General features: G+C 42.2%; 3 protein-coding genes and 1 long non-coding RNA gene across 9 annotated transcripts; 1 reads left to right on the plus strand and 3 right to left on the minus strand.

The window, feature by feature from the left end:
- Positions 1-6226: 6226 nt before the first annotated feature.
- On the minus strand, positions 6227-19842 carry LOC142071225 (uncharacterized). The gene is made up of 3 exons (XR_012667290.1): positions 19571-19842; positions 9223-9295; positions 6227-9118 (listed from the first exon to the last, which is right to left on the minus strand). It is a non-coding gene; the product is annotated as an uncharacterized LOC142071225 (long non-coding RNA).
- A 12-nt stretch (positions 19843-19854) lies between these two features.
- On the plus strand, positions 19855-170884 carry LMBR1 (limb development membrane protein 1). 2 transcript variants are annotated; one of them, XM_048837603.2, is made up of 17 exons: positions 19855-20210; positions 54580-54652; positions 58883-58922; positions 67775-67914; positions 85502-85605; positions 134788-134914; positions 135453-135521; positions 137187-137251; positions 138902-138974; positions 150891-150971; positions 152753-152829; positions 153064-153141; positions 154128-154201; positions 154437-154527; positions 156277-156343; positions 162132-162293; positions 167188-170884. In XM_048837603.2, the coding sequence occupies exons 1-17, from the start codon at positions 20148-20150 to the stop codon at positions 167271-167273; spliced, it is 1470 nt and encodes a 489-aa protein (XP_048693560.1). In that variant the 5' UTR covers positions 19855-20147; the 3' UTR covers positions 167274-170884. The 2 variants fall into 2 exon arrangements, with proteins under 2 accessions (XP_048693560.1, XP_048693562.1); XM_048837605.2 differs by lacking the exons at positions 19855-20210; positions 54580-54652; positions 58883-58922; positions 67775-67914; positions 85502-85605 and adding an exon at positions 86924-86943.
- Positions 170885-176771: 5887 nt separating this feature from the next.
- RNF32 (ring finger protein 32) lies at positions 176772-230691 on the minus strand. 5 transcript variants are annotated; one of them, XM_048837607.2, is made up of 10 exons: positions 230562-230651; positions 229153-229358; positions 221976-222126; positions 221202-221472; positions 205448-205590; positions 201631-201663; positions 201018-201142; positions 200699-200810; positions 178494-178661; positions 176772-178031 (listed from the first exon to the last, which is right to left on the minus strand). In XM_048837607.2, exons 3-10 carry the CDS (start codon positions 222081-222083, stop codon positions 177789-177791), a joined length of 1203 nt encoding a protein of 400 aa, XP_048693564.1. In that variant the 5' UTR covers positions 222084-222126; positions 229153-229358; positions 230562-230651; the 3' UTR covers positions 176772-177788. The 5 variants fall into 5 exon arrangements, with proteins under 5 accessions (XP_048693564.1, XP_048693565.1, XP_048693563.1 ...); XM_048837608.2 differs by lacking the exon at positions 229153-229358 and having other exon boundaries at positions 200699-200807; positions 230562-230691; XM_048837606.2 differs by lacking the exon at positions 229153-229358 and having other exon boundaries at positions 230562-230691.
- A 45788-nt stretch (positions 230692-276479) lies between these two features.
- LOC125631246 (uncharacterized) lies at positions 276480-278168 on the minus strand. The gene is made up of 2 exons (XM_048837612.2): positions 277654-278168; positions 276480-277065 (listed from the first exon to the last, which is right to left on the minus strand). The coding sequence occupies exons 1-2, from the start codon at positions 278057-278059 to the stop codon at positions 276524-276526; spliced, it is 948 nt and encodes a 315-aa protein (XP_048693569.1). The 5' UTR covers positions 278060-278168; the 3' UTR covers positions 276480-276523.
- Positions 278169-288358: the final 10190 nt, after the last annotated feature.

Genomic DNA, 288358 nt, shown 5'->3' on the forward strand with positions numbered 1-288358 from the left:
AGTGGGTATCCCTAAGGAGATCTTGACAGACCAAGGAACCGCTTTCATGTCAAAATTAATAAAAGACTTAAGTACCCTACTCCGCATCCAGGCCATACGGACCTCAGTCTACCATCCACAAACAGATGGACTGGTTGAGCGGTTTAACCATAGCCTTAAAAGTATGATCCAGAAGGTGGTAGCTCAGGACGGAAAAAACTGGGATACCCTTCTACCGTATCTCATGTTTGCTATACGGGAAGTCCCCCAGGCGTCCACTGGTTTCTCTCCCTTTGAACTACTATATGGATGCCACCCACGTGGAATATTAGATATTGCCAAGGAAGATTGGAAAGAACAACCCAACCCAGGAAAGAATGTAATTGAGCACGTGACACAGATGAGAGAGCGAATAACTCGAGTAATGCTTATAGTACAAGAACATTTGGAAAAAGCACAAGAGGCCCAGCGGACATATTACAACCGTCAGGTGAAAGTACAGAGATTTCAGCCAGGGGAACGGGTGATGGAGCTAGTGCCGACAGCAGAAAGCAAACTCCTAGCCAGGTGGCATGGACCATATGAGATAGTGGAAGCCATTGTGGAGGTGGACTATAAGGTCAGACAACCAGACCGCTGAAGGCCAGACTAAATCTACAACATCAACTTACTGAAGCCCTGCCATGACTGAGAGACGTGCCTGGTCATTTGGGGAGCTCCACCCCAGACAGACGACCCACAGGGGCAGGTGAAGATATCTCCTGAGTTAACTCCAGAACAACGAACAGAGGTCATTGATATGATCCAGGACGTGTTCTGTACACAGCCGGGCCGTACAACACTGGTCCAACATCATATTGTCACCAGGCCTGGAGTAAGGGTGACGATAAGACCATACCGGATACTGGAAGCTAAAAGGGAAGAAATTAGGACAGAAGTGAAGAAGATGCTAGAACTCGGGGTTATTGAAGAATCCCACAGGCAGTGGTCCAGCCCTATTGTCCTAGTCCCCAAGTCTGATGGCACCCTGAGGTTTTGCAATGACTTCCAGAAGTTGAATGAAGTATCTCAATTCGATGCCTATCCAATACCATGCATTGATGAGCTACTTGATCAGTTAGGCAAGGCCAGATACCTAAGCACCCTGGACCTGACCAAAGGATATTGGCAAATTCCCCTGGCTGAGAATGCCAAGGAAGAGACTGCCTTCTCTACACCCAATGGCCTGTTCCAATACATTGGCCTCCCTTTCGGACTCCATGGGGCCCCTGCAACATTCCAACGACTTATGGACAAATTGCTGCGACCCCATGCCAAGTATGCCGCTGCCTATCTAGATGACATAGTCATCCATAGTCCCGACTGGGAAATGCACCTAGAAAAAGTAGAAGTGGTGCTAGATGCCCTGCAGAAGGCCAGCCTCACTGCCAACCCTCTCAAGCGCATGATAGGACTAGCTGAGGCCAGAGACCTCGGGTATGTAGTAGGGAGAGGTTAGGTGAAACCCCAATGGAATAAAGTGGAGGCAATACAAGGTTGGCCTTGACCAGTCCGCAAAAAGCAGGTCAGAGCATTTCTAGGGATAGTAGGATACTATCGGCGATTCAGCCCTCATTTTGCCACAAGAGCAGGGCCATTGACGGATTTGATAAAGGCTCGGGGCCCCAAGATAGTAAAGTGGACTAATGCGGCAGAAGGAGCATTTGCAGATTTAAGGACAGCCCTTTGCTGCCATCCAGTACTCATAGCCCCAGACTTCGAGAAGGAATTCATCTTACAAACAGATGCCTCGGAGGCAGGGCTAGGAGCCGTCCTTTCACAGATGGTAGGGGAAGAGGAACACCCGATCTTGTACCTCAGCCAGAAACTCCTCCCCAGGGAACAAAAGTATGCCGTCGTTGAAAAGGAATGTCTGGCAGTAAAATGGGCTATGGAGACTCTCTGCTACTACCTACTGGGGCGGCGGTTTACCCTTGTAACAGACGATGCCCCACTCCAGTGGATGCACAGAAACAAGGAGAAGTACGCAAGGGTGATTAGGTGGTTCCTATCCCTGCAGCCCTTCCATTTCCGGGTACAGCATAGGGCCGGAAGCCAACACAGCAACGCTGATGGCCTATCATGACAGCACTGCCTCTCATCCCAAGTAGCCCAACCTCATGGTGTTGAGCAAGGGGGTGGGTGATACAGTATGGCCAGAGGGCAGCAGGAGAGTGTTAGAAGGGAGCCTTATTCCCTGTAGAGGGAAGAAAGTTTGCTATAAATTAATTAAAGCACCTGAAGCCAATTAAAGCACCTGAAGCCAGTTACATGATAAAAACATCCTGATTCAATCAGACAAGAGGAGGAGTTGAAGCAGAGTGGATTGGTGTTGGAGCAGAGAGAAGTTTGGAGGAGCTGAAGCAGAGTTGGTGTTGGAGCAGAGATTGGTGTTGGAGCTGAGAGCAGTTTGGAGGGAAGCAGAGGAGGGTTTGGAGAATTGCTGCGGTGGGCTAAGAAGACCAAGACCCTAGGTAAAGGGACACCTGGTTTGTGCAGAGGGAGGGCAGGAAGCCCCACAAGTTGAAGGGCAGGAGAGGGAAGTAGCCCAGGGGAAGGAACCACTAGTTCTAGTGGTTTACTGCTATCCCTAGGGCCCCTGGGCTGGGACCCGGAGTGGAGGGAGGGCCCAGGTCCCTCCCTCTCCACTTTCCTCTCCTAGGACACTAGTGGGGCAGTTAATACCCGAGTTCAGGGGCAAGAAACGGTGCCCTGAACCCCCCCCTCAGAAGAAAAAGCGTGAGACCCATCATAGTAGTGCCAGCAATTTGCCACATCACTTTCAGGTGACATTGTGAACAAGAAGCGGGCAGCATTATCTCCTACAAATGTAAACACACTTGATTGGCTGAGTGAGAAATAGGACTGAATGGACTTGTAGGCTCTAAAGTTTTACATTGTTTTATTTTTGAATGAAGTTATTTTTGTACATAATGCTACATTTGTAAGTTCGACTTTCATGATAAAGAGATTGCACTATGGTACTTCTATTAGGTGAATTGAAAAATACTATTTTTTTTGGGTTATTTACAGTGCAAATACTTGTAATAAAAATAAATATAAAGTGAGCACTGTACACTTTGTATTCTGTGTTATAATTGAAATCAATATATTTGAAAATGTAGAAAACATCAAAAATATTTAAATAAATGGTATTCTATTATTGTTTAACAACGTGATTAATCGTGATTAATTTTTTTAATCGCTTTACAGCCCTATTATTAACACATGTTCCAATCCCCACAGCGCTGCCCAGGCTGAACTCAGCAAACAGCTCTATCCTAAACAAAGAAATGTGTGCTTGCCTTAATTTCCATTTAAACGGTCATCAAGCAAGAAGGGGGAAAAAAAAGGAAGATCAAACAGGTGAAAAAACCCAGTAGGGAACATCCTTCCATATGGACTCTTTGTCTCTGGTTCTCTGCTGGAAATGTTTTTCAAGAGGAAGACTGAAACTATAAAAAAGGAGGGGCAAAAACCCAAGGCACCCCTCTCTCTCCCTTGTTGACCATCACATTCTCTGCACCTGTCGAGACAAAGGAAACAGCTGTTGGACTCTGGGGGAAAGGTCCAGACCTGAAGAGTTTGGTGAGTAATCTTGCTGGAAGCATGTAGTGAGAAACTTTGTTTGAATCCAATATAGTTTGTTAAGTTAGGCATTAGAATGCACATATCTTTATTTTTCTTGTAACCATTTCCGATTTTTATGCCTCATTACTTGCACTCACTTAAAATCTATCTCTTTGTAATTAATAAACTTATTTTATTATTTTATCTAATCCAGTGTGTTTAAGTGTCTGGGTAACTGCATTTAAGGTAATAAGCTAGATATTATTCCCTTAGAGGAGTAGTGGACTTAATATATTTGGACTGTCCAGGAGAAGGCTGGGTAGTACAAGACATACATTTCTGACCGAAAGTCCAGGACTGGGGGTGTGTTGGGGTCACCTGGCAGCATAACCAAGGCTGGTGAGAGCCAGAATGTGAGTCAGGCTACAGTTACACAACCATATGTGGAAGTGACCTGCATGCTGGTGACTATTTGTGAGCAGTCCAGGTTGGAGGCTACAACAGCAAAGCATTGCAAGACACCCCAGATCACAGGACAGGGGCAACACTACCCTAACACTGGTCTGGATTGTACCCCAGGTATGTCACACTGGTTAAGAAGGATTGTCTGCTTCTTCTCAGCTAGATTTAAGGCCTTTGATAAGTAATAAATAGTAATAATTTAAATTTTTCTAATATAAAATTTTTGTGACCGCCATTTTGGAAAATCTGGGAGCCAGGGGAGCAGAGAAGAGAGGAGCGGGCTGGGGCCAGGTCACTCCACTTCCTGCCGCCCGGTGAGTGCAGTTTTTTTTGTTTTGTTTTGTTTTTAGAAGCATGGGGGAATCTTTCTCTCTTGAGGGATCTAAGGCTTTTGAGGGTGGAAGTGGGATAAAAATATAAGAAACCATGTGGGAATGGGTGGGAGTGGAAATGGAAGTGGATATTGCGGGGCTGGATGGGAGAAGGATTAAAAAAAGTAGTCCAGCACAGGGCTCTAATTAGAAGTCATCTCCCCAACACATCACTGGTAACTCTCTGAAATCAAGCCTGCGCATGTGTTCCCTCCTTTGGCAGCTGCAGATGCTCTCACTACCCTACATTCCCTAGAAGGAAGAGGAGAGGAGGGGAACTAGTGAGAGCAGGTACCACTGTTAAGGAAGGAGTGGCTGGGAGGGCAAAATTTCAAAGAGCAATAAACACTGGGGTTAGGATGCAGCTTCTGAAAGTGAGGCAAGAGACGCTTTAGGAGAAAGTAATAGGCCCACCCCCCCGGACAGCTCTTTAGAAGCAGCCACTCAGGAGCCTGTAGCTCCAATGGGCTCCTTCAGCTCTACCTCATTTTCTGGTCCCTCCCCACCTTCCTCAGCAATCAGACTTCAGGAAGAAGAGAGGGTAGGACTACTTCTGGCCCAATAATCAAAGTGCCGAGCTTGCAGTTCTACCTGTCAGTTCCTAGATTTGTTTTGATGACTCTTGATAGACACCGTATGAAATCAGTGAGAGTTTTGCATTAACTTCAGGGGGCCAGGATTCCACTGCAGAATACTGGAAATGCATTAGATGATCTAATAGATCTTTTGCACCTCTCACTCTCTATGAACAACCTAGCACTGGCCTCTAACAAGCAAATGCTATCGGGGCTGGGACATGAATATATCTAAATTATTTATTCAAAAACAGTTTTTTAAAAAAACCTTCCATGGATATAAATGTCTAATCTATCAATATCTACAAGAGTTGATGGGGTGTAAAATGATACCAACATTTTAAAAGTCTCTTAAAAGTAATGATGTTACAAATCTGGCTGTGAATCAGTGTTGCTGGGTGAAATGACCAGAGAGCAATTTTGTCATCTATAATTTATAATGCCTTTTGGATTAATACTTTGTCTTGTAAATTGTAGATCTATGTTACTATCTTCTAAATGGAGAAACACAGAAAACTGAACTCATTAGGTTACATGGATGTTTGTGAGACTCTGATTATTGTATGGGGAATACAAAACTATGCAGGGAACAACTGGAAAGGATGATGCACAATCCCTCTTTGCCTAGGTAAAAAATAGATAGTGCAAGTGTGATGGGTTGGATCACATAAACCTCCTTGGGGCTGCCAACTGATGTGCCAAGACTACTTCTGCCCCTGCTTTCCCTGCCCACTTGGGACTCCAGAACCCTGCCTGGATGTGCCAGACACACTTGCCGGCCACAAACACAGACCCAGGTCTGAACCACGTCCCCTAACAGCTGTAGGCTTAATTGAAAGCATCTTAAGAAGTGTTCCTGTTTTTAACACTCAGATGCCCAACTCCCAATGGGGTCTAAACCACAAATAAATCCATTTTACCCTGTATAAAGCTTATACAGGGTAAATTCATTAATTGTTCGCCCTCTATAACACTGATAGAGAGATATGCATAGCTGTTTGCCCCCCACCCCCGAGGTATTAATACATACTCTGGGTTAATTAATACGTAAAATGTGATTTTATTAAATGCAGAAAGTAGGATTTAAGTGGTTCCAAATAATAGCAGACCGAACAAAGTGACAGGTTTCAGAGTAGCAGCCATGTTAGTCTGTATCCGCAAAAAGAAAAGGAGTACTTGTGGCACCTTAGAGACTAACAAATTTATTTGAGCATAAGCTTTTGTGAGCTATAGCTCACTGCATCCAAACAAAACAAAACAAAACATGCAAGTCTATGCCTAATACAGTAAGAAAACTGAATACAGATAAAATCTCACCCTCAGAGGTGTTCCAGTAAGTTTCCTTTTACAGACTAGTCTCCTTCTAGTCTGGGTCCAGCAATCACTCACACCCCCTGTAGTTACTGCCCTTTGTTCCAGTTTCTTTCAGGTATCCTTTGGGGTGGAAAGGCTATCTCTTGAGCCAGCTGAAGACAAAATGGAGGGGTCTCCCACAGGCTTAAATAGACTTTCCATTGTGGGTGGAGACCCCCTCCTCTCTTCTATGCAAAGTCCAGCTCCAAGATGGAGTTTTGGAGTGACCTGAGCAAGTCACATGCCCATGCATGACTCAGTTTTTACAGGCAGCAGCCATTGCCCACATGCTATCTTGAATGTCTCCAGGAAAACTTCTTATGTGGATTGGAGCCTTCAAGATCCATTGTTCGTTAAGTGTTTCTTGATTGAGCACTTAATTTGCACATTCCTTTCTCAAGAAGCTGACCAAATGCTTTACTAAGGCTATTTAAAAACCAAGCAAGTACACAGCCAATATTCATAACTTCAAATACAAAAATGACACATGCATACAAATAGGATGAATAGATTCAGTAGATCGTAACCTTTACAGAGATATGTTACATGGCATATGTAGCATAAAACATATTCCAGTTATGTCATATATACATTCATAAGCATATTTCCATAAAGCCTTAGGGGGTGCACCGTCACAGCAAGGTCTGAATTTTAAGATGAAAACAACACTCTGCTTTGTGCACAGTCCTATTTCCAGGGTTAAAATTAAAATGAGAAAAGCTTTCAAAGAGAAAATTGTCACATTATTAGACTATATCTTAATGATGGGGGAAATAACGTGCATGTGGTCAGCATGGTCATTACAAGGTAAGAATCTGATCCTGCATCCTAATTTATGCTTGAATACAAAAGGAGTGCAAGCATAAGCAAAATATATTTTTTTCAATTATAGCAAATGTTTGTAGAAATTTGTGATACCTGCCCGGGTTTAGTTAAAATTCATTAATTTTATTAAGTTTTCTTATACTCACTGATGATACTGCTGCCCTTTCACGTGCCTGAACTGTTATCCTATGCATCATGACTGATTGATATTAGTCTCTCTGGTACGTACACATTTTTGTATGTGTTGTGTAATGTGCCATGGACCATTACAATGCTATGTAATTTCCCCAAACAAAAACTTCCTAAATTTAGATTTAAGGTTACTCAAGTGCAAATCTACCAACACAATAATTAAAAACTGAGACAAATTACTAGTTAAAACAACCTTCATTCACTTTCCTTAACACCTCAACATCATTCTACCCAAATGAACTCTCAGTCTCCTCATCTCCACAAGAAAGTCCTTGCCTGACATATACCCAATGCACTCACCCAGGTACTCAAAATTCTGTTCAAACACAGAATGTTAACTCTGACCACAGCAAAGATTAAGGTATTTTTCTGAATAGTTAGCGCAAAACTAAATTTAAAAAAGAGGCGAGAGTTAGTGGTGCAGATTCACTGGACTGGCAAGTCTGTGTTTGGCACAAACCCAAGATGGTAGGGACAAAGGACCCATCTTTGTGGCCCCCAAAATCTGGGGCTTGGGGGAACCAGTGTGGTCCCTGCTACAAGAGAGAACAGCTCGAAGGGTCCTCTAACTTTCACCAGCTATCCATATCCTCAAGAGGCCCTAGAGATGCCCCTTTTTCACTAGCTACATCCCCTTGTGCCACAGGGTGGTTTGGTGGAGTATGAGCTGCTACCATGGTCCTGAACTACATGAGGATTCTCCTAGGGAGATGGGAATCTTCCAGGGGTCATTTAAGCAGGCGTTATGGCTGCTTTGCAGCACTGGAGTAGTGCAAAGCAGCCAGAGGGCACTGGAAGATTGAGCCCAAGGTGTGGCATTTGTGTGTAATTTAGAGGGCAAACGCTCAGCTCCTGCTCACTATTAGTACTGGACAGTGATACGTGTATATATTTTTCTTGCAGCAGCAACATTGCCAAGGACACAATAGAAGTTGTGTAGGCCTGCAGTTTGTCCACTCGCCTGTGACAGACTTTGGGTGACAGAAAATCTTGAGTAGCAAATCTCATTTCAGAATGAATCAATTTATTAAACACCATTTCCTCAACACGTCTGTGAATTTGTGAGAGTTACCAATTGTCAAAGAGCAGTCAAGAGAAAATGGGGACCTTGTAATGCTGTGGTACAGGGCTCAGCCCAATGTGGGGGAGAGACGTTAAATAGACATAGTAAAGTTACTGTGAGAAACACTTGGGATCAAACTAGTATGCCACTATTAGTTCACTCTCCCTTTACTTTTTCCTTCTCGATTTTTATTTGTTACAGACTGATCACTATTCTCCCTTAGCACCCTTCCCTTATCACTAAGCTTTAATGCTACCTACTGTCTCCTAAGCATCATATCTGGAAACTCTCACTTGTTTGGAAGGAGAATCTCAGGCTTCATCTTACATGGGATACCCTAAATAAAATCCTTTAGACAGGCAAATCTAGATGACCAAAATCCTGGTCTGGACAAGAAAAATTTAGTTTCTTTCTCCCTGCTGGGCATGCTGCCAGCATGTACAGAAAAATCCTGGGTGTATTTGTAACTAGGAACTGCTGATTTGGAGTTCCCTATTCTGTTGTATCTGTAACTCCAAGTTTCCCTACCACATTACGTAAGTTTCGTGATGGTCTTTAGTAAACAGAGATACAAAATGTGCTCACAACAACCTACTCCATTAATCAGGCAGAAGCAGCATTTGCAGCAACTGAAGCTTCTGAGTTGTCTTCCAGGGTAGGCCCAAATAGAATGTGTTGCATTATCAAACCTGGTTGGGACAAAGATGTAATGGAATGTTAAACTATGTTATACTGTTCAGCCAGAGGTGGCACTGTTTGTAAAATACCTTATTTAAGCTAACCTGAGCCATACCTGGCAGAGCATTAAAGGATCTTATGATAAACAGATGTGGTGTGTATAAACCTGCATTGTAGCCAGTCCATATCTGGTAAAGAAGTATATAACATGATGTCAGAAGTAAACTAATAACAGAAACAGCAGGAAAACAGCAATAAAGAGTGCAAACAGAAGGAAAACAGCAACAGCTGTTTCAGGATCTCAACATGCCACTCTTCAACCTCCCAGAGAACTTCAGCTTTGACTTACTTTCACAATGCACAGACTAGAAACGGTATTTTGCAAGATTTTGAATTGCAAACAAACTCCATAAAGAAATGGTGATATACAGGTATCTTCTTTAATTTATGCCATAGGAAAGCAAACCGAGCATATATTTAAATACTTTGATTTTACTGAAGAGAATCACAAAGATGACTATGAAAGGGTTCTGGCTATGTCTGATACATATTTTATATCTCAGGCCTGGTCTACACTACGAGTTTGTGTCAGATTTAGCAGTGTTAAATCGAATTAACCCTGCACCCGTCCACACAACGAAGCCATTTTTTTCGACATAAAGGGCTCTTAAAACCAATTTCTGTACTCCTCCCCCACGAGGGGATTAGCGCTGAAATCAACATCGCCGTTTTGAATTAGGGTTAGTGTGGACGCAATTCGAAGGTATTGGCCTCTGGGAGCTATCCCACAGACACCTTGAAAGAGTACAGCCATTGTTCTATAAAATGTATCTTTTTAAATACTTAACTCCCTTTTTTTTCCTCCAGCAGCTGCAAATGTTTCAAGCCTCCCTCCTCCATCCCAAAGGCTATCTCAGGTAAGGCGGCGAAAAAAACGCACGCGCAATGAAATGTTCTCTGAGCTCATGCAGTCATCTGGCACTGACAGAGCTCAGCAGAATGTGTGGAGGAACACAATAGCAGAGTACAGGAAAGTGGCCAATGAACGTGAGGAGAGGTGGCGGCAGGAAGATCAGAGGAGGCATGATGCAACGCTGGGGCTACTGCGGGATCAAACGGACGTGCTATCCCACAGTGCACCATTGTGACCGCTCTGGACAGCACTCTGAACTCAGATGCACTGTCCAGGCAGTGACCATGAGTTGGTTGAGTTCAGGATCCTGACACAGGGAAGAAAGGTAAGCAGCACGATACGGACCCTGGACTTCAGGAAAGCAGACTTCGACTCCCTCAGGGAACGGATGGCCAGGATCCCCTGGGGGACTAACTTGAAGGGGAAAGGAGTCCAGGAGAGCTGGCTGTATTTCAAGGAATCCCTGTTGAGGTTACAGGGACAAACCATCCCGATGAGTCGAAAGAATAGTAAATATGGCAGGCGACCAGCTTGGCTTAATGGTGAAATCTTAGCGGATCTTAAACATAAAAAAGAAGCTTACAAGAAGTGGAAGGTTGGACATATGACCAGGGAAGAGTATAAAAATATTGCTAGGGCATGTAGGAAAGTTATCAGGAGGGCCAAATCGCACCTGGAGCTGCAGCTAGCCAGAGATGTCAAGAGTAACAAGAAGGGTTTCTTCAGGTATGTTGGCAACAAGAAGAAAGCCAAGGAATGTGTGGGCCCCTTACTGAATGAGGGAGGCAAACTAGTGACAGAGGATGTGGAAAAAGCTAATGTACTCAATGCTTTTTTTGCCTCTGTTTTCACTAACAAGGTCAGCTCCCAGACTGCTACGCTGGGCATCACAAAATGGGGAAGAGATGGCCAGCCCTCTGTGGAGATAGAGGTGGTTAGGGACTTTTTAGAAAAGCTGGACGTGCACAAGTCCATGGGGCCGGACGAGTTGCATCCGAGAGTGCTGAAGGAACTGGCGGCTGTGATTGCAGAGCCATTGGCCATTATCTTTGAAAACTCGTGGCGAACCGGGGAAGTCCCGGATGACTGGAAAAAGGCTAATGTAGTGCCAATCTTTAAAAAAGGGAAGAAGGAGGATCCTGGGAACTACAGGCCAGTCAGCCTCACTTCAGTCCCTGGAAAAATCATGGAGCAGGTCCTCAAAGAATCAATCCTGAAGCACTTGCATGAGAGGAAAGTGATCAGGAACAGCCAGCATGGATTCACCAAGGGAAGGTCATGCCTGACTAATCTAATCGCCTTCTATGATGAGATTACTGGTTCTGTGGATGAAGGGAAAGCAGTGGATGTATTGTTTCTTGACTTTAGCAAAGCTTTTGACACGGTCTCCCACAGTATTCTTGTCAGCAAGTTAAGGAAGTATGGGCTGGATGAATGCACTACAAGGTGGGTAGAAAGCTGGCTAGATTGTCGGGCTCAACGGGTAGTGATCAATGGCTCCATGTCTAGTTGGCAGCCGGTATCAAGTGGAGTGCCCCAAGGGTCGGTCCTGGGGCCGGTTTTGTTCAATATCTTCATAAATGATCTGGAGGATGGTGTGGATTGCACTCTCAGCAAATTTGCGGATGATACTAAACTGGGAGGAGTGGTAGATACACTGGAGGGGAGGGATAGGATACAGAAGGACCTAGACAAATTGGAGGATTGGGCCAAAAGAAATCTGATGAGGTTCAATAAGGATAAGTGCAGGGTCCTGCACTTAGGACGGAAGAACCCAATGCACAGCTACAGACTAGGGACCGAATGGCTAGGCAGCAGTTCTGCGGAAAAGGACCTAGGGGTGACAGTGGACAAGAAGCTGGATATGAGTCAGCAGTGTGCCCTTGTTGCCAAGAAGGCCAATGGCATTTTGGGATGTATAAGTAGGGGCATAGCGAGCAGATCGAGGGACGTGATCGTTCCCCTCTATTCGACATTGGTGAGGCCTCATCTGGAGTACTGTGTCCAGTTTTGGGCCCCACACTTCAAGAAGGATGTGGATAAATTGGAGAGAGTCCAGCGAAGGGCAACAAAAATGATTAGGGGTCTGGAACATATGAGTTATGAGGAGAGGCTGAGGGAGCTGGGATTGTTTAGCCTGCAGAAGAGAAGAATGAGGGGGGATTTGATAGCTGTTTTCAACTACCTGAAAGGGGGTTCCAAAGAGGATGGCTCTAGACTGTTCTCAATGGTATCAGATGACAGAACGAGGAGTAATGGTCTCAAGCTGCAGTGGGGGAGGTTTAGATTGGATATTAGGAAAAACTTTTTCACTATGAGGGTGGTGAAACACTGGAATGCGTTACCTAGGGAGGTGGTAGAATCTCCTTCCTTAGAGGTTTTTAAGGTCAGGCTTGACAAAGCCCTGGCTGGGATGATTTAACTGGGAATTGGTCCTGCTTTGAGCAGGGGGTTGGACTAGATGACCTTCTGGGGTCCCTTCCAACCCTTATATTCTATGATTCTATGATTCTATGGTGTACAGGAAAAGCCCCAGGAACTTTTGAATCTCATTTCCTGTTTGGCCAGGCGAGCTCATCAGCACAGGTGACCATGTAGTCCCAGAATCATAAAAGAGCTCCAGCATGGACTGAATGGGAGGTCCTGGATCTGATCGCTGTGTGGGGAGAGGAATCCATGCTATCAGAACTCTGTTCCAAAAGACGAAATGCCAAAACAGTTCAAAAATCTCTGAGGCCATGAGGGACAGAGGCTACAAGAGGGACGCAACACAGTGCCGCGTGAAACTTAAGGAGCTCAGACAAGCGTACCAGAGAACTAAAGAATCAAACGAATGCTCCGGGACAGGGCCCCAGACATGCTGCTTCTATGCTGAGCTGCATGCAATTCTAGGGGGAGCCGCCATCACTACCCCACCCCTGTCCGTGGACTCCGATGATGGGGTACTCTCCGCCATGCCTGAGGATTTTGGGGAAGGGGAAGATGAGGAGGAGGAGGACAAGTTTGAGGAAAGCACACAGCACACCATTCTCCCCGACAGCCAGGATCTTTTTATCACCGACTGAAATACCCTCCCAACCCAACCAAGTCGGAGAAGGGACCTCTGGTGAGTATACCTTTTAAAATATAATACATGTTATAAAAGCAAGCGTTTTTTAATGATTAAGTAGCCCTGAGGACTTGGGATGCATTTGTGGCCAGTACAGCTACTGGAAAAGTCTGTTAACGTGTCTGGGGATGGAGCGGAAATCCTCCAGGAACATCTCCATGAAGCTCTCCTGGAGGTACTCTAAAAGCCTTTGCAGAACGTTTCTGGGGAGAGCAGCCTTATTCCGTCATCTATGGTAGGACACTTTACCACGCCATGCTAGTAGCAAGTAATCTGATATCTCTGCACGACAAAGCCTGGTAGCGTATGGTCCCAGTGTTTGCTGGCATTCAAGCAACATGCGTTCTTTATCTCTCTGTGTTATCCTCAGGAGAGTGATATCGTTCATGGTAACCTGGTTGAAATAGGGGAATTTAATTAAGGGGACATTCAGAGGTGGCTGTTCCTACTGGGCTGTTTGCCTGTGGCTGAAAAGAAATCCTCCCTGCAGTTAGCCGCGCGGTGGGGGTGTGTGTGGCCACTGGCGCTGAGCTGTTTGTGTTTGGCTAGCAGGGATCTTCCCTGATACCAGCCACGCGGTGGGCTGAGGGGTAAAGCAATCATCCCAGAGAATTGGACGGGGGAGGGCGGGGCTAGTTTGGTTTCTGCTGCTGCACGTTAATAGGAAAACTGCAGCACTAAATGGCCAACTCAAAGTGCTTTGCTTGGTATGGTAGAGGAGGGTGCTGCTGTTATGAAGGTTGCAGAAGCCGAAAGACTATGGCTTTCCATGGCTGCCTGCAAGCCGAATTCTGTTGCCCAGCACTGCATGTGTCATCTGTAACATCAAAGCTGCCAGCACTCAATATAAGATGCAAAATGCGACCTCATACCAAAACCACATGTGCTATGTAATGTGAATAGTGTTGTTCACCTTGAAAGAGTACAGCCATTGTTCTATAAAATGTATCTTTTTAAATACTTAACTCCCTTTTTTTTCCTCCAGCAGCTGCAAATGTTTCAAGCCTCCCTCCTCCATCCCAAAGGCTATCTCAGGTAAGGCGGTGAAAAAAACGCACGCGCAATGAAATGTTCTCTGAGCTCATGCAGTCATCTGGCACTGACAGAGCTCAGCAGAATGTGTGGAGGAACACAATAGTAGAGTACAGGAAAGTGGCCAATGAACGTGAGGAGAGGTGGCGGCAGGAAGATCAGAGGAGGCATGATGCAACGCTGGGGCTACTGCGGGATCAAACGGACGTGCTCTGGCATCTGGTGGAGGTTCATGAACGACAGCAGGATCACAGACTGCCGCTGCAGCCCCTGTTTAACCGCCCTCCCTCCTCCCCAAGTTCCATAGCCTCCTTACCCAGATGCCCAAGAACGCCAGGGGCGGGGGAGGCTCTGGGCACCCAACCACTCCACCCCAGTAGACAGCCCAAGCAGCAGAAGGCTGTCATTCAGCAAGTTTTGAAGTGACCTTTTCCTCCCCTCCTCCCACACCCCACCCAGACTACCTTGTGAGTTATCTCCCTATTTTTATAACCAATTAATAAAGAATACATGTTTTTTAAACGTTAGTGACTTTATTTCCTTTGCAAGCAAGCTGTGATCAAAGGGGGGAGGGCGGGTGGCTTACAGGAAATTTAGAGGCAACCAAGGGGGTGGGTTTTCATCAAGGAGAAACAAACAGAAGTGTCACACAGTATCCTGGCCAGTGATGAAAATCGTTTTCAAAGCTTCTCTGATGCGCAGCTCTTCCTGCTGTGCTCCTCTAACTGCCCTGGTGTCTGGATGCGCGTATTCAGTGGCCATGTGATTTGTCTCAACCTCCCACCCTGCCATAAACATCTCCCACTTATTCTCACAGAGATTGTGAAGCACACAGCAAGCAGCAATAACAATGGGAATATTGGTTTTGCTGAGGTCTGAGCGAGTCAGTAAACTGCGCCAGCGACCCTTTAAACATTCAAAAGCACACTCTATCACCATTCTGCACTTGCTCAGCCTATAGTTGAACAGCTCCTTACTACTGTACAGGGTGCCTGTGTACAGCTTCATGAGTCAGGGCATTAAGGGGTAGGCTGGGTCCCCAAGGATAACTCTAGGTATTTCAACATCCCTAACAGTTATTTTCTGGTCTGGGAAGTAAATCCCTTCCTGCAGGCATTTAAACAGACCAGAGTTCCTGAAGATGTGAGTGTCATGAACCTTTCCTGGCCACCCCACGTTGATGTTGGTGAAACTTCCTTTGTGATCCACCAGTGCTTGCGGCACCACTGAAAAGTACCCCTTGAGGTTTAAGTACTGGCTGCCCTGGTGGTTCGGTCCCAAGATAGGGATATGTGTTCTGTCTATAGCCCTACCACAGTTAGGAAATCCCATTGTAGCAAAGCCATCTAGTATGACCTGCACGTTTCCCAGAGTCACTACCTTTGATAGCAGCAGCTCAATGATTGCATTGGCTACTTGCATCACAGCAACCCCCACAGTAGATTTGCCCACTCCAAATTGATTACCGACTGACCGGTAGCTGTCTGGCATTGCAAGCTTCCACAGGGCTCTTGCCACTCACTTCTCAACTGTGAGGGCTGCTCTCATCTTGGTATTCTTGCGCTTCAGGGCAGGGGAAAGCAAGTCACAAAGTTCCATGAAAGCGCCCTTATGCATGCGAAAGTTTTGGAGCCACTGGGAATCATCCCAAAACCTGCAACACTGTGCAGTCCCACCACTCTGTGCTTGTTTCCCGGGCCCAGAATCGGTGTTCCACGGCATGAGCCTTCCCCAGTAACACCATGATCTCCAAATTGCCAGGGACCGCGGTTTTAGAGAAATCTGTGTTCATGTCCTCATCACTGTGCTGCCGTTGCTTCCTCGCCTGGTTTTTCAGGTGCTGGTTCTGCATAAACTGCATGATAATGCGCGAGGTGTTTACAATGGTCATAACAGCTGCGATGAGCTGAACAGGCTCCATGCTTGCAGTGCTATGGCATCTGCGTGGGCAATCCAGGGAAAAGGGCGCGAAATGATTTTCTGCTGTTGCTTTCCCAGAGGGAGGGAGGGTTGACTGATGACATTTACCCATAACCACCCGTGACAAATTTTTGGCCCTATCAGGCATTGGGAGCTCAGCCCAGAATTCCAATGGGCAGCAGGGACTGCGGGAACTGTGGGATAGCTACCCACAGTGCACTGCTCAGAATGTCTACGCTTGCCACGGTACTGTGGATGCACACTGCCGAATTAATGTGCTTAGTGCGGACGCATGCACTCGACTTTATACAATCTGTTCCCAAAAATCAACTTCTGTAAAATCGGAGTACTTTCGTAGTGTAGACATGGCCTCAGAGAAATGTGGTTTATGAAAGAGCATGTTTTTACCAGAGAATTCAAGAACCTGGGGAAAATGTTGAATGTTTTATAAAAGCTCTGAATACATTGGCTGAAAACTGATTTGGGGAATGCAGATATCAGAGACAGGCTGTTTATTGGGTTAACAGGTAAAAACAGCAGCTTCAATTAAAAAGAGATTTAACCCTACCCACAGCTATTGAAATAGCAAAGTAGTCTGAGCTGGTGAAACTGCAAAATGAAGACCAACTTGCCAAACCTGATAAACAAGACACTAGCTTAAAAGCTGTTAACAGATGAAGCATGAGTACTAAAAGTCATCATACAAGAGTTCCTGAGGCAAGTCCATGCATGGCAAGTCATCTGACGCAGCTCTGACTAATTTTGGGGGTAATCTGAACAGCATGGGCCAGTTCACCACAGAAACAATTTACAAAGACAAAAGCTATGTATGTGCATGTGATCAAAGATCAACAACCTTCTCAGGTGCAGTGTGGCAGCCATGATGGTCCTAGTGAGGAAGGTGAAAGAACCGACCATACCAAGTGGCTGCAACTAATAGACAGCTGGATGACCAAGTTGTTATGCATTTGGATTGTGTAATTAGAACGTCTGCATGATTCAGAAACACTTTACAGACTAGTACATTCTGAACTGCAAAGACAGTGTGATAGTGTAAGTCAGTGGCTCTCAGCCTTTCCAGACTACTGTACCCATTTCAGGAGTTTGATTTGTCTTGCATACTCCCCAGTTTCATTTCATTTAAAAACTACTTGCTTACAAAATCAGACATAAAAATACAAAAGTGTCACAGCACACTATTACTGAAATATTGCTTACTTTCTCATTTTTACCATATAATTATAAAATAAATCAACTGGAATGTAAATGACAGGTTTCAGAGTAGCAGCCGTGTAAGATTGTATCTGCAAAAAGAAAAGGAGTACTTGTGGCACCTTAGAGACTAACCAATTTATTTGAGCATAAGCTTTTGTGAGCGACAGCTCACTTCATCGGATGCATCCAATGAGGTGAGCTATCACGCACGAAAGCTTATGTTCAAATAAATTGGTTAGTCTCTAAGGTGCCACAAGTACTCCTTTTCTTTTTGTGGAATGTAAATATTTCGCTTACATTTCACTCTACAGTATATAGAGCAGTATAAACAAGTCATTGTATGAAATTTTAGTTTGTACTGATTTCGCTAGTGATTTTTATGTAGTCTGTTGTAAAACTAGGCAATTATTTAGAAGAGTTGATGTACCCCCTGGAAGACCTCTTCATACCCTCAGGGGTATGGGTACCCCTCGTTGAGAACCACTAGTGCAAATATTGTAAATGGTAGGAACATAGAACAACTGGGGAGATGTAATAGAAAGTTGAACTGTATTATACGGTTCAGCCACTAGGTGGCACTGTGTGTAAAATACGTTAAACTAATCTGAGCCATATCTGGCAGAGCATTAAAGGATTTTAGGAGGAACACATGTAGTGTGTATATGCAAGCTCTGTAACTAGCTCATATCTGGTACTGAAGTACATGAAGAAATGGATGGCTGTGGCAAGGATTAAATGATTAATAGACCCAAGAGCTCTGATGACTTTCATCATCTGTGGAGCCATCCTGCAGGCTATAGCCTGCTGCATACTCAGGTCCTCAGTATACAGAATGAGGTGAAACTCCAACCAGTGAAGAATATATTTTCCAGTACTACTCTCCTGAAAGCAACCGGATCTGTAGGGATCTGGCAGTGAGTTTTTATTATAACATTTGCACCAGTGAACAGTAGTTAGGGATGAATCTTTACATGTAAATAGCAGTGAGGGAATAGCTCAGGGCTCACCTATCTTTCACAGCCTCCTCTTTTTAACACAAACAACAAGAAGTCCTTGTGGTACCTTAGAGACTAACATAAGTATTTGGGCATAAGCTTTCATGGGCTAAAACCCACTTCATCAGATGCATGGAGTAGAATATACAGGAGGAGGTATAAATTCATAAAAAGATGGGAGTTGCCTTACCAACTGTGAGGTCAGCCAAACAAACAATTCAATTAACAGCAGGATTGTAGCGGTAATGAGAGTGGCCCATTTCAAATAGTTGATAAGAAGGTGTGAGTAACACTAGGGGGAAATTAGGTTTACATTTTGTATTGACCCAACCACTCCCAGTCTTTATTCAGGCCTAATGTGATGGTGTCCAGTTTGCAAATTAATTCCAGTTCTGCAGTTTCACGTTGGAGTCTGTTTTTGACTTTTTTTGTTGAAGAATTGCCACTTTTAGGTCTGTTATTGAGTGACCAGGGAGACTGAAGTGTTCTCCTACTGGTTTTTGAATGTTATAATGCCTACAACTATTACTCACACCTTCTTGTCAAGTGTTTGAAATGGGCCAATCTCATTACCACTACAAAAGTTATTTTTCATCCCTTGGTATCCTGCTGTTAATTGAACTGTTTCATTAAACTGACCTCACGCTTGGTAAGGCAACTCCCATCTTTTCATGTATTTATACCTGCTCCTGTATTTTCCACTCCATGCATTTGAAGTGGGTTTTAGCCCATGAAAGCTTATGCCCAAATAAATGTATTAGTCTCTAAGGGGCCACAAGGACTCCTCCTTGTTTTTGCTGATACAGACTAACACGACTGCCACTCTAAAACCTGTCTTTTTAATATGTTTGCTATTCTCACCTTATCTTTCAGCTCTTTTCCTTTGAATTTGCTGCCAATCCATGAAAGGGGGCTAGGCAAGTGTATTTGCTTTTTGGCAAACAGAAAGCTGGCAACCCTACATGCGAAGGGGCCAGGTGGCCAGCATCGCATCCAACTGCTTTTGGCTGCCCTAACCTGATGGAGCAGACACCTTTCCGCAGCAGGGTAAATTGGAGGTGGCATATCAGTGAGACTCAGAGTCACAACCTTCAGGACCGCAATCAAGCGTCGTAACCACTGAGCCACGGCCTTAACAACCAGAGACCATACGCCCCGCCCCGATTCCGCCTCCCCTGCCTCCCCCTAGAACTGTCGCCGCTCGCGCCTGCGCCTCGCTTTCATAGTTTAGCTCCGCCCCTCCCCTCCCTTCCTTTCCGAATTGGCGCGGCCTACTCACCTAGCCCCGCCTCCCGAGGGCCGTTTTGGCCCCGCCCCATCTTTTGACCGCTCCACTTCTGGGTCAGTGCTGACCGCGCCCGCTGTCCTGCCCCTCATCTCAGGGCAGTGCTAGCTACGCCTTCCTTTGAGCCCCGCCCCCTGGGCCCGCACTACCTCCGCCTTCCTCCTTGGCATCGGCGCTTGGGGACCATTCAGGTCCCGCCTCCCGTTGTCTCGCGCCCTCGGGGCTGTGCTGACCACGCCCCCTGGGCCCCGGCTGGCCCCGCCCTTCTCCCCCCCCCCGATCGGGGGCTGGGCTAGTGGTGGCGCAGCGGTCGCTGGTGCCGCGCCGTGACGCAGCCAGAGAGGCTGGGCCTTCCCCTCCGCCGCCGCTGGACGCTGACAGACCCGGGGAGATAGCGAGCGCCGCTGGGGTTGTCGGTGGCTCCTGTCGCCTCGCTCGCCGCCAGGGACCCGGGGAACAGTTGGCGCTGCTGCCGGCCATGGTTCCCCGCCCGCCGCAGGAGGGGCAGGGGCAGAGGCAGAAGCGGCAGCCGCAGCCGCCATTGCGAGCCGGGGCTGCGGGAGTATGAAGGATGGAAGCGGACGAGGTGACAATTCGTGAGCAGAACTTCCACAGCCAAGTGCGGGAGTACACGGTGCGTACGGGGGCGGCCCGCCCCGGAATACCCCCCTCCTGCGGCCCGCCCTGTAACCCCCATTCATCCCGCCCCTCATGCCGCCCGCCCTGTAACATCCCCCCCCCTTCCGGCTCCTCGTTCCGACCCCCATCCTGCCCCCCGGAATTCCACCTCATCCTGCCCCCCCATGCCCTTCATGCCGCCTGCCCCGAACCCCTCCCATCCCACCTGCCCTGGAACCCCCTTATAGTGCCTCCTGCCATCTTGTCCTTGCTGGAACCCTCATTCACACCACTCCCTCATCCTACCCCCGGAATCCCTCTTCCTGCCACCCCCACATCTTCTCCCCAACCTCATCCTGCCTATCCTGGAACCCTCCGCCGATCTTGCTTTCAAACCTCCTGCCTGCCCTGGAATCACCCCCATATCTACCCCTATCCCATCCCATCCCAAAACCTCCCTCTCATACTGACCCCCCCATCCTGCCCACTTCAAAACCCCCTTTTATATTGCTCCTTTGCATCTCACCCCTGCCCCATGGAAAACCCCTGTGCTCCCCTTCCTGTCTGCCCTGGAGCACCCCTCATACTGTTCCTTTCCATCCTGCCTACTCTGGAATCCCTGTCCCTATCTTGCCCATTCAGCCCACTCTGTGACTCTTCCTCAACCTCCCGCCCCATCCTGCCAGCATGTGAGCCTCTTAACACCACCCCAGACCATTCTGCCTGCCTTGTATCTACCACCATTCTACCTCCCCTGTAATCTCCTCATAGCGCCCCTCACTGTTCCACTCTATAACCCCCTCAAAGTGCCCTTACTATCCTATATATCCCATCTTCACACTGCTGTCTCTGTATCCTCCCATCTTACCACACTACATCTTCTCATACTATTCTTCCCTCCCCTCATACTGCCCCATATCACACTCTGCCACCTCATACTGCTCTCCATTTCTAATACTACCTACTTATTTACCCATAGTGCCAATCCAACTTACTCTATGCACCACCCCATATTTCCTGTGATATTGCTTCATGACTCTTATCCATTATAGCCAGGTGCGGGAGTACATGGTGTGCCTGGGGAGGCTTACCTGTGCCCCCATAACACCCTCTCTGCTTTACAAGTCTTAACCTTCCACAGATAAGTGATAGTGTACAGAGGACACATTGCGTCCCTATGCTTCTGTACTCCACCCGCCCATAGTTCCTTCATGCTGCTGCATTATGCCTCCTATCAGTCAAGTATAGGAGTATAGAGTATGCACATGTGTCCTGCCACCCCTCTACCATGCTGTCCTACAACTGTCCTCATTTCTCTCCTCAGCCAAGTGTAGGAGTACACAGTGTGTACAGAGGGCATACATTCCTTTCATACCTCCCTAAACTCCCCCTTCATACCATCCCCAGTACTGTCCGATGCTCCTCTCTCTCGCCCATAGTCAAACACAGAAACACACTTAGCATATGGGTAGTGTCTACCACCCATACTGCCCCAAGCACCTCTGCGAAACAACCAAATGCCACAGTACACACAGATAGAGGGATCTGACAGGGATCTCACCCTGTACTGTCTCATTCTCCCCCAGCCCTGTGTGGGAGTATATGATGCATACATAGGTGCTGTGGAATGGGGGCTGACTATTACAGTCAAAGGTACATGCTATGTACAGGGAACATACCATTTCATACTGACTCACACCACCCTTATAAAGTTTGCAAAAATATATGCAAAGGTATACATTACTAGATTATATTTGAAAATTGATCCCTTAAATAAGAGTATGATTTCATAATCTAGTAACTTGTGGTGACATATTTTTAAATTTTATTAGACAGCAATATTAAATTTGGGTGGGCTATGTAAATCAGGTGGCATGATGGTGAATGGATTATTTGGCAGTGGGGACCTAACTGGATCCCTTAAGTACTCATTTTCATAGTTTCTAAAAAGGTGTAGAATTTTTTGTTAAAGTGTAATATGTTGTGGGTGGTGTTTGGACTCTACTGAAGCTGGTTCAAGTTACACATTTCCCCCAGTTTTTCTTAAGTGAGCACCAAAAGTTTAACCAAGTTTGGTGCATAAGGTCTTTTGGAGGGGGTCCCTACTGCAACAGATCCTGAGGCCCACCAAACATGACTCATCTATTCGACATATTAACGAATCTGTAGGAGATGTGTGTGATAAGGAGACTTCTATCAATGTGGGTATAGCAAATAGTGGCAGGGAGATGGTACAGGGGAGGAGGATTTTTTCAGTATAGAGAAAGGCTTGAAGTTTCCTGGGCACCCACCTTCCTTGCCCTCTCCCCCTTGCTCCATTCATGACCCCTCTATATTTCCTTTAATCTGCACTCCTAGGTATGTCTACACTTGCCTTCTTCTTTTGGCGGCATATAGTGTACCTCTACCCATGTAGCCCCCCCAGCATGGGTATAAATAGCAGCGTAGACAAGGCCAGTAAAGACATGCTCGAAGAGTGTGGGTGAGTATGTGAGTACATATCCTGTGGCAACTCTGCTTGTCCAAACTGTGCTGCCAGTTACACTGTTATTTTTAGCACTGTACTATCCTGCTGCCAGTGCCTTTTCCCCACTAGAGGGAAAGACTCCAGAAGTGGGGAAAGGCTCTGTTTGGGGGAAGCAGCGGGGAAAAAGCTTGGGGAACTCTCTGCTGCTGGAGCCTTTCCCTGCCACAGGGAGGGAGGTTTCCCAGCTTCTTCTCCCCTGCCAGAGCCTTTCCTCCTCTCAGGGAAAGGCTCTGTAAGCAAAAGCCTTTCCCGCTGCCTCCCTGCTGCAGGAGTCTTTCATTGACATGTGTCGCCACACGCTGCACTGTGGAAGCAGCTTGCTTTTCACTGCAGCATATAGCTACCTGTACACTACATGCCGCTGACACTGGTGTGTAGTGTAGACGTAGACCTTGGGTCTCTTGTGTACCTTCTTATCCATCAGTGCCCTGCCTGTGTTTTGCTCCCACATGTGATGCTTCCTCTTGTGCCTCGTGAAGGTGCCCACATTCTGAGACTGGAAGCATGGCTCCATGTCACCTGTCCCTGTACAGCCAAGTATGACAGTACACAATGCCTGTAGATGCCCAAAACCTGCCAAAAGCTAAGCAAAGATTAACTCACCTATACGTGTAAATGTCCCTGAGGCAGTAGCTTAGATCTTGTACTAGGACCTACTTTGGTGTAATTTCTGTCTCTCAGGGGCAGGGGCGCACGGAAATAAAAATCTGGCTGCTTTTGGAAGGGCACTTCATGTGCCCCCCCACGGCCTGAGGAGCTTGCTCTCCCTGGGTGGCTGGAGGAGCTCTCTCTCTCCCCGCTGCGGCCCTGGGACTGGAGAAGCTGGCTCTCTTCCTGTCCCCCTGCGTCCTGGTGGAGCTCGCTTTCCCACTGGCCCGGAGGAGCTGGATCTCCTGTCTTGGCCTGGCGCGGGCCTCACTCTCCCCGCCCTGGAGGTGTTCTGTGCCCCGCTGACTGGGGGGCCCCATACCCTGCTTGTCCCCCCTTGCGCACATCCCTGCTTAGGGGTGTGGCTTATTTGTACTCCTGAGTGATATAAATTTTGCTGACAGAAGCCATAGTGTAGACATAGCCTAAGATTACTTGATGATCTTGCTAGCAGTGCCTATATTTAAATAACTGAGGCAAAGTATTCTCAGTGAAGGACTTTCCATTCTTGAGCCATTCTTGTGGTTAATTGCCCGCTTCATTTTATGTGGTTCCTTGCAGTGTTTAACCCCATATGCTTAACAATCTGTCCCACCTTGTATTTAGCCGGTTACCTTTTCCATACCTCAAGGAGAGCTGTGTAAAGCTCAGAAGCTTTTCTCTTCCACCAACTGAAGTCGGTCAAATAAAAAAGTATTACCTCATCCACCTTGTCTTTCATATTCTTGAGCCAGTTTATTGACCTTTAGTATTGTGCAAGACCGTCTGTTTTCTCGGGGTTTTGCTAGAAGGGATTGTGTTGAGGTAGTTCCATGTGTATTTTGTTAGATTCCATGTACAGTGTGACCAGAGAGTTTCATGAATGCATTTTAGAAGTGTAGAAGTAGTCCCTATCTATAGCTAACTGAGAGTGTATCCTTCCCTGCAGCCTCCTATACCTCTTAACAATTACAAAGTATATGGTGAGTATAATTTCAGCACAATTTTTGTATCTCCTTAAAGCTTGCTGAAGCAAAGTGGAGTACACAGTAATGCTCTTGTGCACTCTCCTGTTACCCTGAGTCTTGTTGCCTGCTAATCAAGATAATACACACAACATCCACATCAGGAACTGTACTGTAACCTAAATGCCACCACTTCACAGTATTTTAACTATGCACAAGACTCACTGTTATCTCCACAACTGAGATAATATGCTCCAGCCTCTGATGTGTACATGTAACATCAATTTAAACCAGGGTAGGAGACAGTGATATAACTAAGGGCAGGTCTTCGTTACCCGCCGGATCAGCAGGTAGTGATCGATCTCTGAACACGCTCCCCATCGACTCTGGAACTCCAGCTCGCGAGAGGTGGAAGCGGAGTTGACAGGGGAGCGACAGCAGTCGACTCGCCGCCGTCCTCATGGCTCGGGAAGTCGACCTAAGATATGCCGACTTCAGCTACGCTATTTGCATATCTTAGGTCGACCTCCCCCCCCCCCCCCCCCCAGTGTAGACCAGGGCTAAGGGAAGAGTTTGACCTTAGTTCCGTAGTGTTATAATAGAGTGAATTTCTGATGGATTATGTGACAGTATACAAGTGAGTGAACTTTACCAAATCTACTAATATTTTAGCAGTTTTAAAGATTGTGTGATACTATTTTTATTTGTCTGTGTTTTGTGTTAAGAAAGCGTAGTTCTTGTTTCTCCCAATAGCATACCTTAGGAAGGGAAACAACAACATTCCTGTAGATGAAAGAAAAGAAATAATTTCTGATGCTCTTTTTTTAAAAACAGCTGTATGAAATTCCTAGATTACAGCTCTGTGGTTTGATAAAATTCCTAAATAAATCCTTAATCTAATCATTTCTGTGTTATAATTGGCCTATTCTAAATGTTTCATTTTTGAAAACAGGTAAAATAAAACTGACATAATCAATATTTTCTTTAGTAAAGGAGTTCTCTCTTCCCCTGGATTGGTGTACTCACTGCATGGAAGAAGGCAAGGACATGTGGTATGGGCTTTAACCATGCCACAAATTTATTAGTCAAATTACATCCAAGGTACCCCTCTGGGGACAGTCCACTGCAGTCAACTTGCATCCCATTGATCATTTGCCAAATCTTGTGGGCTCCCACCGTCGGGGGAGCCAGTCATCACACTACGAGAGTCTAAGGGCACTTCCATTTGTCTGCTAGCATCCCTCCTCCTTCCAGGGCTTGAGGCGACAGCAGACTTCGACCCCCAGAGAGCACTGCCATCAAGCACATTGGTGGGGCAGTCCCCCTAGGGTAGTGCCCATGTCCCAGTTTGTTTGCTACAGGGCTTAGATATAATACTCCCATCTCATAAGGAGATGCCACTATGTTACTGTACTTTTTTGGATCTGAAGCCTAAATCAGCGAGCACTGGGCACCTGCCATGAGGGGGCACCAGCATCAGTTGGGCTGCTTCCATCCCATTCTGTACGAACTACCTAGAAGTTTGGCCAATGCAATACTGAGATCATCCAGGAACATATTGGCACTTATATCAGAGAGATGCACTCCTTCCTCTAGATAAAGCTTGGCCATACTCCGAGCTGTGTGACCATGTCTGATAATGAACCACTTCAGGACTCCAGCCATGTTTCTACTTTCTGTGGTCCTTCCTCTGGGCCATATCCACCTTTTTGTGGGTGTACTGCAGTCCGCCAAACCTTGCGGGCCAACATTTCCAACAGTACTCTTCCCACACGGGAAAATGCGTTCACCATCAGTCCAATATCCTGCTTAGCCTTCAAAATCAGTGTGAGGTTGGAGCATGTTCCCAGGTTGTTCTTCCCTAGGTGGATAATGACGATGTCAGGCGTGTCCTCCCAGGGTGCCAGTCAATGCAAGAAGGGCATGAGCTGGTCCCAGGATATGCCCTGTCTGCTGTGCCAATACAGAATCGCATCCCTTCCAGTGTCCACCTGTGAGCCTCTTGCCAAATTACATTTTCTCTTGTAAGCCTAGTGCACAATGCTGTGCTCTCAAATCCACATCCTCAACTGTGTGTGTGCTGCAATACATTCTTTGATTGACATGAGGGAGGAAGCAGACACGGTTAAAACCTGTGGTGCTTATAGCCCACCCCCTGCATTACCTTCCACTCGGGCAGCTGCCGTAGGACTGACAGATGCTGGATTGCCAGTGTCCTATAGCCTGGACCTCTGACTCACCTGTGCACAACTGGGTAGTCACTGTTGAAGTCTCTGTTCAGAAAGAGTTGGGAGGCATGCTCTCCTGGTGGCAAGAATAAGAGCTGTTTCTGAAAGACTCCCACAAACTGGAATTTGGTTAGGAAGGAATGGTCACTGTGTAGAAACAGGGGACCCCCCTCGCTGTGTTGGCATTGAGCCACATATGTGTGCAGTGCCTGTACAGGATGCAGGTTCATCTCACCAGAACGGTGCAGAAAAACAGCCTCCGTGAATCCCGTTTGATCTGTTTTTGACCTGTGGACCTTGAGCTGTAGAGAGTCACCTTCCCACTGCATGTCATGTAGTTTGCGAACCTGCCCTGAAGAGTCTCCTTTGGCTGAAGGCACCAGCTCACTGACCTGAAAGGGCTCAAAGAAAGCCAACAGAAAGGCTTCCTTGAAGAGTACAGCTTCACACCTGCCTACCCAAGAATGGCAGATGTGAGGAAGAACCTCAACTAATTGTTTTAGTACCTGCAAGGTCACTGTTTTCCTGACATTGCTCTCTGTCCTAGCCCAATCTTCCAGGATCCTATGGGCCATGAATCCCCTACAGGGGTCCAGATGACCTACAGACCTGCAGTCAAAGGACACAGCGAACTGGTTAGCTATTGTCAGTGGTGCCAGCCCTTGCCTATGTAGTGAGATCATGAACTGCCAGGTTTTGGGGATCTGGGCCCTGGGGAGACTCTCAGGCCGCGAATGCCAGGAATGCCTCAAAGGCCGCCATGTAGGCCAAAGAGTTGCATGGTGCAATGATCCCTTGGCTGTGGATACTGTCTTTAGCAACCAAGATTCCATAGGGCTGCCCGCATCTGGTCTGGCACCTCTGTGACCTCTGGTGCTAGTGCTCTGAATCTGTCAACTGGCCATTGAGAGAGAGAGTATAAGTTATGCCTTTGTTAAGCCCAGGTACGTGCTTGTCAGTGAAATGAATGTTGCATTGGAGAAAATGGAGAACGAACCTCATTATCCTTACAAACCTCATTATCCTGGCAGATTTAGTGGCCTGAAAGTTCACCAAGTGAATAATTGCTTGATTATTGCACCAAAACCTGATCCTCTTGTCCTTGAACTCCCCATCCTGAATAGTGACCAGAATGGGGAAGAAATCCAGGAAGGTGATGTCCTTCAAAATGCCAGACTCCCTTCATTTCTGGGGCCACTCCTGGGTACAACCGTGCTCCCTAAAATGCAAGCCAAAATCTATCCTGCTTGCTGCGTCTGAGTGGACTTGCAGGTCAGCCTTGATCAAGTAAACATCCCTCCATACAGACATCCCATTATAGTGAGTGAGGAATCAGTGTCAGGTTGCCAGGTCTTCCTTCATCTCTGTAGTGACGTTCATAAAGTGGTTTGGCCCCATATCTCAATGGTAGCAGTAGCAAACTGCTCACAAAAGGCATGCTTGGAGGCTATGACTTTCCATATAATGTTCAAGTTGTCCAACAGGGATTGGAGATCCCCTAGACAAATGTTTTGGTCCTGCTGACTCTAACAACAATATGTCTTTTTAGCACCACAAACTTGTCCCAAATTAGGTGGGACTGCCGCTGGACTGTGTTGTGCTCAATGCCTAGGTACATCAGTGTGTTCTCAGGTTCCTCAGTTTTTTCATCAGCTCTGGGAATACCCAATTTGCCCATCAGGTCCTGAAAAACCCAAAGGAGCCCCTTACACTCATTCTGCCTGAAAACAGAAAATTGTCCTGGTAGTGTGTCACCTGTTGGCATCCTGCATGCCTCCTGACTGCTCAGTCCAGCCTTGTGCTGAATTTTTTCAAAGGTTGCCCATGAAATAGCACAGCCCATGGACATTGCACTGTCCACATAAAACTGATCATGGAAGAGGTCACAAGTCAGCTGGGTGGCTTGGGAAAAGGAAGAAGGCTGACTTAATGTCATTCTTTGTAAACTAGGCAAAAGGGCAATATGAGGGTACCATGTGCCTAGTGTCGAATGATGTGTAGCACATCGTGCACAGCCTGGGGTTGATTGCATTGTTCACCGATTTCTCCCTTTTGGGTACAAGAGATGGTGAATGAGGTGATACTCACCAGGAACTTTTAGGGACAAGGCCCACAGGGGAGATATGGAGATCAGGCAACAGCATTTGCTGGACAGGACCTGTAACCCTGTCAAAAAAACCTACTTTTGAATCTTGGCCCTGGACATGCCCTTTAACAGATGTGAGGTTATTTGCCATTTTGTGCACCCTCTCCCCTTTTGTGGGATCATGAACAAAACCCTCCCACAAATGTATGGAATCCTCTTTCTTGGAATAATCCCTTAAAAGGTGTCTAAACCACCCAAGTTAATTGGAGATATCGCCTTTTTCAGCCATTCTGGTTCTGCCCCTGCTCTGTGCTGTGTTGCATTGTTCCCCCCATCCTCTGGGAAAGGTTTCAGAGTAGCAGCCGTGTTAGTCTGTAACCACAAAAAGAAAAGGAGTACTTGTGGCACCTTAGAGCCTAACAAATTTATTTATTGGGTGAAGTGAGCTGTAGCTCATGAGAGCTTATGCTCAAATAAATTGGTTAGTCTCTAAGGTGTGCTCCTTTTCTTTTTCATCTGGGGAAGATGTGCTTTAAACATGGGCAGCCTGAATATTCGTGCCCGCCTCCATAATGCCTGCATTTATGCCTAAACCTACAGGATGCATGAAAACACTTCCCTGTCTCAGTGTAAGCCCAGCATGAAAGCCTCGGCTGGCCAGGTGTTAGTGCCTCAAGCCTCACCCTGTCTCCTCCCTCCCCCCCTTCACACCCTGACTTTATCACTGTTGATGTAAGGGCCTGTAACAGACACCCCCAAGCCAGGCACTACAGCCATAGTTCCTGATCGGTTTCATTCCAGCACAAGAAGGGGTTCAGGGTTCCCTCATTCTAAATTGCTTATCCTACCAGAGCCCTGAGGTGCCTCAAAAAGTATTATACAGCCTACATAAAATGTCTAGATACTTCAGCATGGGCCCATGTAGGTGATGTAGGCTATAAGCTTGTCCCAGTTCATCTTTATTTTGGGGGATCTTGTACTGTCTTTTTCTCTCCTCTTCACTTTATCCCTCTCTTCCAGTATAGGCTCTCCCTGAACTGCAGGGAAAATATGTCCATGTAATGGGCTCACCATATCTTCTCATGTGTTAACTGAAAGATGGGCCCCCAATTGATCAGAAGCAGCTGCATACGAGACCGCATTCAAACCCACATTAGTAGACCTCCTGGGGTGCTGCATTAAAGGCTATGGGCCAGCAGCTGTGATGCTGGAATCTCTAAGGCTACCATGTGAGGAACCAGTGGCTGGAGGGTTGTCTTCTGGGGGCTCTGGGCATTGTGGTCCTCCTGTACCTGCAGTTATGGGGCATGTTTTGTGAACTCCTCTCTGTTCATGTCCCACTTGTGTGCCCCTGCAGGCCTGACTCTGAAGCCACCCGGGGCCCACCCTGTTGCTCCCACCAGAACTGCGTGTCTGAGACAGCAGGAGTCGTGAGGTGTGCTGAACCCCAAACACACGCATTGCGGAGGGAGGGGCCCTGAACACCGGGGGCTGCTGCCTGCTCTCCCAGGTGGTCTTGCCTGTTTATGAACTCACTCAACTGCTGTCCCTGACTGCTGTTTTCCTGAGCTTCAATCTGATTCAATATGGACTGCATCACCTCCATAAATTGCCCTATTCCTGGATGATTAGTATGTGGTTCCCTTTCTGACATCATGCTTTTTTCTTTCTCCTTCCTGAGTTTTCTGTTTATCTCCTGTTCCAGGATAGGCAACACACGTCTTCCTGCATCTGGCGGCTGCAGTGGGTCTGTTCTGCCATCGTGCTGCCCTACTGTGTCTTGGTCCCAGCTCTGCAGCTGGCCAACCATGTACCCTTCACAGTCAACCAGGGTTTGATCGTTGCCAGACTGCTGCCTATGATCCATGTGCGCTGCATGCTCCTGTTTGGCTGCTGGAAACCAGCAAACGGGAAGTGGCCCTGTGCCCAGCGCTCTTATAATGGCTCCAAATCTTGAGCCAAATCCCACAAGATCTCAAGTCTACCCTGGAATTCCTGTGGGGGCTGGAAATCTCATGGGATCTGGCCTAGCCTGTCTTTTTGACCTCTCCCTCATGGAACTACCAAACCACAACCCTTGCTAGGCTTGTGGCCCTCAAATCACTTCAAATGCCAGATCAAAGGCTCTCAACCTTTTGTAATTAAGGGTGTGCATCCCCCCCACCCCCCGGTGAGTCCCAGACATATGTCATGCCAGCTCCTGGTCATCTCGTGTTTGTGAAAGTTGTTGAATTGACCACATGGCGATAATAAAAAAAAAATATTATTTAGTGAATAGGGAATAATAACACAAGCCTTTCTGTGCTATTAACATACTATTCTGTCTTAAAGGGATCTCTTCTTTGGGATTGAGTAGTTGAGTCTACCCCCATTCCATTTCTTGATCGATCTCTCTCTGGCTGTCATCAGGGATGCCAGCTGTTGTGTGGCACTTGTTTAGTATACAGTAGTTTCAACCAGTTTGACTCGTATTGAAGTTAGGCTTACTGGCCTATAATTGCCAGGGTTGCCTCTGGAGCGCTGCAAGCTCTGTTACTTTTGCCTGCTGGAAACCAGTAAACAGGAAGTGGCTTTCTGTACAAAGCTGACTCGTTTCACCATGACTCTTCCATGACTGTAATACAGATTAATTTGCTGTTCTGGCATGGTGACCTGTTGTCCAAAAAAGCTGTTGGAGCAGTCTAAACTATTCCCTAGCTTAGCGTTTCTCAAATGCAGCCACCAGGGGCTTTTCATGCAGCCACGACAGCCTCCAGGCAGTGATGGGGGTAGTGGGGGAGATGACAAAGTATCCGCCCTTCCCCCTCCCTCCCTGTTGCTCCTGGATGTGCCGTCCTGCATCACCTCTGGAGATAGGTGGGGCACAACGCTGCAGAAGCAAGGTAAGTTCTTGACCCCCTTTGAGGGAGGGGGTACTCCAGTCTTCAGCCTTAGGGTAGTTGGGCTTCAGGATCCCGGACTCATGGCCCTTGGCTCCGGCTGTGGGGCAGCAGGTGCTGATCCCCGGTTCCAGCCAGTGGCCTCCAGCTGCGGGCCTTTGGGCTCTGGTCCCAGGCTCCGCCTGTGGCGGCGGGTGCTGAGCCCCTGTTCTGATTGCGCAGCAGCAGGTGCTGGCTCCAGAGGCCGACCCCCAGCCCTGGCTATGCTGCAGTGGGCTCCAGCCACAGGGCTTTGGGTACTGAGCGCTGGCTCTGGCTGTGTGGCGGTGGGTGCTGAGCCCCGGCTCTGGCCCTGCTGCTCCAGTCATGGGGTTTGGGACTCTGACCTGTTGCTTTGGCCACACAGCCCTGGCCCCTGACACTAATCCCTGGCCCCTGGCGCTGATCCCCAGCTGCATGGCAGCTGGCGCCGACCCCTGGCTCTGGTCCCAGGCTCCAGCCGTGTGGTGGTGGGAGCCAACCCTGGATGCCGACGTCTGGCCCTGACCATGTAGCAGTGAGTGCCAGGCGCTGGCTCCGGCCACGTGGCTCCAGCCACATGGCCCTTGGCCATGTCGTACTGGGCACTGGCCCCAGGCACTGACCCACAGCTCTGGCCATGCAGCAGCAAGCTCCGATCCCCAGCTCTGGCCATGTGGCTCCAACCGCTAGCTCTGGCTGCTTAGCTCCTGCTCTGGGCTCTGGCCACAGACGCTGACCCCTAGTGCTGACTTCTAGCTCTGGCCACGCTGCGGCAGGGCTCATCACCCCGGCTCTCGCTGCCTTCCTGGCCCCACATTCATCCCCAACATCAGTCCAGGCCCCCCACTGCCTTCCCTGGCCCCATATCCATCTCACCATTGCCCCTGGCGTCTGCTGCCTCCCCCTCCAACCTCCCCATCCAGGGCTTAATTTGTCCGAAGGCTTGCTGAGAAAAGTGATATTGACAAACATGCAAGTATCACTTTTTCACAGAAGACTCACTAGCTAGTTGGGAGACTGTGAAAAGTGATATGTGTATATTTAATATCACTTACCACTTTTCACAGCCTCCCATGTAATTACTAAGTGTACTGTGAAAAGTGATATTAACAAGTAAACAAATACCACTTTTCAAAGCATTAATTTTATTAGTGTCTGCAAAAAAAAATCCAAAAAACCCCCTACATAAATTACATATTTATTTGTTTTTCCTAAAGTTAATTACGTATTTTAGGAAAAAGTCTCAGTGCGGACACTAGCAAGAGTTGGTGGCCGCATTTTGAGGCCACCAGAAATTTTGTTGTGAGAACCCCTGCCCTAGCTAATGTGGTCGTACAACACAGGTACAGCACTTAAGGGAAATGCTGGGACATGCCCAACCTGATTCTGTAGATGGGAGGTTTAGAAGCCAAGAGTGAAATCTGTTAAAGTCAATATGTATTTTGTTGACTTCAGTGGGGCCTGAATTTTACCCTTTAAATAAAGATTGGATGTCTTTCTGAAAAATATGCTCTAACTCATCTGCGAGATATGGGTGGGTATGTAGTTTCTTCTTCACGTAGCTGTTGTTTGAATTATTGTAGTGGATTGTGCAGGTTAGGTAGTGCTCTACTCTAGTTTGATACTAATGGTTAGTTTAGTATGCTTGTTGCTGAAGTCTGTGCTATTTCCTGTCCTTACTTAAGGGAATAGTACATGGTGTGATTATACACAGCTTAGTAAAATTTGATCAAGTTCCTGCTGAGTTTCTGGCTTGTCTGAACATTTACGGTTTTTTTGCCCATCCTAGTAAATTTGTTTATACAACAAAATGTATTGTTCCAGTTTCCTCTGGTGCTGTTTGCTCACTGTTCATTCTAAGTCAAAACTGTTAGCTTGGTGCTGTGAGCTATTGTAGCCTGTTTGACTTCCTTAGCATTTACTTTCTAAACAAATACTCTTTGATCCCCAAGGTTTTTTTGTAAGAGTCCTTTTTTTCTGTGATGCTTGGACATAATGGTTGGCTCCCTGAGTGTTGTGGTTAGAATTGTAACACAGTATTCCAAGGACATGCAAGGTGACATTCCTGATTAGCTATGAAGTTCCATTTCTATACAGTGTTTATTTTAATCAGAAGTCCTTTGTAATTCCATGTGGAATTCTTCAATTTAGAAAAGCAAAATAGATTTTGAATTTTGAATAGCTTAAACTCATTCTTGTACCTGAAGTTTTCTTGGCAACATAAAAGCAATGGTTCGTGTGTATTTTGCAGGGAAAAGCCTGTGGAGGAAGATGATTTTGTAACCATAGACGTAATGGTCAGAAACTGAATAGCAACACTACTGCTAATTTAACATTTTGTGGAAACTAGTAAGTTCCATAAAATGTGTTGTTTGTGAACAATCAGTTGTCAGAGTAAGTTTAAACAAAAGCTATAATTCTTATAGCTTTATGCAAGTTGAGGCAAACGCTGAAACAGTATTGGGATATAGTTTGGTATTTAGTGTTCATATGAAAGACAAGGGGTCTTTGGAGAGAGGCACTTGAAGCACTTGAAAAAGTTAGTTCAAAAGTGCCTCATGGCAATGACTATACAGCAGGGACTAGATAATTGGCATGAAGAACATTCATTTTGCTCCTTTTTGCCTCCCTCTGTCTTAATGGAATATTTTTTTGTTAAAGATGGTAGAAAGAGACTTAAAGAAAACCCCTCTCCAAACGTAGGGATTCCCAGCAATATGCAGCATTTGTTTTTGGTTACAACAGAAGTATGGTTAAATTTTGATAACAAGTGCCATTATGGTCAGAAAATTCAGTATTTCTGCTCTTCCTGACTCCCTTCGGCATCTCCTTTTTTTCCTCCTCACTAGATTACTGTGTTTCAGGATGGTCAGATGCTCGGGATACTTCTGCTGAATGAATTGTGCTGTGCGATGTCTTCTCCTGGCATTGGCACTCTACAGGCAGCAGAAGTTGGTGGTTGTAGAGTGAGAGATTGCATTGAAGCACCATAGGCCTGCTGATAGGGCACTGCTGTTCCTACCTACTCCAGCTCTCCAAAGATCAGGCCCAGGACAACTGTCCCACTTCTCTCGCTGGTGGTATTCTTGTTTAAAACCATAACGGAATTTTTGTGGCAGGCAGAGAAGAAAGGAAGCAAGATGGTAATCAGAATAACTTTTTCAAATATGGTCATCACAAAACTTTTTACAAAGTACTTCAGTGTGTGTTTGTTACTGAACATTAAAATTTCTAAAAACTCTTGAATTCCATTAAACTTAACTACCTCAGTTGTTGTCCCCCTCTCTGCAGATCTGAAGGGGTGTCTGAGTCCTATGTTGCTTTTGACAACATAAGCCATTCTTGTTTCCACATTCATGAGGAGCTGCTACCTGGGAGGGGGTTGGGGGACACGTGGCTCTGCGCGCTGCTCCTGCCTGCAAGCACCGCCCTCGCAGTTCCTATTGGCTGCAGCTCCCCACTCCGGGCCAATGGGAGCTGTGGGGGCGGAGCTTGCAGGCAGGAGCTGCGCGTGGAGACTGCTGTCCTGCCGCGGGGGCATATTGTCTGCTTCCAGGAGCGGAGGTGGGACCGTGGCAGGCAGGGAACCTTCCTTAGTGGCAGCCCCATTACACCACCGGAGATTGCAATCGACTGGGAGAGCCCCCAGGATCAACCAGTCGATCACGATCAATGGGTTGGTGACCGCTGGTCTAGGTTATGACAAGATGCAACAATTAGATGAAACAATGGAAGGAGGTATCAGTAACAATCAAACTATCCTATGAAAACATAGTTTTTACTTTTTTTTCCTCATGGAGTCAGTGTGACTTTGCCTCTCTGAGGGTTGTGAACTCATTGCAGTGTGATTTGCTAACTGCAACTTGTGGGATTATTCGTGGCTATCTGAGGCTATGCTATCATTGAAATAAGATCTTATGAAGGAACTAGGAAAGTATGTTGGACACAGAGCCAGGGAAGCTATTCACAGGCATGTCTGGATGCTTGCCAAAATGAGCAGGGTTAAGTGAGATGATTTAAGTGGGAGGTACAAATGTTAGGGTGTGATTGAATATGCAGGTCTGCCACTATCTGAGGAGGAAGGTCTGAGGGTAATTGGGTGGTGATTATGGGGCAAATTAGACTACAAGGCTGGAGAAGAGATGTTTGCTGATGTATCACAAAAGAAAGTTGTAGTAGGAGAGCTAAATGGAGCACAGAGAGAAGGTGAAGATGTGGCAACAGATTGCAGATGAGGGGCTAAGAAAATGAGATCAGGCAAGGAGGACAAACAACCAACCCCCGATGACTTAAAATTTGATTTTTTTATTTAAATACAGACTTTACAATACTATTTGAACTTATATTTGAAATGGATAATCTATGTTAAGGCCTTAATTTATAATAGTTATTAAAATAACAAAATACAAAAAAAAGTAAGCAGTATGTGTTATGCTGCAAAATTTTAAAGAAAGTCAAGCTACCAGTGATTGATGGAAGTCACTGTTTAAGTGCTTGGACCTAGAGTGTGTTGAAGTGCTTTTGGTGGCAGTAGTATTTCTGCACCTGCAGAAGAGCCTATCTTCTTCTTTTCAGTTTATTTGATTCGTTCAGCTCAATAATTAGGTCATTCCAAGTTAAGAAACCAACTGGGAGATGATAAAAGAGCAACACTTGTTTTCCTTCCTCCAATCTATGAATAAAGCTAGGTGTGAAAGGATGAGATCTACTGTTCTAAGATTTTTGAAGGATATAGTGACCAGAAACAATCAGTTCAATTCACTGTTAGAGATACTTTCTTTGTTTAATAAATTATTTAGTTTTAAATACATAACATGTTTGGCTAAGAAAAAGTTCATCAGAATGTTTTATTTAATCCATAAAAACATTTTAAAAATACTAGTTTTGTGCATTTTAAGGAAATTAACTTATGGTTTGAAATGCTGTCAAATAGGCATGTGGTTTTAGAATGTACTAATATTTTGTACAGAATATATCAGCAGCTTGGGAGAGCTATGTACAAAGGGAACGGCCTGGTAAGTGGGGTACTACCATGCTCATAAAAAGGGTTTTTGGGAAAAGAGTATCAATTTTTAAAGAATGAAGGAGAAATACAGGGTTGGGGAGAGAATGGATAAATTGAGGGAAGAAATGAAACAAAAATGGGGTTTTTATATGAACTTATTTACGTTTTGTATGACTACTAAATAACTTATTTTTGAAAATGAGATGCCTCAGATTCAGGTGGTCTTGAGCTCTGTCCATAGATTGAAGTAAGGCACTGCTACAAGCAAGATTAAATCTTAAGCAGTTGTCTAGCTTTGCAGTGGATGACTCCTGAAACCCGTCTTCTGACGGGTTCTTGAGGCCAGGTAGGAACTGTCAAGGGCACTAGTCCAGGGATTGAGCAGTGTTTCCAGCAGCTGGGAGGTAGAGCAAGTATGGACTTCTGCCTGGAATCCTGGCTTTCCCTATGTCTCTGGTGCTGGAAACCTTTCCTGGTGAACAATTCTATGCATCTAGCTTCTCAAGTACCTGTTCAGAACCTAGGAACTGACAAGAGAAAATGGATCAGTCCAATGTATGTCCTCAGGAACCAAAGAGGGAACCTGAAGGGAGACTGATGGAACAGGTGGAGGTGTTTTCTTGCGGTTACAGGAAGGTCATGGAGCTGGGAGAACTAGGAATCAGCCACTTAGAGAGGGTTGGTCAGCTGTTGGGGTGGATGTGGTATGATGAAAAGCTGCATTAATAATCCTCAGTAATCTAAGGATACTGTGATGGGACCACTGACCTCTTATGAACACGGCTTGTCAGTTGGGTGCAAACCTGCACATGCTCTCTCTACTTCCCTTGTTGGCTGTTAACCTTGTCACGTCAGTCTTCAGTGGCCCAGCCCTCTGGCCAAGTCACACATAGTCAATATGCGCAAACAAACTTCTTCCGGGGTAAAAAGTCCAAAAGAGCCTTGTTAATGTCTTTAGTCCTGTCTCTGAGCTGGGTTCTTAGACTCTTCTGGGCTAGCTTTAAGTCCAAGCCTGCTCTGGTATAGAGTAGTGTCTCCAGGGCTTTCTCCCTGGAGACTCTTTGCCTTATTGGTTCTAATTGCTCCAGCTCTCCAGCTAGATCACTCTTTCAAGTCCAGTTCCCTTGTTAGGGTAACGAAGTCCACCAAATGGTGGGCACTCTGCAGGATCTTCAACTCCGTCCCTGAGCCCTTTACATTCCAGCCCAAAACTTGTCCCTTTTTCTGGGCTTTGGGCACTCTGCCATTGCAGGGCACTCTGGTCTGCCCACTACTCTGGGTCCCAACCCAGGGATCCTACAAACAGCAGCCACACGTTGGTCCATTTAATAGTTGCTGCTGCTAACCCTGGTCTGTTTCTCATGTAGCCCCTTCCACTTCAGCCTAACCTCAGGACTGAAGTTCTCAATTCCTCTTCTTCCTCATCGAATGCCAGTGCCACCAGAACCCATCTTCTGGTTCTCTCTTGAGTTCCAGCAAGGAACACCCTTACTCCTGTGGTTCAAGCTCAGAACTGATCTGCTCGCCCCTGCAGCTACTTTTAACTGAGCCTGCTGTGCTCTGATTGGCTGCTTCCCTGCAGCCTTTCTGTGCAGACCTGGAGGACTGATATTCACATCTCCTTCTCTGGAGCAGGATGTGGTAGGACCTGTACTATCGATGCTAACCTCTTTTGTATGCAATACATTCAGAGAATATAACTAACTCTCTGACACATTATACACGACACAGTGCTGTCATGTAGACTAACTTTTGCCATCACTTTTCTCATTGCTGTTTTTCTTACTTAAAGGAAAAGAAGCTTTTGTCTTCTATATAATAGCTGCAATTTTCTATTCCAAATGGCTAAAGTAGACGTGTTCTTCAGTCTGTGTGTGCAGTCTTTCCTTTTCTTACTGTCCCGCTAACAGGAATTCTTGTAGTAACATCTGGATATAAGAGTATATGTGTAAACCACAAAAAGGAAACTTGTATGCTAGGAAGATTATTAAGAAGTCAGTATTTTTGGAAAAGTGTTTCCTTACTTTTTAGTTCTTCAGGCTCTTCTTGAGCTTTAATTTCCTGCATTGCAGTGTAACTGTTGGATCATATTAAAGAAGTTCTGTATTACAATCGCAAATGAGTTTGATTCCCCATAGTTTAAATTCCAGGGTATGACTAATTAAGAGGTCTCTTGGTTTTTGGTACTGTTTCTCTCCCTCTATGTGTGAAACTTTCAAGCTGCTAATTGTGTTAGTACATTCTAAGACAGAGTCTGTTCTCAAAGCAATTCACAGAGAGAGAGACTCAAAGCAATACTCTAACAACAGAAACAGCACCCAGAGACTCCCCGCCCTTTTGTTGTATTAACAATTGTGATTAAAATAGAGATAGAGGATGTATGTGGATGGATGCTTGGTGTGGATAATAAGTGAATGATCAGGGAGGTGCCAGCCTAAGAATCCAGTGTCCATCGGCTGAAGAAGGTGTCAAGTGGAAATAACCAGAGGACCCCCCCCCCCCCCGGAGGGCAGACTGGAATCCACCCAACTGCCTCAAGAATGGGAGAACCAAAGAACAAGATAACATCTTGGAGCCGTCAGGAATGTGCTATCTGCGATTGATTCAGCAACAGCATGAAGCAGCAATTCCCATAGACTGGCATAGGAAGATATTCCTATAAAAATAGACTCTAAAAAGTGAGAACTTTGGGGTCTGATTGTGCAAACCAACTTCCAGGAGCATCAGATGAGCATCTGACAAGGCCCTGCTCCCTCCTCATGTCCAGGCCACCTGGCCAGTGGCTTGGCATGAGCAACTCTAAGGCTGGTAACTATGATAACAACCTTGCAGAACCTGTGTGTGTGTGTATGTTTGTATGAATGAATGTGAGAATAAATTTGAGATTGAATGGAATGTTATAACTATAACTAACTGCTTACTATGATTCTTTCTGTATTCACAGTAAATGTGGTATTTTGCCTTTCTCCCTTTAATAAGATCCTGCTGGTTTTTATTTTATTGGTATAACATAACATGCTGCTGCTTTCTTTGGGGGAGAGTATGGCTTTGTTCTAGGCTGCTTTACTCATCCGCGTTTGCCCTATATTCTAATCTCTCCCTTGTTACCTGGTTTTTCTTGACATCCATTTACCTTCATGATCTGTGTAGTTTGACAGTGTTCAGTGTTCAACTGAGCAGTTGTAGTGATGTCAGTGACTTCCCTTGGCAAATTATTTAAAATGACCCTCACTGTTTGAAAACTAGTCATTTTGCTCAGCACAGCAATTTAAATATTCAAAATGTAAATAGCATATCTATAGGAATAAACTATGGGGAGAGGGAATACAGTACTTCTAATCTATATTGCATCTTTCATTTGAAGATTGCTGTTTTACACACATGATTAAGCCCTATAATATATATTTGAAAATAAAGGTTTTATAACTAGACCAGTCAGTTTTGAGTTTCCAGTTAGTGGTGGTCATCTTGCAGACAAGTGATATTTATTTGATACTGGCCATTAATATTCTCCATCTTTTTCCTACTTTTAGCTATGGGTTGGGGTGTGTGTGGCAGGGGTGGGGAGGGAAGGGAAGAGAAGGGACACTTGCTTATAGGAGTAGGAAAAGTCTACAGTAAAGAAACCTTGTGAGCATGTTGTGCCCTGCCCTGGCTCCTGAAAGTCTTGGCATGGCACATGGGGAGTGAAGAGGTATGTTGATAACTAAAGCCCTGATCCTGCAAAGAACTCCTTGCAGTGGACCCTTATGTTCATGTTGAGTCATACTTATTCCCATGGGACTCTGCCTGGGTATAAGGGCCTGCCTGTACAAATCTGTGCAACTTTGAGGCCCATCTGTTGATACCTTATTGTTTTAAGAGACTGAAGTGTCCTCCTTCCTCTTTTTATACCAGTTTTAACATTCCATATACCTGAATTATATAGAAATCAAATATTTTAATTTAAAAATAAATATTCTAATTGTTGAATTACTATTTGAGTAATTTTTGATTTTGTTAGTTATATTGGGCTTTTATGAACACTGTCATAATACAAGGGCAATATTACTTTTTTTGGTTTCTATGGGAGCCTTGTTTAAATTTTTCTTGAGGGTGAAAATTGTTTTTATTTTAAATCTTCAAACTTTTGAACTGAGCGAAGTGGTTTAAATTTTTTTTTTTTTGGTAACTGTAAATTATTGCAGATAAAGGACTAGGGAAAACATTGAGAGAAACAACCTGGGTGAGGTAATACCTTTTATTGGACCAAATTCTGTTGATGAAAAAGACAAGCTTTTGAGCTCCACAGAGCTCTTCTTCAGGTCTTCAGCACAAAAGCTTTCCCTTTTCTGGGAAAAGGTAGGGCAAATGGGAGCCCAGACTCTCACTTTCCCACAACTGACCTTCTCATGGTAATTACATTTGCAGACCCCCTTCATTAGAGGACTGTTCAAGAAGGTGCTACATATGTAACTCCACTGAACACCTGATGGACAGTTGCCCTAAGCAAAGGGAAAGTAAGCCTACGCCCTGTGCAATCCAGGTTAACGTGGCTGTCATAACCACAGAACTCCCCCCCCCTCATCCTCTCCTGAGATGTCTGGAGAGATCCTGATGAATTTTGATCCATTGAAGGTTGATACGGAATTTATTAAAAACTGCCAAGGTGAATGACAAGGAATGCTAAGGTTGGAGAGATGCTGTAGTATTTCTCTGGTATGAGAAGGCATGGTAAGGAAATCTGACATGCTCGCTAGGGAAAATGTTAAACTACTGGCACTTGGAATATTTAAAATAAAGTTCCCTTGTAGTCAGAAGATCTAAAAGGCATCTTAAAAGTTGGTGTGTTGGATTTCATTCCAGCAGGACTGCTTGTGCGTAATGATATATTGACTATGTCCAAAGCAGTTAATATATTAACTTGCAGCAAAAAGGACTATTACTTTGTGGTCCCAGAAGGGAATTGTGAAGAAAGAGGAACAGCTGAAAGGGGAAGGGTCACGCCCAGCCTGGTTTAGTGGAGGAAGGTAGTGGGCCTCCAGGAATTAAGAAGGGAGGAGCCAATCCCAGTAGTTGGAGCAGCCATCAGAGCTAGCAGCAGGCAAGCATTTGCAATGGAATAAAGAGCAGACACAACCCTAAAAAGCATAAGGGGATGCGTTCTCAGGGAAATCCTGGTTAGGGGAAATATGGAAAATTTTGGGTGGTTTTTTTATTTGTTTTTTTGTTTTCTTTTTAGGAGGAAAGATTGTACAGGGAAGTTCCTATATGAGAAAAATACAAGTTCTGGGAAACCTTACAAGCAGTTGATTGTGCCTGCTAAATACTGTGGGGAGTTAATACTTTTAGCCCATGACTGTCCTTGTGATGGTCGCTTGGGGTCACAGAGGACATACAAGCAATTAAAAAGGAATTTTTATTGACCAAATATACAGAATGAGGTGAAGGAGTAGTGCAGATCTTGTGACTTATGCCAGAAGAAGAAAAAGCCTGTAGGACCGTGAAAAGCTCCTCTGTATCCCTGCCTGTAATAAAAGACATTTTTTAGCGTAGCAGTGGACAGTCTTGGCCCAATGCCCTGTTCTACCCAAAGGGGGAAGAAATATGTTTTGGTGATAGTGGACTATGCCACTAGATACTCAGAGGTCGTGGCTCTATCTAATATAGCGGCTGACACAGGGGCCAAAGCTCTCTTCACTATTTTCTGCCAAATGGGTTTTCCTAAGGAGATTTTAATCAGATCATGGATCACATTTTATGTCCCAGCTGTCCAGTAATTATGGAGGATGTATGGTGTGAAACCTCTGAGGGCTACTCCCTATCAGCCATAGGAAAATGCTTTGGTGGAAAGGTTCAATGAGACACTAAAATCTATGCTCACAATGTATGCAAACAGAGCAAATGACTAGGGTGAAATGTCACCCTATCTGTTTCCTTATGGGGAGGTTCCCCAAGAATTCACAGGATTTTCCCCATTTAATATATATGGGAGAAAGGTGAGGAAATCCCTAGATCTCATCAGGGACTTCTGGGAGGGGAGTAATGAACCGGAAGGGAAACCGTGATTGAATATGTAAAAAAGTTCAGAAAAGAGTTAAGGAACATGATGGAAGTGGTTCAAACGAACTTCACTAATAGCCAGCCCACACAGAAGACATGGTATGATCAAAGTGATTGTAAATGCTCCTTTGAGGTGGGGGAGTTGGTGCTGGTACCGCTCCCTGTAGAAAGGTATAAAATGCAAAAATCATGAGAGGAACTTTGAGGTTGTGGAAGGAGAATATGAGGTTACATACCAGCAAGATTGCCCCACAGGGTGGATTTGATTTAAGTCAAATTGATTTAAATCACTAGTCAGGAAGACTCGATTTAATCATGGGTTTCTACATAAAAGTGCATTCTTGTTGGTTGTTATAACCTTAATACATATTCTTCACAACTCAGAGATAGATGTAGGTTTCATTTTTAGAAGGTACACACTATACATTTTTAAAGCAATTTATTTTCAAAACTTTTCAGATTAGTTTTACAGCTATATCAGAAAATGAATGATTGTTTGGTTATTTCATTTACCAAAGGTAATTGAAGCAGATAGTTCACTTCCCAATGACTTCATAAATATCTCTAATTCAAGAGGTTAATCATTAATATTTGGAGGATTTTCTTGCCATGCTGTATTAGGAGGAGAACAGCAGACAGACACTTAAATTGTTTTATTTAACTAAAACAACAAGGTTATGTATTCTGGATATTTTTCTTCAACAGCAAACATAATATTTTAACAAAACAAGTATATGAATTTTTGAATTTAGTTACATGTTCAAATTTTTTAAAATCAGGTTTGTTTTTGTTAAAATTGTTTTTAACTAAAATAGTTAAATGAAATATTAAAAAAAAAACGCACCTAAAATTAAATTGACTGTGTCAGCCAGGTCAACATGAGAAACTTAAAATATTGGCTTCTGCAGCTAACTCAGTTGTCTTCACCTTCATTTTCCTGTTTGTTCATAATCTGGAAAAGAAAAACAAGCTTTCCTGCTTTCTTACAGAAATATAGACTATGCTGTATATGGGGATAAATAAAGTCTGAGAGTTCCTGGGCTTCACCTATTGTATTGTACCTTTAAAAAAAAAAAAGACTGAGGCCTTGTCTACACTACCGGGGTAAGTCGACCTAAGTCACGCAATTCCAGCTACATGTTTACACCGCACTGCGTCGGCTAGAGACGCTCTCCTGTCGACTTATCTTACTCTTGTTCCGGTGGAGTGCTGGAGTCAATGGGAGAGCGATCTGCTGTCAATTTAGTGGATCTTCACTAGACCTGCTAAATTGACCCCTTGTGCATCGATTGCTGCATTATCAATCCCCAGTAAGTGTAGACATGCCCTGAGATTTTATGTTGACTATAGAAAATTTAATGCTGACACAGTTCCTGATGCCTATCCTATGCCCAGAATCAATGATATGTTAGATACTTCTGGCAAAAGAAAATATCTAAGTGATTGACTTAGTTAAAAGTTTTCAGAGTAACAGCCGTGTTAGTCTGTATTCGCAAAAAGAAAAGGAGTACTTGTGGCACCTTAGAGACTAACCAGTTTATTTGAGCATAAGCTTTCATGAGCTACAGCTCACTTCATTGGATGCATACTGTGGAAAGTATAGAAGATCTTTTTATATACACAAAGCATGAAAAAATGGGTGTTTACCACTACAAAAGGTGCACGGGCTGAAATTGTGGAAAAGCAGCATCACTTGTCCCACAACCTCAGCCGTGCAGAACACAATGCCATCCACAGCCTCAGAAACAACTCTGACATCATAATCAAAAAAGCTGACAAAGGAGGTGCTGTTGTCATCATGAATAGGTCGGAATATGAACAAGAGGCTGCTCGGCAGCTCTCCAAAACCACTTTCTACAAGCCATTACCCTCTGATCCCACTGAGAGATACCAAAAGAAACTACAGCATTTGCTCAAGAAACTCCCTGAAAAAGCAAAAGATCAAATCCGCACAGACACACCGCTGGAACCCCGACCTGGGATATTCTATCTACTACCCAAGATCCATAAACCTGGAAATCCTGGGCGCCCCATCGTCTCAGGCATTGGCAACCTGACAGGATTGTCTGGCTATGTAGACTCCCTCCTCAGGCCCTGTGCTACCAGCACTCCCAGCTACCTTCGAGACACCACTGACTTCCTGAGGAAACTACAGTCCATCGGTGATCTTCCTGATAACGCCGTCCTGGCCACTATGGATGTAGAAGCCCTCTACACCAACATTCCACACAAAGATGGACTACAAGCCGTCAAGAACACTATCCCCGATAATGTCACGGCTAACCTGATGGCTGAACTTTGTGACTTTGTCCTTACCCATAACTATTTTACATTTGGGGCAATGTATACCTTCAGATCAGCGGCACTGCTGTGGGTACCCGCATGGCCCCACAGTATGCCAACATTTTTATGGTTGACTTAGAACAACGCTTCCTCAGCTCTTGTCCCCTAACGCCCTAATCTACTTGCGCTATATTGATGACATCTTCATCATCTGGACCCATGGAAAAGAAGCCCTTGAGGAATTCCACCATGATTTCAACAATTTCCATCCCACCATCAACCTCAGCCTGGTCCAGTCCACACAAGAGATCCACTTCCTGGACGCTACAGTGCTAATAAACGATGGTCACATAAACACCACCCTATACCGGAAACCTACTGACCGCTATTCCTACCTACATGCCTCCAGCTTTCACCCTGACCACACCACACAATCCATTGTCTACAGCCAAGCTCTGCGATACAACCGCATTTGCTCCAACCCCTCAGACAGAGACAAACACCTACAAGATCTCTATCAAGCATTCTTACAACTACAGTACCCACCTACTGAAGTGAAGAAACGGATTGATAGAGCCAGAAGAGTTCCCAGAAGTTACCTACTACAGGACAGGCCTAACAAAGAAAATAACAGAACGCCACTAGCGGTCACCTTCAGCCCCCAACTAAAACCCCTCCAACACATTATTCAGGATCTACAACCTATCCTGAAGGATGACCCAACACTCTCACAAATCTTGGGAGACAGGTCAGTCCTTGCCTACAGACAGCCCCCCAACCTGAAGCAAATACTCACCAGCAACCACATACCACGCAACAGAACCACTAACCCAGGAACCTATCCTTGCAACAAAGCCCGTTGCCAACTGTGCCCACATACCTATTCAGGGGGCACCATCACAGGGCCTAATAACATCAGCCACACTATCAGAGGCTCGTTCACCTGCACATCCACCAATGTGATGTATGCCATCATGTGCCAGCAGTGCCCCTCTGCCATGTACATTGGCCAAACTGGACAGTCTCTACGTAAAAGAATAAATGGACACAAATCAGATGTCAAGAACTATAACATTCATAAACCAGTCAGAGAACACTTCAATCTCTCTGGTCACGCGATTACAGACATGAAAGTTGCGATATTACAACAGAAAAACTTCAAAACCAGACTCCAGCGAGAGACTGTTGAATTGGAATTCATTTGCAAATTGGATACAATTAACTTAGGCTTGAATAGAGACTGGGAGTGGCTAAGTCATTATGCAAGGTAACTTATTTCCCTTTGTTTCCCCCCCAAGACGTCCTTGTTAAACCCTGGATTTGTGCTGGAAATGGCCCACCTTGATTATCATACACATTGTAAGGAGAGTGATCACTTTAGATAAACTGTTATCAGCAGGAGAGTGAGGTGGGGGTGGGGGGGGAGAAAACCTTTTGTAGTTGTAAACACCCATTTTTTCATGCTTTGTGTATATAATAAGATCTTCTATACTTTCCACAGTGTGCTCCGATGAAGTGAGCTGTAGCTCATGAAAGCTTATGCTCAAATAAATTGGTTAGTCTCTAAGGTGCCAAGTACTCCTTTTCTTTTGACTTAGTTAAAAGTTATTGGCAGATGCCTTTAAACAGTGATGCACAGAATAAATCCACTTTTAGTACTGATCTGAGCCTTTGAGTTTAAAATGTTACATTTTGGATTAATTGATGGAGAAGTCACTTTTCAGAGGCTTGTCAACCACGTGTTAAGTAGATTACAAGGCTTTACATGAGTTTATATTGATGATATAGCAGTATTTAGTGACTCTTGGTCAGATTACAAGGAACACTTGGTTATTTATATTATCAAAACTCAAAGATGCAGGTCTTACTGTAAAGGCATCTGAACGTAAAATAGGAGCAGCCAAAGTTCCTTATTTGGGACATTTAGTAGGGAGAGAGCATATCTTGCCCAATTCTGTAAAAGTAGAAGTTATTATTAATTGGGCCACACCCCAGATGTAGAAGCAGGTGCAGTCTTTCATAGGTGGGGGTTAACTGTTACTGCCAATTTGTACATGGGTTCAGGGACACTGTGTCTGCTGTCACAAACGTGTTCATAAAGAAACAGCCAAACAGAGTTGTGTGGAGAAAGGCTTGTCAAGAGGGTTTTGATAAGGTAAAGAAAATCTTTTCAGAAAAGCCTGTTCTTGCCAGTCTAGATTTTGACAAAATGTTTGCACTATTTACTGATGCTTTAGACATTGATTTAAGTGTGGTATTAATGCAGTCATGGGAAAATAACAAAAAGCATCTCACAGCTTTCTTAAGTAAAAAACTTGGCACCCACCAAACAGAATTACTGTGTCACAGAAAATGTGTGTTATGCCATTGTACGGGCAATCAACTAGTTAAGACCCTGTCCCTTTACCAGAAAAAATCAGTGTTCTAATTGACCAGTCTCTATTAGTTTGATTACACAGAATCAGAGGCTCCACTTCCAAACTGCTGTGATGGAGCATGATGGTCCAAGACTATGACATGGAAATTGTGCATGTTGAGGGGAAGGAAAATATAGTAGCAGATGACCTGTGCAGAAAAGAGGGTTCTGATTCAGTGCCTATGGATCAGCCAGTGCTTGACCCTACTGCGTCATTGTAAGAGGTGAAGTATGACCCTAAGAGCCCCTCAGTGCCAACTGGAATTGAGGGACTCTTAGGGTCACAAAATCAGTTTTTATGGATCAGTGTTCTAACAGACAAATAACAAGATAGGGGTATTAGTTGGTGTCTGGTACAGACCATCAAATCACACGAGAACAGTATGACTGACTCCTTAAGAACCTGTCTGTAGTGTGTGTGTGTGTGTGTGTGTGCTCGCGTGCATATGTGCCTATAAGCTGCACAGAACTAAAAATTATTGGTTGTATAGGTGCTAGTGATCATGACTTGATTATTTTGTTTGCACATAATGCCCAACCCACATGTAAAGTCCAAATCAAATCTGATGCTTTAAAATGGCCAAATTTCATAAAGAAGAAAACAAATGATACAAATTAGCTTAGAGAGAACTTAAATAGAGAATGTGAATATAGTTGGGAACTGTTTAAGAACATTTTATGAGATTCTTGAAAAGCCACAATTGAGAGAGAATACTACATTGATTAAAAAACAGGCCTATTTTAGAGGGCAAATGAAATCTGCCATTTAAAAAAAAAGGAAAAGGGGAAATAAATAGCAATGAATATAAATCAGGGCTAGGAATTGTAGAAAATTGATAATGGAAGCAAAAGGAAACACAAGAAATCTATGGTCAGCAGAGTTAAGGACAATGAGGAGGAGTTTTTAAGTGTACTAGAACCAAAAGAAATCCAAACATCTGCTATTGGTCCATTACTAGATGGAAATGGTAGAACTATTAATAATAATGCAGAAAAGGCAGAAGGGTTTAAATATTTGTTTTATATTTGTGAAAACACCATATGTATCCATATCATATGATGATGACATAGTTTTATTCCAACAGTATCTGAGGAGGATGTTAAGCAGCATCTGCTAAAGTTAGACATTTTAGTATCAGGAGGTCTGGATAACTTGCCTCCAAGAGTTTTAAAATCACTGGCCAAGGAGCTGTCTGGACTGTTAATGTTGATTTTGTTTTTATAAGTCTTTGGAGCACTGGGGAAGTTCCAGAGGACTGGAAGAAAGCTAATGTTGTACCTGTAGTCAAAAAGGGATAATTGGGTAATGACATACACAACATTGTTCCAGGGCAAAATCTTCCCTTGGGGCCCCCTGTGGGAGTAAAACAATTTAGACCCTTTTTGCAGGGCCTGATTCTCATGGTCACAGTTTCATGTCAGTTCTTGGATTGGGTATAAGTGACACTTCTCCCAGATTGGGGCTGTCTCTTTATACAGTTGGCAGTTGTTTGTTTGCCAGGCCTCTTGAATGAGGTCAGACCAGTATATGCTGTTTCCCTCAGGAGGTGAAACTTCCTCAAACTTGATACCTGCATTAGGGATTTGCATTAACTAGTCCCCTGTCTAGCAGACAGAGGTATAACAAGGTCCAGTGGCTGGAAGTTGAAGCTAGACAGATTCAGACTAGAAATAAGAAGTATATTAACAGTGAGGGTTAACCTTTTGAACAGCCTTCCAACGTTTGTAGTGGATTCTCTGTTTCTGGCAATATTGAAATCAAGATTGGATGATTTTTCCCAAAAGAAGAAGGCCTAATTCAAATAGGAATTAATTCAGGGAAGTCGTATGGCCTGTGTTGGGCAGTAGGTCAGACTAGATGATCAGTGGTCCCTTCTGGCCTTAAAATCTATGAGTACATCCGAGGATCCTATTAGTCCCCTTTGTTACAGCATTGTACTGGGAGTATATGTTCAGTTGTTCGTCCACTATAACCCCTAAATTCATTTCATAGTCACTGCTTTCCAGAAAAATGCAACTTTAATGCTCTTTTAACATAGTTTTTTGGATGTAATAGAGATCTAAAATATCTTTTAAACTTGAGATAAAACAACTTGTGTAATGCATCTAAATATATGAAAGTGGTGAACTTCAAATTTTAACTGAAATTCACATCCTGGACCAAAGTGTTTCTGATATTTAAAAAGTTAAGGTCTTAAGAGTTAGCAATAGCTATTGTACATGTGGAATAAAGTTCAGGTACTTACATCTGTGGACAGGGGTTAGGGGGCCGAGGCTGGGACTGCAGCTGGGGGTGGGTCTGGGGCCAGGAGTGGGGCTGTGGGCGGGGCAGAACCACAGCTGGGCCTGTGGACGGGTGCGGCTCCGCTTCCAGCCCCGTCCCTGAGGTTGGGGATGGGGCTGGGGTCATAGCGGAGCTGGGGGTAGTGGGGGCTGGGAGGCATTCCCTTTCTGCCCCTCCATGTGGGCTGACCCAGGCTTGTTATCCTCCCCGCTCCCCCCCAGCATTCCTCCAGTTTGGGAACTTCTGATCTAGGCAAGTTCATTGATGCTCTTTCTTGTTTTCTATCTGAAGTACGCAAAACAACATATGTGGACTAGCCTAAAGCAAGTCAGGGAAATATCATTAAAAAAACTGTTCTCCAGAGTTATTAATATTAAGTTGGTTTACCTGATGCACTGTCATTAATTGCACAGTGCAAAATATTTCCAGTTATTGAACATGGAAAGATCACTGTTGAGGCTGACCCTAATGGGATAATTCTGAAAGTTATGATGAAATGCCCATCGTTCAGCGGGCCACTGAGAGAAGGGTTCTGAGCCATAGTCACTTATCTGTATGTTGCTTCTGATATCAGAACTGCAGCTGCTAGCCTTTGGATGCACAAAAAATTCTCTTGGAAATTGGTTGCAGGATGTCAGCTGCCCACAACCACATCCTTACAGGAAGGCCCACAGCTGTCTGGTATAGCTCCAAAGGTGGGTATGCCTGGCTCTGGAGGAAAGTTGGGGACAGGACATCTAGGAAATGTGCTAATTTAGTGTATCTCCAAATATCCTAGGCAGGAGCATAAAAACACTTCCTGTTCCAGTCTCTAACTAGAAGCCTAGGGGAGGATGAGTGGGATCTCTGCCTGCCCTCCCTTTGTTGGTGAGTTTCCTCCACAGCTGCACCTGTGGGCGAATTGCCTGAAGGAGCAAGTCAAATCCTCAGTCTCCATAGTATGCCACTTCTGTCAGGAAGTAGCCTCAAGAGCTTGCACAAAATTCAGCAGTCTGGCTTGCAGAAGTTCATGCAAACATTTTTCTTTGGTCTGTCTGTGAGTTTGCATCATTGCCTCCAAGTTTTTATTTGCGTTTTTGCATTCAGAATTCCAACTGAAGCTTAGTTGTAATCTCTTTCACCTGATTTTGTGGTATAGCTGTGCAAAACCATGCACTCATTTCATAGCTTCAATCCCACATTTAATTTTGAGTTTTCAGTTCTCTGGCCAAATGTAGTCTTAGTTTCACATCACTAGGCTTGGAAGGATTAGATTTTTCTTGGTAAATGTCAGTAAAAGTCAGTTTCACCACACATACACAAACCAATGATAAAATATTTCCATTGATGATGATTGAGATTTACAAATAGGCAAATATTAAGAGAAATGCTGCTTGAGAAGTTTAGTTTCATTTAGTGATTTTTTTTCTTTGTATATCTGGATATGAATTGGTGTTGACAATTTGTGTTTTAAAGGTTATAAAGCTTTACATTTTTGAATCTCAACATTTGCTGTAATTAAATAATTGTCTGACACCCCATAATTTCCTGCAACTAAAAACTGAAAAAAAGCTAAAAAAATCATTATTATCCATAGAAATTAGAAAAACTCCAAATTTTGCTAAGCCTACACGTAACAAATTTCAGAACAGTTCTATTAGTTAGAAACACTTTGCACAGGATAAGAGGAGCTAAACCACTTGCAGTATGCCGAAAATCCAGTTTGCAGGGTGCTGATTTGGTCATTGATCTGACTGGTCATCAGAGTTCAGACATAGTCAGAATAATCCACCAGGTGACAGCATAGCTAACTGGAACCAATCTTAAAGCAGAAGTCATAACTTAACCTTTTTATTAACCAGATAAACTACACTTCAGTTGCCAGTAGCCCTGAACAATCACAATTTAGTGTTTTGCTTATGGAGAGAGGGAAAAGACCAAAAGAGCTGAATCTGCACCGCATAAAGTACCTGCTGTTGTATCTTCGAGAGAGAACTCAGGTGTATCAGAAGTGTAACGTGAATCAGATTTACTTCTGTTGCTGTGTTCTTGCTGCACCACTTTTCAAACGTGTCAACTTTTTATTTTGGAAACTAGTGAAGTTATGAACTTCTGGCTTTTTGGTCAGAAACGTGACTTAAGGCAAGCATTATGAATTGTTTTGTTAACTGATGCAGATTGATTAATGGTTAACTGGTGAATATAGGATAGTTCCTGGAGCAAGAGATGGATCACAAAGGGGTATTATCAAACAATTACAATCCATACTCGATGGGGACCCAATCCGGAAAGAAATCTTTCCTGAACCTCCTCTCCTGACCTTGAAACAATCCCCCAACCTCGCCAAATTTATCAGAAGCAAGCTCCCCACAGATTAGGACACACCAACTCAAAGCAGCACTAAACCCTGCAAGAACAACAGGTGCAAAACCTGAAGACATATGTCTACTACCACAATGATCAACACCCTCCACAATACACCTTTCAAGATCCGTGGGTCCTACACGTGCCTATCACCACATGTGTACCTAATCCAGTGCACTAAATGTTTAAATAGCAACTATGTGGGTGAAACCAGACAATCAATATGCTTTCAAATGAACTCACAGAAAAATGATAAACGACAAAACCACCACATCACCATGGTGAACACTTTTCACAAAGTGATTGCTCTATATCAGTCCTCATCCTTAAAGGAAACCTGCTCAACACTTTCAAAAGATGAGTCTGGGAATTTAAATTCATAACTTGGCTAGACCCTAAAAATAATGGACTGAATAGTCTCACAGGATTTATGACTTATTACAACAATCTATAACTCACTAATAATGCCCTCGCAGTTGCTTCCTCCCCTCTCCTTCCTTTTCTCCATGTGACTGGAGGAGTGTTAATGGGCCACTTCACCTTGAATGGTCCCTTGAAATATATGGCAGCTACTTATGCTAAACAATCTGTTCCACCTTGTATTCAGCTGTGACACTCCTGGTACATCTATACTTCAATTAGACATCTGCAACTGGCCCATGCCAGCTGACTTGGGCTCACCGGGCTCTGGCTAAGGAGCTGTTTAATTGTGGTGTAGACACTTAAGCTGGAATGTGGGCTATAAGACCTCCTACTTTTCAGGGTCCTAGAGCCTGGGCTCCAGCCCAAGCCAGAATGTCTACATGGCAGTTAAACACCCCCTTAGCCCAAGCACCAAGAGCCAAAGTCAGCTGGCATGTGTTAGCTGTAGGTTTTTATTTGCAGTGGAGACATACCGTACACTCTGAGTAAATTTCCCATACCTGAGAAGAGCTCTGTGTAAGCTTGAAAGTTTCTCTCTCATTCTCTCTCTGACAGAAGTTGGGCCAATAAAAGATATTACCTCACCCACCTTATCTCTTGAATATCCTAGGACCGACACAGCTACTACCTCACTGAATACAATGAGAGGTCTACAGTTACAGGCACCTAGATCCCACAGTGGTGAACCTGGTATAAATTCCTAGTAACCCATTTCTCCTATGAAGGGTCTGTAACTACTCATAGGATGAGTTTCTCTGTCTGTTACGTTTTTATTAATATTTCCTGTCATGATTTTACTGTTTCTTTGTGCATCCTTTCTGATAAAGCAGTATCCACCTTTCCCTTCTGAACTGGATTAGGTCAGATAATTTAAATTTCATCCCAACATGATTTCTTTGCCCTTTTTTGTTCTCCCATCTCTAATAGTTTTTTTCATTCTAGATTTAAGCTGATAGTCAGTTTAACACTTGCTGCCTTTAAGAGTACTATCTGGAGAAGCAGTTTAGCATTTGTCTGTCTTTGTAGGACAGACTTGTTTCACAAACCTCAGTTGGTGACTAATGCAGGTTAAAGCTCAGCTCTAAGCAAGACAGATTTCTTGTGCTAATATTACATTTCATAGACACAAGTAGATCAATTTCAAAAACTATTTTATGGGTTAAGGAGCAAAGTGGGCTTTATATGAGTCAATTTACACTTAATAGCATATTTCTTTCAATATTCATTTGGATAACTGTACTGTGTCTGCTATGATTTAGCTAGGTGTTTGTTTAATACATATTCACAAAAATAAATAGTAACAACCCCGGAATGTCTGAAGGGATAGTGTGCCTTGAAGTTTATGGATCTTCAAACTCACTTTCATGTTTTTAATACACATTGCCAGTTGATTTAAGGGGCTATTATAATATGTAGGTACATATGAAGAACAGTATTGCACTAACTGACAAAGTACATTAATCAGTTAATTTTAAATATCACTTTACATTTTTATTTTCACAGGCAAACAGATACAAAACACAATAAGTAACATTTATAGAATGTTGGAGTAATACATTTTATAAGCAAAAGTGTTTTTTAACATTTATGCTCTACAAATAATGCTTAACTTTCAAAATTGACTTCCATTTTTGGAAGAGCAGCAGGAACTCAGATTTTGTTTCCCCAATTCTGGGTTAATTTGGTTGCTCATGAAGATGATGAGGATAACCAACGAGCAGGATCAAGCTTTGTGTGCAGAGATCTCATATAAGCTCTGCCAGTGAAATTTAATCCGGATTTACAGCATTCTGCTAAATTGATCATGGGCCTTTCTGGTGCATGGGACTAGTGATCCTGATCAACTTTTTCAGATTCGCTGGAGGCTTTATGATGCTGACTGGTACCTGCTGAGGAGTAGAAAGACATCAGACTTCTTCACCCGCAACAGTTTCATGCGTTAAAGTTGGATTTTTGGAAATGAGTTGATGCACTAACCCTTTAAACATTTGGCCCTAACATTTGAATTTATTTGGAGTTTAATTGTCATTTATTGAAAAATGTAGCAAATTGATATAGTCGACAAAGTAAACTGAGTTGCATTTATTAATTGAGCTCTAAAGCACATGGAGAAATCTCAAGAGTAAAACACAATTTTAAGTATAGCACTTATTTGCTGTTTGATCAGAATTTAGTTTCAGTTTTGGGTAGCTGATAAATGCACAATATAATCCAGACTTTTCATTAACCTAATTAAATGAAACTTCTTTTTTTCAGATTTGTTTTCTCCTATTTGCTGTTCTCTATATAGTTTCCTATTTCGTAATCACAAGATACAAAAGGAAAGCAGGTAAGTAGTTTTTAAATTTTGATTTTGATTTAAAAAATGAGTAGGGTATAACTTTTTTCCCCAAAGAGAATTGCTGTAGAATAGTGGTGCCCGTTCTTGTCACCTCACTGACTAACTATATTTTAAATGTCACTTGACCAAATTTGGGAGGGGAGAGAAGGGACATTTCAAAGCTGCCACCTACTCCCTTCTCCTCCTGCCTTCAGCTCCCTTATTCTTTCTTCTCACCTGAGTTCTTATGATTCTGAATTGGAAACCTATAGGCAGCCTCCAGCTTGGGTCCCTAATACCAAACTTTGAACTTTAAGATGCTTAGATTGATCTACAGATTATGAATAAAAATCCCCAGTTATCACTTTAAGGCTAGATAGGTTCTTTTCCCAAGATCAGGCCCCATATTATTACAATTATTATATAGTTGGGAACCCTGATATGCACAGGTGCAACAGCCAAACTATAGGAACTCTTCTATATTTGCAAATAAAAAATGTATTAATACATTTAGCAAAGTCACACACATTCTAACTCCGTAAAGTAGATAGAGATAATACAAAAGTACATCTGAACATCCATACTCACACCATCCCTTGCAGAACAATCTGAAATGTTAGCCATTATCTTCCTCAGCACTGTCACCTTCCTCATCTTCACCAGTTGCCATCGTTCTGGCCCCTTCCAGGGCTACATCTCTCCCTCTCCTACGCTCACGTTACCATGTCTAATGCATATTCAGTAGGGCTTTCTCCCCTCTTCGTTGTTTGTATTTCCTCCCCTTACCAATGTTAAGGTGTCCTCCTTCTATAGATTAGTATATTTATGATTTCACCTCATTATCATATACGTCAGTTCATTGCCATGGCACTCTTGCGGTCAGATGTTCTGTCCAAAACCTTCCAGAAGCTGGTGTGTGTTCATGTTTCTATGGTTGGCTGATGTCATTATGGACAGAATTCCCCCTTACATTCTACTTCCAGTTCCCCAAAACTTGTGGCTTACCTAAGTTTATGTATGCCAAAGTTTGTAGGCCTCAAGCCTCATGCTAACTGCTGAGGCCAGTGTCTTACAGGATACAAGTCTGTAGGTTCCGTGCATTACTGCTAAATATAATAAAGCAGAATTTAATGCAAAGCAGTGAATATAATAGAAGTAAGCTGGCCCACTGGGCTACACACCTTACCTGCTGGGTTTGTAGAGGGAAGTAGTGGCTTTCTTTTAAAAGAAGTCTTGATTTTAGTGGCCCCAGTGCTCAGAAGCAGATCTATTTCAGCATTCTTCCTAAACCTGTTTCCTACAAAACCACCCTCCTTGTCCCCAGTCCTTGAAGGAAATAATAGATCATAGATTCTAAGGTGAAAAGGGACCTTTGTGATCATCTAGTCTAATGTCCTGTATAGCACAGGCATAGAACTTTCTCAAATTAATTTCTAGAGCAGTGGTTCTCAACCTTTACAGACTACTGTACCCCTTTCAGAAGTCTGATTCATCTTGCATACCCCCAAGTTTCACCTCACTTAAAAACTACTTCCGTACAAAATCACACCAAAAACTACAAATGTGTCACAGCACACTATTACTGAAAAATTGCTTACTTTCTCATTTTGTCTGTATGAAATTATAGTTTGTACTGATTTTGTTAGTGCTTTTTATGTAGACTGTTGTAAAACTAGACAAAGATCTGGAGAAGTTGATTTACCCCCTGGAAGATCTCTGCTTACCGACAGGGGTTATGTTTATCCCTGGTTGAGAACCACTGTCCTAGAGCATATCCTTTAGAAAAACATCCAATCTTGATTTAAAAATCATCGGTGAGAAAACTGTATTCCTCAGGATGATGCCAGCTACATGCACGCTTCTCTTAACAGTTCAGGTAGCCAGTGCGAAAGGGCAAACATGGCTAATTGCTTAACGCTGCTCCACAGCCCTGAATTTTCTTGTTAGGTTTCATTCAGAAGAAGGGTTTACTAGTCTGTGACTGCAACACTTTGCATCATGGATACTAAGCCTAGCCAAAGGGCAGCTTGAGTATTGGAAGACGGCTTCCACTCTGGCTGAATGTCTTCACTAGGATTCCTGTAGATCTTTCATTTTCAAGTCTTTCCAGTGTAGTAATTTCTTTCCTTTACTGTTTTTACAAGCTACTGTATATCTCTCAAAATGGGTGTTGTGAAAGCACAAAAAGGCTTACAGATGGGCTTGCCTTCCTTTTCTGCCTAATTTAATCAGCCAGAGACCACTATCTAGTGCTCCTCTGAGTTGATTGTGTTTGCGTACTTCTTATACCAGCTTTAAGGACAGTAACAACATACTGACTGGATGACTATTCCATGTGCTGCAAAAACATAAAATAGATCCCTACAACTTCCAGCAAATTTTTCCTTCCTGTGCCCTTTACAAAAATCCTTTCATTTAAGAGATGCCCCGTAGGAAACAGTTTGCAGACAGTTGTTTTATGTCAGAGTTTTGGTTGAAATTGAAGAATATGCTATGTAGTTCTAAATATGTAATTGTTAATTTACATGCAGGTAGAAGTCAACTTTAGCATCTTTGTCATTACACAAAGGACTCTTTAACTCAAAACACTTTCCTGCAACAATCAAAAGAACCTACCAAATGTCCACAAGCTGAATTATTTTTATATTAATTCCATAGGAAGATATACATTTATAGAAAATTAAAGTTGCCTGGATAAGCAATCAAAATTGGAAACTCCAAAGTCATGATTGTACAGTTGTACCAATGAGCAGTTTGATAGTTGTAATAGTTTCATCTCAGACAAAAGAACTCAAATTTTTTTCCTTTATTAACTTGCTTGCCACTTCTACCACAAGCTGTTGAGGATTGGGCCATGGCTTTCTTTTAAGCATAAATAACTGTCTGTATTTAATTTTGGGAGACAAGGTCCTAATGTAATGATTGCCCTGTCAAGAGCACAGAGGCTATACGCGCTACTTGCATGGAATTCTTTTGTCGGAGTGTGAAGCAAGCCTGTTACTGGACACATCCAAATTTGGAAATGTATTCAGGTCTGCTGTGGACAGGTTTTGTGCATTCTTTTGCCTGGAAAATAATTCACAATGCAGGATGGGCAACATGGAGAACTTGAAGGGGATAGAAAAAAAAACTGACTTGAAAGTGGAATTTCATTTCTGGAGGCCACATCATAAAAAGCGGGCTGTGGTTGTCCATAAGGTTATGAAGGAGAACAAGAAAGAAGTAAAGATTCCAAGCTGAGTGGTAGCCCATCATAAATAGGAGGAATACCTAAGGGATAAGAGAAGGAAAATTCTCTAAAATGCCAGAAGAGAAACCCAGAGGCTCATGGAGGAATTAAGACTAGGTGAGAGGTGCTGGTATCACTTCTGGTAGTCAAAGACAGGTTATTACTATTGTTCTGATGTATTTTTCTTTGTTGTACATGTGTGTGCTGTTTTTCACTGCATATAAAATTCACAACTGTTTTTCCAAGACTGGGTGTTTCTTGTGTATTTTTAGCCTGTATTCTTACGATGTATTCAAACCCATTTTCCCCTCAACTTGTTTGAAGGCTGTTTGTAATTTTAAGGAAGAGTAGTGATGTAGAAAGGAATTTCCTGTCATGACTATCCTCCAAACGCACTAATTTAATCTTACAAGCCATCAAAGAGGTAACCCTTAGGTCTTGTCTACACCATGCAACTTTTAGCGACAAGTCAGCATGTGTAAACCCTATTTGTCGGTACTTTGTTGGCACTTTTGCTGACAAAATACTTCCAGACACGCGAGCGGCATTGGCTTTGTCAGCAGGAGAGTGCTCCTGCCGACAAAGCCGCATTGACACTGCCACTTGCATCGGCAAAACTTTTGTCTTTCGTGGGGGGGCTTTACGTACCTATGAAAGACAAAAGTTTTGTCGACAACTTCGCAGTGTAGACATATCTTTAGTCCTGAGCAATGCTCTTTAATTGTCTTGATTGAAGAGATTAAGAAACCAGTGAAGGGAGTGTAAAAGTGGAGGGAAAGCAGCACTAATTTTTATTAAGAAAAATATTCTTTCAGGAAAACTAATGGAAATGGGTAACATTAATTTACAAAATGTATGTCTAATACAGAATACAAAAATAATGGATTTGGATTTAGTAATGCAAAATTTTTGATCTGACCTATAGTTTTTCTGTTTTAGTAACTTATTTTCATCTTTCTTTTAGTTTCTACAGCTACCTATATATAAATCTGCTATAAATTATTTTTCAGATGAGCAGGAGGATGAAGATGCCATTGTCAACAGAATTTCGTATGTACATTTCTTAGTTCCTTGATATAATTAAATTTGCAATAATGTAAAATGTAAACAGGCAAAATTGTCTGCATAGTGTTTACTGCACATGGGCAGAAAAACATTACAGCTTTTCTTTAAGCAGTTATTTTAGAGCATTGCCTTATGGGTGGGGGGAACCCTGCTTCTGGGAGCACCCATTTAGTTATTCACCTGTAGTTTAGAACATAGGTTGTAATGGATGCATGCAGAATGGCAGACTGAGGCAGGTTATGAACACAACTTTTTTATTCCCCATTCGCATAAACTCTTTATTCACTTTCCTTATTAGTTTTAGGTCATGTCTACACTACAGAGTTAAGTCAACGTAAGTTATGTTGACTTTCATAAGTCACTAATAAGATTGGTTGCGCACGTCCACACAATGCTCCTTGTGTTGGCTGAGCACATCCACAGTCATTGCTCTTGCATTGACAGAGAGAGCGTTGCATTGTGGGTAGCTATCCCACTGTGCAACTCGCCAACCTCTGTACCCTTCTGCTGCTGGGAGTTCTGGAAACAGGTTTCAGTGCATCATTGGGACATGATGTAGTTCTTTCCGTCCCATCATTCCATGGGCTTATTACTTCCTACTTTCAACAGCCCTTGTAAACTCTGCACCCGCCATCTCTGCCGGACAGCATGGATCCTGAGCTGCTGACCATTCTGGTGATGAGCATTATGAACACTACATGGCTGGACCTGCAGTATTTCATGAGCTGTGAAACAGAATGAATCGGGACATGCCTGCCTTGCTTTCTGCCAGGGAACAATAATTGAAGATTGCTGCTGGCATTCACTGAACAGCTTGCCACGGTGGTACTGGGCTTGGGAAACAAGCACTGTGTGCTGGGATTGCATAGTGATGTACGTATGGGATGATGAGCAGTGGCTGCAGAACTTTTGGATGCGCAGAGTCACCTTTCTGGAACAATATGCAGAGCTTGCTCCAGCTCTCTGGCACAAGAACACCAAAATGAAAGCTGCCCCCATCATGGAAAAGTGAGTGGCAATCACTATGTGGAAGCTGGCAACTCCAGACTGCTATTGGTCAGTCATGAATCAGTTTGGAGTTCGAAAGTCCACCGTGGGGGTGTGTGGTGATGCAAGTGTGCAGGGCCAATAATCACCTCCTGCTACAAAGGACTGTGACTCTTGATAATGTACAGGAAATAACTGATGGCTTTGAGACAATGGGATTCCCTAACTGTGGTAAGGTGATAAATGGAACACATCTCAATTTTGGTCCCCGACCATCTTGTGACAGTGTACATCAACCAAAAGGGCTACTTCTCCATGGTCTTACATGCGCTGGTGGAGCACTGGAGATGTTTTACTGACATAAATGTGGGGTGGGTTGGGGAAGGTGCAAGATCTTTTGGAACACTGGACTATATAGAAAGCTGAATGCTGGGACTTTCTTTCCAGAACAGAAGATTCCAATGGGGGAAGTGAAAATATGCCCATAGTGATCCTGGGAGATCCCGCCAATCCCTTGCTCCCATGACTCATGGAGGCTTACACCAGGAAGCTAGACAGCAGCAAGGAGAGCTTCAACAACAGGCTCAGCAGGTGCCAAATGACCTTTGAATGTGCCTGTGGCTGATTAAATGGTCGCTAGAGATGTCTTTTTGGCTGGATAGACCTCAATGAGGAAAATATTCTGATGGTCATTGCAGTCTGCTGTACGCTACCTAATAGTTGCGAATCAAAGGGGGATAAGTTTCCCCAGGGGTAGACTGCTAAGGCTGATGTATCTGGTTGCTCAAAATCAGCAGCCAGCCTAAGGGCAATTAGAGGGGCACAGCAGAAGGCTGTTTGAATTAAGGAGCCTTTAAAGGTGCATTTTGATGATGATTCCCAGTAATGTGTCTTTGTGTGTTGCATTTGGCCAGGCAATGCTTACTTGCCACCTGGAATTACTCCTGCAGTGTTTTGCTTCCTGAGCGTTAATTGCAAGGAGCAAATATTCCTACCTATAGCCATTGTGTTTGATGGTTAGCACTGACTGATGTCTGTATGCATGTCACAAATAAAGACTCATTTTATTTCAAAGACTCAAGTTTAATAACAGGATAAACTACAAACTTTTGGTCAAACAGGGGACATGCGAAGAGGAACAGTTTCATGGTGAGGGCCCGCACAGCTGGATGTAAGTACAGCTTTTGTTGGAAAACCAGTCCCTAGGTGTGGAGTGCATGTGGTACTGTGAGGGACCAGGAACATGCAAGGAATGTGGTGGGAGAGTTTGGGGAGGGCATGGACTGGAGTTCTGTAGTGGCTGGAGTGGGAGTTGGGCATGGATGTGCTCAGATTGCAGGCTAATGAGGACCTTCAACATTTCTGTCTGGCCCTCCAGGAGCTTTATCATCCGCTCCTGCCCCTGTGTCCTTTCCTGGCTATCCAGCCTGAGTCTTTCGTTGATTGTCTCCCTCCATGCTCTTGTTTCTTCATATGCTGCATCTGTTGACCGCAGCACTTCACAAAACATATCCTCCTTACTTCACCTGGATTGGCGCCTTACCTGACAGAGGTGCTCCACCGGTATAGAGGAGTGGTTCCTGAAGAGCACATCTGCAGAAGCCAAAGAAACAATGAACAGAGACAGTATTGTGAGTGCGTTCACAGCCGTGAATCACAAAAGTTACACACACCTCTTTCTCACTATCCTTTGTCTAGCACACAGGCCAGCACAAGTCCCAGATACGATGAGTTTAGGGGGAGAGTTGGGTGGGCAAGGGAAATGGGCAAGAAGGGACAAAGGGTGGTTTGCAAAGGGGGTTACTGTAAGTGGCTAGGGAGCCTATTCTGAATATTGGTACCCTTTTCCACAGTCTAGGCTATTGAACCAGATATCTCACCCCTAAGGGTAACCCAAGATGCAGGGGTGTATCTCCTGCATGTGTGTGGCTTCAGTCTGGCTCGGTATGCTGCTTGCCTGTGTGCTGCTCTGGTTCCTGCAGAAATAATTGCCAGGTGGCTCAGAAAAGTTTCCTACAGCTGGGGAGAAACAAGGCAGTTCTCCCAAGGAACTTTAGGCAGAGGATTGCAGAATACCTAACAGAAAAGTTTCGTAGAGATCACTGTGGAGGATTCCAGGTACTTCTCTGTGTACGTTAATAAACTTTTCTGCCGTGGCCCCACTGTGTAGATAGACAGGCTCTGTTGCTAATTTCAGGCCCTTATCCCTCCTGTACCATATAACAAAATACATCAGAGCTCAATCTCTCACTGTGCAGTATCAAAGCAAAATGAGCACTTACCAGAGCTCCCCTCTCCTGCATCCTGCGCACCAGAGTTGGAGTGCTAGGACTGACCAGACTCCTTCGGAGTGGAAAAGAGGTCCTGATTCGCCGCACCCCTGGATGACTCTGCCATGTGCTCCACATCATCCTCCAGCTTCACTTTCTCTTCCACTACTTCCTTGTCTGGGTTGAGTCCACTAGATGCTGCCATCAGTCCCCCGAACTATCCATGGGGCTCTTGGTGGTGGAGGTGGGGTTGCCACCGAGGATGGCATGCAGCTGCTTCTAGAAGCAGCGTGTCTTTGGTGCCGCACCTGAATGACGGTTGGCCTCCCTTGCCTTCTGGTACACCTGCCTCAGTTCCTTGATTTTAGCACAACCGTTCTGCGTGTCCCTCTCTTGCCCCTTTTCATGCATGCTTCTAGCAATCAGCCTGTAGTTATTGAAATTCTTATAGTTGGTGCAAAGCTGCAACTGCACAGCCTCCTCTCTGCATATACTCAGCAGATCCAACAGCTCTGGTGTGCTCCACAGGGGAGAGTGTCTGCTGCAGAAAGCCGGCATCATCAGCTAGGAAGATGCTGTGTAAACTGTGCAAGCCAAGCAAACAGGAGAGGAATTTCAAAACTTCCCAGGCCTTTGAACGGGGGAGGAGTGCCGACCTGTGAACCTTCTGGGCAACAGAGTTCAAACTGCGGTTGTGAAGGGCATTATGGGACACCTGGAGGCAAATTAGGGTGATGTAATCAAGTGAGGTGTCTACACTGACACTGCGTTGCTCTAACTACGTTGCAAAAAGCTCTCTGCCACTCGACGAGGTGATTTTATTATGTCAGCATAGCTGGGGAGTTACATCGGCAGGAGGAGCATTTCAATGTGTACACCTCCACTGTATTGTCAACGAAAGCTGGCTTTTGTCTACAAAACTGAGTAGTTTAGACAAGGCCTTAGTTAACTCTGACTCTCACCTAACTGAAGTCCAACTGTCCTCATTATTTTCCCTCTCTTTATTCACTATTCCCCTGCTGATTTATTCGTTTTCTTTCTTCCTCTGTCCAGATCCCTCTCTCCCCTCTTATTTACTTTATCCCTTCCTTCCCATTCTTAATATTGTCAACCCCACTCATTCAAAAATCATGTGATTAGCTTAGATACCATGAGATTTTTAAAAAATAGCAAATTGAGGATTCTCTTTGTTTGCCTTCTGGTGTTTAAGTCTTTTAGCATTTCATGTTTTCATGCACTTCTCTACAGCTGTGAGGGCTATAAACTATGTATAAATGAAAGCTGAGATTCCCACATAACAAGACTCCAAGAGCTGCAGCTTTAGGAAAAAACATCTACTACTGTGGTACTTGCAGTAAAATCACAAGAGTTAGCAGCACTCCATTCTCTCTTGCCCTCTCCTATGCTCATTCACACACTGTTTCCCTCCCACTTACATATGAATACCACAAGGACTGACCCCACTAAAAATGCATCACTAGGCATGCCACTAAATGACCATGCCTTTGCAATTTAAAAGCGTAACTTTACTGTATTCTCTTGTTACGCGTTCTTTCCCATTTCTGGCTCTACTCCACTTTCCTTCTTTCATTGTTTTGAGTGTGGTGTTTCTTCTTTTTCTTGTCTTGCCACCCTCCTCCTTTCATAGATTCCCCCCCACATATTGTCTCCTGTTCTGTCTTCTTTCTCTCCCCATTTCTTCCTAAAGACTACTTTACCTCCTTTTCTTGTACTTCTTTTTAGTATCTTGTCTTATTCTCTTCTTCAGGGCCACTGCATGCCCACTTTCACACACACCTTCAAGCATATGTATTGATCCACTCCCAGGCAGTGGGGAAGTAACGGGCTCCATGAAGACATAAGGGTGATCAGTTGGGTAGAGCTCCTTGCATTACTGGGGACTGAGTTGTAGTTATTTTGTTGTGGACAATGCAGAGGATTAACTTTTTAGAATGTTCTAAATAAGCTGTCTAAATAACTGAAACAAGAGACCACATTTGTCATAGCACAGTAATTTAAACTTTAGATGTAGACAGGTTATTCCCACCTTAAGTTTTTGATATTAAATGGATGCTCAAGTGTGTGTGTAGATATAACATTTGACTCATAGTTTCACTTTCTGATCTGACAAGTATTATGGGAGTTTTTTTTGGCAACTAATCATTGTTAGGCTTTAATGGTATTCTATAGTGTGATTTTTTTTTTTTTTTTTTTTAACCCACTTGGGTACCAGAAGGGATTTTGCTCAGGCCAAGACCAGGGCTCTCTGCTGTAAGGACAAAAACATCTGACGAAGTTACTCCTCCTGTCTGGCTTGATGCCAGGTATCAAAGATTTTTTTCAAATACTTCTAGTCTTTCCTCGGTAGGTGTTACAGGAAAGATCACCCTTAATATCTTAGCACATAGTTTTACCTTAAACACTTACCTAATATATAAATAAATGTGTAAATGACCCAAGACTGAGGACGAGAAGGCTTTATACATTTAATTTCAGCATAACATTATTTATGCATTTATCCTATTTTCATGTAACTCTTATTTTTATTCTTTTTTCAGGCAAAATCTTCTCTGTTCCTGCCAGAAATATATATAATTGTAAAAATTACCCAAATTATTCCATTCCAAATATGTTTTAACCATTGCTTCCACTGAAGGACAACTAAATGTGGCTCTTTCAGTTGTTTGTCCTGGTGTTTGGAGAAATCCCACGAGGCCTCTGTTGCAAGTCAAATCAGTACAGTAATCATCCCAAACTTCAACTAAAAATAAATTAATTTTACTGTCCATTTAAACTTTCATATGATCTGCTTTATAGTTAAACATTTCACTGAATAATTAGCATTAAAGTGATTGTCTTGTTCAATATTTTAAAAACATAATATGTAATACTTGTGACTGTTACATTAAGCACGCAAATGCACTCACAAAAACACACCTAATTAATCACTGTGGGTTTTGATAATATTGAAGAACTTAAATGTTCATCTCCTTAAAAGAAGTACTTTTCAAAAAAGATCTTAAATAGCAGGTCTTGTTCACAAAGTCCCTTGACTTTGCACTGTACCCTTTTCTGATTTATTGGCTTATTATAATCAATTTCTTCAGTTATCTCTGAAGATTGCCACTGTATGGCGTCATATGCCTTAGCTTCCCAATTCTGTGCTCTCTTTGCCACTGGACTTTTTTTCCCCCTCTTCCTCTCCTTACCCAAAATAAACACCAAATCATGTTTGGGAGAGCTTCTTGAGCTGTGACTTTGCTTTATTTCCATTGTTAGGCTTCTGGAACTAAGTTCTTAGCTGAATTCAGGATGTATTCGTGCAATTTAGCATTTCTTGCTATTGAATTTTTCTTTAAATTGATTAACAGATGTCAGTGTCACTTTAGTTCCCTTCCTCTTAAATGGAAAACATTTTGAAAAGATACAATCTTTTGTTGCTGATGGTCTATTTTTGAGCAACCAACAATTTTTTACTTCCACCCTGTTCCTTTACAAATGTGAAATAGCTTTTTTTTGCTATTTGTTGTGGGCTTGAAGATATTATGAAACAGTTTTCAAATTTCTCAGCACTCTCCCTTATGCTTGTGGTAGGGTGCTATATGCCATGCAGTGGTACTTCTCCAGCAGTACGGGCATGCTGCGGGAGAGGGACATGTTGCTTATTTCACAGTGAAAGTGTGAAGGTACTGCTGCATTTTTTAGAAACCACACTTCCCCTACCAGTAGTGAATGACACCCGCTTTGAATCCAAAAAATCACTTAAGTGTTATTGAAAAACATATCTGAGAAACAATGTGAAATACTAAATAAGTATAACTAAGAATTTCAGACTTTGCTTTCTAGTTTTGAGAGATTGTGGGTAATTAGTGAAAGGGCTTTCTTGTAGAGAAAAGATTAATTGCAGACTTTAGACTTAGGCTATTTTATTTTGCCTTGCTGACCGGTTTATTCCAGCCTCCTTACTTGCTTTTCAGGCGGTTACACTCTGCGTTTATGAGGAACTTCTTCAGTAAATTACAGATTAACTAGATAGACAAGGTGGGTGAAGTGTATATATCTCACCAACCAAAATTGGCCTTTTAAAATATAATACCTCACCCACCTTGTCTCTGTAATATCCTGGGACCAACACTGCTACAACTCTGCATGCAGCATAGATTAACTAGCTTGCATCTGTGAGAAAATGTACGTATTCTAGCCAGGCTGTCTGTTTTGTACCTGTGGTACCTCAGTTTTGGATTTGGAATCTTCAAGTGATATTTGTTTTTTGTAAAATTATAAGGTAAGGTAAGTAACTGAGTACAAGACAATATTTTTTATGCTAGCTAAATTTTAATGTTAACTTCTTTCACTAAATTTGAATCCATAAGAATTGCTCAGTGTATGTATACATGTAATATAAGCTGCCTTCTGTTCTAATGATCTTAAACTCTCTTGTTCATTAGCTTTGAATGCTTGTTATCTTTAATTAAACTTTAACTTCACAAACACACAGGTTGATACTGCGTCACATATAGTAATCATCAGAATTTTGGTTAAAGAAAACTAACACTGTACGATTCTGGATGGCTATACCTCCATTTAAGACCACTTCGTAGTACAACAAATTGACTGTAGTGGAAATACTTGTAAACAATGACTGTGGGAACAAGTAAGAGTTTGTAGAAATGGACCCTCTCTTTGTGAGAGGGTGGGGGAGGGAGAAAATAATTCTACAGTCAAACAATATAGTTATTGACACTTTCCCTGTAAGTGTCTTAGTCCAATATATATCTTAATTTTCAGTTATGCTGTTCAGAAAATTATTATAGAGTTCCATTTTAGTGTCAAACTTACACTTGAATAAAATTTTTGGTTGGCGTTGTGTTCTTGAAAAGGGTATAATTCTGTTAAAAGCGAAAAAATGGCACTTACTCCAATTGTTTTTGGAGTATTTCAGATCAGTATACCTTTCCCTTCAAAATTTTAAATGCTTATTTTATTTTTAGTTGAGATTTCCCTTCATTCTATTATCTAGCCAACAAAATAATCTTTAGCCCATCAAATGATGATGGGTCCATGCTTTGTATGGAAAGAAACACCGTAAATCTACAATTGCATGGTTAAATAGTCATGTTCAGTTGTGATCCTGTTGACATTTTTAGTGATTAATAGTTGCATTAATTCACTTTGAACCAGTGAGTGGTATCTTTCAATCGCTCCTTCTGTTAATCTCACCACTTTCCTTAGTAGTCTTAAGGAAAGGTATATTGTCCCAAGGTATTATATGTTGAAATACTTAATTGAGCTTGGATCATGAATGTATTCCAACCCTAGAGAAGAAAAGTCCTAATATTTTTTTCAAGAATGAATTATTTTCATTTATATAATTTTGATAATTCTGTAAACCACCTCATATCTGAAAAATAAAGATGTAGCGATGTATTTTTGTAAATATGACCTTTCAAAATATGTGCATTTTTGTAGTGTAAATTGATACATTTTTGTGATGAGCCCCATGAATTAGGTTAACTACTTTGTTGTTTGAAACATGTTATTTTATGGGCAGTAACAATGATACATTTGTTTGACTTCCAGGCTGTTTTTGAGTACCTTCACTCTTGCAGTTTCAGCTGGTGCCGTCCTGCTTCTACCTTTTTCAATAATCAGCAATGAGATCCTGCTTTCTTTTCCACAAAACTACTATATTCAGTGGTTAAATGGCTCTCTAATTCATGGTTAGTACTTGCATAATGTAATTAAAAGCACATTTTAACAGTTAACACCACTTCCAGTGCATATTCTGGTTTTGAGTGATCCTTTTGTTTTTAATATACTTACTGGCATAATGGCTCAAAATTGTAAATGTTCTTGATTTATATGCCATTGATAAATTAGGCATTTGTAATCTAATGCACAGCAGCAAATTTACAAGTCATCACCATTCTGGCTTTTTGAGGGTTGTGTTGACTAAGGGAAGGCAACACAAAAGCTTCTGTTCTTACATACAGAAACATGTATAGCATAAGAACTGCTTTTACAGGAAGCTAAGTAACTTGGAAATGTGAAAGAAAAGTCTTATGACACCTGTAGGTATAATGTTCAGTGAGCTAAAGAGGGATATGGAGGAAAAAAATAGTTTATTTATTCAAATGCGACTAGCGGTTCATACAAGAAACTTGTCATCTACAATGGATGGATTGAGAAGCAGTGACTTTTAGCTGCTTTTATTTTTAAAAGTAAATCATGTATATAAAATTATATATTTTGATCTTGCCACATTTATTATGGTATTTTGTTAAAGTGAAATTGTTCAATGTAGAGTCTTGTCTCCCTGTGTGTTGACAGTGTCTAGCACTTTGGGCGCTGCCAGAATTCAAATAATGGTAAGCGTGCTTAGTGCTCTACAGATATATAGTTGCTGTAGTTCCGAGCAGCTAACATACTGCAATGAGAAGATACATCTTGGTGAGGAATTGGTGATTGTCATTGGATTTAGATGTATTAATTGAGGAAAAAACATACCTTGTGATATCAGGGGGCAACTTGCTAATAGAAAAGATAGCTATTTGCTGAGTTATCAAAAAGCAGAGGTACCTAGTTCTTCTTTAGACAGTGTGATGGACAATGTTGAGGCTTAAAATTGATACGTGGTTCTGAAGTCCCAATATTTTAAAAGGTAAACTTTCTAGTTGGTTAAGCTTAGAGTGTAGTATCTCTTAAGTGAATTTGAGACAAGCTGTTGCTTCCTGGTATTGAGAATTTCCGTGTTTCACTAACCTGAGTCAGTTATGCCCCTTTATTTCTGCTCCATGCTGAAAGCCATTGTCTCTGAACATGTAACTCCAAGCTCTGCATCTAACTAGGGCAGTTTCATTTTCCATGCAATATCCCTATCCTTTGCATGTGACAGGCAGTGATGCAGTATGGTCAGGTAATGGGGCCTGATTAGGCTTGGAATTTAGAAATCCCAGAACCAAACCCCATGCATCCGGTACAGAGCAGTTCTTGCTTTGTGCTCCTCTCAGCTGCACCAAACCACCCAATCAGAGGCAATACATCTGGCTCACTGATATGATGCTTTTGGTTGCCAGGCATTGTGTAGGCTCTGTGACCTCCTCCAATGAGACTTGTTGTAGAAGATTAGATATGCTGGCCTGAAGTTTTACTTGCCTGTGTTTGCCTACATGTTGGTTCCATTTCCTCCTTATCATCATCTTGTGCCTTGCTTTTAACCCCCTTCTTAATTCTTGAGTCCTTCACCCACTTATTACTGTGTCTTTTCACCTCTACATCAGGAATGGTTTTCCTCTTCATCTGTGACAAGCATCCCACCCTTTCCTTCTTCAAATCCCTCTAAACTCTGTACTCTGACTTAGACTTTGTTCACCTGTCTCTCTGGCACCATCTAACCTTGCTTTTGTATGTTAATTGTAAGTTAACTTTAAAAAACAACCCCCCCCCTCAAAAAAAAAAACAACAACAAAAAACACACACAAACAGAACCTCTAAGATATTTGCAGCAAACTAAATATTCTGGCTCTTGGAACATATTAAGGCAGCATTCCCTTTCTCTTTGTTTCCTTCATTTCTTCTCCCACTTTTCCAAAATTAGTTGACATTCTTCTTATGTTACCTAGCTTTGATTAATTTTATGTCTCTACTGACATGCAATACTTTACAGATGTAAGACCATCATTCCTTGTCACCCTATTCTTAAAAAAAAAAAAAATTGGATTTTAATTCCCAAGGGAAGCAGGAATATACCATGTAGAGCAGCTCTTTCGTTCTCTACCTACAGTCAGCCACATAGATTTTTAACCTTTTACTAAATACTAAATGAGAACAATAATCCTGTCAGAGAGCAAATACTCCCTCCCCTGGCTGAAGGGGAAATGTGAAAAATTTGAGCAAAAATCATTCTGCTGCTTTTGTATAGGAGAACAGGGGAAAAATATTTCCTATATAATTTAAAATTATAATTTAAAAATTCTTTTAGAAGAGCTGTAGCACCAAAATGGCTGAGGTTGAAAAATTGAAATTTGGCAAGGAATAGCTCTCCTTTAGGAGAAGTGCCTTTGAATTTTCCAGTAAATATTTTGTTTTGATTTGACTAAGGCCATGTCTACACTACCAGCTAAATCGGCACTGCTGCACTCGATGCAGTGGTGTCGATTTAGTGGGTCTGGTGAAGACACGTTAAATTGGTGGAAGAGTGCTCTCCCATCTATTTGTGTACTCCACCTCCCCGAGAAGCGTAAGGGACGTTGGCTGGAGAGTGTCTCCCATCAACACAGCACAGTGTAGACACCGCAGTAAGTGGATCTAGCTCCGTGTACTTCAGTTATGCTATTCATTTAATTGAAGTAGAATCATAGACTTTAAGATCAGAAGGGACCATTATGATTATCTAGTCTGACCTTCTGCACAATGCAGGTCATGGAATCTCACCCACCAACTCCTGTAACAAACCCCTAACTTATGTCTGAGCTACTGAAGTCCTCAAATCATGGTTTAAAGACTTCAAGGTGCAGAGAATCCTCCAGCAAGTGACCCGTGCCCCATGCTTCAGAGGAAGGCGAAAAACCCTCTGCCAGTCTGCCCTGGGGGAAAATTCCTTCCCGACCCCAAATATGGTGATCAGCTAAACCCTGAGCATGTGAGCAAGACTCACCAGCCAGACACCGAGGAAAGAATTCTCTGTAGTAACTCAGATCCCACCCCATCTAACTTTGGGCATATCTACTGCTAGTAGTCAAAGATCAATTAATTGCCAAAATTAGGCTATCCCATCATATCATCTCCTCCATAAACTTACCAAACTTACTCTTGAAGCCAGATATGTCGTTTGCCCCCACTGCTTCCCTTGGAAGGCTGTTCCAGAACTTCACTCCTCTGATGGTTAGAAACCTTCGTCTAATTTCAAGTCTAAACTTCCTGATGGCCAGTTTATATCCATTTGTTCTTGTGTCCACATTGGTACTGAGCTTAAATAATTCTTCTCCCTACATGGTATTTATCCCTCTGATATATTTATAGAGAGCAATCATATCTTCTCTCACCTTCTTTTAGTTAGGTTAAACAAGCCAAGCTCATTGAGTCTCCTTTCATACGACAGGTTTTTCATTCCTCGGATCATCCAAGTAGCCCTTCTCTGTACCTGTTCCAGGTTGAATTCATCCTTCTTAAACATGGGAGACCAGAACTGCACATAATATTCCAGATGAGGTCTCACCAGTGCCTTGTATAACGGTACTAATACCTCCTTATCTCTACTGGAAATACCTCGCCTGATGCATCCCAAGACCGAATTAGCTTAACTTAGATGGATTAACTGCAGTAGTGTAGACCAACCCTAAGCAAAGAGTTTTGAAAATCTCGCGCTTTGATTAAAATATACTAAATGGACTGTGTGTGTGTGTGTAGCAGGGATCGGCAACCTTTGGCATGCGGCCCGTCAGGGAAATCTGCTGGTGGGCCAGAACGGTTTGTCTACCTGCAGCGTCCGCAGGTTTGGCCAGTCGCAGCTCCCACTAGCCCACGCTGCTTCTCGCAGCCCCTGTTGGCCTGGAACGGTGAACTGCATCCAGTGGGAGCTGCGATTGGCCAAACCTGCGGATGCTGCAGGTAAACAAATGGTCCCAGCCTGCCAGTGGATTTCCCTGATGGTCCGCATGCCAAAGGTTGCTGATCCCTGGTGTATAGTTTAACAATGGTTGATGTGAAAGTAGTAAATGCACTCGTGTAGAACCTAAGTTAGCTGTATATTGCAAAATTTAGTGAAAGTACCTAGTGCGAGCCTGCTCCAAACACCTCTGGAGTCCATGGAAAAATTTAGTGTATTTCAGTGTATCTCTTATTTATTACACAGCTGGCAAAGTAAATGCTTCACAGTTTGTAATGCTTGCTGGAGATGGGCTCCCTCTTGCGGACTTTATTAGGTGTATGCGATCCCTGCTACACACACACACAGAGTCCATTTAGTATATTTTAATCGAAGCGCGAGATTTTCAAAACTCTTTGCTTAGGGTTGGTCTACACTACTGCAGTTAATCCATCTAAGTTAAGCTAATTCGGTCTTGGGATGCATCAGGCGAGGTATTTCCAGTAGAGATAAGGAGGTATTAGTACCTATATATGAGGTGTATGAAAGGTGTACACTTTATTAAGTGTATGTGTATTAGGTGTTCCTATGGTGTCTAGTCACATTATGACATTTCTTTTCTGTTTTCTTTCAAAAGTAATTAGGAAGTGTTATTTAAAAAAATAACTAAGAAAACATTAAGATTGCACTCTAAAGTGTGAAGTCAGGAAAGGGTTGCCTGAACATCCATAATTCTGTCCCCTTGTGTATGCAATGTAAGAATATTTAGATACAGGATCACTCGCTATTTCTCAAATACAGTATAATGTATCATTTTCCTGCAACCTGTCATACAATTTTTTTATATATTTTAAGTATTTTAATGAAACAAAGATATAGTTGACTAACTAGTTGAAATACATGTTTAACAGCTAAGTACTGTTCAGTTTTTGAAACCACAGCACTGAGTTCTTCAGGTGTTATATAGTGGATGAGGCAGTCAACTACAAAACAAATTGAGCTGCAGACTATACTTCCAGTAATTTTTCCACTATTACTCTTCTAATTGTTCTGTAGTATGTTATGTTGTTTGATTTATTATCCACTTCATACAAAAGTCTCTAGTGGACTTCAGCTGGTGCACACAATTAATATACAGTACTACAAGTTGCTACTGGGCATTTGATAAATAATATTTTGTCTTATAATTGAAAACTTCATTGTAATCTGTTCACACAGGAACAGAGTTAAGGCTAAAAGAAAAGGAGTACTTGTGGCACCTTAGAGACTAACCAACAAGGTGCCACAAGTACTCCTTTTCTTTTTGCGAATACAGACTAACACGGCTGTTACTCTGAAACCAGAGTTAAGGCTGCATTTTTAAACTTTTGCCTTTAAAAATCAGAATCTTAATGTTGTCATTGATGCACTGTAGTTTCTTGTATTGAATTGATATGTTAAGTATCCACTTCTGTGATTTTTATTAACAGTGGGTAAAATTTTTTAACCTGTTACACCTTCCTGTTTTGTTGGGTTCTTGCCTTGGTATATGATTGTAACTATTTAATATTAGTGGTGACTTTTAAAAAGTCTCCTCTTACTATATATGTAACTAGGCAGAGAGTGCATAATATTCAAGATGAGTAATTTTGTGTAATGAAAGTTTAAAACAGTTCCTGAAAATGTACTTAAAAATGGTAACATTTTCATTTCTGCTATTTTAAATGTGTCCAGCAGATGGAGGTAAAACTTAATGAAACTTGCACATAAACAGGAAGTAAAGTGCTGGGATATCTAAGCTGTTTGCCAAATGTGCAAGATTGAGTTGTTTGTTTCAGAATTGTTAAAACTTGTTTATTGCAAGTTTCCTCTTAAATCAATACAAACAAATACAAAAAAGCATCCTAGTGGGCTGATTAGGAAAGCCTTGTACTTTGAGATTTCATTGAGACTGTACAATATTCATCTAAAGTTAACTCTGCCAATAGATGAAGGCCTGCAAAGTATCTTTTATACAACTTTAGCACCCAGTCAGTACAGGGGGGGAGCATAAATATTTACTTTTCAGTTTATATTGTACTGCTGTATTCTCAAGGTAGTCCAACTGATTGGGAGGTGGGGTGGGAAAACAAAACTGAAGTGATAATGAAAAGAAAGGGGGAGAGGAGAACTTGTTGATGGCCACTTGCGTATACCAATGTAATGTTACTTTCTTCAGGTTTTTTCCCCCCAATAAATGTTATAATATATTTACTGAATGGGGGGAGATGTATGTGTATAAATATTAATATAGTAATATCCCAGAAGGAAGGATGTAGTTCCCATCAACCCTGTTAGTATACATATATTTGAATCACAGCTTCTTAAAAATCATAATCTTGCTTAACCTCAAGTAACCATTCTATAATCCACTTAAACAAAATGACACAAAAGAACATGCTTCTGAAATTTACCTGCTGTTCAGTGTATGTTTTTATGTCGCAAATGCTTGTTCTGTAAGTCAGTTGTTTACTTTTCTTGTGCATAGTAAGTATACATCTATCATAACTCTTGAAACTTTGACAGCTGACTAACAAAACCAGTCAAATTCAACCTTTCCATCTGATTTCTAGTTACCTAAATTAAGGCCACGTAAAGTGCACAAAGTGAAAGGAAATGAAATAAAAATAACCTCACAAACTGGCATAGTACTTCCCCTTTTGTATAAATATGGGAAACAGGAGAAATAATATTTCATGCTCACTGGTTTACTTACAGGGAAAGGGACTATGCAAACCTGCTTCCTTTCACCCAGTACTTGCAGTTAAGAGTGGCTGAGAGGCTCTTGCTGCAGTTTCCGAAGGGTGGCACGACTAGTGGCAGGATTTTCTCAGTTGAGGGGCCCTTTCCTTTGGAATTTGCTTTTCTTCATTCCTTGAGTCTAACAGCATTTGGGAATGTGGCACACACACACATTCTTTAGCATTTGAGTGGCTGCCTCCGTTATGTTGTTTCATGTGTGTTTGGGGTTTTGTGTAATTTTGTTTTCTGTAGCTGCAAGTTCGGGCTAAATTAAATTTTTTGTGCAAGTCCATTGACTTTACCAGCAATCAACTTGTACAATAGGATTTAAATCAGTCCATTCTAGCCAAAGGAAGGGAGTAAGTGGTGTGTGTGGGGGGGAGGGGCGGGCATGGAGGGAGAGGGAAGTGGTTTGAAAATTACTGAAAAAAAATTGCAGGGGGAAAAAGATAATCACTTACCTTAATCAGAACTAAATGCAAATCTCACCTCTTTCATAGATTAATAGATTCTAAGGCCTGAAGGGACCACTGTGATCATGTAGTCTGATCTCCTATATAACACAGGCCATAGAACTTCTGCTCTAGAAACTATTTTGAAGATCTTTTAGAAAAACATCTAATCTTGATTTAAAAATTGTCAGCAATGGAAAATCCACCACAAGCTTTGGTAAATTGTTCCAATTGTTAATTATCCTCACCGTCAAACATTTACACCTTGTTTCCAGTCTGAATTTGTCTAGCTTCAATTTCCAGCCTTTGGATCATGTTACACCTTTCTGATAGACTGAAAAGCCTATTAAATATTTATTCCCCATGTAGATACTTTCAGACTGTAATCCAGTCACCCCTTAACAATCTGTTTGTTCAGATAAATCAATTGAGCACTTTGAGTTTATCACTATAAGGCTTGTTTTCTAATCCTTTAATCATTCTCGTGGTTCTTCTCTGAACCATTTTCAATTTATCAGAGTCCTTCTTGAATTGTTGGCACCAGAACTGGACACAGTATTCCAGCAGCGGTCACACCAGTTCCAGATACAGCAGTAAAATAACCTCTCTACTCCTACTTGAGATTCCCCTTTTCATGCATCCCAGGATCTCATTAGCTCTATGGCCACAAGCCAGGAACTGGTCTGATGGCTTTCAGGCAGATATATAAGCCTCAATGGAGGAACAGCAGCTCTCTGCTTAATGTCACTCCAGGGCTTCGAATTCTCTCCTGCCTGGTAGTGACAACAGACTCCCTACGCCTTAGCCTGCTCCAGCCCTGCTTCTAGTCCTGTTCTTAGTACTGCCCTAGTTTTGTTCTCACTCCGGCCTTGCTCCAAGGCCGCTCTAGACTCCTGATTCTGGCTCTGACCCCCTGGCTCCAACCACTAGGCCTAACTGCCATGGTTCCCAGCACCAGGACCGACCATCCCCATCACGGTTTGACACGTATTAAAATGCATATTGTTGGTGCCCAGTTTACCCTGCAGTACAGATCATTCTGAATCTTTGACCTGTCCTCTTCATTATTTACCATTCCCCATTTTTTTTTGGTCTTTTGCAAACTTTATCAGTGTTTTTTGTCTTCTTCCAGGTCATTGATAACATTTTTTAAAAATAACATAGGGTCAAGAACCAATCTCTGCAGGACCTCACTGGAAGCAGAACTACTAGATTACGTTTCCCTATGTACAGTTACATTTTGAGACCTATCAGTTAGCCAGTTTTTAATCCATTTAATGTATGCTACTTTAATTTTATATCGTTCTAATTTTTTAATCAAAATGTTGTGTGGTATTAAGTCAAATGCCTTACAGATGACTGTTATGTCAGCACTGTTACCTTTATCAACCAAACTTGTAAACGCATCAAAAAAAATTAAGTTAATTTGACAGGATCTATTTTCCATAAACCCAAGTTGATTTGCATTAATTACATTACTGTCCTTTAATTCTTCATTAATTGAGTCCCATGTCAGCCGCTCCATTATCTTGCCTGAGATCGATGTCAGGCTGACAGATCTGTAATTCCTTGGGTCATCCCATTTACCCTTTTGAAAAACTGGCACAACACTAGCTTTCTTCCAGTCTTCTGGAACTTCTAAAATGTTAACAGTCCATCAAGCTCCAGAGCTAGCTCTTTTAAAACTTGTGGTTGCAAGTTATCTGTACCTACTGATGTAAAAATGTCTAACTTTAGTAGGTGAAGTTTAACATCCTCCATCGATACTAGTGGACTGAAAAGCATATCATCATATGCTAAGACTAATATCTGTCTTCCCCCCCCAAACACAGAATGGAAACATTTATTGGACACTTCTGCCTTCTCTGCACTATTATTATTAATTCTACCACTTCCCTCTAGAATTCAGGATTCTTTTTTGTTCCTAATATATTTAAAAAAACTCCTCCTTATTGTCCTTAACTCTGCTGGCTATGGATATCTCCTTGTGTCCCTTTGCTTCCCTTATCAGTGTTTCACAATTCCTAACTTCTGATTTATATTCATTACTATCAGCTTACTTTCTTCCATTTGTTATATATGATAATTTTCCCCCCCCCCTTTTTTTTTTTTTACAGCTGCCTTCACTTTGCCTCTAAACCACTTTTTTTTAAAATTATCACAGCCTTCTTTCATAGAAGATTAGGGTTGGAAGAGACCTCAGGAGGTCATCTAGTCCAACTCTCTGCTCAAAGCAGGATCAACCCAAACTAAATTATCCCACCCAGGCCTTAGTGAAGCCAGGCCTTAAAAACCTCTAAAGATGGAGATTCCACCACCTCTCTAGGTAACCCATTCCAGTGCTTCACCACCCTCCTAATGAAATAGTTTTTCCTAATATCCAACCTAAACCTCCCACACTGCGACTTGAGACCATTGCTCCTTGTTCTGTCGTCTGCCACCACTGAGAACAGCCTAGCTCCATCCTCTTTGGAACCCCCATTCAGGTAGTTGAAGGCTGCTATCAAATCCCTCCTCACTCTTTTCTTTTGCAGATTTTCCCAGTTGTGGGATTGACTTTGATGTGTAGGGCTGGTTTACACTTAGGTTGGCTTCACTATATTGCTCAGAGTTGTGAAAAATTTCACACTCTGGGATGTAATTAAGTTGACCTAAGTCCTGGTGTAGATGTCACAGGGTCAATGGAAGAATTCTTCTGTTGATGTAGCTTCCGCCCTTAGGGAGGTGAATTTACTACAACAGAAGAAGAACCTCTTCTGTCTCTGTAGTGTCTATGCTGCAGATGCATTGTTGCAGGTAGCTGTGCTGCTATAGCATTTCTAGTGCAGCCATATCATTATTGTTCCCTCAGTAGGTTCTAAAAGGACTACTTATCCTCTGTGTTGGAAAGGAAGAAATACAAATTACTAGAATTTCTGTTTTAAATACTTGGCACCAATCACATCATCTGAGCACCTCCTAAATGACTATATTCTTCTTCGAGGAGTGTCCCTATGGGTGCTGCACTGTAGATGTCCTTGTGTTCCTACTCTGCTGATCAGAGAACTTCGGTAACAGTATCCATTAGGTCTGCAGATGCTCTGTCTCTCGGGAGGCTAGCCCGCATGTGTGGGGTAAAACCCCTCAGTTCTATCTCAACCACCCCTGTTCATTAGTAGTCTAAGGTTATCTTTTTATTTTCCATACCTGTAGTTAGGGCTGGTCTCCCTGAGGAGATTGATGCTACTGCAATTGATTCAGCAGCGATCGATTTAGCAGGTCTGGTGAAGACCCACTAAATCGATGGCAGAGTGCTTGCTGGTCGACCCCAGTACTCCAGCTCTCTGAGAAGAGTAAGGGAAGTTGACCGGAGAGCGTCTGTCAACTCAGCACCGTGAAGACACTGGGATAAGTTGACCTAAGCTATGTCTACTCTAGCTACGTGAATAACATAGTTGGACTTACCCTGTAGTGAAGACAAGCCCTTAGTCTCCTAGTTACTGTTCTAGTTGTAATCTTCTTTTCCTTTCTTATTTTATCTTTGAAAATAATAAAAAAAAGACTTCAATTTCTTTCCTGCTTTTTCTCCTTCCGCCAGGAACCCTTTTCCTCTAGTGAGATATGCCCAGTTTGCTGGGCTTAAAAAAGTGCTTCACTTGTAAAGAGGCAATCCCGGGGGCGGACAAGCACTCTCAGTGCATTTGCTGCCTTGGGGAAGGCCATGTATGACAGAAGTGTGGTCTTTGACAATAACTCTGGCCTAAGATCCCACAAAGACAGAGTGCTCCACCAGAAGGTCATCTTCAATGAGGCAGTTCTGTGACCCCAGTCGCCTGGTAGACATAAGTTTTCCCCACGGCCTTCTACATCTAAGGGCTGTGGGTCAAGGAAACAGGCTGCAGACTCCTCTCATAAATCATCTGAGAAGAGACAGAGAAGTCCCCATAGTGAGCCCTGAAATAGCTGTAAGCGATCACCATCTCAGTATCGTCTGCACCGAGACCATCTCAGTCCAGCACCCATGGCTCACGGAAACCAACAGCGAACAGCACCACTCGCAGGCCCACGGACCCGATGGGTATGGGCATGGGCATTGACTCATCGGCACTGAAGGACAGGAGTAAGCACTCCTCTAAAAAGATGCTCCCGGTGCACAAGTCCACATCACCACTGCCAGCGATGGCTTGCCCATTACAGGAACGACTGGTGCAGGTAAAATGCCAGAAGCTATTGTGACAAATTTAAGGCCATTATTCAGGAGGGCCAATTAGTGGAAAGACATCGCTGCAATCTGCCACTGATGCAGCCAACAGGGTGGCTAGGTGAATCGCCATGGTTGTGGTGATGCGATGAGCGTCATGGCTCCATTTGTCAGGCTTCCTGAAAGAGGTACAGTCCACTGTTGAGGATGTTCCTTTTGAGGGCACAGAGTTCTTTGCCAGCAAGACTGATGCCTCCCGTCACACCCTTAAGGACTCCAGTACTAGCCTCCGGTCACTGGGCATCTATACCTGGACAAAAGGGACGATTTAATCCTCAATCCCAGTATAGACTACATGGGTCTCAGTAACAACCTCAACACTACTACAAGCCACAAAGAAAGAAAGGGAACTTTCTTAAACACAAATCACCTGGTCCACGATCTTTGTCCCAGCCCTCTACATTTAAGCATCATTTTTGACGGGCAGGTTGAGGTGCCGTTAGACCACTCCCATTGACCAACACAGCCAACCATCGGTCCACACCCATTTTGCCATGATTGGTAGCACTCCTCAGTGCCTGGGAATGCATAATATTGGACCAGTGAGGCCTCAAGATCGTTCAAACTGGGTACTCCATCCATTTTACTTCCCTACCCACTCTACAACACCCTTCCCTGTTCCTCTTCAGGACCCTTTGTCACGTGATTTTACTATGACAGGATGTAGAGCAAAACCTACAGTTAGGAGCCATAGAACCAGTACCTCAGCATCTACGAGGTAAGGGGTTCTACTCTTGTTATTTTCTCATATCCTAAAAGAAGGGAGGTTGGAGACCCATATTTGACCTCTGAGCGCTCAACAAGTTTGTCAAGGCTCAAAAATTCAAGATGGTCACTTTATCAATGATCATTCCAACTTTGGAACAGGGAGACTTGCTTTTGGCCCTTGACCTTTAGGACGCCTGTTTTCGTATCTCAGTCCTCCTGGCTCACAGATGATTTGTCAGATTCACTGTGGGACATGACCACTACCAATGCTCCCCTTTGGCTATCATCAGCTCCGAGAGTACTTTCCAAGGTTCTTTCAGTAGTGGCTGCTCCTTTACCTTTCCAAGGGATAATGGTCTACCCCTACCTGGATGATTATCTCCTCAGAGCCTGATCTCTCAGAAAGGCTCACCAAGTCATCAAAGCGACGGTGAACTTGTTTACAGAACTGGGTCTACAGATCAACATCCGGAAGTCAACCTTCACTCCAGTGTAACCTGGAATTCATAGGGGTCGACCGTGACTCGTTACAGGCCAAAGTCCTCTTGCTTCTACACAGGTTTCTAGCTTTAATCACGCTCATAGACACCTTTCAGAGTAGCCTTTAGATACCAGCCGGGCTTTGCCCCCAACTCTTGGGGCATATGGCAGTGGGCCCGGCGGTGATACTGCGTGCCAGGCTTCACATGCAATACCTCCAAATTTGGTTCAGCTTGGTTTACTGACCAAACAAGGACAGACTAGACAAATCTCTATCACCACCCACCAGAATCAAAAACTCCTTAGACTGGTGGAAGGACCCATTCAACATTTGTAAGGGGATCCCCTTCTTACAGGCATCACTCACTGTCGTTGCTCCTCACCACTAACGCATCACTCATAGAGTTAGTCGCGCATCTAAACGGCCTCAGAACACAAAGCAAATGGTCGCCCATGGAGATAGCCCTTCATATCAATCTCCTTGAGCTAAGAGTGATCAGGAGCGCCTGCACCCATTTCCTCCTGCTGATCATGCACAAAGATCCTAACAGACAACTTATTCTGTATGTACTACATCAGTTGACAAGGGGGAGCCAGGTCACCCTCTCTATGTGCAGAAGTGATAAGGCTATGGAATTGGTGCATCTCCCACAATGTTACACTGTCTGTGGCTTACCTCCCAGGTGCACAAAACTCAATAGCGGGCAATCTCAGTCACAAATTCCCACACGACGACGAGTGGGAGATACACCTGACAGTACTTAACAGCCTATTCAGACAATGGGGGACACAGTCCACAGACCTGTTTGCCACTCACCTGAACCAGAAATGTCCATGCTACTGCTCCAGAGTGGGGATAGGGTAATGCTCCTTGGGTGATGCTCTCCTCTTCCCTGGGACAGGGACCTTCTCTGTGTCTTTTCCCCATTTACCCTACTGTTGAAGGTCCTGCTGAAAGTAAACAGGGATGGAGATCATGTCATTCTGATTGCTCCTACTTTTCCAAGACAGACCTGCTACTGTCACAGCTTGTGATGTGCCCGCCAGTCCCTTTCCCGGCCATTCCACACTTCTCGCAGAACAGAAGATGTACCCTACATCCCAACTTGGGGATTCTCCACCTGAGGGCATGGCTTCTGTTTGGTTCCAACACCTAGAAGACTCCTGTTCAAGAGCGGTACAAGCGGTTCTATTACACAGTAGAAAGTCCTCAACACAAGGTACTTACCTGCAGAAATGCTTCAGGTTTCAGATTTGATGAACATCCCAACAAATCTCCCCAACTCCTGCGTCTCTTCCACAGATCCTAGATTATGCTTTGACCCTAAAAAGGTCGGGTCTATCTCTAAGCTCTCTTAGGGTTCACCTGGCAGCTATAACAGCTTTCCACCAACCTGTAGAGGGGTTCTAAGTGCTGTCACGCCCAACCGCTTAAGAATTTCCTCGAGGGTGTAGTAAACCTCTTCCCTCAGCTTCGACTCCCTACCCCCACATGGGAATTAAGGACTGAGTAGGCCCCTCCTTTGAACCCACGGCCACCTGTTCACTGCCGTGCCGATCAATGAAAACTGCCTTCTTCATAACAATTACCTCTACCAGGAAAATAGGAGAGATTGTGGCTCTGATGGTACATTCCCCTTACTTGGTATTTTTTTGGACAGGTTTATGCTCCGACCCCATCCAAAATTCATCCCTAAGGTAACCTCCCCATTTCACATGAATCAATTGATTCACCTTCCAATCTTCTATGCCAAGCCACACCAAGATGACAGGGAAGCTATATTATATACACTAGATGTCAGGAGAACCCTGGTCTTCTACTTGGATAGGACAAAGGCCTTCAGGAAGTCCCTTAGGCTTTTCCTCTTCATTGAGGAAAGATCCAAGGGCTCAGCAATATCAGCCCAAAGGCTCTCCAAGAGGTCTCAAATTGCATCAGACTGTGTTATCAAGTTTGCAACTTGACCCCTGCAGACTCTGACCTTGTGGAGTGTGCATGAACACTCTCATCTGTCACCACCTTCAAGAATGTCCCTATCTCAGAGGTTTGTAGAGTGGCGACATGGGTGTCAGTCCACACTTTTGCAGAACACTATATGATCACTGGGGACTCTGCCTCTGATGCCATCTTCGCCTCGATAGGTCCATTACCGATGACAGCATTGACTCCGAAGTCCCGGCCCTCCAGAAGGGGAACTGCTCGGGAGGCACCTACAGTGGAGCACCCATAGGAACGCTACTTGAAGAAGTTACTCACCTTGTGCAGTAACAATGGTTCTTCAAGATGCATGTATCTACGGATGCTCCACAACCTGCCTTCCTCCCCTCTACTTTAGAGTTCTTGTCTATGACTCTGCGGTAGGGAAGAAACTGAGGGGCATTAGCCCACACATGCTGGCTAGCCTCGTGGCACAGCACGAGGAGAGAGAGAACGCATGTGCGGGCCTTACAGACACTCCTACCAGAGTTCTCTGATCAGCAGCGCAGGGATGCAAGCACACCTACAGTGGAGCACCCGTACGGGGACAAATCTTGAGGAACCATCATTACTGCGCAAAGTGAGTATCTTCTTATGGTAGGAAAATATATTGCTTCTCCTTATATGATGAGGTGTCGGACTGAAAATGCTGCAGAGAGCAAGCCGCTGTTGGTTAGAAGGGCTCAGTCAATGTCTTATCTGTTTTGTTACACCGCTATCTTAGCTGCATGTTAAAATATAAGCCAGTGGTTCTCAGCCTGTTTACCATTGTGGGCTGCATATAGAGCTCTCTCTGTTATGTGGGCTGCATCCACATAATATATATACTACCTGAATGGCCCTGAGGATTTCACATGGGCCACAGCTGCGTGCTGATCGGGTTTCAAGCAGTCTGCAGGCCGCAGGTTGAGAACCAGAGATATAAAATGTTTCCACATTACATTTATTTGAAATGTATGGAAAAATCATTTCTGCTTTGTACAATGACACTTATGGGATCACAAAAATCATTGTAAAATAAGTTTCCCTTTTACAGTAACTGATGTGGGAATTAAATTCAATATGACTGTTCAGTAAAAACTCTTCTGTTTCATTGCAAATAAAACAGTAACCGTATAACAACATTGTTTAGTAAATATAAGTAAATATATTGAAAATATCTTACAGAAAACTTCTGGTAATAATTATAATGTTGAAACATGTCATCTAAAATATGTTAATTTTTCATTTTTGAATTTACTACTATAAGAATAGGTATGTTTCTATCATACAGTTCATATTTGAAGTGTGTATATTTAGTGTACCCATTGCTGTGGTGTGTTGGCACTAGTAAAATTGAGAACAAAATCTAAAGACCCATTTCAAAAGACTGAGCTTTTTTTCCACAGCTCCCCATTTTAAATATCACTATGATGTGTATGCTATCACTCTTCTTTTGTTGTAGGAAGGCTTAATTCTATGTTCAGCACATGGGTATGCACTAGATGACCTCTTGAGGTCCTTTCCAGCCCTACATTTCTATATCACTTTAAAGGTGGTAAGATCTGAGCTCAAACTGTTACTTAAGGAATGGAGTTTCAAATATGACTGTGCCATAAAGATTCTTGTCCCTGGAAACCTCACACTCTGGGAACACACTGTTTGATCATTGCTCTCATACTGGGTTGTGGAACGATATAGTCCATTCCTGAGAGTTGGTTCCCCAGCCCGTTTAGGGCTTGGGAGATCTAGAGTAGGATTTTGAAGTGCATGCTGTATTGGAGGAGGTTGGAGAGCATGCAAAGCCCTGGAGTAATATTTTCCTCTCAGCCTGTGTTTCTTAAATGAGACCCAATTGCAGCTGCCTTGTGGCTTCAGTTTTCATTCCCAAGTGCAGTGTGTGTGGCAGTAGTCAAGTTTATTGGTGACTGTAGTATGGGTAGACTGTAGGTAAGTCAGAAACTGATAAGGAGGAACACAGTGTCCTGCCCAGCTGGAGATGAGAATAGTGGAAAAATGTGTGTAACCACCAGTGACTTTGTCAAGAAGATCTCAAACTTTGCAAAATCTTGATTATTGCACAGATGCCCAAGGTGGAGGTCTAGAGTAATCCTTTCATACCTTCTAGCCATCACCTCCTCTGTCTTGCCTTTTTTCTGTTTTAGCCAGCAGCTTATTTCAGATAGACACGGGTAAAATGGAAATATCTGCATTTGATGTAGAGATGGTGTTATCTGTGTATTGCTGGCATTAAAGTCCATGTTGTGCCTCGATCCCCTCTAAAGGGAAGAATAGGAGGGGGAATAGAACTGAGCCGTCCAAGAATCAGTGCTGAGATGAGACATTGTACTGGAAATTATTATTCTGTATAGACAGTTTAAAAATTATCTGTAGCACGAAATGGTACCATCTTGAGGTATAATCCCTTCAGGTTTCACAAACTAAGCAATTCAGGGTTGCTATTTGATGTCGAATGAAACGCTTCTCAGAAAAGCCCAGTGTTCTGCAGGAAATGGGGTTAGTCATTAGGCAGGTGACACTTTAAGAAGAATCAGTATTGTGCTGGTGCTCAGGAATCTGCTTGAGCACTAGGCTTAGGTTGAGATTTACAAAGGTATTTAGGCATGTAAAGATGCAGGTAAGTACCTAGTGAGATTTATAAAAGTGCCTGAATTAAGTGTCTAACTCCCATTGCATAGGACCCAAAAACCTTGTAAATATGGCTCTTGGAAACGTGTTAATAAATTGTGAATATCTTTATAGCTTAAAAATCCCTGGTCAATCTTCACAAGAAAGGATACTGTAGAAAAATACAGTTTTAGTTATTGCAGCCGGTCTTCAAAACTTCCCAACAGTTTCAATTAGGTAAGGCAGTGTTCACTTTTGGCTTAAAATTTCAGGGCATTGAGGTTGCTGCCTTTCAGTGATGGATTATATGAATCTTATGTATATTTAAGATCTTCATTTATATTTATATATAAATTATTATACATGCTCTGTGTTTATCTAAAAAGCCTACCTAGTTGAAAGACAGTATAGTGATGTCAGGAATTTTAATAAGTTTTATTTTAAGATTCTTCAGTTTTGAAAAGTAATGTAAACATTTTCTTCTCATTTATTTCAGGTTTGTGGAATCTTGCTTCCCTTTTTTCCAATCTTTGTTTGTTTGTGTTGATGCCCTTTGCCTTCTTCTTTCTGGAATCAGAAGGATTTGCTGGCTTAAAAAAGGTAGGTAAATATATTATTTGTAGACTTATTAATGTATAAATACCAAGTCCCAAAGCTGTAATTACAATAGTATTAGGCTATTTCGTTTAGAGTGTGGCTGCAAAGGATAGTGCATACAAACTATTGATTTTACTGCAATTACATACAAATAACTGGTACAGTAGCAAAAAAATTAATTGGCTTCTGTACAGTTTGGACCACTGTTATGAACTGGTTTCCATGAACTTGTTTTATTGTAGTAAGCTAATTACATACTTTATTGAATTTTTTAGGCCTTGTCTGCACTAAACAGTTAGATCAAGCCAGCTACGTTGTTCAGGAATGTGAAAAATCCACACCCTTGAGTGACGTAGTTAAGCTGGCCTAACCCCCGGTGTAGACAGATTAGGTTGATGGATTCTTCTCAGGAAGGTGGATTACCTGTGCCATTGGGAGAACCCCTCCCTTCGGCATAGGTAGTGTCTACACTGAAGCGCCACAGCGACGCAGCTGTAGTGTTTCAAGTGTAGAGAAGCCCTTATAACTTTGGTTGCACATCTGTATATACCCCTTATTTGCTGTTTGATGTAATTATTTATTAAATAATTTAAAATGTGCTCAGTGTTGTACAAAACATAGTATACAGACAGGGACTGCCCTGGGGAAATTAAGATATAAGCAATGTAAATTGAAGTGGTGAAGGCTTCCAGGATTCTTGATGTTACAATGCAATGGCACCTGCACCATAGTTAAGCTAGTGTTAGAGTTGGGTTTTAGCAGGAGCTTTAAATCTTTGTTGTACAAATCTCATTGAAATGGGAAAAGACTATACATAAAATACAAACTTTGAGCTCTTTGAATTTTCGTAGTCAATTGGCAAAAAATGAATCCATACAGAGAATAAGTCTAAAAATTGCTCCTTTTTGTAGCTTCACTGTCTTTTTTTGTACCCCTTTTGAAAGAAATCTAAATCACTCCAGGACCTGTCCCATGTTTATATTGTTGCTCCTCGTGCTGATTCCTAGAATATCAGTTATAAATATATAGTGTTTGCCTATAGAGTATTTTATAACTCTTTAGCCATAATGGAAAACATATGTGCCAAGGTGAACCTGCTCAATTTTAATTGATGCCAAATCTGCTGTAGCACAAACACCATAACTCACATCCAGCAAGGGTGATGGGGAGAAAGGCAGACTTTTTCCTTCGCTTCTCCTAAATGTTGTTTAAATTCTCATTCAGTTTAGTAAGGCCACGAACTCCAGCTTTGAAGACAGCTATGAAAGAGCTTCTGAACTCTCCCCTCACACTGTCTTTTTATAAATAAGCTAGCAGGAAGCTTATGCAAGGTCACTGCAGGTACGGATCCCGAGTATCCACTATACTATACTGCTATTCAGAGTGACTAAACTACTTTGCATTATTCCATCTCTCACCACTAGAAATCACATTCCTCATCCAGAGCCAGAAATAGAATCCACGATTGGTGATCATCAGTATTCTGTTTTAACTAGTGAATAGCAGTGTGTTGTGTTTCCCTCGGTGCCTATCCATAAAATAATGGTTCTCAGCCTTTCCAGACTACTGTACCTCTTTCAGGAGTCTGATCTGTCTTGCATAGCACAAGTTTCACCTCACTTAAAAACTATTTGCTTACAAAATCAGACATAAAAATAAAAAAGTGTCACACACACTTACTGAAAAATAGCTTACTTTCTCAATTTTACCATATAATTATAAAATAAATAGATTGGAATATAAATATTGTGCTTACATTTCAGTGTGATACTTGAGCCTGTTTTTCATTTGTGAGCCTTGTCTGAAGTCCAAGCCCTGCTGCCCGGGGCTGAAGCATGTAGCTTAGCTTTACAGGGCTCCTTGTGTGATGGGGCCCTGGGCAGTTGCCCTGCTTGCCAGCCCCAATGCCGGCCCTGCACTTGAAAAATCCCCCACAAACCCATCCCGTGTTGCCCCCCGGGGGTCACAACCCCAGGTTGAGAAACACCGTTCTAGATGAGTTGAAAACCTCCTGGAAGATCTGCATACCCCCAGGGATACATGTACCTTGGATGAGAATCACTGCCATGGAGGATGCAGGTCTGTGGCAGCTCTCATCTTGAGAGCTTGTCTCTTTATCACCAGCTGTAAAGGCATTCATTCCTTTAGCTCTGGAAATCATCAGTTCAGTACTCTGTTAGCCAAGATGGCAGCAGTCACATTTACAGGTGTCCCACATTGGCATGTTTGTGGGATGAGAAGTATGCCTCATACTGATGATGATGGAGGGCCCAGAGGAACTGGGAGCACTATAGGAAGCCTGTTCTCCAGGCCACAGCCATTTTCCAGTAGTCTGTGAGAGGCTACAGAGTGTTTCAGGCCGTAATGGATGCAGTCTATTTCAAAGAGATTCCCTCCAACTAACAGGTTATGTCATATCCTCCATCTAAGCATGGAGGAGTGTTCCGTATATATACCGTCAGTAACTTTTAAACAAGAATAAAATGTTATAAAGAATTTACTTGCTCATCACAACTACACACACTTTTCAGGAATGTTGAGGTAGTCAGGAGCAGGACCATCAGCTCAGTTTCTCCCTCTGATTCCAAGGTAGGTGCAGCTCTTAATCTGGGGAAGTGTCCACTGAGGTACACCGATGCTGTATAGAAAGCCCAAGAAACTGGCAAACAAAAACTGTTTAGTAGCAGTTAAAGTTGTGGCAGTTCACCCCCCATCCCCCAACCTTAAAAGAATGGAAGCCATTCAGAATGGAAGCATTCCTTTCCACCTTAATATTGTCTACAGTACTATTGATAATGTACTCCCTCACTCCATAACGTTTCACTTCCATCTTCAGCTGATACCAAAAGCAATATGCACCCTAGCTACATCAAACTTGTACTCTAACTCAAAACCTTAATAATCTTAGGTGTCTTAAGACAGAGTAACTGCCTAAATGCATGGAATATGTGACAATCAAATATGCTGGTCTGTTGATATAAAAGCAAGTGAGATCACTGTTTGTTTTTCATTAGAATGCAACAACTATGGCTTCTTTGCATCACTCAGGTGGTATAAAGGGATCTGGCTGCAAATTCCACTGATGTAGGAGGGGAACTTCTTGCGGCACATATGTACCAGATCTGGAGCTTACACCTGCCAGCCCTCTTTCTTGCTGGGAGTGAGGCAGAGTAGAGTTTTGCTATGCCAGTCCTCTGCTTGCATAGGGTTCATTTAGGACCCTATACTAGTGGCACAAATAGAGGATCCTGGCAACTGCTCTAAATTGGATCAGGGTCACAGATGAACTTCTTAAATGGGGAATCTCACCTGGTTCCCTGATACCCTATCCATCCTTCTGTGCTGAGCAGAGCTCTGCTGCAGGAGATAATGCAGCCCAAAATACCTAATTGTTTAATAACACCGTATTTGGTATTATAACATTGTTTTTTGAATAATTTATATAGCCATCCCAAGTAAAAATAAATACCAAAACTTGTATAGAAAGGGAAGTATCTACAATAATATAATAAAGATGGTACAATTTAAACTGCTCAGAGCAACAAAAGATTCTTTTTCGGGTGATTGTGGACACAGATTTCACTCTTGGTGAGCATGTGTTCAAGATTGGATTCCTTTTGCATAGCAGCATCCATGGGTACTCTTGTGCTCCCTATAGTCATGAAGAGTATAGTGGATTCAACTACCATTCAGTTCCTGCTTACCAACCGTGGCTGCAAGATGGAGCTGTGTGCAGTGACCCTGACCCTTGCTGGGTGAGATTTAACTTTTAGATTTAGTCATAGTTAGTTAGTTGAATTAGGTTTCCTTTACCAATTGACTTAAAACAAAAACAATATCCAACTTCATAGTTAGTTGTTTTTTTTTTTCCCCTCACAGTCTTTTCTTCCCTGGTACAGGGTTTAAGAACTGCCCCTCTTGTGACTTGGTTATGTCTGTTAGCGATGGGTACTCCTGATGTCTTATTTGCCTTGAGGAGGGACACGTACTGAAGCATTATTCTATATGCCATTCCTCCTTGAAGTGCATCTAGAAGTCAAGGGAAGCAAGACTCAAGTTCTTGCTCCTTGAGAAGTCCATGCAAGCTGCCTCTGACCTTGAGAGACCAGAGAAGCCTCACCAGATAGATCAGTTGCTTACTCCTACTGCCTCTGTATGCTGTGACTTGTTTCTGGGCTCCTGGGCCACTTGTACTTATAGATCCCTTCATCAGCTGCATTTGTAAAGGGCAAGAAGGAGCTAGACATAGGTCACCTTCCCAAACTCCCAAGTAAGAATCACTAAAGCCATAACTCTCTCCAGGCATCTATCAGGTGCCATAAATTGGAGACCTGCTCTGGCACCACTGTGAGCAAGACGGCCTAGATCAGGGGCAGGCAAACTTTTTGGCCTGAGGGCCGCATCAGGTTTCAGAAATTGTATGGAGGGCCAGTTAGGGGAGGCTGTGCCTCCCCAAACTGCCAGGCTCCTGCCCTGTATCCAAGCCTCCCTGCTTCTTGCCCCCTGATGGCCCCCTGGAACCTCTGCCCCATCTACCCCCTCTGCTCTGTCCCCTGACTGCCCCCGGCCCCCGTGCCTCTAACTGCCTCCGCCGCCCCCATCCAACCCCCCCCCCCGACTGCTCCCCCGGGACCCCTGCCCCATCCAACCACTTCTTCTCCCTGACTGCCCCCCGCTGCCCCATCCAACCCCTCCTGTCATTCCTGACTGGCCTCTCCCCTCCTGTCCCCCCCCTCCCCCCGGGATCCTTGCCCCATCCAACCACCCCTTCTCCCTGACCGCCCCCGGAACTCCTGCCCCCCATTCAGCCCCCCATTCCCTGTCCTCTGACTGCCCCGACCCCTATCCACACCCCCGGTCCCTGACCACACCCTGAACTCCCCTGCCCTCTATTCAACCCCCCTCTCCCACTCCCTGCCCCCTTACCGCGCTGCTGGAGTACTGGTGGCTGGCGACGCGGCTGCACCAGGACAGGCGGCTGCACCAGAACAGGCAGCTGCGCCGCCTGACTGGAGCCAGCCACACACCGTGCAGCACAGAGTACCGGCTCAGGCTGGGCTCTGCAGCTGCGCTGCGCAGAGCATTGCGCCTGCGACGCAGTGAGCTGAGGTTGCGGGGGAGGGAGGACAGTGGGGGAGGGGCCGGGGGCTAGCCTCTCGGGCCAGGAGCGCAGGGGCTGGGCAGAACGGTCCCGTGGGCCATAGTTTGCCCACCTCTGGCCTAGATGTTTCCTCTTACCCCAAAGACTGCACTGCCCTTGGTACCAAATCATTGGCACAACCTGGCCCAGCACTTGGTATCCAGAGCCTTGGCACTGAGCACTTTCCTTTTCGTACTGACATCAGTTACTTCCCTTGGTACCTGCTGATGCCAAGAAGCTTCAGTGCTCACCATCTCTGCCTTAAAACAGTTTGCAGCACCGAGTGACCTTTCAGTGGGCCTGGTACCAGGTCGCCTCTGCTGGAGTGCTTAGTTTATCATGAAATCTGCAGTGCCTCAGTCACCACATCTCCAGTTGTGTCTTATTAGTGCTGACATCCCCATGCTTTAAACAAGACATGCCTGACAGGACTGCTCCTCCCTTAGAGGATGTTTATTTTTTCTCTTCCTCAGCAGAATGTAGTGGAGACTTTTCCTTTGCTCATGCCCCATCTCCCACAGGAGAGGCATAGTGGGAGTCTAGACATGAATTGGTCGGGGTGCTAAGAAGAGTTCAGGATAACATAGGGAACGCTTACAAATGCAGAATTATGTACACAGAAACCTGCATTCAAAAATAAAACAGTGTAAAACTTTAGAACCTACAGGTCCAGTCAGTCCTATATCTTGTTCAGCCAATCGCTAAAACAGACAAGTTTGTTTACATTTGCAGGAGATAATGCTGCCTGCTTCTTGTTTACAATGTTACCTGAAAGTGAGAACAGGCGTTCGCATGGCATTGTTGTAGCCAGCGTTGCAAGATATTTACATGCCAGATGCGCAAAAGATGTATATGTCCCTTCATGCTTCAACCACCATTCCAGAGGACATGCATCTGTGCTGATGACGGGTTCTGCTCGATAACCATCCAAAACAGTGCAGACTGACGCATGTTCATTTTCATCATGGAGTTGGATGCCACCAGCAGAAGGTTGATTTTCTTTTTTGGTGGTTTGTGTTCTGTAGTTTCAGCGTCTGAGTGTTGCTCTTTTAAGTCTTCTGAAAGCATGCTTCACACCTCATCCTTCTCAGATTTTGGAAGGCACTTCAGATTCTTAAATCTTGGGTGTAGTGCTGTAGCTATCTTTGGAAATTTCACATTGGTATCTTCTTTGCATTTTGTCAGATTTGCAGTGAAAGTGTTCTTAAAACGAACAACATGTGCTGAGTCATCATCCGAGACTGCTATAACATGAAATATATGGCAGAATGCGGGTAAAACAGAGCAGGAGACATACAATTCTCCCCAAGGAGTTCAGTCACAAATGTAATTAACACATTTTTTTTAACAAGCGTCATCAGCATGGAAGCATGTCCTCTGGAATGATGGCCGAAGCATGAAGCGGCATAGGAGTCTTTAGGTGAATCCAAAAATATTTATTAAATTTCAATTGGTATTCTATTGTTTAACAGTGCGATTAATTGTGATTAATTTTTTGAGTTAATTTCGTGAGTTAACTGCGATTAATCGGCAGTCCCTAGTATTTTGTTTTTTTTCATAAAGCTATACTTCATTTGGTCATTGAAGGAATTGCTCACATTTTTTTGGATACAGCTCTGCAGCAGCAGATTTTCTTCAGAGTTCATGGGACATTTTAGTGAAGGAGTAAAAGAGATAAGCAAATGGCTACCTTTGTACTTGTTTCTAGTTTAGCAATCTGTGTTTGTACCATTCATATAGTGGAATTCATCATCATTCCAATACAAAATTTCTGTGCAGGTGCATAAATTGATCTTAAATACAATAAACCCAGTAAATCTTTTTTTCCCCACAGTATGTAAAAGATTAAACAATAGATTAAATGGAATCTTGAAATTTTACTTTTAAAAATAAATCCATGCTTTACTACTTTCAAGAATATATTTAAGCTTTACCCTTATTCTGTGCTCCCTATTTTAAATTACTCTCCATCTTTTGATTCTTCCTCCAGTTTTTGCCTCATTGATTATGAATGCTCATGTACTGTCTTAGGCCAGGTCTACACTGCAGAGTTAGGTTGACACAAGACAGCTTTCGTCAACCTAACTATGGAAGTTTCTAAGTTTAAATTTTCCTCCCGCTGACTTAACTGCCCAGCTACACCAGCTTAATAACTCCACCTCCACAAACGGTATAGAGTCAAGGTTGATGTAGTTCAGTTGACATAGCGTCAGTGTAGACACTGCGTTGCTTACGTCGACTGTTACTGAGGGCATGTTATACACTACAAAATTAAGTCGACCCAATTTACATTGGTGTACAGCTCCCACAGTAATTATATTGCTTGTGTGTGTCTGCACTTCGCTTCTTGTGTTGGCAGCGTGCATCCTCACGCTTACAGGAGCGCTTACACCGATGGAACTGTCGGTGTGGGGCATTGTGGAATGGCTTCTTAAAGCCAGTAACAGTCAATGTAAGTAATGCAGTGTCTACACTGATACTGCGTCGACCTAACTATGTCAACCTAAACTCTATGCCTCTTGTGGAGGTGGAGTTAAGTCAGTGTAGTGGGCAAGTGATGTCGGTGGGAGTGAAATTTTAGTGTAGACCCTTACAGAGTTAGGTTGAGATAAACTGCCTTGTGTTGACCTAACTGTAGTATAGACCATGGCTGACTTTCAGGAGCCTTCCCACAATGCCCCACATTGACAGTACAGTCAATATAAGTGCTCCTGGTGAGGACACGCAGTTCCAACACAGGGTGCAAAGCATAGACACTCACAAGTGCTGTAATTACTGTGGCAGCTGTATGCCAACACAAGTTATGTTGACTTAATTTGGTAGAGTAGACTTGGCTTTATTCTTCAGAGAGACAAGGTGCAGGGCCAATCAGAGGGGGGACCAGGAGGGCCATTTGGTCTGGGCCTCAAGCTCAAAGGGGGCCTCAAATTTAGACACTTCCTAATTTTTTGGCATTTGATAAGTTTCACAACTTGTTTTTATGCGCATCCCTATTGGACCAAAATGTGGCACACTCCCTCAGCTTAGAGCTGCAAATTTAAGCAAATAAGAGATGTGAAAAGCATTTGTTAAATAAAAAAATATTCAAATTATGTCTCTTTTTTTGATGCCTTATTTTGTTTTCATGTGTCATCATTTTTTATTTTTTATTATGGCTGGGGCCTCAAAAGCTGGAAATGGCCCAGGCCTCTCTGGAGTTCAGAGAGGGCCTGGGTGAATGAGATAATATATTTCATTGGACCAACTTCTGTTGGTGAAACAGACAAGCTTTTGAGCTACCCAGTGTGCTTCCTCAGGTCTCAGTGTCGCAGCTAAATACAAGATAAAACATAGTTTAGCGTAAGTAGTTAGTGTATATTTTAAGGGACCATTCAAGGTGAAGTGGCCCTTTAATATTCCTGTAGTCATAGGGCAAAAGGGGGGCTAGTGGGTTACAGATTGTTGCAATAAGCCATGAATCCAGTGTCCTTTATTAAAGACCATGATTTTTAGTGTCTAGCAAAGTTATGAATTTAAGCTCCCAGACTTGTCTTTTTGAAAGTGCAGCTTTTCTTTAATGATGAGGACTGATAGGTCAGATATAGAGTGATCGCTTCGTTAAAAGTGTACACCCACAGGTGATGGGATGTTTTTGTCTTTTATCATTTTCCTGTGTGAGTTCCTTTGAGAGCATAGTGATTGTCTCGTTTCACCCCCGTAGTTTTTATTGGGGCATTTAATGCACTGGATGAGGTACACAACATGTTGTGATAGACATGTGTAGGACCCATGGATTTTGAACGCTGTATTGTGGGGGATGTTGAGCATTGTAGCAATGGAGATATGTCTTCAGGTTTAGCATCCGTTTTTCTGGTGCTGCTTTGAGTTTGTGTGTTCTGGTCTGTGGGGAGCTTGCTTCTGATGATGAGCTTGCCGAGGGTGGGGGGTTGTCCAAAGGCCAGAAGAGGGGGTTCAGGAAAGATTTCTTTTGGGATTCTTCAGAGTATGGCAACTGATAGAGGGTATTTTAGAATGATAGTGACTACTGTGTAGGATTTTAGAAGTACAAAAACTGCAAAAGTATTCCTAGTTTTTGAATAGACTTGTGGCACAAGTTGAAAAATCTGAATTTTATATAGGGTGTTTTTTTTTTGTTTTTTTTTTGAGGAGGGCGAAGGCTGATTACTTTGACTTATGGCTTCATAGCCTTAAGGACTCGAGTCACTCTCAAGTCCCTGGGTCTTCATACTCTGTCCCTACAGCAGAGACATTTTAAGCCCCAGCCCCTGCCTCGATTCTACCAACCGCAGAACAGACAAGACTATTCTAGGAGGTGTAATAGCAGCAACAGGAGGAGGCTTCCTCCTTCATCTGCTCAGTGCTCTGGGCAGGCGAAACAGTCCTCTGGTCAAAAACAAGCCTTTTCGAAAGTGCGCCCAAGTGCGACGCACCAGTTCAAACACTGGATCCAACTACCTCACCTTTTTGGTGTCGACTGTCCCACTTCTTCTACCATGCATGGTCCCGGATCATGTCAGATCACTGGGTGCTCTGCACTGTAGAACTGGGATATTCTCTCCATTTCAGCGCCTGCCCGCCCTCCCAGGCCCCTTCCACGTCAGTCTTCAGGAACTCCTTTCACGAGTATCGTCTAATGCAAGAGGTGCAGCTTCTACCAAGAGCAGGAGCAATGGAGGAGGTTCCTCAGGAGCTAAGGGGCAGGGATTTTTACTCCCATTATTTCCTAATCCCGAAAGCCAAAGATGGTCTCAGACCTATCCTGGACCTGCGAAACCTCAACAAGTTCGTGAGGAAGCTGAAGTTGCGCATGGTCTCCTTGGCTTCCATTATCCCTTCCCCGGATCCGGGAGATTGGTGTGCTGCCCTCAACTTGAAGGATGCATATTTTCATATATCTATAACCCTGTCTCACAGAAGGTTCCTCAGGTTTGTGGTAAATCACAATCATCAGTTCATGGTCCTCCCCTTCAGCCTGTCAGCGGCACCTCAGTGTTCACGAAGTGCATGGCATTCGTGGCTGCTTTCTTGTGGAAGCGCCCGGTGCAGGTGTTTCCGTACCTTGATGACTGGCTGATCAAGGGCTGCTCCAAAAACACAAGTGGAGGTGCGTAAGCCTGTTAAGAGCAACATTCGACGCCCTTGACCTTCTACTGAATGTGCAGAAGTCAACCCTGTGCCCCGTTCAGAATTGATAGGGGCAGTGTTGGAGTCAAGACAGGCAGGAGCATTTCTACCAGAGTCATGATTTCAGACCCTTTGCAACATCATACAAGATCTCAGACGATTCCCTACCACAGCAAGGAATTGCTTGAAGCTCCTCAGCCACATGACTGCCTGTCTTTACGTAGTGCAGCATGCCAGACTGAGGCTCCGACCCTTTCAGGAGTGGCTAGCCTTGGTGTATCAACCAAACCGGGACAGTCTAGACAAGATAGTCACTTTTTCCCTGTCGGTTCTCCAATCTCTCCTATGGTGGCTCAACCCTGTGTGTGCAGGAATTCCCATCTCTAGACCTCAACCATCTCTTTCCCTGGTCACAGATGCATCAGCGGTGGGGTGGGGAGCACATGTTGGGGAGTTCAGGACTCAAGGCCTCTGGTCCCAAGCAGAACTCTCACTTTGCATCAACGTCAGGGAGCTGAGGGCAATCTCTCGCATGCCAGACCTTCCAACCTCACTTGGAGGAGAGATAGGTATCGGTCATGACAGACAATACAACAGCGATGTTTTATATAAACAGACTGGGGAGTACGCTCCTCTCCCCTGTGCCAGGAAGCCCTCAAACTGCATAGCCCACTCAATACACTTGGAGGCATCTTATCTTCCCAGAGTTCAAAGCGAGTTGGCAGACCATCTCAGCAGGTCCTTTCACAACCATGAGTGGTCCATCCGCCTGAATGCTGAGAACACGATATTCCAACAGTGGGGAATTCCCCAGATAGTCCTGTTCACGACAAGACACAACAGGAATTGTACGCAATTCTTCTCCTTCCTGAATCACAGCCTGGGCACAATTGCAAATGTGTTCCTTCTTCCCTGGAAAGACCAACTCCTTTACTCATTTCCGCCCATTCCACTCATCCACAAGATGCTACTCAAAATTTGGAGGGATGAAGTTTCAATAATTATTGATAACTCTGGCCTGGCTCTGTCAGCACTGGTACATGTCTCTTCTGGAGCTGTCAGTGGAAACTCCAAACACTCTACCACTGCTTCTGGACCTGATAACTCAGGACCATGGCCATCTTCAGCACCCCAACCTCGAATCTCTCCACCTCACAGCTTGGAAGCTCCATGGCTAAACCCAGTGGAGCTTGCTTGCTCTGATCCAGTTAGGGAAGTCCTTCTTGGCAGTAGGAAAATGTCTACTAGGGCTGCCTACCTAGCCAAATGGAAGAGATTCACAATTTGGTCATTGCAGAAACATACATCTCCTACGCACTCGATAATACCTTTTATCTTGGACTACTTTCTGCACCTGAAGCAGCAAGGGCCTTCTATGTTATCAATAAAAGTCCACTTGGCAGCCATTTCTGCCTTTCACCGAGTCATGCCAGGCCAGTTGGTCTTCACCAGTCCAGTAGTTGGACACTTTCTTAAAGGACTTGACAGGCTATACCCTCAAGTATAACAATTGATCCCGGCCTGGGACCTGAAACTGGTTCTTTCCAGACTAATGGGGGCTCCCTTTTGAACCACTCGCGACATTGTCTTTGCGCTCTCTCTCTCATGGAAAGTAGCATTTCTGGGTGGCAATAACATCTGCCAGGAGGGTATCCGAGCTTAAGGCCCTAACATCTGAGCCTCCTTACACAGTCTTCTATAAAGACAAGATTCAGCTCTGGCTGCACCCAGCCTTCCTCCCAATGGTTGTTTCCCAGTGTCATGTTAATCAGGACATTTTTTCTTCCAGTCTTTTATCCTAAGCCACACGCAAACAAAAACTTCACTCTTTGGATGTTCGCCAGGTGTTAGCCTTCTATATCGAACCGATGAAGCTGTTTCGAAAATCTACCCAATTATTTGGCATAATAGCAGACAGAATGAAGGGGCTCTCCCAGTCTCTTCTCAGAGAATTTCATCATGGATTATATCATGTGTCCAGACATGATACGATCTGGCAAAAATACCTGCCCCCGTGCTGACAGCAAACTCCATGAGGGCGCAGGCAGCATCAGCGGCATTTCTGGCTCACGTTCCGACCTAGGAAATTTGCAGGGCTGTGACATGGTCCTCAATCCACATTTTTACCTTGCACTATATCATAACCCAGCACGCTAAAGATAATGTAGCCTTTGGCAGAGTGGTGCTCCAATTAACAAACCCATGAGCTCTGACCCCGCCTCCGAGTTCCTGCTTGGAAGTCACCTAATTGGAATCAACGTGAGCAAGCATTTGAAGAAGAAAAGAGTCACCTACTTTTCGTAACTACTGTTGTTTTGAGGCGTGTTGCTCATGTCCATTCCACGACTCACCTACCTACCCCTCTGTCAGAGCAGTGCTGGCAAGAAGGAACTGAAGTGGCGGTGAGTCGGCAGGGCCCTATATACAGCATCATGGAGGTGCGACTCCAGGGGGCACCTGAGTTGACCTGATAGGTACTGCTAGCAGAAAAACCTGGCTACTGTGCATGCAGCGTGTGCACACACCTAATTGGAATCAACATGAGCAACACATCTCGAAGAACAACAGTTGCGAAAGCTAGGTAACCGTTTTTTATTCGCCCAGCTGTAGAGTAGTACAGTACTAAATTTATTTTATCCCCATTTAGTTAACTTTGAACTGTTTGCTTTGTTGGGCTCAGTTCTCTGATTTTGTACAGGTATGTTAACCTTTAACACGTGTCTATAAAAGCCCACTTGTCTATATACATGCTTTTGTGCTGAAATTGGATATTTGTGTGTGTTTTAACACTGAGGGTTTTCCCGTGGCCGAAGTTACGTTGGAAGTTGTGGCATAGCACATAGCTAGCGAGTTTGTTGTCACTATTTGTATCCTGCATAATTTTCCCATTTAAATAATTTTGATACAGAAATATTACAACCTTTTTTCAGTTTAAATCAGATTAATCCAGTTTGGTGTATTTTTTTTAAACCACCCCCTAATTTACTGTGGCTTTTTTCCCCTTAGTTGCTAATATACCTTCTAAATGGCACATGGCCCCTCTTATAGACTCCTATTGATTCCCCGGGCAACAGTTTAAAAATACCAAAACAAAACAGCCATTTGCGTATCGCGCAGAGATGGAGATACGGAAATTAACTACTCTCCATGGACGGATGCAGTGCATGTACTCAGAATCAAACTAAACATGATTCTCTGCCTAGTTTTTAATTAAACCACTATGTTAATTCAAACAGGACATTTTAGGCCTAAGGGGGTTGACTATGTCCTCCTTTTTTAAAAGTCTTAAATGGCCTTTTTTCTCTTCCTTACTACAGTGTGGTTCCATTTTATTGCAGCTGTAGCCTTCTCTATGTTCTTCTTTATTTTACTGTAGCTTTAGACAGTAGGAAAATAATGGTAAAAAGCCAGCAATACTAGAATGTATATTGGTTTTCAATAAATAAAGAACTTACACCATTTGTCAGCCTACTTTGAGGTATGTCACATGATGGCCAATGCTACTACCAGAATGTTATACTATTCAGCTACATAAATTGCATGAATTTGACAGTGTTTATAATATTTGAGCAGGTGACTAAAATAACAGTCTTTCTTATATTTGTTTAAATTCTCTCCCTTTCGTCTGAAGAAGTTGCCTACTCTAATGGAAGACTGTGCTTTATAGATATCTTTTGTTGAGACACTCCTCACTCTGTTGTTTATCGCTGTTTATCCATCACACTAGAACACTTGTGTAAGGTAGAGTAGTTGCTGTCAGTCATGTCTCCTCATATCCAAAATAACACCTTCCTTCATCTGCTTCCCCAAAAGAGACATGAGATATCTGAATCTGTCTTAGAAGTAGTAAAGCTTTCAGGTGTGCCAGTAGACTATGAATTGAGTGTATGTACATACTGATGTTTGAAGTGGGAGTGCATTTTGAGGAGTAGGTAGCCGCTCTAACTTGACCTTTATACTATGGCTTATTTTGATGTCACTTCAACTTATTTGAGTTTCATTTTTTAAATTAAAGACACAGATGTTTAGGAGTAATTTACTTGTAAGAAATTCTAAATGGTGTACTTTTGTTTGTTACAGTGACAAACTGATATTTAGGTATTGCAGAATCATAATTGTAGACTTTTTAAAGTCTTTATGGTATACTTTACCTTAATACCAATCTTTGTATTTGAAGTCATGGCATAAAGTTTAACATGAGCGACAGCAACATCCTGACCAATTATCCAAATTATCCAGACATCCCAAAATGTTCATAACACAGCACACAGAGTCTGTGGATTAAGAGGTTAACTCCTAGAACATCAAAAGAAGTGCCTGATAATAAAAGAAAATAGTACAAAAATTTGAGGTAACTTCCTTGCTTAATTAATTAGGTAGACCAGGTGGAAGCGAAGAGGCCAGTGCTGGTGCTCGGAATGTCTATAAAGCTGAGCAACATGACAGCACAATAGAGGAGGAACAAAGATTTTTTTAATATACTTCTATCCTGTGTCACAGTTTGAAATTGTCCTGGTTTATGTCCCTTTTGGCAAACTTACATAAAAGTGACCCTGTACTGTATTTTATGACCAGATGACTTTTTTCCCCCAGTGGCTAATTTGTATCAGGCCCCCATCTTAAAGAGACAGAGAAATGAGTAGGAAGTCCAAGCCAGTTTGTCTCAGTGAGCTTTCATTGCATTCTTTCATTATTTTTGCTCGTTTTTGCCACTGATCATCCATAAATTGTTGGAAATGAGTGATTAAGGAAGTGCTGCTTAGTGTTAGTGGCACATACACATTCTTGCTATGGCTTTTTTTTTTTTGTGGGTGAGAGGAAATCGTGTACTGCACAAACAAAAAGGAAAACTCCTGCTGGGAACCTTTCAAGGAAATTTAACTTGCATAATGTTTTGATCTTGGTGTTTATTACAGAAAATAGAGTAATATTTCACCAGCTATTGTTATGTGTCAGCTAGTGTCCCATCCCCTCTCTCAATATTCCCCCTCCCAAAGCATCAGTGAGGCTTATTTTAATAAGAATATATCTAAAAAATGCAGCAGTTTATTCTTGCACTGAAGATAGGTGAGACAGACCATTGTCCAAAACATTTTGCTACAACAGCAGCACTTTACGTAAGTGCCTGCTAGAATTTTTGTAGTACTGTAAAGCCCATTTGTGTTAGCTATGTAATTTGGTCCTTTTTGAATCATTAACAAAAATTTGGTATATAGATTTCAGTCCAGATGTGAATTTTAAAAGGAACATAGTCTTCTTGTCATTACTGTTAATGGGAGGGAAGAGTTATTTTTAAGAGCACAAATTTTAAAATGCCTGAAACACAAAGCCAAAAATAGGGACCTATATTTTGCATTTTAGGTATTTTAAAATTAAGCTCAAAAAATCAAATGTAGCTTAATAAATCTAATTTTAATCACTTTTTTAAATTTCCCCCTCCTCCCGAAAAGCAGTCCACTGTAATTTCTTCAGTAGGTGTAATCTGCAACTAACATGTTTTTTCTATTACTCATTAACATTTAATAGTACTAATTTATCAATAGCAAGGACCCTTTTCTAAGTTATGTTAATTTGTGTACTACATTAAATTCGTGTAGCATCAGAAGAAGGTGATTTTTGAGTTTGAGGCTATTAATCTCTGGTGCTTACATTTTGCAGTCCATAGGTTGCTTTATTGGAGATCGCAACCAAACCACAAAATAACAACTTTGGAGAAGAGTGTCAGCCTTACCTTTCAACTTTATTATCTTTTTTTTTTTATGGGAGAGGGTATGGGAATCTGTTTTAGTCACACTCTTAGTTATTTTTAAAACAGACGAATGCTCCAAGTTTTTGCTTTATGTACCAGTAGGATTCACTGGATTAATTATGTAGAGTGTAGGAGTACTGTAAAGCTATTTGTTCTTTTGCACTTTTCTTGAGGCTTCATAATTGCAGTTGATGGCTTTCCTTTGAAGTATTTAGTCACCTTTAAAATCAGTTACATTTTCACAGTTAAAATATTACCACAGGTCAGACAGCAAAAAATATTGTAGCAAAAATGGTCACTTCTACTATAATTTTGCTACAGCTAAAAATAGAAACAATAACACTGAAAATAAGTTTAACTCTCTAATATGAGAACACCCTTGAGTAAAATCTGTTTGATATTCATTTACTAGACTTTTGTACTCTATTTTCCAGAAAAATTATTTGAAATTGGAAGAAGGGTCTTGAACTTTATTTGGAAGCAGCATTTTGCTTCACATTTTATGTCTGCTTTAACCTCTGACTGCGGTACCCACAGGCCCCTATGAGTAATGGCTCACCAAATAGCTGTGAGGTGCACTGTTAGGAGTGTGTGTTTATTTGGCATTTAAGCTCATATTTATTTGGCTATAAAATCATTCAGCATGAACTAAATCTTTAGTACTCTGATCTCAGTGAAATGTTTACTGGTATGTAACTGAATTATTTTACATTATATTACAACCCATTTACTCATTCCATTAGTAGTACCAGAGACAAAAGTTGTTTAATCAGTCACATCAAAGGCAGCTGTTTGTTTTTTTTAGGGGGGTATTTTTGACATTAGCTAACATCTTAAGTTCAGAAATAAGGTCAATTTTAAAAAAAACTCTAAGTCATTAAAAATTACACTGCTTAAATTTTTTTATTGGTCTTTGGTTAGGAAGGGGATCCTGATTATTCTGGGGTTCTGATTTGGTAAGTAGATTCTAGTAGCTCAGTCAGTTTTTTTCTATTAAAATAAGAGCATACTTAAAACTAACAGTTGTTAGACAAACACGTAACCAGTACATTTGAAGAAAACACAATGTGGATAGGTAAGGGCTGTGTTTAAGTATAGATCTTGCAGTAAGCATGGTGCCATGTTTTGGCTTTGAATATACACATTGCTTCCATTGAAGTCACTGATAATAGTGCGTACATATCTGAAACCAGAATGTGGCTTACAATTCATAGCATTGAGCTAATTTGACCCCCTCCACTATTTAAGCATAACAGGAGTCTATGAGGTGGGAGGAAGGGGAAGATGAGAAGTTTTAACATACATTAATACCTGTAGGGATATTTAATTTATAGTTATATTTAAACTTCTGAGTCACATAAATCTTAATTTCTAGAATATTTTGTGGAACTATTAATAAATTATCTTCAGTATGTCTTTTAAATGTAATACATTTCTTCTCTTTGCTGCCCTCCTTGCAAGCTTTAAATTTTTCCTCATTTATCTCAGAGGGAGCATGGAAGGGCAAGCCCTTTTTCTTCTGGTGTTTAAAATAAACAAAAAATCAAGAAACATATAACTGGATAATGTAGTAGTACTGGAGATATTTTCTTATTTAGTAACAAACTATTGGTAACCATTATGTATATAAATAGTAGAGGGTGTTGTCTACCCTGTTGTCCTGCCTGTTTTGAATGGTTCCAGCTGGCACGCTCTGCCGTCTGTCTGTCTTAGTAGCTAACTGAACCTGAGATGGTTAGATAGAGCTCAAAGATGGATGTGATCATGAATGCTGAAGGGTAAATATTTTATATTACGGTATCTGGACTCTTACTTGAGACCTCCCAATACATATAAATTACATGAGGTTCTTGTGTAGAAGAGTCTAACATTTAGAATCCTGATCCTGCAGGTCTTACACATGTGAGTAACATGCCTAAGTTTCTGCAGGTTCAAGGCCTAATTTCATGTGTGTCTCAAAAGGATAAAATAAGCATGAATTAGAGGTGGGGTGATAGAGTCAGAAATGAAATTATGAGGTTACTGAGCAAAATCATGTATTTAGCATGGTTGAACATTTTCTTTTGTAGTTATAAATAAATGTTTGTCTTATGAAATGTAGTGGTTGACTCACATGTGGGCATCATGGGAGACGTGTGTCATCGGGACAGGTTTGAACATAAGGTGACTGATAGTTTGATGAACCTGTGTTGAAATTTTTTGTGCAGAGATGGTCGGGGAAAATGAACAAATGGTTATAGCGGTTGACATTGCTTGTGGTTCAGCGTGTGATGTGATGTGATAAGACTAATTGTTGCCTGTTTGCTTTCATGAATAAAGAATGACTTCCTTAATTGAGACCTAGATAAGAAAGCAGAGTAATAGACTATAGATTTAAGACCCCTGTCCTGAAAGTTACTCTGCATGGATGTACCAGTGTGGAACTCCACTTCAGTTGGGTTCCTTGGGGAAACAAAAATTCTCCCCAAGCAGAGTAACTTGCAGAATCAGGTCTATAGGTCGCATGAGCAGGTAAAAATTGTTTTCTTTGTTTGTTTGTTTCTGGGAAGAAGTGGCAAACTTGTATTGCATAGTTAGAAAACCAAGATATGACAGACTGGTCTTATGTTCCATAAAACTAACTTTCATTAGAGAAAGAGGATGGGAGATACAATGACTAATTGAAGGAAATATTTATAAAAAAAACTATCTAAATGTCCTCATGCTTTTTACTTAAAAATATACAAAAAATTATTATATAGTTGGACATCTTTTAACCTTCTACCAGTGTCCCTGCTGGGAGCTTCTGTTTGATTTGCTCTTGCACATAAGTAGATGGGAACCATCTATAAAGCTAGAGTGTTTGGAGATCTGTTTCTACATCTTTAACTATTTTCTAGTGCAGCATGCCAGGAACGGTAATCTCTGAGCTTTCACACTCCTCACCAGCTATATCTTTTACAACCTGAAAACCTGAAATTCTACAAACTTCTGCTACATACAGTGTGCTCATATGTAATGTTCTGAAAAACTTTAACTTGCTTTTCAGGTTTTGGTGAATTTCCAAATGTTAACGTTCTCAGTAGTCTCACAAACCTAGCCTATTTATGAATCCGTTTTTTTTTCTTTCGTACCTCCAATGTTGATTTCCAGCATAGACTTAATGTCACCTTTATATTTATTGGGGTTTTCTTTATTTGAATGCTTCTGTAAGTTAGAGTCTAATACTAAGAATAAATTAACTATAAACATTAAAATGACAGATGTATGGTTCAACATTGCTAGTGGACTTTATACTTAGTTTTCTTCTGTGGCTTGTGCAGTAAAGCAATTGGTCTTAGCAGGAACAGAATCTCATCAAACTTGTGTTCTGCTCTTCTTGACTGTGTCCTCATGGCTTTTTTTTTTTTTAAATGTAGCACAGTTTTTCTGATGGACTATGGCACCTTTTAAGATTAACAATAAAAGTGACTTGTTTCTGAGCAGCAATAATCTAATTGTATATACTGTTGGTCTGAGGCAGACATTCTGAATGTCATCTACATTCTCCTGTGTTTTTTGCTAACGAAAGCCACGTTCCTTAAAGTCTCAGGAGTAGTATTTGCTACGTGTTCCACACATTACACTGTCAGAATCAACATTAATTCATATAGGGTTAGTTTAAACTGAGTATCTTGCTTCACTTGGTATCTAACTTGCTTTTTATATAAAATACCAAATATTGCTAAGTAATCTAAACAATGCCTTATTAAGTTTATAATAAAGTAACTTGCTTTTAAAACAGTTTATTTAAAAAAGGAATGTTCTGTTTAGCCCACAAGCCTGTGTGAAAGTATTTAAATGGAAATCTGGGTTTACAGCTGTCTCCTTTGGCATAGCATGTTGTTTGTTACTGTTCCTCAATGTTGAGGAGGGGGAGAATACAGAAACATTCCTATTTTGTGGTTTTCTACAGGCTTTCTAATAATTTTATTTTAAAGAAACTCAACCCAAAATGTTAAATTTGCATGTCATCTTTTTTGTAAGCGGAAGTTGCCATTTACCTCAAATGAATGTGATTGTACTGCTTTTCATCCAAGTATCTTTCAAATTGCTTTTGTGGAGACATGTAAAAGGAATTTTTTAATTGTGTGAACATGATTTCATAATAAAAGGACATAACTAAGAGAAAAATATAAAATATCAGATTCCAACTCTGAAAATTTCAGGATGTCTTTCACTTAGATCCATAGTCCTCAAAATTTTGTATTTGGGTTTTCCCCCTAACAGCTGCCTTATCTGTATCTACCTGGTTATAACAAAACTTCCCTGTTTGGGATTTACGGTTTCACGCTATACACATTATATGGAAAGGCAACCAGCTGCAATAATAAGGTGGTTATGTTGCATCTGACTGTTGTAGGCCGTAACGTCCTACATTTGGTTCTTTTATATTTTCTGTTAGCTTCCTGTCAGTCTCTTAAGAAGGTGGCATATCCTTATAGTTTTATAAGTATTAAACAAGTTGACACTCATTTCCTTCTGAAATACATATTCATATTTTAAAGATGTGGAAACTGACACAAAGATTAAGGCTATGGCTACACAAGAGCGCTTGCACTGATGCAGCTGTTCTGCTGTAAGTTCTCTAGTGTAGCCACTCTAAGCTGATGGGATAGAGCTCTCTCATTGACTGACTTAATCCACCTCCAACGAGTGGCGGCAGCTGTATCAGCAGGAGAAGCTCTCCCACCGACATAGCACTGTCCACACTGGCGCTTAGTCAGTGTAACTGTGTCGCTCAGGGGGGTGGCTTATTCACACCCCTTTGCGACATAAGTTATACCAACATAAGTGGTAGTGTAGACTTATCCGAAGTATATCCAGTGTCATTGTAGCCCTATTGGTCAGGGTATATTAGAGAGACAAGGTGGGTGAGGTAATATCCTCTATTGGACCAACTTTTGTTGGTGAAATAGACAAGGTTTTTAGCTACACAGAGCTCTTCTTCATTTTCTGTGTAGCTCAGAACAGAAGCTGGTCCAATAAAAGACATAACATCACCCACCTTGTCTCATAAAGATTAAGCTATGTTTCCCAAGGTCTCACAGCAGTTCAGTGGTAGAGTAGAATCAGGTTCCGAGATTCAGTGCTGTGTGCTAATAGCTAGATAACACTTCTGACTCAGCAATGATAAAACATTATACCAGTTTTTTATTTTTTAATTAGACTGTGGTAAATATGCAATGTGCTTTCAAAATGCAGAGGCAGACAGTCCTTGCACTGTTTCAATCAAAACAGTTTTAATCAAAAGACAAAGGGAGTGGGAAAGAGATGTGATCAGATTAGTGAGGGTGGTGATTGGCATGTCGTGGGTTCCATGTTTTTATTTTTTTGAATCATTTATTGCCTGTCTGCCTGCTTTCATGATTATTTGTATTACCCTACTGTCTATGAGCCCTAGTCATAGACCAGGACCCCACAGAACAAAAAGACAGTTCCTACCTGAAACACCTTACAATCTAAGTGTAAGACAAGTGACAACAGATGGCTACAGACAGACGGGAATACAAGGAAACAATTAGGCAATATTAGTCAGCATGATTGGAAGCAGCATCAGTGTTAATATATGTCACATGGATCATAGATAAGGCTACGATTTAGTCACAGAGGTCATGGCAGTCATGGATTCCATGACTTTACTGGACCTCCGTTACTTGTACGGCTTCAGGAGGCGGCGGTAGGACTGTGCTCCCCTGCGCTGCAACTGGGGCTGGAACCAGGAGGACCCTGCAGCCACTGCCCAGTAGCTTCTGCCGGGGCCATGTGCCCAGCCACGCGGTGTCCTGGCTTGGGGGGTGCAAGGCTGCAGCAGGAGCTGTGCACCCCAGTCCTGGTCTTGGCGGGGGCTGCAGCTGGGGCTACCTACCTCCAGGGGCTGCAGCCAGGGCCATGCAACTCAGCCCTGCAGCATACCAGGCTTGGGGGAGTGGGAGATGCAGCTGGGGCCATGCAACCCAGCCCCGCGGTGACAAGGGCTTGGCGAGCTTTGCAGCCGGGGCCGTCTTCGGGCAGGAGCTGTAGCCAGGCCATGCGACTGAGCCCCGCGGTGCAGCTGCCACCCCCTGCCACAGCAGGAAGCAGCAGAAGTGTGGCTGGGTGATCACTGGGACTTTACCCGCTCTTACTTTGTTAGGAAAGCTACATGGTAGGAGCAGCGGGGGCAAGGTGAGGCGGTAGAGCCCCTTTCCCCGCATAAAATCCTTTGGATTGCCTCTGTGCTGCCTTTACAAGCACTTTCCCCTCTACCGCTCCCCTCCCAACAGTTGTCAAAACATCCCTGCAGCTTCCTGGGCTTGGAGCGGGGGCTGCAGCCGGAGCCCTGTGCCCCAGCCCTGTGGCTTCCGCCAGGGACTACAGCCGGGGCCGGGTGCCCCAAACCCGCTGTCTCGGGCTTGGCAGGGTCTGCAGCGGAGCTGCATACCCCTGTCCCGCAGCTGCAGACAGATCCGGAGCGGGGCTGTGCACCCTGGGGAGGCCTGCTGCCGCTGGAGCCAGGGCTGTGCCCCCCCGCCATGCCAGGGGTCTTAGGCAGCCTGTCCGTCCCTCCCCATGGGACTCCATTCCTCCCCCTTACCTAGCCCTGTCCTCTGGTTATTTTTAGTAAAGTCACGGACTGGTCACGGGCTCCGTGAATTTTCATTTATTGCCCATGACTTGTCTGTGACAAAATCTTAGTCTTAATCATAGTGTCCTGCTGGCTATTTGTCGCTATTACCTAGAGCTTTTATTATCTTAGCCTAGTAAGAGTTTCTTTAATTGTGGGTTTGCTTTGTTCCCTTGGATACTCAGATTTGCTGTCCATACCTGATGTCCACAAATTTCCAAGAGAGCATACCTGGGGATTTAAGTTGCTCCTTCCTGCTGGAGACTGATACTGGATGCCTTTTCCAATTTGACGCGTAGGATGTCAGCCATGCTATAAATTATGGAATAGTCTTGGAAAACACAAAAAAAATGCACTATAAATCATAATCCATGCCTTGTGCACAACATGTAACTGATTTTCTTAGAATTCAAGTGTGCTTCCATTAAATTACACCATCATGATATTGTCTGATCCCAAAATGAATGTAAGAGTTCAGATTTAACTTTGCTTAATCCTGTATGTCTGATTACCTGCAGCTGTCATCTGACTAGGCACCAACATAACCACCTGATCCCAAAGGTTTGCAGCTGCAAATTTTAGGAAATGGTAATCTTCTTGGTGAGAATCAAGCCGTGTTTTGTACCAGAGATCCCTTGACAAATGAAGACTTGAAAGCATAACTCAACATTCCAGGCTATGAACAAGTGTTTTCTTGTTGTCATTACTTGAGTCTACAGTAACTATATTTATTGAATAATTTGCTGGTAGTGAAATTATTCTGTAAATATGAAATTTAGGGTTGGTATTGTGGTGTAAAATGTGCGTAAACTACAAAATATTGAATTTGCTAAACAGGATAATCAGTTTTGAATCAAGCTTTCCGGTGTACAGAGTGTGACCAGTGGTGCCTGGGATAGCCCTCACTGGAAATGCCAAGGTCAGGGCAGGCTGCAAAAGGGAGAGCAGATACCCACCAGCCTTGGGAGTAACACTGAAGTTAAACTCCCCAACCAGTCACAAACTGTGCTTCTGATCTCCCGCCCCCCCCCCCCCCAACTGATTGTCAAGAAGCAAAAAAGAAATCACACAGCCCGCTTTATTGCATTCCAGTTCTCTGGCTCCCAGTCAGCACCTAGATCCAGTAAAGTGAGAAGTTATTTAAAAAACTCTGCTCACATATACAAAATGTTCCTCTGACCCCAAAGGGATCTTACCCAAAATACCACGCTGCCAGCCAATCCATTAGCGTCTAAAACTAAAGTTTTATTATAAAGAAAAAAGAACAAGAATAGAGATGTTAAATGGTAAAGCAGTCACATACACACAAAAAGACTCCAAAGTCCATATATCAGGTTCCTAGCAGTATTGGTGAGTTCGCTGGCTTAAAAGTCCCTCTGAAATACATCCACAGCTTGGATGGGTCATTCGGTCCTTTGTTCAGCACTTCAGTTCGTAGCAAAGTTCTTCCAGAGGTAAGAAGCAGGATTGAAGACAAAATGAAGAAGATGCAGCTGCCTTTTATCGTCTTTCGCCATGCTACCTGAGCTTCCTTTGTTTCCAACACAAGCTGCCCAGCACATGGCTTGGAAGCCTTTTCTGTCCATAGTCATCTCCATGCATGCCTTGCTGAGTCATAAGGTGTATCCGCTGCCTTCTCTCAATTGGTCAGTTGAATAGCTGATGGCCCTTAATGGGCCGTCAAGCAGGCTAGGCAGAGCTGATGCCCAAACTGCCTGGGGTGTGACATCTAGAAGCATAGCCCAAGTTTTGAAATACAGACATACATACATATCGATAACTCATAATACAAAAGTGATACAAACGTATAAATGAGATTTTCATATTTGGCAAATCATAACTTTTTTGCAGATATCTTACATGGCATATCTGGCACAACTCATTGCAATTTTACAGTATTGGTATTCATAATATCCTAAAGTGTCCCACAGATTCCATACAGCATCACACAGAGATTTAAAATGTTTCTGGGGTGGGAAAAAAGACACTTTGGGTAGAGACTACCACTAAATGATTAAATGTCTCTGAAATTAAACTACTCTTTCATCTTCTATCTGGATCCTGCATTGGTAATGCATCTTGGCTCTAATCCCCTCAATGTCTGACTAACTTCTGAAGACTATATAAGATTGTGGTGAAGCAAAGTGTAGAATTTTAAGAAACATTGACTTTTTCGTATTTTTGAAACAAATTGAAAGGGTGTTACCCCAAAGCTAAAACCACTGAATTTTTTTTTTTTTTGGCTCAGCTACTCCAAGTAGTTAAGAGTTTCCTCTTGTAAGGTAATGACCCCATAAGTAATATATCAGTATGCTAAATTTAATGTTTCCTTGCTACCTGGTGGTGAGTAGTATTTCTCCTTTGCTATTAAAGGAAAACACTCCTGCACTATATCTACATGCAGCCCAGAACAAAGATTCTTCAAAGTGCTTCTCCTGACCTGGTCATAAAATGTTTAAGTTGTTTCTTTCTGTACACTTTAATGAACCAAGCACAAGACATGTGACAGGTGCGAAAAATGCAAGTTGGAGTTAGTTCATGCCTTAAAATAACTAATACCTGCTTGTATTTTAGTCGTCTTTTTAGTGCCTCTATCTATCTTCTCCAGATGTCGGCATGTATATTTGTTGCAGTCTAAATGTCTTGCTGAACAAACCTTATCTTAACATTCTAAGAGACCCTTTCTGTTAAATGAAAACAATGGGCTTGGATATTTATTTTAAAAGTTCCATGAATGTAGAAATGTTTCCCAGGCTTTCCTGATGGGTCAGGGCATAGTATATAAAGTAATGTTTACCTACCTTGCAAAAGGTCAAGACTTCGAAGCAGAATCGTGTTTAAATATTCAGCACCATAGAAACATATTGGCTTATTGTTAGGACTTTGTGTGCAGTACGTTGTAATTTTTACTTCATTGATACTTAGCATTTTTTTGTACTACCATTGACCAGGTTAAAAAATTCAAGTTAATAGAAGCTGCATAATGGGATATTTTGGGACTGGAATTTTGTCTAGGACATAGACCGTTTAAATCCTATAATCTAATAACTGTTTAGTTGTCTATCTGAAGGTACTTAACTCCCATCACACAGTAATTTTCAGAAATAAATTATTTAGTAATCCAGCCAGTATAATCACTATGGCATGACGCCCATATTAGTGTTTCAGCAAAGAAATAAAATGCCTTCCCCGTGGAGTAATGTAGTAATTCCTTCAGTAATGTAGGAATATTTTTTGATCGTACAAAAATACCCTCTGAATCTATGCTTTTTAATTTTTCTCCCTTGTGCCTCTCTCTTTCTCTTCAACGTTTCTTCAAGCAAAACTGTTTATAGGGAGGAGTTGAACCATGAAACGTTTTTTCTGCTTTATTTTTGGGAGGTTGGGGACAGAATATATTTTATCTGAGTTAAAACTTGCAAAACTCCTGGAATAATATTTTCCTTATATTTATACACATTTTGTCCTTTGAAATCCTTTTGTGTATAAACTAATTCTTCAGTTGTTTTTAGTTTAGAATTTGAATCAACAGTAGTATAACAGGGCTCCTTCTCTAAATGATTGAATGGAAGTGACCTTCTATCTACCATACATACTGATCTTTTTTTTTCTGAATGGTTTAGACCTCTAGAGTCACTGGCTCAGTGTTGTACTATTGTTTGAAGGTTACATCAGTATGTTATCCTGACATCTGGTACATCTTTTTCTTCAGTGCATGTAAGAGTGGTGTTGATCAGACGCTTCCCCGTTGGGGCCTTCCAGCTACTGCTTCTGACTCTTAATGGAAGATGAGCAGTCAGCAGGTTTCTTGTCTGTATGCTGTCCTGGTGCTGATTAATGGTGGAGATAAAAGCTCCTTCTATGCTTTTCACTAGTTTACAGACAGATGTGTGTATATCCAAATGTGTGTATATCTTAGGCAGCCCCACCCTCCAAGCATGACTGACTATGCACTAAACTCACTAACTTAATGATAATGAGCGTGTGCAGTGTCATGTATTTTTACACTTGTATGATCCATGGTAGAATTATACTTTGAATCATAGAAACTATGTGCTTTGTATTCTTGCTTTCTTTCCTAGAAGATATCAAAAGGCCAAAACATTTCTAACGTATTTCAAGTAAATAATCAGTTATTAAAATGGTCTGTCACTTTCCATGTCCAGTAACCTGAAAAAAGTGCTTTGCCCCTGTTCACTTTTGACTTTTTTCGAGAAGTATTAAATCTGCATTTTAAAAAATATATTTTTGACTGAGAGAAATCAATAAGAGCTTTCCATATAAAAACATACACTCCTCATACTGAGAGAGAAAAGCTAGCCTCTAGGTATTAACTGTAAATACACTTAATATTAGACATGTCTTAATGTGTTTCAAGGCATAATAGCAATCCTATTTAACACAAATTTATTGGGGGAGGAGAGATGGTTTCCTTGTTACTAATTATACTTTATGCCTTTCTTGTCTGTAATGTCCATCATTCGTACAGGATTGTAAAATTGGCTGCCAGTTATGCTTCAGCAGGATTTTCACCTGAAAAATTACTTTTTAGGCACATTTGTTTCCTGCCTTTTTTCAAATTGTGGATATCTGGGTATTTTTTCATGACAGGTTGTTCAGATCCTTTTTGGCTAGTATTAACAAATGGGTTCAGGAAATAGGAATACAGAGAATGCAGTTGGATTTGAAAATGCTGTCCATAATCCAAACTAAAATTTTTGTAAAAATGCTGCTATATTTGTTTAAACTTCTGTTGCTGAAAGTGGCATTTGTGGAAAAATGAAACCGTGAAAACATAAGCCCAGTGCTGCAGTGGTAAGGAAGGACAGGGATTAAAATCTCATACATGTTTTTGAAATTTGTAAATTTATTATTTTTAAAATGGTCAGAGTTTGTGTTAAATTTACGTGGGGCTGTACAAAGGATAAGGTCCCTTGCTCTAAGAATACAATCTAAAGTTCTCATTTATAATCATACCTTGGAATCTTGAAATATTCTTTGTTTCTAGAATTTTTTTCTTCAGTGTACACAGAGTACTAGAATTAATACTGGGCGGTTGGTGAGTGCCAGGCTGCTGGTATTCACATCTTCTGAATTTTTTTAAAAAGCATTGAAGCATTAATTATGGCCTAAAGCACAGAGATAATTTGGAAACCGATATGCTGTGTGTGTGTTTGGGGTGGGGGAGAGGGAGGAGGGAATTGTAGGTCAGATATTGAGGCTACAGCCTGAATCTTTTTGAAGTAAACATAACAGTAAAATAGGGAAAAAAGTGAGTACACATGTCAATTTAATTTTTTCCAGTGTCCCTGGTAAGGAGTTTATTTTCCTTCTCAGTGCATATGATTTGTAATTCTGTGAGTTCCATTGGCTGTGTGGTGTTCCCTATCCTCAATTACACCCTGTCGCCATAAAATATGCTCTTACGCATGTTTCAGACTGACTCATCTGATTCATTAAGCATCCCCCTTTTTCTACAAAGTTTAGATTACCTTTTAAAAAAACCCAAAACTTCTACCTCTCATGGCTGTAAAGAGAACCATTTGGAAATTCAGTTTTAGATATTTGTCTGTCTAACTCTATAGACGGCCTGAAACCTAACTTCTGAAAGTTGTGAATTGCCTGGGATGTTAATTCTGAAGCCTAATTACAAGTTAAAATCACCATTAATTTTTTCACTATTTACTGTGCTAGCAGAAATCCTTTGTTAACATGCTTAACTGTTTTTGTTGTTGGAAGAAAGGCCGTTAAAGGTAATGGACGAGTTGTTTGTGCCCCTCACTTTAAAAAATCCAAAACAAAACTGTTAAGTAGTGAAGCTTGCAGGGGGAATCCTGTCTTTCCCCAGATTAACATCTAGGACCATTCTTTGAGACCTGAAGGAGAGAGCAAATTTAGCTGCTGCTCTGTCTTTCGTACCTTGCTATACTGGAAGTGGAACAAGCCATTGGTAGGCTTCATTGTTCCTGCTTGGGGCCACATTCTATACTTTCTTCTGTGCAGAGCTCCCACTGACAACATACGAAGCTCTGCTGTGGAAAGAAGGTAGTTTATAATCTGTTTTCTCTCTTCTGTTGCTGCCACCACCACTCAGTAAACTCTGGCTTTGTTTTATTGTCTCCTTAAATAGCACTGAAGTTGCTTCCTTGCAGCCATTGTTGCTTACTTTGTTTTGCTGAAAAACTTTTTTTTTTTTTTAATATTCTGATAGGTGTTTTCAGGGGGTTTGTTTTGGGGGGGGAGGGGGAGAGTGTTAGGAAAGCAAAGCAGCAATACTTGTCTTCCTTCAGGTGGAGGATGGAATACTTCTGCTACTGAGTGACAACTATTTTTATAGGCTTTAAAGGGGACATCTCAAATTTGTTCCTGAGTCACTGAAGAAAAAATGAGTGAGTTATGTATTGAATTCACTTCAACAAAGTAAAAAAATATAGATGTAATGAGACAACAAATAGTAGTGTTATCACACAGCAACTTCTTATTCTGAAGGATGAAATCAGATTGGGTGAGTGTAAGTCTGCCTTTCATTCATCACCCAGATGTTCAACACAAGCCCCTTTAGGAATGTTTGATCTCTGAGAAACTCACTGTAATTATAATTACCATATATGAATCCTGAAGGTAATATACTTAGTCTGTAAATTCAACATAAGTTCAGGGATAAGCATTAAAAAAAACAAAACCCCAACCAACCAGCCCTAGTTTTTGTGCTAGCTACATAAGCCTTTTACGTTCTCTTTGGAGAGTGATCTAGTTAGGAAGTGGAGACATAACTGTAGTATACTCTATATTATAGTATGGTTCAGAGATCAAAACTTGACCTGCTATCTTAAGAACATGAAACCTGCCACCCAAAGGTGAAAAATCCATGGCCTCTTTCAAGCCTGCTGCATAGGATGGCCTGACCCTGACTCATTAACTGGCTGATGATTATGTTCAGGAACATTGTATGGCAAAATGCTCCCTCCTGTATGTGTGTGTTACTGTGTGTGTGTGAGAGAGAGAGAACTGCCAAAGCTAAAATTTTAAATCCGGACAGCACAGTTTCTCTCCTTCCTCTTCCTCCTTATTCGTGCTTCTGATCTACAGTAGAACCTCAGAGTTATGAACATCTCAGGAATGGAAGTTGTTCGTAACTCTGAACAAAACGTTATGGTGGTTGTTTCAAAAGTTTACAAATGAACATTGACTTAAATACAGCTTTGAAACTTTGTTATGCAGAAGAAAAATGCTGTTTTCCCTTTTTTTAGTAGTAGTAGTTTATATTTAACACAGTACTGTACTGTATTTGGCTTTTTTCTTTTTTTCTTTTTTTGGTCCCTGCTGCTGCCTGATTGTGTACTTCTGGTTCCAAATGAGGTGTGTGGTTGACTGGTCAGTTCGTAAATTCTGGTGTTCCTGACTGTGTTATCCCATGTTATCTACTTCCCCATTACTTTCACTGTTTCCTTTTCACTTAGTCAAATTCCAGATCTTCTTCTGCAACACTCCAGCATAGTGGAGTTATCTTTCTCCCCCATCTTCCCAGCCAATAGGATCAGAACCAACAATCGTGGAGAGGGAGACCTGCAGACTCATTTCCTCACAGCAGGAGCCTTTTCTTTATATGTGGTGCATTCCATTAAGCCATTCAGAATTTCCTCTTTCCTGACTGAGCTGGCAAATGGTGGTTTCAAGCTATGATATCGTTATATATTTTATACAGTTGATTTTTTAAAAAAAGGAAGTATGTAATTTTCTCAATACATAAATGAGAGCAAAAATTCAAAGCAAGACTTCACCCAAAAATCCTGGCATCAAAGTTAGAAAGTACGGAAATGCCCTGCTCATAAAGCTTGCATACATATAAAATTGGTTATCTGACTTCCTTTTGTCACCTTTCCACAAACCCTTTTATTTTTGGCCACCATCCCTGCACCTAAACGTAGGGTACAGCCACTTAAAGGCTATGCTGCTAGAAGTACTGCGGAGTGATGTAGCCAGTCTTTACTAAACTCAACTAAATACATTTCCTTCCACATTTGCTCTTCTTTGAATTTAATTAATTAATTAAATACGGTGAAATGTGGTTTATCCAGTGCTTAATTTGTAACAAAGCAAGCAATTAGGTGTTGGTGCTCAAACAATTTTTTTACATTGATAACTGAAGCAGCAAGCCCAGAGGTGCTGGGGCTCAGCCCTGCAAAACCTGTCACAAATTAAGGACTAGGTTCATCCATCCTTAATGTGTTCTATATATCTTAATAACCAAATGAATATGATCTACGTTTCTGATCCTCTTGATTTATAACGTTAAGGAAGTAGTGGTCATGGCTGTTCAGTTAAGGTTGAGTTGAATTTTGCACTGCACACATATATATATGTGTGTGTATGAAGAGAGGTAAGTTCTGTATGCCATTTTGATATAAATTGCTTAAATGCATAATGTTATGTTTACTTGGCTCAGTGCACATTTTACTTTGGATTTCATGTTTCTTTTAATCTATTACAGGTCACAAAATAAATGCAAAAGTGAATCCTTATTCACATCTGTGTAAACATCCTGGGACTATCTTTTTATAAACATTGATTTTTTGGTAGTATCTCAGTTCAGCACTCTGAGCCAGGTTTGATTTGGGCATAACTACCTCATCCATATTCAGAAATGGGTTATTGTAGCAACAAGTGATGTTGAATGCTGTCAACTAATTGTAAAACAGTAAGTCAGTTGTGGTGTACTTTAGTCCATTCTTAGGCTATCTTAAAAATGAATGAGAGTTTGTGTCCTGTAAAATATGTTCCCAAATTGTGATTCATGAACCACTTTCTGGGGATCTGTGGAGAGCAGACTAGTTATGTGATACTGGATCTCCTTGTTTCCATGTGAGAGAAGTTTAACAGTTGGGATGGGAAGATTAAATGAAGAGAAAAATTAGAACAGCCTGATTAACTTTTCAGAAGGACAAAGCACTTAAAGCAATGACAGCTTAGAAGACATCAGTATTTTCCTAACATTACTTTTCATATAAGCAGCTAGTGTAGTTTCTACAGAGGTGTTAAGCAGTGATGAATAAGAGGGAAAATAGTACTTGAGATGGTCTATATATAAATTATTAAATTTGAGAGCTATGCATGTGGGAAAATTATTCAAATCTTGAGTGTTCTGATCTTTTATGTCAGTCATCTAGAGTATCAAAATACATGAATAAAGCTGGTGGAAAACAAAACACATCCCTAAAACTAACAAGTGTCACTTAATATGCACAACTGTCTATTTGCTGTGTCATCTGAAGCATTTGATGCAGTGTTCTGGGCAGGTTATTCCATTGACTGAGTTATTGATGAATGTTGTTTTTTGCAATTGCTCCCTACCACAGGAGCTGGCTTCCAATTTTTCCCCAGCGGTGCTCAACCCCAGGCCCTACCCGCACTCTGCCTTTTCCCCAAGCCCCTGCCCCCTCCCCCAAGTGCACTCTGTCCCCGCTCCTCCCCTCCAGCGCCTCCCATGCACTGCAGAACAGATGATCTGTGGCGGGCGGGAGGCACTAGGAGGGAGAGGGAGGAGTTGATCAGTGGGGCCACCAGTAGGAGGGAGGTGGTGGGGAATGGAAGCTTGGCTTTCGTTGTGTGCTAAGTACCTGCTAATTTTTTTTCGTGGGTGCTCCAGGGCTCCCTACTAATTACAAATTGAAGGAACCTCACTAGATTTGTAGATCAGAATTTTGACAGTGACTTGCACAATACACTTACGCTGCATCTGGCTACTCAGTGCAAATATACCTATATTTTTACATTAATTTCATGCAAGTCCAAACCCAGAAATCATTCAGATCCACTCCTATGTCAGTATCTTTTCTGCTGTCCTGTCACTGTAATCTGGAGGAAGTCCTCTTTGACATTTTGGAAGTAAAGTGGTTTCAGAGGGGTAGCCGTGTTAGTCTGAATCAGCAAAAACAACGAGGAGTCCTTGTGGCACATTTGTTAGTCTCTAAGGTGCCACAAGGACTCCTTGGTTTTTTTTAAGGCTTTCCTTTAGTCACTGTTCCTTTTTCCATTGTTTCACATGCAGTCTTTAACTTTTAAATTGGTGCACTTCATCAAATTATTGTCTTTTCTGACAAAAGTACTCAGTGAGCTATTTTTGAATAGTTTTGCTTGTGTTCTGTGCATTTTTGGACCAAATTTGAGTATTAACCTATTCATGAGTCATATGTGATAGTGTAGAATTAACGTTTAGAGTAAACGGGAACTTGTAAACCCTGTATCTTTAAAAGCTGGTTTTAGGTTGAAATCTCCATCCAAGACAATTGATATGTAAATCATGGTAATTAAAGTTAGCAAAAATGGCAGCTGTTATTGCAGTGCCAGATAAAATGTGAAGGTGGATGAGATGAACTACTATGGTCTGAATTTACTTTCAAAGGAACTGTTTTAAGTAGTTTAAAAAGGAACAGGAAAAACAGGAACACCAAACCTGTTTACCCAAAGGCATTGCTTATAATAGTGAATGACTTTAAAAATGTACAATGGGTACAGTGTGAGAAGACAGATGGTTATATCCTTTTCTGCAGATATAGCACTTCTGGGGTAATGTCAGTTATGATTAGTCAGGCACATCAAAGAAACCTGGAAAAGTATAAAAGGGCTATGGGAGAGATAAAAGGGGAAGGGAAAGCACGAGATACCTGAAACCAGAAACTGTGACTGAGATGCTACCTGGCTGAGAGAGTTGGTGAAGAGAAAGGAGTCACCACTAGAAATGTAAAATCTTTTACTTTGTTTCAGTGAAACACAAGGAATGCCTGCCTGGTTTAGTTGTTCTTCAAGTGATTGCACATGTCCAGTCCACTCCTGGTGCCAGTTCACCCAGCACATGGCCATCAGAAATTTTTTCCCTGAGCAGTGCTAGTTGGGTGGCTCGAGCTTCCCCTGTGGCTGTGCATTACTGCATGCAGGTATTAAGGACAGAGCCCCCCCACCTCCCCAGCCCTCCTCGTTTCCTTCTTACCACCCGTGATGGTCGTTGAAACTCTGTTCTATACCAGAATAGTTTTTTCTCTCAGCCTTTGTGAACATTTTGTGTGTGTAGTTAGTCTAGTCTTTGGTGTTGTTATGGTCGTAAATAAGTTTTAGCTGTTATATTTTTTAAAAAGTTTTTCAGTCTTGTTTTATTTTCCCATTTGCGGTTTTTTAATTCATGGTACTGAGGTACGCCCTGGTGACTGGGATTCAGGCTGTGTGCTTCTGGCTCTAAATCTGTGCCAGTGAGTGATGCGCACAATAGCTGCCTGAGGTGGACTGGTGTCAGATTTGTAGGGAGTTCAAATCTAGGACAAAAAAAGGCTCCAGCTCCACAAGGGGCACTGTTGAGCCTTGTGTCGGAAGTCACAGTCAGTTTCTTTGGCACTGCAACAAGAGACCATCTTGATGCCAACTACCCCTGGAGGCATTCTCCAGTGATATGTCCTTAAGGTTGTTGAAGGTCCTAGTTGAATTATACCTTCAACTGCAGGACCCCATTCCCCCCGGGATCTAAACTTAGTATTGTCAAGACTTACAGGACCCCCATTTGAACCATTGGCTACCTGTGTGGTGCTGCATCTATCATTGTAGGTGACATTTTTGGAGACTGTTACCTCGGCCAGAAGAGTAGGAGAGCTGGGGCATTCATATATGATCTTTTTTTAAGGATAAGGTTTACCTGCATCCTCATCCGAAGTTTGTTCCAAAGGTGGTTTTCTTTCTCCACATCAACCAACCAATTTATGTGACTGTATTCTACCCAAAATCACATGTGACCAGGGAGGAAGAGCGTTTGCACGCCTTGGACATCAGAAGAACCTTGACATTTTACCAGGATAGAAACAGACGATTTTGTGAATCCTCCCAGCTGTTTGTAGCAGTGGTAACACAGACGATCAGTCTCCACCCATAGAATTTGTTCCTGGATCACATCGTGCATATGCACGTGTTACGATTTGGCTACTGTTGCTCCACCAGCAGAGTCACAGCTCTTTCAACAAGGTCACAGTGGCCTCGGCAGCCTTTTTGTCGCACGTTCCAATTGCAGACCTTTGTGGAGCAGTAACCTGGGTTCCCATGTTTGTCTTCCACTATGCTGTGGCTCAAGATTCCAGCGACTGTGCTAGAGTGGGATGAGTTGACAGCTTGTGAGTCACCAAGAATGGAATGCACACGTGCAATCACTTGAAGAGAAAATGATTACTAACCTGTTCTGTAATTCAAGATGTGTTCCATGTGCCCATTCCGTGACCCGCCCTCCTACCTTTTTTCGTTGGAGTTACAGCAAGAAGGAACTGAATGGGGAGCTGGGCAGCTCTGCCCTTTATACCTGTATACAGTGGCATGTGGCAACAAGGGGAGCTTGACCTGCTCAACAGGTGTCACTGAGGGGAAAAAAATTTTGATGGCCATGGGCTGGGTGCACCAACAGGAAGACTGGAATGGACATGTGAATGCATCTTGAAGTGTAAAATTGGATATTATGCAGAACAATTGTTTTGTGTTAATGTACTTTTTCCTCTATTTCAAAGTCCAGAATATTACTTTTATCTCAGTTTTTAATGCCTTGTTGTTAATTATACTTCTTGAATTTTAAGCTGATTAGAAATTGCCTGCAAGCCACCCTGGAAGGTAAAACAACCTTCAGTTGATAAAAGTAGGAAGGGTGTCTGAAGCCTACCCTACTTGAAATTTTCAATTAAAAGGGCACAGAATAGGGAGTTTCTCCCATAAGGTGTATTTGCAGGGTTATGGTTTGATAGATGCATAAAAATGCTTAATAAACTCTGTTCTTGTCCATGTTTAAGGAGCAAAGGTAACAATGACAATAAAATAATGCTCTGCACCATCCAGTAGCAAGTATTGCCTCTGATCTTGCACTTGGTTTCTCACAATCTCTCAATGGCTCAACTGATTGCAAATATTTGATCTTCCACTAGTTCCTACCAAGAAATTTATTGACAGCGGTGTTTTGTTATTTTTCATGCCATCATATGAGTGTCTGTTAGCTCTTTATTAAAGCTCGTCAAGGGACTTTTGATTAACATCTTCAACTTTTGTGAGCTACAGCCGCCACCTTATTGACCAAAAAACTTGTAGGATATTCAGTAATTACCTTCTGCCTACTGAAGTAAACAATTTAAAAGTGGCCATGACAAATGTATCACTTCTTTGTAGCCTAACATTTTCGGTGGCATAAATTAGAGCATAGGTGTGATCTAAGAGTGCAACAAAATAGTCTGGCATTCTTGGACACTCATTTTGATATACATGAACTGTCCAATATACCTGGAAAAGTGTTGAGGAATTGCTGGGGAAGGCTCATCAGGCAGATAGACTGCTGAATCTGAGCAAGTGTCAATAGGATGTGAGAAGCAGAGAATTCAATTCTTGACGATGGAGAAAACATTGAAGTGGGATCCGGATGAAAAGAATGCAACCTCCTGATCAGATGCAGATTGAAGAAGTGTCTTGGCACTATTGCTGTTCATCTATAGCAGCTGGGAATTCTGATCCAGTCCCCACGTTTCAGACTTTCATCACAAGTGAAGGATGAACATTTTTTAATTGAGGGTCAATATAATCTTGGCCAAATCCTGTAGCTGCTTTCCACAACTGACCGTAATCACTTCAGTTTCAGCTAGGTTGAGTCTCATCTGTTTTGCTCTAATTCATACCCTAATCTCACCCAGACTTTGGGAAAGTCACTCAACTGAACACTTCAACTAGAATTAAGAAATTCTCTCTTAAAAGGAAAAAGATTGACTGCAAGTGCACCACTTAGAGTTATGCTCTACAGACCTCTATTGTAGTATAATTCTTGTTTTGCCAGTCTTTTGAGCATCCTCCTGCATCTCAGAGGGAAGGGGAGGTTTCTGTTAACGTTTTAAGGTCCACCAGAGCAACCTCCTCTCAACCCTGAAGAGTAGACCTTTTCCACAAGTCCAGAAAGAATAAATTCCCATGAAATTTGGAGGTTGAGGAAACTTGAGTCTGTTTCTTCATAGAGCATTAGTAATAGGGAGATGTTTCAGCTAGAGTTGACTTAGGGTATGTCTACACTGTGAAATTAAGTCGAATTTATAGAAGTCGGTTTTGTAGAAAGCGTTTTTATACAGTCGATTGTGTGTGTCCCCACACAAATGCATGTATTTGGCAGAGTGTGTCCACAGTACCGAGGCAACTGTCGACTTCCGGAGCATTGCATTGTGGGTAGCTATCCCACAGTTCCTGCAGTCTCTGCCGCCCATTTGAGTTCTGGGTACATTTGAATCCCAGTGCCTGATGGGGCTAAAACATTGTCGCGGGTGGTTCTGGGTACATATAGTCAGGCCCCCCTTCCCTCTCTCCCTCCATGAAAGCAAGGGCAGACAATCGTTTTGCCCCTTTTTTCTTGAGTTACCTGTGCAGACGCCATACCACGGCAATCATGGAGGCCGCTCAGCTAACTGTCACCGTATGTCTCCTGGGTGCTGGCAGACGCAGTACTGCATTGCTATGCAGCAACAGTTTATTGCCTTTTGGCAGCAGACAGTGCAGTATGACTGGTAGCCATCGTCGATGTAGTCCAGGGTGCTCTTTTAACCGACCTTGATGAGGTCAGGGGCGCCTGGGCAAATATGGGAGTGACTCAGCCAAGTCATTTCCCTTTTAAGTTTCGTTTCATGGCGATTCAGCCCTACCGGCAGTGCACTGTCTTTTAATCTGCAGCCAGCAGAAGACAATGGCCAGCAGTCATACTGCACCGTTTTCTGCCGAGCATTCAGGAGATGATGATGGCTAGCGATCGTACTGCATAGTCTGCTGCCAGCAAGATGTATGACGATAGATGAAGTGGATCAAAACAAGAAATAGACCAGATTTGTTTTGTATTCATTTTCTCCTCCCTCCCTCCATGAAATCAACGGTCTGCTAAACCCAGTTTTGAGTTCTATCCTTGAGGGGGCCATTCTGTTTCTCGCAAAGCCACCCCCTTTGTTGATTTTAATTCCCTGTAAGCCAACCCTGTAAGCCATGTCATCAGTCGCCCCTCCCTCCATCAGAGCAACGGTAGACAATCGTTCCGTGCCTTTTTTCTGTGCAGACGCCATACCACGGCAAGCATGGAGCCTGCTCAGATCACTTTGGCAATTAGGAGCACATTAAACACCACACGCATTATCCAGCAGTATATGCCGCACCAGAACCTGGCAAAGCGAAACCCGGCGAGTAGGTGACATCAGCGTGGTGACGTGAGTGATGAGGGCATGGACACAGACTTCTCTCAAAGCACAGGCCCTGGCAATGCGGGCATCATGGTGCTAATGGGGCAGGTTCATGCGGTGGAACGCCGATTCTGGGCCCGGGAAACAAGCACAGACTGGTTGGACCGCATAGTGTTGCAGGTCTGGGACAATTCCCTGTGGCTGTGAAACTTTTGCATGCGTAAGGGCACTTTCATGGAACTTTGTGACTTGCTTTCCCCTGCCATGAAGCACATGAATACCAGGATGAGAGCAGTCCTCACAGTTGAGAAGCGAGTGGCAATAGACCTGTGGAAGCTTGCAACGCCAGACAGCTACCGGTCAGTCGGGAATCAGTTTGGAGTGTGGGGGCTGCTGTGATGCAAGTAGCCAACGCAATCAAATATCTGCTGATACCAAGGATAGCGACCCTGGGAAATGTGCAGGTCATAGTGGATGGCTTTGCTGCAATGGGATTCCCTAACTGTGGTGGGGCCATAGACGGAACCCATATCCCTATCTTGGCACCGGAGCACCAAGCCAGCGAGTACATAAACCGCAAGGGGTACTTTTCAGTAGTGCTGCAAGCACTGGTGGATCACAAGGGACATTTCACCAACATCAATGTGGAATGGCTGGGAAAGGTACATGACGCTCGTATCTTCAGGAACTCTGGTCTGTTTCAAAAGCTGCAGGAAGGGACTTTATTCCCAGACCAGAAAATAACTGTTGGGGATGTTGAAATGCCTATAGTTATCCTTGGGGACCCAGCCTACCCCTTAATGCCATGGCTCATGAAGCCATACACAGTCAGCCTGGACAGTAGTCAGGAGCTGTTCAACTACAGGCTGAGCAAGTGCAGAATGGTGGTAGAATGTGCATTTGGAGGTTTAAAAGCGCGCTGGCGCAGTTTACTGACTCGGTTAGACCTCAGCGAAACCAATATTCCCACTGTTATTACTGCTTGCTGTGTGCTCCACAATATCTGTGAGAGTAAGGGGGAGACATTTATGGCAGGGTGGGAGGTTGAGGCAAATCGCCTGGCCACTGGTTACATGCAGCCAGACACCAGGGCGGTTAGAAGAGCACAGGAGGGTGCGGTGCACATCAGAAAAGCTTTGAAAACCAGTTTCATGACTGGCCAGGCTACGGTGTAAAAGTTTTCTTTGTTTCTCCTTGATGAAACCCCCCGCCCCTTGGTTCACTCTACTTCCCTGTAAGCTAACCAACCTCCCCTCCTCCCTTTGATCACCGCTTGCAGAGGCAATAAAGTCATTGTTGCTTCACATTCATGTATTCTTTATTAATTCATCACACAAATAGGGGGATAACTACCAAGGTAGCCCAGGAGGGGTGGTGGAGGAGGGAAGGACAAGGCCACACAGCACTTTAAAAGTTTAAAACTTATTGAATGCCAGCCTTCTGTTGGTTGTGCAGTCCTCTGTGGTGGAGTGGCTGGGTGGCCGGAGGCCCCCCCACCACGTTCTTGGGCATCTGGGTGAGGAGGCTATGGAACTTGGGGAGGAGGGCGGTTGGTTACACAGTGGCTGTAGCGGCGGTCTGTGCTCCAGCTGCCTTTTCTGGAGCTCAACCATATGCTGGAGCATATTAGTTTGATCCTCCAGCAGCCTCAGCATTGAATCCTGCTTCCTCTCATCACACTGCCGCCACCTTTCAGCTTTAGTCCTCTCTTCAGCCCGCCACTTACTCTCTTCAGCCCACCATCTCTGCTCCTGGTCATTTTGTGCTTTCCTGCACTCTGACATTGTCTGCCTCCCCGCATTCGTCTGTGCTCTATCAGTGTGGGAGGACAGCATGAGCTCAGAGAACATTTCATCACAAGTGCGTTTTTTTCGCCTGCTGATCTTCACTAGCCTCTGAGAAGGAGAAGATCCTGTGATCCTTGAAACACATGCAGCTGGTGGAGGAAAAAAAAAGGGACAGTGATATTTAAAGACACATTTTATAGAACAATGGGTACCCTCTTTCACGGTAAACCTTGCTGTTAACATTACATACATAGTACATGTGCTTTCGTTCCTCAGTCACATTTTGCCTCCCCACACCGCGTGGCTATTCCCTCATCCCTCCCCCCTCCCCGTGGCTAACAGCGGGGAACGTTTCTGTTTAGCTATAAGCAAACAGCCCAGCAGGAATAGGCACCTCTGAATGTCCCCTTAAAAAAGCACCCTGTTTCAACCAGGTGACCATGAATGATATCCCTCTCCTGAGGATAACATAAAGAGATAAAGAACGGATGTTGTTTGAACGCCAGCAAACATACACTGCAATGCTTTGTTCTACAATGATTCCCGAGTACGTGTTACTGGCCTGGAGTGGTAAAGTGTCCTACCATGGTGGACGGAATAAGGCTGCCCTCCCCAGAAACCTTTTGCAAAGGCTTTGGGAGTACATCCAGGAGAGCCACGAATGCCAGGGCAAATTAATCATTAAACATACTTGCGTTTAAACCATTTATAGTATTTTAAAAGGTACACTCACCAGAAGTCCCTTCTCCGCCTGGCGGGTCCGGGAGGCAGGCTTGGGTGGGTTCGGGGGGTACTGGCTCCAGGTCCAGGGTGAGAAACAGTTCCTGGCTGTCGGGAAAACCGGTTTCTCCACTTGTTTGCTGTGAGCTATCTACAACCTCATCATCATCATCTTCCTCGTCCCCAAAACCTGCTTTCGTGTTGCCTCCATCTCCACTGAAGGAGTCAAACAACACGGCTGGGGTAGTGGTGGCTGAACCCCCTAAAATGGCATGGAGCTCATCATAGAAGTGGCATGTTTGGGGCTTTGACCCGGAGTGGCCGTTTGCCTCTCTGGTTTTCTGATAGGCTTGCCTCAGCTCCTGTCTCATGTGGCACTGCTTCGGGTCCCTGTTATGGCCTCTGTCCTTCATGCCCTGGGAGATTTTGATAAATGTTTTGGCATTTTGAAAACTGGAACGGAGTTCTGATAGCATGGACTCCTCTCCCCATACAGCGATCAGATCCCGTACCTCCTGTTTGGTACGCTGGAGCTCTATTGCGATTCTGGGACTCCATCATGGTCACCGCTGCTGATGAGCTCTGCACTAACCTGCAGCTTGCCACTCTGACCAAACAGGAAATTGAAATTCAAAAGTTCGCGGGCCTTTTCCTGTCTACCTGGCCAGTGCATCTGAGTTGAGAGTGTTGTCCAGAGCAGTCACAATGGAGCACTCCGGGATAGCTCCCGGAGGCCAATAGCGTCTGATTACGTCCACAGTACCCCAAATTCGAGCCGGCAAGGCCGATTTCTGCTCTAATTCCCTTGTTGGGGGTGGAGTAAGGAAATCTATTTTAAGAGCCTTTCAAGTCGAAAAAAGGGCTTCGTTGTGAGGACGGGTGCAGGGTTAAATCAGTTTAACGCTGCTCAACTCCTCAACTCCTAGTGTAGACCAAGGCTTACTGGCTAAGTCTCTCTGAAGTAAAAAAAGTCTTAGACCATTTTTCTCCCTGAATCCAGGGGTTTAGAAGAGGAGTCTAGAATGCCCTCTCAATGTCTAAAAACCAGATTATCTTGAATGCCTCCTTCAAGGGCTCTGTGCTTCCCTCTAATCTCATAAATTTTTTTTCTCATGACCAAATGGAGCTTCATAGTATTGCACATGCTTTGCCTCTAATACTTCTCTGAAGAGAACAAATGGAGATTCATAATTTTACCAAAACTACTCCCTTCCAACTGTGACTCTTTTGGGCCAAATCTTATGCTGGTTAAGCTGGTATAACTTGTTTGAAACGAATGGAACTATGCCAATTTACGTCAACTGAGGATCAAGTCCTGCATATTTACTGTAGTCAGAGTTAAAAGGTAAATACTGTGCATGGAAATTTTGTTTGAATTTTGAACGTTTTTGCTCTCCAGTAACTGAACGCTGAAGTTTCCAATTTCATACTTAACATAGACTATTCCTGGGTTTAAAAAAAGTCTTAGCTAGATTTAGCACAGTCAAAATTAGTTATGGGAGATTGAAAACCAGCTACTGTTCACGTTCAGAAGGAAATCTTCAGATTTTAAAAAACTTCAAACCCAATTGCTGTTTAGTAAAGACCATTTGTGGTCTGTTGGTACCAGTCGGGGAAGTCTGCTTTCTTGGCAGTCTGCTTCCATGGGGACGCAAAGATGTCAATATCGATGCTGGAGACATCCCCCAAGGCATTCAATACAGCCAGTGAAGAGGCTGATACAGAAGGCCAGTTGAATCTAGATCAGGCTTCCCAATCCCTGGATCTGCTCTTGACAGAAGGTCTTCTGTGAGAGTAGGAACAGTTTCTGGAGGAGGCCCTGGACTCTCTGAAGTGGAAGACCCAGGAACCCACTTTGGACTCTGACAAGGAGTAAGATTACTCCAAAAGCCATGGTAGTGAGGTACCGAGAGAAGTCCTTGGAGGCCAGGACCTAGATCTATGTCAAGACTGTGGTACTAATGGCAGCATTGAAAGTTTCCTGGTTATATCAGTGCCATGTGATGAGGTTAAGCTGGTATTGGGGTCCCAGACATCCTCGTTAAAGAGGCCAGTAAGGGCAGTACCAGACCTGAGACTGATGGGGCCACCAGAGACCACGGAACATGCAACGGTGCTGGTGGAGGATCTTTGTCCAAAATCAGCAGTGATGATGGTACCAAAGGCACAATAGATCTCTCACAGCCACGTAGGCCTCTAGTGGTGTTGGCACCAAAATGGATAGTTGCTCTTCCATAAGCAGTGATAAAATGGATCGACTGATGTCACCAAGGAAGTAGCTGCCCTCGATAGAGTCAACTGCTCAGCTCTTTGAGAGCCACTGTGAGCTGGTTCTGGGGAGCAGCAAGCCAAACAGTGCACTCTACCATCAGTGCCAAAATGGCCTTCTGCTGCAGAGAAGTTCCATTTTGAGGGCTTCAGAGAAGTTGATGCAGTCTTCTTATGCTTCAGAGGACAGGAGTGGTCAGAGCTATTATGCCTTGAAGAGGATGGCCCTGATGAAGAAAATCTCCTATGTTCTCTGTCTGCTGGCAAGACTGGGAGAGCACTCCTAGAAGGAGTGGTCAGTGATCTCCCTTTTACCATTCAAGGGGATTCTGATGCTGGGAGAAGCCTCCAGGAAAATTATATCCGAAGTATTCTTCTCTCTGCTTCTTCATTCTAGATTTGAAGCCCCAGCAGATCGGATACCTATCTCTAATATGAATCTAACCCAAAACTTTAAGCAGTGAGAGTGTAGGCCACTAACAGACATTGGTTTATGACAGTCAGAGCAGGGCTTAAAGCCAGGGGACTTTGGCATAGGTTCTACACAATAGGTGTGGACCAGAGGCCTCCGGAGCCTAATAAAAGAAAAGGGAAAAAAAATCAAATAAACAAGGATGTTCAAAGGGCAGAACAAGCACCATCAGTTTAAAAAGGCTAACTGTAAGCGACTTTGTCCACAGAGGACAAAGCTGTAAAGTACAGATATGCTCCGACTGGACCACAGACAGTAAGAAGGAACTGAAGGAGGGGGTGGGAAAGCTCCTCTTATTATAGCCTCAGGTGGGAGCATGAAGAAACCAGGGCACAAATGGGGCTGCTCCTGTGGGTACCACCAGGGAAAAGTATTCAGTATCAGTGCATAAGATGAGCACACACCTACAGAATAATGGACAAAGGCAAGCACTCAAAGAAGAACTTACCCCTTCACGCTTCCTTCTGCCCTTATCACCTTCACCCACCTCTAATTACCTTCTATCCCTGTTTTTGTCTTAAGCAACTTTTAAGAACATAAGAATGGCCATACTGGGTCAGGCCAATGGTCCATCTAACCCAGTATCATGTCTTCCAAAAGTGGCTGGTGCCAGATGCTTCAGAGGGAGTGAACAGAACAGGGCACTTTATCGAGTGATCCACTCAGTCATCCAGTCCTAGCTTCTAGCGGTCAGAAGTTTAGGGACACCCAAAGCAAGGGGTTGCATCGCTGACCATCTTGGCTAATAGCCATTGATAGAAAAGTTCACGGAGAATAGGTCTAATTCTTTTTTTAACCCTATTATAAGTTTGGCCTTCACAACAAGTTCCACAGGTTCACTGTGTACTGTATGAAGAAGTACTTCCTTATGTTTGTTTTAAACCTGCTGCCTATTAATTTCATCAGGTGACCTCTGGTTCTTTTATTACGTGAAGGGGTAAATAACATTTTCTTATTCACTTTCTCCACACCATTTGTGATTTTTATATCCTGTCTCCCCTCAGCAGTCTTTGTCCAAGATGAACAGTCCATCTTTTTAATCTCACTTCATGAAAACTGTTCCATGCCCCTAATCATTTTTGTTGCCCTTCTCTGTACTTTCCCCAGTTCTAATATATCTTTTTTGAGATGGGGTGACCAGAACTGCATTCAATATTCAAGCTCTGGGCATACGATGGATTTATATAGTGGCACTGTGGTATTTTCTATCTCTATGTCCCTTTGCTAATGGTTCCTAACATTCTGTCAGGGTTTTTTTGCTTTGTTTTGTTTTTTTTTAAACTGCACATTGAGCAGATGGGTTTTAGAGGACTATCCACAATGACTCCAAGATCTTTTTGGAGTGGTAACAGCTAATTTAGACCCCATCATTTTTTATGTACAGTGAGTATTTCTTTTTTCCAGTGTGCATTACTTTGCACTTAGCAACATTGAATTTCATCTGCCATTTTGTTGCCCCCTCCCCCAGTTTGTCAGATCCCTTTGTAACTTTGCAGTCAGCTTTGGACTTCACTATCTTGAGTAATTTTGTGTCATCTGCAGATTTTGCCACCTCACTGTGTACACCCTTTTCCAGATCATTTATGAATATTCTGATGTTCCATGTGGTTTTCCTTGCTTCTTTTCTACCCCTCTCTAGATTCAGGAGATTGGTATGCTTCCCTAAATTTATAGGATGCCTACTTCCATGCGGCAATTTGCCTTGGCCAAAGGCAGTTCCTAAGGCTTGTGATAGGTGGAAAAACTGTACCAGTTAACCATTCCATCCTTTGGACTGTCATCATATTTCACCAAATATGACTGTGGTGGCAGCCTGTCTCCACTGGGGGCATCCCTTCCTGGACAGCTGGTTGGTATGGGATCACTCCTGTGATCAGGTAGGGACCAGTATCCATCCAATTCTCCATTTGTTCAGCAGCTTGTGCCTGAAAACAAACAGAGAAAATCCAATTAGATGATGAGTTCATTGGGGTGGTCCTGGATTCGACCTCAGCCAGGGCTTACCTGCCTCTTCCCAGGTTCCTGTCTATAGCGGCCCTCTGTGTGTCATTCAGAGAACACCCATGAATCACAGTGAGGAATTGCCTCAGGCACGTAGGTCACATGGCTGCTTGTATATGTGACCCCTCACGCTAGGCTGCACTTCTGGGGAATGCAGACATGGCTCAAGTCAATCTACCACGCTTATGTTCACAAACTGGACAAGTTAGTATTCATCCCAGACAGGGTGTTACTGTCTCTGAATTGTTGGATGAGTCAGGACAATATGTGAGGGGAAAAATTATTCTCTCCATTTCTCCCTCCTATGACTTTGATGACAGATGCTTCAGCCATGGGGTTGGAGAGCTCATTTGGGTGATTTCAAGCTCAGGCCTTGTGGAGCACCCATGAGGCAAGGTTATATATAAACATTCTCAAATTTTATGCAATATTCCAAGCATGGCAACAGTTCCTGCCACACATTCAGGGCCATCAAGGCATCTCACCTGCTGGGAGTTCAGAATAGCTTGGTAGACCACATGAGCAGGTCCTTCAGTCTGGATCGTGAATAGTTTCTCAATATAGCTGTTCCAGGATTAATGTTTTGGTTAAGATAATTTTTGACAGTGGATCACAGCTCAACAAAACAGGAAATGTCCCCAGTTCTGTCCAAGAGTAGGTCACAGGCTGCTTTCCTGTATTCTTTGCTGTTCCTGTGAGAAATAGGCTTGCTGTATGTGTGACACACTTTCCCCATGTTATTTTCAAGCTGAAGCAAGAAAGAGGCAGAACAATCCTCATGGCTCCAGCCTGGACAGGGCAGCCTTGTGCTTGGACCTGCAGAGGCTATCCACCCAAGAACCCTTGCGTCTGCCATGAAGAAAAGACTAGATATCCCAGAATCTCGGGCAAGTGTTGCATCTCAGGTGCTACACCTCACAATGTGGTTCATCCATGGTTAAACGTAGAGGAGGGGCACTGGTCAGTGTCAGTCCAGACTCTCTTGCTTGATAGCTGGAAGCCTTCTACAAGAGTTACTTACCTTCTTAAATTGAAGCATTTCTCCATCTGGGCAGCTAGCCACAGTGACTTTCCTACACAGCCCAAAGTCTAGAATTCTTTGAATCATTTTTTACATCTCAAAGAGTCAGGTCTGGTAGTTAGTTCTATTAAGGCACACCTGGCAGCAGTTTCAGCTTTTCACCCATGTATTTATGGTAATAGTGTTCTCTCCAATCCTATGACAATCAGATTCCTAAATTAGGCTGTTTCACCTGTCAGGGGTCCAGCTCCACCTTTGGATTTAAATATAGTCCTGTCTGCCCTTATGTGGGTCGTCCATTTGAGCCCTTAGGTTCCTGCTTTTTGTTATACCTCTTAGTAAAAGTGGCCATCTCAGTGGGCATCAGTTCTGCTAGAAGAGTGGGAGAACTTTTGCATGACTGGTAACAGATTCCCCATATATTATATTCTACACGGACAAGGTGCAGCCTGGGCTGCAACGTAAGGATTCCCCCCCCCCCCGATGGTATCTGATTTCCACCTGAATCAGTCTATATACTTGTAGGTCTTTTTTCAAAAGCCACATGCTCACAGGGATGAATAAAAGCTGTATACTTTAGATGTGCGCTGAGCCATAGCATTTTACCTGGACAGAGCAAAGTCCTTTGGAATGTCTTCCCAGTTCTTCATATCCTATGCAGGTTGAATGAAAGGTCATCCTATTACAGCTGAATGACACTCTAAATCAGAGGTGGGCAAACTACGGCCCACGGGCCACATGTGGCCCGTGGGACCATCCTGCCCAGCTCCTGAGCTCCCGGCCGGAGAGGCTAGCCCCCGGCCCCTCCCCGGTTGTCTCCCTCCCCAGCAGCCATGCTGCTGGGGGGCAGCACTCTGGGCGGCGGGGCTGCGAGCTCCTGCGGGGCAGCACGGTGGTGTGGCTGGCTCCGGCCAGGTGGCGGAGCTGCCAGACATGCTGCTCTGAGCGGCATGGTAAGGGGGCTAGGGCGTTGGATAAGGGGCAGGGGGTCAGTTGGATGGGGTAGAGGTTCTGGGGTGGAGGCGGTCGGGGAACGGGGGGGAGGTTGGGTAGGCATGGGAGTCCTGGGGGGCCTGTCAGGGGGCGGAGTGTGGATAGGGGTTGGGGCGGTCAGGGAGCAGGGGTGGATGGATAGGGGTTGGGGTCCTGGAGGGGCGGTTAAGGTCGGGGGGTCTTGGGAGGAGGCATTCAGGGGACAAGGAGCAGGGGGGTGGTTGGAGGTTCTGAGGGGGGCAGTCGGGACGGGAAGTGGGAGGGGTCAGATAGGGGGCAGGGGCCAGGCTGTTTGGGGAGGCACAGCCTTCCCTACCCGGCCCTCCATACAGTTTTGCAACCCCGATGTGGCTCTCGGGCCAAAAAGTTTGCCTGCCCCTGCTCTTAATGGATACCAGCTACATTGTTATGTGCTATGCTGCCAAAGATAGCTCGTCATCTGTGAAGTTATCAGTATGCAGTGTTGTTGTAGCCATGTTTGTCCCAGAATATTAGAGAGACAAGATGGGTGAGGTAAAATCTTTTACTGGACCTGGTCAGAGCACTCCTGCTTTCATGGCATTTGTGGGCAATGTCCCTACTGTAGATGTGTGCAGAGCAGCAACGTGGTTCTTAAGTGTTCCTACAAAAACTCTTGTGATGAGACTCCTAGCCGCAACTCCATTAATAGTGGCTTGGGAATCACCTATGGCGTAATGGACATATACAAATACTCGAAGTGATTACTCACTTTCTTGTAACTGTTTTCTTCGAGATATGTTGCACATGTCTATTATATGACCCACCCTCCTTCCCCAACCCATTGTAGTCTATCATTAGGATCCCTGCATGAAGGAACTGAAGGAGTGGTGGGATGGATCCAGCTTTTATACTCTCAGTTGGAAGCACAAAGCAATTGGGATGTGTGTGGGGCTGCCACTACAGGTACTGCTTGGGAAATCTTTGGCATGGGCGCAAGATGCATGCACACTTATGGTGTAATGGATATATATATGCAACACATCTCAAACAATGGTTACAGAAGGCGAGTAGCTGTTTCTTTTTCACTGGTAACTAGAGTTCTTAGAGTAGATTTTTCAGTACAGGTTCACACACTTGGGGTGCACATGTGCACACAACAGAAGGCAGAATCCTCAGACAGGCCCTGACCACAGGGTAGTCTGGGGGACCTGTATTGAAAATCCTCAAAGGAGAAGGTTTCTTCAGGAAACCCAAGAAAATTAAATATAAAAGCTGTTAATGTAATCGCAGGGCTACTTACATTATGTTAGGGATGTGTGAAGAAAAATTTTAGGTTCTCACAGTAATACTAACATTTATTATTGAGTAGACTGCTCATTGTATTCTCTTGTATATTCTGTTTAAATTTGCGAACTTAACAATGCATTAATACAGCCTTTTACACTTTGTGCGTGTATGTATCATAGAAATCTTTTTATATGCTTGTGTGGTGCATGTTTATTCAAGATGAAGTGTGTTCCACCCAATGTTGGGTACATTAGAAGTCTGATGTAACTGCAGCAACGATATGTGGCTAGATAGAGAGTGAGTAGTACTCTAACTGTACACTTGAGGGCTCTGTAGACTGTGAGGAATGATGCAGAAGCAATTACAGTTGAAGACTATTTTAGGTAGATTGGTGCATTGTACCTGTGCAGGGTTTAATGTTGGCTGGGCTATTTGGCTATTTGTCATAATTGGCTTTCCATTCCTTTGATTGGAATCATAGATAAAAATTTGCCAATCCACTTTGTTGGCTGAAAGTATTAGAAAAGTAATCCATCTTTTAAAACTGTCCTAGCAAAATCATAAGGTATAAAAAATTCTTTCTAGGATGGGATTAATGAGAACTGTAAAGCTTAAATAATTTTAAACAATTCTCTAAGGGAAAAAAGCTAGCCTAGGCAGTATGAAGGCATAAGCACTTATATATGCTTTTTCCATTGTGTGTAAAAATATCTTGCATGTGCTCTTACAATGTATATGTATGTATGTGTGTGAAATTATATAATAATTCTTATTTAATTTGCCTTATGTTCAGAATATTTAAATATATTGAAAATGTTTTATTTTTCCTAGGGGATCAGAGCACGTATTTTGGAAACACTTGTTATGCTTATTCTTCTTGGGCTGCTTATCTTTGGAATAGTGTGGGTGGCGTCAGCTCTCATTGACAATGATGCTACCAGTATGGAGTCTTTGTACGGTATGGAATATTTTTAAAAATAAGTTTAGCTGTGTACAGCATAGAAGTTGATGTTTTCAATTAAAATTCATTTATAGTAAATCCCCATACTGCATTAATTTATTTTACTTTGAACAAATGTAACCCATTCCCAATCAGTACTTGATTTTTGCATTCAGCTAGTGTTTTTACATGATTCTTATGGCAAACTGAGGAAATTCAGCTTTCTTGTTCAGAGTGTCTACATACCTAATGTTAGAAGTAGGTTCTTCAAGTAGCTTTTAAGATACTTGGCTTTTCTTCCTAAAGTGTCAAGGAGATTGTTGTCCACAATTTTATAAACTGCTTAATTCTTGATTTACTTTTTAAAATCGTATTGTGCAATCCTGAAAAAGTCATTTCCTTAAATTGTTCTAACTTAAGGAAAGATCTAAGTTTAAGCCAGTCAGACTCAAAAGTAAATTTTCTTAGTGTTTGCTAACTACTAGTAAATAGATTCAAATAGAACATAAACAGCATATATTTAATAGGCTGTCACTCTTGAAAATTTCCTTTACAGATCTTTGGGAATTCTACCTCCCTTATTTATATTCCTGTATATCGCTGATGGGATGTTTATTACTTCTCTGTAAGTATTTTTCGGACTATTGTAGAAGAAAAGTAATATTTTTAGGTCATAGGAGGTTCAGGATTACTTTACTGCATATAACTTGAGGATGAAAAAAGAGTGAATTAGAGGTATTATGACACTTTCCCAAGTGCTTTTTTCACTTAGATTTTTTCTCAATTTGTGTTCCCATGCAGGTTTTTCTCTTTAAAACTTATACCTCAAACTTTTGGTTCTTGAAATATGTAAACAAATAGAATTAACATCTTTCATCTTAGGACCTCAGAACCTCAAAGCAATTTGCAAATGAAATGAACTAATCCTCATGCTGCTTACAAGGTATCCACATTTGTACAAAGTGTGGGGGAAAAAACCAGCATTGCACAACAAGTCAGGGACAGGAATTGATCCAGAACTCAATCTCATGTAATAGGCATTAAGCAGTTCTCCTCCTTTGTGCCTGAAATGTCTCCTTATGTACCCAGAAAGGAAAATCCCTGACCCACTGGCCATGGTGACCTGGGTTCTGGCCAGTCTTACTGGTGGATCATTTGACTATTGTACATCCAGTCACTACCTCTGATCGGCCAGGGCCACTTAGAGTTTGACTCTCTCCCCCTTTGGGGAGGAATGGTGATGTAAAGCTACAGATCCCAGTGAGAGCCCACAGTTACCTTATAATTTGAACCATGTTTCTCTGCAGTTACTAAGAAAGGGAGAGTGTCCTTCTCCTTTTGACTGTCATGAGTTTTGTCTGAATTCTAGATAAAAAGTGTACAGCCATTGTGGGAATTCTGTAATTGGCTCACTACAAAGGACAGGGCCAGCAATTGTCACTTTATCAGACCTGAAGAACTTTGGATTTAGCTGTCTGATTTTAGGCACCAAGTCTGAAATTTTTTACATAACTCTTAAGGTTTGTACTGAAATACTGTTTAATAAAAATAGAGTGTAAAAGGAAAGGAACAACCCATTTCATTCTTCTGATACTCCTTGTTAAACAAGAATGCCTTTTCTAATAATGAACGTCATTTAGGTCTTCGCCTCTCCCACTTTCCAAATCATCACCTCCACCATCTCCCACATACATACGCTGTTTGAAGGCAAAGGTGTTCTTCATGACCTTTCAGTACTGGAGATTTGTTACAACTGGCAGCAAATGGAGATACCTACCAAAATGTGTGAAAACGCCATTCTTGAGAACCACCTAACTTGTTTTAAAATGCTTTTTGGTGGTAATGTCTTCATTAGTAGTGTATTAAATGAGAGGTGGTTTTAAAAATTTGTAAGAAATTTACTGAAGCTATTATCAGCTTAATAAGATAGGAAGCAAAACTACATTTATGTATTTGTGTAAAGCCGCAGTTAACCATTTATTCAAAGTATATGGCAGCAGATATGTAAAGAGTAGCCAGCTTAAACAAATGAAGGGATCTTTGATTACATTCTACTCCATGCTGGTAAAAAGTTTTGGATCACCAGTTTATAATCTCAGAACCAGGCCCAGGGGATTGTTCAATATTCCGTGAAACCTGATATTTCTAGTGTGATGGTGGAGTACAGAGGTCTAACCAAAATGTAGCTGAAAAAGAAGAATATTCAGTTATAAGTAAGAATATGTTCATAATGTAGATATAATTGCTGTGCATTTTCTAATCAAGGTTATTTATATCTTTTCCTCCACAGTATGCACGCCAGTGGGGCTTTCACGAATGTTTACAGTGATGGGTCAGTTGCTGGTGAAGCCAACAGTAAGTACAATGTATTTCTACACTTTTGACAATATTTTAAAATAGAAGGTACAGTACCATAGCCATATTCAGACAAATTTCTTTTTGCAAAATACATTGCTTTCACATATTAAACAATGATAATTGATTGTGCTACTGGATTGCAAAACTTTCTGGTATCTGCACTTTAAAACCAATGCCCTATGTTTTACACAATGTGGCCCCAGTCTAGCAAAGATTTATACATGTGCTTAACTTTAGTAATCAAGTGACTACTAATATGCTTAAAATTAAGCATTTACATAAGTCTTTGTAGAATCAGGGCCTGAGTTGCTCCTATTGGGATTGATTGTAGAATATTTTTCATGTTTTTGTTTTTAAATGTCTATTTTAATTTATAATGCCCAATTCTGTAAATCATATGTAATTACTTATTCTAGAATCACTGAATTTATGCAGTCATATATACGTGGATAGTAACTTTGCTGTCTAATTCCACTAAGTTTTCATAATTTAGTATAGAAATATTGAATAGGTAAGAAATAGAACATCTTGGTTTCATAGCATCATATCTGTGCTCTTCATAAAAATTTTCTCTGGTGGTATTTGTTTTTTCCAACTTAACTGACTAGCTTAATATATTGTATACACTATGGTTGAATTAAACACTACAGTATTGATATTTTTTATTTGCGGTAATGCCAACTGTGTGTTAGATACTTTCCAAACACTTAAAAAGGCTGGTCCCTGGTTTGAGGTGCTCACAGTCGAAGATCAAATGAGAGAGGTTTGGGAGGGGAAAAACAACAGAGAACTTATGTACTAGGGAACTTGGTTCACTGTAGGCAGTATGGCAGAAATGAATTTGTAAGAGGGACTTATATGTGGATGTGGTAATGGCCTTATGTGTGAATTCAGGGAAGCTTATTCTATACATGAGTGCTGCATGAAAGAAGGCATGGAGATGACTGTGTGAGAGCATTAATTTTTTTCCATTTCATTGCCCAGTATTTTTGGGAATAAAATGACTGGTAAAACCCTACTTGTGACATTGGAGAGCATAAAGCATTTCCACACCTATTAAGTTTTTTAAGCTCAAGTGCTCTGTAGATACACAAAACCTAACAACGTCACTAAAATTACATGCTTTTTCACAACTTCATTGGCAATTTTGCCATTTGAAATGTCGGACTCTGTGAATACTGTTTTGTCATGTAAACTTTACAGTAATTGTTTTTACAAACTCTGCAATTCTTCCTTTTTGTAGTCTAGTCAAATGTGAAGTTTGATAAGTTGTCAGCCATTTTTGATTTTTTTGTGCACAAAATGATTAAAAAAATATTTTTGGTGTAACTTAAATGACTGAATTTAGCTTAAACTCCTCTTAACCCCCCTTCCCCCTTCCAATTCCTTTGGACTGAGACTAATCAAGGTTTTAGACCAAAAGGAAAGTTTTATGGGAAAGTTAACCATGTGATTATAATTAGAGTTCTGAGTATCTTTAATCATAGACAATGTGATAATATTTTATGCAGCCTTCTTGTACCAGTAATGTTTATATTTTCTTCAAAAGTAGTTTTAATCCAAAAAGTAGACTCATAAATTCTGGCAAGCAAGATATCCATTTAAATGAATGTGTTTATCAATTAGCATTTGCATTTCTAATTTCAGATCCTTGAAGACCTGGATGAACAGATATACATCATCACCTTAGAGGAAGAAGCAATCCAGAGGAGACTAAACGGTACATGTGTTGTGTAATATAATATTTAAACCAAAGAAAAACAGCACTTCCTGGTCTTGAGCATTCATTTCACCATAAAATAAGTAGGATCTCTTACCTTGTCCTGGAAGCTGTAGGCTTTCACTCATCTAAACTATTCCATGCCCTTACTTGCACAGAACCATGAGGATCCTCCCTGTTTTATTTTATAATATCTGTTATTGGTGGTTTTCTGATCATGTTCAGGAAGTCTGTCTGTGATGTGAAGGCTCAGACTAATTGGCAACAAGTCAATTGTTTTGCCACTACAATCAAACATATTTCTAAAACGCTATAAGTAAATCCTTAGTCTAATTTGGAGAGGAATCCAGTTACTAATAAGATACTGGGTACTGTAAAGAGGAAGGATTTCTGCATTTTGTCAGCTTAGGAGATGAGTGCTCACTTGGTGATCCTTGATTTATTTTTTAATGAATTATTAGCTTAAATTTTACATATCAGAGCAGCTTTCCACAATCCAGAGTCTCCCAACAGAGAATTTTAAAGTAATCCATTACAGTAGGTTCAGAAAGTTTTAAGTAGTTCATGCTTTTTAGTGTAACTTTGGTCCTCTGCTGTGTCTTTCATGTGATCTCAAAGCTCTTCATAAACAGTTATTGGTGAAGTGCATCTGTATAATGTTGCAAACACTAAGATTTCAAAAAAAGTTGAGTCTATTAAAAATCATGATTTTTTAAAATTTTTTGAAGGTTTACCTTTTTAATTGATCTGTTTTTAACCCTGTGATACATCCCCAACTTGTGTGACCATTTTCAGAGTGGAAAAAAGCCCTTATACGTAGGTTCTGCACCCGGCCTGCTGGTGTCTCACTCTAATCACTCATGGGAGGCTTTATTATCTTCCTCTCCTGCCAACTTCCTGTCAACGCCTTCCCGCAAACTCTGCTCTACTGGATTTTTCCTCCATTTCCCTTCAGTCTTCTGCCCTCACTGACATTTCTCTTGCCCTATTTCCCTGCATTCTTACCTTCAGTCTTCACTCTACATTCCCTTGTCCCCTTGTTGTTTTCTGTTTGGGACATGCAGTGCTACCGTCTTCTCCAAGGTGTTGATAAATTGTATAATGAATTGGTTGACCACACTTTGGTTCGTTATACAGTATGCTCGAGACCAAATAATCAGTTTCTGTCTGGTTTATTAGTATGGTACAAGAAAAGGTTCTATAGGATACCAGTTTCTAAAGAGCAGTCCTGTGTAGCGATATTGCATTCACCTTACGCAGAAGATGTGCTCCCCAAAGTTATGTTCTTAGTCCTCTTTTTATACCTTACTCGTGCAACCCTTCTGCCAGTTGTAGTCGGCAGCAACAAGGGCTGGGTTCAGTATCTAGGGGTTCCTTTTCAATGGTACAACACAAAACCGACTCGATCCCCCACTCATTAACCTGGGAGAATTACACACCACCCTTTGGGTGTCTCCGAGGCAACACTTCCCCTTTTTCAAGCACAGAGTCCGAGTGTAAAATAGGAATTTCTAATAAAAGGAGGGAAGTAACCTGGCATTAATTTGGGAAAACGCCACAAGCAGGATTCATAAACATAAAGCCATAAACAAAAGACCCACCCGAGAGTAGGTTGGGCAATGTCCCTTTGACTCAGGTTATTAAGTCCAGCAACTAAAAAATGCCCCTTTCTCCCTCCACCACACTGCACTCCCAGTTGTTGTCCTTGGTCCGGGACGACCCAGAGTTCAGAGGTGCATCTGTGTGAGCTCATCTCCCACTCTCTGCTGTTCTGGAACGTCTTGACACTTAACACAGCTCTCAGTGATTTCAACTCTGTGATTTCAGCTGTTAATGGGAAAACCTCATTGCTAGTGCAGACTGGGCAGTTTCTTGCATCAGAGACACTGTCCCAAAGCAGATCTAATGCTTAGGCAGCTTATCCATGATTTCAGTTCTATTGGTGTGCAACAAGACTCTCAGTTGAGTCTTAATCCTCTCTGTTGTTACACAGTGGAGAGAGAAATGATCAAATGGTGTCTAGGACCTTTAGGTGAGGCCCACACCATCAGGTACAAGTACCTGTCCGCACCCTCTGTCAACTCCATTGGGCTTTGGCACCCATATCCCCTGCCTACCACGTGCAATTTAGTTGAGGGTTAGTCCCTCAATCAGGGTATGCTAAGCATAGTTCAGCTTCCCTTGATTCACACAACAAGAATAACAACACTTTAGTACCTCTGCCCCAACAGCAAAGTGACTTTTGATCCAACACCAGCCAAAAGTGATCATTTGGGAAAACAGCCCCATCATGCTGAGCCCCTCAGCACGGTGGGTGTGCCCATGCAAACAAGGTTGGCTCCTGAAGTCCCCTTCCTCAGTTCATCACTAGATATCAGGGAGAGCTCATTTGGACCCTGCTTACACATGTTTACCAGTAAAAGGTACTATATACCTCACCTGAAACTGGATTCAATTAATCAACTTTTTACCTTGTTTGTTTCTGGTACCAAGGTGTACCCTTTATCTTTTGTTCGAAAACTCATACATTCCACATACTAAGAGGCATGAAGATACCTTCTAGGCCTGTGCCAGGATGGATAGATTTGTGAGGGTAACACCTTTCCTCTTGCTATGAGGAAACAATTGTATATCATTATGTTGACAGTTTTCCTATCTACTTAAACCAAAGTTTACTTCAGCTAATGCAAGGTGATACGGAATACTTAGCATAAGTGAACAGGACTATAATAAAGGTACAAGCCAATTTGGACTAGATAACTGCTATTTTAATGTTTAATAATATGCATATTTAAATGCTTGGAATAAAAGTATTGTGGGTAGTATTGTCAGTACAACCTGGCTCCCATCGAAGTAAACGCCCTACTACACCGACATAATAACTCTACCCCCATGACAGGCATAGGGCTTATGTTGGTGTAGTTAGGGTGATGTAGTGTCCATGTAGACACTGCGGGTTTCTTGTATTGGCTGTTGGCTGCCATTTTCGTCAAGTGAAATTGACAAGAAAGCCCGGCGCCAGCTCCCAGCCAGGTTGCTGCCCAGGCTCCATGCTCTGAGTCAGGCTACTCAGGCCAGCTGGGCTCCCTGCTCCCCTGGGGGAGTCCTGCTGCCCCTCGGAGTCCTGGCTTCCTGCAGGGAGCCTGGGTGCTGTCCAGACTATGGGCTCCCTTTCCCTCACTGGGAGCCTGGTTGTACTGAGACTCCCAACTACCCACGCCCCGCAGGATCTCCCCGCCAGGGGCAGGACTCCCTTCCTCCCCTCCTCACCTCTCCCTGGGCTTTCGGCTCTCTGCTCCCCACTGGGAACCTGGAAGCCACCCAGTTTCTGGGCATAGTGTTCACTGCTGGGTGCAGCCGGGCTCCCAGTGGGGAGCCAACAGCCTGGGAGGCTGCCCATCCAGCCGGGGTTCCTGAGTGGGGACCCGAGGGCTGGGGGGCAGCTGCTGGGCTCCGAGCAGGGAGCAGGAGCCGAAAGCCTGGGGACAGCCAGGCTCCCAGCAGGGAGCTGAAAGCCCAATCTCTTTCCCCCCGCCCCCACTGCCCCTCTTAAGTCATCGGAAGCACAGCTGATGAGGAAGCACACCACCGACAGAAGGAGGGTAGTGTGGACATGCCGTCAGTTCCAAAGGGCAATTCATAGATTGAATTATGGGGATACTCTGTTTCTGAACTCTTTTCCTTTTATGGAATTTAGGAATTCACTCCCCATCCTGGTCCAAAATAGCTGAGATTACTGGCCTTCTGATCACATTGCAGTACCCATATGCCTGCATAGGCATTTCAGGCAGGTTTAGAGTATACTGCTGTACTATAGTGTTTACAGCAGCTGCTGCATAGATGAGCTTTTTAGACCCATAACACACAAAGGTGTGTTCCGTGAATCTCTTTGAAGCTATGATGGGGTAATTATAATTGTTCTTGGTGTTTGATGTTCGCTAGTAACTGTAAAATATTTGTTGCTGAATATTTCATGTTGTCATGAAAATGTTTATGGTATGTACAGAAACTTTATGGAGAAATGGCCTTTTAGTTGTTCAAGTATTCATTACAGTTTGCTTAGAATAACATCAACTATTCACCAAGAGAATATAATAGGAAGGCTAAAAATGATATTTTGGATGTTGGTTTTCTCCTGCTCACAAGGCTGTGCAACTATATTATAAATGATTATTTGTTCGTATTATCTGTTCCCAGCAGTGTCCAATTCATGGTAGATGTTATACAGGTACAGAAGCAGGTCTAGTCCCTGTTTGTAGTTGCTTACTCTCCAAGTATAATCTAAATATTATAGAAACATTCACAGCATATAATAAAAAGTAAGGGAAAATTAATACAACTTAATTCAGGTGCCGATTAGAGGTTATTTGTGAGGCCCAGAAGAAGTTTATAATTTAAAAACAAACCACTCCTAAATCATTTCCATCATTGTGTGCTTTGGACTGTAAGCTTTTTAGAATAGGTACTGTCTTTATTTTTGCATAGTGTCCGGTGCCAAGCATATTTTTGGTGCCAATCAGATAACACATACACAGTCTTCAAAAAAGACAGCTCAGTGATATAATAAAAAGTCACAGTAAAAACTGCATTATAACTGATAAGGGTTGTAAGGAAAATTATATTTATAGGAGCTTGTATTGATATTTTGGGGAAAAGTCAAGAAGTAGTAATGTCCTTTCAGTAGAGATAAGAAAAACCACCTTATAGCCACAAGTAAAGTGGTCAGTGAGCAAAAACTTCATTAATTGAATGGAATGAGGATTTCCCACCACTGTACAAGTGGTAATATTATAATCCAGTAACACTGAGTTTTTACTGTGTATAAGTAGGATCAAAAGTGACATATTGTACACCAATTATCTTTCAGATTGTGGGGAAATTAATTGCACTAAATATACTTATGAAATATTAAATTAATGTAGTAGAAAGAATACGATGATGGAAGTACCAGTGAAAATGGATGAATTTCGCTGAGCCAGTAGCTCAAGTGTGAGCACGGAAATAGGGTTTGGGTGGAGAGATTTTTATATAAAGCAAGCAATTTTTCATTCTTAATTTTTTTGCCATACTTCATTTAAAGTACAATTTAGATAGAAACCTCATTTGTGTGGCAAGTGCTAGAGATTGTGGAAGCTTTGTTTTTGCCTTACAAAGGTATCTTAATACTTACAAATAGTAGAAAAGAAACTCTATTTTTAAAAGTTTTTTTTACAAGGTTTTTAGTGTTGGGGAATTGGATCTTAAAATCACAGCAATGAATTTAAACAAAATATTCTTAGTTTTTGAACAAAAAGAATTATTTTCATTTTTAAACAACTTCAGTTATACTAATTATAATTCCTTAAAGCATGTGCACTTTTGGTTCCAAGACAAGATTGCAGGGAAATTCTTCTAGGTCTGTTTCAAAAAATGTGTTTTGTTTAGTAACTCACCTTTACCACATGATTTTTTCTTTTATAAAAGTGGTGTATATGGTAAGCTGCTATGCTAATTGTAGCATTGTAAAATTTGACTCTTGGACATTGGAGATCAAAATTTGTGATTTTCAGATATACCACTGAGACTGCCTAAGTGAATTTGCTTTTGTTGCAGTAACAAATACCTGAGATAATGCATTATAATGTAGACTTGCAGTAACTATGACACAGCAGCTCTTCAACAGCCTTACTAGTGGTAATATTAAGCCTACTTTCCCAATTAATGGATTTAATCTAAGTAAGCATCCTAGTTAGTTAATCAGTGAAGCAATAAAAAGTGTTCTGAAAAATATACTCCATAAGTGTTACAAATTGAAGTGTTTGCGACTAAGTTGCAGTAGACTAAATTTTCCATAAATCCTTCCATATTTTAAAAATATCTAATTGTAGTATTACACAATTTTAATTATGAATATTAATTCCTTTATACCTTCTTACAAGTAAACTTATATGTCTCATTAATGAACAGCCAGAAGTCATAGGGAAAAAAAAGTTTGACAATTCTGATATCTACCTTAACATTTTTAGTTGTTGAAGAGATACTGGGAAAGTGTTTCTGTTTCCAGCATATAATGTTTCAATACCCACATCACTTGTACAGAAAAAGAATAAAGCTGGGACTTTTTTTTTTATATTAAGAGGAAAAAAAAAGTTGCCTTTAGCTGTTAGTTTTCCTGAATCCAAAGAGACGGGTGGAGCAGGATCAAAAATACTTACGTGATCAAAGTTATTGGCTCTGAAGGATCCTTACCTATGTAAGAAAGATGAAAGGTGGTGTTTTTATTCCACGCTAGTAACAGTGTAATTTTGAACTAATTGGTGTTGAACTGCCAATCACCTAGGGGGAATGCAAATAGATACTCTTACAGTTTCCTTTGAGGTACTGAAATCTTACGTTGGGGCTGGAAGAAAAACAGAATAATACTGTTAAATTGACCTTAAATGAGCTGCTTTGTGGTTTTCTTGGAGAATCCCTTCTAATTTTTCATAACTAGTCCAAACAAGTTTTGTCTACAAATTTGATTTATTGGCTAGACAATGCTGACATTGAACTTTGTGCATGTTTGAAATAAATTAATATGTTGTAGAGCTTTAAGTATTTAGCTGCATCCTCATCAAATGGTATTTTGACTGATCTAAAACTTTGCCTTACTGTCTCCTTTGTAAAATATGATTCTTCTGTAGAATAACCAGTTACTTGCCATCACTTTTAAGGAAAAATTACAAGAGCTGTGTCACATGAACGACTCCTATTTTCTATCAGGGTAAATATTAAGGGTGTAATGCAGCTACCATGGACGTTGGAAAGACTCCCTTTGATGTCACTGGAAGTTGTGTTTGAGCCTTAAAATTCTGTATTAAAAAAATAAAAATACATAGCTTTTGAATAGAGGTTGTTCCCAATGATCTCCAAGTACATTGCAATGAAAGAAAAGTATCAAGTGGTAATTTTAACTTTTGTACAAAAAATTAATGGGGCCTGAATTTCAGCCTTAAAGTCAGAATTTTGCTGTTGACTTCATTGGAGCCAGGATTTCACACTAAAAGTACTTGTTAACTGAATAGAAGTTATTCTGTAAGTCTGGTACCTTACAAGAGAATTAGACAACGTTTTAGACCTCTCAAACTAACACTTAGAATCCTAGAATATCAAGGTTGGAAGGGACCTCAGGAGGTCATCTAGTCCAATCCCCTGCTCAAAGCAGGACCAATCCCCAATTTTTGCCCCAGATCCCTAAATAGCTCCCTCAAGGATTGAACTCACAACCCTGGGTTTAGCAGGCCAATTCTCAAACCACTGAGCTATCTCTCCCCCTGCTATCTCTCCACTTCAAGAGCATACAGCAAAATAAAACCTTATGAAACTAAAGGCCATTATAAATTTAAAAACTTAGATTTATTTTTAGAAAGTGGATTGGAAACATGAGAAATTAGATTCTTATGATCCACATAATTCAGGAAATCTAGAATAAAGAGAAGACAGATTTGTACTAAATACCTTTTACAGGTCTTATTTATTGTTCAGCCCCTATCACTAGGCTTTTTATGGGTTCAGTGTGACTTCCAGATACACTCGTGTAACTCTGTCATGTCAGTGGGAGTTTATGCATATGCAAGGATAGAATTGGGCTTCTTGCTAAGGAAGAAAAGGTTTTTAAATTTGTATCTAGCAGTAGATACAAAACTTAAGCATGTTAATTTAAAACAGAAGATAAACTTGTTCCAGCAGAAAGTTACTGGTTGAAACACATATTTGGATAAATGTTTAACCATATTGAAATTAAGCCATATCAATATTCTGTAATAAAAAATGTCAGTGTGTTTTGAAATTGTGTCCTCACAAGGCATGAGATACCACAGTGCTCATGGTATAAGAACCTGAATAGTATGTATAAAACTAGTGAGGTTGCATTTGGAATGTTTCAGAGCAGCAGCCGTGTTAGTCTGTATTCGCAAAAAGAAAAGGAGTACTTGTGGCACCTTAGAGACTAACAAATTTATTTGAGCATAGGCTTTCATGAGCTACAGCTCACTTCATCGGATGCATTCAGTGGAAAATACAGTGGGGAGATTTTTATACATAGAGAACATGAAACAATGGGTGTTACCATACACACTGTAACCAGAGTGATCACTTAAGATGAGCTATTACCAGCAGGAGAGCGGGGGGCGGTGGGGGGGAAACCTTTTGTAGTGATAATCAAGGTGGGCCATTTCCAGCAGTTGACAAGAAAGTCTGAGGAACAGTGGAGAGGGGGAAATAAACATGGGGAAATAGTTTTACTTTGTGTAATGACCCATCCACTCCCAGTCTCTATTCAAGCCTAAGTTAATTGTATCCAGTTTGCAAATTAATTCCAATTCAGCAGTCTCTCGTTGGAGTCTGTTTTTGAAGTTTTTTTGTTGAAGTATTGCCACTTTTAGGTCTGTAATCGAGTGACCAGAGAGATTGAAGTGTTCTCCAACTGGTTTTTGAATGTTATAATTCTTGACGTCTGATTTGTGTCCATTTAGTCTTTTACTAGAGATTGTTCAGTTTGACCAACGTACATGGCAGAGGGGCATTGCTGGCACATGATGGCATATATCACATTGGTAGATGTGCAGGTGAACGAGCCTCTGATATTGTGGCTGATGTGATCAGGCCCTATGATGGTGTCCCCTAAATAGATATGTAGACACAGTTGGCAACAGGCTTTGTTGCAAGGATAGGTTCCTGGGTTAGTGGTTCTGTTGTGCAGGGTATAGTTGCTTGTAGGTATTTGCTTCAGGTTGGGGGCTGTCTGTAAGCAAGGACTGGCCTGTCTCCCAAGATCTGTGAGAGTGATGGGTCATCCTTCAGGATAGGTTGTAGATCCTTGAAGATGTGTTGGAGAGGTTTTAGTTGGGGGCTGAAGGTGACGGCTAGTGGCGTTCTGTTATTTTCTTTGTTGGGCCTGTCCTGTAGTAGGTGACTTCTGGGAACTCTTCTGGCTCTGTCAATCTGTTTCTTCACTTCCGCAGGTGGGTATTATAGTTGTAAGAACGCTTGATAGAGATCTTGCAGATGTTTGTCTCTGTCTGAGGGGTTGGAGCAAATGCGGTTGTATTGTAGAGCTTGGCTGTAGACAATGGATCATGTGGTGTGGTCAGGGTGAAAGCTGGAGGCATGTAGGTAGGAATAGCGGTCAGTAGGTTTCCGGTATAGGGTGGTGTTTATGTGACCATCGCTTATTAGCACTGTCGTGTCCAGGAAGTGGATCTCTTGTGTGGACTGGTCCAGGCTGAGGTTGATGGTGGGATGGAAATTGTTGAAATCATGGTGGAATTCCTCAAGGGCTTCTTTTCCATGGGTCCAGATGATGAAGATGTCATCAGTGTAGCGCAAGTAGAGTAGGGGCATTAGGGGACGAGAGCTGAGGAAGCGTTGTTCTAAGTCAGCCATAAAAATGTTGCCACACTGTGGGGCCATGTGGGTACCCATAGCTACAGGACAGGCCCAACAAAGAAAATAACAGAACGCCATTAGCCATCACTAGTTCATCATCTGGATCCATGGAGAAGACCTAAAAGTGGCAATACTTCAACAAAAAAACTTCAAAAACAGACTCCAACGAGAGACTGCTGAATTGGAATTAATTTGCAAACTGGATACAATTAACTTAAGCTTGAACAGAGACTGGAAGTGGATGGGTCATTACACAAAGTAAAACTATTTCCCCATGTTTATCCCCTCCCCTCCCCTCCCACTCCCCACTGTTCCTCAGACTTTCTTGTCAACTGCTGGAAATGGCCCACCTTGATTATCACTACAAAAGGTTTCCCCCCCGCCGCCCCCCGCTCTCCTGCTGGTAATAGCTCATCTTAAGTGATCACTCTGGTTACAGTGTGTATGGTAACACCCATTGTTTCATGTTCTCTATGTATATAAATCTCTCCTCTGTATTTTCCACTGAATGCATCCGAAGAAGTGAGCTGTAGCTCACGAAAGCTTATGCTCAAATAAATTTGTTCGTCTCTCAGGTGCCACAAGTCCTCCTTTTCTGTTTGGAAAGTTGTGTATAGTTCTGATTGCCGTTAAGGGTGCTTCAGCAAAGTACTCAATGCAGACCACCTGTGCCACCACAACTTCAGTCCAGTGTCACTTTAAGCAGCTTGAGTCACGCCTTTGTTTCTGTAGGATACCACACAGAGAATCATGATTTCTATTGGGACTCTTTAGTAGTGTTAGATAGGAAACATTCTCCTTTTCAAAAGGAATGAGGAGTGACTCATAAAGACATACCAAATTCTGGATGGAGTAGACAAGATACTTACTATAGCAAAAGCCATATATATGGTGTGTCATGTGTAACCAGGTTTTTGTGCATAGAGGTCTTTGGGAGTATAATGGTCTGCTTCCTACTCCACCTTCCAGAAGGGACAGTATCATGGGATGAGCCACATAGTGGATGGGGGGAATGAGTCTAGTGGTAGCTTACTCCCCGCCCGCTCCCCACCAGCCCTTAGACACACAAGGAACCGTATCTCCTGATTTCTCCAGACTGTCCTTGTTTCAGTTCGCCATCAAGGATAGAATGATTTCAGTGTGTTTTTGACTTACGGGAATTGAAATATCCAAACTTGCTCTAATTGCTAATTTAATGTTCAAGGTATAAAGGTTGAAATACCGTGGTGACAAGTACAGTATTAAAACAGAGAGAGATGAATGACAGAACTACCACTTTTTTTTTTTTTTGGAAGGGCTACTTTTCATAAAAAGAAAAGGAGTACTTGTGGTACCGTAGAGACTAACCAATTTATTTGAGCTTATGCTCAAATAAATTGGTTAGTCGCTAAGGTGCCACAAGTACTCCTTTTCTTTTTGCGAATACAGACTAACATGGCTGTTACTCTGAAACTTTTCATAAAAAGCGATCAAGGAATACAAATACAAGAAACAATCCATAGACATAGACAAGTCATGATATCCTGCATAAATAGCTCTAACATAAGGCCCCAGTTATGCTGTCAAACACACAGAGCCAACAAGTGAGCATGAACTTGAGCAAAGGAAGGCAGATGGCTAAAATTATATAAACTATTTCTTTTTATACAGAATATTTTAGAAGGGAATCAACTATAAATGGTCACAACAGGACTTGTTAGTACCTTCTTGTTGTTTTTTTAACTTTTAACACATTTGGTTAAAAATATTGAGGATAAAAAGGCGTTGCAAAGAAAAGACTAGCATGATACTTAATGTCTTCCTTATGCAAATATAAGGAACTCCACTGAAGGCACAGTTCAGTTTTGTAAGAGGCTGTATGTGAAGCTGCTGTTTGCTGATGGTTCATAAAATCATTATTGTTGTTCTCTGTTGCCCATGTTCCTTGAACACAAAGACAAGGAGATCGTTCTCTCCTTTTGAAATGGTTACTCTTTAAAATAACTATGGTCAGTCTTACAGGCAGAGATCCATTTCATCTTCAAACGTAGTTGTAGAGAGTCACTGAATATATTGAAGGGCCACCAGAGATTGTATTGCAGTGTTTGAATAATGGTATGTCACACCGTATTGAGACAACAGCACGATGCAGTCTTGCCATCCATCAGGCCAGTGTACCATAATTTTTGGCTTTCTGCAACACATTAAACACCATCTACTTTTCTCTCTCATTCCCTCTATGGCTGCTTAGGGATATAGGAAGGGTTCCCAGCAGATTGCTCTGTGGTGCCTCTGGTGTGGAAGACACCTCTTGCTCAACAAAACAAGAGGACTTCCAATCAAACCTATGTTTTATGGAAACTATTTTCAATCTCCCAAAGAGCCACTTGCAATTCTAGAACCAAAGGATGAGTATTGCTATTGTAAGATGACTGCTTATAAATGAAATATAAACAATGTTTTAATAGTTTCTCTTGTGGGAATATTAGTAGTCTGAAAAAATAAAATTCTCATGTCTTTGCCTTTGAACAGGTGTGTCTTCTACTATGGAGTACAATACAGTGGAGCTGAGACAGGAACTTGAAAATATGAAGAGCATGAAAACAAAATTAGGTAATATAGAGTTTATTTTGTATAGCTTCCTGTAGTTGGCAGTTTAATAAGAAGCCTTCTTTAGGGTATTAGATTAAATTTGTTAATGTGTGCACACCAAAATTATTTGCAGTTGACTGAAATCAGTTGTGATCCTAAGCCTCTGTTTGTAAGTATACTCCTTTGAGTTTCTACAGATAGAAAAGACAGCACATCATCATGGCACTTCATTAGCAAAGATGTTTAACAAAATAAATTGGAAAATGGACAATGGGAATTCTTGGTTTTGCTTTTTATATTTCTGTAGAAAGATATATTAAAATATCACTCCTAAAACAGAGACGCAGTTCAAACACCATAGCATCTAATATATCATTTGCATGCTTTTGATCATTTGGGACAAGTGAGACACGACTTTCCCCTCGATTTTTTAAAAACAAGTGATTTAACTGAGACTTTTTACAAAAATAATAAAACTCTTCATTTTTAAAACATACTGCTGCTGTTTCATTTCTTTACTTGTCAGGGGTGTCACCCTTTCATATGCAATGTTTGCTTCTTAAAATTGACATTTTCCAATTTACCGTATAGCATCCAAGAATGCAGTTATTACTATTTTAAGTGTAGGGAAATACTGCAGTATCCTAGATACCTGAGTGGTAAGTAAATGTTAATTTTTAGACTAAATGGTCATGTCCCGTATCTAATTTTTAAATTAATCATAGGTCTATATGCTGACTAACCTAAAACGGCAAGAGTAGGAGGACCATTCAGTATAAATGACTGTAATATGAGGCCCTACTTCATTCGCTATACTGTGGAAATAGCTGAGCCCGCAATATTAGGCTTCCACTGCAACTTTGATTTTAATTAGCTGATTTGCACAGTCCACAATTTTGCATACATTTTGAATATGTGATTAGTGCTGCACTAACATTCAATCCCTGTAAAACGTAAAAGGCTAGGTGACTGGACTCGATTTCCACAGCAGTTTAAGACTTTAAATCTTCTGAATTTTATATTGTACCGGCCACTTTTTTTTTTCTAAATGAATGTAATATTGTTACAGCAAAATGTCTGGTTATCAAATAAATTAGCAGGCATAACATAATATTGGAGTGTTTAAGAAAAATTTGCTGGAACGATATAAACAAGTAGGTCTACTCTGGCTTTTCCAAAATACCGCTGTTAATAAAGGTCCATTATTACTTTTCTGCGATTTTCCATGTTTTGTCAGCTGCAATTATTTGAAGATCATCCCGCGATTCAAGTAGGGCCTTACTGTAATACCTTTTTCTTTTTGGGTCCTATGAAGATCTACATACACAGCTTATGCTCCTTGTAATATCCTGGCATTTACTGTAACACTACCCTTACAGAACCCTGCTGGAGCATAGACCTATCCAAAAGGGCGTGAGGGAATAATGTAAGTTTCAAGTATGTGACGAGGTGTGCAGTACAACATAAAAATTTGCAAACCATACTAGAGAAACACCAGTACAATTTGACAGCTTACGTTGATGTGTAACTGTAAGCATTAGACATAGATCAAAATAAAACGTGACCTACAGGAGCTCCATCGGCTTCCTTTAATGGGGCTTCTTGATGGTTTTGACATCCTGGTTCTGTACTGCTCTGTGTTATGCTCTGATGTAAATATTCTGTCAACTGATTGGTACCTACCCCTTTTGGCTACAGTTGTTTTAGAAGGTTACCTACAATTAGAACATGAATCTATAAAAATGACAATTTTAAGACTACTCAGATTATGGTACTAAGTTTCCTTTTTCCCCTATGAAAAGAGCGGCGGAAAAAAGCTTCTGCGTGGGAGAGGAATTTAGTGTATCCAGCTGTTATGATACTGCTGCTCATTGAGACAGTAAGAATTTCACTATCTTTTTCCAGTATGTAGAGGCTTCTCAGTTACCTGGAGGCTAATTTTAATAATTTTTAGTAATGTATATGTTAAACCATATGAAATCTGTTTGTTTCCCTCCTCAAATTTTCTTCACAAATATATCCATGTTTTATCTTCACCAGATTACGTAACCTTAAACATTGTTTAAATGTGAACCTTCAGAATTGACAGAATGTCTCTACTTCTTCTTTATAGTCCATCTCAGTCCTCTTAGTTGCCTGCAACATTCTTTGCCTGTTGATTGATGAGACTGCAATGCCAAAGGGATCAGGGGTAAAGTAAACTTCCTTTCCTTTATTATTTTGAAAACTTCAGGGATATGTTCAGAAGACTTTCTTCTAAAAATTCTAGTGAGAGACTGCATGTTGATGGCTTTAATAACTCTGTATTTCACACGTGAGATGAATACTCTGGGTTCAGTCCTCCAAACACTTAAACACATGTATAACCTTATTAAAATGAGTAATCTCATTGACCTCTTAGCAGAATCAAGCCCACTAATAGGGAAGAAAAACACGGGTAAATGGAGTGTCATCAGAAACCTGAGGCTCGTATCTTTTTTTTTGGTGTTTTGTATTTTTAAATGGTACAATAGTAATAGATTTTAATAGGAAAATAATTTATTAAAAACCTGTACAACAACCCTGCCCATTTTCCTTCTGTTTTCATATCTTTTTTGCACATGAAACACACATTTTACATTTTTAAAAATACTTTTATCTCAAGAAAATAACAGAGAGCTCATTGTTAGCATTAATTGTGACTTTTTTTTGTTTTTGTTTTTTTGCTGGTGGTTAATGCTTTTTTTTCCTGTATGCATACAGTCAGGTCTTGTAGTTGCGCAGCTATATAAAGTCATTTAGTAGAAGCTGATGTTCTGTTGTTAACATTACATACAGTAAAAAGAGCCTGGCTTTAGGGAGTGGGGATATCCATAAAATATAATATGGGGTATAGATGTGTTACATATGTAAATCATAATGCTGGAAATCTAATTGTTTTCCCATCTTATTAAAATGGTGTACTTAAATTTGAATTCTAGCTAATGTAATCCCAAAGCATATGAGCCTAAATAAATTGAGATGACCCTGAATTTAGAGTTGTACCAGTAAAATATTTTATTTTACAGTGATACTTTTCATCTATAATAGCACCTTTCATCTAAGGAGTTTATAGTTTTGGTAGGGACAAAAGTTAACTTTTTGAACACTTAATACTTGTATCTCATTAAAATATGCAAAGTATTTTTCTCCTTGTAGGAGCCTGGAATAGGAAATGCCTCCCTATCCACTTTTGGTTTTGTGGGAGCAGCACTTGAAATCATTTTGATTTTGTATCCTTTCTTTAAGTAAGAATTCTGTCTGTTAACAAGTATTCTGTCTAGTTTTCTGGGACATTGGTAATTTACTAAGACATTTGCCTAGAAAGAAGAAAGGGACAGGTCAGTCCTTCTCAAGCACTCGAAGTGTTTTTGTTTTTTCTTTGGTTCTTAAGACTTTTAGGAGACTGCTGAGAACTTGAGTGAAATTTGCATTCCTTGGAGGTTCTTTTTTCCTTGATTCTCACAGCTATCTTATGGTATCCTCTGTCGTCGGCTTCTATAGCCTTCGCTTTTTTGGAAATTTCACTCCCAGGAAGGATGACACAACTATGACAAAGGTAAGGTAAAGTCTGAGGTAGTGATGTCCCCTAACCCCCTTTTTCTTTCTTACTTTTTTTTTTTTTTTCCACCCAAGACAAACTGGCTCTTTTCGTTAGTAATTGCCCTGAATGGCTCATTTGCAGTGATCAGTATTTGTTTGTAAGCTGCGTAAACACAAACTGGAAGATTTTCAAAATGCTGAATGAGTGGGAAAAAGGATGTGCTCTGTTTAGTTTGGATGGCATCCATTCATTTGTAAAAAGCTTGGAATAGCAGAGCTTGTTAACTAGCTATAGAAAAGCTAGTGAAAGGACTCTCCCCCCCCCCCAAAAGGAAACGTATTGCTAATGAGTAACTTTGATTGTGCTAACTGTACTTCAGGGAGCTTGTTTGAAATCTGAAGAACTTGGTTGCTACAAGTAATACAAAGTAATTCAAATTTGAGTAATTAAAGTAAGACTGAGGAGTTCTATTCAGCAACATTTTGCAGTCTGAATCTAGTTTGACTTTCCACAGTTTGGCATTGGTTTCAGAATAACAAATGCTGTTACCTAATGCTGAGACACATGCATAGGTTTCTGACAAAATATTCCCACAAGCTGACAAGGGGAAGGGGATCAATAAGCAGGAGGCAGGGTTTGGATTTAATTAAATATTCAGTGTATAAGAAATTTCTTCTCAAATATAGCGTATTGCTTTAATCTTGCCAAGAATTCTTGGAAGTGGGAAAATATGTGAAGGCATAAGAACATCTCTAATAAATAAGTGTGTGTGTTGAAATGTTCATAATGTCTGCTCAGTTTTCATTTATAGTATATTAAGAATAGTTTAGATAAAAAACAAAAATATAAGTAAATAGCAAGGTAGGAACTTTTGTATCTTTAACAGATATTTTATTTACTTGTTAATTGTTATAGAACCAGAGCTGAACAAACTGTTTTCAGGAAACAGAAACATAAGTTCAGTTTCAGTAAAACTGCACACAAATCTAATATTGCTGTGCTGTTAGATTGTTTCTTTGTACTGTTTGTTTCAATTTACCAACAAAACTCAGCGGAAAGGAAACATTTTGTCTTCTAAAAAAGAAAAGGAGTACTTGTGGCATCTTAGAGACTAACCAGTTTATTTGGTATGCATCCGATGAAGTGAGCTGTAGCTCACGAAAGCTTATGCTCAGATAAATTGGTTAGTCTCTAAGGTGTCACAAGTACTCCTTTTCTTTTTGCGAATACAGACTAACACGGCTGTTACTCTGAATTTTGTTTTCTATCCTTTTTATAATTAGGCTCTAATCCTGCAAGCAGTTAAAACATGCTTAACTTTAGACACAAGTCATCACAAAGTCAATGGAATGATTCATGTGCATAACAGTAAGCACATAAAGTATTTGCAGGATTGGGGCCTAAATTTTTACATGAATAATAGTTGCTTTAAATGATGCAGTCACCATTTTTGATGAAAGCCTTTGGTGAGCATGTTTAAAGATTAAAATGTAGCATTACATGTTTGCTTATTTGCTTCTCTGCTGGTTTTAATAAATATCTGACGTTGTCTATTGTCGTTGGAAGTAAAAATTTTGTGAATGACACTTACTGGAGATGTCTAGCAGAAGCAAGAACAAATTAACTTTACATAATCTAAAATCTTATATTTTCAAGTCTAATTCACAGGATGTAGCTTTTAGAAACTGTTTTTTGTCAGAGCTCAGCTGCCCTATTTCTTTCAGCAAAAAACCTATTTTGATGGGGGTGTTTTGTTCAAAACAGATAATTGGAAACTGTGTGTCAATCTTAGTGCTCAGCTCTGCTTTGCCAGTGATGTCAAGAACACTGGGTAAGTTTAATACAAATATTTCAGTATCATAACAGCAAAGTATTTTTACTATGTTGTATGTTTTCATAATGTTTTGATGCAGGCATTTAAATGAAATGACCCAGGAAAAGTCACACTTTGGATATATATTAAAATAATTTCCATGGTGTTTCTCAGGAGCTAAATTACTTCATAGTTTTACTTTGACAGTCTTTGCTGAAATCAAATGTATACACATTTTTTTTTTCAATTTTTATTTATTTTAAATTTTCACAGTTGCAAGAGATTGAAGGGAGTCAGACAACAAGTATTTAATGATAATAGATGTTAAGATTCAAAAAGTTAGTTTTATAACAGTTAAAACACAAATTGTCCACATTACATCAAAATATACAAAATAAATATTCTTAAATCAAACCCTAATAAATCTGTGTACATTTCTGTTATTATTTATAGAAATGCTTTTTCTTTGTATTTGTAGTGTGTATGGTGAAATTTATGTTTACCAACGTTTACCAGTAAAAATGTAATCCTCCCAAGCCTACATATAAATAGCAGGATCACACATTTTGTTAAAAGAGGCGAAGTATTTTCTAGAAAATACACTACTTTTTCAGATGTTAATCAGAAGATCATGGTTTCATTTAAAATTTGGATTTAAGGAATATCTTTTTAAAGGGCTTTAGTCCTCTTAGACTATTTTTTCTTGCTTTACTTGTATTAATACCATAGATGGCTTAGTTTTTCATAGAAACTAAAGAATACTATTGTTCTTGAAGGTAAACTTGCAGACAATAAAAAGAAAATAGATTTGAAAACTTTTGAAAGGCATGCACAGTTATATCATGTCTATCTTAAAATTGGTTTTTGTCTTCTGTAAAAGTGTGAATTTCATCTGAGTTCATATAGATGTCGTAAGTGGATGGCACAGCAAGCTATCTATGGATGAAGCAGCAAGTTAACACCTTGAGCATAAAGGTTTATGAAGTGTTAAACACACTTCATGTATTTAGCTTTCTTTTATAGTAATAGAAAACCAGTCTATTGTTTTTGTTAAAATAATTCTGCATATCGTCCTTGCCCCTCTAGGTTCATATGTTAAAAGCTAAACTTTGGAATATTGGTGGGGGGAAGACACCTTTATTTCTGTTTAAAATTGTTATCTATACCTGTCCTGGAAAACTGGTGCAACAGATTAAAGAGAGAGCCCCCTTGTATTTGAAATGCATTTAAATGTTCAACCTTTCAGACTCAGGCCTAAGTACCTAAATATAGGCTTGTAAAGTCGTATGGCAGCGTTTAAATAAGTCATCTGATTTTCGGTGATGCAGAGCACTTGCACCTTCTGTGAACTTCACTGAGATTTGTAAGTGTTGGCTGCTTCCAAAAATCAGGCCACTTACACTTTTGGTGTTTAAATATGAGTATAGGAGTTTAACTTCAGACAGTCAGATTTAAAACATCTAACTTCTGTTCCATTTAGACTCCATCTCCATGGCCCCACAGTTCAGACTATGGGGTGTGAAGGGTGGCACATGCTAGTGGGCTGTGCTGTAACTCCCCTTTAGGACTCGGTCAATGTGAATGAGGTACCTTTTAGTTTGTGCCCACAGCGTCCACATGGGGGAGGTATAGTGCAGCATGCTAGTGTGCGCTGCAGTTCCCATCACTGTAGTCCGAACTGCAGGGCAGTGTACGCAAGCTTTTAGTTGCAAAAACAAACAACAACTACTTAACTAAAGTGCCATTACATTAAAAACAATTGAGATTTCCCAATAAACTAATCTAATAACTACATGGCATATTGTATACAGTCTTCTTATGAAGAATCCCATTTTAAAGGGTCCAAACAGGCACTCACAAGTCTGTTTCTGCACTGGGTCCCATTAATATTCAGTGACATTCCAGGACTCTGTGTGTGAAACAATAAATTGTTTGAAGAATGGTATTTTAACCCAAAGCTCTCACCTTTCAAAATAAAATAAAATAAAAAAATCCATGTTTAATATCACAAAAATGTACATTTATATATTGACATTCTAAATTTCACAAAAAATCAAAATAATAAATCTAATAATTAAAGATTTCAAATCTTAAAATCAAGAGCAAATATGATAATGATCTGAGAAATGAAACCACTTTTTAACATCTAGACCAACACACAGTGTTCAAATAGCAATGTTTAAAAATAGAATTATGGCATTTGTATTGTGCTACTATTTTTTATGGCATTTACCATTTTTGTTTGTCAAAATCATTGGTTATGCACTGTAATTAAGATTAACAGTTGGTATTAATACAAGATAATTGTATTGAGGAAAGTGTACATGCAGGGTGCAACTGTTACATAGAAAACAAATTAATGGCAAAACTCACTTAAAAAAAAAAACAACTTAACAAATGAAATTCCTGGATAGTTTGCCATAGAGATAAATAAGAAAATGGAACAATTAAAACACAGCTAACAAATGCACAGACACAGCTGTCCAAACAGGATTAATAGAGTGTATTAGAGTACAGTGAGTCATGTGGTGCTTTGCAAAATATCAACATGCATTGCATTACATGTTACGCCTAGTGGCACTGAATAGATGAAAAGAAATAAATATGTTAAACAGATTCATAGTCTTTTCACAGTATTAAAAAAGCAAGTTTCTAGACTATAAAGAAAAAGTAGGATTTCAGCATTATGGGAAAGGCAAACTGGGGAAAGTTATCAAGTATTTCACGTTTTAACTTTTTTTAATCCAGTCTTTGAATTTAAGATGAAGTATAGAGAATTGTTACATGTATTTTAGCATTCTAACTAACATTGTCAACTCTTTACTGCCATATTCAAGGATTTGGGGGGATTTTTAACAAAAAGTAAAAATGAAAAACCTAGTTTTTCAGGCCTTTTCAGCCTTTCTTTTACTGCTCCTGATTGGCAAGTGCTTGATTGTCCGCACCATATCATTTACCATTGTGAAATGAACTAGGGAGCAGAGTAGTTAAGATAGGAATTTAGAGCTACAAACAAAATTGAGTTTTATGTCATAAAATTACTGTTTTCCAGCATTCTTTTTCTCTAGGATTTTATCATAAGTATTGATTTGAAATTAAAACTGAAGTTGTGTGTTTACTTAATGCTGTATTTTTAGAATTCTTAAGTTTTAAACATACATTCTGAATTTTAAAATGTCCACAGAATATTTTGTTACTAATACTTTTTATGTTTATACTTATGGTACTACAATAGACTCTTATAGTGTAGTTTCATTGGATGTTTTTCCCCCTGAAAGGGCTGTATACATGCTTTTTTAAATAGATAAGGCAATAAAAAAAATCAACTTGCATAAAGGCTGATTTTCCAGATAAGCATATTAAAATATATATGTATTGAAGATTGTCAAGAAATATAGGTTATAATCACTTTTATGTACCTGCTGTCATTGAGACATGGCACTCTGTCCCTCTGATTTGTCTTCCAGTGATGCCTTTTCTTTTGAAGACCAACTGTCCTCGCAATCCCTTCCTCTTCAAGAGTCACTCTTGTATTTTGCAAAAAAAACCCTGCTTTGACCCCACTTAAATATCCAACTAATGCACCATTTCCTTTTCCCACCTCTTACTTCAGGTTTCTGGAGTGAGCCTTGTTTCCTGCCTTGAGTTTCTCTTTCAAACCCTCTTGTATGCCCTGCAGTCTGACTTCCACCCTCTCCATTCCATTGAAACTGCGTTTAAGGTCAATCTCAACTTCATGGTCAAGTCTAAAAGCATCTTCTCTGTATTTATCTTTCTTGATCTGCTTGCTGATTTTGACTGTCAGTTCCTTCTCCTTGTGTGCTTATGAATCTGTATTCTTTGTTCACCTATCTCTTTGCCCTTTCCTTTTCATTGTCCTGGGCAACTTCAATCCTTTCTCCATTATCCCTTAGGGCTCTTTCCTTAGTCCCCACCTTTTTGCTCTATAATCTTGTACCCTTTGTGTTCTCCTTAAATACTCAAGCTGATCCCAGTCGTTAGCTGCTCCTTTTCTGGCTAGATAAGATGGCTGATGCAGAGGTTTCAAGTGGTGCATGTTTTTTAATGCCATGATGTGTCATGGACCATCCTAGAGTCTCTGGGCCAGGGTCACTGTACAATGAGGCACATGGTTTGTGCAGCTCTGGGCCAGGATCTCTGTACAATGAGATGCATGGCTTGTGCAGCTCTTTCCCCTTGACCTTAGAAAGAGATGGAGTTGAAGTGTCATCACTTATCACTGGACAAAGCACTGCAGGTTAGTATACCCAAGCCTGAACAGCACAGTCTTTCCAAGTCTGTAACCTTTTTGGAATTGAGTTGTTGTTCAAAACCTGTTCCCAAGAATCTCAGATCTGAGGGTTGGTTGAGTTTTCAAGGGAAGCTTGGTGTCTGGAGGTTGTGTTTTCCACATTTTGATGTTGAGGCCAGTGAATACTCTTTCCCTTCACCTTATTCAGAGGTAAGACTGAGTTCTGAGAATAAATCAACACAGGAGGACTCCTTGGAGTGAGTCCAAGGGGGAGATTGTTTTGGGCTTTGCCTCAACACCCTACACCTTTGCAGTCTGTCTTGATGTGGTCTTCTTTGGCACAGACTGCCTTCTTGGAACTGACTTGTGTTAGACCTGACACAACATGGATTTGGAAAGCTTCCTGTTTCCTTTTCTGCTTCTTCAGTATGCACTCGGAGCTTGGTAGCCCCTAGAGTTTGCTACCCTGGCAATGTGAGTTGGAGCCTGAGGTCTACCTGGGAGCCGTCAGGATTGTGAGCTTCACTCATTTCCTCCTCCCGTGTGACTCCTATCTGACTGCAGCACTGGCACTAGGAGAGGAATTGTACTAGGAGAGGAAGTCTTAATACTTGATTCCAAAACAGTGGATCTGCAAAGCATGTATGCAGCCCTAATGTTTACTGTACCATGTGGTTTTGTGCCTCTCTTGACAGGGCACTTACTGCTGCAAACAGATATCTGAAAAAAGCAGTGTAATAAAAAATCAGTATACAGAAAAATAATGTAATTTACAGTTAATGCAGACAAAACTATGCTTTTCTAGTGATGTGCTATTCTGCTGTTTCTTACATTGCATATACTTTTTTGAATAAGTAATGCTAAACATTCTCATGTCATGGAAAAAGCAGCAAGTTTCAGAACTAAACGAGGCGTGTGTGTGTGTGTGTGTGTGTAAAGCAGCTAAATCTTAATTAGTGTTGTCTTTTGTGAAAGGCACACAAATTCTTTCCGTCATTTTTTGATATAAGTAAGAATTTTATGGAAGCCTGACGCCAGGCTTCCATAAAACAAAATGGCTTTTATGATGATTGATTTAAGATAGTTAATTTTCAAAATTATATTTATTGAAATTGGGGAAGGACTTCTTCATCTTGAATTTATAACATTGTTATTTCAAGACACACGTTTTATCCGAGTCACCTAAGGTATTTTGTTATAGTTATAGTATGGCTAGCAACTCTATGGTAGTAAAACGAGACCCACATGACCTTCAAAAATGGTTGGTTTTGCATCTTTGACTGTACATCCATTTATCAATCATAGGGATTTTTAGTGTATTTTTCTTTAATACAGCACCAAGTACTAGAGTTAGATATGTCAATCTCCTATATTTTCATAAAAAGAAAAGGAGTACTTGTGGCACCTTAGAGACTAACAAATTTAAGGTGCCACAATTACTCCTTTTCTTTTTGCGAATACAGACTAACACGGCTGCTACTCTGAAACCTATATTTTCAAGAATATTTTTAAATCTTATCTCTTTTTAAATGTTCAAAAATGTAACTTTAACAGGAATTACCAGATTTGATCTGCTTGGAGACTTTGGAAGGTTTAACTGGCTGGGAAATTTCTACATTGTGTTATCGTACAATTTGCTCTTTGCTATCGTGACAACTCTATGTCTGGTCAGAAAGTTCACCTCTGCTGTGCGGGAAGAGCTCTTCAAAGCATTAGGTAATATGGTAAAGGCATTTGCCCTTTATTTTAACATCTACATCTTTTTTTTGTTGCCCCTTTTCATCATAAAGTTTCCCAAGTCCCTACAAACGTATTTCAGCTAATTCTTGCTCGTAAGCTAACCAAATGGATGTGCATGTAGACAGTCTGAGTTGTAATAGAACCTATTTGCCATTGCAAAAGAGTTGTTTTTCTCACATAAACATTTCTCCCCTATCCCTGCACCACACTATACCTTCTGGCTAACGTTTGAATTATCTTCATTACTGCTGTACCTTCAGGGTGTTTGTGAATGCATGTATTTTAGAGCAAGTGCTCAGTCACACCCAGTATAGTTACGGCTGCAGAAAAGTTTGTTGTAATATCTTTCTTCATTCACTCATAACTTATTAAAAAAAATCACGTTTTAGGCTGAAACGTTCCAGGCTTGGTCTCTCCCAGAAGGGAATTGAATTCTGTATCAGTAATATTTTCATCTTTTATTTATAATTTCAGAAAAGTAATCCTAACATTAACAAAGAAAAAGAAAAATCATAAGTTATTTATCAATGACTTTAGCAGTACTTTTTGTTTGTTTAAACAGTTTATCATAAAGATAAAAAGGTCTGAATCCTAGGAATCAGTCATTAACATAAAGAAATAAAACAATTGGAAATTCTACAAGTTAACAGAGTTAAGTTTACAGAGTTAACTAATCTTCTGAGGAAATGTGCAAGCTAAGATTGAGCACACAACCTTAATTCTGCATTCCTGTATATTATGATATCTTCAGTTTTCAGAGTATTGCCAGGATGGAACCAGTCTGTGGAGTTCCTGGTGTGCACAATCCCAAGTCAGATCCATCTCAAAAGTAGTTGGGTGGTATTCACATGCTGCCTCACAGAAAGGAACATTCAGCCCTATAGTCATAAAAGATGCAGTTGTATTGACCCCATACTCTATCCCTTTGTACTCTGGCTAATGGAGGGCTATGAATCCTAGGCTCTTCCCAAAAGAATATGATAGTGCTGTGCCGACAACCTGCATTCCTAACTAAAGTTGACTTCTGACTTTTACCTAAAACAGTTTTTTAACTTCCCAGTAATGTTCTTTCCTAAGCTTTGCTTACTATCAAGAAATGTTAGACTGCATAGCTTAGTAGTTTTTAGCTACTATATACAGAGAATTAAACCTTTACATAAATCTATTGAAGACAAGCCTAATGGGGATACAATTTCTACTCAGCTGGTCTAAATGGATCAAATTGTGTATGCGTGCTTGCTAAGAATTTGCAAGTATCTAAAAGTCTTAAAACACATTCTACAGATCCAAGACCATTTCTGCAGTATGTTTTTTCAAATGTTTCTCTCATTGCGATATGTAGGACAACTGCCCAGAATTCAGATTACAGTATGTTAATTCTCTTGACTTGGTTTCCATGACTTTCGATCAGTTCAGAAGAACAGTTCTGCTATCTTTATTTAACTAGCTCTCATGAGAGCCACCTCCTTTAACAGATTTTGCTGCTACTTAACCTCACAAGTGTGGGGCATTGTGCTGTAAATATTCAAGGGAGAGAGCTTGCGTTATGTAGGTTGACTGCCTAGATACGGTGAATGGCTCGCCAACTACAAAAGCAGTTTCTCCTCCCTTGGTGTTCACACCTCAACTGCTAGAAGAGGGCCTCATCCTCCCTGATTGAACTAACTCGTTATCCCTAGCCTGATTCTTGCTTGCATATTTATACCTGCCTCTGGAAATTTCCACTACATGCATCCGACAAAGTGGGTATTCACCCACGAAAGCTCATGCTCCAATATGTCTGTTAGTCTATAAGGTGCCACCGGTCTCTTTGCCGCTTTTGTCTAGGTACACACTCCTCACCAACTGTACCAACTTCTTCAGGCTCTTGAATGGAATTTGATTAAGTTGAAAGATCCAGTAGTGAGATTTAGACTGCTGTTTCTTATAATCTTGGGTCTGAACACTCAGTGCTGTGAAGGTGAGTGCCTGAGACTCCAGTGGTCACTTCTTCCCAGAGAGTTGTGACTATAGCAAGAAAATATAAGTGCTCCTTAGAGTGTGGATCTATCCTGTCAATGTGTTCGAAGAACCATGGATTCTTAGTCAGTAATCTTCCTTTGTGCTCATATTTTTTCGTGTTGTAATCTAGAAAGAATCTGTGAACACATTGCCGGTATTGTTATATGTATGCATTACAAAGGGATGGAAAGAAGTTTTTTTTGGTTCAGTCTTACCTGTCACATTTTATGATTGTGTAATTGCTTCAATATAAAATCTTAACACTTCACTAGTTGGTTTGTACATGTTTTTTGTTTGTGTGCACACACATGTAGGTAATCTGTGACAATCTGATGTATTATACAGACTTCCATTAGTATGAATTGCGGACTAATTGCGCTAATTTTTCTCCAGCCCCTGAGTACCCATAGAGTCGGCGCCTATGTGTTTAGCCTTGAGAAAAGATGACTTGAGGGGGGAATTTGATAAGTCTTCAGATATGTTAAGGGCTGTTATCAGGACAGTGGTGCGCAATTGTTCTCCATGTCTGCTGAAAACAGGACAAAAAGTAATGGTCTTAATCTGCAGCAAGGGCAATATAGGTTACATATTAGGAAAACTTTGTAACTATAGAGGTAGTTAAGCTCTGCAATAGGCTTTCAAGGAAGATTGTAGAATCCCCATCATTAGAGGTTTTTAAAAACAGGTTGGACAAACGCCTGTCTGGGATGGTCTAGGCTTACTTGGTCCTGCCACAGCAACGGGGACTGGAATTGATGACTTCTCAAGATCCTTTCAGTCCTATCTTTCTATGATTCATCAGTAGATCTTGTGCTAGGAATATGTATTCAAGAAAGCTTCGTCTTAGTTGTTCTTGATAGACGTGATACACTGCTGTTAATTTCTTGTTTATCTGTTTGGTTTGATCTCCCTATTCATTAGATAGGGACTTGTCATGAAAAGAGGATCTTTGAGTTCACCTTGTTCAGTGCCTTGAGTATCCTATTTTATATGTCATTGCTTTTGATTGTTAGGGGAATAGTTGTGACTTTGGGTAGGGAATGAGGATCCAAGAGTGGGGAAGTTCTAAGATGGGATATTCATTTTGTGCCCTTAGAATTCAATTTTTAAAAAAAGACCTGAACTTTAGGTTCCAAAGTCCATATTTAGACCACTAAGGGTAGTATTTTTAAAAGTACCCATGGAACTTGTGCACTGAAATACTTTTGAAAACCCATCTTTAATTGTTTAAAGTGCAGATTTAAGAGCTTAATTGTAGGCTCCTGTTTTTGAAAATGTTCATAGATTATAAAACCAGAAGGTTGTGATCATGTAGTCTGACTTGCTGTGTGACACAGGCCTGAGGACTTCCCTGAAGTAATTCCTGTTTGAACTAGAGCAATGGTTCTCAACCGGGGGTTGGCAAGCCCTTTCAAGGGGGCCCCGTGGCTGAAACCCAGATCCCGATTTTCGGCGGCCACCGCAGAACTCAAGCTGGGAGGCACGGGGCTGAAGCCCCAATCCCCAGCACCCCCGCAGTGCTGAAGCCGGGACTCCTAGGAGGAACAGGGCTGAAGCCACGATCCCTTGCACACCCTGCGGGGCTGAAACGGGGAGCCCTGGTGCTCCCTGTGAGGCAGAAGCCCTAAGCCCAAGTGCAGAGTTGTGGACATGGAGGGCATTGCCACCCGTCCCCCCCCTCAATTGCAGCGCAAGAGCCCGGGGGGCAAATCTATACCACCTCTCCCCCTCCTGTCCCTGCCCCCTGGCCAGGTCGGAGGCAGGAAGCCAGAGCCGATGTAGTGGCAAACAGCTCCCTGGCAGAATTTCCTATCTAGGTTGTACTGAGCCTGCTCACCCGAACTGAGCAGGCTCAGTAGGTGTTGGTGCCGGCTGCTGTTTTTGCCATTACACCGGGCAGTGCGGGGCAGCTGTGCTCTGGCTGGTGCCATGGAGCAGGCAGCCACAGAGTTCTCTCCTCTCCTGCTGGTACCCCCAAAATAAAGCTGCTTCTTAGCTCCTGAGTCCCAGCCCCCTTTGCTCTTGCAGAGACATCCGGTAAGAGCCACCTTGGTGGGGAGACCTGGCTCCGTGGCTGGCAGACCCCTCCGGGAAAAGGAACTGCAGGGGAGCCCTCTGAGCACACAGGCCCAGCTACCCCCCTGCCGGCACCCTGAGCTACCCCCTGCCGGCGTACAGCCCCTAGCTACCCCCCTCCCTGCATCCTGAGCTATGTCCTGCCTGCGCTCTGAGCTACCCCCTGCCTGCATACAGCCCCAGCTACCCCCTCCCTGCACCCACAGCCATGCCCCGCCAACACACAGCCTCTAGCTACCACCTCCCTGCACTCTGAACTACGCCCTGCCAACACACAGTCCCTAGCTACTGAGCTGCTCCTTCCTGCCCACAGCTGATAACTGCCTCCTCCCTGCATCCTGAGCTACCCCCTTCCTGCGCCCTAAGATGTTTTCAAACTTTTTGAGCTAAGCCCCCCACCTTTAAGTTATAATTTTTGGTTGCATCGGCCCCCTCCCCCAACCCAGACAGGCGAGTAGCCTGCTGAGTTGAGTCAGGGGCTGGAGGTGGCACTCCCTCCCTGGATTGCTGGCCCCTGTCCCCCCCGAAATAGAAGTCACACTACGCCTATGTGCAAGGCCCCTGCCCCGGCCTGCCCTCCTCCTTCCCAATAGGCCCTGGAGTTTTTAGAGCATGTCGAGAGGGGCCTCAGAGAAAAAGGTTGATTTTGGCCTTAAGCAAATATGGAAAATAAATCCAAACACAATTTGGTTTGAATACAATGTGCTTTTAGCAGTTTTCCATTGTAAATATCTATATATGTGAAAAGCAGAAAATTGCATTTTACCTTATGTGTAATACCTTACCTATGCAGGTTTAGATAAACTTCATCTGTCGAACAATGCAAGAGACTCTGAGACAACAAAGCCTTCTGCAAATGGGCATCAGAAAACACTGTGAGAAGCAATCATCTTCAATCAATAGAGCTGAAAACTTCAACCTCATGACATTCCTGTCATCTTCATCAAAATATCTTTGTATTAATTTCACTTGTTAATTTTGGGTCCAATCTTCTCTCATGTTTCACACTGTGTATTTCTGAGAAACCAAGCTACTTCAGATTCTACCATTTCTGATTTGATTTTGTATACTCCCCATCAGTTTATGCAGGAGGTGCCCTGAAGACTGGAAGCCGAGAAAAATAACTAATTCCTCTTTGGACAGAGCCTCATGTTTCTAGATATGATGCCCTACTACCATGTTAACTGTACAATACCTCCTCTGTGATATAAATATAATGCTGGTGAACAACTCTGAGACTTGGAAATAAAGGGTACATTTGAAGCCCAATATAACTCTAATTAGGAATGTTTAGGTGTCTTTAACAGCAAGGCACACTTCTTTTCTACTAAGAATTCATTAAAAAATTGAAGTAATTCGGAGAGATCACTGTTACTTTCATACAGGATTCACTAGGCTGTATGTAATGTTTGGCATCATGAAGCACTCTTACAGACTCAGCATTGTAGGCTTTTTATTCTTAGTTTTAAATGAGAGAAGGTAATTTTCTTCAGTGGTAATCGTAAGGTGTCTTATCAAGTCTAATGAACACAAGATAAATTCTAACATACTTTGCTGTTAAATCTGAGCCCAGTATGCTTTGTAGAAAGCTCTGCTGGCCTCTTATTGTTATAATTCTTACAGTACTATAACTTACAGTAAGTGTTATGCTATAGAGGTCAGTCGCCCTTCAAAATATACGCACATAAACTTCTGTGAACTCTGTGTGCACACACGTATCAACACAAGTAGCATAGACTTTGTCTAGTTATCTGCAGTTGCACAGTTTCCTTAAGGGTTTTCTGAGTTAAGTCCTGGTCATAATAGTGCAGTATATTGTAGCTCAGTGGTGCAAGCCACTCTCTTTCACTAATCTCTGTTTTTCACTAACCTCTTCAGTCTTTAGTTTCTCTCGTATATGCGTACACACACACACAGAGGAATGTTTATAGCTCGGTGCAAGCCATTATTTTTCACTAATCTCTTTAAGTCTTTAGTTTCTCTTATATACTATATAGGACTATATCTACATATATAGTACTATATAGCGTGTGTAGTATACAATATATGTTGAATACTAAGCTTACAGAAATGATGCAGTCAGTTGTCAGCAAAACCTACAGTTCAGTCTTTCTTGTGAGTATGAAGCTTTCTGCAATGTAACATGATTTAGCTGCTCTGAGCCCTTAGACCCAGAATGGCACTGATGAGGAGAAATTCGGTATTTTCTTTAGCATTGCTATAGAATCAGAAGTCCTGCAAGTAGTATGTGACAATCACAGGTCAATATTAAAATATTTATACTTTTGCCTGTTGTCCAACACTGCTGCACTAACACTTGACTTGAAAAGAGGAAGTATAAAGACTCTAAGGAGGACCATTGCATGTATATGTGTGTTCTGTAGACAGATCAGGCAAGGTTACTAAAACATTTTTTGGTAAGTTTAATGTTTCTTCTTTCATATTTATGTAAAACTGAAATATGTCCACTTGAGGTCTGAACCCTTCCACTCAATCAAACCATGATAATGGGCTTATATCCAGTAAGATTCTGAAACAAGTTAGTCTCTTCTGATGTCAAGTATCTCTTATCTGTTCTCTTCCTGAGTAATGTATGAGTTCTGGACCTACGCTTAATGAAATATGAGTGAGATGGGAGCTTAGTGGAGTGCTTCACAAGAAACCCCAAGCAACAGCCACAAAAATAATGGTTTCCTGAAGTGGCCTTTTCTGAATGGAAATTGGGCATAATATGAATACTGTTGCAATAATTTCTGAGGTATATCTACTGCTTATTAGGTTTGGGTATGTTGTACCATTTTTGAGAGAGTAAAATTGCTAGTTTTCATTGAGACTTACAAGCATCTTTTTCTGTTGCTTACATTTATTGTTGAGTTTTTGGACAGCAGAAATTATTTTTCTCTCCATTGAAGCAAAGTTCCAAGAACAGATAACTACACCTAAATTACTTTTAAAAAAATGGATTCACGTTATAAACATTACAAGATTTATTAGTAAAAGCATTGACTCCTTGTATCCGTTGAGAGTGTATGGGCTTATGCATTAGAAGTGTAAAGAATGATAATATAAATTATCAACTTTTTATCTTTGGAAATGATAATATGACTATAATTGTACCATATCCCCACTGGGAGTGTGGTAAATTGTGACATATGATAGGGTTAGTTAATTTTATAAAACATATTCCAGCTTTCTGTAACAGTGACTTTAAGGTAGTTGCCTCAGTAAGAATTTTTTGATCAGATCCCCAGATGAAATTGTCTGCATAAAGATCAAAAAGCAAAAATTTCTGCTCAAGCTCTGGATGCTTTCTGCCTTAATTTTGATCTTCATCCTTCTCTCAGTATTGAGTCCACAGCAGAAACGGACTGGTTTTTTTTTTTTTTTTTTGAGGGCATATGTGTTCTGTCAATAATCCAAGGAAATTAAGAAAAAGTCAAATAATTCACCATGCTTATATATGATTCCCCAAAATGGATTGTGTTTGGCTAGTGAGTTGTGTGGAGGCAAGCTCCGGTAGATAGGTTCACAAATAGTAAGAATACAAGTTATAGTATGTAGGCAGAAAAAGAAGAAAGACTTGGAGTGCTTTCCCCTTGTCTTAGTATTTCTTTTTCTTCCAAAACAAACACTGCAGCATACTGATTGCACTCCGTCTAGTGGGTTGTACTTTGAATCTTAGAGTCACAGATATATATTGGTTAAAAAGCGTACTTAAATAAAGACACTATATACTGGAAGAAAGGCAAAAGTTTAGGTTCAGTGTGGTTCTTATAGTGGATTAATCTTCAGAGAAAGTCCAACCTTTCTGTAGCTGCTGACAGTGGTTTAATATCTACTTTTTGTATTGTGACACTGTCTACATTAAAAGTCCTGAAACTGACATTCTATATGCAAAACTTTTTACAGATACAGTGCTACTTTCAAACGTAAATATAACACATTGGTCGTTTAGTCACAGAAGGGTAAATTCATTTACACAGAAGCAATGGAGAAGTCATTAATGGATATTGACAGTGCACTTCCAATTTTTTGTCTCATGTAGTCAGGTGGTCTGTACCTCCTTCAGGTGTATACAGCAGATCTTGGTGACATCAACATCTGCCTCATTTTTTATGAGGCTAAAGCACAGAGATGCTCCTGTCTGATAAAAAAGATACATTTTTGGTCTGATTTGTGGTATGTGAATTAAGTGTCTTAAGTTAGCCACCTCTTGGCTTTCTCCTGTGTTGGTAGCACAATATTCAATGCATAGTGGCAGAATTGTTGTAATATGGTGGGATTTTTAAGTGTAAGCACATCTTCCGTATTTACCTTTTTAAGGTGAAAATTAAATTGGTATGATGTTACTTTAGAAGTAACAATTTTTGGATTCATAGGAAACTTTGTTTACAGATTGTAATGGTGTTTATTGTTGGCCCTGTTTCTCCAATATCTTTTACACAGTTGACTGTTCTAGTGTCATAGAAATTAAAGAATTTAACAAGAAATTATTTTGTGTTTTGGTTCAGAAGTACCATATTAAAGCTTCAACAGTATCACCAACCACTGGAGCTGTTGGAGTATTAATCCTCCATGCTCCCGAAACCTCTTGTAATCCGATACAGTATAGAGTGCTCCTGTGTGCGCAGTGCTGTGCAAACCAGGGAAGAGGTGGTCCCTGCCCTGAAGAATCTGCTGTCTAAATTAGACATGGGTAAGGCAGTCCTTATTTACTGAATCTACATCACGGTACACATGAGAAATGGATAGAAGGTAAAGTTTTCAAGATGAATTTTTATATCAAATATGTGATTGTCTGGATGAGTCTCTGCCAGCGTTCACATATGTTAGGTTGATGTCTTTGCGACGGTATTCTGAGGGACCTAGAATAAACCATTTAGTCATAAAATATAACCCTAGCCCTTCCTGTTCCCAAAGAAACATAAGGATTTAAGGTCACTTGCTCTCAATCTGTACTATTTTTCCTTGAATTTCATAAGTATAACATGATACCCTTTAGCCCAAATTGTCAAGAGTTTTGCAGAAAGCAATGCATGTATCTGTTCTAGGCAATTCAGTCTTGCTTCTATTGTGTTCTAAATAGCCCATCTTATTGCAAAGTATTAAGCCCAAAGAGTATCACTGAATCTTCTCTTGTATCTTACACATGCTCAGATGAAACTAGAGCATGCTGTTTTTAAAACATACAGTAGTATAATTCACACCAAGTGATTTTACATGCATAATTAGGACAATACAGTTAATTAAAAAAAAAGAAATATACTTCATCTTGTTCAGAAAAACAAATTAGATACTTTTAACACTGTGATCCCTGGCATTTTCAAATGTCAAAATAAGGTCTTAGAGTCATTGATAATGTTCTGAGGGATATTCTTGTCCAAAAAGCCAGCATTTACAGATACTAAAATAAATGTGGCATTAGCCTTAGAGTATCATATAAATCAGACTACCTCTGGTATCAAATAAGTACTGATTAAATGTGCCACTGGCAGAAAAGTGCTTTTTTAAAGGAGCTGATGTTCTCTTGTAGATGAATATTAACTGAGTTATTTCAAGCTTTGCTTTGAGTGCATCACAGTCAGCAAGGATGCACAGAGGAAAGAGCTGACATCCACGGTGTTCTGATGCTGGCTCCATAGCCCTGGAATACATTGGCTTGCAGCAAATTATGAGAAACCCTCACCACATCCGGCCCCCCCGCCTCCTCCCCACATTTTTTGTTTTTAAACAAATCTCCAACTCCAGCATATAGGAAGTTGTGGAACTCCCTTTTTGTCATAGTCTTTGGTTTGTCCTTCTCCCCTGCCACACAACTCCTGACTTTGACTTTGGCTTGACTGAGGCTGAGGACCCTGCAGTTACTAAAGGATATCTAGAGGTTTTGAACTGTGCACCATGTGGAGCTGGTTTGTCCTATGGTGCTCGCTAGTCAGTATTTTCCTCCGGGATGTCATATGATTATGAATGGGAGGGATGTGGTCTGTGTAGTAGTAAACAAGCGGGCACGTTGTCCATGAGACAAACTCTTACATGTTCCACATTAGGATTAAAATGTTGAGGACCCTGGTATACTTGTAGGAAAGAGTATCCTGTGGGGAGGTGGACTGGTATTGAGCCTGACCTTCAGGACACCAAGTTACAAAATAGTTGTAAACACTTTTACAGGGTTTTGGTACCTTCTGCATTACCAGTGATGACAATGTGAATGGTTTTTTTCCTCTAACTGGTTGACCTCTAAAAACGGAGTTTTCATGAAACAGAAGCCCACGTTTCCATTAGGTACATGGAACTTATGAATCAGATGATGCTTTCTTCTGGATTGGGCCCTGCATTCTTAAAAGTTAACATTTTGACTCCCTTTTCCTTTTCATGTACTTCAGTAGGTACTATCATTCAGTGGCTTCAAACTGTCATCAATATGTACTTCAAACATAAGATTTTCACCTTTGCCTGGATAGACAAGATGGGAAATAAGAGAACGAGTTAATCTAAATAGAACTCGGATGTATGATGTATAATGGTACTAATTAGCCCCCCAAACTGCAAGTCCCGGGCACATGCAGAATTTTCCCCCCACACGAGGCCCCATTGGCCTGACTGGAGCTGCTTCTCCAAATATAGAGTCATACTACACCTATGCTAATTAGCAGGAAGTCTAAACGTGAAATCCATTGTTTTCTAAAATACTTTCCTATCCCACTAACTTAAGACTCTCTTACTGTACTTTCTTCCACAGATAAGTTTTCAGCTTTATTTTTGATTAAATAGTATGTGTCAACAAGTTGCCCTTAACTTTATAATGTACAGATGTTTCAGTTAAATAGAATTGCAGAAAATGTTACAAAATAACCATCTACTTATGGTTGCAAGGCATTTTACAGGAGAACAGTAGCTTTGGTTTCAATTACAAGTAAACTATGAAGTGTAAGGATAGCTGCAAGTTTTAGTAGCAAAGTTGTTTTTTAATTAAAAATAGGAAAGGTGAAATAGGATCTTAAATTCTGTACAACCATTGCTTGCCTAATTCATTGTTCATTCATGGACTTTTCCTAATAGCCACTTTATTAGCCACTTTTATTAATAATTCAGATTTATATTTGTTAGCTTTAAATTTGAAACCAAAAATATCTTTGATTGTTTCAACTACACTACAGGTTGATTCCAGTTGGGCAAAATGGCTGAAGAGTAATAAAAGAGAAATCCTTTAACAAATGTAATAGAAGTAAATGCTGATGATCTCAGCCCAACATACTTGGATGAGAGCTATCTAAAAGTTGTATCTGATCAAAATTAAAACTTTGTTATGAAACCCCAATTTTTGAAAACTGTTCAGATGTCTACAGAGAAGTTTGTAAAATCTGGGGGTATCTATATCAAACGTTTTTAAATAATACATAATTATGCTGTCTTTCTAGATATTTGTACCAGTCATTTCAACATGCTGCTCTTCTATTTATTCCATTAAATGTAATTTGTACACAAAGTAACTTTTTAAAGGTCATTATAAGGTTTCCTTCATGATCAGGACTTTAGCCTGCCTACCCCATTCACTCATCACTTCCATTTGCTTCAAGGAATGAAAGCTCAGGACATCAGCTTTGATTTTATTTAATGCCCGTCTGCTCCCCCAGTAGTCCCATATAAGGTTTCTTAGTACAAGTATTGATACTCTGGAAATACCAGTACTGTCTGGTCATTCAGTTGTCACCACAGAATTCCATTAAAATAAAGACTGGGCACTTAATATGCCCCCTTTTTTATGAATATGCCTCACCTCACTGGAGATAAAAAATGAATCTGTTGGTACATCAATATATAGCAGCTCTTTACAGTTGTGATTACCAAGCCAAACATACTATGGCACCAAGAAATGAAGGGTTTTATTCTGTACTTTTGTGTTGTGTTTCCTTAATTGCTCATTAGGAGCCAAAAAGCGAGTGATGCTGCGTGTGTGTAGTTTGGCCTTCGTCCATATTGGAGAAAATTTAGAAAACATACAAACTAACACATTTCAGACAGCATGATGTTAAAGATGAAGACCTTGCTTTTAGTGTGGATAAGATGGTCATGCTAAAAAGCTTATGGGCAAAATTCTGTTTAACATCCTGCTAACTGAAACATGTTTTCTAACACTAATGCCTTTTCCCAGTTCAGAAAAGTTACACAAAATCTTCTGGTTTCAAGTACAATGAAAAAGTTGTGAACAAAAAATTCAACCATTGCCCAGTTTTTAAAGGTAACCTTAAAATATTTTGTCTTATCTGGTTTCAATTGGTATAGAAATTTAGAAAATGAAGATATGTTAGGATTGCGGATTTAAAATTGTAGCCTGTGACCAATACAGCAATACACATACACAAACTAAAAATACAGAGTATTCAGATTCCTCTATCTATATGTAAGAATGATTCCCCGACTCAGGCAAAACACCCATTGAACTCAGTGGGCTTGTCTATGCTAAGCTTTTTTAAAAAAGCAAAATCCCAGGGGTTGCACTGCCCTGAGTGGGAGTACACCCAAGGCTCAGACTGCCACCAGCGTTCTTATAACTTTATTGTCTAGGCATGCGTTGAGGAGGGTTAGATGACATCATAAAAATACCACCTTTTCTGCATTAGACCGTACCTATGCACTAATGGTGGTGCAATGGCAGATCAAAAAAAGTCTAATACAGGTTCAGCTAATTAGTGGGCGTTTTTCCTCATGCAGGTTCAGGCTCTTTCATTCCAATATTAACAGTGTAGGTCTGTCTTTGCAGAAATTTATGCATTCGTAACTTTTAAGCATATGTGCAGTCCTGTTGAGTTCAGTGGAACTACTCACATGCTGAAGTTAGGCAAGTGCTTAATTCTTTGCAGTATCAAGGCCTTAGTTAACTAAAAACTTTTGTATGTGGGCATTCTCATATCTTGGAAGCAAAATGTGTCTGAAAAATGTTTTTAGCACTAAAGTATCTGTTACCAATCTGTAGCAGATGCATCTTCCCCACCAAATCCTTGAGGTTAATTTAATTTAGGTCATCAGAAAATGTGTACTTCATAAAATTTTCAGTTGTGGTTACCTTGCAGTGTTACAAAACTATATGAAAACAACTGCCTTTTTAGATGGTTTGAATGTCACAGTGCAATAGTGAAAAGGAGTAGATTTAGTATCTTTTCCCTTTATTTGAAATGTCACAATTTGTGTGTTTTTAGTAATATTTTTGTTACTCTGTTTTCAATGAAGTCAAACTGTGATTTACAATGTGCTTTTTTTGGTCAACATTTGTATTAAAAATAAACAATGGACTTTTGAGTCTTTGTAAGATGTTTCTCCATTGTCTGTGCATGCCTTACAATTTACTCCTCTGTAACATATTGTGACAGATCCAGACCAGTGGGGTACAGGAGTTTGGTAGAAGGTAAATGCCACTGGATGAACAGTTTTCTATTCCCTGAGTGACCAGAGCAGGGGCTGCACTAGAGCAATCAGGAACCTGCTAGAACCAATTAAGACAGGCAAGCTAATTAAGACACCCAGAGCCAATTAAGAACATACTAGAATCAGTTATGGCAGGCAGACTAATCAGGACACCTGGTTTTAAAAGGACCTCCCATCTGTTAGTGGGGGGGGGCATGCAAGGAGCAGGGGGTGAGAAGGCGTGCTGCTGGAGAACTGAGGAGTACAAGCGTGATCAGGCTTCAGGAGGAAGATCCTGCAGTGAGGATAAAGAAGGTGCTGGGGGGAGGCCCTGGGGAAGTAGCTCAGAGAGTTGTAGCTGTCACACAGCTGATACAGAAAACATAGCTGCTATCCACAGGGCCCTGGGCTGGAACCCGGAGTAGAGGGCGGGCCCGGGTTAACCCCCATTCCCCCAATTCCTGATTGGACACAGGAGGAGTTGACCTGGTCTGTGACAACACCAGAAGGGAAGGTCTAAATTGGAAAAGGATATGGCCTGTCCCTGACACACTAGGTGGGACAGCAGAGACTGTAGAGATTGTTCTCCATTTCCTCCATGCTGGCCAGCGATGAGGTTAGCTGAGTGAACGGCAGATTTGAGCCTCTAGCAGAAACGGCCAAAATGAGGGCTGCCGTGAACCTCTGAGGTGAGCAAATCTGCCAAAAAGTGCAGGACCCACCAAAGCTGAGGAGGAACTTTGTCACAATATGCATTCCACCTCACTGTGGAGGGTGGCTTAATGTGTGTAAAAAGCTTGAGAGCCTCGAACAAGCCATTTGTTCAAGTTCGGAGTATCATAGGGGGGTAGCAGAGATCCCCATAGGTTCTGTAGGCGTTACACCCTTTGGACCAAAACATGGAGCAGAAATAAAGCAAAAGACAAACATGTAGCAAAACCATCAAAAAGCAAACTCGTACCTTTTACATGCCTGTATCCTAATTTTAGTTTTTAGTTAATGGAAAAATACACAGGTTATCAATAGTACTTTTCGGTAATCTTTGACACAAAACCATTCTAATTTAAATATGGGCAGTCCGCAAGCATTTTCAGCATTGTGAGTCATATAGTTTCCTAAAGCATCTGAAACATTTTAACAAAAGTTTAGCTTTCAGGCTCTCCTGGGTGCATGACATTGATCAAGGGATTTTAGGCCTTAACTCAAAGTTCAAGGGTAACAGTCCACAATTGAAAGGTTTTAAATGCATTTTGGTCTCTTTTAACCTGGACGATATTACTTGGTCCCACTGTCATGACAAGTTCCTGAACCAATTTGTTCCTTTATGGGGACCACTCAGCCACATTTGCAGTAGGGCTATTTTGCAGTACTTCCCATTTGCCTATAGTTGACCTTGTAACGTGGTTTCCAGCCATTAAAGGAGAGGAGCCAGCCCAGCTGCATTCAGCTACTAAAAGGAGCTGAAGAAGTAATGCATCTCCTTCCACACTCATCGGTGGTATTTCCAACTGCCTGGGCGCTGCTATCAAGGGAATCTGTCTTTTCTTGTTGTTCAACATGAGTAACTCCTGTGGGGAGTATGTAGATGGAATCCACTGAATGAAGAAAGGAGTCAAAGGGAAGAGTTCTCAAGGAAAGGGAAAAGAAAAAGGGATCCTGGGATGTGCAGGAGATGGAGAGGGTAGTGTGCCTCTGAGAGGGAGGAGGTTAAAGAAAGGAGAAGACCAGGAAGGGAAAACAGAACATAAGGGAAACCAAAGGGAGTAGAAGACAGGTAAGACTGTGGAGAGCAAGGAAAAGCAACAAGTCAGAGAAATGATAGCACAATGCCCATTTAACTTTTATTTCTATTAGTGAGCATCAGCATCCATAGAGAAGTGTTTTTTCTCACACTGGATCTGACAAGGATCTAATCTCCTGTGAGGCTATCTATCATTAAACCAATTAAAAATTCTATTATGTAGCTCATTCTGGACTGTTTACATGTTTATATCAACATTCAAGAATTTTCTTTTGATAACAAGAGCGACATAAGGGACAAACAAGTTTTTCTCCCAAGGAAAACTCTTCAAATGCTTGAAGACAAGTCTGATGAAACATATGTGAACAAGAGAGCAGAACAGTCTGGCGCGAATACCGATTATTGCTGTTCTCAGAGAAGACACTTGGAGGATGAGTGATATGACACAGTGGCATAATGCAAATAGGGCAGTCAAATATCTCTTGCCGAAATGCCTGAGGGGAAAATAAGAAAATATATTAGTTATTGTAGACTGATAACTAAACATTGGAAGGCATGCATAGCAGCAATACCCTATACAACAAGAAGGTTCAAAGTGCATTTTGTAACAATTGGTGGTATGTTCTTCAATATTTAATCTATTGAAACCTGTTCTGTATCTCTTCACATCAGGATAATTCTGAAATATCTTTAATATTACTTTCCTTCTTATCGAACACAGGAGGAATTATTTGTAATCATAAACCAAACAATAGTTATTGTAGCAAAATGTTTAACTTCAAGGTACTGTACTGTTTAAAAAAAAGTTTGCAGATATTGTTTTAGCGTGTGGATTGACAAATGATACCAGGGAATTTTTTGGATGGAGGATATGCTGGAAAAAACTTTCCTGCTTTGACACTGACTATAGTTGCAAAATGAATTGAGATCATCATCCAATTGGCTCCGAAACCAACCTGCATCTGTATTTTCTCCCATTCAGTTGCGCTTATTAACGGGGCAAATTTTTCCTCCAACTGTTGAAGCACATTTCGACTTGCAGCTATAGAAGAATCAATTTCAGAAAAAAACTCATCTATGTTTGTGTCATAAGAACTCAATAACCGATTGCTGATCTCCTGAAACTAAAGAACAAGAGGAAAAAATAGCCTCCAGTTAGAATATTAACAGCTACCAGCACAGATTTTCAAAATTATTATCGTAAATTGCTAAAAAATCAAGGAAACACATTCTTGAGAACTTTTAAAATGAACTTTATTTATCAAAATAATACTTTATCCTTGGCCAAACAGTGCATGCTACTACTCTGTCCAAATATCATGCACTGTTACTTAATATGTACAAAGTACAAATATCTGCCTTTTTTGTATTAACTTTCCAAAAGTCTCTGCTTTATACTCTTAAAGGCTTTAACTCATACATGAAGACAAGGTTAGTTTGAAAGTACAGATCTTAGCCAGCAAGAACACATTTAATTTTTCTTCATTTTAAAAGATGACCATCTTTTTAAAAAAGTGCATGTACTATGTTTTGTTAACACTATTAAAGGCATCTAACCAAAGTATGCACATCAAACAGTAGTGCTAAATTATTTTTAGTGCATAATGCTACCCCCAACAGAAGAAGTAATGAACTGAAGTATAACCAGCTCTCATTCCATCTTAACCCAGCAGACTCTGGCCTCCGCCTCAAATAAAATCCCAGATAGTCTATATTTCCTCTCATCTACTATAATCCACATGGTACCTGAAAGCTCAGTACAGAACAACACTCATCTTAAAGTACCACATGGCCTGTGTCCTTCGAGATTCTTATTTCTATAGTGATTCTTGAGGATTTGAGAAACATTCCATGGACAGGGATGGGTTGTGGGCCAATGCCCCTGGACTCTGTTTATCTCTCAGGAGAAGAAAACGGGGATTATTCAGTGCATGTGTTCTTTTGTTTGAAGTCCACAATCACAGGAGTCAATTTACTTACAGAGTGACTCAAGATCACCAGCATGGAAGTTTTTCCATGTCAAAAGGGCTTGCATATGAAGTTTTCTGCATCTTTGTTTGACAGTGAAAATACTGTCAACATGTTTGTTTTTTCTTTTCTCCTCAGCCAGATTCCGTGCCAGACCCCCATGCATGCAGGAAACTTTTTTTCTTCTTTTGTCTCATTGCTTGGGTACCCTATGCCTGGGGAACAGGTACTTCCCTGCAAATACTGACTTGAAACTGGATCGCATTCGTAAGATAAGATGTAAGTATTAGATCTTCAATGTCAGATTTTGAAAGGGGTTTAAGGGAGTTAGGCACCCAGCTCCCACTGAATGACTTGTTATAAAATCCCAATTTTAGCTAACATTTCAAGACATGATCTTTAAACTTTGACTGTCATTGGTGTACTTCAGAATTAGTGGCAGACATAGCCTCCATGTCAATTAAATTTCCAAAATTAGTTACCCAGGTGTATAGATGTTAAAGTCAGCTTTATAATGAAACTCTTAACTATGATCTCTCCATAATCTATTCTAGCTAAAGTGAATGCTTTGAAACAAAGAAAAACTTTAGAGCCATCCAGAAAAGGAAAATGATGGGATGCTTTATAAGAGCGGGGATAGGTGAATTTCTGTCTTGTGCAGAAGTCTGATTTGATTATATTTTTTAGTTTGTTTGTCCTTTTAAGCAAGAAAAGTGGAAATCTGTTAATTCACACTGACTGGGAGACCCACTATGGTCGACTGCATTTTGCACTACAGCAAAAAACAAGGGTGATACAACCATTAAATGTGTTTCTGTCCATTTAATTTGTCAATTGCAGTTTAGGTTTAATGATGATATGAGAACACGAGTATATGAAAGAATGCATAAATTTTTAAATTGTACTATGAGGCCCCTTTAAAGCATCTCCTTGTAAAACTTTCTCAGAGGTGGGCGGGGGTGTTAAGAGAGAGTGAGTGTCTAGCACAGTGCATATTAGTGAAGCTATTCCTGTACTTCCATGGTGGCCTTTCATTAAGAAAAGATCTTTCAAATTCCATCACATGCAAATATGTGCATTGACCTTAAACATATATTTTTTTTAAATCCAAACCCTTCTCCCCTTCAGTATTTGCATTTTACATGATTTCCGTATATTTCTAAATGACAAAATTGAGACTCTTTTAGATGAGATGCACAATATGTATTGGACTAATGAGATTTTATTTTAATCTGGTTATTAGTCATATACTGCCCTGAGTGTTTTAGTGAGCTAAGTCTCTGAAATTACATGTATTGTAAAAAGTTATTGGAGTCTTAATTTGCTTTATCTGAATTACTGTCAAAGACTAAGTTTTAGAATTTAATTAACTTGTTCCATATTTGATATAAAGCCTACTTCTGCTCCAAGTGAAGTCAATGTTAAAGCTCACTGACTTCAGTGGCAGCAGGAGTAGGCCCTTACCCAGCATGATTCATTGGTCTCTGTTCAGAAAGAAATCAAGCCAGGATTGATTCTTTGGGAAAATTTTTCTACAGTACACTGGCAGAACTATGCTGTACAGCTTGCATTATGCCTGGCTATACCCTGGCTTTCAATGAATATCAAACTGGCACATACCTTAGAAAATTATTTCCATGAGAAACCTATAGTGGCCATCAGAAATGAGCATAAATTAGAGCAGCCATGAGGCTGCTTCAGCTTTTGCTGGTGGTCAGGCAGGGCCCAGAATACCAGAATATGGTGAGTACATAAAGAGTTTAAAGAAGTGAGACCCCATAGGTGGCCTGTGCGCCAAATGTGGCCCACCAAGGCTTCCTGTGTGTCCCGCCAGCTCACCTTAAAAAATGTTTATAATTAAGTTCACAAACAGTGATGCACTACCTATCATTTGCCTATGATTTAGTAAATAACTTACTGGCAGTGCTTAATTTGTAATGAAAGAGGTGTGGGGGCAACCCCAGCACAAATTAAGCATTCACAGGGAGGCTGGAGAGCAGTGGCTGCTGGCCAGGCGCCCAGCCCTGAAGGCAGTGCTGTCAGCAGCAGCAGGGCAGAAGTAAGGGTGACGTGGTATGGTACTGCCACCTTTACTTCTATGCTGCTGCTGCTGGCAGCGGCACTGTCTTCAGAGCTGGGTGGCTGGACAACAGCAGCTGCTGGCCAGGAGCGCAGAGAAGCCGGGGATATGAATTTCCAAGGCTAAAGGTGCTGGGGTTAAGCCCCAGCACAAATTAAGCACTGCTTACTGGATCTGAAGTTCTTGCAATCGCATCGGCTGCAGCTGAGCTTGGACGGTGCCCATTTTTTCATTAGTGATGGAAATGGAGCCAAAAATGCATTCAAATGGGAGTAAATGTCACCAAGTCAACAGCGAGAGCCGAGCTTTTAACCCATCCTGGACAGCGGATTTTCTTTTTATTATGCCACCTCATTTAAACACAAACCTTTTGTGTTTACCGTGCCACACTACTGTATCCCTCTGTAAGGCCGTCAACATAAAGCACCACTTTGAATCAAGGCACAGTGTCAAGGTTCCTTCCCCACTCTGAACTCTGGAGTACAGATGTGGGGACCTGCATGAAAACCCCCCTAAGCTTATTTTTACCAGCTTAGGTTAAAACTTCCCCAAGCTACAAACTATTTTACCTTTTGTCCCTGGACTTTATTGCTGCCACCACCAAGCATCTAACAAAATATAACCGGGAAAGAGCCCACTTGGAAACGTCTTTCCACCAAAATCCCCCCAAGCCCTACACCCCCTTTCCTGGGGAAGGCTTGATAAAAATCCTCATCAATTTGCATAGGTGAACACAAACCAAAACCCTTGGATCTTAAGAACAAGGAAAAAGCAATCAGGTTCTTAAAAGAAGAATTTGAATTAAAGAAAAAGTAAAAGAATCACCTCTATAAAATCAGGATGGTAAATACCTTACAGGGTAATCAGATTCAAAACATAGAGAGAGAATCCCTCTAAGCAAAACCTTAAGTTACAAAAAGACACAAAAACAGGAATATACATTCCATTCAGCACAACTTACTTTATCAGCCATTTAAACAAAACAGAATCTAACGCATATCTAACTAGATTGCTTATTAACCCTTTAAAGGAGTTCTGACCTGCATTCCTGCTCTGGTCCCGGCAAAAGACAACACAGCCAGAGAGAACCCTTTGTTTCCCCCCCACTCCAGCTTTGAAAGTATCTTGTCTCCTCACTGGGCATTTTGGTCAGGTGCCAGTGAGGTTGTCTTAGCTTCTTAACCCTTTATAGGTGAAAGGGTTTTTCCTCTGGCCAGGAGGGATTTAAAAGTGTTTACCCTTCCCTTTATATTTATGACACACAGTAAATTTAATTCAGCCTATCTTCCTGGCAGTGTTGCAAGATGTGACAGAATTGAAAATCTGAAGTCTTTTTATCTCACTTCAAATGTCATTCTCACAACATCAGCGACGGTACAGGAAAAAGAAACAGCTACTTCTCTTTGGATAATGTTGGTACTAACTAAAAAGAAAAAGCCTTCCCTGCATGCTGAACTTGTGAAGGAGTGCACGATGGAAATGCTGGAGGAGCTTTTTGCTGGAGATAAAAATAAAGATGACATTTTGAACTGTGTGAAGCAAGTTCCACTGTCTGATTCCACGGCAGTGGGAAAATTGGAGGTAAATTTATGAGGACTGTTTGTTACCACTGCTTTCCAATTTAAAAAACACCAAATACATCTCTCTTGCAGTGGACAAATCAAGCAATTTAAGTGACACTGCCCAGTTATCACTGTTTGTTAGATTTTATGAAAGTGAAATTTTCAAGGAAGAATTTTTGTGCTTAATACCATTGGAAACCTACACCACAGGAGAGATCATTTTTGAAAAGAGAACCATTTTTTGAAAAAAAAATGGTTTAAATCTGTAGAAAGTAAACTCGCTTGTTACACGCAGAGATCCCTCCATGACAGGGAAAGAGAAGGGCTTTGTTTCACATTTGGCAGTGATACACTTCACTGCATCATTCACTAGATTGTTCTGTGTGTAAGTTGTCTGGGGACTTGAAAAAAAAAAAACGGGTACTGTGATGAGATTAGTGAACTACACATGCTCAACTTCTAGTTTGCAACATCGTCTTTTTAAAGCTCTTTTACAAGACATTTCAGCCGAACACAGTGACCAGCTGCAGCACGATGACATTCGCTGGTTAAGTCGGGAGCACGTGTTAGAGAAGTTTTGTGCGCCTCAAAAAGAAATAACAGACATTCTTTCAAACTACAAGACCAACAAGGCTTGCGAGTTCCTGTAATTTATGAATAATGTCCCCTGTTTGTCAGAGGTAGCTTTTCTGTGCAATATTACTAGTCACTTGAATTTCCTCAACTTGCAGCTCCAGGGTCATGCAAGCAGCGTTAGGAATCTGTTTGAAAAAGTGTGTCCCTTTCAGAGGAATTTTTAAATCTTTGAGACAGACTTAACAGGAAAGATGTTGCATTGACTCACATTGCATGTTGTTGCTATAGCTGAAACTTCACTGAATGCGATTCAATAATTTCTAAAAAATCTGATCCAAAATTTTAAAATGCAATTTGAGAATTTTAAAATTCCAAAGGATTTGCTTTTACTTGTTCCATTTGTTGCCTCTGCCAATGGATCTTGCCCTTCTGAAGCAAAGAATATTCTTGATTCAATTGATGAAGGTGCCTTTCAATTAGAAATTGTAAGGCTCTAAAGCTCAGACGTCTTGAAGGCAAAATTCAGAGAAGTGGAACTTCGTGATTTTTGGACTAAATATGCTGACCAGTTTCAGAACAGCCAGAATCAACCCATCTATCTTTTAACAATGTTCAGATCAACGTACGTCTGTGAATGTGGGTTTTCTACCATGAACATTATAAAAAACCAACACTGTAATCGCCTGACATATGAGCATCTTCCCCCATGCATGTGACTTGCCCTGACCTCTTACAAACCACTCTTCACAGAGCTTGACAGAGATCATTGATGTCACCTCTCCCATTCGAGATTACCACAAACTCAGGTAATAATGTTGAGTCATAAACTTCGTTAAAAGATAGAAACACTAATACTTATGTTGTAATCGAGGCTTTATTTATTGGCAGCTGAATTTTTTTTTGTCCACCTTCTGCACAAATGACCCACCTCTTGTTATAAAATTCTCAAATCGGCCCACAGGTAGATCTAATTGAGTATCACTGGTTTAAAGCCACCTTTGTTTCATCCTCTGTTTCTGTGATGAGCACATGAGCAAAGTGACACAGAATCTGGCACCTTGTAGCGTATATCCTCAGTGTCGGTTTCTACTCGTGTCTTTCCTTAGGCAACACTATGAAAGGCATGCTGCTGCTGGGGAAGAGCAGACAGTAAAGAGAGCACACATTGCTGCTGTGAGCTAGAGGCAGGGGAATGAGCCAGCTTCTTCCAAAAATCCCAGCAGGTTGCTGCTCAGTGGGTAAAAAGTTTTTTCCACATAACCCATGTAACTCTTGAAATGAGAAGCTGTACATGAGCTTGTCTGACAATGGTTGTGCTGTTTGTTCCTCTTTCCCTCTGTTAGACTCAGCTGTAAGAGGTCTACCATTCGCTCCTCAAAATCACACTTGTGTTCTCCCTGCCCTACTCAGCCAAAGGATGTTGGGTCCTCCCATCAGGCTTCCCTGAGCCAAAGCCATACAAGAATCAGAGGAGACATTTTTTTGCTTATGACTGATCCAGCAGGTTCCCCTGCATGGATGCTACCTGCTTTGAGGTTTCCAATGGATTTTCTGCAGAATGACCCCAAGCCATCACTCAGGAAGTGGAATCAGGGACTGGAAGACAGAAATGTAGCTAACTCTTAAAAATGGGGGTTTATGCTAAATGGCCTATAAATATTTAAAGTCTATATAGGAAGGGATAAGCACCCTTTATAGAATATGAAATTGGTAGTGTTAATTTACTAGGCATTATGTTCACCATTACTGATGCTAAATCCTGATCTGTGTCAATGCATAAGTTATTACATCATTTTATTTTTCAAAAATTTGAAACTGATTAATAGGTAAAAGTGCGACTCAGCCTATTGGCTCCTCAGTACACCAAAACAGCTTATGTCTGAAAGTATCTTTGAGTAATTAATCTGTATCTTTTTGTGATTTCATTATAGGGTCATTAGGGAAATATTTCAGCTTGAACGGTGTGACAAACTAGGAGTTCTAACTACTTTATATCAATATGCAAAGTGACATCAATCATTTGCAATGAAATGATGCAAACAAAAGCACCTTAGTGAACTCTGTACAGAGAAGCCTTCTTAAGTGATCCATCTTAATGTCAGCAAATTGTTTACTAATGTGTTGACCTATGGCAACCCTCAAAAGTAAAATGAAAAGGCTAGAGTTTACAGCGTATCAATGAATCAGTTGATAAGCTTTTACTGGTTTAATATCCTCCTAGTCTTGCTGCTTGGAGCCACTTCAAGTTAGCAACAGAATGTTTGCTATCACCATGTGATAAAGGAAGTCAAACGACTAAACAAACTCCAGGACCATTATACTGTTTGGTGAGATTTAAATTAAAATTGTTGGGAAAAATCATGGGGTGGGGGGTGGGGAGAGGAAACTAAAGTCAACTGCACGGATTTACAAATGACTTACCTAGCTTCCCAAACAATAGTCAAGACTTTTACTTAAACTGGAGACAATGCAATGCATTTGAAAAGATTTAATTGCAGCAGTAAAAGATCATACCTCAATTAAATGACTTATGCAAGCAGACTTTATAGATAAGGATCAAAGAAATTCACTACCGAACACACGGCATTCTAGGCAACACTTTGTTTTCTGTACCCACTGATGCTAAAAAGTTGCATAGCTTGGTTTCAGTGACCTTTCATATTCCCTTTGATCTAAATTAGTAAGAACTTTAATGGATCAGTATAATAAGGGCTACTGTATCATCATCAGACAAATAAAATACACTCTTCTTAACAATAATATTTCAGGCCTACATTCTAATTCTATGGCAATTGTTTAAGACTGCAAAACTAGACATTTGACCTTTGTGGGCTTGCCAAAGGAAGTTGGTCTATATTTTAAAAAATCTACTTGCTAACCCCCAATCTCTTAACTGTACCACTGTTCAGTTCTGTTAGCAGCTGGGGAGTGACATTTTAAGAGCATGACACAAGTTTATGAGAGGAGAAATGCATCTTAGAAAAGCTTTTTTCCATCTGGAAATGGATTGCTGTATGTGAAAAATTACCCAAGTGTTTTATTAACAAACGGACACTAAACAAAGGTATGGAAAGCTAAAAGTGGAGACAGCCAGTTCTCATTTGAAAGCCACAGAGAAAAGAACTAAGAAAAATGAGTGTGTATCCCTTGATTGTGATTTATATTCTCTAAACACATTCAAACCTGGGAATTCCAAATCAGTATGTGTTATCCGTGTGTGTCTGAACAGAAAGAAGAAGAATTGCCACCATACTGTTCAGTGCAGGTTCACAAAGTGCCATGTATTGAGAATCATTGCCTAAAACTGAACTAGCCTTGAAAATATTTGTAATTGAAGCTGCCATTTTTGAATCTTTGAACAGCATCATGCTACTAAACAGCAACAGTGGAATTAGCAGTATAAAGCCCCAGTGTCCAAGTATTACACATTTTCCATTTTGCTTTTTTAAAGGGGGGTTGAAATTAAAAAAAGGTTGGATTTAAACAATTTTGTTTAAATATTAATCAGTGTTATGACACACGTGCTTCTTGAGATTGCTACTGCCCTTGTTTCCAGTCATAATTCTGATGCCTTCCTTGTTGTGTCAAGTTTCTTTAAGTGGCATTTAAAATCAAAAAGATGATTCCAAATCACCAGCAAGAACTGACTCAAAAACCAAAGCAGGGAAGAGAGAAGAAGCCAAAGAGGTGCAGCAGGTTGCCTTTTGTAGTGGCAGGTACAGATAGTATCATGGTAATTATACTTGCATCTGGTGTGTTGATTTGTATATTGGGGAATGCATAGGAATTGCCATACTGGATCAGACCCAATGTCCATCTAGTTCAGTATCCAGCCTCTGACAGTAGCCAGTATTGGATGCTTCAGAGGAAGGTGTTAAGAACACTGCAGTAGGCAGATGTGGAAAAAGCTGCCTTCTCCCCTGCCCCTTCCCCCACATTCGGGCTCATCCTAGTCTCTAATAATTGGTGTAAGACTCAAAGCTTGAGGTTAGTATTCCTTCCAAAATGTTTATTAATAAATGACTGTGGATGTTCTTGGTTTCCTTATGAAGTGTCCAATACTCTTGAATCCCTATACTCTTGGCCTCGACCATAGGTGACAGTACAAATTTCTTATGGAAAAATCAAGCTGCAAAGAGTTAAACCTCTTAGCAGACATGTGAGATAGCATATTTAAAACTGTTCAGGACCATGGGACTTAGCTTCCAAAACTGTGGCGTTTTGGGGATCAGGACTGTGGGGCACTTATTAGTAAGAAGACAAGTTAATATTATGGGGTATAACAGTTAATCCTCAAAAACACTCATTCTGAAAAAATCTATCCAGGTATTTACATGGCTCTCCCCTACCTAGTATCTGAAGAAGATAGTCTCTAGCTACCAAACCTTCCATTTCTCCCCAAACTAAGTTTAAATGAGACCTTAAGGTCTCTTTAAAAAATAAAGCTAGTTCTCTTTAGTTCCATCCTGCAGGTTTTGTAACCGTTACAAAGGCCTGCAGTAAACATTAAATTGTCAGATTTTTAAGGCTGGGAAGTATTTTTGTTGCAGTAGGGCCCAAAGGCTCCAACCATGACTGATGCTCCATTATGCTAAAGGCTGTACAAAACACACAGGAAGATGTAGTCCCTGCCCCAAAGAGCTTACATACTAATGAGATGCAACAAGTAAGTATAACAAACTGTGTTAGGGCAGAGAAGACAGAGCAACAGTAAAACCTGGACTGTACACATAGTTTTACCCATTTAGCTAAAGGTGTGGGTTTTTAAATCAGTTTAGTTAAACAGGTACAACAGTGTGTGGATGATCTTATGTTGGTTTAAGCTGGACATTGATTTAGTTTGCACCAGATATGAGTGTCTACACAGGGGTTTGCAACAGTTTAACTACATTGGTTTATGTGTGTAGTTAAGCTGCTGGGGGAGGGGGCATAAGGCAAGTTGAGGTCCTTGTTACTCAGAAGTTTTTGGCAGCTTATAGGGGATTGTGGCTTCATGAGAGGTGGGTTTGGTGGTTGTCGGGGAGGTGTCAGGTGGGTATTTGTCACTGACTAATCTGGAAAGTTGGGCTGAGCTGCCTGTCACTTGCAACAAGGGAAGAGAGAAAACTGTGAAGGGCTGAAAATGGAAACTCCCCAGGCTCTTTTTAGCTGGCTACTTCCAATGAGCCAGATTCACTCCAGTGTCCTAGCTCCCAAGACAGAGGTTGATTGCCCTATAGAGTATCTGGAGTTCTTAGAGATGTGTCCCCCTACAGGAGCTCCTCTTGAGGTGCACATGCACCACACGTTACTTCAATCAGAGATTTTTGGCAGCAGCATTCACTCAGTCTGCACATGTACCTATCCTTATGCTCTGTACTGAGGGTATATAGATTGCAATGGATAAACTGTCCTTAATTAACTTCTTTACCACGAAGTCCCACAGAGACAACACTCCAAAGCAGGGGGCAAGGAGGGTGGGTAGTGGAGCACCCATAGGAACACACATCTTGAAAACTCCAGTTACTGTACAGGATAAGTAACCTCTTTCTTCAAGTGGTGTCCCTATGGGTGCTTCACTTGAGTTGACTTCCTAGCGGTGCCTTCTGAAGGAGTTGGGAGCTTTGCAATTCGATCTAGAACTGTTTGCAGAACCAAAGACAGCATCTGCCTGAGAAGTGTTAACTAGGGCATAGTATCTGGAGAAAGTGTAGACTGAAGCCCATGTAGCATCTCTGCCTATTTCCACTATAGAGACATCTTTTAGCTGAGCAATGGATGTGGACTGAGACCTAATTGAATGGGCTATGATTAGGGTGTCCATCTGTCCCATTTTTAAAGAGACAGTCCCATTTTTTGGGACTTTTTTCTTATATAGGCACTTATTACCTCCCACCCCCTATCCCATTTTTTTCACAGTTGCTATCTGGTAACCCTAGTTATGATAAGTTAGCAGCTTCACAGAAGGAGAAGATACTGGTGGTAACCCATTTAGAATGTCTCTGGGTTACACTGATGTTCCTTTAGCTCTGTCTGCAAGAGATACAAATAGAAGCTTAAAAGGATCTGGTCTGTACAAATAGCATGCCCGTGCGCTCCTAACATCTAAGGTATGGAAGGCAACATCTTCCCTCATCCGAAGGGGTTTAGGATGAAATATAGGGAAATGACTATTTTGATTTATATGAAAGTCTGAACTGACTTTAGGTAAGGATGCAGATGTAGTCAGAGGCACAACTTATCTTTGAAGAAAACAGTGTATGGGGGTGGGGAGGTCAGCCATCAGAGCTCTTAGCTCACCAACTCTTTGAGCAGAAGTAATGGATGCTAAAAAAAGGCAGTTTGCATGGAAAGGTGTAAATGTGTACAGGTAGTCACTGGTTCAAAGGGAGGTTTCATTAAAGAATTGAGACCTAGGTTCAAGTGGTCTTTCTGACCTGCGGAAAAAGGTTTGATAACCCTTTGATAAATCTAGAAGTTGCAGGGTGAGCAAATGCCAAGAAACCTTCCACAGCTGAGCTAGCTGCCCGATCAACTTTAATGCAGCTCAATGAAAGACCTCCTTCAAGGTGAAAAGGTATTCTAAAACTTTAGAAATGGAAGAATCGGCAGGACATAGGTGTCAGGGAGTAAAGCTGTGCTCAAATATTTTCTATTTCTGATGGTAAGTTTTTCTGTGGACTCCATTCTATTGTTAAGCAGGACCTCCTGAATCTCCATCCAGCTACCAGGCTTTGAGTCATAAAGTTTTGAGGTTGGGGTTAAGAACACTCCTAAAGTCCTGCGAGAGAACGTTCAGGGGAGGGGTCAATGGTAGGCTTGATGACCGGCCGAGAAGAGAGCTGGAAAATGTAAGGGAATCGGCTAATTTGGTACAATCAAGATGACCGTGGCTTGGCCTTGTTTGACTTTTGTTCAGGACCCCCTGAGGATTGGCGGCACTGGAAGAAAGGCATATAGAAGGTTCTTTGACCATGAGAGGATAAAGGCATCTCACAAGGAATGATGGCCCAGACCTCCCCTCGAGCAGAAGTTCACACAGCTCCAGCTAACAGTGGTGGTGAAGAGATCTACTGCTGGGAATCCTCAGGAGAGTAATCTGTCTGAGTGTGGATTTGTTGACTTCTCACTTGCACTTGAGTGAAATGTCTGCGGAGGACATTGGCTATGGTGTTTTGAAAGCCAGGCAGAAAGACTGCTGAGAGAAGGATGTGGCAAGCTATGCACCAATTCCACATCATCATGGCATCTGAACAGAGGGAGGAAAATCTTGCCCCCTGCCCCCGACCACAACAATCGATTTATATAGTACATCCTGGCCCTGTTGTCTACCATTATGTGAATGGATTGACCTTCTATCATGGGAAAGAAGTGCTGGCAGGCATACCTTATGGCCCTGAATTCTGGGATACTGACATGAATGGTGCACTTTGGGCAGTGCACCCACCCTGTGCAGTATCCTGTAGGTGAGCTCCCCATCCAAGGATAGATGCATCAGAAACTACTGTAAAGGTGGGAGGGGGTTGGTTGAAAGGAACCCCTGAACGCACCTTGTCCACATTCTTCCACCAGTCGCGGGAGACTAATATGTGACAAGGGACAGAGAGCAACTTGTTCAGACTGTTCCTGTCAGGAGTACAGACTCACCTGACCCAAGTTTGGAAGGAGTGCAGGTGCAAACGGGCATGTAAGATGATGAAGGTTCAATGCTGTCATATGTCCAAGAAGTTGGAGGCAGGATCTCATTGTGACCTGAAGACTTAGTTGAAATTGTGCAGTGAGTTCTGTCAAGTTGTGTCCCTGGGTAGATAGACTCTGTATGTTGTAGCATTGAGAATGGCTCCTATGAACTCTATCCGCTGCACAGGTAGGAGGAAGGCCGTTGTGATGTTGAACTGAAGACCGAACCTTGACAACAGAGGTGACCTTGTTTACTGAAGTTTGAACTGCAGTGTAACAAGGCTCCTTTAAGAGCCAATTGTCAAGATATGGAAAAATGTTTACTTTCTATTGACGAAGCTGCATAGCAACGACTGCCATAGCTTTCAAGAACACTCTGAGGTGGTAATATTGATGATAGTCCTGGCCCACTAGAAAGTGTACAGACTTCTTGTGAGAAGAGTGTATCATAACATGAAGGTATGCATCCTGAAGGTTGAGGGTTATGAAATAGTCCCCCAGATCAAGGGATGGGATGATAACTGCAAATGTCATCATCTCGAACTTCTGAATCTTGATGAAGGTATTCAGCATCCTGAGATCTAAAATCTGTCTCCACCCGCCCTTCTTTTTGGGAATGAGAAAATATTTGGATTAAAATCCTCTTCCCTTGTACAGTGGGAACTTGTTCAATGGCTTCTAAGCAGAGAAGAGACAGAATCTCCTATCTCACGAGAGACTTATGAGATTGGTGCCTGAAAAGGATAGAGAAGGGGAATGTGAGGGGGGGCATAGAGTGCAAGTGGATGGAATAACCTGATGTTATAACTTCCAATACCCATCTGTTGGTAAATCTGCTCCCATGAATTGTGGAAATCGGAGAGCCAGTCTGCAAATAATGAGAGAATAAGCTAAGCAGAATAGTGCAATATCAGATCAGAATCATGAGAGTGTTCCAAGGCATCCAAAGAAGCTCTTCACAGATGATTCCTGCTGTGTCAGTGGGGTTGTAATGGTGAATGCTTTCCCTTTGTGTAGTCTGGGTCTCTTCTTAGGTGGCTTAGGTCCTATGTGGTAGGTGGAAAACGGGGGTGGACAGAACCTCTGAGTTGTTTGAGACCTACGGAAACTATTTGTTTGCAGGAGTATATATACCCAGTAAGAAAAGGGTAATTCTAGAATCTTTCAAGGAAGAGGAGGTTACTTACCTTGTACAGTAACTGGAGTTCAAGAGTTTCAAGATACGTGTGCACCTGTGCACTTTTGACTAAAGACTTGTCAGCAGCATCTGCAGATCCGTGCCTGAGCCCTAGATACCTTTGCGCTCCAGTACCAGGGTATATAGAAAGGAGGTGGACCTGCTGCCAACAATGGAAGTCCAGTGAAAGACTTTGAGGCAGAGGGGAAGGAGGGCGATCCTTGTGAGAAGGGTCTCAGAAGACAGAGGAGGGGACTGAACTGGATGGAGTAGGCTGTAGAAATCACCTCTAGGATCCATCTCTCTGAGGTGATGAGCTCCCAGAAAGGTAGAAAATGGGAGAGTGATCCCCATAAAGGTGGAGGGGGAACAGATGTAGTGTAGAAGCTGGAGCAGAAGACAGTTTGTGACCCTCAACAAATGGGTCAAAATAGTTGTTTTGATGATGTCACTGACTGGGAGATTGCTATATAAGATGGCCCTTTCTTAGCAAACCTGGGCTTCTTCCTGGAGAGTTCAGCCACTCTCATGGGCTGGCAGCAGACTTTGTGAGACCATAGAGCTGTCTGTGATCTACTATATTTTCTCCTTGTTGCAGCTGTATAAATGTCCAGAAATCATAGTGTTGCCCAGGAGTATTTAAATGAATGAAAGGACCATCCATGGTATCACTAAACAACCTGGGCCTCTTGAAGGGAAGGTACTCGAAAGTATTTTGTACCTCCAGGGGGAGGCTAGAGGACTGCAGCCAAGAAGCTCAGTGCATGACTGCTGCAATAGCCATGCAATATGCAGCTGTATCGATGTCATCTAATGAGGCATGAAGAGATGTCTTGGCAATTATCTGGCCTTCTGTTATGAGGGCTTGAAATCATTCCCTCTGGTCCCGAGGTAGGTGTTCAATAAAAGATGAAAACTGAACAGTTGGTAAAATCATATTTTGCCATCAGGGCTTGATAACTGACTATTCTGAACTTCAAAGAAGCTGACAAGTAGCTTTTGCACTCTAGCAGATCCAGTCATTTTAACTCATTGTCAGATGGCACTGAGCAGGACTTATGTTGCTTGTTCTGTTAGTTAACAGCCTTGACAACTAGGGAGTTGGGTATAAGATGGGAGGAAAAAATATACTCTGAGTCTCTGGGTGGAATGTAGTATTTTTTGTCAGCCCATTTATGCATAGGTGGTATTGTAGCTAGAACACTTCGTACATGCTGGGGCCACCAGAGCATTGTTGATGGGCAAGATGATTTTTCCCTGAGGAGATGTAAGAAGGATGTACAACAGGGAATTTTGGAGTTCATATATTTCTTCCAATGAAATTTGCAAGCTCTCCGCTATATGTTTCATAAGGTGTTGAAATCACTGACAGGATGATGGAAGAGGCATGGCAACTTCATCTGGAGAGGAGGAGGATTTGTTGAAGGTGGTGTTTCTTCTTCCTCAGTTGGTCCTTGCTCCTCTATAAGATCCTCCTGTGGAGCGGAATCCAAGGGAAGCAGTCGTTGCTTGTAAGAGGGCACTCATAAGATGCGACCCTGTAGAACTAGTCACCTTAAGAAGCCCAGGGGTTCCAATAAGCCCACCGGGGTGAGGAATAAGGGAAGGAGGCAGGGCTTCAAGGTTGTCCTTCCCAAGGTTGCCAGGTATATCTCTTGCTGGGAGTTTCCTCCTCAGTGAGTACCTGGTAGTCGAGTTGGTACTGGGGCCCGGACAGGGTGCTGAGATTGCACTGGTATCCTCAAAGAGATTGTGTGGGGCTGGTGACCACACTGGTACCAGAGACTGAGTCATCATTAAATATGGTAGGGATTGGAGGGTAAATAGGCTCCAGGAGGTGAGTTGGTACTGGCAGTGTGTCTTTCGGCACCCCTCAGTAATGGTGATTCAGGCTCTTCCAAAGATTCCAATGTCCTCATGGAATAGGAACCTGGATGGTACCGGGGACTCTAGACAGGGATGCTCAGGAGTCAGTATGTTGGGTGGTATTGGAGACAATACTGAACTGTGATCAGTGTGCCCTTCACATTTGGCTACAGAAGACAGTACCAATGACCATTTCAGCTTGGCTCTGGAGTCCTTGTATTCCAAAGACAATGAGTCTAGTGCTGATGCTGTTCTAAGTTGTTTACCTGACATTTTCTTGGTACGTGGCTTGGTTTTCTTAGCTGGCGCCATGATCTCAGAATTGGAAGGGATGAGAGCCTCAGCGCTACCCGTATCAGGATATGAAGTCTCCTGAGACCTAGCTCGAGGAGATGACTTTCCCACTTCTCTTATCCCATTCTGGAGAATGGTATCTCTTCTTCTGAGAGGGTCTGGATGATTGTGAAGGGCCCTTGGGGTCTTTTACTGTCACATCAGAGCCAGTCACCAGGGCTCTGATCAACTAGATCCAAGATACAGGGGGTGAACTGGATCCCACGAGTCTCAGAGAGTGCTCCATCAACAGGAGGGTTTTTTTTAACCTGCTTCTGAACCTGAGCAGATTTCACAGTTGGAGAGGACATGAGTCTCTCCCAGGCAGAGGAGGCAGCTTCAATGACTATTCCTGAGGGGAAAAGACCCGTGGTACATCTGGCAGGGTTTGAAGCCCGGGGTCTTGGGCATAACTGTACTTGAGTCTGTGGACCAAGACTTGAGAGGGTGGGGAAAAAAAGACCCTTATCGGGCAAATGAAGAAGGGGGACACTAACCCCCAAAGTGCATACCGTGATAATTAACAAAAAATAGAAGAAAATGCCAAAAGACAAGATGATGTGAGCGAGGTACCAAGCTGCATAGCTAGCTAACGAACACAGCAATGCTCCATCTCAAGTCACAGTCTTGAAAAGGAACTGGAGTGGCAGTGGGTCTAGGAGCACAGGGATGTCTAGGGTGCAGGCATGACCCACAGACGCTGCTAATGAAAGTCTCCAATCAAGAGCGCCCCTGGGCATGTGCACATCCGAATGTGGACTACCTGCAGGGGCACTGCTTGCAGAAGAATGTAAGGACTAATCTGTGGGCTCACTGAATAATTTGAGGCCATTGAAGGAGAGGTTCTCTACAGCATTTTGGACCTTACGCAGGAAGCCTGAGGACTGCAGCGATGATGACAGGCACATGACCATGGCTGTGGAGATGGAGCGAGCTGCCCTGTCAGCTGTGTTAAGAGGCACCGGTAAAGTCATCCTCACCAGGAGCTGTCCCTTCACAATGACAGCCTGAAATTGCTCCCAGTGTTCTTGTGGGAAATGCTCAATAAGATAATTAAATTTGGCATAGTTGATGTGACTGTTTTGTAAGCATCACCCGGTAATTCACAATTCTAAACTGCTGGGGGGGCAGACGAATAACTCTTGCTACCAAGTGAATCAAACACTTCTGGTCTATGTCGTGTGGGGTAGCTTTTGAATGGTGCTGTCTGTTCCATTCATTAACTGCATCCATTCCGAGGGTGCTGGGAACGGGATGAGAAAATAAAGACACTGAGCCCCCGCCAGGATGTAGTATTTTTTATCTGCTCTCTGGAGCTGTCAGGGGGCAATGTCAGGGGTTTGCTAAATCATTTTTGGCAGGCTTCAACTGCACTTTATTCACAGGCAGGCCTTTGGGATTTTTTTCTAATGGAATTTGGAGGGTGTTCGCCACTCTCTTCATCAAGTCTGGAACTGTTTGAAGTCATCTGCAACAAGCAAAGGAGGCATAACCGCTTCATTTGAAGATGATGATGATATGTTTGTTTGCAGAGTATGCTCCTTGTCAGCCCTCCTTTCTTGCTCCTCAAACATTTCCTTCTGCAACGATGATTGCTAAGGGGAATGCATGAGAGTGAGGAATGCTGTCTCTGGTGTTCCACATGAATGCTATGTGCCTTGGAAAACTACTGGTGATTATAATGCTCAGTGGTCTCAGTATGGCCATTGAGGCGGCCCCTAAGAAAACTGTGGAGGCATCTAGCCCTGGTCATATCCAGGAGGTTGTTGAACCACCCTAGGTCATGGAGACAGCGGAATGTCCTTGGGCTGAATAATTTCAGGAGAGTCAGGTCTGGGTAAACAGTGAGGAGAGTCCTGAACTGATATTTGAGAGTCTGAAGAGCTCTCATTTATATAGTGTAATGGTGGAGAAGATGAGGGTGCAGTGAGTGTCTGACTGTGTGGGAAACTAAGAGGTACCAGCGATCCCTGAGGTACCAGAGATAATGCAGGTTTGTGATACCGGGAGTCTGAGTTCAGTAAAGGAGACTCAGGCTCATTAGAGACAAAAACAGGTCCCTGGAGAATCTGAACTTCTGTGGTACTGCATGGGCTTGTGTGAAGATCTAGTGAAGAGGTAGAAAGCTGTGATACCGAAGGAGGCAACAACACTTGCGGAATTGCCAACTGAGGTACTGATGCAGCAGTTGGTGCAGGCAGTACCAACTTCTTAGGTACAGGATCCTTATTTCTTGTACTCTGCTCATGCTTCAATGCTGCTGCGGCTTTGGTACGAAGTGATGGGAAGCCTGCAACTTATGAGAGTTTGTGGACTTTGATCTGGAAGTCTTGGTACCAGGAGCACTTGAAGCCGCCGTCGAAATCTTTTTAGGAGTACGGGGTCTCTGCTGCAGCAGGTCTTTTTAGAACAGTGTTCTCTCTGAGGAGATTTCATGGATCTCCTAGATGAGGTCTTCCCTGTGTCTCTAACAGGTCTCAAAGCTTCAGCAGCTGAGCGAGCTGCAGAGGATGATGGGGCACGAAGGTCACTCAGGATATGTCTACACAGCAAAGAAAAACTCATGGCTGGCCTGTGCAGCTGTTTCATTGCTGTGTAGACTTCCAGACTCGACCTGGAGCCTGAGGTTTGGGACCATCCCACCCTGCAGGTTTTCTTTGCTGTGTAAACATACCCTTAGAGCCCGCTGTACAAGGATCCAAAGGGGGTGGTGCTCCATTATTAGAAGATGGAGTTTTATTTCTCTCTCTCTCTCTCCTAGAGCAACTTTTTAAAGTTGTGCAGAACTTACATAGCAAGCATGTGTATATCCCCAAGGTGGCATATACAGTGTGAATGGCCATCACTAACTGGGAAGGACTCCTGGCAAATGAGGCAAGGTTTGAAGCTTGCAGATATAGGCATACCCCAACAAAAATAGGCTTCCCTGAGGACTTCCCTGACTGTCAAGAGGGATTGGGCGGGGAGGGAGAGGAACGTGTGTATAGCAGGAGCCAAAAGCCTTGGCAAACTGGAAAAAAAGAACTGCACACTAAACTAACTAAAGAAATAAAAGGTATAAACCAGAAAAGAATAAAACTGACTAAAAACTAGTTAATAAGTAGAATTGCAAGTGAATGCTGAGGATGCTCCTTCTCTGGGCAAGGTGGTTGAGAAGGAACTGAGGGGAATTTGTCCACCACAGTCCAATATACCCTCAGTACAGGGCATGAAGATAGCTACAGTGTATGCACACACCAAACAGACACTGATGCCAAAAATCTCCAATCAAAGAAGCATGAACACCTCAAATGGAGCCTCCATAAAGACACTACTTGAAGAACTAGCCTTGCTTCTGCTTCTTGTTCTATAGGGAGAGAGCCCCAAGGTGGACCCTGGACTTCAGGAAAGCAGACTTCGACTCCCTCAGGGAATGGATGGCCAGGATCCCCTGGGGGACTAACTTGAAGGGGAAAGGAGTCCAGGAGAGCTGGCTGTATTTCAAGGAATCCCTGTTGAGGTTAGAGGGACAAACCATCCCGATGAGTCGAAAGAATAGGAAATATGGCAGGCGACCAGCTTGGCTTAATGGTGAAATCTTAGCGGATCTTAAACATAAAAAAGAAGCTTACAAGAAGTGGAAGGTTGGACATATGACCAGGGAAGAGTATAAAAATATTGCTAGGGCATGTAGGAAAGTTATCAGGAGGGCCAAATCGCACCTGGAGCTGCAGCTAGCCAGAGATGTCAAGAGTAACAAGAAGGGTTTCTTCAGGTATGTTGGCAACAAGAAGAAAGCCAAGGAATGTGTGGGCCCCTTACTGAATGAGGGAGGCAAACTAGTGACAGAGGATGTGGAAAAAGCTAATGTACTCAATGCTTTTTTTGCCTCTGTTTTCACTAACAAGGTCAGCTCCCAGACTGCTACGCTGGGCATCACAAAATGGGGAAGAGATGGCCAGCCCTCTGTGGAGATAGAGGTGGTTAGGGACTTTTTAGAAAAGCTGGACGTGCACAAGTCCATGGGGCCGGACGAGTTGCATCCGAGAGTGCTGAAGGAACTGGCGGCTGTGATTGCAGAGCCATTGGCCATTATCTTTGAAAACTCGTGGCGAACCGGGGAAGTCCCGGATGACTGGAAAAAGGCTAATGTAGTGCCAATCTTTAAAAAAGGGAAGAAGGAGGATCCTGGGAACTACAGGCCAGTCAGCCTCACTTCAGTCCCTGGAAAAATCATGGAGCAGGTCCTCAAAGAATCAATCCTGAAGCACTTGCATGAGAGGAAAGTGATCAGGAACAGCCAGCATGGATTCACCAAGGGAAGGTCATGCCTGACTAATCTAATCGCCTTCTATGATGAGATTACTGGTTCTGTGGATGAAGGGAAAGCAGTGGATGTATTGTTTCTTGACTTTAGCAAAGCTTTTGACACGGTCTCCCACAGTATTCTTGTCAGCAAGTTAAGGAAGTATGGGCTGGATGAATGCACTACAAGGTGGGTAGAAAGCTGGCTAGATTGTCGGGCTCAACGGGTAGTGATCAATGGCTCCATGTCTAGTTGGCAGCCGGTATCAAGTGGAGTGCCCCAAGGGTTGGTCCTGGGGCCGGTTTTGTTCAATATCTTCATAAATGATCTGGAGGATGGTGTGGATTGCACTCTTTGCGGATGATACTAAACTGGGAGGAGTGGTAGATATGCTGGAGGGGAGGGATAGGATACAGAAGGACCTAGACAAATTGGAGGATTGGGCCAAAAGAAATCTGATGAGGTTCAATAAGGATAAGTGCAGGGTCCTGCACTTAGGACGGAAGAACCCAATGCACAGCTACAGACTAGGGACCGAATGGCTAGGCAGCAGTTCTGCGGAAAAGGACCTAGGGGTGACAGTGGACGAGAAGCTGGATATGAGTCAGCAGTGTGCCCTTGTTGCCAAGAAGGCCAATGGCATTTTGGGATGTATAAGTAGGGGCATAGCGAGCAGATCGAGGGACGTGATTGTTCCCCTCTATTCAACATTGGTGAGGCCTCATCTGGAGTACTGTGTCCAGTTTTGGGCCCCACACTTCAAGAAGGATGTGGATAAATTGGAGAGAGTCCAGCGAAGGGCAACAAAAATGATTAGGGGTCTGGAACACATGAGTTATGAGGAGAGGCTGAGGGAGCTGGGATTGTTTAGCCTGCAGAAGAGAAGAATGAGGGGGGATTTGATAGCTGTTTTCAACTACCTGAAAGGGGGTTCCAAAGAGGATGGCTCTAGACTGTTCTCAATGGTATCAGATGACAGAACGAGGAGTAATGGTCTCAAGCTGCAGTGGGGGAGGTTTAGATTGGATATTAGGAAAAACTTTTTCACTATGAGGGTGGTGAAACACTGGAATGCGTTACCTAGGGAGGTGGTAGAATCTCCTTCCTTAGAGGTTTTTAAGGTCAGGCTTGACAAAGCCCTGGCTGGGATGATTTAACTGGGAATTGGTCCTGCTTTGAGCAGGGGGTTGGACTAGATGACCTTCTGGGGTCCCTTCCAACCCTTATATTCTATGATTCTATGATTATGTTCTCACTTCTGAGCTGGATTTGGAGGATGTGTAAGAGTGTTCTGGAACCGGACTATCCAGTCCAATTTTTGGAGTAGTTATGAAAGACCAGTGACTAATAACGAAATCTACAATTCATTTATTTTACTACCATATCTGCTTAATGTACTTCTACAGGAAAAACAGATTCCTGGGATTTATGAGAAAGGGAAAGAAAAATCCCAAACGAAAAGAAATATTGTTATTGAGCACAGGTTAGGCCTTATGTAAAACACAATCTGTGTTTTACGTAAGGCCTACATTACAGTGTTTGTCACTCTTTGCCCCTAGAAAGGGACTGACTGAGGCTTTGAGGATGTTTGATTTAATGGAAGACTAGGAAAGAACAGAACATTAACTGAGACTGAAGAAACAAATGCAACATACCTTTGCTTCAAAGAATTTTTTTCTTAATTTGCTATCTTGAGGAGGTACTGTTTTTCTCAAGTTTTTATACCATTTTCTAACAATATACCCTCTCCAGCAAGCTTGGATTCTGCTGAAAACAAAATGTCAATGTTCAACAAATGCAAATATAAATTTAAAGAGAACAAAATAATTACTTGAAACAATCATTTGAAATTTTTCAAATATTTAAATATTTACAGTGCATCCACCAGTGCTGAATTTTCAGTATGTAACTTGGAGCAATACAGCAAAATAAATGTTGTTCAGTGACAACAGCTCTATTGGAAGTAATCCTTACCTCGTAATACACTTTATTTTAAACAGACGCGCCCCATCATGTATTACTCTGGTCTGATACTGCTTCTTTCTACACAAAGGACAGGTCTTTTTACCTGCAAACTTTTCAAAAGCTTTCAGGCATGCCTAGAAAAATATTTAAAAATGTAAGAAATCACTTATAATTTTTAGATGTAATGTTAATTTTTCTTCATAAATAAACCAGATTCACTTTAGATTACACTAAGTGAACATTTTTTTCCCTTTCGTGAATTCAAAAGAGCATATATTTACAAGAATATACATTTATATCAATAAACTCCTGGAAATAAGCAAAAGGATGATAATTCTTTTTAGATTTACATGGAGTGAAATATTATGAATTAAGCTATCTGTCACTTCCATGTACATAATTAGTAATCAGTATACAAACGTGTGGGTTTCCCTTGTATGCAAAATGTACCATTGTAAAACCGGAATAATATCATCTGTAAATTATGTTTCTAACAGTAAATGCTATTGAGTCAAAATGCCTTCTTGTAAAACCAGAAATTGTGCTTACAGTAGATTTAGAGTATTTAAATTACAAGAATGCTGTATTGCATACTTTAATAGTTAAACCAGGGTCTACTCACTCTGTGAAATACATGGGAACATGAAAGCAGCACCTATTGTTCACAGAAAAAAAACAACAAGAACAGCTTGAAGTTTAAACTAGTTTAAAAGCTGAACACCAAAAATACATGAAGTAAAAGAAAAAATCTGAATGCAGAAATGTTAACAATCCTGCTTGTTAGTAGTATTGCAAAAGACATCTATTGAAAATGAAGTTTAAATATTTGCAATTTTTATTCTAAAAAGAGAAATATAAATGAACAGCATAAAAAACTTCTGAAGGAAGCAACCAGAAAAATAAAGTACAACTCAAAGAAACGAAATGGTCATTCATTAATTTTGAACTACTTCATATAGAGAAGCCCATAGCAAATGCGGGGGAAGGGGAGAAGGAGGAGCCATAAAATGACAAGAGAAAATACATTTAAAATAAAAACTGATATTTCCCCCCCAGAAAACAGTTAAATTTCAACAAGTGATATGCAGCACACACAGCTCTCTCAGAGAAAGCGTGCTCACAAGCTTCATGCAAACTTCACCTTTTTCTGACCCAAACTCATATCAAATGGTAGTGATCTCTATTCTGACAAAACGTACAGCATTAGACAAAAAAGGCAGTTGGTCCTTAGTGGAAGGAATAACTGGGGAAGGAGTGAAACTAGAACAAGTACTATGCATTACTGAACTGGCAAACACAAAAGGATTAATAGCTAAACAGCCAGCTAAAGGAAAAGCTTTCAGATACAGTGGCTTTTTTCCCTTGAGGGAAGAAATTTAATGAAACATGCAGGACAAAAAGAATTCCAGAGACATTTCCCTTTTTTGTGCCAAATCTAAAGTAATCTTTTCATGAGTGCTGTCTTTTGCTCTCTCTAGTTAAAACTTAGACCTAAAGGGTAGCCAGACTGCCTGAGTTTAGCAGAACAGCCTTGTTCTTCAAGGCCATACCACCTATCTTTGTGCAATTTTACACTTTCTTTTAAATAGGTAGCTATGTGGTAAAAGGCAAAAAGTAAATAATCAACCTCTAAAACTGAAATTTCAACGCACCCACTGCCCCCACCCCAGTTCAACAAACAAAGCAGAAAAATAACCCAAAATGCAGAATGAAAGAAACTTACAAGCAACTTTGAATAATGGTTTTCTCCTCCTAATTACCATTAACATCTGTCTAAAGAACAGCTCTCATCTTTAGCTAGTTACTTGTCCTTTTTGTTTAAGTAATTCTAAAATTATACATGAGGGAATATTAATAAAATGTTTAGTACAATTATGCTTAGACTGCATATATTTGATGTATAAAACCATCAAGGTAAAATGCAGACATGCCCTCAGAAATTGTGACTAAATGACCAAATTGTATTGGGGACACACCATTTTCACTCTGTGGATACAAATAACTAAAGAACTAATTTTTTAAAACTAGCATCACAAGAAAACAAGACAATTTTTTTAAAGTAAATTGCACAATCAATAACTACTGTACATTAATAATTCTGATGAACTAAGGTTAAGGCCTTAGCCACTTAGGCTATTTTTGGTTGGCTCAAACCCCAAATGGGCACAGACCTATGGAAGTTTTGCAGGACTAGATATAGAGGTCTATTAGTTTTTTCCCCCCCTAGAGTAATATTTTCAGCAGCAAAAGAATGTCCTATTAAGCATTCTATACCACATCTCTCTCCAGGGCAGTTTCAGATCTGGCCATATAATGGTTGGAGAGGCAATCAGATATTTGAGTGACAGCTAGGGATTCCACTGAGCATGCTCAATAGAATCCCCATTATCCACATGTGGGATATGGGTTTTTCTTCTGACTGACCAGAAATTTCTTAGCTACAAAACTGTGTTAAAATGGCCTCATCTGAAGCTATTGCTCTTTCCTGTCTGACAGGTCTGTTACTGAGGTTCATCAAGAAGATTTCTAAGAATAATTGGCTTCTACCTCTTCTGGTACCAGCAGACAACATAAACAGCCTTAACAAGATACCCTTCAGAGACTAACACTTTGATTTACAGAAGAGCAAGAACTAGGCCATGCACAGCTTATCTGCTTCAGTAAACTTTTTTCCTTTAACACCTAATTGCCTAGATTACTTTCACCCTACCCTCAAGTAAGTAATGCTGTAAAATGCTGAGTAGTTTTCAACTTCCACTTAAGTCAAGGGGAGCTGAAGATGCTCAGTACCTTATGGAGTTGGGGGCTGAATGCAATGATGCCCAACAGAGTTACACGCGCCAAGAGAAGAAGAAATCCTCAACTGTGTTGAGACTTTGAAAAAAGCTAAAACTGGAAACTGAAGAGTACAGGATACGACAGCTTAATGCGTATGAATAAAAATGAGGAGTACTTGTGGCACCTTAGAGACTAACACATTTATTTGGGCATAAGCTTTCGTGGGCTAAAACCCACTTAATCAGATGCATGGAGTGGAAAATACAGTAGGAAGATACATATACAGAGTACATGAAAAGACGGGCTTATATATATGTATGTATATATGTCTTCTTACTGTATTTTCCACTCCATGCATCTGATGAAGTGGGTTTCAGCCCACGAAAGCTTATGCCCAAATAAATGTGTTAGTCTCTAAGGTTCCACAAGTGCTCCTCATTGTTTTTGCTGATACAGACTAACATGGCTACCATTCTGAAACCTGTGTAGGAATAGTTCAGGATCTGGGAACACCAGGATTTCTGAGCAGCAGGAGCCTGCACAACCTAGAAAGTCAAGAATGTGGTCTAATGATCCTTTAAATAGGCAATATAATTGACATTCTCTTAGTAAAAGGGAACCAGTGAAAACAAACTTTATAAAAATTATTTGTGGAGCACGGACAGTGTGTTCAGTGATGCACAGCACAAAAAGCAGACATGATTTCTGTCCCAAACAGCTTGCAATCTAAGAACTGGATCCTGCAAACACTTATACAGATCATAGTGAATACCACTTTCAGAAGTTCTATTGACTTCAGTAGGACTCCACGCGGCAGTAAGTATTTGCAGAGCCAGCCGTAAGATAACAAAATAGAATTTTCACATCTAGGTCACTAGTTCAAATCCACCCAAGGTCACTACTGACCAAAATTCACAATCTTATAGGTTTCAGAGTAGCAGCCGTGTTAGTCTGTATTCGCAAAAAGAAAAGGAGTACTAGTGGCACCTTAGAGACTAACCAATTTATTTGAGCATAAGCTTTCGTTGCATCCGATGAAGTGAGCTGTAGCTCACGAAAGCTTATGCTCAAATAAATTGGTTAGTCTCTAAGGTGCCACTAGTACTCCTTTACTTTTATCTTATAGTTCTGTCTCATGAAATGAGTTGATGTCGGTACTCTTCTTTGTTTTTGTGTTGTCGAGCCATGTCCAAAATCACCCCCAACTTGTATTTTGACTGACATTCTTGGTAGAGGTGTCAGAGGTCTGGATGAAGACTGAACTCTTTTCTGACCTCTAACAGGAAGCTCTCTCTGGATGAGGGTTGTGACACACACTGGGTGCTGCAGGAACTTTTTCACTGCTATCACCTTTGTTGAATTTGTTCTTGCATAGTCTTTAAACTTTAGTTCTGTCAGTCCAGTTCATTCCACAAGTACCAAATTCATATAAACCAAAATAAAATGGAAATAAAGCAAATGAATAAGTGTAGCAAAATAAGTTACACAACAGGCTCATTAAGTCAACAAATATCTCAAGTTGGAATCTCTCATTTTTTCCTCTTGTTCCAACTAAAATTTTCTAATATAACTAACTTTGGAAAATGAATAACTAATAATAAGTGAATAACTGTTTAAAGTATGTTTTTGTGCAGAATACACTCCAAAAGTTATAAATGTACCTGTGGTTGAAGTGCAAATTCTTCCCTACATATTGCACAAGGTTGCACAGAATCTCCCTGTTTTATGGATCTTTGCTTTACTTTATCCCACTCTTCTGCTGTTAGTGGCAAGGAAGGAGGATCAACTAAGCCCAATTTCTGAGCTACAGTGGAAAAAAAAAAAGACATTGATAATTCTACAAGATTACATTTTTCTTCGCATAAACCTCATTGCTATGTGTCTATTTAAAATACTGTGTACAAATGTATAACCAAACTACATTCCAATCTATCATGGAGTATTCACTACAGACCTGATTCTGCAATGTGCTGAACTTCACTCAACTCCCAGTCAAACCAATGGTAGCTGGGCATGCTCACCACCATGCATGAGATGTTTAGCGCCTATCAGAACCAGGCCTTGTTCAATGTATATGATTGAAGTAGAAACATATTTTTTCATTTAAATTTTTTACATTCAGGTAATATGCATTTCCTTATCTGTTAATAGCTACTTAAGGGTTATTAAACTTGAATGCATAGTGCCGCATATAAAAACAGTGTAATTTCAAAACCTTTAATACAAAAATTGTTGGAGTGTTTTTATACACAAGTATATTAAAGTATATGGAGATACAGTTGAGTGGGAGTCAAACATGATGCTTAGTTTTCTGGCCTGAGTGACGGGACAATAAGGGTCCAGTCCATAGTGACTGAGAGGAAAGAGGGCTTGCAGAGAAAAGAGTAAGAGCTCTCTTATGGTCATACTGAGCTGAAGCCAACGGCTTGATATCTACACGGAAATGTCAGGAAGACTGGATGAAATTTTAGTTTGAACAGGAGTGGAGTGCTAGATGTGTGAATAGTCAGCACAGAAATGATACCTGAACTCATGTTTGCAAATGAGATCACCCAGAGAAGTTGTATAGACAGAAGAGGAGGGGGTTGAGCCATGGAGCTACTTGGGACCCACACAGAAAGCTGGAGGTGTCACAAGGAGGAACCTCTGAACAAAATACTGAAAGAGCGATTAAAGATAGGACAAGAATCAGGAGACGTAAGAGTCATGAAAGCCAAAAGAGGGCCAATTTTCAAGAAAAAGGAGCATGGTCTACAGCACTACAAGCAGCTGACAGGTCAAGGAGGATGAGGATGGAGTACTAGTTCTAAACTTTGACCGGGAAGAGATTATTATAGACTTTGGGAAGCATTTTAGAAGATGGCAGAAGGCAGTCTGGAGAGAGTCTATGATGGAAATGGAGGAAGGGAACTCCAAATAGCAGAGGTAGACAGAACATTTGGTGAGTTTAGAGATGAAGGGAAGATGAGATGATAGTTGTAGAGGCAGGTATGGTAAGGCAATATGGGAAAGACTAAAGCATGCTTGTAGTGTGAAAGGAAGGAGCCGGAGGAAAGTGAGAGGCCAAGGAGAGGGGCATAGGGAGTAGGGATACCAAGAAGTTGGGATGATAGGGGGTCACTGGTGCAGAGAAAAGGGTTAGAGGAGAGGAAGAAATAGGAAACTTCTTTCTGAGATAGAAGAATAAAAAGGAAGTGGGAGGGAAGACAGGGAGAGAGGAGGCCACACTGGATCTTCTTGACTTTCTCTCTGAAAAAGTCAGTAAGATCCTGTGTGGAGAGGGAACTGGAGGCAAGGGGAAGGTTTGAGGAGAGAGTCAAAGGGAGGAAAAAGGTGGTTCACCTTAAAACAAGGCTATATGGGCAGCTCAGGATTCCATTCCTATATGGAGGAATCCTTAGCTAGTACAAAGCTGGCTTTAGCATCACCCATTCTGGTCCCCATCCAGTCCTGGGACTGGGGGAGGTGAAAAGGTACAGCTGAAGATTCAGCCCATTTGTCTTTATACTAAAGAAAAGAGCAGAGATGTCTGTTTTTAATGCATATCAATGAAAAAAGTCACTTTATTTTTTTTCTGAAATCAAACAAATAAAGGCTTAAAAATTACAGGACTATATAATGAAAAAAATTTAGTTTAAGGGCTAATTTCTTTTTTCTTAGGTGGCATACTTTGCAATTCTTCACTGAAAGGTTGGATCCCATTGAATAGCTACAGGGGTGGACTAGAGCTGGGGATCATATGATAAAGTGCTAAAAAGACTGACTACATGGCATGAGTGAGAGGATAACCTCCAAAGCTGAAAAATAAGGTTCACATGCACCTAAAGAGAAATGCATGTAGTTCTAGGATAACACTCAAACAAACACCATTACACTTTTAATCAAATATAAAAACTTTCCTTTTTAACCAAATACATATTTTAAAAATATCTCTTAAAACACAGTGGGTCAGATTTCTTGGCATGCCATTTAGGAGAGAAGAATTTAACAGGTAAGCTGTACTTTTCTCAGTCAAATGACATGTCCAGCTATCCTTCATTGATATGGTTAGTGGAGACAGCCATGCATAGGCAGAAATAGGAATAAAAAATAAAAGTTCTAACCAGATAGAGTAGAAAGAACTTTCTGCAGGTCCATAATCACATTCTTTTATTTGTATTTTGCTTCCACAGCATGTTAAATGAACTGTGCCTTGTGTCAAATGAAAAGCCAACTTGTAGTGCTCACTAAATATATGCAGACTTGACTATATGATGCCTTGCAAATTTGTTCATCAGGCATGCAGGTTCTCTCAATCCTGGTATAAACTATGACTCTGAGTGCAGTTTTCACCAACACACTTTATAATCTTTGACAATGCAGCCCTTAATCCATCTCTATTAGGTGGATTTTGAGGTATTTTTACTTCTGCATCTTCAGTGAAAGGGGACAGTGCAGTAGACTTTTTAATTTCTTTTAGCAATATCTGATTTGCTCTTCTTACATCCTGTATTTGTGTTACTTCTTTCTATTTTAGGTATTTATATAGCCCCTATTGCCACAATAACGAAATATCTCACAATCGTTAATGTATTTATCCTTATCACCCCTAAGAGTAGGAAGGTACTGTATCCTCATTTTCCAGAAAGGGCACTGAGGCATAGAGAGACTGACTTCTCAAAGGTCATACAAGAAGTCGGTGGCAGAGCAGGAACTGAACCAGCATCCTAAGCTAGTACCTCACCACTGGGCCATCCTTCACCATACTGTACAAGAGATTAGGACAGAAATATTCGTGCCAGTTCTCATGGTGTACAAACAAAGTACCTTGATCTGTGAGTGAAATGAGGCATGGTTCTGCAAACTATCTTTTCTGGCCAAAATAAGCAGTATTCTGTCATAGGGAGAACTCCTGACTCTGACATCCTGAGGGCAGAAATGATTTTACGAGGAAGGCAATTTTAACTGAAAGGAAGAAGAGACATACCTCCTTAAAGTGCTCAAAAGGGCAACTTGTTAAGGCTTATTATATATGAACGGTTGTTATATTTCCAGGTAGGGGAAGTGTCAACCCTTCCATGATGCACAATCTTGGCTGCATTGATGAACCTCCTTGTGGATGAAAATCTAGTTTTGTCTAACTTCTGGAATCTCGAAGGTTATCTAGTGATGCAGTTTGGACCTCGAGGGTACTACCATTTAAGCTGCATTCCAATTCTTCATTAAGGAATAACAGAATGCTGGAAATCTCACATTTGGGTGAATTTATATTCTTGTATCTAACAGTGGCTGAATTTTGATCAAAACCTGTCATAAATCTAAGATGTAAAGTCTTTTCTAGAAGCTGAGAGTAGCAATGACTCATTCTGAGTAATCTTTTTTCTTCTGCATCTACCTTTCAAAACTCATGCCATCAGACTTGTGTATCCAAGCCCATCAGCCTAATTTGTCCTGGAGAGAGAGAAGTTCCTTACACAAGAAGAATTGAGTTTCTAGCATTGCCACCAAGTACCAGCATGTTTGAGACCTTTTTGAGGCTGTGTTATGATGTTTCTTTCCACTCTGATTTTTACGCTCTGCCGTAGATTATATGTGAGGAAGACTTCTGTACTTCTGACTCAAAGGACAGCTATGATTTTAATGATTAAAGAAGTTGTTTTATCCAGCAATTCCAGTCCTTGTGAAGAGAGGGAAGAGTTTCACAGAGCTTAAAAGATGTCTTCAAAAGCTGAGTCTGGCTTTATGGTTTATCTCAGTTATAAGTTTATTTGCAAACTTTTATTCACGAGGCACACAGCTTTCCTAAAAAAACCATGATTGTTCTGTAGATAGTAAAAAAATTTTAAATATACTTAGCAATTAAAATAAGCATAATGTCTAAGGTTAAGTTTCTTCTTACTATAGTTTATACTCTTTAACTATAGATTTCCATCACATCACACACAAACTTCTTGTGACTTTGAAAATAATAGCCTCTTGATCAAGCAGTTAAGCAATTTTATATGCTGCATTACCAACCCAAACTAGGTGGCAAAGAAAACTTTAACCAATGCTGCAGGCAGGTTCCCTGGGCAGGCGTGTACATTTCCTAGTGCAATATATGTACTTTTTTTTCACAGGCTTAGGAGATCCTCAGCACTGTCCCTGGGCACTTTTGATACCCAGACACGAATCCAGCCCCTCTCAACAGATCCTGGAGCTCATAGTTCTGGGTGCTTGGAATTGCATCACAAATCCAGGACTAGAGGCAAAGAGACTGTGTATGAAATTAAAGTATTACATTTAGTAGTTTAAAATATTCTCTTCACTGATGAAAAATGCACTCTCCATCAACTTCATTGTAGTAAAATGCATTCCTCTATCAGCTTCATTGATGAAGTAAAATTTAGGCTTTAAAAGAGAGAGGAGAGATCCTGAGGCCTTTCCGTGGTCCAGGAGACAAGCTGTGGGAGCAAATCTTGCTTATAGCTCATCCAGTAAAGTGCTGAATTACTTAAACTGGCTGAATTGTAAGCCAGTCCTTTTGACAAGAAATGTTCTCTCTGTTGAACTCCCTTATCCATAAAAAGATACATTGTACAGGCCATTCTCTGTATAAAAAAAAGTTGATGACAAATATATTATACCTTGTGATATTGACAGAATATATGGTAAAAACTGCAACATAAATAGAAACAATTTATTTTGCGGGGGGAGGGATAGCTCAGTGGTTTGAGCATTGGCCTGCTAAACCCAGGGTTGTGAGTTCAATCCTTGAGGGGGCCGTTTAGGGATCTGGGGCAAAAATTGGGGATTGGTCCTGCTTTGAGCAGGGGGTTGGACTAGATGACCTCCTGAGGTCCCTTCCAACCCTGATAGTCTATGATTCTAATTATGACTAACATCTTCATAAATCAGAAATCTGCAATTTAAATAGCCCACATAGTAGTCTTCAAGTCATGAGAGAAGTTCTGCTGCTGTTTATTATCTGTATTGCAGTAGTTTCTAAAGGCCCCAAACATGGATCAGAATCCCATTTTACTAGGTGCTGTTCAAACATGTAATAGTGAGACAGTCCTTGCCTCAAAGAGCTTACAATCAGGGGTAGCGAGTTCTAGCTCCACGGGGTGCCTTAGCGCCAGCAATATTCAGAGCCCAGGGGCCCAGCTCCACCTGCTGCCCCCTGCACCTCCCCTGAGTGTCCCCCGGTCCCCCACCGTGCGTCTCCCTGGGGCCCTGGAGCAGAGTGTCCCTGGCTGCCTCTTCCATGCAGCCATGCTGCCTCCCTGCAGCAACTGCTACTGCAGGGTCCTAGTGCCCCCCATCTCCAATGCCAGGGCAGACTGACTCTGAGCCTGCCCTTCCGCCTCAGACCCTTCCGTTTTCCGGCAGGACCCTCCACCAGCACAGGGGACCCCCCCCAGCCCTCAGTCACCACTCCTGCCCCATGCTGGGCAAGGAGGCAGCCCCATCCCTCACCCTCAGTGAGGCTACAGTCAGGGGCAACAGCAGGGGAGGAGGTGCACACAGCACCCCCTGGCACCCACCACGGGGGAGGCGAGGGAGATTCCTGGACCTGAGAGGAGCCCTAGGAGCACATGCAGTGACGGTGGTGGTGGTGAGTGTGCTGCTGGGTGCGGGGGGAAGGGGTGCTTCTCCCCCAGAGCTTGCTGCTGCCAGCAGGGAAAGGGCTGGGGGGAGTCCTCCTCTCTGGCCCCTGTCCCAGAGCAGCCTCACTGCACCCCAAACTCATGCTCAGCCCACACCCCCAGCCAGAGTTTTCACCCCCCCACTGCACCCTCAACCCTCTACCCTAGCTCTGAGCCCCTCCAACACCCTATCCCCAGTCCCAGCCAGAGCCCTTATCCCCCACACCCCAACCCTCTTCCCCAGCCCTGAGCCCCCTCCAACACCACAAACCCCTCATCCCCAGTCCCATCCACAGCCCTCATCTCCTTGCACTCCAACCCTCTGCCCCAGCCCCGAGCCTCTCTAACCCCCCAAACTCTCCAGTGCCAGACAGAGCCCTCACCCCCCCACACTCATACTCTCACCCTGAGCCCCTCTCATTCCCAGCCCCAGACAGAGCCCTCACCCCCCTACACCCATACTCTTGCCCTGAGCCCCTCCCATATCCCAAACGCCTCATCTGCAGCCACACCCCACTGCCCTCACCCACAGCCCTCACCTCTGCACCCCCTCCAGAACAGCCTTAAAAACAAAAATGAGTCATTTGTTACAATGCAGTAGAGAAGAGAGAGAAAGTGGTGGGACGGTCAAAGTGACTAGCCAGGAAAATTATCTTTGCAGCAGCATTTTGAATGAATACAAGTGGGGCATAATTGTATTTGTCAAGGCCCTAGGGATGGAGGTTGGAGTGTCAAGATGCAAGAATATTCATGTTTACCCACCAAAAGTTTACATGACAAATCCATTTTGCATTAGCTCGATGTTTCTGCTAAAATGACCAACAAGTGAAACAATTATAAATATTGACATTTAAATTGCACATCTTTAGCTTTAAAGTTAATGTCACTGCTGAGATGGGGCAGTACAGACCTGAGCTATTGTTTGACTTGTCTGCAGACTTAGGAAGAGAACATTACATCACTTCACATTTTCAAGGTTGTCTTCACAACAATAAGAATTGAAAATTTAATTAGTAGAATGAAATATTGTATGAGGATACAATTATTGTGAGAGATGGGAAAAAGTTATGGCAAAAATGTAAACAGTTTATTGTGTAAAGATATACTGAAGATTACATCAAGATGTTTAAATGTAAAAGTTTTAAATTTATTTTTTTCAATTTTAAATTACAGAATCATACTTTATAAAAAATTTTAAATGAGTAATTTCAATATTTCTGTTTTTCAATACATTCTTTGGAATCACTTGCACAAAAATCTATATTGGACCCTTCAGTTAGTGCTATGAATTGGGAAGGAAATATTTTGTCTTTCTTATAAAAAACAAATGAATACATTCCCACTTTAACTGATTTTTTTCAGCTAAGCCTTCAGCTTCCATAATGACTCTCACCATTTATATGAGGCAAATAAATATAAAACCCAAACAAACAGTCCTTTTAACTGACATGGAACCATAACCATGTGAACATATTATCACTACCCTTGTTGCCCCACTCCCTTTTGTCCTATTTGTTACTCATTTGTTGAGTCTAGTACACCACAGGAGGAAGGAGAACAGCCTGCTCTGCAGAGAGGAGACTGGCTCCTGCCCACCTCAGCAAGTAGACCTAGCTCCACCTTCTAGATCCCCCATCCATCCCTGTACTGGCAACAGAAAGTGGGGAGGAGCCACTGGTCCCCAAGCCTGGGAGGCTCAGAGTCACCACAACCAAGAGGAAGAGGTATAGACTACCGGTGATTGGAACTCCCTTCTGAAGGAGATGGGAGGATAGAATTAGAATTCAAAACAATCTTGACAAACTAGAGAATTGGTCTGAAATTAACAAAATGAAATTCAGTTAAGACAGGTACAAAGTACTGCACTAAAGAAAGAAAAAAATCAAATGCACAATTAGAAAATGGGGAATAACTGGGTAGGCAGTATTACTGCTGAAAAGGATCAGGGGATTAGTGTCCAATTCTGAGCACCACACTAGGAAAGATGTGGACAAATTGGAGAGAGTCCAGGGGAGAGCAACAAAAATGATAAAGAGTGCAGAAAAATTGACTTCCGAGGAAAGGTTAAAAAAACTGGGCATGTTTAGTCTTGAAAAAAGACTGGGGGGAGCTGATGGATCTTCAAATAGGTTCAAGGCTGTTCTAAAGAGGATGGCAATCAATTGTTCTCCATGTCCACTGAAGGTAGAACAAGAAGTAATGGGCTTATACTGCAGAAAGGGAGATGTAGGTTAGATATTAGGAACAACTTTCTAACTATAAGGGTAGTTAAGCTTTGTGGGCTTAAGTTTTGCAGGGAGGTTTTGAGAGGTTTTTCAGAACAGGTTGGACAAACAGAGATGGTCTAGGTTTAGCTGTCCTGCCTTAGTGCAGGGGGCTGAACTGAACGATTTCTCAAGGTCCCTTCCAGCCCTACATTTCTACTATTTTATGAAGTCCTGACCTTGCAATTGATTCCATACAGGCAGACCATTTTGCCTGTGTGGAGTCCTATTGATTTTGTGTAGTTCTCTTTGCAGAATCAGGGCCTTGAATTTTAAATTCTTTAGAGTACAGGCATGTGTGTCTGCACAGCAGCTACCGCAATTGCAATGTGATCTTCACTGGGGCCTCTGGGCACAACAAGAGATTAAATCATCATGATCTGTGTTTATCTCACTAAATTGTAAGATCTTGATGGGGAAGGTCTGTGTCTTTTTTAAAAAGTCTAGTCAAGAAGTTTTGGGGGGAAAGGGGGAAGCATAAGCCTCAGCTTCCTCCAGGCCCCAGGGATGCTCAACCCCCCCTGCTCCGCCCAGGTCCCACCCCCACCCACCACGTACCCCCAAACCCTCCACCCCATCCCATGTCTTCCCACCCCCGCTCCACCTCAGACCCCGCCCACACCCCTTCTCCCAACTCTCCACCTCTTCCCGCCCAGTTCTGCCCCCTCCCCTGAGCATGCCCCATTCCCGCTCCTCCCCCTTCCTCCCAGAGCCTCCTGAACACCGCAAAACAGCTGACTGCAGCAGGCGGTAGGCAGTAGAAGGGAGGGGGAGGAGTTGATTGGTACGGCCTCCGGCAGGCAGGAGGCACTGGTTGGGGGGGGAAGTAGGGGAGCTGGCAGCCAGTGGGTGCTAAGCACCCGCTAATTTTTTTCCATGGGTGCTCCAGCCCTGGAGTGCCCATGGAGTCGGCACCCATGAGGGGAAAGATAAGGAAACCAAAAGAAATGGTTCATGATAAGAATGCTGTAGAAACCTTTAGCAAGGGGATCTCTGAAACTAATGGTTGGGAAAGACATAATGGCTGTTAGTCTGCTAATATACTTGCTGCATTTTTATAGCAATGTTTATTGCCACTGTAAAATTGTATTATAATAAAAAAATATTTCTTCTTTGAATGCTTGCTCATGTCCATTTCAATGTAGGTTTGTGCTTGCTCTGAACACCACCACCAGAAAGTTTTCCCTCGGTGGTATCTGTCAGATCGGCTCAGGTGCTCCCTGAAGTCGTGCCCTCACAGTGCTGGTATATAGGGCTTCACTGCCACCTCAGTTCCTTCTTACCACCCGTGACGGTCTCTGGAACTGCTGCTCTTCCTTGCATTTTCCTGCAAGTATGCATTTTCCTTGCATTTTTCTCAGTGGACTTTGTTGATTATCTGTAAATAGTTCTTCTCTTAAAGTTTAAGTTAGTTAGTATAGTTGATAGCGGACTCCATTTAGCAGGGTTAGCCCTTCCATGGCGCTGGGGTATGTCTCGGTCCCCAGGGTTCAAGCCGTGTGTGTCATACCATCAGCCAATACTGGTTAATACAGCCACATTCCAGCTGCCTCAAGCATCTGGGGGAGGTCCACATGCAGGAGCGTTGCAGGATTTGCAAGGGCTTCAGGCCCAGAATTAAGAAGGACAGGGACACCAAACTCAATTACCTCCTTATGGAGGCAGCGCTTTGTCCCCTTTCGGAGCCGAGACACATTGACTTGGCACCAAGTACTTTGGCTTCAGTGAGAAGTGCCCCAGTGTCTCTAAAGGAGGTGCAGTGTTGTTTCGCTTCTCTGGAGCCGAGAAAAGACTCTGTGTCTACAGCCTGGCACCGACACTCATCCCCAATGCCGGGAAAGACAACTCCAGCATGGGATTCTTGGCACCGCTCTCTATTGCCGGTGCCAAGAAAGAAGCAGAGAAAACCTGATCTGGGGAGATCCCCAACCCCAAGGTCTGCAGGGCATAGAGATGCAGACAGAGGGTGACCCATGTCAGGCCACTAGGAAATGCCAGCGGTGCAGACGATACCATTGTCTCCGGCCCCAGTAAGGGTGTTGTTGGACTCTACACCAAGGGAGAGCCACCAGAGTTTAACAGCCCTGGTGCTTCAGTCCATGCTGGAGGCGTTAGAGGCAGCGAGGGAGTTGCTGTCATCTGGTACTGGTACTGCCATCTCCTGCCACTCAGGAGCTGACCGCGGCGGCACCGGAGGCAAGGACCTTTGCATCACAGAGACCCCAGGTGCCATCAAAAGGTAAGCCAGCCATGATGTCGCAGTGCCCATCTTCTTCCTCCTGGCACCATTCACTGACACCAGTTGGCATCGCCTCACCCCAGAATCTGAGGTGGAGTCATTCGTCTTCCGCAGGAGCAGGCACCACTCCAACTGACAACACCCAATGACTGAGATGAGCCAGGGCATTTCACCAATGCCCTGGCCACCAGCGCAGTGGCAGATGCCACTACAGTGGCCATTTTGGAATCCCTGGGCTTTTCAGCCAGTCCAGGGTCCACAGTCCAGGAGGCCCTATTCCATTGCATTGGGGTTGAAAGCTCCCTGACCAATTACCTTGGAGCAGGGACCAGGCCTCAGTGCCAAGCCCAGTACTGAACTGCAAGACCCAGCCCCATGGGACCCATCCGGCTCAGAGGGTGAGGAACAAGGCCCCTTGCTGGTACAGGCTTCCTCTTCCTCCTCTCCCAAAGAGACAGTGGCTGGAACAAGTGTAGAGTCTTCCCAGGACAACTATAGGGCGCACCAGGAGCTCATCAGGAGGGTAGCCCAGAACCTGGGTATCCAGGTCGAGGAGATCTCTGAATCATCCCACGCCCAGGTGGATATTTTAGCAGCTTCAGGGCTATCACGGATGGCTCTGCCTTTGAACAATGCCATTTTGGACCCCATCAAGGCCTTATGGCAGACCCCTGTGTCCCTCCAATCTATTGCGAAGAGGATGGAGAAAAAGTACTTTGTCCCTTCCAAGGGGTATGAATTCCTGTACACATACACACAGTCACTGGTCTCATTGGTAGTTTCAGCCGCAAATGAGTGGGAGCAGCAAGATCAGCTAGGGCCAACTCCCAAGGCCAAAGACGCCAAAAAAATAGACCTTTTTGGCAGGAGGGTGTACTCAACTGGTGTCGTCCAGCTCAGGATCGCAAACCAGCAAGTGCTCCTGAGCCGGTATGATTTCAACTCCTGGAGCGCAATGGCAAAATTCAAGGAGCTTTTGCTGCAGGAGTCTAGGGGTGAGTTCTTGGCCCTAGTTGAAGAGGGGAAAGGCATCCCTCCAGCCAGCTTTGGACACAGTAAACTCTGAAGCCTGATCCATGGCTTTGGCTATGGTTATGTCAAGAAGTTCGTGGCTTCAGTCCTCAGGTTGCCCTATGAGGTGCAGCAGACAGTGCAGGACCCTCTGCTTGAAGGCAAGTTACTCTTTTCGGAACAAACAGACTTCAAGCTGCATAGTCTGAAAGACTCTACAGCCACCCTGAAATCTCTGGGGTTGCATACACCAGCTCCCACCAGGAATTACCATAAGCCCCAACCATTGGCCTGCTTTTATCCGCCAGAGCAGAGACAAGACTATAGCAGGAGGAGTGGAGGCTATAAGAGGAGGCTTTTGTCCCAGTCCTCATCTGTCCCAGTGCCTGCCCCTCCGAGACAATCAGTGGGGTCTAAGCAAGCCTTTTGATGGGACTCTCAGGGACGATGTACCAGGACAATATGTGGATCCAATTTTCCCTATTTTTGTTGACCAGTTGTCCCACTTCTATCGCGCATGGATCCGTACCCTTCCTGTTCCTCTTCAGGGACCCTTTTCATGACCAACTTCTATCCCAAGAGGTGCAAGTTGCTCCTAAGGGCGGGAGCAATGGAAGAGGTTCCACTAGAGTGAAAGGATTGGGGGTCCTAATCCCGAAGGCCAATGGCGATCTTGGACCTACGAAACCTCAACAGATTCATGAAGAAACTGATGTTCCACATGGTCTCCTTGCCCTCCATTATCCCGTCTCTGGACCTAGAGGACTGGTACACTGCCCTCGACTTGAAGGATGCATATTTTCATATTGCGGTATTTCAGGGACACAAAAGGTTCCTATGATTCATTGTGAACCACATGCACTATCAATTTACTGTGCTCCCATTCAGCCTGTCAGTAGCCCCTCAAGTGTTCACAAAGTGCATGGCAGTCACTGCAGTCTTCCTTGGGAGAAAAGGGGTTCAGGTCTACCCCTACCTCGACAACTGGCTGATCAAAAGTCAATCCAAGGCCCAGGTGGAGGTAGATGTGGAGATAATACAGTCAACCTTCCAGGACCTGGAGCAGTTGATAAATATGCAGAAATCTACCTTTTCCCCAGTTCAAAGGATAGAATTGGGACAGTCCTCAACTTGACCTAGTCCAGAGCCTTTCTCTCGAAAACTTGTTCAGAGCACTTGGGGTGCTCAGAGAGAGCCTGAGGAATCACCCCATCACCACAGCAAGAAACTGCTTAAAGCTCCTAGGGCATAGAGCGTCATGCACCTATTTGGTATAACATGCGAGATTATGGCTCAGACCTCTACAGCCTCGGCTGGCATCGACATATGCACTGGGCTGACACCATTTGGACAGGGTGGTATCACTTCCTCTGTCCGTGATTGCAACTCTTCTTTGGTGGCTGGACCCACAGACAGTATGTGCAGGAATCCCACTCTCAAGGTCCCAATCAAAGTCTCTCATTACAGATGCATCAGCAATGGGATGGGGGGCTCATTTGGGGACCTACAGAACTCAGGGCCTCTGGTCCCCAAAGGACCTCTCGTTACACATCAATGTGAGGGAACTGAGGGCAGTGCACCTAGCTTGCCAGGTGTTCCAAACCCATTTGGAGGGCAACAGCATGTCGGTCCTTACAGACAACACGACAGCAGGGCAGAGAACACTCCTCTCCCCTATGCCAGAAGCTCTTCGACTGTGGGAATTCAGCATAGCCCACTCGATTCACCTCGAAGTCTCCTACTTTCCGGGCTCAAATAAGTTAGTGGATCACCTCAGCAGATCCTTTCCCAACCATCACGAATGGTCCATTTGCCCAGATCGTGAGCACCATTTCCCAGAGGTGGGGAACTCCGCAGGTAGACCTGTTTGTGACAAAACACAACAGGAAGTGTTTTCAGTTCTGCTACTTCCTTGCCACAGCCTGGTCTCACTCACAGACACCTTTCTCCTCCCTTGGACAGACCATCTCTTGTATGCGTTCCCTCCCATCCCTCTCATACAGAGTTTTGCTGAAGGTCAGAAGGGACAGGACGCGTCCTATCCTGATAGCCCCGGCCATGTCAGCACTGATTCACCACCCTCCTAGATCTCTTGGTGGACATGCCAATCAGCCTGCCCCTGTTCCTGGGCCTGATCTCTCAGGACCACGGCTGTGTATGTAATCTGAATCTCGAGTCTGGAAGCTCCATGGCTGAATCCTGCAGAACTGCCATGCTCTGGGCCAGTTTGCGAGGTGCTTTTTGGGAGCAGGGAACTGTCCACTAGAACCACTTACCTGGCAAAGTGGAAGAGATTCTCCATCTGTTCAGTGCAAAAGGGGTTTTGCCTGCTCAGTCAACACTGCCTTTCATTATAGATTATCTACTCCACTTGAAACAGCAAGGCCTAACAGTATCATATATTAGGGTCCATCTAGCCGCAATCTCAGCCTTTCACGCATGGATGAACAGGCAGTTAGTTTTCTCAAACTCGATCTGTAATCGTTTTCTTAAGGGATTGGAGCAGCTATACCCCTAGGTACACAAGCCACTCCCTCCCTGGACCTCAGCTTGGTGCTGGCAATCTAACAGGACCCCCATTTGAACCACTGGCAACGTTCTCTCTGCTCTACCTGTCCTGAAAGGTGGCCTTCCTAGTCACCATTACTTCTGCCAGAAAGGTCTCAGAGAGCAGAGCTCTTACTTCAGAACCACCATACACAGTCATCTTCAAGGACAAAGTTCAGCTGCAGCCACACTTGGACTTCCTGCCAAAGGTGGTCTCACAATTCCTTAGTAACCAGGATATCTTCCTACTTGTCTTCTATCCGAAGCCACATACTAAAAGGGAGGAACAGAGACTCCAGCTAGGTGTTATGTGTACACTAACCTTTTCCATAGAAAGGACTAAACCTTTTCGGAAGTCCACTCAGCTTTTCATAGCCATTGCAGTCAGAATGAAAGGCCATTCAGTCTCAGACCAGAGAATTTAGTTGTGGATCACTGTCTGTATCTGCACATGGTATGACCTAGTGAAGTCCTGGCTCCTCCACTGACAGCCTATTCTCCAAGAACTCAAGCATCAGTAGCAACGTCCATGGCGCAAGTCCCAGTTCAGGACATTTATAGAGCAGCAACATGGTCATCAGTCCCCCCTTTCGCGTCCCACTATGTCATCACCCAGCAAGCTAGCGATGATGTGGGTTTCGGCCAAGCGGTGTTACAATCAGTGTGCCAATAAACTCCAAACCCTCCACCTGTGTAACTGCTTGGGAGTCACCTACACTGGAATCGACATGAGCAAGCACTCAAGGAAGAAAAAACAGTTACTAACCGTCCGTAACTGTTGTTCTTCGAGATGTGCTGCTCATGTCCATTCCACCCCACTTCGCCTGCCCCTCTGTCCAAGTTAGCCAGCAAGAAGGAACTGAGAGGCAGCGGGGCCCTATAAATAGGCACTATGAAGGAGCGGCTCCAGAGGGCACCAGAGCCGACCCCACAGATACCCTGGGGGAAAAACTTTCTGGCAGCAGTGCTCGGGATGAGCACACACCTACATTGGAATGGACACGAGCAACACATCTTGAAGAACAGTTATGGAAAGTTAGTAACTGACGTTTTTTAAAAGAAATTTGCTCACTATGCATGATTCCAAGCTCTCACTTTTGTGACTTTTATCTTGTTGCATGTTTGCTTCTTAATATGAAGTAGGTATTTAACTACAGGTGTTAATTCTTGCTGGGGTTCGCCCCAAGATCATTGTGAAAACAAACATTTTTAAATTTGCGCAGGGGTGGGTAAAGTTAGCAACAGCACACAATTTATGCCCAAACTAGTAAACATCATTTACTAAATAAAAGGTAAAGAGACAGTTGCACACAATCTTATATAATCATCCCAATATTAAAAATAACATCTGTTTTTGTTTATACTTGTATTGCATTGTATTTTCAACCACTAATATAAAAAAATTTTTTACAAAAAAACAGTGGGGAAAAAAGTGCCTGTTTCTAGAACGAAAAAATTCATCTAGACTTACTTATTTCTTCCTTCTCCCCTTCTCTGTCACACTGAAAATAAATTCAAATATATGACAGATGTGAAAAGTATTCAACCTTTTTGATGGCAGTTTTATCGTTTAAATAATCACTGTTTTCCTGAAGGTCCAAAGTACTTGATTTTGACATTTATAAACTTTCTATGCATTATACAGCTTTATGCTAAATAATAGTATTGAAAAGAACATCTAGCTATTGTATTCTAATAAGTTTGAAATAAAATGCAAAAATACACAAATCAAAATATAATGGTTTACCTAATGTTAATTGTGGAGGGTTAGGATCAAGGACATATTCTTTTTCTGGATCTTCCTTTTTTGTGTGGAGAATGCTCTTTTTTCTTAGTCCAGTATCTACTACTGCTCTGACCATCTCTTTGTTCACAGGTTTGTAAATGTTCTTTTTATTCCTTAACTTTGACTTAAAAGGATCTGCTAATGAAAGATCCTGCAGCTGAAGGTTATGTAAAATATGATCTTGTAAAGCAACTGCAGTAACAGCTAAAATATCTCGTTTGGAGGAACTGCCCTAAAAAAATCCAAAATTATTAATATAAATGACTTGTATATGTGTACATTATGTACAGTATATTAAAAAAGAAAAGTTCAGCCCTTAGCCAATGATGTTTTAATTTAACAAAGGTTTTTATACATATACAACTTCCATGCTTGAAGTCTTACTAATGTACAATTACCATAATATGAAATTTAAGATTGATGTTACTGACACATCCTAACCTTAACTTATAAAGTCAAAAGAAACATTTGATTTATGGTTTATATTAAATAAAATAGCAGTAATTTTTAACTTTTAATTACTGAACCCATAATTATTATATGCAATAAACTCATTATGAACTATAAAAGTTGGACATGCCTAAACATATTTTGCCTCAGTATAATTAAACACAATCCCAAGGCTAATCTTGCCTTTCATAGCCCTGAACATAAACAAATACTTGTAAGTATATATTACTTTTAACACACTAAATGGGCCTATCTATATTCATTTCAATTTTTTGTAATGCTCACTTCTTTTAGCATAAAATATGACCTGTGCACCTTGTAATTGTTTTTAGAATTATGGACTGAAGTCACTGATGAACTACTTGTCTTCAAAACAGAATAATGATGTTCCATTGACAGCGACAATTGACAGCATATTTTGTAATATCTTGTAGTTCTAAAACCAAAAATACAAAAGAATTAGTAACTTTTTGATCAACAGAAATACCCTCATTAATTTTGTACACTTCCACAGTACTGTCAATGTTCACTATTTTCTACACCTGTGGACAACAAGAGGTTAGCACAACGCACAATGGTGCTGAAAAAATTAGCTCCATGTAAAACAAAAGTAGATTGTGACCCCGCTCCCCCCACAAACTCCAATGTAGTACATATGCTGCATACAGTATATTTTTGTATAGGAGCTAATGGATCTGTCCTGCAATCCTGCCTTTATATCAGCTTTTAGATTATTTGTATTGTGTTGGCACCTAACAGCCCCAGTCATGGACCAGGACCCCATTAAGATAAGCACTGTACAAACACACACACATACACACACACATCCTGTTCCAAAGCATTTATAATCTAAGCTGTGACCTCTCTTGGTTCTCCCTGTTCTCTGGAAGCTATTTCAACATCTGTTGGTCGATCATCCTCCTCCCGTCCCCCCTTCCCAGTTTGGGTACCTTAGGTCTCTGTTCTGAGCCTTCTCCTCTTGTCCCTATCCTTGGCTGAATTCATCTGCTCACTTGAGTTGAATTCTCTCTCTTTTCTGATAACTTTCAGGTATACTTCTCCACTCCTGACCTGTACTCTCTGCTTCGACATAGGGTTGCCAACCCTCCCAGTTTCATTGGGAGTCTCCTGGAATCGGGCTCTATCTCCTTAAGGCTACTCAAGCCAAACTGGAAGATTTTAGGCTGCTAAAAGCCCAGCAGCACAGTGGGGCTAAGGCAGGCTCTCTGCCTGCCCTGGCTCCATGCCGCTCCCAGAGCAGCTGGCACGTCCCTGTGGCCTGGGGGGGTCCTCCATGTGCTGACCCCACTCCCAGTGCCAACTCCACAACTTCCATTAGCTGGGAACTGTGGCCACTGGGAGCTGTGGGGGAGTGCCTGCAAGTAGGGGCAGCGTGCGGAGCCCCCTGGCCCCACCAGGGGCTGCAGGGATGTGCTGGCCGATTCTGGGAGCGGCGAGGGGCCAGGGCAGGCAGGGAGCCTTCCTTAGCCCCGCTGCACTGCTGACTGGGAGCCACTCGAGGTAAGTGACGCCTGGCCAGAGCCCGCACCCCAACCTTCTGCCCCAGCCCTAAGCCCCCTCCAAGAGCCAGCACCCCACACCCCACCTGCACCCCAACCCCCTGCCCAGAGCCCCCTTCTGCACCCAAACTCCCTCCCAGAGCTTGCACACCGCACCCCAACCAGCTGCTCCAGGCTAAGCCCAGAGCCCCCTCCCACACTCCGAATGCTCAGCCCCAACCCGGAGCCCACACCCCAACCCCCTGCCTGGTAAGAATGAGTGAGGGTGAGGGAGAGCAAGCGATGGAGGGAGCAGGGATGGAGTGAGCGAGGCAGGGCCTCGGAGAAGGGGCGGGGCCTTGAGGCAGAGGGTGGGGCAAGGGTGTTTGGGTATGTGTGATTAGACAGTTGGCAACTCTACTTTGATATCATATTTTGCTACCTCCCTGACTGCCTATATTGGATTGTTTATTGTCATCTTAAACTCAACATGGCCAAATCTAAGCTCATAATCTTTCATCCCAAACCTCCACTACTTCCAATCTTCTTTACCGTTAATGATGCCACTATCCTCTGTCATGCAGGCCTGTAGTAATTAATTTGGGATGTCTTTGACTTCTCCCTTTCCGTCTCGCCCCACATCAAGACTATGGTCAACTCATGTTGCCTTTTTCCTCCTCTATTCAAAATCTGGCCTTTCATTTCCACCCCAAATAGAAAAACGTCCAAATTCCTTGTCCCTACCCATATCATCTCCCACCTTCATTACTGCAATCTCCTTCTCCCCGGTCTTCTTCATACTAGCCTTATGGTTCCATCCCATCCAAAAAGGTATTGCCAAAGGCTACCTTCTTATCCATGACTATAACTAGACACCATTTACTCACTGTGCTGGTGTGCATCTAATTAAAACTTCTTGTCCTTGACTTCAAGGCTGTATGTGGCACAACCCCTGCCTGAATCTTGGACCTGGATGTGTCTGTGTTGCTCCCCACCACTCTTTCTGCTCACTAATGACTACACCTTCAATACCCTTTTTGCAAAAAGAAAAGGAGTACTTGTGGCACCTTAGAGACTAACCAATTTATTTGAGCATAAGCTTTTGTGAGCTACAGCTCACTTCATCGGATGCATGAAGACATTTTTATACACACAAACCATGAAAAAATGGGTGATTATCACTACAAAAGGTTTTCTCTCCCCCCACCCCACTCTCCTGCTGGTAATAGCTTATGTAAAGTGATCACTCTCCTTACAATGTGTATGATAATCAAGGTCCTTGATCATTTGGAGGTGATGGTAGGTTGGGGAAAATAACCAGAAGACATGACTGTGGTTCTATTCTCCTTCAACGAGGTTGTGCATCCGTCTTTGATTACCAGAGTTTATCACATGGAGTTCTGGATAGTATCAGTGGCTAGGATTGCTTTCCTCCATTTATGTTTGGCCAAAAGAGCCAATTTCATTTGCAGACCATTTCAAATGAAAACCTTGCTGTTGTCATCCATGGCTTTGTCACTTCAGAATTAGACTATTATGATGTATTCTATGTAGACAACATCCATAAGCTTATTCAGAAACTTTAAATGGCATAGAATACAGCCATCTTTTTAATGAGTGAACAATTTCACAAGGAGCACTTTACACTTGTGTGCTAGGGCCCTACCAAATTCATGGTCCATTTAAGTCAATTTCATGGTCATAGGATTTTTAAAATAGTAAATTTCATGATTTCAGCTATTTAAATCTGAAATTTCAAGGTGTTGTAATTGTAGGGTTCCTGACCCAAAAAGGAGTTGGGGTGGGGGTTGCAGAGTTATTCTAGAAGGGAGCTGCGGTACTGCTACCCTTACTTCTGCGCTGCTGCTGCTGGCAGTGGTGCTGGGCAGCTGAAGAGTGGTGGCTGCTCGCCAGGAACCCAGCTCTGAAGGCAGTGCTGCCACCAGCAGCAGCGCAGAAGTAAGGATGGCATGGTATGGCATTGTCACCCTCACTTCTGCACTGCTGCCTGTAGACTGGGCCCTGAGTTAGCAGCCACCACTCTCTGGCCACCCTGCTTTGAAGGCAGCAGCACAGAAGTAAGGGTGGCATGGCATGGTATTGCCACCATTACTTCTACGCTGCTGCTTGTGGGGCACCACCTTCAGAGCTGGGCGCTCAGCCAACAGCCGCTGTTCTCCAGCCACCCAGCTCTGAAGGTAGTGTAGAGGTAAGGGTGGCAAGATGCTGGTCTCCCTGTGAAATCTGTATAGTATAGGGTAAAAGCACACAGAAAAACAGATTTCACAGGGGGAGACCAGATTTCACGGTTCATTTCATGGCCATGAATTTGGTAAGGCCCTATTCACGATCTCCCACGCTGTTGCTCGGCTTCTGAGTTGAATTTAAAGCACAGACTATATAGTAATAATAATTTCCCCTGCTCTTTATTATGGAATGAAAGCTGTCCCAATATTTAAAGTGACATGGGTCAGATTTTCACAATAATTTAAACTTTGAAAAACTATCTTTTATTAATTAAAAAACCAACAGATTTTTTGTTTTAATTGTTTAAATTGCAGTGGAAACTGTTGAAACAAACAAACCATACTCTAAACACTCCCTTGCCTTAAAGAAAAGGAGTACTTGTGGCACCTTAGAGACTAACCAATTTATTTGAGCATAAGCTTTCGTGAGCTACAGCTCACTTCATCGGATGCATACTGTGGAAAGTATAGAAGATCTTTTTATACACACAAAGCATGAAAAAATGGGTGTTTACCACTACAAAAGGTTTTCTCTCCCCCCCACCCCACTCTCCTGCTGGTAATAGCTTATGTAAAGTGATCACTCTCCTTACAATGTGTATGATAATCAAGGTGGGCCATTTCCAGCACAAATCCAGGGTTTAACAACAACGTCTGAGGAACAGTGGGGGGAGCGGGGGGGTTGGAAAAAACAAGAGGAAATAGGTTACCTTGCATAATGACTTAGCCACTCCCAGTCTCTATTCAAGCCTAAGTTAATTGTATCCAATTTGCAAATGAATTCCAATTCAACAGTCTCTCGCTGGACTCTGGATTTGAAGTTTTTTTGTTGTAATATCGCAACTTTCATGTCTGTAATCACGTGACCAGAGAGATTGAAGTGTTCTCCGACTGGTTTATGAATGTTATAATTCTTGACATCTGATTTGTGTCCATTTAGTCTTTTACGTAGAGACTATCCAGTTTGACCAATGTACATGGCAGAGGGGCATTGCTGGCACATGATGGCATATATCACATTGGTGGGTGTGCAGGTGAACGAGCCTCTGATAGTGTGGCTGATGTTATTAGACCCTGTGATGGTGTCCCCTGAATAGATATGTGGGCACAGTTGGCAACGGGCTTTGTTGCAAGGATAAGTTCCTGGGTTAGTGGTTCTGTTGTGTGGTATGTGGTTGCTGTTGAGTATTTGCTTCAGGTTGGGGGGCTGTCTGTAGGCAAGGACTGACATGTCTCCCAGGATTTGTGAGAGTGTTGGGTCATCCTTCAGGATATACAATACCAGGATAGGTTGTAGATCCTTAATAATGCGTTGAAGGGGTTTTAGTTGGGGACTGAAGGTGACAGCTAGTGGCGTCCTGTTATTTTCTTTGTTAGGCCTGTCCTGTAGTAGGTGACTTCTGGGAACTCTTCTGGCTCTATCAATCTGTTTCTTCACTTCCGCAGGTGGGTACTGTAGTTGTAAGAACGCTTGATAGAGATCTTGTAGGTGTTTGTCTCTGTCTGAGGGGTTGGAGCAAATGCGGTTGTATCGCAGAGCTTGGCTGTAGACAATGGATTGTGTGGTGTGGTCAGGGTGAAAGCTGGAGGCATGTAGGTAGGAATAGCGGTCAGTAGGTTTCCGGTATAGGGTGGTGTTTATGCGACCATCGTTTATTAGCACTGTAGTGTCCAGGAAGTGGATCTCTTGTGTGGACTGGGCCAGGCTGAGGTTGATGGTGGGATGGAAATTGTTGAAATCATGGTGGAATTCGTCAAGGGCTTCTCTTCCATGGGTTCAGATGATGAAGATGTCATCAATATAGCGCAAGTAGAGTAGGGGCGTTAGGGGACAAGAGCTGAGGAAGCGTTGTTCTAAGTCAGCCATAAAAATGTTGGCATACTGTGGGGCCATGCGGGTACCCATAGCAGAGCCACTGATCTGAAGGTATACATTGTCCCCAAATGTAAAATAGTTATGGGTAAGGACAAAGTCACAAAGTTCAGCCACCAGGTTAGCCGTGACATTATCGGGGATAGTGTTCCTGACAGCTTGTAGTCCATCTTTGTGGGGAATGTTGGTGTAGAGGGCTTCTACATCCATAGTGGTCAGGATGGTGTTATCAGGAAGATCACCGATGGATTGTAGTTTCCTCAGGAAGTCAGTGGTGTCTCGAAGGTAGCTGGGAGTGCTGGTAGCATAGGGCCTGAGGAGGGAGTCTACATACCCAGACAATCCTGCTGTCAGGGTGCCAATGCCTGAGATGATGGGGCGCCCAGGATTTCCAGGTTTATGGATCTTGGGTAGTAGATAGAATATCCCAGGTCGGAGTTCCAGGGGTGTGTCTGTGCGGATTTGATCTTGTGCTTTTTCAGGGAGTTTCTTGAGCAAATGCTGTAGTTTCTTTTGGTAACTCTCAGTGGGATCAGAGGGTAATGGCTTGTAGAAAGTGGTTTTGGAGAGCTGCCGAGCAGCCTCTTGTTCATATTCCGACCTATTCATGAACCAGTCGGAGAACACTTCAATCTCTCTGGTCACACGATTACAGACATGAAAGTTGCAATATTACAACAAAAAAACTTCAAAACCAGACTCCAGCGAGAGACCGTTGAATTGGAATTCATTTGCAAATTGGATACAATTAACTTAGGCTTGAATAGAGACTGGGAGTGGCTAAGTCATTATGCAAGGTAACCTATTTCCCCTTGTTTTTTCCTACCTCCCCCCCGTTGTTGTTAAACCCTGGATTTGTGCTGGAAATGGCCCACCTTGATTATCATACACATTGTAAGGAGAGTGATCACTTTACATAAGCTATTACCAGCAGGAGAGTGGGGTGGGGGGGAGAGAAAACCTTTTGTAGTGGTAAACACCCATTTTTTCATGCTTTGTGTGTATAAAAAGATCTTCTATACTTTCCACAGTATGCATCCGATGAAGTGAGCTGTAGCTCGCGAAAGCTTATGCTCAAATAAATTGGTTAGTCTCTAAGGTGCCACAAGTACTCCTTTTCTTTTTGCGAATACAGACTAACACGGCTGTTACTCTGAAACTCCCTTGTCTTGTTTGTTGTTTAAACACTGCAGCATTTTCCAAGTACAAAGAGCACCTGAATGTGGAATAAACGAGAAGCTGACTATAAACAAAAGTGAATGATCTGGCTCATGCACATCCACTGATCAAGCTTGAGAGAAATAAACAAAAACAGGATAAGAAGTAAAGAATAAACTAGATTTAACAGAAAGTTTTCTATTAAGTCTCAGGTATTATGTATAACTTAGGGAAGGACATTAAACTACTGTTTTTTAACCTGATAATTGACCCTTAGAAAGCTAAAAGAAAAGGAGTACTTGTGGCACCTTAGAGACTAACCAATTTATTTGAGCATAAGCTTTCGTGAGCTATAGCTCACTTCATCAGATGCATACTGTGGAAACTGCAGAAGACATTATATACACAGAGACCATGAAACAATACCTCCTCCCATCCCACTCTCCTGCTGGTAATAGCTTATCTAAAGTGATCACTCTCCTTACAATGTGTATGATAATCAAGTTGGGCCATTTCCAGCACAAATCCAGGTTTTCTCACCCTCTGCCCCCCCCACACAAACTCACTCTCCTGCTGGTAATAGCCCATCCAAAGTGATCACTCTCTTTACAATGTGTATGGCTAAGTCTTTCAAGAACTAATCCAATTCCCACTGGAAAAAAATTGGAAGATTTCCATCAACTTACTTGGGAGTTGTCTCAGTGAGACATCATACAATTACCATCACAACTGGCACTCATTTTTGACAGGCTCAATAAAGAGACCAACAATCGCAAAGGTCACGGACAATGAACTACTCCTTCCTGGAGGTGGTCTCTTCAAGTTGAAGCCGAGTTATGCTTGTTGGAGCTTTTAGGGAAAGCCCCCACTAGTGCTGTACCTGTTTGGTGGACTGAAAGGATTTATTTTTTCAGAGATTAATTGACCTTCTGTTCCTCCTCTCAAAATATGATAAAACTGTCTCTAACTAAAGACAGGTTTCAGAGTAGCAGCCATGTTAGTCTGTATTCGCAAAAAGAAAAGGAGTACTTGTGGCACCTTAGAGACTAACCAATTTATTTGAGCATAAGCTTTCGTGAGCTACAGCTCACTTCATCGGAAGAATCTCTTATTGTAAAAACAAGTTTGGAACTAAAAATATAATAAAAAATATAATAAAATGTATTTTAACTACTGCAACATTTTTAATTTCTAATTTTAAAAAGCGTACCAGACTGCAAAAATATCTCTTCTAATTGCTCTTTATAGATTCTCTGTGGTGCTATTCCAACCACTGATTTTTATGATAATCAATCATTTGAATTTCTATTGCACCTTCCATCCATCTGCCACAGAACTTTGCAATCATGAATGAGGCAGGTTAAATGTTGCTAACTATTCCCATTTTACAGAAACCACCTGTTCACCCTGCCCTACCCCACCTCTTTCTTCTTCTCATCCTTAAACACATCAGATCCCATCACAGTAGCCCATCTTTGCACAAGTCTCCCTACTGCACATTGGTTCACGTCATGTGTCTCTCTAATTTATCAACACCCATCCTAACCATCCCCCAGAGAACCAGCCCTCCCTCCTCATCTACCTTTGTTTTCCCCCCCTCCAACATTCAGTATCTCTCCCTAAAAGTTCTCTGCTCCTGAATGCACCCAGCACCTCTCTCCTTACTGGCCCCTGTTCTCCCCAGCAGGCTCTTGTCCCCCCTTTCCCCCAGCACACATTGCCCCCCTTATTGGCCCCCTGCTTCCTCACCGCACTAATGGCCTCTGCTCCCCCATCACAGTGCCTCCTTACTAGCCCCTGCGTCCCCACTGAGTACTCCCCCTTACTGGCCCCTGGTTCCCCCTCCCCACGCAATGGCTCCTGCTCTCCCCATCACACATTGCCCCCCCATTGGCCCCTGCTGCCTCACCCCCACCCAACCCATGGCCCCCGCTCCCCCATCACACACTCCAAGGGCCTCCCTGCCCCCATCACATTGCCCCCTCTTATTGGCTCCTGTGGTCCACCCCCGATACAAACACCCCCCCTGCCGGGGGACTCTGCAGCACCCCTGGGCTAGTCCCATGGAGACTGTTACTGGCTTTTTAACACCAACCTGCTCCTCGCACCACAGTCCGGATCCGGTTGCTTAGCAACACAACTCCCAAGCTTTATCACAGCACGCCCCCGCCCCCACGGCTGCGCGAGGCAGAAACCGAGGCGTATGCGTGCGTGCCGCGCAAGTGGGCGGGCGGAACGTCAACGAGCCCGGGGCGCACGCAGAGCGGAAGTTCAAGTAGCGCGAGGGAGGAGTGCGGAATGCGGGCGTTAGGGCGTGAGGCTTTGCCTGTGGACGGGACAGCCCAGGCGCACCCAACGGTCGGTGTGTCCTCGTGCCCTTGGGTGCAGCTGCCCCTTTCGAACGCGCGTGGGAAGGGGAGGCGGAGCTCTCTGCCGGGCGGGCAGGGCTGGATAAAGCGGCGCGCGCCCTGCCTCTTTTGCTGAGCGTTGCGCTGCCCTCCCTCGCTCTGGCGGTGGCCCCCACTGGGAGAAGGGCAAGGCCTTATGCGGAGCCACCCTGGACGTGAGAGGTTCCTTGGCCCTGGTCAGCCTGTTGCGACCACATGAGGGGCACTGATGAAAGCTGGGTGGGAAAAGGGGGAGGGGGGGAGTTTTCACAATTGTGTCCCATTTTTTGGTCAACATTTGAACTTTAAACAAAATTTAAATTAAAAAAACCCAAAAACCTCCTCTCCCCATTCCCCCCCCCCCCCCCCCACACACATTTTCTCTCTCGCTCTCAAACTTTCAAAGAGCGGTTGTTTGGCTGCAGTGCCCCCCTCTCCCCCCGACTGCCAGGGAGCACTGCCCCTCTAACAGGTTTCAGAGTAACAGCCGTGTTAGTCTGTATTCACAAAAAGAAAAGGAGTACTTGTGGCACCTTAGAGACTAACCAATTTATTTGAGCCACAAGTACTCCTTTTCTTTTTGCCCCTCTAACGTGGCACTCCTGGCCAGCACACAATCGCCGCTCAGCAGAGAAGTGCCCACCGTGGATCCCTGCAGCAAGCTGACCCCCAACCACCAAAATTGTGTATATTTACATATCCGTTGATTTGCTATTTAGATTTTATTCTGGTTCCTGCATGTCTGTGGTGCTGCTTACTTTTCCCAACAGCATTTCTTACACTTACCTGTATGTTTCAGAGTAACAGCCATGTTAGTCTGTATTCACAAAAAGAAAAGGAGTACTTGTGGCACCTTAGAGACTAACCAATTTATTTGAGCATAAGCTTTCGGATTAAGTGAGCTATAGCTCACGAAAGCTTATGCTCAAATAAATTGGTTAGTCTCTAAGGTGCCACAAGTACTCCTTTTCTTTTTACCTGTATGTGCGTTTGTAGCGCAGACTCAGCTCTTATGGTCTATCGTAATTACTACACCCAGCTTCAGTTAATACATCTGCCTGAAAAAAAAGTAGTATTCTTCTGTTTTGTCCTATTGTGATTTTTTTTGGGTGGGGGAGGGAGTTGGAGCAAAATTTGTTCAGCTGTTTTGAGCTATCTGTCAGAAATAAATACTTTTTTAAAAAAAATCAGATTTTGTCTGTAGAAACACTTGGTTTTGAAATATCACTTTGGCAAGCTGCTATTCATAGATGATACAGTCAGCAGTGGCCATTGTGGTTCTCTCATCTGACCTGCAGAACATAGGCTCTGAGATTTCTCTGAATTAATTCTCTTTTGACTAAAGCATAATTTATTGTAAGACAATCTTAATTTCAAATTTTCCAGTTCCACCACCACTCTTGCTAAGTTCTTGTAGTGGTTCCTTAGTGAAGTATAAACAGGGTATTACTATTTACTTTGTAGGAGCTTGCAGAGAATTAGGAATCTGGACCCCATGGGGCACTGTGCAGTCTTGAAGGCCCTAATCCCATAAATACTTTCACTTGTGTTTAACTTTATTCACGTGACTAGTCTCTGACAGTGGCACACTTCTTGTGTGTAAGTGATTGTAGGGCTTATGTTTCCATTTTTTTTGGTGCTGGAAGGGGTACATCAAGTCATGTAGGCTATTTTGCTGCATCACTTTGCATACAATTTCAGATTTTGAGGGCAGAAACATCCACTACTTCTGCCCTTTGCGTTTCAGCGAAAATATTCCACAGAGCTGGGCTTTTTGTTTACCATCACAGATGATTTATTATCACACAAAGGAAGCACCAGAACAAATATATCCAGAACTGCTGGTAAGAATAGTTATAGTTGATTAATCTAGGCTTTTTCGGATGGTTTTCTGGCTATCCTTTACACTTAGATCCCATTTTTCCTCAAATGGACTGGGCACATTAAGTCAGGTCCTTAATCCATGAGCAGCTTTCCCTCCATCTGGCTGTTTTAACCAGCTTTCATTGCATTTTAAAAGGGCCAGCCAGTGAGAGGGCAGTTCACTCATAAAAACGGTACAATCTCATTCTGGCCTTCTCTTGTCTTCCCAGTTGCTTCTAAGGTATAATCTATTTGTCTATGTGGAAAGCCTGAAATGCCACAGTATTAGACATCTCTTCGTTACACTCTCTGCTTAGAGATCTGTTCCTAACATGTTTACAAACCAAAATGGAGTATTGTGTGACGTATTACAGAAATGCATGCAGTGTAGTTGTAGCCATGTCAGTTCCAGGATATTAAGGAGACAGGGTGGGTGAGGTAATATCTTTTATTGGACTAACTTCCATTGGTGAGAAAGACAAGCTTTTGAGCCGTGTAGAACTCTTCTGCGGGTCTGGGAAAACTACTTCACAGGTCACAGCAAAATGTAAGATGTAACAGAATGTTTAGCACAGTAGTTTTCAACCTGTGGTCATTGGATCCCCGGGAGTCCGCAGAATATGCCTAAGGCAGTGTTTCTCAAATGCAGCCACCAGGGGCTCTTCTTGTGGCCACAGCCTCCTGGGCTGTGATGGAGTGGGGATGGGTGGCAAAATAATGGCCCCTCCCCCGCCCTGTTGCTCCTGGATGCACTGCCTTGGTGTTGATTGCTGGGACCGCCAGCAGAGGTTGGGCTCTGCCCCCCTCTAGAGACACCTGGAGCACAACGCTGGAGAAGCAGGCAGCCAGTAAATTCTCCTCCTTCCCGGGGCAGTGGGGTTCAGGCTTTGGGCCTCAGCTCTGGGGTGGAGGGGGCGGCAGGTTGTGGCTGAGATGCTTCGGGCTCCGGCTCTGGCTGTGTGGTGGCAGGCCCCAGGCTCTTGCTGTGGGGCTTCAGGCTCTAGCCCCCTGCAGCCTCCCCCAGCTCCCCAACCCGCATGGCCCCTGGCCCCTGCTGTTTCCCCCAACACCCCATCCAGGGCTTAATTAGTCCCCAGGCTTGCCAGGGCTGAATAAATCTGCTGTGAAAAGTGATACTTACATCTTTGTTAATATCACTTTTCACAACAGACTTACTAGCTAACAATAAATAAATGACAATGATCTGGACATGTATATGTTCATATTTACTTGTTTTTCCCAAAGCTAACTAAGTATTTTAGGGGAAAGTATGAGATCGGCCACCAGCAAGAGTTGGTGGCCGCTCTCTGAGGACAAAATATTTGTCCTGAGAACTCCTGGTCTAAGGGGTCCGCGAAAGGTTGTCATTACCATAGAACAGTGATTTTCAGCCTGTGGTCTGTACACCTCTGTGGGTATGCAGAGTATGTCTAAGATTTCAAAAGGTGTCCGCACTGCCATTTGAAAATTTGTAGGGGTCTGCAAATAGAAAAAAGGTTAAGATGCTAATAAGTAATTAGCGCATATTGTAAGGGACTATTCAAGGTACTCTGGGCCACTCTACCTTCAATAATATAGAAATAGCATTTCAATATATTTAATTGTTCCTCTTTTTTATAGATACATTTGCTAGAAAATAGAAGAGAAATTGCTTTTAAAGTCATCCAGATAGAAAGTAGGTGGTTGATCTGTTGATGTTTTTCTTTTCAGCAGATACAAATATCTACTCAAATTACAGATCTGAACTAGCAGAGGGAAAAGTTATAAACAGGTACTTGTATGAGTATGTAATAGCTTCCATCTTCAAGACTATTAAAGCAGCCACCTTAAAATGACTAAAACAGTTATTTTTATAGATATGGGGGAGAAAATAATAAAACCATCACTTTATGAAGCTGCAATTCAGTAGGTGAAGAACATAAAAAAAATTAAACATGACACAATAATACCATATGAAAGTGTTCTCCAGGCTGAAGGAAAAGAGAGCTCTTTATTCAGTTTTCAAAAAGCACACAGTAAGAAGCCAGTGAAAACATCAGCAGTGATATCTCATTGAAAGGAACCAGAAAATGTGTCTTCAGATATCCTAAGCAATACCAAGATTAAAGTTAAAAGATTTCCGTTCTGAGAGATCTTAAACACAAAGACTGAGGTATTGTATTTGCAAAATGAGGTAACCTATTGCTGAAATACAAAAATCACCTGCATAATTCTTTATTAGTACGAATACACAGGGGAAATTTATTTCTGGTGTAACTACATTGGCTTCATTAGATTTTTACCGGGCATGAATTTGATCCAGTATGTTGGTGACTTTTAGGTATATCATTACACGTTTTTATTGTAATAGTGAGCATGTGTCCTCAACAGCCAGCAACTGATTCTTTTAAAAGTTGCAAATAGGAGTCTTTTGAAGAAAATGTTTTCATACCCTTCTATTTTTATTGTGCCTAACTAAATTCATCCCATACACTTTATAAAGTTTTCAGTAATAACGATTCCTCTGATTCAAGGCTACTATGCTTTGATTGAAATTAAAAGAAGATCAATGTCATATCAGTTTGTTTTTTTAGCTCTGACACAGTGCTTAATTTGTGCTGGGGCTTTCCAGGGCTGAGCCCCGGCACCTCTAGGCATGGCAGTTAATAGCCCCAGTACTTCTAGGCTTGCCGCATCAGTTATGAAAGTAAAAAAATTGCTTGAGTCCTGGCACCTAATTGCTTGAGCCCTGGCACCTTTTTCATTACAAATTAAGCACTGCTCTTACAGTAGTTTGATTTTCATATGGCGGCTAAACTGAAATGTTTGTAATAGCTGACACACAGTCAAGAATAAGTTAATATCCACATTGCAGTCTTCTAGAGAGAAACATGCCTCTTTAATTGCCATTTCTTATTAAGTGGCACCTTTAATAGGAGTTTACACTGGAAACACAGGTAGCTAAAGTTAGTTTAAACAGATTAACATAAAGAAGATGTGGTCTGGTTGGAAAGTGGATGGATACGTTGTTAGTGATACCAGTTTTCTGTGCTTGTGTAGTGCTGTAATTTTCTCTTTAATTTACAGTGTTAATTATGTTTTTAAATTGCTGAACTCATGAATCTCTTCAGAGTGGATGAGTTTTACATCCTTCTTTTGAATAGACTATGCAATGAACAATATAATGCTATGTAATAAGTTGGAAGTGTTGGCCTGAAACACCTCCTTTGTTAGCACCCTACCTTGTTAATAAGGACATCACAAGTACAGGGGTTCACCTGCCTAGTTTATCTTTGTAGAATTGCAACCTAAGGCTTGAGTCTACACTAGAAAATTAGGTCAGTTTAACTATGTCAGTCAAAGGTGTGAAAAATCCACATCCCTGAGCAGCATTGTTAAGACAACCTAAATCTCCGTGTAGACAGCACTAGGTCGACAGAAGAATTCTTCTGTCCATCTAGGTACTGCCTCTCTTGGGGAGGTGAATTATCTACTCTGACAGGAGAACCCCTGCTGTCTTAGGTAGTGTCTACACTGAAGTGCTACAGTGATACAGCTGTGCCACTGTAGTGTTTTAAGTGTAGACAAGCCCTATGTGAGTATAGCTAACTCACTGAGTTAGGTGGCTTGTTGCACCATGCGGATATACGGAAGGTAGGAGTGGCTTTCTTGGAAGAGAAGATCTAGGATGTGGATTGAGCTGACCCGAGATAGGAACCTTAGGAGCAGCCAAGCTTGGAGTGAAGCTTTGAAGCAAACTTCATATTATCTAATTAATTTCTGTGTTAATAAACCAAACTCCCAGTGTGTGGACACTGCTTGAGTAGGCTGGGAATAGCATCAGTGTGCAGAAAGATAGTGATATTTTATCATCGTAAACAATATTTAGGCTACTAAAAAAATACAAGACAATAATTCACATAAGGTCAGTCATACTGATGTCATATGCCATGCACACAGTTTGAATGGGTTAAGGAAGATGACGGACTGGCAGAGTTCTGCTGTGTGTGGGAGGTTGGATTTGGTGAATCTGCGCAGATAGGCCTCACCCTCAGCTCAGTGGCGAGCACAGTGTTGCAGAACCTTCCTGTATGCCCAGTGGGAAGGTTTTTTTAGGGGAAAGATGGAGTTGGAGGTTCCACAATTGAAAGGATCGACTGGCTATTTTCTCTTTTTTTAACTGTTTTGTTATCTATTCTATTAATATGTTTTTATTCTGCTATTTGTTTACTCTTTGCATTTCTCTGTTTCTAGTCAATTTCATGTTAAGCTGCTCATTCTGTAGCACAATGATGTAATGCTTAGGTTATAAACACAGCAGGGATGTTAGTGGCCTGATCCAGAGCTTATTGAAGTCAATGGAAAGACTGCCGTTAATTTCAGTAGGCTTCAGATCATGCCCTTTGTATGAAATACCTTTTCCATTGCCAGGAGGGAAAAATCAATCTAAGGGAAAGTTAATTTGTTCTTGTTTTTTTTTTTTAAACTAAATTGTGTTTTGGGCCAAATGTGACCTCACAGAGGTTCCTTTAGTTTGTATTTAACATGCACTTCCACCAACAAAAAATTCTGTGCTCTGATTATATACATCATACTTAGGATTTATATATCTGTAGTGCTTTACGTTTCTAAAAGCACCATACAAAGATTAGCTAAATAATCCTAAAAATATCTCTAAAAATATTATAAAGATGTACTGTGCAATATTTATTATGCACATTATTATTAAATGTGCAAGCTATTAGAATGCCTAGTGTTGAATACATCCTGAGTGTCTAGTTTTGAACATACCTAGGAAGCTCGGTTAGAATATGTTTAAAAAAAATTATACGTAATAGATGACTATTTGTTCAACAGCAGATATTTTCTATTTGAGGGAAATCAACTTAGTTAAGTAAAAGTATAAATTTTATTTTTAACAAATACATGTTCCAGGAGTAGTTTTTGAATTTGTAAAAATCACCAGCATGTAATGCATCAAATTTATTTCTGCTTCTTTCTTTATTTTTTGAAAGGTGCTCATTCCTTGAGAATGAAGTAAACCTCTAGCTCTATCATTGCAGACTTCAGAATTAGCACTGAAAACATGGGATTCTTTTCCTGGGTTGATGAAAGTAATTTCTTGTTTGCTGTGTCAAACAAAGCATGCTATTTGTCACATTGTGGTTTGTGTATCTTTTTAGAAGCTTTCAACTTTGATCTGAGTCAAGGTACACTCAGTAGCACAGATGACAGAAGTAACAAACCAGTGATGTGCATTGTCACTCACACAAACTCTTTAAGTCAACAAATACTGAGACTTAGATGTAGAAAACCATATTACTTTTGAGGAGGCTTGTGCATTCTTGTGAGAAAATGCAGACCTTTGCCTTTCTTGTTTCAGACAAAGGTGTGGAACAATTTATTAGTTAAGGATTCAGTTCAGTGTATGCATCAAAAGGTGCCTCTTCTAGGCCAGATTCTGGCCCTTGCTTGTATTTTTAGGTAAACAATTGCATTTAACAGACATTGCAGAGCTGGGCTCAGTAGCACATAAAAGCTGCTTTCTTTAAACTGTCATCACAGTGGATTTCAGAACGTGCTTTTAATACTTCCAGGGTTGATGTTTGTGTCTCTTTCTCTTTTTTTTTTTTATTAAATACTATTTGAAATAGCATTTTTTTATTATTTAACTTTCACCTGCCTTTTAATTCATCTATGGTAGCTTTAAGGAAACTAGTCTTGTGTATGACAAGGCAAAGGTTTAGCAAAATATTTTGCAACATGGCCTTTTAAAGTCACAACTTTATTAAAAGCTCCTGTTCAACACCTCCAAAAAAGAAAATGTAAAACAAAGAATTGAAATGATGATAAATGAATGATTGGTTTCAAGTTGTTTTGATTTATTGTATTTTGTGAGGTATACTAATTATTCACATTTCTTTAGTTTTACAGTTTCATTTCAGGCTTCAGGTGTATTACAATTCCCTTCTTTTTTAAGAAGTAACACTGGAAGAAAATGAATGCCTTAAATAAGCAAACAATCGGAGTTAAGGGGTTTTGGATGTATAGGCTCTGTAGAATCTGCCCCATGACTGTTGTGAAGCCATAATGTGACTCAGAGTAATGTCTATACCATGCTTGCCAAACTTGGAAGCTTTAACATCACACTATGTGAGTGATTCATAGTTTTTGAGGCCAGAAGGGACATTAAGATAGTCTGTTGTGGCCTCCTATGTAACATAGCCCATAGAATTTCACCCAGTTATCCTTGTATTGAGCCCAATAACTGTGTTTGACTAAAGCATATATTGCAGAAGTCATGTAGTATTGATTTGAAGACTTCAAGAGAAGGAGAATCCATCACTTCCTTTGGTAGTTTGTTCCAATAGTTAATCACTCTCACTGTTTAAAAAATTGTGCCTTATTTCTAATTTGAATTTATCTGGCTTAAACATCTTACCACTGGTTCTTGTTATGCCTTTCACCACTAGCATAAGGAATCCTTTAGTACCTGGTATTTTCTCCCCATAAAGATATGTCTACACCCTAGTCAATTCACCTTTCAGTTTTCTTTTTGATAAGCTAAACAGATTGAGCTTCACATTTCTTTCTGTAATAATTTTTTACCAGCCCTTGAATAATTTTTGTATCTATTTTCTGCATCCTCTCCAATTTTTCAATATCCTTTAAAAATGTGTGCATCGGAAGTGGAGGCAGTAGTCTAGTATTGTTCTCACCACTCCATATACAGTGGTAAAATCACCTCCCAACACACTACTCCCTTGTTTATACATCCAAGGATCATGTTATACCTTTGTCACAGCATCGCACTGCGAGCTCATATACAGTTGTTTGTCCACTATGACCCGTAAAACCGGTTCCTTTACCACTTACCAGGATACAGTCTCCCTTTCTGTAGGTATAGCTTGCATTCCTTGGTCCTGGATGCATGACCTTGTAGTTGTATACAAACACATTTTATTTGAATAAGCCCAGCTTACCAAGCAACCCAGATTGCTCTGTAAAACTGCTCTGTTCTCATCATTTACCATTCCATGAACAACATTTTTGTTTCAGAGTAACAGCCGTGTTAGTCTGTATTCACAAAAAGAAAAGGAGTACTTGTGGCACCTTAGAGACTAACCAATTTATTTGAGCATGAGCTTTCGTGAGCTACAGCTCACTTCATCGGATGCATACTGTGGAAACTGCAGAAGACATTATATACACAGAGACCATGAAACAATACCTCCTCCCACCCCACTCTCCTGCTGGTAATAGCTTATCTATTTTTGTGTAACCTGTAAACTTTATCAGCAATGATTTTATTTTTACTTCCTGATCATGGAGAATAATATTGGACAGTGTCAGGCCTAGAACTGATCCCTGCAAAATCCAACTAACCAGTGATGATTCTCCATTGACAATTACCGTGTGAGATCTGTCAGTTAGCCAGTTTAATCCATTTAGTGTGTGCTTTATTGATATTGTATAATGCTGTTTTTAAAAGGAGGAAAAATGCCCACATATGGTCTACACTCTGATGGTGTACTATTTACTGAATTGAGCCAACAGGTTGACACATGAAGACAGATCACTTTTGATGAGTGGCAACATTCCCAACAAACTGTTGCCTATTAGTGGAAAATCCTGTGTTCACACGCCTGTAAAATTATTTAGATTTACTGGGACATTCCCATTCAGCCATAATCGTTTTCTCTACAGCAGGAGATAGGGAAATGTAAACACACTTTTTCATTCCAGAAGGGCTGTTTTTCTTTGTATGGTTTCTGCTAGGTTTCTTTTTCTCCTCTTGGGGTTCTTATATATGAATACCCAGTTTATTAACTACTGTTCAGACCACTCATTATCATGAAGTATGTATCCCAGAAGAAAATAAGGTAGTAATTTTGGTTGTGCTGGGTCACAGCAAAAGAGCAGATGAATTCAGCCTAGAAGAGCATAAGGCTGCACATTGAAAGAAAGGAATAATTTAAATTACTCAAAATTACTTATGCATTCTGATTGGTTTTCAATTAGTTGTAATTTTCACAAAAAAGACTTAGATATCATTGTGGTCAGTACACTGAAGATGTTTGCTCAATGTACAACAGTGGTCAGAAGAGTGAATAAAATGTTAGGCTGAAGGGATGAGGAAATAATACAGAAAATATTATAATGCCATTATATAAATGGGTGTTAATCCATTGCCTTGAATCCTGCATTCACTTTTGGTCACTATATTTCTAAGACATAACAAAAATAGACAAGGTCAAGGGGGAAAATTGAAATTACTAGAGGCATGTGAGGTTGATGTGTGAGGGCCTTCTTTAGAAGGGAATTAAAATTAATGCACCAGATTCTCATCTGATGTAAATTGGCACGGCTCTATTAAAATCAATAGAGCCATGCCAATTTACACCACCTAAGAATCTGATCCACTGTCTCTACTTTGTGGCGGGGGGAAAGAATGAAAAATTTTTAAATGTATTTTATACTGCTAAGTTAACAGTAAGGCTGAAAATCTAAGGATGGAAAAGTTGCGAAATCCCACAATAAACATTGCTTGTGCAATCTAAATTCGCCCCTTTGTATGCATCCATTCTGATACACTCATTAATTACATGAGCACATGCTATTTTTTTCCAAAGGACACGCTGCCTCTTCTAGCCTGTACCTGTCTTCTCTCATCGCCCCCTCCAGCCAGTCCTAGTCTTCCTCTCTGTCCTGTCTCCTCCCCCAGCTCCTGTCTCATCTCCCACCCCTAGCTCCTCATCCCTCAGCACTGCAGTCAGGGTGCTTTCTCTTTCTCCTCTGTGCTATCTGGACAACCACCATGGGGAGAGGGGTATTGAGAGCACAGAAGAAATTGTTATCCTATTCTTAGTTCATGTGCCAAATACCACAGTGGTCCCTGGCAGCTAGGAGGAGCAGTTGCAGGGGAAGTCCTGCTCAGCCCCTAGCCCCCTGGAGTGGAGCATGCTCAGTTGCAATGTGTGCTCTAGTTGGCATGTAGGAGCTATGAGGGGATGAAGCATGCTCAGTGCAGACAGAGTCTTCAGATACTTTAGCTGCCAAACTCTAACAACTCTACTGAGCATGTGCAAACTGAGATTTTCAGAGGCTTATACATTGGCCAAATTTGGGTGAATTTTCGCAAGGACAGCCAAAGGCACATCTGTAGCACAAAGGTGACAGTTCTGCTCAATTTCAGGTCCCTGCTCCAAAGTGTAGAGATGCTAGAGCTTCTCAATGAAATGGATGGAAGATTTTTTAACATGAGCAAAACAACATATTTTTCCAAAATTGCATTCTTGGAAATGGTGTCCTCTATTTCAGCGACTCCCTGAAGCCCCCTCCCTCATACTGAGGGCTGTGTGCCCTCATTCCTCTCTTCAGGGTAACCCACTCTCCGCCCTGCCAGGGGCTCTGTGTGCTCTCTCCTTCCCCTTCCATGCTCCACATTCTCCATCCCCCGCAACCAAGATTACTGTGTTCCCCCCTCCCCATTCTCCTCTAATACCAGGATCTCTGGGTGCACCTTGATTCTCTCCTGCCCCACCCCCATAACCTTCCACCGTTTTTTTCTTTCTGTCTGGGAGATAAGTCATTCAGGGTGTCAACTTGTTAAACTATATTGCGGAGAACAGGCAGAGCTGATATGAGGGGTATTGTGTTGCTGGTGTGTTAATGGCTGCCACCAACTAGTTCTTTAATCTATAAACAATTGCAGTATAGGGCCTCATTTTGCTCAGCCAAATAATCTGTGGCACTCCTGCTGAATATTATTGAGGACAACAAGATTAGATAAAGTTAGTATTAATAAATGTTATGTTTTGTATGAATAAAATTTGCTTCTGCAGTTACACTAGCTTGGATAAAATTACAGGAGCTATCGGTCTTCATGCATCCCCAGATCAGATAGTGCTGCACAAAGGTAGACATTTTACCTGGGGCTTATGCTTTCGTCTGTAGAAGTATTAGTTCCTGGATATTTGTGGACACTGGAGTGTTTACCAGGCTAAGTAGACTATTGGTGTATTCTGGTATTTTAGTATCTCCAGTATTTTTTGTTAAATGAGAGTTAAGATATTTAAGCCCCAAATTTACCATCCCTTTACAATTTTACAATATGTGATAGATAACAATGTGTGTGTTATTTCTGGTACTGGAGGCTTCTCTTTCTAGGACAGAAGAACCTAAAAAAGTTTCATGCATGCTACGCACATGGATATACCTCTGCAAGCATACTGTGACTTTAATAAATGCTGTTTTTCAGTCTTGGAATGAATTAGTTTAAAAACAAAACATTCTGTTAAAAGAAACATATTTACAGCTGTACATATAATATTGAAGGTTGGTCACATTTTGGGTCTAGCCTTTATGCTTTCAAAATGCATGGGAAGATAGTCAAGCAGTTCTCATTGGATGAAATTCACCCTTGGTGTATGTCATCACTTAAACCCCAGTTCAGCCTTTCACAGGAAATTTAATAATTGACTGATGGGTATCATTTGGTTAAATCAATGCTTGTTCATAATTTTTCAACAAACGATGGAAAAAATTGTCCAATTATTTGACAAATACTGTTTGGCAAGATTATTTATAGAGAATAATGCACGTATTCTTGGAAGAATTTAAGTGAAAAAATGCCAGAATTAGGGTCTTTACTCTCCATTCAGTGATTAGAGCTGATTGAGTTATATTCAGATAGTTTGATTAATTTTGAATAGTCCTTACCCAGGCAATATTCCAACTTCTGAGGAATTTTGCCTGAGTAGGGACTACAGGATTGGGCCTTTGAGGGTAAATGTCTTGAAAGGGCCTCTTTATAAAGCAGCAGCTTAAATTCTGAACTGCAGTGAAATCCCATTTGCTCCTTCTCTCTGTTATTTTACCTAGTCTGTGGAATTGCTCTGTACAAATGTTAATCCCCTTCTCTCTTTATCAGTAGAGGGTGCTGTGGGAGTTTTGTGCTTTGCAGCAGCCTTTTGTGTATGCATAGTTCAATCTAATTTAAGAAGAACTGGCTATTTCAATGGGAGTCAAGTGTGCATTTAAATGGTGTGTGGGAGAGCCATAATATAATGGCAAACCATTTCCTTAATTGATTAGAGTTAAAGAAGGGAGAAATTTTAAAATGGATAGTTTCAGATTCCTGCCCCTCCTCTCCTCCTGAATGGATCACTGAGCATGTTTTTGTAGCATATTTGCTCATTACCAACAGATGATTGCATTTTGTGTGCATTTTAAATACAGGTCCTGTATTCAGAGTTATTGGAAATGTATTACAAGGAAATATTATTATAAAATGTTGACTAGAAACATGTTAAATGCCACAGACTTTTATAGTAGTCAAAATTAATACAAAAAGTTTTTAAAATCCCATGCTGCAAACAACTTAAAAATGGAAAACTTGTTTTGATAAAATCATGAAACATAATCAAGCTATTCACTGATTAAATCCCTAGCAGTGACGTTAGAAGAACATTAAGGTTCCAAAATCAAGCAGGGAAAAGTTAGAAAATGGCAGAATTAAGGTTGCCTATGCATTTTTCATTTGGTCCTCTTGTGTGTATGCATTCTAAGACAGACTTTAATTACCTGATTGCATACTATTTTTTCCATGGGACCCCTGCCTCATTCAGTGCACAGGATAGATGGTGCTCACTGAACAAGTAAGCTATTAAATATTTATTTTTACCCTCACCATTCATTGTGTGACCCCATGCATTATTTACTGAACACTATCCAAACCCTGCACTGAATGTACAATTATTTTCTATAGTGCTTTTCTATAGTGCTCTCATGGTAGTATCTTAGTGCATTACAAACATTAATTAATTAATCTTGAAATGAGGGGGTATTTTACACCTGGGGAGCTGAGACAGAGGGATTTAAGGTAAAAATTGTCCACTAATTTTGGGTGCCCAATTTGAGATATACCTATGACCTGATTTTTCAAAGTACTTAGCATTATATAGACCATTTAACATGTTCAAAGCAGAATTGCCATAGACTTCAGTTGCAGCTGTGAGTGCTCAGCACTTCTGCAAATCAGATTGCAGGGTCTCAATTCATGCCTCAAGAAAATGAGGAACACACAATTAGACCACCTGGGAAATTGTTGGTTTATATGATCTGCTCATCACATAGGAACTCTGTGGCAGAAGCAGGGATAGAATCCAGTTCTCCAGAGCAACACTGAAACATCTTAACTGTTAGGCCTTTCTTTCTCTTCCTGCCCTCCCCTGCCTCGAATAATGCAGGGTACTAAAGACATCAACCTCATTAATGGCATAACCTGGATTCATTTCCAAGCATCATCCATCTTGTGTGCTGAATGAGACAGGGTTTATGTGGGAAAAAGAGTATGTGATCATCCAACTAAAGATTGTATCAAAATGGATACACATAATGGGGCCAAATTAAAGTTACACAGGCAAACTTGATTCTGGTATTTCCTCAATTTTGAGTGCTTGACTTTGCAACCTTAACATTCTTTTAACTTATTTTTTTGAGATGCAGTTTCCCAAGTTTTTTAAAAAGCAAACTGTAAAAAAAAAAATTCCATCATGTGGAACCACACCAACCTATTTGAACCACCTGCGTGGTTGAAATACTTGATCCACAGCACAGTCCATCTGAGCTAACTGGAGTAACTGGTAGCAGTAGAAAGATGTTTTCTTCTTTGTGGACTTACCCCTAGAGGGGCATAAGACACGTACTTTGCCTGTGAGGTTCACAGCCATTTGCTAGACAGTAAAGGAATGTTGAGACTCAGGAATCCTGGGTTCAATTCCAGGTCCTATAGGGGAGTGTGCTGTAGTTGTTATAAACCCTTCAGCCCCTCTGTCTCTCACCAGCATTTCGCTATCCCATTCTGCTCCTGATCCCCAATTTCTGTACCCCACACCCTGCTCCTCAAAGAATCAATCCTGAAGCACTTGCATGAGAGGAAAGTGATCAGGAACAGCCAGCATGGATTCACCAAGGGAAGGTCATGCCTGACTAATCGCCTTTTATGATGAGATTACTGGTTCTGTGGATGAAGGGAAAGCAGTGGATGTATTGTTTCTTGACTTTAGCAAAGCTTTTGACACGGTCTCCCACAGTATTCTTGTCAGCAAGTTAAGGAAGTATGGGCTGGATGAATGCACTACAAGGTGGGTAGAAAGCTGGCTAGATTGTCGGGCTCAACGGGTAGTGATCAATGGCTCCATATCTAGTTGGCAGCCGGTATCAAGTGGAGTGCCCCAAGGGTCGGTCCTGGGGCCGGTTTTGTTCAATATCTTCATAAATGATCTGGAGGATGGTGTGGATTGCACTCTCAGCAAATTTGCGGATGATACTAAACTGGGAGGAGTGGTAGATACGCTGGAGGGGAGGGATAGGATACAGAAAGACCTAGACAAATTGGAGGATTGGGCCAAAAGAAATCTGATGAGGTTCAATAAGGATAAGTGCAGGGTCCTGCACTTAGGACGGAAGAACCCAATGCACAGCTACAGACTAGGGACCGAATGGCTAGGCAGCAGTTCTGCGGAAAAGGACCTAGGGGTGACAGTGGACGAGAAGCTGGATATGAGTCAACAGTGTGCCCTTGTTGCCAAGAAGGCCAATGGCATTTTGGGATGTATAAGTAGGGGCATAGCGAGCAGATCGAGGGACGTGATCATTCCCCTCTATTCGACATTGGTGAGGCCTCATCTGGAGTACTGTGTCCAGTTTTGGGCCCCACACTTCAAGAAGGATGTGGATAAATTGGAGAGAGTCCAGTGAAGGGCAACAGAAATGATTAGGGGACTGGAACACATGAGTTATGAGGAGAGGCTGAGGGAGCTGGGATTGTTTAGCCTGCAGAAGAGAAGAATGAGGGGGGATTTGATAGCTGCTTTCAACTACCTGAAAGGGGGTTCCAAAGAGGATGGCTCTAGACTGTTCTCAATGGTAGCAGATGACAGAACGAGGAGTAATGGTCTCAAGTTGCAGTGGGGGAGGTTTAGATTGGATATTAGGAAAAACTTTTTCACTAAGAGGGTGGTGAAACACTGGAATGCGTTACCTAGGGAGGTGGTAGAATCTCCTTCCTTAGAGGTTTTTAAGGTGAGGCTTGACAAAGCCCTGGCTGGGATGATTTAACTGGGAATTGGTCCTGCTTTGAGCAGGGGGTTGGACTAGATGACCTTCAGGGGTCCCTTCCAACCCTGATATTCTATGATTCTATGATTCCTGCCCATCTCTTCCACCACTCCTATCTCCCATCCTCTCCCTCCTCCCTCCAGACTTCTACCTCTCTCTCCCTGAGCCCCTGACCTGCCTCCAGTCCTGCATCCGTTCTTCCACTCCGCTCCTCACCCCTTTGTATTCCAGTCTGGATGATGGGGTCTAAGTTAGCTGTTACCACTCAAGAAAGAGATCTTGGAATCATTGTGGGTAGTTCTCTGAAAACATCCACTCAATCTGCAGTGGTAGTCAAAAAAGCGAACAAGATATTGGGAATCATTAAGAAAGGGATAGATAATAAGATGGAAAATATCATATTGCCTCTATATAAATCCATGGTGCACCCACATCTTGAATATTGTGTGCAGATGTGGTCGTTCCATCTCAAAAAAGATATATTGGGATTGGAAAAGGTTCAGAAAAGGGCAACAAAAATTATGAGGGGTACGGAATGGCTTCCGTATGAGGAATAAGACTGGGACTTTTCAGCTTGGAAAAGAGATGACTAAGGGGGGATATGATACAGGTCTATAAAATCATGACTGGTGTGGAGAAAGTAAATAAAGAAGTGTTATTTACTCCGCATAACACAAGAACTAGGGGTCACCAAATGAAATTAATAGGCAGCAGGTTCAAAACAAACAAAAGGAAGTATTTCTTCACAGCGCACAGTCAACCTGTGGAATTCTTTGCCAGAGGATGTTGTGAAGGTCAAGACTATAACAGGGTTCAAAAAAGAACTAGATAAATTCATGGAGGATAGGCCCATCAATGGCTATTAGCCAGGATGGGCAGGGATGGTGTTCCTAGCCTCTGTTTCCCAGAAGCTGTGAATGGGCGACAGGGATCACTTGATGATTAGCTGTTCTGTTCGTTCCCTCTGGGGCACCCTGCATTGGCCACTGTTGGAAGACAGGATACTGAGCTAGATGGACCTTGGTCTGGCCCAGTATGGCTTCTCTTATAGAATCATAGAATCATAGAATATAAGGGTTGGAAGGGACCCCAGAAGGTCATCTAGTCCAACCCCCTGCTCGAAGCAGGACCAATTCCCAGTTAAATCATCCCAGCCAGGGCTTTGTCAAGCCTGACCTAAATGTTCTTATGTTCTTATTCTCCTTTGCCTCCATGCTGCCTGGGCACAAGGTGGGGAGCACTGAGAGTACAAAAGAGACAATCTCCCTGCTCTTATTTCTGGGGCCCACACCATAGCAATCTCAGGATCTGGGCAGAGTCATTGGGGGAAAGTATTTCTCAGCTCTGCAGGCCCAGAATGGAGCATATCTAGCCACTCCGTGGGGATGGTACATGTGCAATCTGGTTGGTCTATAAAGGTTGTGAGTGGATGGAGCATGCTCAGTGCATATAGTATCTTCAGGGAGTTTTTACAAGTCTCTATTGAACATGTGTGAACTGAGATTTTTCAGAGGCTTATAATTTGGCCAAATTTAGGTGAATTTCCCCAGGGATGGCAAAGGCACTTCCCTGACACAAAAGCAATCTTCTTTCCAAATTTCAAGACCCTGATCCAAAGCATGGAGGCACTATATTATCTCTTAAAAAAAGAATACAGGAATTTTTTAACATAACACCACCTCATATTTTCCCCTAAACTCTTTCTTGGAAATGGAAGAATGATTTTAGCTGAAACTCCCCAAAATATACAGCCATACTCTGATACCCAGTATGGAAAATTTCAGTCAGTATGGCAAAATCATAAGCAACTGCAAAGTTGTATAATGGAAAGTGTCCGGGAACCTTAATTATAGCTATTGTTACCTGCCTATAATAAATCATTTTCTTCATATGGTAAACTCCTTGGGGCAGGGACCTTTCTTTTCCTGTGTATTTGTACAATGCCTAGCACAATGGCTACACAACTGAGTTCTTAGGCAGTACAGCAATACAAATAATGATTAATAATAATAATACAGAAAATAGATTTTTCCTTATTTTGAATAAGTGTTGCTTCAGCTTCATTTTTAAAATATACATTTAAGATATGCTATATTCAGTGATTATAAATCATTTTTTGCACCCAAATTGTATCTGGGTGCAAAATCTGTCTCGGTAGAAAGTCCTTTTCTTTTTCTCTCTTTCTTTCCCTCTCTCTCTCTCTTTTTATAATGCTAACAAAGTGCCGGTTTTCTAAATTGAGCACATTCATTTTCTATTGTACAATGATTATGTAATTAATCAGTGTTCCTCAATTCCAACGGCATAGTGCAGCTATATTTAAATGGAAAGTGCAATTAGTACTCATTTGCACAACTGTTTTCTCAGAGTTGTACAATAATCCAAAAATTCTCACAACTGATCTGTGATCCACAAAACACTTGGTTGATGATCTGGAGAGGGCTGGAAAGTCATGATTCTGGCTGTCATTCTTTTCAGCTACTAAATTATATTGAGAATTCTGAATATATTAAATACTTTCCTCTAATTTATTTTCTGTGTAAATAGTTGCAATAGTAGCCATAAGGATGCTAAGCCATCATGTATATCCAATTTATAGAAAATATGGCCCATACTATGGAAAGAGTTTGAGAACACCTGTGGTAATACAGTATATAAGATACCAACTTTGTCTAGACTAGGCTAAAAAGTGTGATGTTGGAACGTCTTAGCTTTTCTGAACACACATTTGAAAACTCTAGTGTAGATAAGGGATGCTGCCTTTAACACGTGCTAACACAGTCAAGTTAAAGCCTGGGCTCCAACTTTCCAAATGTGTTAGAACATGTTAGCTGACGTGTTCAGACATCACGCCTTGTTTAGATGAGGATTTTAAGTTCACTATTCACCTGATTCTCAGGGCCAGTGCTATATTCTAGAGATGATAGAGTGAGATTTCTGTTATGTAACTTGAGTGATAATAAAATGTTGGTTAGGGACAGTCTACATAAAAAGCACTGATGAAGTCAGTACAGACTAAAATTTCATACAGACAATGAGGTGTTTATACTGCTCTATATACCATACACTGAAATGCAAGTACAATATTTATATTCCAAATGATTTATTTTATAATTGTATGGTAAAAATGAGAAAGTCAGCAATTTTTCAGTAACAGTGTGCTGTGGCACTTTTGTATTTTTATGTCTGATTTTGTAAGCAAGTAGTTTTTAAGTGAGGTGAAACTTGGGGGTATGCAAGACAAATCAGACTCCTGAAAGGGGTACAGTAGTTTGGAAAGGTTGAGAGCCACTGGTTTTATGAATGTTGGTTAAGTGTCTGGAGACCGCCTGATCAACGGCTGTACCGGCATGCTCAGTCATTTTATTATTTAAATCCTTGCAGTATCTTTCTGTTTCAAATGACACAGACCTACATCTCAGACTACTTTGAATAACTTATGTTAAAACCCTTTATCATTCTAGCTACACGTTCTTCATTTTTGTATTAATACGTCTTGCAAAACTGTCTACAATATTACAAATAAGTGGCTAGCTCCTGCACCAATGCAGAGAATGTTAGTCTTGCCATTTGCTTCAGTGAAGGCAGAATTAGGCCCATGGGTTTTTTATAACCATATGGCAGGCTGAGACTAGTCTCACATTCTCCATTTTATGTAACTGTTAGGGATACATGCATATTTTAACTGCTGTTGAGGCCTGCTCCTGAGATGTGCTGAGCACCCTCAATCCCTTAAGGAGTAAGTAAACTGGCAAAACTTTTTTCACTTTCCATCTCTCAGAGCCTTCATGCAGAGTGTTTTATAACTAAGCCCCTTCATTTTCAGTTTAAACCGATTTTTACTGAAAAATTCCTGGGTTTTACAAAAAGTATTATTTATTTTTTTCTGATTTTCACCCTACTTTTGTATCATTCAAATATATAAAAATAACTTGTTTTGTTAGGAAAATACAATACGTTGCATGAGATAGATGTGATAATTCATTAGTCTGTGTGTATATGCAAAGCTGCCTGTTGAAGTAAGGTTATGTATTAGTCTAGAAGATACACACAATAAACAAACAGGCGTGCACACAAGCTCTGAAGTGCATGCTCATCTGAACGTACTGATGAATCTCACGCCCACCAGGTACACATTTCAAGCTGTCAGCAGATAAGAGTTTAAAGATTTGACACAGTAAAATGGGAAGAAAGCAAAAATCTGTATCAGAATATGTTTCAGAACACAAGGAAGTATTCGAAAGTTTAAAAACAAAAACAAAAACAGGAGAAACAGATGAAGTTGAGTATATATGCTGCAAATGGTGTGTCCCAATTATTAAATGTAAATATTTATAGGTTAATAGTTCTAAGTCTGCAACAGTAAACTGTTTATTCAAATGAAAAGTTTTATATGGGGATTACAGATATATTGTTTTCTTAAACTCAGAGGTGGCATTGTGTTTTCAGTTCTGTTTCAGTTCTACAGCAAACCACATTGATGAACAGAATTCAAAGTATTAATCTACTGAATAGTTTCCTCCCTTGTCTTTCCATCCACCAAAATGAACCCTGATATTTACCCAGAAAAATTAATAATATTTTTTGCACTGATTTTCACCTGTTTTTGTTGCGGTAGTAATAAACACTGATAAATTCCTGGGAAAAATTAAGTAAAATAAAAACTGAAAATGAAGGGCCCTATTTATAACACAAGCACGCTGAGAATTTATTCGTTTTTCTTACCCTAGTCTCTTCAACTTGCATATCAGCAAATTAAATTGAGGGAGTCACAAATTTTCTCATGCTCTGCCTTAGTCTATACAAATCTTTTGAAAAGTTATTGGCAGCCTCCTTGGTATTGCTCCTGATTTTTTATCGTTGCCAAGAGGCCATGCTGCATGTTCCTTATTTTAAGTCACATTTAATGTGAGCAGAATTAATCCTAATATTGGTCCTTGTGGCAAATTACTAATCACTTCCCTTCATCCTCCACTTTTCCATTTACAAGTGCCTTCTTTCTTTGATATCCAAGCTGTCCAATCAAGTAGCTCATTCCCTTTGCCAGAGATGTTTACTTTCCAGATTAGGGTATCAAAGGCTTTCTTAAAGTGCAGGCAAATTATGTCCAAGGCTGCTTCTTATCAGGTGTTATTAGTTCTTCTATAAGATCTCCCTTTGGCAAATCCATATTGACTATTCTTAATGGAAACTATAATTGTCTAGGTGCCTTTTCCCCCATTCTGTCTTGGTTAGTATTTCTGGTATCTTCACTATGTGTTGCTATAGCTTCTCTTCTGTACACTAGTACTTAGTCCTATTTCCAAGGATTTTATACACATTTACTGAACGTTTTCTCTTAGAAGGTATTAGTGGGATCCTTTTCAGGAAAGATGGGGGCAAGAGGCTTTGGGGAATGGAAACCCTGTGTGAATGAAGGAAAGAAAGGAATGAAGGAGAAAACAGAAGGAAGAATCAAAGTCCAGTTATTGGTTTGCCAAACACAGGAGATTTTTAATTAGGATTCACAGTTACATGTGGAAAAAGTCTGTTCTTCAGGTTCATCCCACATTGCAAGTGCAGAGAATAGTCTCCTCACTGTAGGATATCAGAAAGCAAATGTAGCATCAGGTTACTTATTTAGCATTTTCTGCCATTACACAGCCACATCTTCACAGTTTGCATTTCCTTCTAGGTCTGAGGTCTGAAGTGCCCTGGAATGTCTTGCTCAGTCACAAAGAACTAGGCCAAACTTTTAAACTCGGGTCAGTGACGTTAGGCACCTAAGTGAAAGTGGCCTGATCTTCAGGAGTGCTGAGTACTCACAGCTCTGACTGAAGTATTGTGGGTGCTCAGGTACCTCTGAAAATCAGAGCCTGTATAGATAAAAACAACAAATCAAACCAGGAAAAATAGGAGACAAACAAGGTAGGTGATGTAATGTCTTACCTTGTTTCTCTCATATCCTGGGACCAACCCAGGTACAATACTGCAACCAGGAAAAATATGAGAGGCTTCTCTTTTGCATTTCTTAGTGTATCCACTGGATTACTTGCCTACTTCTTCCAGGAGAGACCACATGGACAGGCTGACTCCTTGCAGGTCTCCACCTGGTCTGTGGGAGGAGTACTTTTTAAAATATATATATATACATACATCCTTTAATCCCATCAGGTTTTACCAGAGACCGTGGGTATCACCATGGACTACAGTTCCCATCTTGCCCTGCTTTCCTTGATATCAGAGAGAGGTTGACTGGGAACTGCTGCTGAGTCAACCTTGTCCCTCATCAATGAGTAGGATAGGGTGTTCCAGCTCACCCTACCCATGGAACCTTGGCCTTCTCCCTAAAGCCACTAGTATCATAGTGCACTATATTATCTCCTAGTGCCTTTGTTCTGGGGAACCACGTGGGACTACAGGAGGTTATCATCCATCTCCATCTTTCCTCTAGACATGCTAAGGCAGCCTTTGGTAAGCAGCACATGCAGGGGTGAAAGTAACTTAAAGGACTTACCGGTACTCTGGAGTCCTGAGCAGGGGGGCATGGCCCCGACCAGAAGAGGCGTGGCCTCAACCATAAGAGGCGGAGCCTTTAAATACCTGGGCCCTTTAAATGAAGATTTAAAGGCCCCAGGTCTCCGGCTGCGGCTGGGAGCCCCCGGGCCTTTAAATCACCCCTGGAACAATTTAAAGGGCCCTGGGCTCTGGCTGCTACCCCAGGGGTTCCAGCAGCAGGGCTCAGGCAGCGCTTTAAAGGGCCCAGGGCTCCCCGCAGCGGCCGGAGTCCCGGGCCTTTTAGAGCGCCACCGGAGCCCTGCCACTGCTACCCCAGGGGCTCCGGCAGCGGGGCTCCAGCAGCGGGGCTCCGGCGGTGTTTTAAAGGGCCCGGGGCTCCGTCCGCTGTGGAAGCCCGGGGCCCTTTAAAGCGCCAGCCTGGGGAAGCCAGTCTGGAAGGGCGTTCTGGCTCTTGACAGTACGCCGGACCGGGCCGGACCGGACTGGCTTATTTTCACCTCTGAGCACGTCATTTATACAAAGAGTGGATACTGGTATCATAATGGCATGAATACATCAATAGTCATGACGTATGTATGTGTGTGGGCAGTATCCACCCAACTTATTTAATTACTGGCCAACTCTTCACCAAATGGAAAAATGTGGTGGAGAAGATTGTGCACTGCACACAAGAATTTTCTGGATGTTAAAGAGAACTGAGCTTTATTAGTTTGTGTGGTATTTCATAACTATTGCTGATGTTATCAGATTGCTGCTTAATTCCTCATCTGGCATCACTGGATTTATCCTAATGTTAGATTAATAAATGCACGGCCTTCCTTTGTAAGGCTGTATAGTACAATCAAATAATTGTTTGATATTTCAGTAATTCTGGCTATAATGGCCCACAATCATCCTTTAAAGAATTTCTTGTGCTCGTATTTCTATCATCTACATAAGTGAAAAAACAATAAATAAGAGCTGACGTGCAGAAGTATGGAGTGTTTTGATGTTAGTTCTGTCTTTATCTACTGCATTCAAAACCAAAAAAGAAACCAAAAAAAGAAAAGAAAAGAAACCCAAAAACAAACTGCTTCTATTACAATTTTATTTAGTACCCTGAAAAGTGCCAGACTGACTGTCCTGGAGGCTGTCCATTTATCCACCTAGCAGGCACAGCACAGGAAAGGAAAGTGCACATTTTGCATGTTCACTTGCAAACGTGCCTCCTCTTAGCTTAGCGGAATCACTTTACAGATGAGATGATAGTTCAATCCTTACCATCTCCAAGATTGCCAGTTAATGCCAATTATCCTGGTGGTTTTGTGACATGGACACCCGGTCCACTAGGAATTAAACTGCAATCACCAATTTTATTCAAGGAGATTTACAAATACCTTTCATATCAAATGGCTTGTTCCTGGCTGATGATGATTGGATAGATCAAATGGTTGGGCACATTGCACATACGCTGATATATATGCTAACTAGTAGGTAGGTGATAACAACTGGAAGCCTGTACTGAAATGGTTTAGATTTGAACGAGCAATTTAGATTATGTCTACACTATACTGTAGTGTGGACTATGGGGGATGTGAATTGCAGAGTGCACCAAAGAGTTGCGCTTAAATGCTCCATGTGGATGCTGCTGGCACAAAGTACCAGGTACCTAGTTTGCATTAACATACTGCTCTTTCTAATAGTATTAAATTAACATGAACTCAGTACCTTTTAATTTACTCCATTAGTGTCCAGATGGCGCAATTACAGTACAACTCTTTAGTGCAGTCTGTAATTGACACCCCTGTAGTCCACACTGTGGCGCAGAGTAGACAAGCCCTTAGCTGTTGTAAGCAAGACATGAGAAGTAATTCTTCCGGTCTACTCCACATTGATAAGGTGCCAGCTGGAGTATCGTGTCCAGTTCTGGGTGCCACATTTCAGGAAAGATATGGGCAAAGTGGAGAAAGACCAGAGAAGAGCAACAAAAAGTATTAAAGGTGTAGAAAACACGAGCTCTGAGGGAAGATTGAAAAAATCGGGTTTGTTTAGTCTGGAGAAGAGAAGACTGAGAGGGGACATAACAGTTTTCAAATACATAAAAGGAGGAGGGAGAAAAATTGTTCTCCTTAACCTCTGAGGATAGGACAAGAAGCAATGGGCTTAAATTGAATCGAGGGTGGTTTAGGTTGGACATTAGGAAAAATTTCCTAATCGTCAGGGTGATTAAGCACTGGAATAAATTGCCTAGGGAGGTTGTGGAATCTCCATCACTGGAGATTTTAAAGAGCAGGTTAGACAAACACCTGTCAGGGATGGTCTTCTTCTAGATAATATATGAGTGCAGGGAACTGAACTAGATTACCTGTCAAGGTCCCTTCCAGTCTATGTGAAAGGTTGTGTATCCTATTACCGACTTCTCAACGCCATAAACATGGTTCTTTATGCAGTGTATTCTTCTCTCACGTCTCTTCCCCTGTATTCTTAAATACTTGTTTATCTGTTGTCATAAGACTGTTGGACAAGTTGACTTCATTGGGAAGCATGAGGGCATGGCCCATCTGAAAATCAAGCCATGTTTATTTAGGTACCTAACTTGAAGAGCCCAAGTTTGAACATTTTAGCAGCTCTTAGTAGGAAATGAGAAAGGAACTTTTGATCAATGTTTCACATTAAACAATTTTAATTTCCTTCAGTAGAAACAAATTATCATATAGTGCTGCTGTTAAAAATCATAAGTAAAATACAGAAATATTTTTACCCTGCTTTGCTATGGTCACAGCAAACACACACCATATTGGGCTGGATCCCATATTCCTCATGCAGCTAACCCATACACTGGCTTCAGCAGGGTTCTTGTCTGCATGAGGCATCCATGATCAGGCCCTAAAGTTGTAGTATCACATTGTATAATGTTATATTTCTACATCAGTTCTGAACACTTCCTCTGTAGGAACTTCAGACCATCTTCTTCAGAGATATATATTTTATACAGCTCTTCCTGCCCCTTGTACTCTTGTTCAAAGACAAGATCAGCTATTTTTACAATGAGCCAGCAAGCATTTGTAAGAAGTTAAGCGATACTCCAAATATTCCTTAATTGAGTTTAGATGCATTCCGTGAATTTTTACACCAGCATCAAAGCTAATGTCTTCCCAGAGATAAGCAGTTTCTTCTCATATTTCAAAAAATCATCACATATTTTCAGCAAGCTTTCAGGAATGAAAGCTACTGGACTGCCGTGTTGTCATAATAAAACAGAAAGGTGCACATAGGTATTGTGATTCAAAGGCGACAAGTGCTGAACAAACAGTGTGTAAAGGCTTTTTTCTGGCTGACAATTTCCATCTTGGGCTGTTATTGCTCTTGTTTGATCATCTTTTAAATGATTATCATAGTTGAAGCAAATGAAGACAGTCATCACACTTTGATACAGAAAAAAGTACAATGAAGCCTGAAGGAAGCTTTCATTGCCAATTGATATTCTGTTAATAGTGTGGTTCAGGTGAGAAGAGTCAGAATATAAATGGTATCCCATTTCCCACTTTGTGAGTCAAAATCACACCAGTGTAAACCCAGAGTAACTTCCATTGACTGAATTTGGCAGTTGACATCTTTTGTTCCAGATTTACACTGATGTGGCTGAGAATAGAATTAGAATTTTTTATACCTCCGTTTTGTTTAATTTAATGTTTTTAACTGACTGGAATAAATATTATTTCACCTGTCCTTAATTTTTAAAAGCGTGACTTCTAAACAGCCGATTTCTTATTATAAAACCCACTGCTGCCATCTGAAGCCAACTTAGTGAAACAGAAACACTATTTTTAAAGACAGGTTTCAGAGTAGCAGCCGTGTTAGTCTGTATTCGCAAATAGTAAAGAAGTACTTGTGGCCCCTGAGAGACTAACAAATTTTTTGAGCATCAGCTTTCGTGAGCTACAGCTCACTTCATCGGATGCATTCATCCGATGAAGTGAGCTGTAGCTCACGAAAGCTGATGCTCAAATAAATTTGTTAGTCTCTAAGGGGCCACAAGTACTTCTTTACTATTTTTAAAAAAAGCAAAGTATAAGAGAACATAAGTGTTCCTTTTGAAGTCTGCTGTGCTGAGATGTAGTGTTTATTGTTGTTTTTGTTTTGCTAAGGTGGGAGATCAACACTTAGGGTAAATGTAGAAAGAAAACAGGATCAGATACATGTGCCCATTCCTGTGTAAGATATGGTGATTAGGTTAGAAACAATGATATTGTCTTGGTGCATTTAAAATTGTACTGCTAGTCCGAATGATGACAGGGCAGTATCACTGACACCGGTCACTGACCTATATGGACACTAGAAGGGAATCTGGTATTTCACACGACAGTGTCATTGATGTGTGTGTTGGGAGGCAACGTGGTACAATAGAGAGGGTACAGGATTGGGACTCAGGAAACCGGATTCTATTTCTGACTCTGCCGCTGACCTGCTGCATGACCTTGGGCAAGTCACTTAACCTCTCTGTGTCTCTGTTACGCAGGTGGGGCTCCTCAATCATGGCAGGCAGTCCACCCAGGAAAAGAGAACTCTGATTTCAAACCAAGAACAGCATGCCCTGGTCAGCTGGTTTGTAAAAGTTGTGCCAGTCACACATGCTTGATGGGTCTTCACTGCCAAGTCCAGCGAACAGGACAAGGTGAAGCGGTGTCAGTGGTGTAGGGATGCAGACAGCAGAACTAGAGGGAGCCAGCAGAACTACAGTCTGACCTCCCCTTATGATGCCAGGACTCATTGGTTATGTCAGCAAGCCTCCCAGCCCAGGTAGACAGACTAGTCCACCCCTAGCGTGCTAAAACTAGCGGTATGGATGTTGCACCTCTGGCAGACACTTGAGTAAGTCACTTAAGCTCAGACCCAGGAGCTCAGGTGAGAGACCAAGCTGCCACTCAAGCCACGACATCCACACTGCTAGATTTAGTTTGTTAGCTCAAGCCTTGCTTGTGCGAGTCAGTCTACCTAGGCTGGGAGGTTCAATCTCAGCTGCAGTGTAGATGTACCTATTGTTATATTACAATGACTCTTAGTTGATTATGAGCCGTAACAGGGCACAGTGAACTCCAGGATCTTAGCCTTTGTGGGGTTTGGCATGATTCCAGCATTGAGTGACAGCTCTGTTGTGCACAGCATATCCCACTAGTGGAATTTTTTATTTATTTTCCTGCAGGCCAGAGAGGATTCCTCAGCAGACTGATGACGCAGCAGCAAATTCATTGGCCATTTAAAAGCTTGTGATAGCCTTTCAGCCATTAAACCTTTCACTTTTACTGGTGAAATTCAGCAACCCTGAATTTTACATTTGCATTGATGATAAGTAAAGTTGATTAAATTAATTGCAGATATATTACCCAATTTCTTTGATTTTACAAATCATTTGCAAACCAATTCTGAGTTCTGCAAAAATATATATATTTTGTAAATTTTTACCAAGTTGTTTTAGAAAAACAATTTTCTACTTATGAGTTTTTTGTGGACTCTTTCCTTATTCCCATTCCTGCCCTTGCTCCACCCTCACTCCGTCTCTTCCTGTCCCATTCTGTACCCTCCCCTGAGCTCCCCTGCCCTCGCTCTGTCTCTTCCTGCCCCTGCTCCTCCTCCTTTCCCCCCAGTGCCTCCTGACTGCCCCTGAACAGCTGATCAGCAGCAGGCCAGAGGCTCTGGGGGAGAGGGGGAGGAGCTGATCATCAGGGCCACTGGTGGGTGCTCAGCACACACTGTTTTTTTTCTGTGGGTGCTCCAGGGCGCGGACTTGGCGCCTATGGGGTGTTGGGTGGAGGGGCTGTGTGGTGTGGCATGGGCCTGCCCCTGAGAGGAAGGGGCATGCTGGTAGCACAGGGCTGGGCGGGCCACTGCTGGTTTGTAAATAGTGCCCTCGCACTGAGCTGGATGGAGTGGGGCTGCAGCTGCCATGCCATGCCCCATTGCCGCTGATTAGGCCCCTTATTCTGGGCACTGACCTCCTCACGCTATGTCCATTGCCTCCATGGGGGCCCACAAATATGTTTGGCGTGGGGCCCACAAAAGCTTAATCTGACCCTGCTCAGGTGCACCCCAGGGCTGCTGCTTTGGCCGCCACCAGGACCGCTGCTGCTCTGGTGGTCTCTGGGGCCAGCCACATGGCCATGCTTGGATGGTCCCCAGGGCACAGCAGCTGGTGCAGCTGGCCGCGGGACATCTGAGCAGCTGCAGAAGTCACGGGGGTCTCAGAAAGTCACAGAATCTGTGACTTCTGTGACCTCAGCAACAGAATCGCAGCCTTACTCACATGGTATTGTTTTTGCTCTCTGATTGGATGACTGATCATTTTTAAACAGTCGCACAATGACCGATAAATAGCGAATACTTCTGTTCGTGCACAAAACACTGTGGTTCACATTTGAATATGGATATTTGAATGAAAAACAGCTGTTCGTCTACATGAACATACATCCTGCAAACAAAAATCTGTTCAGGTGAGTATCTGTGAATAGGGTACAAAACGTCACAGACTTGGCTGATATGAATACTCTTTGGAATACTAATGCATATTTTTGGGAGATGTTTTTCAGTATTCAACCAGATGAACTGGTAAGTAACTGAATTATGCTAAATCACAGGGTTGAAATACTGGTCCCTTTTGAAGTCAGTGGGCGTTTTGCCTTTGATTCAAATGGGGCAAAGATTTCACCCTAGGTTTCACTTGTAACCTCTTGAGGCCTGATTCTTTTACACTAAGGCCACTTTACATAATGAGAATCAGGCCCATGGTGTATTTTTACATCTCCAGCCTCTGTGGCTCCTCTCACAGTTGATGCCCGTTGAGTTGATCTCTCTGCCTGTCATTGTAGTGGCATGCTCCTCCCACGTTTTTGCCTACCGTCATAGTTTCTACACCTTTTTGATCTCTATCTCTCATATCTCATCATTGGTTCAGATAATGCGCCATTTTAACCAATCCTAAACTCTACTTGTTGCATCAAAGATTAGTCAGCTGGTCATTCTTAGCTGACTGCTAAGCATACCTGTTAAAGACTGATATCTGCCATCAAAGAAACACTTGAAAAAAAAAACCCTTCCACATTTTGTCGTGATATTTTTTATTAGAGCTGGTCAGAAAATATTTTTTGTCTTGCGGAAAATTTTGGCTTCTTGGCAAAAAATAAAAAACTGAAATATTTTGGCCTCTATAGGCAAAACTTCCTAACCAAACTATACCTCCCATGAGCTACCCTGGTCTCTCTACTTTGTGAGGGGATATGGTGCATCATTAGAATCACGTCGCTGCAGAGCATAATGGGAGATGAAGTCTGGCTGGGGAACATGATCCATAGAAGAGAATGGGGACATTAGGCAACTGAACTGCAACTCCCATGAAGCAGTACAGCAGTTACAACACCTGTCACGTTTCATCTCTAGAACGTTTTATGAGCATTAAATAATTAAGAGAGTCCTGGAAGTCATTAGATGGAAGAGAATAGACTGTGCTCTGGTCAGAGCAAAACCTAGACTGAAAATGGGCAAGAGCATAGTGTACAAAGTGACAGGATTGTCACCGAGATACATCTACTTGCAGAGAATGGGAGGGCCTTATTAATGATGTGATATTAAGTAGTAAACTTTCATATTAAGTTCATCAAGTTAAATTTGTTTTAAATTCATAGTCTATTTTCTGCACACTGATATATGTAATAAATAATGCATTACAAGAAAGGATTTCTTCCAATCAGAGCTAGCATTTTTTGCTTTTATAGTCGCAAAGCTGCCAAAAAAAAATGAATAGTACATAGTATATCCATGCACACCAACCAAATTCTCTGTTGCTAATTTTTTTTTAGCTTATTTAAAGACCGGAAATGTAAGTGGCTCAGTGCAGTATGTTTGTATAAGCAAGGTCTGCTGTTGATATCAAGTTGCCCCAAAGTCCAGCTTTGGGCTTTGGAAAGGACCATGTGGTTTCTGAAGGTTTTTTGACAGGATAAAAGAATGTAAAGGAGTATTTGTACTAAACAGATTAAGTTGTTTGTAAACATGTCCCCTTTAAATTAAGTGGTGGTGAAGACAAAGAAAATACTTTGTTGTTATCTCCTGGATTTGTCTTAAGTCAAATGGACAAACAAGTTAAACAGCGGATCCTCTTTAAATCCCTAATGGCTGTGAAGATTACATCTGAAAAGGTCTGTAAAATAAGTAAAAATTAAATTGCTTAAATTCTTCTGCTCATTTACTTTGGATAAAGCTTCTTTTTTCCCCCTTCACTTTTTTCTCATTCAGCTTTGGGGAACTTTGTTTTCAAATCACATTAGCATAGAGACAAATATTGCACAAGAATTTCACTTCTCTTCAGTCTTGTCACTTGTGATGAATAAGTCCTTGCTTAGTAAGTGGTGGTGACACATCATTGTGGCAGCTTCTGCACTTCAACAGAAGGATAATTAATCTTGCTATCAACACTGCTAAACAGGGGAGGATCACTCAAAGTTTTATTCCATAATGCTGCTTTGTGTGAGGTGGGATGCTTCCATTTGAAATGGTTGTCCATGAGTCATGTACTTCCTGTGATTAGCTTTTTGTAATCACTTGGTTCTTGAATTGTGTGGGGAAAAATACACAGGCTTTGTGTAGTTTTGATGTGGCTTTTTTATGCTGCATACATGTGTGTGTGATGCACCCACCACAAAAGAGAAACTAAGGACTGACATGGATCAGCACAAGTATGTATGTGCAAACTCTCTCAGGGCCTAATCCAGTGAGCGTCTTGCATCCCACTGACTCCAACAGGACGGAAGGTGTTCAACATGCTGCAGGAATGGGTGAACACGTACTACAGCTGCTGACATATCATCTAGCGGAATGAAAAAATATCCTGTTAGCCTGCCAAGAACTGACAGCATTAAAACTATTAGAAAGGACATAGATTGCTATTTAGCTAATCAGTTAATACTTAGCAATCATCACTTTTTTCTGAATTCCAGCATTGCTGCAGCCATAAAATGATGCCAAATGAGAGAAGTAAGCTAACAATAGCTTTGCTTCAACTGCCTTTTCGCTCACTTTAATAGTAATAAAATAATAATAACCCCCACTTCATTCGTCAAAGAAGTGCTGATCTAAGGTCACACATTCCAGTTGGCTAATTATTCTGCCTACCTAAAATTCCTCTGCAGTTTCATTTTTTAGATGAAGCTATGCTTTCACTTTTTGTCCTGAGCTATTACGTGGTGTCTGTTTAAACACTTGTATTGTTAAAACCAAATTTGGCCATTAGAAGGTGAATATTGAAGACAGCTGTCTGCTGTTTACAACTTAACACGTAAAACTATAGTTGTGCTTCAAGCTAAATCTCCATGTCTTCCTGCAGCTAGAAGCAGAAGAGAATCTTTAATCAGATGCCTGTTCAGCTGTCAGGTCGCAAGAGAACAGTGGATATCGCTGAACGTAACACAGACTGGAAAGCACACACACAACATTTCCTATCACCAATGGCAGGATGGGGGCTTTTGCTGGTGGGTCTTTCCCAGAGATCTAGATGTAACCTTTTCCTTTCTGCACTTGGCCTAACCTTTGAGGAGTCCACAGGAATTGGGTTTTTTTTCCTAGCCCTTCATTTCTGGGACCATCACTGCTCCTGCTTGCTGTTTCCCTGACATGTACCATACACCTGCCAAGGGAGCACACTAATTGAGAAGGTCAAATGTTCAGCCTCCTTCCTTCCAACAATACTAATTACTTCTTTCTTAATTAATGGCTGCATTGGGGCTTCCAGCTAGAGACAAGGAAGAGGGATTTGTAGCCATGCCAGTGGCTGTACTCATTGCACGTGTAGAGTGCTGAACCAGGCAGAATGCTTCTGGGCCTGCTGACATGTTTGGAATTAGCACATACCTACATCTCCTATTCAGAGGAGTAGACCACGACCCTCAGGGGTTCCCAACACCTCACACCGCCCTCGTAGCCATATCTCCTTTGGGTGGTGAGGCACCTGTGGGTAGTCTGCCATCTCTTTGTACTCAGGCTCTGTAAGTGTAGGCATGCAAGCTGTCCTCTGTGCAAGAACACAAGGAGGGAAATGGGATCTCTATACTCACCCCTTGTGCACCCATGCTACCAGACTTTATCCATACATATCTGCAATATTTAATATTTGCAATATTAATATCATCCTTTGCAGGGACCACTGTATCAGTGCTGCTATCCAGAGGTAACCAGCCTGTGATCCAATGTGTCTTCATAAGTGCATTTCTTTTTATCTATGTTATGCCTCCTGCAGCCTTCATTAATTTCAAAACTCTTGCTTAGCATTTTGGTCAACTGAAGTCTAAACCTGCAACCAGCACTGCAGTAAGAGTGGACAGAAAGTTCAGTGAGCAGAATAAATAATTTTCTCTTGTTTTTCCTCGCCAGTTTATGAAGATAAAATCAAAGCATTTAAATTATCAGGTTAATCTGTTTCAATTAATAATTTATACTCAGCTCATGACTAGCATTATTGCACTGTCACAATGTTTACTTCTGAATAAATTCATTTTAGCAACAGTGGGCCAGATCCTCAGCTGATGTAAATTGGCATATGACTATTAAAGCCAAGGTAGATACACTGATTTTTTACAAGTTTAGAATCTGGCCATGTATTCTGATCAAAACTGACTCAGGACTCTCCTACCTTTTGCCTCATGTTCAGTTTCTGATTTTTGGTTGATAAAGGTTCCATAACTGTAATTCAGTGTTGAAACTGAACAGCAAATCAGTTTTAAAACACGGATTCAAATGTACTTGAAGTGACTAACCATAGAGATTTGACAAGCATCTTTCATAGGAAAAAAGAGAAATAAATTATCCATACGTTATTCAAGAGGGTTTTGTGCAGAGATTTTTATAAACCTACAAGTGTCAGTCTTGTATTTGTATTGAACTATTGCATGTAATCAGAAACCAAAAGTAAACTGTGTCTCACTTAATCATGAAAGGCCAGTTTCTCTGAGGTGCTGAGTGCCTCCTGTGAGGTCCTGAGTTCCCACTGATGTCAATGAGAGGGTGCTCAGCAACTTTGTTACTGGTTGAAATTGTTTCCCACGAATGATGATTTAGTATTTTGCATGTTAACAGATTAGTTGGTATAAGGCTAAAAGAAAACAGCTACATAACTGGCAAAGATTCTTTTCAAGGGTTTTTGTCAAAATACTCTTAAAATATACAGTTGTGGTGTTAAGCAATTTATTAATAAGCCTATTAATACCATGGGGCTTTTTTCTTGAGAGTCTGTTAAGAACATCAGTGTTTAAGATGCTATCCACACAAACTTAATGCCAGGAAAAGCAATCCCATTAAATTGGACCTCATGAAATATTTATGAGGGCCAATTTAAAATTAATCCTGGCATTAAGCCAAATCAGGCAGTATATTTGCTACTGTATTAAAAAGAAGAGGAAGAAGAGAGATTTTTCACAATAGTAATCTAGCTGGATTTTAGCATGACCCTAACAATATTTTTAATAATACAGCTGTTATTTTTGGCACAAAGAAATACTTCTTATTCATTATCAGTTCATGCAAAAACTACACCGAGTGTCTAGTAGGTTCTAAATGTCATCCTTCTGGAAGATGGCTTATGTTTTTATTTTACAGTGATGAAATCTCAGTTTTTGAATAAATTCTTTCCCCCACAATTTACAAAAGAAACAGACAGTTCCGTAACTTTGCAGAGAGGGGGATATTACATTTGCAAAAGCATCTAAGGGGACTTGGGAACCTAAGTTCCATTTTCAAAGTGACTGAGACATTTATGAGGCTTTCAATGGGACTTTCAGTAGGACCAGAGGCTTTCAGTGGGTCCCAGGTTTCTAAGGGCTAGATTAATAGATTCCAAGGCCCGAAGGGACCATTGTGATCATCTAGTCTAATCTTCTGTACAACACAGGCCATAAAACTTCTCCAAAATAATTCCTGTCTGAACTAGATCACATCTTTTAAAAAAACATCCAGCCTTGATTAAAAAATTTCCAGTGATGGAGAATCCACCACAACCTGTGGTAAATTGTTCTAATGCTTAATTACCCTCACTATTAATCTAGAAAGGTACTTAGGCATTGCACTGCTCAGCAACGCCTGACTTCTAGGCACCCTGGTACCTAGTGAAAATCTCAGCCCCGAGTTAGGTGGCCAGGCTCCCCATACAGTGCATGTTAGGTACCTAAGAAAGGGATCCTCAGAAACAAACAGAGTAATGTAGAGAAAGGGGTTCAGGCCTCAGCCCAGTCCCCCTCAAAGGTATTTAGGCACCTGACTCCCAGTGATCTTGGTCTCTAGGTACCTGTCTCAGCTTGGGTTTCTCAGCCATGAAAACTCTCCTTGATTTAGTTAATCTCTCTGTCTCTGGCCCATGAATATTTAGTTCTTTATACAAAATGGAACAGCTTCAACAGGAGAGAGACCCAACCCCCGAATACCCTATTGGGTAGGACATTCACTTGGTTGAAGTCCAAATGAAGCAGAATAGGGATTTGAACTTAGGTCTCCCACCTAGGCGAATACCCTAACCAGTAGGCTGGGATACACACACACTTCCTGACCTACTTGCCTGCAATTGTCTTTTCTTAAGGGCCTGATCCTGTGGGCATGCTCTGAGAATGCCTATGAGATCAGGCCCTGCTGATAAGAAAGGCTAGGGAACACCTACTTTGAAAATCTTGCTCTGGGGCTTCTTGGTCTGGGCTTCAGCGAGGGCTCAAAGCAGTTCATTAGCTGGGGGTGGGGGTATTTGGCATCAGCACTCAGGAAGGTTTGTGCATCCCTACAGGCAGAAACATATATGTCCAAGGGATTTAGACACTGGTGGATTAGGTGGACCCTGAATTGTAATTTTGAAAATGTCATTGGGACCAAAATGTTGGATATAGGCATCTAAAGAAGTAGTCAGGTGACTAAATACCTTTGGGAATCTAGCCCTAAGGGCCTAAGTCAATACAGAAATGGGACTTCATTCCTGATAACACATTCCAGTTCTGCATCCATTTGAGCCAAATGGAATTTTATTATTGTCTTCAATAGGTGTAGAAGCAGAATCCTTTGAATGGAAACAGTGAGCTGTCACAGAAGGGTGACATATTTAAGAAAGAATGAAGCAGAGCTTGTCTTAAACCTTTTTATAGGTTGGCCAAGGGGCCGCCTGTTGGCAAAACATGTAGGGCACAGATTGGGAGTGTTCCTTATAATGTTTGGAAAGCACCTAACATATTGTGGGTGCTGAAAGAAATACAAATAATAGATGATAATAATAATAGCCTGGGCAACTTTTGTTGCATGGGTCTAGAGATGGTTTTGAGTTTTAAGAGGAGATTTCCTTAATGATGAAGAATTTCTTGGACACAGTAGAGGGGGATAGAAACAATTAAAATTGAGTCGTATCTAGCACAGGAACAGGAAGGAGAGTGATAAAATAAATAGTGTGGAAATGGAAAAAGGTAATAACTTGGTAATGGCAAAGTTTTGTATTATACCCCTTGTGTTTACTTTGTGTATAAATTTTGTTTTGATTGTTTCTTTCCTGTCCTTCAATTTGGAGTGACTTTAGAACTCATAAAACAGAGAGATTTAAGGCTTCTCTACATAGCAAAAAGAAAATGAGTACTTGTGGCACCTTAGAGACTAACATTTTATTTGAGCATAAGCTTTCATGAGCTACAGCTCACTGCATCGGATGCATGCAGTGGAAAATACAGTGGGGAGATTTTATATACACAGAGAACATGAAACAATGGGTGTTACCATACACACTGTAACGAGAGTGATCATGTAAGGTGAGCTATACCAACAGGAGAGAAAAAAAAATCTTTTGTAGTGATAATCAAGGTGAGCCATTTCCAGCAGTTGACAGGAGGGGGTGGGGGGCAATAAACATGGGGAAATAGTTTTACTTTGTGTAATGACACATCCACTCCCAGTCTTTATTCAAGCCTAAGTTAATGGTGTCCAGTTTGCAAATTAATTCCAATTCAGCAGTCTCTTGTTGGAGTCTGTTTTTGAAGTTTTTTTGTTCAAGAATTGCAACTTTTAGGTCTGTAATCGAGTGACCAGAAAGATTGAAGTGTTCTCCAACTGGTTTTTGAATGTTATAATTCCTGACATCTGATTTGTGTCCATTTATTCTGTTACATAGAGACTGTCCGGTTTGGCCAATGTACATGGCAGAAGGGCATTGCTGGCACATATCACATTGGTAGATGTGCAGGTGAACGAGCCTCTGATATGATTAGGCCCTATGATGGTGTCCCCTGAATAGATACGTGGACACAGTTGGCAATGGGCTTTGTTGCAAGGATAGGTTCCTGGGTTAGTGTTTTTGTTGTGTGGTGTGTGGTTACTGGTGAGTATTTGCTTCAGGCTGGGGGGCTGTCTGTAAGCAAGGACTGGTCTGTCTCCCAAGATCTATGAGAGTGATGGGTCGTCCTTCAGGATAGGTTGTAGATCCTTGATGATGCGTTGGAGAGGTTTTAGTTGGGGGCTGAAGATGATGGCTAGTGGCATTCTGTTATTTTCTTTGTTGGGCCTGTCCTGTAGTAGGTAACTTCTGGGTACTCTTCTGGCTCTGTCAATCTGTTTCTTCACTTCAGCAGGTGGGTATTGTAGTTGTAAGAACGCTTGATAGAGATCTTGCAGATGTTTGTCTCTGTCTGAGGGGTTGGAGCAAATGTGGTTGTATCGTAGAGCTTGGCTGTAGACAATGGATCATGTGGTGTGGTCTGGATGAAAGCTGGAGGTATGAAGGTAAGTATAGCTGTCAGTAGGTTTCCGGTATAGGGTGGTGTTTATGTGACCATCGCTTATTAGCACTGTCGTGTCCAGGAAGTGGATCTCTTGTGTGGACTGGTCCAGGCTGAGGTTGATGGTGGGATGGAAATTGTTGAAATCATGGTGGAATTCCTCAAGGGCTTCTTTTCCAGATGGAAAAGATGATGAAGATGTCATCAATGTAACGCAAGTAGAGTAGGGGCATTAGGAGACGAGAGCTGAGGAAGCATTGTTCTAAGTCAGCCATAAAAATGTTGGCATACTGTGGGGCCATGCGGGTACCCATAGCAGTGCCGCTGATTTGAAGGTGTACATTGTCCCCAAATGTGAAATAGTTATGGGTGAGGACAAAGTCACAAAGTTCAGCCACCAGGTTTGCCGTATCATTATCGGGGATAGTGTTCTTGATGGCTTGTAGTCCATCTTTGTGTGGAATGTTGGTGTAGAGGGCTTCTACATTCATAGTGGCTAAGATGGTATTTTCAGGAAGATCACCGATGGATTGTAGTTTCCTCAGGAAGTCAGTGGTGTCTCGAAGATAGCTAGGAGTGCTGGTAGCGTAGGGTCTGAGGAGGGAGTCTACATAGCCAGATAATCCTGCTGTCCGGGTGCCAATGCCTGAGATGATGGGGTGTCCAGGATTTCCAGGTTTATGGATCTTGGGTAGCAATTAGAATACGCCTGCTCGGAGTTCTAGAGGTGTGTCTGTGCGGATTTGTTCTTGTGCTTTTTCAGGGAGTTTCTTGAGCAGATGGTATAGTTTCTTTTGGTACCCTTCAGTGGGATCAGAGGGTAATGGCTTGTAGAATGTGGTGTTGGAGAGTTGCCTAGCAGCCTCTTGTTCATATTCCGACCTATTCATGATGATGACAGCACCTCCTTTGTCAGCCTTTTGGATTATGATGTCAGAGTTGTTTCTGAAGCTGTGGATGGCACCACCTTCATTATCACTACAAAAGGTTTTTTTCTCTCCTGCTGGTAATAGCTCACCTTACCTGATCACTCTTGTTACAGTGTGTATGGTAACACCCATTGTTTCATGTTCTCTGTGTATTTAAAATCTCCCCACTATATTTTCCACTGCATGCATCCGATGAAGTAAGCTGTAGCTCACAAAAGCTTATGCTCAAATAAATTTGTTAGTCTCTAAGGTGCCACAAGTACTTCTTTTCTTTTTGCTGCTACTCTGAAATCTACATAGCAAGTTTATGCATAGCAAGCCAGGGTGTGAATCTGCAGCTTGCCAGGCAGTAACATCCCATGTGGACAGTGCTACAGTGCACAGAAAGTCCTGGAGTCACGCTCTTTGACTTTCAGTGTGTTGTAGCAGGGTCCACATGGGGCATTACTGCATGGCAAGTTGGTCCACTGTAGATTCACACCCTGCCTTGCTACACAGCAACTTGTGTGTAGACAAACCCTAAGAGACTGATAGATTATCTGATGCTTATTGAACTCACTGGGAGTCTTTCCAAGTTGTGTTTGTTTTGTTTTATGGAAAATTGGGAACTAGGATGAACTGAAACAAAAACTCATTCCCGAGTTTTAGGATTTGAACAGATCACCAGAAATGATCAGCTGCTGTATCTCAACTCTCAGCTCCATCACTCCCCTACTCTGTCTCTTTGCTTTCCCAGTTCACTCTCTTTCACACTCCCTTTGTATCCTTCATTAACAAGGGTCTCCATGCTTTGTCTCACACTTCACCCTGCACTTGGAATGATAGCCGTATTTTAGTAAACCATACTATTCTCCTCTCTCCAAAATGCATTATCTGGAGTAGCATTTTTAAATGAGGCTAAGGAGTCAAGTAGAGCAAGGTGGCTTTTTGGAGGTTGGAGCAATTTGCTCTCCAACTATCCAGATGACCAAGCCAAGAGAGCAAGGACCTTCTGGTAGGTGTTACCTGAAGCTGTGTGCAGAGAGGGTGTGTATGAGTGTATGCCACCTACCTATCCAGATTTAAAGGATTATTTGAATTACTCCATGTTAATTGGAAAGAAAGTGCAAAGCTTTCTGTCAAAGAATGCTGAGCTAAATTAAATATTGGGTAAAACACTGGGCAGTAAGGGAAACAGGAAAAGAAGTTTAATAACAACTATCTGACTGCCAGTGGAGAATCATTGACCGAAAGGATGACTTCATGCCTAAAATGGTAATGAGGGCTGTTCACACCTAAACTTTATCCAAAGACTATCCATAATATGAATAAAAGTGCACCAGCCAAGGAAAGGGACAATGCGTTCTAATCAGACTTGTATACCCTGCGATGCTAAGAAGTACCTGTCAGAATGAGGCCAGGGATAGACATAAACTTTTAGAATGTCAGCTTTTATTATTGTCTGTCTCAAAGAAATTGTAGCCAGGAGATTTAACTCTATCAGCAAAGCTTTACATGGTCTTAGCTAGAGATGAATTGTACCACCTTCTTTGATTTCCTTTGGTTTACTGTCTATTTTCTATGGATAATCTTGGTTTTGTCCCATAGTGTATAGGAATTGGATAGTATCCAGCTAAATAGTTGGGAGCCCTCTAATGGGCCTCTCTGTCTTCTACTGCAGAAGCCACCGGAACCTAACATAGGGTGACCAGATGTTCCGATTTTATAGGGACAGTCCCGATTTTGGGGTCTTTTTTCTTATATAGGCTCTATTAGCCCCCACCCTCTGTCCTGATTTTTCACTTTTGCTGTCTGGTCACTCTAACCTAACAGAGCAGAAGTGTATATATGTAGCTAGGACTTTTGTGTTTGTATATAGCTAGTAAACATGGTTATTTGGAACCCAGCAATATTAGTGTGGCTTCCATGTATTCTTCATGATATGAAAAAAAGGAAGACTCAACAACTTTAGATATGTTAGGCCTCTGGATTGTTATTTTGAGGAAAGTGCTATGAACCACTCAGAAAAAAGGAAAACAAAAAACTCAAGACACAGGGCTGGTCTACACACAAGGTAAGCAACAGTAGAATTCACCTTTTTCTTGTGGGCTCCACAAACATCTGTCTCCCACAGTAATATTCCTGAGTTTATTCAGCAGAGTTGTTCCCCTCTTTTGAGCCTTATAAGTCCTCGTCAGGGGAGTTAAGTTGATGCAGAGGCAATATAGATGCACACTGCGACCAAGATAGCTTCACTAATGCAGGAGCAAGAATTCCTTTCCCTGCAGTCCCTCCCTCACTACACCACTCCTTTCAGCAGTGACCTGTCTGATAGCCTTTCTGAACTCCACTGCCCAGAGGGGTCACAATGACAAAAAGACCCCTCTGCTTTAAAAAGGGCTGGTATGTGTCACAGGATTTACAAAGCACCAACGGGCATTGCAAGGTAACACATACTCAGGAGAACATCACTTTTTACCAACAAAAAGAGTGTACCTCAGGCTTTAGCTTGGTCATCGATTTCCTAGGGCTGTGGGCAAGGCCGTCCCTTGAAGGGTGCAGGGCCCGGGACAAATCAGCCTGTATAGGCCCCCCCTTAAAATTTTTTATACAGGTGCTGAAGTCCCTTTCCAGGTTCTCGTGCCAGGGATGCTCCGGCTCAGAGGGAGCCCAGCTCAGGGTTCAGAGGGAGCCTGGCTGGGCTGCTGGTACCGCAGCCCCTGCAGGTTTGGTGTGTGACTTGCCCCTGGTCTGCAGCCACAGACAGCGTGCCTCAGGCTCCCTGCCCCTGCCAGCCCACCCGGTACTGTCTAGCCCGCACATGCAGTGGCTGGCGATGTACTGCAGACTTGCTGTGGTGGGGGCAGAGCAGCTGGGCAGGATTGGTGCTCAGGGTTGGGCGCCCTGCTGCAGACTTAGTGTGCAGTACGATCGGGGAACTCCGTGGTCAGGGACTGGGCAGACCTCGATTCCCTTTCAGTGGCTGCAGCTAGGACCAGTTCCACTGCTGGGACGCCCGGGCCCTGCAGGGACAAGTGTAGCTTCGAGCTGCCGGCAGAGCTCGGGGACGAGCCCACGTTACATTCTGCAGGTACCTGTGTGTGTAAGTGCCGCAGCTGGGTAAAGCCAGCCAGGGGCCTGACCAGCCCGCCCCGCTTAGGGCTAGCATTGGACACCACATCGGCCCCCTGCTGAGCTCCGCATAGCCTGGGAGCAGCCCACAGGGGCAGGCGCTGCAGAAATCTCTTTTCGCCGGTGAGTGCAGGCCCGATCCTCGCTGCCAGCGCCAGGCCTGGCCTGGCGTGGCCTGGCCTGCCCCCCTGAACCCTAAACCCCATCCCCCGGGCCGGCCTGGTCCCCCAGGCACCCCATCCCGGGCTGGCCTAGTGTTCCCCACACGACACATGCACACTGAAATGTGGGGCCCCCAAAGCACAGGGCCCGGAACGGTCACCCCAATTTGCCATACTCAAGGGACAGCTTTGGCTGTGGGGCTAGCAGCGTGTGCAGACATCTCTAAGACTTTTGTAAGGCATTTGACATTTTGATTAAAAAGCTAGAACAATACAAAATTAGCATGGCACCTATGGATTAAAAACTGTGTTTCTAGTGGGGTCCTGCAGTGACTGGTATTTAGACTTACTCAAGTTATCTTTTTTATCAGTCACTGGAAGAAAACAAAATATCAGCACTGATAAAGTTTTCAGGTGATGCAAAGTTTGGAGGAGTGGTAAATAATGAAGAGGATGGGCCATTGATACAGAGCAAGCAAACAATATGCAATTTAATACAACTAAATGTAAATAAACAGGAACATCTCCAGTAAGAGTAAAGAGTTTATTTTACTTCTATATTTGGCAGTGGTGTGACCACTGCTGGAATATTACATCCAGTTCTGGTGACCACAATTCAAGAAGGATGTAGATAAATTGGAGAGGGTTCAGAGGAGAGCCATGACAGTGATTAAAGTATTAGAAAACATGCCTTATACTATAGTAATAGACTGAAGGAATTCAGTCTGTTCGGTTTAACAAAAAGAAGGTTAAAGGGTGACTTGATCACAATCTTAAGCACCTACATGGGGAATAAGTATTTGATAATGAGCTTTGCAATCTAGCAGACAAAGCTATAAGATCCAGTGGCTGGAAGTTGAAGCTAGACTGGAAATAATTTTTTAACAGTGAGAGTAATTAATCAGTGGAACAATTTACCAAGCATTGTGGTGTATTTTCCATCACATGCATTTTTTTAAATGAAGATTGGATTCTATGAGATATGCTCTATGAAAAGTTTTGAAAAAAAAGCCCATTTTGAATCCTTCAGAATGAAAACATTTTAAATATTTTGTTTAACTAGATTTTTGATTTTTTTCTAGCACCTCTACATGTTACTATTCCTAGCTCCTCATTAGGCATCAAGAAAAGGGGGGCCTGAAAACAGTGGCTTTTACACAAGATTAAGAGAGACCTACAGGTAGCTCTAAGAAACAAGAGAAGAGACTATAAGAAATCTGGTATGGTCACAAATAAAGACCTCAGACATGATTTTTCTCTGTTCTATAAATTACAAGGAAGGGATTCTTCGGATTTGGGGGATTTTTAGTGTTTGGTGAAATGGATGGGGAAACAATAAAATAAAATGGTTGGATGGCAATATTCTTACTGAAATAGATGAGTGTTTTTAGGCTTCTCATTTGTTTTGAGAGGGATTTGAAAGAAGAGATGGTGAGTTCCCAGCTCACTGAGCTGTCGAGGGAGTTGCAGACATGTATGTCTACACTACGGAATAAGGTCGAATTTATAGAAGTCGGTTTTTTAGAAATCGGTTTTATATATTCGAGTGTGTGTGTCCCCACAGAAAATGCTCTAAGTGCATTAAGTACATTAACTCGGCGGAGCGCTTCCACAGTACCGAGGCAAGCGTCGACTTCCGGAGCGTTGCACTGTGGGTAGCTATCCCACAGTTCCCGCAGTCTCCGCTGCCCATTGGAATTCTGGGTTGAGATCCCAATGCCTGATGGGGCTAAAACATTGTCGCGGGTGGTTCTGGGTACATATCGTCAGGCCCCCCATTCCCTCCCTCCCTCCGTGAAAGCAAGGGCAGACAATCGTTTTGCGCCTTTTTTCCTGAGTTACCTGTGCAGACGCCATACCACGGCAAGCATGGAGCCCGCTCAGGTAACCGTCACCCTATGTCTCCTGGGTGCTGGCAGACGCGGTACGGCTTTGCTGCACAGTAGCAGCAACCCATTGCCTTCTGGCAGCAGACGGTGCAATACGATTGGTAGTCGTCCTCATCGTGTCCGAGGTGCTCCTGGCCACGTCGGCTGGGAGCGCCTGGGCAGACATGGGTGCAGGGACTAAATTTGGAGTGACTTGACCAGGTCATTCTCTTTAGTCCTGCAGTCAGTCCTATTGAACCGTCTTATGGTGAACAGGCAGGCGATACGGACTGCTAGCAGTCGTACTGTACCATCTTCTGCCAGGCAGGCAAGAGATGAGGATGGCTAGCAGTCGTACTGTACCATCTTCTGCCGAGCAGCCATGAGATGTGGATGGCATGCAGTCCTTCTGCACCGTCTGCTGCCAGCCAAAGATGTAAAAGATAGATGGAGTGGGTCAAAACAAGAAATAGACCAGATTTGTTTTGTACTCATTTGCCTCCTCCCCTGTCTAGGGGACTCATTCCTCTAGGTCACACTGCAGTCACTCACAGAGAAGGTGCAGCGAGATAAATCTAGCCATGTATCAATCAGAAGCCAGGCTAACCTCCTTGTTCCAATAAGAACGATAACTTAGGTGCACCATTTCTTATTGGAACCCTCCGTGAAGTCCTGCCTGAAATACTCCTTGATGTAAAGACACCCCCTTTGTTGATTTTAGCTTCCTGAAGCCAACCCTGTAAGCCGTGTCGTCAGTCGCCCCTCCCTCCGTCAGAGCAACGGCAGACAATCGTTCCGTGCCTTTTTTCTGTGCGGACGCCATACCAAGGCAAGCATGGAGGCCGCTCAGCTCACTTTGGCAATTAGGAGCACATTAAACACCACACGCATTATCCAGCAGTATATGCAGCACCAGAACCTGGCAAAGCGATACCGGGCGAGGAGGTGACGTCAGAGCGGTCATGTGAGTGATCAGGAAATGGACACAGATTTCTCTGAAAGCATGGGCCCTGCCAATGCATGCATCATGGTGCTAATGGGGCAGGTTCATGCTGTGGAACGCCGATTCTGGGCTCGGGAAACAAGCACAGACTGGTGGGACCGCACAGTGTTGCAGGTCTGGGACAATTCCCAGTGGCTGCGAAACTTTCGCATGCGTAAGGGCACTTTCATGGAACTTTGTGACTTGCTTTCCCCTGCCCTGAGGCGCATGAATACCAAGATGAGAGCAGCCTTCACAGTTGAGAAGCGAGTGGCGATAGCCCTGTGGAAGCTTGCAACGCCAGACAGCTACTGGTCAGTTGGGAATCAATTTGGAGCGGGCAAATCTACTGTGGGGGCTGCTGTGATGCAAGTAGCCCACGCAATCAAAGATCTGCTGATATCAAGGGTAGTGACCCTGGGAAATGTGCAGGTCATAGTGGATGGCTTTGCTGCAATGGGATTCCCTAACTGTGGTGGGGCTATAGACGGAACCCATATCCCTATCTTGGCACCGGAGCACCAAGCCACCGAGTACATAAACCACAAGGGGTACTTTTCGATAGTGCTGCAAGCTCTGGTGGATCACAAGGGATGTTTCACCAACATCAACGTGGGATGGCCGGGAAAGGTGCATGATGCTCGCATCTTCAGGAACTCTGGTCTGTTTCAAAAGCTGCAGGAAGGGACTTTATTCCCAGACCAGAAAATAACTGTTGGGGATGTTGAAATGCCTATAGTTATCCTTTGGGACCCAGCCTACCCCTTAATGCCATGGCTCATGAAGCCGTACACAGGCAGCCTGGACAGTAGTCAGGAGCTGTTCAACTACAGGCTGAGCAAGTGCAGAATGGTGGTAGCATGTGCATTTGGACGTTTAAAGGCGCGCTGGCGCAGTTAACTGACTCGCTTAGACCTCAGCGAAACCAATATTCCCACTGTTATTACTGCTTGCTGTGTGCTCCACAATATCTGTGAGAGTAAGGGGGAGACATTTATGGCGGGGTGGGAGGTTGAGGCAAATCGCCTGGCTGCTGGTTACGCGCAGCCAGACACCAGGGCGGTTAGAAGAGCACAGGAGGGCGCGGTACACATCAGAGAAGCTTTGAAAACCAGTTTCATGACTGACCAGGCTACGGTGTGAAAGTTCTCTTTGTTTCTCCTTGATGAAACCCCCCGCCCCTTGGTTCACTCTACTTCCCTGTAAGCTAACCATCCGCCCCTCCTCCCTTCAATCACCGCTTGCAGAGGCAATAAAGTCATTGTTGCTTCACATTCATGCATTCTTTATTCATTCATCACACAAATAGGGGGATGACTACCAAGGTAGCCCAGGAGGGGTGGTGGAGGAGGGAAGGAAAATGCCACACAGCACTTTAAGCACAGCACTTTAAAAGTTTACAACTTTAAAATTTATTGAATGCCAGCCTTCTTTTTTTTGGGCAATCCTCTGTGGTGGAGTGGCTGGTTGGCCGGAGGCCCCCCCACCGTGTTCTTGGGCATCTGGGTGTGGAGGCTATGGAACTTGGGGAGGAGGGCGGTTGGTTACAGAGGGGCTGCAGTGGTAGTCTGTGCTCCAGCTGCCTTTGCTGCAGCTCAACCATACACTGGAGCACACTGGTTTGGTCCTGCAGCAGCCTCAGCATTGAATCCTGCCTCCTCTCATCACGCTGCCGCCACATTTGAGCTTCAGCCCTGTCTTCAGCCCACCACTTACTCTCTTCAGCCCGCCACTTACTCTCTTCAGCCCGCCACCTCTCCTCCCGGTCATTTTGTGCTTTCCTGCACTCTGACATTATTTGCCTCCACGCATTCGTCTGTGCTCTGTCACTGTGGGAGGACAGCATGAGCTCGGAGAACATTTCATCGCGAGTGCGTTTTTTTTTCTTTCTAAGCTTCACTAGCTTCTGGGAAGGAGAAGATCCTGTGATCATTGAAACACATGCAGCTGGTGGAGAAAAAAAAAGGGACAGCAGTATTTAAAAAGACACATTTTATAAAACAGTGGCTACACTCTTTCAGGGTAAACCTTGCTGTTAACATTACATACATAGCACATGTGCTTTCGTTACAAGGTCGCATTTTGCCTCCTCCCACTGCGTGACTACCCCCTCAACCTTCCCCCCTCCCTGTGGCTAACAGCGGGGAACATTTCTGTTTAGCCACAGGCAAACAGCCCAGCAGGAATGGGCTCCTCTGAGTGTCCCCTGAAGAAAAGCACTCTATTTCAACCAGGTGACCATGAATTATATCTCACTCTCCTGAGGATAACACAGAGAGATAAAGAACAGATGTTGTTTGAACGCCAGCAAACATACACTGCAATGCTTTGTTCTACAATGATTCCCGAGTACGAGTTACTGGCCTGGAGTGGTAAAGTGTCCTACCATGAAGGACGCAATAAGGCTGCCCTCCCCAGAAACCTTTTGCAAAGGCTTTAGGACTACATCTAGGAGAACTGCAAATGCCAGGGCAAAGTAATCCTTTCACATGCTTGCTTTTAAACCATGTATAGTATTTTAAAAGGTACACTCACCAGAGGTCCCTTCTCCGCCTGCTGGGTCCAGGAGGCAGCCTTGGGTGGGTTCGGGGGGTACTGGCTCCAGGTCTAGGGTGAGAAACAGTTCCTGGCTGTCGGGAAAACCGGTTTCTCCGCTTGCTTGCTGTGAGCTATCTACAACCTCCTCCTCCTCCTCATCTTCTTTGTCCCCAAAACCTGCTTCCGTATTGCCTCCATCTCCATTGAAGGAGTCAAACAACACGGCTGGGGTAGTGGTGGCTGAACCCCCTAAAATGGCATGCAGCTCATCATAGAAGCGACATGTTTGGGGCTCTGACCCAGAGCGGCTGTTCGCCTCTCTGGTTTTCTGGTAGGCTTGCCTCAGCTCCTTCAGTTTCACGCGGCACTGCTTCGGGTCCCTGTTATGGCCTCTGTCCTTCATGCCCTGGGAGATTTTCACAAAGGTTTTGGCATTTCGAAAACTGGAACGGAGTTCTGATAGCACGGATTCCTCTCCCCAAACAGCGATCAGATCCCGTACCTCCCGTTCGGTCCATGCTGGAGCTCTTTGATTCCATCATGGTCACCTGTGCTGATGAGCTCTGCATGGTCACCTGCAGCTTGCCACGCTGGCCAAACATGAAATGAGATTCAAAAGTTCGCGGTTCTTTTCCTGTCTACCTGGCCAGTGCATCTGAGTTGAGAGTGCTGTCCAGAGCGGTCATAATGGAGCACTCTGGGATAGTTTTTTTTGCCTCTGTTTTCACTAACAAGGTCAGCTCCCAGACTGCTACGCTGGGCATCGCAAAATGGGGAAGAGATGGCCAGCCCTCTGTGGAGATAGAGGTGGTTAGGGACTTTTTAGAAAAGCTGGACGTGCACAAGTCCATGGGGCCGGACGAGTTGCATCCGAGAGTGCTGAAGGAACTGGCGGCTGTGATTGCAGAGCCATTGGCCATTATCTTTGAAAACTCGTGGCGAACCGGGGAAGTCCCGGATGACTGGAAAAAGGCTAATGTAGTGCCAATCTTTAAAAAAGGGAAGAAGGAGGATCCTGGGAACTACAGGCCAGTCAGCCTCACTTCAGTCCCTGGAAAAATCATGGAGCAGGTCCTCAAAGAATCAATCCTGAAGCACTTACATGAGAGGAAAGTGATCAGGAACAGCCAGCATGGATTCACCAAGGGAAGGTCATGCCTGACTAATCTAATCGCCTTCTATGATGAGATTACTGGTTCTGTGGATGAAGGGAAAGCAGTGGATGTATTGTTTCTTGACTTTAGCAAAGCTTTTGACACGGTCTCCCACAGTATTCTTGTCAGCAAGTTAAGGAAGTATGGGCTGGATGAATGCACTACAAGGTGGGTAGAAAGCTGGCTAGATTGTCGGGCTCAACGGGTAGTGATCAATGGCTCCATGTCTAGTTGGCAGCCGGTATCAAGTGGTGTGCCCCAAGGGTCGGTCCTGGGGCCGGTTTTGTTCAATATCTTCATAAATGATCTGGAGGATGGTGTGGATTGCACTCTCAGCAAATTTGCGGATGATACTAAACTGGGAGGAGTGGTAGATACGCTGGAGGGGAGGGATAGGATACAGAAGGACCTAGACAAATTGGAGGATTGGGCCAAAAGAAATCTGATGAGGTTCAATAAGGATAAGTGCAGGGTCCTGCACTTAGGACGGAAGAACCCAATGCACAGCTACAGACTAGGGACCGAATGTCTAGGCAGCAGTTCTGCGGAAAAGGACCTAGGGGTGACAGTGGACGAGAAGCTGGATATGAGTCAGCAGTGTGCCCTTGTTGCCAAGAAGGCCAATGGCATTTTGGGATGTATAAGTAGGGGCATAGCGAGCAGATCGAGGGACGTGATCGTTCCCCTCTATTCGACATTGGTGAGGCCTCATCTGGAGTACTGTGTCCAGTTTTGGGCCCCACACTTCAAGAAGGATGTGGATAAATTGGAGAGAGTCCAGCGAAGGGCAACAAAAATGATTAGGGGTCTGGAACATATGAGTTATGAGGAGAGGCTGAGGGAGCTGGGATTGTTTAGCCTGCAGAAGAGAAGAATGAGGGGGGATTTGATAGCTGTTTTCAACTACCTGAAAGGGGGTTCCAAAGAGGATGGCTCTAGACTGTTCTCAATGGTATCAGATGACAGAACGAGGAGTAATGGTCTCAAGTTACAGTGGGGGAGGTTTAGATTGGATATTAGGAAAAACTTTTTCACTAAGAGGGTGGTGAAACACTGGAATGCGTTACCTAGGGAGGTGGTAGAATCTCCTTCCTTAGAGGTTTTTAAGGTCAGGCTTGACAAAGCCCTGGCTGGGATGATTTAACTGGGAATTGGTCCTGCTTTGAGCAGGGGGTTGGACTAGATGACCTTCTGGGGTCCCTTCCAACCCTTATATTCTATGATTCTATGATTCTATGATTCTATGATAGCTCCCGGAGGCCAATACCATCGAATTGTGTCCACAGTACCCCAAATTCGAGCCGGCAACGTCGATTTAAGCGCTAATCCACTTGTCAGGGGTGGAGTAAGGAAATCGATTTTAAGAGCCCTTTAAGTCGAAATAAAGGGCTTCATTGTGTGGACGGGTGCAGGTTTACATCGATTTAACGCTGCTAAATTTGACCTAAAGTCTTAGTGTAGACCAGGGCATAGAGAGCAGAACTGAAGAAGGCACAAAGACCAGAACAGAGGAGAGATGGTTTGTAACTGCACTGCCCCAGAAGCAGCCCAGAGATGAACTGTGATGCAGAGAGTCAGAATCCCCTGCTGTTCCTTTTTTCTGGGGCACAGGTAAGTTACGTCACCCCTTTTTACTGAGCAGTTTACTCCCAGTTGTGTGCACAGCAAGCTATTCTGGCCAGTGATTGGGAAGTGGATGCAGTATAAGAGCTCCTCTAATTCCCTGCCCCTTCCTTGCACACTTGGTCTCGCGGGGGCGGGGGGTGGGGGGTTGAAAGGGGAGGGCAGGGTGTAGTCCTTGCTCTCCCCCCCAGGGCCAGAGTTACCATCTGAGCAGGTGAGTAGTGAGGGCCTTACTTAGATGGGCAGAGGAATAAGAGGAAATAAGAGCTCTGATAGTGTAGACCAGAGTGAATTATGAAAAGGGGAAGATGCAAATTAGAGTGACTATAAAGAAGAGGTTGCAATAATGAAGGTGGGAGATAGCAAAGGCATGGAGCAATGTTTTTTCCATAGGAACAGAGAGGTAGTGTTTTGGATTTGAGATATGCTTTCAAAAAACAGCTGGCATGGATGTGTGAGAAGGAGAGAGAGAGGAGATAGATTTTCATCTCCAGTTACTAATCTGGGTGGCAGGGATGAGAGTCAAAAACAGTGCAGTGAACGGAAGAGGAGAGACCCAGGAAAGATAAGCTCAGTTTTCCCCAGGTTCAGTCGGCAGTGGGATATCCGGGATATTATATCTGGTAAATCATCGACACAATACTTCAGCTTTTATTAGACTTGTTAAAGTGAACCCATCAGAATTAACAAGTGGACTATTTTAAAATGTAAAACAATGGAATTATGTGACCCATAACCAGAAATATTCCTTGATATTAGCTATTATAACAATGCACGGAGAAGTGTGGGAATGTCCAACAGGAAATTATTTACGTGATAGAAACCTCCCCCTTCAGAGTAAAGAGCATATACCATCCTAACAACATTGTCCTGCCCTGTGATTTGAATAACAGTATGGCAATCCTTCCCTCATTCACACAAAAAGGGTTTATAGTTTTTAATTTTAAACCTTTAATAAATATGCTACACCTTCCTCTTTCAAGTTGAAACTGCTGTATATTGTGGCAAATTACCAGCACTACTTTGATGGGTCTCACGCTTTCTCTTCTTGGGGAGAGTTCAGGAGAGTTTCTCACCCTTGAACTGGGGTATTAACTGCCCCACTAGTGTCCTAGAGGAGGAGAGTGGAGAGGGAGGGACCCGGGCCCGCCCTCTACTCCGGGTCCCAGCCCAGGGGCCCTAGGGTCTTGGTCTTCTTAGCCCACCACAGCACTTCTCCAAACTTTCCTCTACTTCCCTCCAAACTGCTCTCTGCTCCAACACCAATCCACTCTGCTTCAACTCCTCCAAACTGCTCTCTACTCCAACATCAATCCACTCTGCTTCAGCTCCTCCAAACTGCTCTTTAATTCAACATCAATCCACTCTGCTTCAACTCCTTCCCTTGTCTGATTGAAGCAGGGTTTTTTTATCAGGTGACTGGCTTCCGGTGCTTTAATTGGCTTCTGGTGCTTTAATTGGCTTCAGGTGCTTTAATTAATCTATAGCAGACTTTCTTCCCTGTACAGGGAATAAGGCTCCCTTCTAACACTCTCCTGCTGCCCTCTGGCTATGCTGTATCACAATATGCAACGACCTTGCCAACCTCTTCTGAAATTTATCCACCTCTTATGGCAAAGAGCATGTCTCTCACCATAGTGTTACTGCATAGCCACCTTTTTGGCTCTCAAATAGCAATGATTCTTCTTCTTATGTTAATGCAATATGGGTCTGATCCAAAGCTTACTGAAGTGAATAAAGTCAGCGGGACATTCCATTTGCTTCAGTGAGCTTTGGATGAAGCTCTATCTACAGAAGGACCTTGGTGCCTAACTGCCACTTTAAGTGCCCCAGTCCAACATTAAGGTACCAGACCTCAGAACTCTCACTCAGCTGCTGCATTTTCCTGGAAGGTCCTAGGTGCCTAAGTTTCTACCAGTGACCATGCCCATAACTGCCTCAGTCTTGGCATTTGGGCACCTGTCTCACACCTATGTCTTGGTGGGATCCTCAAACTAGGCATTCCTCCACCTGTCTTGCGTGCGTGGCCTGGTTCAGTAAACATTCGCAGAGCGTGATTAAACTCACAGTAGAAGGAGGAGGTGCCTTATACCTTTTAGACCAGTGATCAGAGCACTCATCCAGGACGTGGGACACATCGGTTCAATTCCCCCTTCTGCCTGATATAGAGAAAGGGATTTGACTTTGGGTCTCCCTTCTCCCAGAACAGTGCCCTAGCCATTCCGCTAAGGGACATACAGGGGCAGGTTTCTCTCAGTCTCTCCTGTGGAAGCTTTTCCACTCTGTATAAATAACTAAATATTCATTGGAGCAGGGAGAGTGGAACCTGGGTCTCCTACACCCCAGTTGAGAGCCCAATCTACTCTCCCTGCTATAGAGTCACTAGGCTATAGACCTCAATGAATATTTAATTAAATTAGTTACTTAAACCGGAACACATCCTAGAATTAAGTAGAATATAATCATAGAATTGTAGGACTGGAAAGGACCTCACAAGATCATGTAGCCCAGTCCCCTGCACTCATGGCAGGACTAAATATTATCTAGATCATCCCTGACAGGTATTTGTCAAACCTGCTCTTAAAAATCTCGAATGATGGAGATTCCACAACCTCCCTAGGCAATTTATTCCAGTGCTTAATCACCCTGACAGTTAGGAAGTTTTTCCTAATGCCTAATCTAAACCTCCCTTGCTGCAATTTAAGCCCATTGCTTCTTGTCCAATCCTCAGAGATTAAGAACAATTTCCCCCCCCCCCCCTCCTTCTAACAATCTGTTATGTACTTGAAAACTTATCCTGTCCACTCTCAGTCTTCTCTTCTCCAGACTAAACAAACCCAATTTTTTCAGTCTTCCCTCATAGGTCATGTTTTCTAGACCTTTAATCATTTTTATTATTGTTGTTGATTCCATGCACAATATCACAGGCCTGTTTAGACTGATTGAATGTAGAACTCTGTTGCATTACACATTGTGGACTGACTTTTTGCAAATGTATGTAATCCACCTAGCAGTTACATTTAGAATTGGCACAGAATGAGCCATTGCCAGTTCAAACAAACTTGGTAACAGCAGGGAGGCAATAGCTTAACTTAGTTCTATGTAATAGAAAAGATGAATACATATTCATAAATTGAGTAAAAAGTCTTCTGAACTTTCTTTGGAGTCTTCTAGCTCAAAATTGAGGTCAGACCATTCTTCTAGTGTGAATGGGTACAGGCAGGTAATACAAGGTTGGGCAAATTGTATCAAGAAGGCACTGTTATTAATTTGGCATACCTGTAAAACAATTTTGGTCTGGATGACAATCAAAGCCCAGAGATTTGCATTAATAAACCGAATGTCTCTGTCAAACCCTTAGGACAACTCTTTGGTATCATCACAAACTCTTTGGTATCATCATGTACACAGAAAGCTAGATATCATCTATCATTTATTCATTAGATTGGAAAATCTAATGCATTCTTTTGATTCCCCTAGGGTAAAATGGGAGCGTGAACTATACTCATTTTTACGACAACCAGTGGGTACAAATTCTCCATTTTGCTCAGAGGACAGAGAGGGAAGTAGATTTAAAATTGCTGCATTGTCAAATGCTGCAGGGAATTTGCTGGACTCTTCATATACATAGATGTGGGATTGGTTGTCTTTGGAGATGTGACAGGTCAGGTGGCAATCTTACCCACCTTTGTTTTTATTCCAAAGTTAATAATTTCTGAAAGGAGTTCATAATTATTATTTACACTGAGTATCAAGTGCTGTATGTTCAGGGAATGATACCAAACAAACAAGTCACTGCCCTGAAGAGCAAAAGCATATGCAAGACAGTACAAGACAAGACAACAGAAACACAGGATAGTATATGGTCATTGTAGAATGCTGTGACTCACCAGACAAGTATGGGTTTTTGTTAGATAGTTGATGGAGCAGAGTGAGGGATTTGCTAAATATTTATTGAGTTTGTTCCAGGCATATTGTGTGACGTTCCTAAAGGCCCAACATTAGGAGTGAACAAAGGAGATGATGTGGGGTGGTGAAGAGGAAAGTTTTGCCGGAGCAAAGGGTTGTAGGAGGAGAGATGTGGGCAGGAATGGGGTAACTTATGAAGATCTTTGAAAGTGAGAAGGATAAACTTAAATCTCAATATAGGAGAAGAGGTGAGACAGAGTGGCAGAAAGGAAGATGATTTTGGGAGCTGTGTTTCAGGTAGAACTGATTTGGGAGGGTTGAGACAGTCAAGGGCCAGAGAGATGGAGTGTGCATGGCTCAAGATGTTGTCTTGGCAGTGAGGATGGAGAAGCTGGAACACAGTTTAGAGATGCTGAAAGTGGAGAAATGGTAGGGTCTGGATGTGACAGAAGGATTGTGACAATTCCAAAATGGCAATGTTGTGAGGTTTTTGTGATAGAAAGGCTGGTGGTGCTAGCAAAAGTGATTAAGAAAAGGGCTGGGGAAGAGAAGTGCAGTATTAGACATACTGCAGCAGATTCATCCCTGGTCTAACTCAAATAGAATAACATCGGAGATACATTTTAACTACTGAGTTTGAGGTACAGTGCTGAATGTGCTCAGGTACCACGGGGCTGGGTGATCTCGTAGAAACAGATAGGTAGGCATAATAGATTCTGTGAAAGACAGAGGGATAGGCCATTAGGCTATACCAGGAGGAGGCTCTAGTGGGTTTGAGAGCTGTCTTTGGAAAGAATTATAGAGGGAATCAAAGGGAGAACTGGATGACAGGAATTCATAAGTACCATTGTTAAAATTTGAACTATAGATTGTCCCTATTAGCAAAAATACTTAAGTTACACACTGAAAGATACAACATTTTTGAAAGTCTCCTTTAGAAAAAGGAGACTGTTTTTAATGCCAAAATGTTGATACTATGAAAATGGAGAAGGGATATGGTATAAGAGCTTAAAGATTGATATTTAGAGATGGATGTCATTGCTTCTTGGAAGAGATGGGTAGAGGGCTGGATTTTGGGTTTGGTTTTGCAAAACCTAAACAGTCAGCTTCGGTTTTCTCTTAATAAAACCCAGGTTAGTTTGGATCCAAATCCCATTTTATCCAAACCATCAAGGTTCAGGGAAATTTGGATACAAATTTTTGATTTTTGTCTGAACTCTGTAAGGATGAACCAGAGTGGATTTGGATACACAGCCAGTCAAGATTTTTACAGAAATGAAACCTAATTTGTATTCAAATACAAGTTACATTTTATCTGAAGCACCAGAGTTCCGGAGGTGGCTCAGCTAAAAGGTCCTAGTTTGGGCCCATGCGTGCTTCTTATGAACATTAAATCACAGGTAGTGTTTGATTCCTTGTGGAAAGAATTAATGTATTTCATAAAGATAGCCACAAAGTGATGCAATTAAAGGGGAATCCTCTGCATGCATGGAATCCAGTCAGGTTGCTATTTTCTCACCATTCAGAGCTCTTTGAGGCAAATCAGTTAGTTATTTTGGGTCTGATGTACATAAGAACATAATAGCAGCCATACTGGATCAGACCAAAGGTCCGTCTAGCCCAGTATCCTGCCTTCTGCCTGTGGCAAATGCCCCAGAGGGAATGAACAGAACAGATAATGTCATTAACATTGGTGTAGCTTCCCTGAAGTTACTCCTGATTTACTCCATTCTGAGATGAGATTCAGGCCCATAGCACATAATTTTCAGGATGGTTCAGTTATCAAATATTATTGACTGTGTCAGATAGTCTTCATAATTTATGATGGAAGTGAATTAAATTAAAGCGCTTCTTTCACTTGGAGCTTTATAATTTATTTATATGTGTTTTATTTACAAATTGTATTTACTGCTTATAAAAAGGCACGACAATAGCAGTTCTGAACAGCAACAACAAGGAATGCAAGCGTAGAAAAGCAGGATAATGGGCAAGTGCCATCTTCTCTTACATGTTCTCACCAGCTGATCCTTCCAGTCAGTGTCCAGAAATTATTAATGCTTTGCTGCCAGATCAGTCTATACCTATTTCAGGAAACTATACTATATAAGTCATATGTTTTCAGCATGGAGTACACATGTGTATTTAGCTGCCTGTTTGCCATTAATATTAATGAGATCTATGTGGCTAAATCCCTCTGCACCAGGATGAAAATGTACCTTTACAGATGTGTGAGAAACAGAGCACTGCTGGAACATGAGTTTAGTATTGTTAAATCAGCTGCAAGATGTTGTTTTTTTCTCATATTGCCAACTGTTGTCATGTTTGTCTTGTAAATATTTCAAATGGAAGCAATAAGGAACTGCAAGTTTTGAAAATAGTAGCTCCAAGTATAGGCTCTTTAGTTAACTTTCTATAATTATTGTTTTAACTATGCATTTGTGAGGATCTGAGTATCTGTCTGACTAATCTAGTTACACTTCAAATGTGCCCATCACCATAACATCTAGGCATCATTGTGGCTGTTTAATATTTATACTGTAGTAGCACCCATTGATTCGGGCACTTTGTGCTAGGGGCTAGACAAGCACATACAAAAATACTGTCCCAGCCCTGAAGAGCTTAGTCATTAAATGTATGAGCGATGATCATTGAAGTCAATGGAACTGTTTCCATTGTAGTCAGTCAACTTACTCCCATGAACTGTGTCTGCAGAACTGGACTCTGAATGTCTTCAACACAAACAAAACTACAGAGTCTTATATCATGTACAAATTGTATGGGTCTACTCAAACTTTTATAGGACCTGTTCCTTACATGTATGAACAGTTGTTGCTCATCTGTGCAGTCCCATGGAAATCACTGAAACTTCTCACATAAGTAAGGGTTCCAGTGTTTCAGAGTAGCAGCCGTGTTAGTCTGTATCCGCAAAAAGAAAAGGAGGACTTGTGGCACCTTAGAGACTAACAAATTTATTAGAGCATAAGCTTTCGTGAGCTACAGCTCACTTCATTTGATGCATTCAGTAGAAAATACAGTGCGGAGATTTATATACACAGAGAACATGAAACAATGGGTGTTACCATACACACTGTAAGGAGAGTGATCAGGTAAGGTGAGCTATTACCAGCAGGAGAGCGGGGGGCGGGGAGGGGGAAACCTTTTGTAGTGATAATCAAAGTGGGCCATTTCCAGCAGTTGACAAGAACGTCTGAACAGCGAGGGGGGGGAGAAGGGGGCAATAAACATGGGGAAATAGTTTTACTTTGTGTAATGACACATCCACTCCCAGTCTTTATTCAAGCCTAAATTAATTGTATCCAGTTTGCAAATTAATTCCAATTCAGCAGTCTCTCGTTGGAGTTTGTTTTTGAAGTTTTTTTGTTGAAGAATTGCCACTTTTAGGTCTGTAATCGAGTGACCAAAGAGATTGAAGTGTTCTCAGACTGGTTTTTGAATGTTATAATTCTTTACGTCTGATTTGTGTCCATTTATTCTTTTACGTAGAGACTGTCCAGTTTGGCCAATGTACATGGCAGAGGGGCCTTGCTGGCACATGATGGCATATATCACATTGGTAGATGTTCAGGTGAATGAGCCTCTGATATGTGGCTGATGTGATTAGGCCCTATGATGGTGTCCCCTGAATAGATATGTAGACACAGTTAGCAACGGGCTTTGTTGTAAGGATAGGTTCCTGGGTTAGTGGTTCTGTTGTGTGGTGTGTGTTCCAGGGTTGTGCCCCTAGTTTTAAGGATTTCAGGGAAGTATGATTTGGTAGATCATAATGTCAAACATTTCAACAAAGGTTAATAAATATGCAGAACCAGACCCTTAGTTACACCAATGTAAAGCCATTGACTTCCATGGACTTACATCAGTGTACGTGAGATGAGACTCTGCCACTTAGTATACACATTGAGTTAAATGGACTATCAGGAGTTCTGAAAATATGATTAATAGGCAAGCCTTAAAATATGCAATATTAAAATACAACAGTGTCCTGCTTTTAAATATGA

Source organism: Caretta caretta, chromosome 2 (genome assembly GCF_965140235.1).
Source record: "Caretta caretta isolate rCarCar2 chromosome 2, rCarCar1.hap1, whole genome shotgun sequence".
In the NCBI taxonomy this organism is placed as follows: domain Eukaryota; kingdom Metazoa; phylum Chordata; order Testudines; family Cheloniidae; genus Caretta; species Caretta caretta.

Coding starts and splice junctions, on each gene's coding strand:
- LMBR1 (XM_048837603.2), top strand. CDS start 20,148: ATGGAAGCGGACGAGGTGACAATTCGTGAGCAGAACTTCCACAGCCAA. Junction 138,975..150,890: donor AATCCAGAGGAGACTAAACG/GTACATGTGTTG, acceptor GCCTTTGAACAG/GTGTGTCTTCTACTATGGAG. Junction 150,972..152,752: donor GAGCATGAAAACAAAATTAG/GTAATATAGAGT, acceptor CCCTATGAAAAG/AGCGGCGGAAAAAAGCTTCT.
- RNF32 (XM_048837606.2), bottom strand. CDS start 222,083: ATGGAACATCATTATTCTGTTTTGAAGACAAGTAGTTCATCAGTGACT. Junction 201,143..201,630: donor GTTCCCATGTATTTCACAGA/GTGAGTAGACCC, acceptor ATATTTTTCTAG/GCATGCCTGAAAGCTTTTGA. Junction 200,811..201,017: donor AAAATAAAGTGTATTACGAG/GTAAGGATTACT, acceptor TTTTGTTTTCAG/CAGAATCCAAGCTTGCTGGA.
- LOC125631246 (XM_048837612.2), bottom strand. CDS start 278,059: ATGAAGGACAGAGGCCATAACAGGGACCCGAAGCAGTGCCGCGTGAAA. Junction 277,066..277,653: donor AGGCGGAGAAGGGACCTCTG/GTGAGTGTACCT, acceptor TTTCTCCACCAG/CTGCATGTGTTTCAATGATC.